The sequence below is a fragment of the Anas platyrhynchos genome, chromosome 9 (genome assembly GCF_047663525.1).
Source record: "Anas platyrhynchos isolate ZD024472 breed Pekin duck chromosome 9, IASCAAS_PekinDuck_T2T, whole genome shotgun sequence".
Classification (NCBI taxonomy): domain Eukaryota; kingdom Metazoa; phylum Chordata; class Aves; order Anseriformes; family Anatidae; genus Anas; species Anas platyrhynchos.
In genome coordinates this window covers 28,073,606-28,361,963 of record NC_092595.1, presented here as the reverse complement: position 1 = coordinate 28,361,963, position 288,358 = coordinate 28,073,606, and the positions used below count along the sequence as shown (strand labels likewise).

Sequence of the window (288,358 nt, the reverse complement as noted above, 5' to 3'; positions counted from 1 at the left end):
TGAGGTGTCACTTCCTGATGTCTTCAATGACCACCGTATTGCCCATAGATACATAAACTGCTAATGAATTCCATTCATCAAATAAAGCAAGCTTCCTAGAAAACATTAAGGTACTAATTAATATAAACTAGTTGGATCAAAAGGGTAGCTTTACACTCAGAACCATTTATTTATTTATTTTTTCTTAAGAAAAAACATCCTTTCTGCATTTTTTAAAGTCTCCATGTAAGAAAAAGAAAACTTTAAACATTAAATGTTTAATATCTTTAGAAAAATAGGTACTGAGTGGTACCAGGAAAAACATATGCGCTGCACCATGTGCAAACTGTTTTGTCTTACTGCTAAGTGCAGTGACAGTAACAGTTCAACTACATCAAGTTTATTACTTTTTATTGCACTCGACAGTCTCTGCAATGGGTTCTTGCCCAATTGTGTCTTTTCTCATCTGGAAAAGAAAAAAATTCCTATGCCAGTTTTGCAGATTACTTTTTGCTTAAGAAATTCCACTGAATTCAGTGGAATTACTTCTGCCTGAGCCTGCGTGCACAGCAGAAATGGGGCATTAAAAGCTAAATCAGCTAAGGGTTTGGGGCACCAAAACTTCAGTGGGAGACAGCAGCACACAGTTTTATGTCCACTTCTGCAAAATCCAAACCTTTGGGGAAGGGAGCTACACTCAAGCTGCACTGGCAGAATTAGCTGTTTCAAATAAGCCAGAAAGAAATGGGGGTGAGCGTTTCACCATGAAAAACTTGGCCATGAAAGATCTGGAGTCCAGGGCATGCTTCAGCTCCCCTCCCTCTTCAGATCATGTGCCTGTTCCAGGGTGTCAAAGACTTGCTGCTGAGCTCGCAGGACCTGTAGCCTAGCCCCTGCCTGAGGTAAGACACCTCCACGTACCCCTGGAGAACTGAGCAGCCTCAGTTCCTTTCAGTGTGGCTCCCAGACTATGAGGAGCTGCCCATCTTTATCCAGTAGCCTTGCTGGCAGAACTGCTGCTCGGAAAGGGAGGAATTGCAGCTCAGTTCCCTCCTCAGCCGAGATGGCTTCTCTCTGATGTTTCACACCACCACTCCGACCTACACGGTGGCACTCTCGACCTGCCAGAGCTGTGCCACTGTGCAGAAAGGAATATACATCTGTGGTGTGACTGGTGAGGGCATGCAGACGGCGTAGCAGGAGACTTTCCTGCAGTTTCTTCTCCTCAGGCTCTTCCTTTATTAAAATTTAGAGGTCACCCATTCCCAACTCAGTACCTGCACACCGAGCTGTGGCATGACATTCCATGCTGCACTTGTAAATAGATGGCAAGTACATTCCTGACTGTGGGACAGGGGGAGATGCAGCCTTCAAAACTCTGCCTGGGCCTTGTCTTGGCTGCCCCAGGGGAGTACGTTCTGAATGAGACTGCTATGATCTCACTTACTTTAGTACTTGAGCAACTGTATTTGGTCCAAACCATTCTCCAATTGACTTCCCCTCTCCAACACCCACCTGTGCTGTTTTCACAGTGAAAAAAAGACACACGTACACAAAATCAAAGAAAAATGAGACCATAAAGAATGTGGGAACAATATACAGTAAATACCGTGACTGTCAAACATTCTAGATGTCCTGGTTTCAGTTAGAACAGAATTAATTTTCTTCCTAGTAGCTGGTGGAATGCTGTGTTTTGGCTTAGGATGAGAAGAGTGCTGATAACACCCCAATGCTTTAATTGTTGCAGAGCAGTGCTTATACTAAGCCAAGGACATCTCAGCCTTTTGCTCTGTCCTGCCAACGGGCAGGCTGGGGGTGCAGTAAGAGCTGGGAGGGGACAGACCCAGGACAGGTGACCCAAACTAGCCAAAGGGGTATTCCATACCATCTGACGTCATGCTAAACAATATATAGGGGTGGCTAGCCGGGGGGAGGGGGCCGGACTGCTCGGGGTTAGGCTGGGCATCGGTCAGCGGGTGGTGAGCAATTGCATTGTGCATCACTTGTTTGTACATACTATTATTACTTTCATATTATCACTATTGTATCATTATTATTATTATTGTTATTATTATTTTTGTTATTATTATTTTCCCTGTCTTATTAAACTGTCTTTATCTCAACTCACGGGCTTCACTTTCCATTTCTCTCCCCCGTCCCAGAGAGGGAGGGGGGAGGGTGAGCGAACGGCTGCGTGGTGTTTAGCTGCCGGCCGGGTTAAACCACGACACTAGAGTAACTGCAATCTGTATTTAGCAATAACAATTATTTTCTCAATCTATGCTCTTTTCAAAACTTAGGGAGTGCCAGTTTCTTTAATAAACAAAAGGCTTCTAAACTACAATGAGAATTACAAGTTAACAAATGTTAGTGCCCTTTCTTACAAATTACAGCAATAAGCTACAAGACTGTCTATTCTAACATTACTGACTCTGGTACCCAAGGCTTACAGAGTTTATCAAGAGCTAGATTCCAGTACATGGCTTTATTTAGGTCTCAGTGAATGTTTCTGTACTACTAGTCTTTGCGCCCATCTGCATACCTTTTTATTTTTGTATAAGTATACACATTGTCTTCACATCCACTTTTTAAAATTATGAATTAACATACTGCAAATTAGTGATTCAACACAGTAGAAATTTCAGTGGAAAAAACCTGAAAGTTTATGTTTGTTCTTACCCATCTGGTGGATTGAATAACAGCAAGCCTTCCTGTCGAGAAAGCATCGTAGGATTCTGTGATATTCTTCTGGTTGTTTTTTGTGTTTTTCCCATTGCCAATCTGAAAGGAAAAATTGATAGAGAATAAAAAATGGTGACGTTTTCATTACACTGATCAAATGTCTAGACAGCAGAAAGCTTTATAATGAGATGTTAAAAGACATTTCAATTCATCTCGAATATTTACATTTTGTGTAGAGCTCCTAGAATTCCAAGCTTGTTATTTATCATCAAGCTGCCCTTTATCATCATAGGCTAGATTGTAAAATCAGGGAAAATAAAACAAAACAAAAACATCAACTGCAAACATATTCTGACGGATCATGCTGCGTGTTGATAGCCATTCCAGTATCTCTGAGCTTCCAAGATTATTTAAAAGTACAGGCTGTGTTTAGACCTTGTTGGATTTCTAAGCACCCATTAAATAACAACATAAGATCCATACAGAAAGTCCAAACACTCCACTGGCAGCATCCTGGGATGTGACATGCATGCTTAAGAGCTTGCACCAGGGGGGTTTGGACCTCGTGCTGCTGACAAGTGAGTAGTGAAGAGAAGGGTAAGAGCACTGTCCCACGGTGGCAGGTTTTCCCTTGGCCTCAACTTGGGTGTTACACTAAAAGGTTTATAAAATAATGGCGACAGGATTCCCCATTTGTTCTCCTTCTATGCCTATTTCTCTGCTTCAGGCTGGGATGATTTCACCCAGCTGAATATGAATTGATTCATTAGGAACTGTTACCAGGGCATCAAAGAAAGTCTCACTAATAAATTCAGGGTTTGTGCTTTTAATGGAGTACTTAAGAAGAAGCATCTGCAGACAATACCGAAGTTCCCTCAGGACCAGCACTCACCTCTCCCTAAGTGTCTGCAGATCAGTGCTTGGGCCAGCATCATCTGCCCGCATCGCAGCATACATCCCCAGCCAGCGTCCGACGAAGGACCCGTGCCTCCTGTTAGGAAAGTTCAGCACAATCAGTGCAGGCTTTCAACTGGGTGCAGCACCACAGAGGACATTTCAGAGTGCTAGAAAACAGATAGGGCTGCTGAAGCCTCCATGAACTGTCCTACAGATAAAAGGCACACAGCAAGACTTTGGTTCCATGCTGTTGGTCTAATTCTAATCTCTGCATTGCACAAATAAACAAAATTCATTTATTCCTTGTGGAGCTGACTTACTCTTTTCATTCTTCAAGCAGCATTCACAAACCATTTACTGCATGCTATACAACATGATCACCTGTTTACATACAGACATAAATAAACACTGATTTTAATAATCTTCATGTTTGCATAAACAGTTAAAATGATGCTCAAAATGCGCTAATACTCTAGAAATATTTTCCCAGCCTACGAGGCCATCACTTATCTTGCTATTTAATTTAGAACAATGCAGCAAATCTGCAGTATACTCACCAATAGGCGAAAACTTTCTTCTATACGTAAACCACACGTAAACCACAGTAAACCACACGTGAACACACCTTGGCTTATTGTCTGACTTTGGCTTATGGTGCGTCTGTTGCTGTGTCCAGCACAGTGCAGCCCCTATATTGCTACCAAAACCTTGCCACAAACCTCAATCCCCCTGTTAAAAGAGACCCTCTTGTTTGTTGCCCTTCTTTCGACACTCTCTAACAGTTTTATGTCTTCATACATATATATACAACAAAACATCAAAGAGCTCAGCAAGGTCCACCAAGGAAAGGAAGCAATGCAGGAGAAAGAAGACAGGACAACAGGGAGAATGGGCAGCATAAGGGAGGAGGCAGCCAGTGGCCTTAAAAACAAAGCCTAAGAAATAACTTCCACTAGTGGGACATAGTGAATTGGAGCTCTGGGGTCTGCATCTAGAGATGTCTTTTCTATTTATCGTGTTGTTGCGGAGATGGGTCCTCTGGCTTTGGTTGTGTTTTTTCATGTTGGGCAATTATCTCCCAAGAAGAACCCCCTGTTGGACAGAAAGGTAGAGGAGTGCTCCAGAAACACAGTGATGGCAAGGAGTCCTCCACTTCATTCTGGCATTTTTTTCCAGCTGGAAGCATTCCCAGTTGTCAACGGAATTGGTTTTGAGGAGTAGGAAAGACAGCATTGCTGGATTTCTGCTTTCTCCTCCATCCTATCAGACCACATCATGAGAGTTGTCTTTGTTTGATGTTCTTATGTCGCGTTCTGTTATTCTATATTTTTTTCTCTCTGATGTGATTTTATGTTCTTCTGTTGTTATGTTCTTATGTTCACAACAGGACTCCTTGCCAACACCGCCTCACAGACACCTGGGCCAAAGAGCAGGGCCTTGAGCGGCTAGCTCACCATGACAGAGCTCATTTCCTTCCCAGTAGCTGCCAGGTGCCCTCTGGGGGCATTTCGGGGCTACAGCATGGGAAGACTTCTTTGGGGTGGGAAGCCATTGGGCTAGGAAATGGGCAATGTTCCCTAGGAAGGAAATCCCTGGGAAGCAAAAGCCTTGGGATGGGAAGTCTTGAATGGGGTGGGTACCATTCCCTGGGGAAGGAAGTGCTTGGAGAAGTCCTCCAAGAGAGGGGAATTCTTTGGGACGAGGTCTCTTTGGCTGAAGAAACGCTTCGTGTTGATGGGGCAGATTTCGTCTGGGTTGCTGGGAATGTACCATGCGGTGAAATGGCAAGGATGGGCACTGCCGCTGAAGCCGAGAAGCTGGTCCTGGGCTGGGAAAGCCTTGGGCCGGGCAAGTGGTGGTGTGGAAGCGTCGTGGGCATGGCAAGTGCTGCGTGGGAGGGAAAGCCTGCTGGGGATGGCCAAGTCTTGCGCTGGGCAGCCTGCTTGGCTCCAAAGCCTGCAGTCCTCCCCAAGATGTCGGCGAGGGGCTGGTCAGCCGTTGGGACGGAACCCCCGTTGCCCGCGTACCCCAAGCAACCGCCCCACTCTCCAGCCACCATGGCAGGTCCAGCAGCCGGCTCCCGCTCCTCCCGGGGCTGCAGCCCTGTTGGCGAGCCCAGCGCCCCAGAGCAACATGCGGCTTACACAGTAACCTGCTGAAATTACAGCTATAACCATGGAGCACAGCTGCCGATCAACACAAGACCACCAATCGCTCACATTTCTAAACTGCTCGTCACAATTCTTCCGTATGTAGGCTGTGATGCTGCTCATTTCTTAAGCACCCATCCATTTCTTCTCTTCCCAGACCCTCAAGGTGTCCTGGTCAAACCACCTCCCTTCCTCTTGCCCCATCTGGCTCTCCCACCTTCCTTTTCCCTCAAGGCTCAACTTTTTTTTTTTTTTTTCAGCATAGGAGCTCCATAGAAGCTGCTGCTGCCCACCTCCGAGTTGACTAGGGCTGAACTACTGAAAAAGAAAAGAAAAGCTATAAATAAGAGTGAGAGATGGTGAATACCTAACCATCTCTTAAAAGCAGGATTTTAAGAGAATAAGTAATTGATAAATGGAGTTAAGATCAGAGGGAAAAAAGTCCACTGTTGCAATCAATAGAGTTAAGAAGTTTTTCAAGTACATTAGGAACAAAAATTAGAGTAATGACACAGATCTGATACGGGATGGGTATTGCTTCAGTGAGAAATGATGGAAAAAAACACAACACAACACATGTGTATGTGTTGTTGGGTATTTGTAAAAAAAAAAAGAAACAAAAAAACAGGTTAATGAAAACTGCATGCTCAATTAGATGATTTTTTGTGTTGTCAATGGTAGGGAATTGTGTGCTTTACAACACAATATGTGTTATATATAATTTTATATATAAAATTTAACAATATTTATATGTTATTATATTGTAAATTATAAATATTGTTATTTATTATAATAATATTCAGGAATATTCAGCTGTCAGGAATATTCAGCTCTTCTGCCATGGATCCTGCACAGGTTTCAAAGAATATCTGCTCCACCATGGAGCATCTACTTCTCCTCCTCCTATCACCTTGATGTTCCCTCTATTGTTCCTCATTCTTTTTGTTCTCCCCAGCTCTCTCCATCCAATATTTTCTGTGCATTCTTAAAGGCAGCACACCTTGGCTTATTGTCTGACTTTGGCTTATGGTGCGTCTGTTGCTGTGTCCAGCACAGTGCAGCCCCTATATTGCTACCAAAACCTTGCCACAAACCTCAATCCCCCTGTTAAAAGAGACCCTCTTGTTTGTTGCCCTTCTTTCGACACTCTCTAACAGGTTTATGTCTTTTTCTTATACTGCGGAGCCCAAAACTGCACTCAGTACTCAGTACATGGAATACCAACAGAGACTGCCTGGCATTTTCTCTTCTCTGCAGAAGCTCTGTTGCTAACACTGTCCAGAAATCACCACTGTCACAGACAGTAGTAGCATTCCCTCCTCCCACAGTTTGTTCTTCCCCCCAAGACTTAGACACCACCCAGAAAAAGAAGAATAATAATACTAATAAAATAAAATAAAATAAAATAAAATAAAATAAAATAAAATAAAATAAAATAAAATAAAATAAAATAAAATAAAATAAAATAGTCAAAAGCCATCAGGAAGGCAGTGGTGCAGACTGTGGAGAGCCTGGGTTCAAATCCTTCTTCTGTGAGGCTCTGAACCTATATCCCACCACAATCTCTCTGCTAATGTATGGCAGGGAAAGGAGGAAGAAAGAACATATCTCCTGCACTTTCCATTTATTGTTGACTGACAATTCTGTAGAGTTATAAAGCCTCAATCAGTGAGATACAGGGTTCTTCTCACATTGTCTCACTGTGCCCTAAGCGGAACAGCTCTAATCTAATAGATGCTTCACCACAAAATCATGAGTCATCTGCAGTTTTGAACTTTTCTGGAATCAAGTCCCTTCAGATGGTTGAGGAATCTGCTCCAGCACCTATGTAAACTGGTGCTCTACTAAGCTAGTGAGTGAACAAGAGAGAAATCCTCTGCTAGATGACTTGACAAATTGGGTCTGAAAATAGTGTTGAGGCAGAATAATCCACGATTTTTGCCTTGGGTGCACAGAGGGATTGGGTGTTGTAGACTTCTTTTATTCTTCATTAAGATAAACATTTTCAAAAATGTGCTTGTTCAACCTTGCTCCCACTGTGTGCATGGGAGGGAGGTAACTGAAAGTGGGGAGCGTTGCTTGGATCCTGCAAGTGGCTGAGGTCCAGTGGGGTTGGAGGCTTTCTTCCTCCTTTTGGAAATGCAAAGCAACCCTGCACCTCCCCTGCACTTGCAGAAGGATCATGACAGCCCAAAGCACAGCGGCTTTGTAATTGCTGCATACACTTCGATCGGATTTACGTGGCAAGGGTTTGGTAGCAGGGGCCTGCAGGGATGGCGTCTGTGAGAACAGTCCAGACAACAGCCAGCTCCAGATAGCTCCAAAAGGGCCCCGGCGCTTGCCAGAGCTGAGCCAATAAGCGATGTTGTTTGCACCTCTGGGAGAGCAGATGTAAGAAGGGGGAAATACTGCTGCACAACAGAAGCTGGAAGAGCAAGGAGTGAGAAGCAGCCCTGCAGCCCCCAAGGTGAGTGCAGCAGGAGGCAGGAGGTGCTCCAGGCTCACAGCAGCAGTTCCCCTGCGGGCTGTGCAGGGAGAGGCCCCTGGTGGAGCAGGCTGTCCCCCTGCACCCATGGGTCCCCCATGGAGCAGATCTCCACGCTGCTGCCCCCCTGTGGGTGGAGGAGCCCCCGGTGGAGCAGGTGGCTGTGGCCTGGAGGAGGCTGCGGCCTGTGGAGAGCCCCCGCAGGAGCAGGCCCCGGGCCGCAGCTGCAGCCATGGAGAGGAGCCCCCGCAGGAGCAGGGGGGCTGGGGGGAGCTGCCGCCCAGCCGTGGGGGACCCGTGCTGGAGCAGTTTGCTCCTGGGGGATGGATGGATGGATGGATGGAGCCCGTGGGACGGAGCCGTGTGGGAGCAGTGCTTGAGGAGCTGCTGCCTGTGGGCAGCCCGTGTGGGATCAGCTGGGGAAGGGCGGCATCCCGTGGGAGGGACCCCACGGGGAGCAGGGGCAGGGAGGGACCCTGAGGGTCACTCTGCTGAGTCTGCTTTGCCCGTCACGATACTTGTTGAGCCATCGCCCTGTCCTTATCTCAGCCCTGGAGCCCTTTGCATCGTATTTTCTCCCCCTTTCCCTTTGAGGAGGGGGAGTGAGAGAGCGGCCGTGGTGGAACTCGGCTGCCCACCCGCTTCGAACCACCGCAGTTGCAAAGTCCTGGGAAAGATTTCTTTCAAGAAATTAAACGAGGTGTTTAACAAAGAAATGCAGAGTTTCCTTTTGAAGGCTTCCTGGAGAATTGGGCTTCTTTCCTATTCCCAGCTCAGAGGAAGGGAATTGTTGATTTCACCTTCTTTTTTCTGACATGGAAATCAAAGGCTCTACAAGGACGGGCAACGTCTCAGAATCAAGCTCTTTTGCTCTGTAGTCCTTTCTCAAGGAAAAGATTGATCACCCACCTTCCACAGATGTAGGGGAGCAGGGAATAATGTTTGAACTACTCTAATTCAAGTCAGTTTGGGCATAGTGGTACTTCCCTAGCTGTTTCTGAGACAGACGCATTAGCAACAGAGAGTGTTGTGCCGTCACTGGGAGGCGCCTGCGGTGATGACTTCAGAAACAGAACTGAATTGTGTCACCACAGCACTTTGGCAACAGCTGCCTCTGTGCACGTTTAGCTGGGAGGCACAGAGAAGGGTGCTGGATGCGATGAAACCACGTGAGGATTTGTGGATCTCCCCTTGAGGAGCACAGAGAGGGACCATGCCCTTCTGTAAGTGTTTTGATGCTTGGCTGAGGAAAAAAATGTGGTTTTGTTGTGAATGCTTCATTGTAGTATTCTGTAGTTTGTGTCAAGTCCTTACAGAAGCCTCAAGGTTGGTACTTTGCTCAATGATGGAGCTGCACAGAGTGAGAACAGACCCAATGTACGGGTGAGGGCCTCTGCACGTTCTCTTCTTCCTACAGACGATCAACAAATAAGGGGAGACAGAGAAGAGTGTGCTGTGGTCCTCCCATAGACCGCAAGTACTAAAGCATAAACAAGAGGCTTAAGAGTCCCCCTGTCACGTTAAAATTCAGGACAGCAATGGACTTCCTCACACGGGCTGGCCTGTCGACTAGTGTCTCAGGCTGTGGCGTATGAAGATGCACTCCATCTGTTTTCAGGGTAGCAACGGCAGTGGGCAAGCTGCCTGACCTTAACATTTGTCATTTCATTTCTCACCTGAGTTTTGGTGGTTCTCCACGATTCATTCTTGGTCTAGAAAAAAAAAAAAAAAAGTGAATTTGGATCAAAATAAAAGGATAAAAGGATTTCCTTTCCATTAATTACATGTTCTTACCTTTGTAACAGATTTGGTTATTGACTTAGAAGGCAAATATCTGGCCAGACTGCAAGACTTGTGCTCGCAGCGTGGGACAGCTCTCGTAAAGGTGATTCAGGGCAGTTTCTGGAAAACAAGACATCAGATCTCCCAAACAGCTTTCTTTGTGCTAATGTAGGAAGGGTGAGTAAGTGTAAAGGTAAGAGCCCAGATACCGTAAGAAGCAGCAAGTGTGAAGGAAACTTCCTTCTGGCTGATACAGCTCCATATCTAGTTGTCAAGTATGAAGAGAGCAGTGCTAAGTTTCTTGGGGAGAGGTAAAAAAGAAGAGACTGGGAGATTGTAAAAGGAAAAAGTGGGATTCCCTATTTCAGGAAATCCTAGGAACTGGAAATAGAGATTGGAAGAGTGCTTTAAGCCAAGACAGACATGTTTTAAAACTAAAACCTAGGAGTTGAATGAACCAAGAAATGAATCCCTTTTGATTATGCAGTTGTGTCCAGTGTTATCTTGGGAAATATGGTTTCCACATAAAACGTATCTGGGGCTTGAAGTTCTCCTAAGGCCCTTCTCTGTGTATTCCCTACTGTTTGGTAAGCGCTGAGGTCACACTGCAGACAGCAGCACGTCCTCTCCCCACTACTTAGCTGTCTGTTCTCACAACACGTCTAGGAACAGAATGGCTTGGACACAACTGCGCCTAGGACCGAGCTCATTCAAGCTGCTGGACGAGGTAAAAGCTCTGGACAAGCGAAGGGGAGGGAGGGATGGGTGGACATACAATATGATCACTTTAATCTCATTTCTCTAAGAATCCTGGCTGAGAAAACAAAACAAAAGAGAATCAAAAAGAACAGAACAGAACAGAACAGAACAAATGAAGCAAGCAGCTAGCTTGCTGGAGACATTGTCTGGGAAGCAGTGAAAACACTTGCAAACAAAAACACGTCAAAGGACTAACTCTTTGAGCTTAATTCTAATCCAACAGCATAACCTCAAAGTCCTGTTTCTGTTCGTAACAGGCTGGTCCAGTAACATGTCCCATTGGATGACTTTGCAGCATAGATGTCAGGAATGCAGCTTGGGATCCCCTCCTTCTACTCAGAGTTCACTTTGAAGGGATGAGCAAGTAATTCTTCCTGGGTTGACGGAAATCTAAAGTCTGTTTTCTAACACTCTTGCAGACGCTTCTCTGTCCATCGGCCTGTCCTGCCAACTCTGGTGTGAGTGTGAAGTTGTGGCAAGAGGGATTTCCCATTCCTATTTGACCTGATGGACACCAGCTTTCCTCGGAAATGGCTGATGTTGCTGAGGAGGCAGCAGTATCAAAGGCCTTGCTGATGAAGGTACAACCAGCTGGGGAGGCTTTGGCATTTCTGCACAATGCTGCTCCCTGACTGTCACTCCAGACTCAGATTCGGAAAGAAGCAAAGCAAGCTAGAGGAAAACTGGATGTCCTGGTAATTTTCTTTTTCTTTTATTTCTTCATTCTTCACTTGTAAGAAAATCTAAATCTTAACCCTTTGTTTGAAAACACGGCTTTATGGAAATGCTTATGGGTGTGCTCCTTCACCTTGTGTGGAACCTGCTTCACCTCGCTTCAGCTATAGGACACCTATGCTCCAATTTATGCTTCCCATGATAAAGCGGTGTTCTTTCGGTGTTCTTTTCTGTGATGCTTGCAGGCGAGGTTGAAAAGAGTTGTCAGTAGGATTCTTCGTTTCCTTTGCAGTATCCAAAGCTCCGTATTACCGTGGATCTTCTCCTCTGATCTGGAAAGCTTCACAGGCCAAAAGAGAATTGAGATGAAGAAGGAAATAGAGAATGCTGACCAATATTGCCAAGTACCACCCGTAAGTTTTGTGAAAGAATCCGGTGCATTTCTGTAGTGGTAGAAAGTTCATAAAATCATCGTCGTGCACTTGAAGGCAAGCAATGCTGTAAAAATGAAGAATGCAAGGCCCTGCTTAAGGACAATCTTCAGGCTGCTTCTAGATCAACAGCTTATTTGCTTCTTCCACAACCTCATCTCCGCTTGCTTAGAAGTTGTGAAGGTCGGAAGCACACTCCGTCTTTTTCATCCCCTCTGTGTATCTTTTCCCTGACAGCAACTTCTGTCTTGGCTCTTCACATCCAGCCAGAGCAGTTGCTTTGCCTCCGCAACCTGCAGGCTGACCTCTCGTGTGTACCTGTGCTGGACTGAGGGTAATGCTTGTAACGCACACAGATGCTGCATTCACTGTGACTTTTAGAAAAGAGAGCAAGAAGCTAACCTGCACAGCAGACTCTTAGGTTTCTGTATCTCTCTCTCTCTCTCTCTCTCTCTATCTGCATATATATTTCAGTACTTATTTACTTCTTTAAAGATACCTTAAATAGAATAGATACTTTAAGAAAGCTTACTTGTTCTTCCCCTTTCCTTGTTTTTAACGTTTGCTTTTCTAACCAATCCTTAATGTTACAACATGGGATTGATGCAGTACTCAGTCCTTAGAAGTTCTCAAAGCACATCAGTGATTTCTCTATTTCTCAACCTTTCCATCTTCATTGAGATCTCTCATCTGAATTTAGGTATGAGGTGAAGAAGAACACTGCAAGCAGCTGAAGCCGTATCAGACACATGCTTCTGCTAGGAAGTCATTCCGAGTGATTCCACGGTGTACTTTAGACAGGTTTGCTCTGGTCCTCTGGACTCAGCATCCCCAAGGGATATTTCAAAGCTCTCGGAAGGACCCGTCATTATCTCTGACACTGCAGCCTCCAGTAGGAAGGGGTAGATATTCCTTGCCCTTGTGCAAAGGAACTACTCAGTTAGCTGTTTCTAACCCAAATCTCGTTGTTGTCTTCTATTGACAGACACCACCCGGCTAGCCAAGCTAAACCACTGAAAATGGAAGGAGTGGGACATCTTGCAAAGCCTGCTGCTGCTTCTAAGCAGAAGTGCGCTGTAGGTGGGGACACAGCAAGAGGAAACGTCCAGGCCACGGTGGAACTGCAAGGCACCTGTCTGAGCCACACAAGGAAGTCAGCGATTCCCAGTTGGAGACTGTTGCTCGACCAGTGACACAGCAGCTGGAGCGCTTCTGGTTGCTGCTGATGGGTTCCCGTGAATCAGCCAGGGATAGGAGCTATGAGAACGACTGAAGCGATTTGAAGTTACCCGAAAGAAAGAAGAGAGGAGAGAAGAAGACAAGAGGGGAGGGAAGGGGAGGGAATAAAAGGAAGGGAGGGGAGGGGAGGGGAGGGGAGGGGAGGGCAGGGGGCGGGTAGGATAGGATAGGATAGGATAGGATAGGATAGGATAGGATAGGATAGGATAGGATAGGATAGGGTGGGGTAGGGTAGGGTAGGGTAGGGTAGGGTAGGGTAGGGTAGGGTAGGGTAGGGTAGGGTAGGGTAGGGTAGGGTAGGGTAGGGTAGGGTAGGGTAGGGTAGGGTAGGGTAGGGTAGGGTAGGGTAGCATAGCGTAGTGTAGCGTGTTAGAGGGGAGGGGAGCATAGGAGAGTATAGGGTAGTGTAGGGGATTGGAGTTTAGGGGAGTGTAGGGTAGGATACGGGAGGGGAGTGTATGAGAGTGTAGGGGAGGGGGGCATAGGGTAATGTAGGGTAGTGTAGCGAACGGGAGTTTAGGGTAGGATAGGGGAGGGGAGTGTAGGAGTGTGTAGGGTAGTATAGGGGAGGGTAGTGTAGCAGAGTATAGGGACAGGGAGCATAGGGGAGGGGGTGTAGGGGAGGGGAGGAGACGGGAGGGGAGGGGAGGGGATGGGGGGGAGGGGAGGCAAAAGTGGGGAGAGGAGGCAAAAGAGGGTAGGGGAGGGGAGGGGAGGGGAAGGGAGGGGAGGGGAGGCGAAGGGAGGGGAGGGGAGGGGAGTGCTACCATAAATAAAATTGCCAAATACATGTCATTTTGGATCTGGAGCCAAATCTTTGTGTACATGTCCTCTCCGTAGCCCCACGTGCTGACCACCCACCCGAATCTATCATACTGTTGGTCAGAAAGAACAGGGAGCATAGGGGAGGGCAGGGGAGTGGAGGGAAGGGAAAAGAGGGGATGGGAGGGGTGGGGAGCGCTACCATCAATAAAATTGCCAAATACGATGAAGGAGCAGCAGAGCCTGCAACCTCCAGTCCCCAACATCCTCCAACCACCCCCCACTGCTCCGTGGGAAATAGATAGAAGAATCAAGACTGAGGTTTAGCCTGGGATGGAGGTAGTGTGGCGAGGTGGTTTTCTGTTTGTTTGTTTGGTTGGTTGGTTGGTTGGTTGGTTTTAAAGTTTTTAAATTCTCACTGTCCTACTTTGTGATCAGCTGGCAATAAATTCAATTACTCTTCCCCAAGCCAAGTCTGTTTTGTCCATGAAGCCATCTTCCAGTCCTGAAATAAGAAAGGAAACAGACCTGCAAGCAACTGTTACACAAGTGCAGGAAGAGTGACAAAGGAGGGTTTTGAGGCATGAAGTTACTGCAAGGATGCTCTGCTCTTTCCTCACTTCAGTATGAAAAGCACGGCACTAGTGGGTGGTCTGTGGTGGTAGTTGTTTTTTTGTTGTTTGTTTGTTTGTTTGTTGTTTTGTCAGCTCCACCCCACAGTATTTTGCTTGTTCTACTTGTTTTGGTGTGCCCCCATTCCCTCCCTCAAGGTAAAACATCCCTAGGGGCCATAACTTGCTGTTAGCAAAGAAGATCTTGCAAAAGAGTGAAGTTAACATGGCACCACCTGCACTGGTGTATAAATAGTTCAAATATTTTCCCTCACTTTCCTGTAACTTTCCTGTAAATTGCTGGTCAGGAGATAACAAGTGGAGAAATTTAGGATAAGAGAGAGAAAGTTGTGTTTCCTATTGCCCTGGAGTTTCTGTTGGTCTGGCCACGGAAATGGAGTACTCAAAATCCTCAGGACACTCAGTTTATACCAGATTTATCCTAAAACTGCAGTATTTCTAGGCCCTTGGGATTCTTATCAATTAAAACATACTTTTTCACGCACAGAAGATGCAAAAAAGTGCGTCTACTGCAGTATGCAGACAGAGCCAGTCCTGTCTCTTGATTCCTTCTGCCTTCTGCCTGAAGAGCAGCAGACAATGGAGTTCTTGTCTTCAGTAGCTACGGCCTTAACCAACTGTGCAGTCTGTCCATTCATACACAGAGGAGGAAAAATAGCGTGGAATAACTCCTCTCCTTTGTGCTAACAGAGGAGGGTACAGCTTCCTCACTCCAACCCCACCGAGGCAAACCAGTCAGCAGTGCACGCCAGAGCCTCTGTCTCTTCCCCGTCTCATGATGTGCAGCTGGATCACTCTCCCTTCTATCCCCAGGATCGCTTTCAGCACAGTCACAGAAGGGTCAGACTCACAGCTTTAGGACCCATCAGAAGAGGCTTTCACTCTTCTGCCACCACACCCCCTATACACATGCAATTTCACACATGCAAAGAGACACCATGGATTGGGGAGTTGCACAGAGAGGAGACCACACCCGTTTGCCTGCCTGCAGTTTGACACCAGTAGGGAGGTAATTCCCGTCAGGAGTTTCCATAGAGATGACAGAATATGGCCCTAGGCTCCTGCTGCTTCTTTCAGCCCTAATTCTTCAAATCCATAGGAACGGAAGAAACCTTCCCAGCCAAGTGCTGCATATCTTGAAGGTTGGAGAACCCACAGCCTTCTGCTTCATTTCATTTTAAAGATCAATCCCAATGTCACTCCCATAGAAGTAGTGGAAGCCACCTGGCTGGCTTGGCTTTCTCTCCAAAGAAGACCAAATGAGAGTTGGTCCCGGGTGAGGATGAGCCCTGACAGTTCCTGCATTTTGGTTCTCCTGCAGCCCACAAAGCTCTCACTGCCTTGCCTGAATTTGAACCCCTTTGGAACCAAATCTACAGATTATCTCTGTAAATCCAAAACAGCACTTATTCACCATGTGAACAACAAATGCCTGGGATGGTTAACAGCACTTAGGTGCAAAAAAGAGCCCCCGCAGGAGCAGGCCCCGGGCTGCAGCTGCAGCCATGGAGAGGAGCCCACGGGGAGCAGGGGCAGAGAGGGACCTTGGAGGAGGGAACTGTATCCTCTTTTTTCATCGGTGCTGAGATTGAGGATCAGGATTTCGTGGTAGGAATTTGTTTAGATGAACCAATTTACCTCCATATGGGTTTTGTATGTTTGTTTCACCTTGTCTTGCAGGACCATCTTGGCTGGGTCTGCAGTGTTGTGCAAAAGTGAAGTTTTTCACAATAAAGAGCAGCTTTTTTTTCGGGGAAAAGGCTGAGGTGGCCTTCATCAGAGTCTTGTGACCTGAAAATGCAGAAAATGGGTGCATGGCTGGCTGGATGGGTGGGTGGGAGTTGGGAATTCAGCCTTGGGATCAGAACTGGGACGTTGTTGGGATAGGAAATGATCAGTGGGATGGGAAGTGATGATGGGGATAGGAACTCATTGGGATGGGATAAATGGGTTTTATTTTTATTGCATTAAATCCACTTTATTGACTGTGTTGTACAGTATGGCGTTGTTTTCTTACTATAAAATTATGATGATTATTATTTAATCTTATTAATTAAACAATTTTTATACGTTATTATATTATAAATTATAAATATTAATATTCATTATATTGTTTTTATTCCTTTTCTACCCTATTAAACTCTCTTTATCCCAGTGCACTGGTTTGGACTTTAGTTTTCCTTCCGAGTCGTTGTGGATTCACTCCGGATGGGGGGACATTAGTGAACGCCTGTGTGCTTCAGATCCAAGGTCACCTTTGCCCTCAACTCAAGATACATGTTTGCATCTATTGTCGTGAAACAATGTTAACAACATCAACAAAAAAGTTCCCTACTTGCTAGCAGCATCCCTACGTTTGCTGGGGTCTGCTCTGTGCATTTTGAAGACCGTTCCATGCTATTCAGCCCCTTCAGGAGGAAATGGATGGTTCTAGGAAAATGCGTCTTGACCTGATGCAAAGCTGTGACTCAGCACCCTGCAGCCCCTGCAACCCCTGGCATTTTACCTGCAGCCCCTCCAACAACTCTGATGTTCCCTGCATCGACTTCAACCACTGCGCTGGGACCTGAGGCCCCTCAAACCCGTGTCACTCGCCCTGCAGCCCCTCCAGCCCCTGGCATGTTCCCTGCAGCACCTCGAGCCCCTGGCATGTTCCCTGCAGCCACTCCAAGCCTGGCACAGGCCCTACAGCTGGCTGCGGGGACTATCCAGAAATCTGCTCCAGAAATACAGTGATGGCAAGGAGCCCTCCACTTCATTCTTCCTTTTTTTTCTAGCTGGAAGCATTCAGAGTTGTCAACGGAATTGGTTTGGAGGAGTAGGAAAGACAGAATTGCTGGGTTTCTGCTTTCTCCCAGAAACTATCAGACCACAACATGACAGTTGTCTTTCTTTTACGTAATTTTACACCGCCAGGGTCCCTTTTTATATCTTGGTAATTCCGGGATTACGCAGCACATCCTGGTATATTCTGCGACTGCGCGCACTGTTGCTAGGGGGTCGTCTCTGTCCCTCTGGTGGTCGTGAAGATGAAGGCCGTAGTCTTCCTCGGCGTTGTGGTTCAACTTCTTTCTTTATTTGATCATGTTGGCCCAGCGTGAGACAGGAAGGCAAGATGTTGATACACTAGTTTAACAACTTATCAGGAGATGGTTACATGAACTTTGCAGCTGTGTTTTCTGAACAAAAGAGGCTACTGAGATGCAGAAGGAGGGAAGGGGAGAGGATTCTCTTTTTTGTTACATTAAGCAATGGAATTTTCATAGTGTCTAGCTAAGCATTATACAGCTCCTTACTTCAGCAGGGAGTTTTCACAACTCCCATTCCTCAAACAGAACTCCTTGTTTTTACAAAAGACAATGAACAAACATTTATTGTGTATTACACACACTCCACTCTCTGCTTCCTCAAAATGGATGTTTGGACCCTAAAATTCAGGCCTCGGCTCCTAGAATGAGGATTTGGGGATTTGAAAGCAGGGCTTTCTCACTTACGGCTTTGCCATCTAAGAAGGACGCATTGCATCTTATAATAAAATTGTGGACCCTAAAAATAGGGAATTGCCCCTTGGAAATGGCAACCTACTCTGTAGGATTGACGTGTAAGCAAAGGCGGCTTTGGATCCCAACTATAGGCTCTCTTGTCCTGAAAACGTCCTGAAAGCTGGGTGCTTAAGAACAAGGCTGTGGTCTATACAGAGGAGCCTTGGTGCCATGCCTGTATGCTTCTCAGCTGCAAAGGAAGGGTGAGAGAAAGGGTTTGGATCCGCAAAAGATGCTCTTAGCCCTGAAGAGAAGGGGTTATAGGGTGAAAATGAGGCATTTGGCCCTAATGAGGAAGGCCCCAAGAAGGCAGCTCTGAATTCAAGAGGTGGGTCTCTGGGCCCTAATATTAAGGCTTTGGTCACCAAAAAGTAGACTCTTGGCCCTACAAAGGAGTAGGTAGGCAATCAGGAGGGGGCTTAGGATCCCAAAGCAGCGTCTGGGCCCTGAAAATCAGGGTTTGGAGCCTGAGCATGAGACGTCAGCCATGAAGAATGAAGTTTTAGAGCCTAGCATGGGGGTCTCTGGACACTAAAATGGGGCTTTGAACCCAGAAAATGAGCCTTTGTACCCCAACCTGAGGCTTTGAGTCCCAAGGAGAAGGCTCTGGGTGCTAAAAAAGAGGCTTTGGGCTCTCAGGTTGAGCCTTTGGGATGTGACTGTCAGGCCTTGACTCAGCAAATGATGATCCTGGCACGGAAAAGGAGGGTTCGTTCTCTAAAAAGGGCTTTTGAGCCCAAGGAGGATGCTTTTTGCCCTAATATGTGATGCTGGGGCCTAAAAATCATGGACAGCGCAGCCCGCTTCCTCTGTCTGGATCCTGAAGTGATGTTTTGATCCCTCCAGATGGGTGTTTGGACCCAAAGAGGAGGCTTTGGACTCTAACATTCAGGCCTCATCTCCTAGCATGAGGATTTGGGAATTTGAAAGGAGGGCTGTTCCTCTCCAATAAGGCCTCGCCATCTAAGAAGTCCGCATTGCAGGGAACCAGGTCCGTTGTGTCCGTTGGGACAGGACCTGCCACAGAGGCCCTGCTCCCGGTTCCAGAGATGGTCCCTGGGCCCTGATGTGGCAATAATAAGGTTATAATAAAATTGTGACCCTAAAAATAGGGGTTTGTTCCTTGTAAGTGGCAGCCTGGTCTGTAAGATTAATGTGTAAGCAAGAAAAAGCCACTAAAAAGGAGGGGTTACCCTTTCAGACAAGGCTTTCAAGCCCAAGGAAGAGGCTTTCTGCCCTAATATGTGATGCTGTGGCCTAAAAATGGTGGACAGTGCGGCCCGCCCTCCACTCTCTGCTTCCTCGAAATGGATGTTTGGACCCCAAAATTCAGGCCTCGGCTCCTAGCATGAGGATTTGCGAATTTAAAAGGAGGGGTGCCCTTCTGATTGCCTTGGATAAGGCAATCAGAAGAAGAGTTCAGATACCAAGTGGAGGTTGTGGACCCTGAACATAGGGATTTGGGGTGAAATAAGGAAGCATGGGGCCCTAATAATGAGGTTTGAGACGGTTAAAATATCAGGAGGGGAGGAGGCAAGAGGCAGTGAGGAGGAGGAGAGGGCGTGTCTTGTATCTCCAAGTCAGGCTTTGGAGCTGAAAGCTGGGCCTTTGGACTCTGCAGCTCAGGGTCTGGGTTCAAAAGTGTTGTTTTGCACCCTCCATCTAGGTGTTTGGACCCAAAGAGGAGGGTAAAAAACAAGGGGTAAGCATCTTAATATCTTTATTATCTTTTTTATAATATCTTTTTTATAATATCTTTATTATAAATGGAAGGCACAAAGCAAGCCAGCAACAGTCTCTGTCCAAGAGAAATACTTGGTGCTTTATAAACAAACAAGGAAGTACCCTTAGGTGGGTGTGATAATCCTCCTCTAATGCGTTTTTGGAGTGCAAAAATAGATTTGTTCTTTTCTTGCTCTTCTCTCCAGGACAAAGGCAGAATAGGCAACTGCAAAGTTAGACCAGGGAGGTCAGTTTGTTCCATACTGAGAAAGACAAGCCTGTAAAACAAACTAGACAGATTTTCTTGATACTATTTATCTTCCTTCAGCAAAGGCAAAGCTTATGACACTTGTTGGTGTGTGTATATATATTTATCCAGTGCTCTCACAACAAAATTTTGATTTGAAGAGGACACACAGATCTGATTTTTTTTTCTTTTCCAGTAACTAGTATAATAAGCACTGGTATTTTTGTATAAAAACAGAAAAATACAAAACAAAAGACTGAATATTATGTGGTATGCATGACATTAAAAAAAAATGGTGGTTTCAAAGCAATATGTACCCTGGTGTGTTTGCTATATCCTAGAGTCCAGCTTAAAGTGCACTTGATCTGTATTGCATTTTGATACTAATCTCTATGTACAATGTTTTGCATGTAATTTATATGGTTCTTGGGAGAAAAAAAAAATGAATGAATTGTCAGTTAGCTTCTTCTGAGAAAACAGACTCCAAGCAGAGATATTACTCAAATCAGAAGTGGACGAGCAGTTGAGGGGTGGGAAAAGGGATACATATACAAAATTTAAAAATAAATAAATAAATAAATAAAACATGCTGGGGGTGGGGGAGAAGGGAAATGGTTTTGTATCAATAAAGCTTTGGCTGTTGAGCAGAAACAATGCGCGAGTGCATCCAGAGAATAAAATGTGCCCACATCTAACTGTGACGTCCTCAGTGTGTCCACCAGCTTGTGAAATTAATCCCACATCTTCTCGTGGTGCTGGATGAATGGCTGAGCTTCCCATCTAAGCAAGGCAGAGCGTGCAAGTAGGGCCTGCAGGGTGGAAAGAGGGATGGGGATCAAGAAGCAAGCCCACTGCTATGACAGAGTCCCTATAGGCAGTGTGGGTTTTCTCTCTATGCAAGCCTCATTATTCAGAGGCAGAGTATGGCTTCGTCCATTCAAGGTCCAGAATCAGTTGTCAAATGCTAGCCAAAGCCAGTGGCTCCTGGGCTATGTGACAAACTAACCCTAGAGCCAAAACCCTCCTTGTCCTCTTACCTGGTGCCCTTTCTGCGATGCCTTTAGGGTGAGTCAAGGCTATGATCTCCACCTTCTGGGGCTGGTGTTTGAGCTATGTCCTACCTCAGTGCTGAGACTCTTTTGCCTCTGTAGAGGCCCTTTGCCATGACACGAGTGACGATGAGAACTAAAATCAACTAGCCTCTGAAACATTCTTGTTCCCAAGCACAGCTTTTTCACTGGATTGCTTGAACTCCTAGTTTTTGGCCGAGAAGCTATTGTTTCTCTGTGCCTTTAATAAGAGGCTTTCTCTGGAGCCAAGTCAGGATGGCAAGATTGAGCTGGGCAAGGCTATCGAGGAGGAAATTCAATCTTCCCAGATGGGTGTCTGACCCTTGGAGCCCGGGCCAACTGATCTGAAGCGGCTGTAAAAGCTTTATTTTGCAGCATCGCTGTCTTCCCTGCTCGCATTCTAGGCACGGTGTTTCTGCTGACAGCATCTTCCACCTCCTCAGCAGAAGCTGCTTCTTTCTTTAAACGTAGTACAGGCTGGACGCAAAGAAAGAAACTGTTAGCGGTGCTTTTAGCTGTTTAAATGGGGAGAAAAACAGCCACTGTTTCTTTCTTTGTCCAGGGCAGCCACGAATGCTTGCGTGACGTGGGCTCCTCTCCCACGTCCTTAATTGCCAAGCCGATAGCGGCTCTGGTGACATGTCCCACGGGTGTCTGTGCAGTGACGGGGCTGCCTCACCCCTGTGTACCCCAGGACAGACATTTGGGGGGCTCTTTGCTGCTACCACAGGGTGCAACCTGCGGGTCCTGGGGCAGGCAGGATGAGTGCTGCTGGGCCCGGAGGGTAGGCCTGGCCTGAGAGGAGACAGTAAAGGAGGCAGGTTTGGGGCTTAAAGCAGGCTTGTCCTGCCCCAGCCTTCTCCAGAACCTGTGTGCCTGGCTCTGGAAAGCCGTGACAAGACATAAAATGACTCGCAGCTTGCCAAGAGAGCTGCGGTGGTGGAGGAATGGCCGCCTCAAGGGGCTGAGGCCAGGCACCATCACGGGCAGGACTCGAGAGACGAGGCACGATCTTGGCACAGACACAGAAGGGAAGGGGAAGCACTGCTCTGCTGGCCCTGAGCGGTGCAGCCCCAGGAGAAAAGAAAAATCTGTGTTTCCTTCCGCTGATGTCCACGCTGAAGGTGCAGAAGGGTTCCGTGCTGTTGCTTGGGTCAGCCTTGTTGCCAGGTTGGGAATGTTTAGCCTCCCGGTGCTTCGGTGCTGTTGGGCTGCACTCAGAGTGTGAGCTCTGGGCGTTATTTCTCAACTACTGCGTTATTGGAGCGTACAGACCCGAGATATTCTGCGGATAGGTGATTTAAGCCACGTCAGAACCACCGCTGTGGCGTGTGCCAGCGTCGGACGCCCGTTCGACTGATCGGGTGGAGCAGGTGAATTGAATTTGGTGCTGGGTGGCGAGGTGGTGTTGGGGGAAGAGCTAGGCTAAGGAGAGCTTCCTCTTGCTCTGCCCCTTCCCATCTCAAATGGCCGCTTCCTGGGGAGATGGGTTCGTTGGGAGGTTAACTACAACGTTACAGTGAGGATGAGGAATCCTCTTTAGTCCCGTAGGTATTTGCTGCCAGGCCGCAGCGTTGATTTCAGAAATTGTATTTCAAAAGGGAAAAAGAAAGGAAATCTGTATTCTTTGACATACTCTCTTTTCTCGGAGAGTAGATGTAGGAGCTTCAGCAGTGCCCTTCCTCCAGAAACGATTCCCAGTGTCTGCTCAGACACTGAGGAGGAAAATGGAGGAGAGCCACCCGCTTTAAATAAAGGAAAGAAGGGGTCATGGATTAAGGGAAAACCACTACTTCAAAAATTGGTGCTCTCTACAAACTGGTTAAGGGTTTGGGACCTGCAGGTGCTGCCTACACCTGTGTGCGTTGCAGTCGTGCCTGTTGCCACTGAGCAAATCGGGGAGAGCTGCTTTGTCGAACGCGGCGTGTTAAAGCACGTGCTGCTGCCTGGAAGAAAAGCACGGACTTCCCTCGTGTGGGACTTCTTCCCTAGCCATCTGTGGTTTACCTGATGGTTTCCCATAAGCTGTGAATGTTTAAAAGAAAAAAAAAAAAAACAAAACCAAAACCCAACCCCAGCATTGAGAGTGGTGAGGCAGATTCTCACCTGGGGACTCAGAATCAGCGGTGATATCACCATGCGAAGCATTGTGTGCGCTTCGGGTCGGGGCTGCTGCGAGCCTTGCAGCGGGGAGGGAGAGCGGATCCGGGGTGCCTCTGTGTCAGGCCTGTGCCCTGGTGGCTTTGTGAGCACTGAGAGTTTGACTCCTGTGTTCCCAGCTTTCGCTTCTGCACCTGCGGTGTGGCAGAGCCAGCGAGCTGCTTCCTCAGCTGGAGGAGGAAGAGGAGTGACCTCAACATTGCCGAGGTAAAGCACAATTATTGAAAAGATTTGGCAAAGATGTAGGTTGTAGCAGCGCGGCTGCTGCAGCTGCAGCAGATCCTGGAGTATTGGAGAAGATAGAGAGGGGGTTCTTGGTGAAAAGAATGCTGTTAAAAGTGTTTTCATGCCAGAAATTAGGATAAACGCCTCTGTTGTTTGACATCCTCTATTGACCTGGCACATTGGCATTACAGCGTACCTGGCACGCTGTTTGTATGAAAAAAAAAGGTCTTTTAGTCAGGGCAGGCCAGAAACCTGCCTTGGCACTTCCACATCGCAGCAATGCTTACAGACCCTGCATCCTGGCTGCCAGGCCACGATCTAAATCCGATGGTGCTGTTGGTAAACTGAAGCTCAGGAAGCGCTTCTGGGTTTTTCTGTACTTCCATGTGAATTTTTACCCTCTGAAGATGGTGTATTAAGCTATTTTTGTAACAACAACTAGGTTTAAAAGCAGTTTCAGTTTAACATCTACATGCTTGGGTGTTATTAACAGAGCTTTGTATACTGAGCTGGTGCTTGGTAGGAGAAAAACCATAAATCTTCCCTGGGAAAGTTGGACCCCCTCAGCTACATACTGCTATGAGGAAACTCAGATGTAAGAACACACTTAAATAACACATCAGCAGAGCTGTTGTGCTCCTGACCACCAAAGGCACCTTTTTTACAACACCATCGTACTGGAAGTTGATGCAGCTGGTTCCATCCTTAACGTGGGACTGTACAGTGCTGTAAAATAAATATTTTTTCACAGCTTTGGAGAAAGTGAAGCAGAGAAAACCCCACCTAACCACTGACACCTGGACCCCAAACTGCCACAGACTGACAGCGATGCCCACTGGATATCTCCTGCTGCCTTCTGACTGCTCCAGCAGAAGTCCCGTTTGAATTAGCCAGCAGGTCCCTCTGAGTGGCTTTGCTGAAACTCCTGCCGTAGGAAGTATCCTACGGGAGCCAAGTTGCTAAACTGATGTGTGGTTTTCCCTTAACCCCCACAGCCCTGACTTTGCAGCTCCTGACGACACTGCCAACGTGTGCAGTGTCACCGTGTACCAACTAGGTGCCAGCTGCCATGGTTTATAGATTGTAAAATGAGTGATGTGGGACTCGTGAGCACTGAGAACAGGTTAGCAATTGCTTAAGAGATTTACTTGTGTCGCTCTGGGGCAGGGAGATGGGTGAAACATAGACCAAGAAGAACCAGCAAAAGTTGGGTGAAAAATGAAATGAAAAATGTTAAGGCCAGGCAGCTTGCTCACTGCAAGTGCTAATCTGAAAGCAGATGGAGTGCATCTTCATACACTCCATCCTGAGACACTCCACTCAACAGGCCAGACCAGCTGATGAAGTGCATTGCTGTCCTGAAGTTTCATGTGATGGGCTACTTTTAAGTCTCTTGTTTATGCTGTAGTACTTGAGGTCTATGGCAGGACCACAGCACACTCTTATTTGTCTACCCTTCTTTCTTGATCGTGTGTGGGAAAGAGAGAACGTGCAGAGGCCCTCAGCCACATGCTGCACCTGTCACTCTGTGCAGCTACATCCCTGAGCCAAAGTACCAAACTTCATGCTTGTGAAAGGACTTTACACAAACTACAGAAATCGAAAATGAAGCATCCAAACACTTACAGAAGGGTGGGCCCTCTCGATGCACCTCAACGTGGGATCCACAAGTCCTCACGTGGTTTCATCCAGCACACTTCTCTGTCCCTCCTCGCTAAACTTGCTCAGAGGCAGCTGTTACCAAGGTGTCACAGTGACATCATTCAATTCTGTTTCTGAAGTCATCACCGTAGGCCCCTGGCAGCGGCAACACAACACTCTCTCTTGCTAATGCGAATGTCTCAGAGACAAGTAGAGAAGTCCCACTCTCCCCAAGCTGACTTTAATTGGAGTAGTTCCAAAATTATTCTCTGCCCCCCTACATCTGGGGAAGGTGTGTGAGGAATCTTTTCCTTAAGAAAGGATTACAAGCCAAAAAAAGCTTGCTTCTGATACGTTCCCCTTCCTTTTAGAGCTGTTCACCTTTGATTTCCAAGGAAGAAAAAAGAAGGTGAAATCAACAATTCTCCTCCTCCGAGTTGGGAATATGAAATAAGCCCAATTATTTAGGAAGCCTGAAAAAGGAAACTATACATTTCCTTGTTAAACACCTTGTTGCTTCTGAAAACTTTTCCAGTACCTTGCAGCTGCAGTGCTTTTCGGTGGGTGGGCAGCCGAGCTCCATCACGGCCACTCTCTCCCTCCCCCTCCTCAAAGAGAAAGGGAGAGAAAATACGATGCAAAGGGTTCAGGGGTTGAGACAAGGACAGGGAGATCGCTCAACAAGGATCGTGATGGGCAAAGCAGACGCAGCATAGGGAGACAGTAAGATTTCCTGCCTAACTACTACTACTACCAGGCTAGACAAGTGAGAACCAAAGGAAAGAAACCAAAAACACCTTCCTTCCCCCCATCTGAGCTCTTCCAGCTCCTCCCCCCGTGCAGCGCAGGGGAACAGGGGGACTGGACTGGGGGTTGTGGTCAGTCTGTAGCACTTCATCTCCACCACTCCTTCTCGGTCCCTCTCTGCCCCTGCTCCACGTGGGCTCCTCTCCACGGGCTGCAGCTCCGGCCCGGGGCCTGCTCCTGCGGGGGCTCTCTATGGGCCGCAGCCTCCTCCAGGCCACAGCCACCTGCTCCACCGGGGGCTCCTCCACCCATGGGGGGGCTGCAGCGTGGAGATCTGCTCCATGGGGGACCCATGGGCTGCAGGGGGACAGCCTGCTCCACCAGGGGCCTCTCCCTGCACAGCCCGCAGGGGAACTGCTGCTGCCTGCCTGCAGCACCTCCTGCCCTCCTGCGGCGCTCACCTGGGGGGCTGCAGGGCTGCTTCTCTCACGCTTTCACAATCCTCTCTCCCAGCTGCTGTTGCACAGCAGTATTTTCCCCCCTTCCTTAAATCTGCTCCCCCGAAGCCCACCCAGCAGCACTCCCTGCCTCGGCTCTGGCCAGCAGCAGCTCCTTTTTGGAGCCATCTGGAGCTGGCTCTGCTCTGATGCTGACAAGATGGGGCTGCATTCATTTCCAAACTGGCTGTCAGAAAGGCCTTCACCTTTGCATTACATTGAGGCAGCGGTGATCTCAGCCTTATTGTAGTTCTCTGCGTAATGTAGCTCCCAAAAGAGATCCCAAGGTCCAGAACAGACATGGAAATAACTGGGGGGTTGTAAGGAAAACAATTGTATTCCATCCTACAGCAACACCAGAGCTGTCTGGAGAGTTTTGTTTCATTTGTTCTGTTCTGTTTTGTTTTCTCAGTAAGGTTTCTTAGAGAGAGAAGATTGAAGTGATCGTATTGCATGCCCATCCAGCCCTCCCCTTTGCTTGTCCAGAGCTTTTACCTTGTCTAGCACGATGCATGAACGTGGTCATAGGCACAGTTGTTTCAAAGACATTCTGCTGCTCGACCTGTTGTGAAAACAGAGAGCTAAGTATTTGGACGAGAACATGCTTCCACCTGCACTATGACTTCCACAACTAGATATGGAGCCATATCAGCCAGAAGGAAGTTTCCTTCACAGCTGCTGCTTCTTGCACTATCTGGACTCTTACTTTTACTCTTACTTGCCTTTCCTGCATTAGCACAAAAAAAAATAAGAAAAATAAAAAAATCTGGGAGATTACCTTTGCCATCTGATGTCTTCGTTTCCAGAAACTACACGGAATCACCTTTATGAGAACTGTCCCACACTGCGAGCATGGGTGTTGCAGTCAGGCCAGATATGTCCCTTCTACGTCAATAACCAAACCTGTCAAGTTAAGAACATGGAATTAATGAAAAGGAAATCCTTCTATTTTGATCTGAGTTCACTTTTTTTTTTTTTTTTTTTTTTTTTTTTTTTCTAGACCAAGAAGAACCAGCAAAAGTCGGGTGAAAAATGGAATGAAAAATGTTAAGGCCAGGCAGCTTGCTCACTGCAAGTGCTAATCTGAAAGCAGATAAGTAGATGGAGTGCATCTTCATACACTCCATCCTGAGACACTCCACTCAACAGGCCAGACCAGCTGATGAAGTGCATTGCTGTCCTGAAGTTTCATGTGATGGGCTACTTTTAAGTCTCTTGTTTATGCTGTAGTACTTGAGGTCTATGGCAGGACCACAGCACACTCTTATTTGTCTACCCTTCTTTCTTGATCGTGTGTGGGAAAGAGAGAACGTGCAGAGGCCCTCAGCCACATGTTGCACCTGTCACTCTGTGCAGCTACATCCCTGAGCCAAAGTACCAAACTTCATGCTTGTGAAAGGACTTTACACAAACTACAGAAATCGAAAATGAAGCATCCAAACACTTACAGAAGGGTGGGCCCTCTCGATGCACCTCAACGTGGGATCCACAAGTCCTCACGTGGTTTCATCCAGCACACTTCTCTGTCCCTCCTCGCTAAACTTGCTCAGAGGCAGCTGTTACCAAGGTGTCACAGTGACATCATTCAATTCTGTTTCTGAAGTCATCACCGTAGGCCCCTGGCAGCGGCAACACAACACTCTCTCTTGCTAATGCGAATGTCTCAGAGACAAGTAGAGAAGTCCCACTCTCCCCAAGCTGACTTTAATTGGAGTAGTTCCAAAATTATTCTCTGCCCCCCTACATCTGGGGAAGGTGTGTGAGGAATCTTTTCCTTAAGAAAGGATTACAAGCCAAAAAAAGCTTGCTTCTGATACGTTCCCCTTCCTTTTAGAGCTGTTCACCTTTGATTTCCAAGGAAGAAAAAAGAAGGTGAAATCAACAATTCTCCTCCTCCGAGTTGGGAATATGAAATAAGCCCAATTATTTAGGAAGCCTGAAAAAGGAAACTATAAATTTCCTTGTTAAACACCTTGTTGCTTCTGAAAACTTTTCCAGTACCTTGCAGCTGCAGTGCTTTTCGGTGGGTGGGCAGCCGAGCTCCATCACGGCCACTCTCTCCCTCCCCCTCCTCAAAGAGAAAGGGAGAGAAAATACGATGCAAAGGGTTCAGGGGTTGAGACAAGGACAGGGAGATCGCTCAACAAGGATCGTGATGGGCAAAGCAGACGCAGCATAGGGAGACAGTAAGATTTCCTGCCTAACTACTACTACTACCAGGCTAGACAAGTGAGAACCAAAGGAAAGAAACCAAAAACACCTTCCTTCCCCCCATCTGAGCTCTTCCAGCTCCTCCCCCCGTGCAGCGCAGGGGAACAGGGGGACTGGACTGGGGGTTGTGGTCAGTCTGTAGCACTTCATCTCCACCACTCCTTCTCGGTCCCTCTCTGCCCCTGCTCCACGTGGGCTCCTCTCCACGGGCTGCAGCTCCGGCCCGGGGCCTGCTCCTGCGGGGGCTCTCTATGGGCCGCAGCCTCCTCCAGGCCACAGCCACCTGCTCCACCGGGGGCTCCTCCACCCATGGGGGGGCTGCAGCGTGGAGATCTGCTCCATGGGGGACCCATGGGCTGCAGGGGGACAGCCTGCTCCACCAGGGGCCTCTCCCTGCACAGCCCGCAGGGGAACTGCTGCTGCCTGCCTGCAGCACCTCCTGCCCTCCTGCGGCGCTCACCTGGGGGGCTGCAGGGCTGCTTCTCTCACGCTTTCACAATCCTCTCTCCCAGCTGCTGTTGCACAGCAGTATTCTCCCCCCTTCCTTAAATCTGCTCCCCCAAAGCCCACCCAGCAGCACTCCCTGCCTCGGCTCTGGCCAGCAGCAGCTCCTTTTTGGAGCCATCTGGAGCTGGCTCTGCTCTGATGCTGACAAGATGGGGCTGCATTCATTTCCAAACTGGCTGTCAGAAAGGCCTTCACCTTTGCATTACATTGAGGCAGCGGTGATCTCAGCCTTATTGTAGTTCTCTGCGTAATGTAGCTCCCAAAAGAGATCCCAAGGTCCAGAACAGACATGGAAATAACTGGGGGGTTGTAAGGAAAACAATTGTATTCCATCCTACAGCAACACCAGAGCTGTCTGGAGAGTTTTGTTTCATTTGTTCTGTTCTGTTTTGTTTTCTCAGTAAGGTTTCTTAGAGAGAGAAGATTGAAGTGATCGTATTGCATGCCCATCCAGCCCTCCCCTTTGCTTGTCCAGAGCTTTTACCTTGTCTAGCACGATGCATGAACGTGGTCATAGGCACAGTTGTTTCAAAGACATTCTGCTGCTCGACCTGTTGTGAAAACAGAGAGCTAAGTATTTGGACGAGAACATGCTTCCACCTGCACTATGACCTCCACAACTAGATATGGAGCCATATCAGCCAGAAGGAAGTTTCCTTCACAGCTGCTGCTTCTTGCACTATCTGGACTCTTACTTTTACTCTTACTTGCCTTTCCTGCATTAGCACAAAAAAAAATAAGAAAAATAAAAAAATCTGGGAGATTACCTTTGCCATCTGATGTCTTCGTTTCCAGAAACTACACGGAATCACCTTTATGAGAACTGTCCCACACTGCGAGCATGGGTGTTGCAGTCAGGCCAGATATGTCCCTTCTACGTCAATAACCAAACCTGTCAAGTTAAGAACATGGAATTAATGAAAAGGAAATCCTTCTATTTTGATCTGAGTTCACTTTTTTTTTTTTTTTTTTTTTTTTTTTTTTCTAGACCAAGAAGAACCAGCAAAAGTCGGGTGAAAAATGGAATGAAAAATGTTAAGGCCAGGAAGCTTGCTCACTGCAAGTGCTAATCTGAAAGCAGATAAGTAGATGGAGTGCATCTTCATACACTCCATCCTGAGACACTCCACTCAACAGGCCAGACCAGCTGATGAAGTGCATTGCTGTCCTGAAGTTTCATGTGATGGGCTACTTTTAAGTCTCTTGTTTATGCTGTAGTACTTGAGGTCTATGGCAGGACCACAGCACACTCTTATTTGTCTACCCTTCTTTCTTGATCGTGTGTGGGAAAGAGAGAACGTGCAGAGGCCCTCAGCCACATGTTGCACCTGTCACTCTGTGCAGCTACATCCCTGAGCCAAAGTACCAAACTTCATGCTTGTGAAAGGACTTTACACAAACTACAGAAATCGAAAATGAAGCATCCAAACACTTACAGAAGGGTGGGCCCTCTCGATGCACCTCAACGTGGGATCCACAAGTCCTCACGTGGTTTCATCCAGCACACTTCTCTGTCCCTCCTCGCTAAACTTGCTCAGAGGCAGCTGTTACCAAGGTGTCACAGTGACATCATTCAATTCTGTTTCTGAAGTCATCACCGTAGGCCCCTGGCAGCGGCAACACAACACTCTCTCTTGCTAATGCGAATGTCTCAGAAACAAGTAGAGAAGTCCCACTCTCCCCAAGCTGACTTTAATTGGAGTAGTTCCAAAATTATTCTCTGCCCCCCTACATCTGGGGAAGGTGTGTGAGAAATCTTTTCCTTAAGAAAGGATTACAAGCCAAAAAAAGCTTGCTTCTGATACGTTCCCCTTCCTTTTAGAGTGTTCACCTTTGATTTCCAAGGAAGAAAAAAGAAGGTGAAATCAACAATTCTCCTCCTCCGAGTTGGGAATATGAAATAAGCCCAATTATTTAGGAAGCCTGAAAAAGGAAACTATAAATTTCCTTGTTAAACACCTTGTTGCTTCTGAAAACTTTTCCAGTACCTTGCAGCTGCAGTGCTTTTCGGTGGGTGGGCAGCCGAGCTCCATCACGGCCACTCTCTCCCTCCCCCTCCTCAAAGAGAAAGGGAGAGAAAATACGATGCAAAGGGTTCAGGGGTTGAGACAAGGACAGGGAGATCGCTCAACAAGGATCGTGATGGGCAAAGCAGACGCAGCATAGGGAGACAGTAAGATTTCCTGCCTAACTACTACTACTACCAGGCTAGACAAGTGAGAACCAAAGGAAAGAAACCAAAAACACCTTCCTTCCCCCCATCTGAGCTCTTCCAGCTCCTCCCCCCGTGCAGCGCAGGGGAACAGGGGGACTGGACTGGGGGTTGTGGTCAGTCTGTAGCACTTCATCTCCACCACTCCTTCTCGGTCCCTCTCTGCCCCTGCTCCACGTGGGCTCCTCTCCACGGGCTGCAGCTCCGGCCCGGGGCCTGCTCCTGCGGGGGCTCTCTATGGGCCGCAGCCTCCTCCAGGCCACAGCCACCTGCTCCACCGGGGGCTCCTCCACCCATGGGGGGGCTGCAGCGTGGAGATCTGCTCCATGGGGGACCCATGGGCTGCAGGGGGACAGCCTGCTCCACCAGGGGCCTCTCCCTGCACAGCCCGCAGGGGAACTGCTGCTGCCTGCCTGCAGCACCTCCTGCCCTCCTGCGGCGCTCACCTGGGGGGCTGCAGGGCTGCTTCTCTCACGCTTTCACAATCCTCTCTCCCAGCTGCTGTTGCACAGCAGTATTTTCCCCCCTTCCTTAAATCTGCTCCCCCGAAGCCCACCCAGCAGCACTCCCTGCCTCGGCTCTGGCCAGCAGCAGCTCCTTTTTGGAGCCATCTGGAGCTGGCTCTGCTCTGATGCTGACAAGATGGGGCTGCATTCATTTCCAAACTGGCTGTCAGAAAGGCCTTCACCTTTGCATTACATTGAGGCAGCGGTGATCTCAGCCTTATTGTAGTTCTCTGCGTAATGTAGCTCCCAAAAGAGATCCCAAGGTCCAGAACAGACATGGAAATAACTGGGGGGTTGTAAGGAAAACAATTGTATTCCATCCTACAGCAACACCAGAGCTGTCTGGAGAGTTTTGTTTCATTTGTTCTGTTCTGTTTTGTTTTCTCAGTAAGGTTTCTTAGAGAGAGAAGATTGAAGTGATCGTATTGCATGCCCATCCAGCCCTCCCCTTTGCTTGTCCAGAGCTTTTACCTTGTCTAGCACGATGCATGAACGTGGTCATAGGCACAGTTGTTTCAAAGACATTCTGCTGCTCGACCTGTTGTGAAAACAGAGAGCTAAGTATTTGGACGAGAACATGCTTCCACCTGCACTATGACCTCCACAACTAGATATGGAGCCATATCAGCCAGAAGGAAGTTTCCTTCACAGCTGCTGCTTCTTGCACTATCTGGACTCTTACTTTTACTCTTACTTGCCTTTCCTGCATTAGCACAAAAAAAAAATAAGAAAAATAAAAAAATCTGGGAGATTACCTTTGCCATCTGATGTCTTCGTTTCCAGAAACTACACGGAATCACCTTTATGAGAACTGTCCCACACTGCGAGCATGGGTGTTGCAGTCAGGCCAGATATGTCCCTTCTACGTCAATAACCAAACCTGTCAAGTTAAGAACATGGAATTAATGAAAAGGAAATCCTTCTATTTTGATCTGAGTTCACTTTTTTTTTTTTTTTTTTTTTTTTTTTTTTCTAGACCAAGAAGAACCAGCAAAAGTCGGGTGAAAAATGGAATGAAAAATGTTAAGGCCAGGCAGCTTGCTCACTGCAAGTGCTAATCTGAAAGCAGATAAGTAGATGGAGTGCATCTTCATACACTCCATCCTGAGACACTCCACTCAACAGGCCAGACCAGCTGATGAAGTGCATTGCTGTCCTGAAGTTTCATGTGATGGGCTACTTTTAAGTCTCTTGTTTATGCTGTAGTACTTGAGGTCTATGGCAGGACCACAGCACACTCTTATTTGTCTACCCTTCTTTCTTGATCGTGTGTGGGAAAGAGAGAACGTGCAGAGGCCCTCAGCCACATGTTGCACCTGTCACTCTGTGCAGCTACATCCCTGAGCCAAAGTACCAAACTTCATGCTTGTGAAAGGACTTTACACAAACTACAGAAATCGAAAATGAAGCATCCAAACACTTACAGAAGGGTGGGCCCTCTCGATGCACCTCAACGTGGGATCCACAAGTCCTCACGTGGTTTCATCCAGCACACTTCTCTGTCCCTCCTCGCTAAACTTGCTCAGAGGCAGCTGTTACCAAGGTGTCACAGTGACATCATTCAATTCTGTTTCTGAAGTCATCACCGTAGGCCCCTGGCAGCGGCAACACAACACTCTCTCTTGCTAATGCGAATGTCTCAGAGACAAGTAGAGAAGTCCCACTCTCCCCAAGCTGACTTTAATTGGAGTAGTTCCAAAATTATTCTCTGCCCCCCTACATCTGGGGAAGGTGTGTGAGGAATCTTTTCCTTAAGAAAGGATTACAAGCCAAAAAAAGCTTGCTTCTGATACGTTCCCCTTCCTTTTAGAGCTGTTCACCTTTGATTTCCAAGGAAGAAAAAAGAAGGTGAAATCAACAATTCTCCTCCTCCGAGTTGGGAATATGAAATAAGCCCAATTATTTAGGAAGCCTGAAAAAGGAAACTATAAATTTCCTTGTTAAACACCTTGTTGCTTCTGAAAACTTTTCCAGTACCTTGCAGCTGCAGTGCTTTTCGGTGGGTGGGCAGCCGAGCTCCATCACGGCCACTCTCTCCCTCCCCCTCCTCAAAGAGAAAGGGAGAGAAAATACGATGCAAAGGGTTCAGGGGTTGAGACAAGGACAGGGAGATCGCTCAACAAGGATCGTGATGGGCAAAGCAGACGCAGCATAGGGAGACAGTAAGATTTCCTGCCTAACTACTACTACTACCAGGCTAGACAAGTGAGAACCAAAGGAAAGAAACCAAAAACACCTTCCTTCCCCCCATCTGAGCTCTTCCAGCTCCTCCCCCCGTGCAGCGCAGGGGAACAGGGGGACTGGACTGGGGGTTGTGGTCAGTCTGTAGCACTTCATCTCCACCACTCCTTCTCGGTCCCTCTCTGCCCCTGCTCCACGTGGGCTCCTCTCCACGGGCTGCAGCTCCGGCCCGGGGCCTGCTCCTGCGGGGGCTCTCTATGGGCCGCAGCCTCCTCCAGGCCACAGCCACCTGCTCCACCGGGGGCTCCTCCACCCATGGGGGGGCTGCAGCGTGGAGATCTGCTCCATGGGGGACCCATGGGCTGCAGGGGGACAGCCTGCTCCACCAGGGGCCTCTCCCTGCACAGCCCGCAGGGGAACTGCTGCTGCCTGCCTGCAGCACCTCCTGCCCTCCTGCGGCGCTCACCTGGGGGGCTGCAGGGCTGCTTCTCTCACGCTTTCACAATCCTCTCTCCCAGCTGCTGTTGCACAGCAGTATTTTCCCCCCTTCCTTAAATCTGCTCCCCCGAAGCCCACCCAGCAGCACTCCCTGCCTCGGCTCTGGCCAGCAGCAGCTCCTTTTTGGAGCCATCTGGAGCTGGCTCTGCTCTGATGCTGACAAGATGGGGCTGCATTCATTTCCAAACTGGCTGTCAGAAAGGCCTTCACCTTTGCATTACATTGAGGCAGCGGTGATCTCAGCCTTATTGTAGTTCTCTGCGTAATGTAGCTCCCAAAAGAGATCCCAAGGTCCAGAACAGACATGGAAATAACTGGGGGGTTGTAAGGAAAACAATTGTATTCCATCCTACAGCAACACCAGAGCTGTCTGGAGAGTTTTGTTTCATTTGTTCTGTTCTGTTTTGTTTTCTCAGTAAGGTTTCTTAGAGAGAGAAGATTGAAGTGATCGTATTGCATGCCCATCCAGCCCTCCCCTTTGCTTGTCCAGAGCTTTTACCTTGTCTAGCACGATGCATGAACGTGGTCATAGGCACAGTTGTTTCAAAGACATTCTGCTGCTCGACCTGTTGTGAAAACAGAGAGCTAAGTATTTGGACGAGAACATGCTTCCACCTGCACTATGACCTCCACAACTAGATATGGAGCCATATCAGCCAGAAGGAAGTTTCCTTCACAGCTGCTGCTTCTTGCACTATCTGGACTCTTACTTTTACTCTTACTTGCCTTTCCTGCATTAGCACAAAAAAAAATAAGAAAAATAAAAAAATCTGGGAGATTACCTTTGCCATCTGATGTCTTCGTTTCCAGAAACTACACGGAATCACCTTTATGAGAACTGTCCCACACTGCGAGCATGGGTGTTGCAGTCAGGCCAGATATGTCCCTTCTACGTCAATAACCAAACCTGTCAAGTTAAGAACATGGAATTAATGAAAAGGAAATCCTTCTATTTTGATCTGAGTTCACTTTTTTTTTTTTTTTTTTTTTTTTTTTTTTTTTTTTCTAGACCAAGAAGAACCAGCAAAAGTCGGGTGAAAAATGGAATGAAAAATGTTAAGGCCAGGCAGCTTGCTCACTGCAAGTGCTAATCTGAAAGCAGATAAGTAGATGGAGTGCATCTTCATACACTCCATCCTGAGACACTCCACTCAACAGGCCAGACCAGCTGATGAAGTGCATTGCTGTCCTGAAGTTTCATGTGATGGGCTACTTTTAAGTCTCTTGTTTATGCTGTAGTACTTGAGGTCTATGGCAGGACCACAGCACACTCTTATTTGTCTACCCTTCTTTCTTGATCGTGTGTGGGAAAGAGAGAACGTGCAGAGGCCCTCAGCCACATGTTGCACCTGTCACTCTGTGCAGCTACATCCCTGAGCCAAAGTACCAAACTTCATGCTTGTGAAAGGACTTTACACAAACTACAGAAATCGAAAATGAAGCATCCAAACACTTACAGAAGGGTGGGCCCTCTCGATGCACCTCAACGTGGGATCCACAAGTCCTCACGTGGTTTCATCCAGCACACTTCTCTGTCCCTCCTCGCTAAACTTGCTCAGAGGCAGCTGTTACCAAGGTGTCACAGTGACATCATTCAATTCTGTTTCTGAAGTCATCACCGTAGGCCCCTGGCAGCGGCAACACAACACTCTCTCTTGCTAATGCGAATGTCTCAGAGACAAGTAGAGAAGTCCCACTCTCCCCAAGCTGACTTTAATTGGAGTAGTTCCAAAATTATTCTCTGCCCCCCTACATCTGGGGAAGGTGTGTGAGGAATCTTTTCCTTAAGAAAGGATTACAAGCCAAAAAAAGCTTGCTTCTGATACGTTCCCCTTCCTTTTAGAGCTGTTCACCTTTGATTTCCAAGGAAGAAAAAAGAAGGTGAAATCAACAATTCTCCTCCTCCGAGTTGGGAATATGAAATAAGCCCAATTATTTAGGAAGCCTGAAAAAGGAAACTATACATTTCCTTGTTAAACACCTTGTTGCTTCTGAAAACTTTTCCAGTACCTTGCAGCTGCAGTGCTTTTCGGTGGGTGGGCAGCCGAGCTCCATCACGGCCACTCTCTCCCTCCCCCTCCTCAAAGAGAAAGGGAGAGAAAATACGATGCAAAGGGTTCAGGGGTTGAGACAAGGACAGGGAGATCGCTCAACAAGGATCGTGATGGGCAAAGCAGACGCAGCATAGGGAGACAGTAAGATTTCCTGCCTAACTACTACTACTACCAGGCTAGACAAGTGAGAACCAAAGGAAAGAAACCAAAAACACCTTCCTTCCCCCCATCTGAGCTCTTCCAGCTCCTCCCCCCGTGCAGCGCAGGGGAACAGGGGGACTGGACTGGGGGTTGTGGTCAGTCTGTAGCACTTCATCTCCACCACTCCTTCTCGGTCCCTCTCTGCCCCTGCTCCACGTGGGCTCCTCTCCACGGGCTGCAGCTCCGGCCCGGGGCCTGCTCCTGCGGGGGCTCTCTATGGGCCGCAGCCTCCTCCAGGCCACAGCCACCTGCTCCACCGGGGGCTCCTCCACCCATGGGGGGGCTGCAGCGTGGAGATCTGCTCCATGGGGGACCCATGGGCTGCAGGGGGACAGCCTGCTCCACCAGGGGCCTCTCCCTGCACAGCCCGCAGGGGAACTGCTGCTGCCTGCCTGCAGCACCTCCTGCCCTCCTGCGGCGCTCACCTGGGGGGCTGCAGGGCTGCTTCTCTCACGCTTTCACAATCCTCTCTCCCAGCTGCTGTTGCACAGCAGTATTTTCCCCCCTTCCTTAAATCTGCTCCCCCGAAGCCCACCCAGCAGCACTCCCTGCCTCGACTCTGGCCAGCAGCAGCTCCTTTTTGGAGCCATCTGGAGCTGGCTCTGCTCTGATGCTGACAAGATGGGGCTGCATTCATTTCCAAACTGGCTGTCAGAAAGGCCTTCACCTTTGCATTACATTGAGGCAGCGGTGATCTCAGCCTTATTGTAGTTCTCTGCGTAATGTAGCTCCCAAAAGAGATCCCAAGGTCCAGAACAGACATGGAAATAACTGGGGGGTTGTAAGGAAAACAATTGTATTCCATCCTACAGCAACACCAGAGCTGTCTGGAGAGTTTTGTTTCATTTGTTCTGTTCTGTTTTGTTTTCTCAGTAAGGTTTCTTAGAGAGAGAAGATTGAAGTGATCGTATTGCATGCCCATCCAGCCCTCCCCTTTGCTTGTCCAGAGCTTTTACCTTGTCTAGCACGATGCATGAACGTGGTCATAGGCACAGTTGTTTCAAAGACATTCTGCTGCTCGACCTGTTGTGAAAACAGAGAGCTAAGTATTTGGACGAGAACATGCTTCCACCTGCACTATGACCTCCACAACTAGATATGGAGCCATATCAGCCAGAAGGAAGTTTCCTTCACAGCTGCTGCTTCTTGCACTATCTGGACTCTTACTTTTACTCTTACTTGCCTTTCCTGCATTAGCACAAAAAAAAATAAGAAAAATAAAAAAATCTGGGAGATTACCTTTGCCATCTGATGTCTTCGTTTCCAGAAACTACACGGAATCACCTTTATGAGAACTGTCCCACACTGCGAGCATGGGTGTTGCAGTCAGGCCAGATATGTCCCTTCTACGTCAATAACCAAACCTGTCAAGTTAAGAACATGGAATTAATGAAAAGGAAATCCTTCTATTTTGATCTGAGTTCACTTTTTTTTTTTTTTTTTTTTTTTTTTTTCTAGACCAAGAAGAACCAGCAAAAGTCGGGTGAAAAATGGAATGAAAAATGTTAAGGCCAGGCAGCTTGCTCACTGCAAGTGCTAATCTGAAAGCAGATAAGTAGATGGAGTGCATCTTCATACACTCCATCCTGAGACACTCCACTCAACAGGCCAGACCAGCTGATGAAGTGCATTGCTGTCCTGAAGTTTCATGTGATGGGCTACTTTTAAGTCTCTTGTTTATGCTGTAGTACTTGAGGTCTATGGCAGGACCACAGCACACTCTTATTTGTCTACCCTTCTTTCTTGATCGTGTGTGGGAAAGAGAGAACGTGCAGAGGCCCTCAGCCACATGTTGCACCTGTCACTCTGTGCAGCTACATCCCTGAGCCAAAGTACCAAACTTCATGCTTGTGAAAGGACTTTACACAAACTACAGAAATCGAAAATGAAGCATCCAAACACTTACAGAAGGGTGGGCCCTCTCGATGCACCTCAACGTGGGATCCACAAGTCCTCACGTGGTTTCATCCAGCACACTTCTCTGTCCCTCCTCGCTAAACTTGCTCAGAGGCAGCTGTTACCAAGGTGTCACAGTGACATCATTCAATTCTGTTTCTGAAGTCATCACCGTAGGCCCCTGGCAGCGGCAACACAACACTCTCTCTTGCTAATGCGAATGTCTCAGAGACAAGTAGAGAAGTCCCACTCTCCCCAAGCTGACTTTAATTGGAGTAGTTCCAAAATTATTCTCTGCCCCCCTACATCTGGGGAAGGTGTGTGAGGAATCTTTTCCTTAAGAAAGGATTACAAGCCAAAAAAAGCTTGCTTCTGATACGTTCCCCTTCCTTTTAGAGCTGTTCACCTTTGATTTCCAAGGAAGAAAAAAGAAGGTGAAATCAACAATTCTCCTCCTCCGAGTTGGGAATATGAAATAAGCCCAATTATTTAGGAAGCCTGAAAAAGGAAACTATAAATTTCCTTGTTAAACACCTTGTTGCTTCTGAAAACTTTTCCAGTACCTTGCAGCTGCAGTGCTTTTCGGTGGGTGGGCAGCCGAGCTCCATCACGGCCACTCTCTCCCTCCCCCTCCTCAAAGAGAAAGGGAGAGAAAATACGATGCAAAGGGTTCAGGGGTTGAGACAAGGACAGGGAGATCGCTCAACAAGGATCGTGATGGGCAAAGCAGACGCAGCATAGGGAGACAGTAAGATTTCCTGCCTAACTACTACTACTACCAGGCTAGACAAGTGAGAACCAAAGGAAAGAAACCAAAAACACCTTCCTTCCCCCCATCTGAGCTCTTCCAGCTCCTCCCCCCGTGCAGCGCAGGGGAACAGGGGGACTGGACTGGGGGTTGTGGTCAGTCTGTAGCACTTCATCTCCACCACTCCTTCTCGGTCCCTCTCTGCCCCTGCTCCACGTGGGCTCCTCTCCACGGGCTGCAGCTCCGGCCCGGGGCCTGCTCCTGCGGGGGCTCTCTATGGGCCGCAGCCTCCTCCAGGCCACAGCCACCTGCTCCACCGGGGGCTCCTCCACCCATGGGGGGGCTGCAGCGTGGAGATCTGCTCCATGGGGGACCCATGGGCTGCAGGGGGACAGCCTGCTCCACCAGGGGCCTCTCCCTGCACAGCCCGCAGGGGAACTGCTGCTGCCTGCCTGCAGCACCTCCTGCCCTCCTGCGGCGCTCACCTGGGGGGCTGCAGGGCTGCTTCTCTCACGCTTTCACAATCCTCTCTCCCAGCTGCTGTTGCACAGCAGTATTTTCCCCCCTTCCTTAAATCTGCTCCCCCGAAGCCCACCCAGCAGCACTCCCTGCCTCGGCTCTGGCCAGCAGCAGCTCCTTTTTGGAGCCATCTGGAGCTGGCTCTGCTCTGATGCTGACAAGATGGGGCTGCATTCATTTCCAAACTGGCTGTCAGAAAGGCCTTCACCTTTGCATTACATTGAGGCAGCGGTGATCTCAGCCTTATTGTAGTTCTCTGCGTAATGTAGCTCCCAAAAGAGATCCCAAGGTCCAGAACAGACATGGAAATAACTGGGGGGTTGTAAGGAAAACAATTGTATTCCATCCTACAGCAACACCAGAGCTGTCTGGAGAGTTTTGTTTCATTTGTTCTGTTCTGTTTTGTTTTCTCAGTAAGGTTTCTTAGAGAGAGAAGATTGAAGTGATCGTATTGCATGCCCATCCAGCCCTCCCCTTTGCTTGTCCAGAGCTTTTACCTTGTCTAGCACGATGCATGAACGTGGTCATAGGCACAGTTGTTTCAAAGACATTCTGCTGCTCGACCTGTTGTGAAAACAGAGAGCTAAGTATTTGGACGAGAACATGCTTCCACCTGCACTATGACCTCCACAACTAGATATGGAGCCATATCAGCCAGAAGGAAGTTTCCTTCACAGCTGCTGCTTCTTGCACTATCTGGACTCTTACTTTTACTCTTACTTGCCTTTCCTGCATTAGCACAAAAAAAAATAAGAAAAATAAAAAAATCTGGGAGATTACCTTTGCCATCTGATGTCTTCGTTTCCAGAAACTACACGGAATCACCTTTATGAGAACTGTCCCACACTGCGAGCATGGGTGTTGCAGTCAGGCCAGATATGTCCCTTCTACGTCAATAACCAAACCTGTCAAGTTAAGAACATGGAATTAATGAAAAGGAAATCCTTCTATTTTGATCTGAGTTCACTTTTTTTTTTTTTTTTTTTTTTTTTTTTTTTCCTAGACCAAGAAGAACCAGCAAAAGTCGGGTGAAAAATGGAATGAAAAATGTTAAGGCCAGGCAGCTTGCTCACTGCAAGTGCTAATCTGAAAGCAGATAAGTAGATGGAGTGCATCTTCATACACTCCATCCTGAGACACTCCACTCAACAGGCCAGACCAGCTGATGAAGTGCATTGCTGTCCTGAAGTTTCATGTGATGGGCTACTTTTAAGTCTCTTGTTTATGCTGTAGTACTTGAGGTCTATGGCAGGACCACAGCACACTCTTATTTGTCTACCCTTCTTTCTTGATCGTGTGTGGGAAAGAGAGAACGTGCAGAGGCCCTCAGCCACATGTTGCACCTGTCACTCTGTGCAGCTACATCCCTGAGCCAAAGTACCAAACTTCATGCTTGTGAAAGGACTTTACACAAACTACAGAAATCGAAAATGAAGCATCCAAACACTTACAGAAGGGTGGGCCCTCTCGATGCACCTCAACGTGGGATCCACAAGTCCTCACGTGGTTTCATCCAGCACACTTCTCTGTCCCTCCTCGCTAAACTTGCTCAGAGGCAGCTGTTACCAAGGTGTCACAGTGACATCATTCAATTCTGTTTCTGAAGTCATCACCGTAGGCCCCTGGCAGCGGCAACACAACACTCTCTCTTGCTAATGCGAATGTCTCAGAAACAAGTAGAGAAGTCCCACTCTCCCCAAGCTGACTTTAATTGGAGTAGTTCCAAAATTATTCTCTGCCCCCCTACATCTGGGGAAGGTGTGTGAGAAATCTTTTCCTTAAGAAAGGATTACAAGCCAAAAAAAGCTTGCTTCTGATACGTTCCCCTTCCTTTTAGAGTGTTCACCTTTGATTTCCAAGGAAGAAAAAAGAAGGTGAAATCAACAATTCTCCTCCTCCGAGTTGGGAATATGAAATAAGCCCAATTATTTAGGAAGCCTGAAAAAGGAAACTATAAATTTCCTTGTTAAACACCTTGTTGCTTCTGAAAACTTTTCCAGTACCTTGCAGCTGCAGTGCTTTTCGGTGGGTGGGCAGCCGAGCTCCATCACGGCCACTCTCTCCCTCCCCCTCCTCAAAGAGAAAGGGAGAGAAAATACGATGCAAAGGGTTCAGGGGTTGAGACAAGGACAGGGAGATCGCTCAACAAGGATCGTGATGGGCAAAGCAGACGCAGCATAGGGAGACAGTAAGATTTCCTGCCTAACTACTACTACTACCAGGCTAGACAAGTGAGAACCAAAGGAAAGAAACCAAAAACACCTTCCTTCCCCCCATCTGAGCTCTTCCAGCTCCTCCCCCCGTGCAGCGCAGGGGAACAGGGGGACTGGACTGGGGGTTGTGGTCAGTCTGTAGCACTTCATCTCCACCACTCCTTCTCGGTCCCTCTCTGCCCCTGCTCCACGTGGGCTCCTCTCCACGGGCTGCAGCTCCGGCCCGGGGCCTGCTCCTGCGGGGGCTCTCTATGGGCCGCAGCCTCCTCCAGGCCACAGCCACCTGCTCCACCGGGGGCTCCTCCACCCATGGGGGGGCTGCAGCGTGGAGATCTGCTCCATGGGGGACCCATGGGCTGCAGGGGGACAGCCTGCTCCACCAGGGGCCTCTCCCTGCACAGCCCGCAGGGGAACTGCTGCTGCCTGCCTGCAGCACCTCCTGCCCTCCTGCGGCGCTCACCTGGGGGGCTGCAGGGCTGCTTCTCTCACGCTTTCACAATCCTCTCTCCCAGCTGCTGTTGCACAGCAGTATTTTCCCCCCTTCCTTAAATCTGCTCCCCCGAAGCCCACCCAGCAGCACTCCCTGCCTCGGCTCTGGCCAGCAGCAGCTCCTTTTTGGAGCCATCTGGAGCTGGCTCTGCTCTGATGCTGACAAGATGGGGCTGCATTCATTTCCAAACTGGCTGTCAGAAAGGCCTTCACCTTTGCATTACATTGAGGCAGCGGTGATCTCAGCCTTATTGTAGTTCTCTGCGTAATGTAGCTCCCAAAAGAGATCCCAAGGTCCAGAACAGACATGGAAATAACTGGGGGGTTGTAAGGAAAACAATTGTATTCCATCCTACAGCAACACCAGAGCTGTCTGGAGAGTTTTGTTTCATTTGTTCTGTTCTGTTTTGTTTTCTCAGTAAGGTTTCTTAGAGAGAGAAGATTGAAGTGATCGTATTGCATGCCCATCCAGCCCTCCCCTTTGCTTGTCCAGAGCTTTTACCTTGTCTAGCACGATGCATGAACTTGGTCATAGGCACAGTTGTTTCAAAGACATTCTGCTGCTCGACCTGTTGTGAAAACAGAGAGCTAAGTATTTGGACGAGAACATGCTTCCACCTGCACTATGACCTCCACAACTAGATATGGAGCCATATCAGCCAGAAGGAAGTTTCCTTCACAGCTGCTGCTTCTTGCACTATCTGGACTCTTACTTTTACTCTTACTTGCCTTTCCTGCATTAGCACAAAAAAAAATAAGAAAAATAAAAAAATCTGGGAGATTACCTTTGCCATCTGATGTCTTCGTTTCCAGAAACTACACGGAATCACCTTTATGAGAACTGTCCCACACTGCGAGCATGGGTGTTGCAGTCAGGCCAGACATGTCCCTTCTACGTCAATAACCAAACCTGTCAAGTTAAGAACATGGAATTAATGAAAAGGAAATCCTTCTATTTTGATCTGAGTTCACTTTTTTTTTTTTTTTTTTTTTTTTTTTTTCTAGACCAAGAAGAACCAGCAAAAGTCGGGTGAAAAATGGAATGAAAAATGTTAAGGCCAGGAAGCTTGCTCACTGCAAGTGCTAATCTGAAAGCAGATAAGTAGATGGAGTGCATCTTCATACACTCCATCCTGAGACACTCCACTCAACAGGCCAGACCAGCTGATGAAGTGCATTGCTGTCCTGAAGTTTCATGTGATGGGCTACTTTTAAGTCTCTTGTTTATGCTGTAGTACTTGAGGTCTATGGCAGGACCACAGCACACTCTTATTTGTCTACCCTTCTTTCTTGATCGTGTGTGGGAAAGAGAGAACGTGCAGAGGCCCTCAGCCACATGTTGCACCTGTCACTCTGTGCAGCTACATCCCTGAGCCAAAGTACCAAACTTCATGCTTGTGAAAGGACTTTACACAAACTACAGAAATCGAAAATGAAGCATCCAAACACTTACAGAAGGGTGGGCCCTCTCGATGCACCTCAACGTGGGATCCACAAGTCCTCACGTGGTTTCATCCAGCACACTTCTCTGTCCCTCCTCGCTAAACTTGCTCAGAGGCAGCTGTTACCAAGGTGTCACAGTGACATCATTCAATTCTGTTTCTGAAGTCATCACCGTAGGCCCCTGGCAGCGGCAACACAACACTCTCTCTTGCTAATGCGAATGTCTCAGAAACAAGTAGAGAAGTCCCACTCTCCCCAAGCTGACTTTAATTGGAGTAGTTCCAAAATTATTCTCTGCCCCCCTACATCTGGGGAAGGTGTGTGAGAAATCTTTTCCTTAAGAAAGGATTACAAGCCAAAAAAAGCTTGCTTCTGATACGTTCCCCTTCCTTTTAGAGTGTTCACCTTTGATTTCCAAGGAAGAAAAAAGAAGGTGAAATCAACAATTCTCCTCCTCCGAGTTGGGAATATGAAATAAGCCCAATTATTTAGGAAGCCTGAAAAAGGAAACTATAAATTTCCTTGTTAAACACCTTGTTGCTTCTGAAAACTTTTCCAGTACCTTGCAGCTGCAGTGCTTTTCGGTGGGTGGGCAGCCGAGCTCCATCACGGCCACTCTCTCCCTCCCCCTCCTCAAAGAGAAAGGGAGAGAAAATACGATGCAAAGGGTTCAGGGGTTGAGACAAGGACAGGGAGATCGCTCAACAAGGATCGTGATGGGCAAAGCAGACGCAGCATAGGGAGACAGTAAGATTTCCTGCCTAACTACTACTACTACCAGGCTAGACAAGTGAGAACCAAAGGAAAGAAACCAAAACCACCTTCCTTCCCCCCATCTGAGCTCTTCCAGCTCCTCCCCCCGTGCAGCGCAGGGGAACAGGGGGACTGGACTGGGGGTTGTGCTCAGTCTGTAGCACTTCATCTCCACCACTCCTTCTCGGTCCCTCTCTGCCCCTGCTCCACGTGGGCTCCTCTCCACGGGCTGCAGCTCCGGCCCGGGGCCTGCTCCTGCGGGGGCTCTCTATGGGCCGCAGCCTCCTCCAGGCCACAGCCACCTGCTCCACCGGGGGCTCCTCCACCCATGGGGGGGCTGCAGCGTGGAGATCTGCTCCATGGGGGACCCATGGGCTGCAGGGGGACAGCCTGCTCCACCAGGGGCCTCTCCCTGCACAGCCCGCAGGGGAACTGCTGCTGCCTGCCTGCAGCACCTCCTGCCCTCCTGCGGCGCTCACCTGGGGGGCTGCAGGGCTGCTTCTCTCACGCTTTCACAATCCTCTCTCCCAGCTGCTGTTGCACAGCAGTATTTTCCCCCCTTCCTTAAATCTGCTCCCCCGAAGCCCACCCAGCAGCACTCCCTGCCTCGGCTCTGGCCAGCAGCAGCTCCTTTTTGGAGCCATCTGGAGCTGGCTCTGCTCTGATGCTGACAAGATGGGGCTGCATTCATTTCCAAACTGGCTGTCAGAAAGGCCTTCACCTTTGCATTACATTGAGGCAGCGGTGATCTCAGCCTTATTGTAGTTCTCTGCGTAATGTAGCTCCCAAAAGAGATCCCAAGGTCCAGAACAGACATGGAAATAACTGGGGGGTTGTAAGGAAAACAATTGTATTCCATCCTACAACAACACCAGAGCTGTCTGGAGAGTTTTGTTTCATTTGTTCTGTTCTGTTTTGTTTTCTCAGTAAGGTTTCTTAGAGAGAGAAGATTGAAGTGATCGTATTGCATGCCCATCCAGCCCTCCCCTTTGCTTGTCCAGAGCTTTTACCTTGTCTAGCACGATGCATGAACGTGGTCATAGGCACAGTTGTTTCAAAGACATTCTGCTGCTCGACCTGTTGTGAAAACAGAGAGCTAAGTATTTGGACGAGAACATGCTTCCACCTGCACTATGACCTCCACAACTAGATATGGAGCCATATCAGCCAGAAGGAAGTTTCCTTCACAGCTGCTGCTTCTTGCACTATCTGGACTCTTACTTTTACTCTTACTTGCCTTTCCTGCATTAGCACAAAAAAAAATAAGAAAAATAAAAAAATCTGGGAGATTACCTTTGCCATCTGATGTCTTCGTTTCCAGAAACTACACGGAATCACCTTTATGAGAACTGTCCCACACTGCGAGCATGGGTGTTGCAGTCAGGCCAGATATGTCCCTTCTACGTCAATAACCAAACCTGTCAAGTTAAGAACATGGAATTAATGAAAAGGAAATCCTTCTATTTTGATCTGAGTTCACTTTTTTTTTTTTTTTTTTTTTTTTTTTTTTTTTTTTCTAGACCAAGAAGAACCAGCAAAAGTCGGGTGAAAAATGGAATGAAAAATGTTAAGGCCAGGCAGCTTGCTCACTGCAAGTGCTAATCTGAAAGCAGATAAGTAGATGGAGTGCATCTTCATACACTCCATCCTGAGACACTCCACTCAACAGGCCAGACCAGCTGATGAAGTGCATTGCTGTCCTGAAGTTTCATGTGATGGGCTACTTTTAAGTCTCTTGTTTATGCTGTAGTACTTGAGGTCTATGGCAGGACCACAGCACACTCTTATTTGTCTACCCTTCTTTCTTGATCGTGTGTGGGAAAGAGAGAACGTGCAGAGGCCCTCAGCCACATGTTGCACCTGTCACTCTGTGCAGCTACATCCCTGAGCCAAAGTACCAAACTTCATGCTTGTGAAAGGACTTTACACAAACTACAGAAATCGAAAATGAAGCATCCAAACACTTACAGAAGGGTGGGCCCTCTCGATGCACCTCAACGTGGGATCCACAAGTCCTCACGTGGTTTCATCCAGCACACTTCTCTGTCCCTCCTCGCTAAACTTGCTCAGAGGCAGCTGTTACCAAGGTGTCACAGTGACATCATTCAATTCTGTTTCTGAAGTCATCACCGTAGGCCCCTGGCAGCGGCAACACAACACTCTCTCTTGCTAATGCGAATGTCTCAGAGACAAGTAGAGAAGTCCCACTCTCCCCAAGCTGACTTTAATTGGAGTAGTTCCAAAATTATTCTCTGCCCCCCTACATCTGGGGAAGGTGTGTGAGGAATCTTTTCCTTAAGAAAGGATTACAAGCCAAAAAAAGCTTGCTTCTGATACGTTCCCCTTCCTTTTAGAGCTGTTCACCTTTGATTTCCAAGGAAGAAAAAAGAAGGTGAAATCAACAATTCTCCTCCTCCGAGTTGGGAATATGAAATAAGCCCAATTATTTAGGAAGCCTGAAAAAGGAAACTATACATTTCCTTGTTAAACACCTTGTTGCTTCTGAAAACTTTTCCAGTACCTTGCAGCTGCAGTGCTTTTCGGTGGGTGGGCAGCCGAGCTCCATCACGGCCACTCTCTCCCTCCCCCTCCTCAAAGAGAAAGGGAGAGAAAATACGATGCAAAGGGTTCAGGGGTTGAGACAAGGACAGGGAGATCGCTCAACAAGGATCGTGATGGGCAAAGCAGACGCAGCATAGGGAGACAGTAAGATTTCCTGCCTAACTACTACTACTACCAGGCTAGACAAGTGAGAACCAAAGGAAAGAAACCAAAAACACCTTCCTTCCCCCCATCTGAGCTCTTCCAGCTCCTCCCCCCGTGCAGCGCAGGGGAACAGGGGGACTGGACTGGGGGTTGTGCTCAGTCTGTAGCACTTCATCTCCACCACTCCTTCTCGGTCCCTCTCTGCCCCTGCTCCACGTGGGCTCCTCTCCACGGGCTGCAGCTCCGGCCCGGGGCCTGCTCCTGCGGGGGCTCTCTATGGGCCGCAGCCTCCTCCAGGCCACAGCCACCTGCTCCACCGGGGGCTCCTCCACCCATGGGGGGGCTGCAGCGTGGAGATCTGCTCCATGGGGGACCCATGGGCTGCAGGGGGACAGCCTGCTCCACCAGGGGCCTCTCCCTGCACAGCCCGCAGGGGAACTGCTGCTGCCTGCCTGCAGCACCTCCTGCCCTCCTGCGGCGCTCACCTGGGGGGCTGCAGGGCTGCTTCTCTCACGCTTTCACAATCCTCTCTCCCAGCTGCTGTTGCACAGCAGTATTTTCCCCCCTTCCTTAAATCTGCTCCCCCGAAGCCCACCCAGCAGCACTCCCTGCCTCGGCTCTGGCCAGCAGCAGCTCCTTTTTGGAGCCATCTGGAGCTGGCTCTGCTCTGATGCTGACAAGATGGGGCTGCATTCATTTCCAAACTGGCTGTCAGAAAGGCCTTCACCTTTGCATTACATTGAGGCAGCGGTGATCTCAGCCTTATTGTAGTTCTCTGCGTAATGTAGCTCCCAAAAGAGATCCCAAGGTCCAGAACAGACATGGAAATAACTGGGGGGTTGTAAGGAAAACAATTGTATTCCATCCTACAGCAACACCAGAGCTGTCTGGAGAGTTTTGTTTCATTTGTTCTGTTCTGTTTTGTTTTCTCAGTAAGGTTTCTTAGAGAGAGAAGATTGAAGTGATCGTATTGCATGCCCATCCAGCCCTCCCCTTTGCTTGTCCAGAGCTTTTACCTTGTCTAGCACGATGCATGAACTTGGTCATAGGCACAGTTGTTTCAAAGACATTCTGCTGCTCGACCTGTTGTGAAAACAGAGAGCTAAGTATTTGGACGAGAACATGCTTCCACCTGCACTATGACCTCCACAACTAGATATGGAGCCATATCAGCCAGAAGGAAGTTTCCTTCACAGCTGCTGCTTCTTGCACTATCTGGACTCTTACTTTTACTCTTACTTGCCTTTCCTGCATTAGCACAAAAAAAAATAAGAAAAATAAAAAAATCTGGGAGATTACCTTTGCCATCTGATGTCTTCGTTTCCAGAAACTACACGGAATCACCTTTATGAGAACTGTCCCACACTGCGAGCATGGGTGTTGCAGTCAGGCCAGATATGTCCCTTCTACGTCAATAACCAAACCTGTCAAGTTAAGAACATGGAATTAATGAAAAGGAAATCCTTCTATTTTGATCTGAGTTCACTTTTTTTTTTTTTTTTTTTTTTTTTTTTTTTCTAGACCAAGAAGAACCAGCAAAAGTCGGGTGAAAAATAGAATGAAAAATGTTAAGGCCAGGCAGCTTGCTCACTGCAAGTGCTAATCTGAAAGCAGATAAGTAGATGGAGTGCATCTTCATACACTCCATCCTGAGACACTCCACTCAACAGGCCAGACCAGCTGATGAAGTGCATTGCTGTCCTGAAGTTTCATGTGATGGGCTACTTTTAAGTCTCTTGTTTATGCTGTAGTACTTGAGGTCTATGGCAGGACCACAGCACACTCTTATTTGTCTACCCTTCTTTCTTGATCGTGTGTGGGAAAGAGAGAACGTGCAGAGGCCCTCAGCCACATGTTGCACCTGTCACTCTGTGCAGCTACATCCCTGAGCCAAAGTACCAAACTTCATGCTTGTGAAAGGACTTTACACAAACTACAGAAATCGAAAATGAAGCATCCAAACACTTACAGAAGGGTGGGCCCTCTCGATGCACCTCAACGTGGGATCCACAAGTCCTCACGTGGTTTCATCCAGCACACTTCTCTGTCCCTCCTCGCTAAACTTGCTCAGAGGCAGCTGTTACCAAGGTGTCACAGTGACATCATTCAATTCTGTTTCTGAAGTCATCACCGTAGGCCCCTGGCAGCGGCAACACAACACTCTCTCTTGCTAATGCGAATGTCTCAGAGACAAGTAGAGAAGTCCCACTCTCCCCAAGCTGACTTTAATTGGAGTAGTTCCAAAATTATTCTCTGCCCCCCTACATCTGGGGAAGGTGTGTGAGAAATCTTTTCCTTAAGAAAGGATTACAAGCCAAAAAAAGCTTGCTTCTGATACGTTCCCCTTCCTTTTAGAGTGTTCACCTTTGATTTCCAAGGAAGAAAAAAGAAGGTGAAATCAACAATTCTCCTCCTCCGAGTTGGGAATATGAAATAAGCCCAATTATTTAGGAAGCCTGAAAAAGGAAACTATAAATTTCCTTGTTAAACACCTTGTTGCTTCTGAAAACTTTTCCAGTACCTTGCAGCTGCAGTGCTTTTCGGTGGGTGGGCAGCCGAGCTCCATCACGGCCACTCTCTCCCTCCCCCTCCTCAAAGAGAAAGGGAGAGAAAATACGATGCAAAGGGTTCAGGGGTTGAGACAAGGACAGGGAGATCGCTCAACAAGGATCGTGATGGGCAAAGCAGACGCAGCATAGGGAGACAGTAAGATTTCCTGCCTAACTACTACTACTACCAGGCTAGACAAGTGAGAACCAAAGGAAAGAAACCAAAAACACCTTCCTTCCCCCCATCTGAGCTCTTCCAGCTCCTCCCCCCGTGCAGCGCAGGGGAACAGGGGGACTGGACTGGGGGTTGTGGTCAGTCTGTAGCACTTCATCTCCACCACTCCTTCTCGGTCCCTCTCTGCCCCTGCTCCACGTGGGCTCCTCTCCACGGGCTGCAGCTCCGGCCCGGGGCCTGCTCCTGCGGGGGCTCTCTATGGGCCGCAGCCTCCTCCAGGCCACAGCCACCTGCTCCACCGGGGGCTCCTCCACCCATGGGGGGGCTGCAGCGTGGAGATCTGCTCCATGGGGGACCCATGGGCTGCAGGGGGACAGCCTGCTCCACCAGGGGCCTCTCCCTGCACAGCCCGCAGGGGAACTGCTGCTGCCTGCCTGCAGCACCTCCTGCCCTCCTGCGGCGCTCACCTGGGGGGCTGCAGGGCTGCTTCTCTCACGCTTTCACAATCCTCTCTCCCAGCTGCTGTTGCACAGCAGTATTTTCCCCCCTTCCTTAAATCTGCTCCCCCGAAGCCCACCCAGCAGCACTCCCTGCCTCGGCTCTGGCCAGCAGCAGCTCCTTTTTGGAGCCATCTGGAGCTGGCTCTGCTCTGATGCTGACAAGATGGGGCTGCATTCATTTCCAAACTGGCTGTCAGAAAGGCCTTCACCTTTGCATTACATTGAGGCAGCGGTGATCTCAGCCTTATTGTAGTTCTCTGCGTAATGTAGCTCCCAAAAGAGATCCCAAGGTCCAGAACAGACATGGAAATAACTGGGGGGTTGTAAGGAAAACAATTGTATTCCATCCTACAGCAACACCAGAGCTGTCTGGAGAGTTTTGTTTCATTTGTTCTGTTCTGTTTTGTTTTCTCAGTAAGGTTTCTTAGAGAGAGAAGATTGAAGTGATCGTATTGCATGCCCATCCAGCCCTCCCCTTTGCTTGTCCAGAGCTTTTACCTTGTCTAGCACGATGCATGAACTTGGTCATAGGCACAGTTGTTTCAAAGACATTCTGCTGCTCGACCTGTTGTGAAAACAGAGAGCTAAGTATTTGGACGAGAACATGCTTCCACCTGCACTATGACCTCCACAACTAGATATGGAGCCATATCAGCCAGAAGGAAGTTTCCTTCACAGCTGCTGCTTCTTGCACTATCTGGACTCTTACTTTTACTCTTACTTGCCTTTCCTGCATTAGCACAAAAAAAAATAAGAAAAATAAAAAAATCTGGGAGATTACCTTTGCCATCTGATGTCTTCGTTTCCAGAAACTACACGGAATCACCTTTATGAGAACTGTCCCACACTGCGAGCATGGGTGTTGCAGTCAGGCCAGATATGTCCCTTCTACGTCAATAACCAAACCTGTCAAGTTAAGAACATGGAATTAATGAAAAGGAAATCCTTCTATTTTGATCTGAGTTCACTTTTTTTTTTTTTTTTTTTTTTTTTTTTTTTTTTTTTTCTAGACCAAGAAGAACCAGCAAAAGTCGGGTGAAAAATGGAATGAAAAATGTTAAGGCCAGGCAGCTTGCTCACTGCAAGTGCTAATCTGAAAGCAGATAAGTAGATGGAGTGCATCTTCATACACTCCATCCTGAGACACTCCACTCAACAGGCCAGACCAGCTGATGAAGTGCATTGCTGTCCTGAAGTTTCATGTGATGGGCTACTTTTAAGTCTCTTGTTTATGCTGTAGTACTTGAGGTCTATGGCAGGACCACAGCACACTCTTATTTGTCTACCCTTCTTTCTTGATCGTGTGTGGGAAAGAGAGAACGTGCAGAGGCCCTCAGCCACATGTTGCACCTGTCACTCTGTGCAGCTACATCCCTGAGCCAAAGTACCAAACTTCATGCTTGTGAAAGGACTTTACACAAACTACAGAAATCGAAAATGAAGCATCCAAACACTTACAGAAGGGTGGGCCCTCTCGATGCACCTCAACGTGGGATCCACAAGTCCTCACGTGGTTTCATCCAGCACACTTCTCTGTCCCTCCTCGCTAAACTTGCTCAGAGGCAGCTGTTACCAAGGTGTCACAGTGACATCATTCAATTCTGTTTCTGAAGTCATCACCGTAGGCCCCTGGCAGCGGCAACACAACACTCTCTCTTGCTAATGCGAATGTCTCAGAAACAAGTAGAGAAGTCCCACTCTCCCCAAGCTGACTTTAATTGGAGTAGTTCCAAAATTATTCTCTGCCCCCCTACATCTGGGGAAGGTGTGTGAGAAATCTTTTCCTTAAGAAAGGATTACAAGCCAAAAAAAGCTTGCTTCTGATACGTTCCCCTTCCTTTTAGAGTGTTCACCTTTGATTTCCAAGGAAGAAAAAAGAAGGTGAAATCAACAATTCTCCTCCTCCGAGTTGGGAATATGAAATAAGCCCAATTATTTAGGAAGCCTGAAAAAGGAAACTATAAATTTCCTTGTTAAACACCTTGTTGCTTCTGAAAACTTTTCCAGTACCTTGCAGCTGCAGTGCTTTTCGGTGGGTGGGCAGCCGAGCTCCATCACGGCCACTCTCTCCCTCCCCCTCCTCAAAGAGAAAGGGAGAGAAAATACGATGCAAAGGGTTCAGGGGTTGAGACAAGGACAGGGAGATCGCTCAACAAGGATCGTGATGGGCAAAGCAGACGCAGCATAGGGAGACAGTAAGATTTCCTGCCTAACTACTACTACTACCAGGCTAGACAAGTGAGAACCAAAGGAAAGAAACCAAAAACACCTTCCTTCCCCCCATCTGAGCTCTTCCAGCTCCTCCCCCCGTGCAGCGCAGGGGAACAGGGGGACTGGACTGGGGGTTGTGGTCAGTCTGTAGCACTTCATCTCCACCACTCCTTCTCGGTCCCTCTCTGCCCCTGCTCCACGTGGGCTCCTCTCCACGGGCTGCAGCTCCGGCCCGGGGCCTGCTCCTGCGGGGGCTCTCTATGGGCCGCAGCCTCCTCCAGGCCACAGCCACCTGCTCCACCGGGGGCTCCTCCACCCATGGGGGGGCTGCAGCGTGGAGATCTGCTCCATGGGGGACCCATGGGCTGCAGGGGGACAGCCTGCTCCACCAGGGGCCTCTCCCTGCACAGCCCGCAGGGGAACTGCTGCTGCCTGCCTGCAGCACCTCCTGCCCTCCTGCGGCGCTCACCTGGGGGGCTGCAGGGCTGCTTCTCTCACGCTTTCACAATCCTCTCTCCCAGCTGCTGTTGCACAGCAGTATTTTCCCCCCTTCCTTAAATCTGCTCCCCCGAAGCCCACCCAGCAGCACTCCCTGCCTCGGCTCTGGCCAGCAGCAGCTCCTTTTTGGAGCCATCTGGAGCTGGCTCTGCTCTGATGCTGACAAGATGGGGCTGCATTCATTTCCAAACTGGCTGTCAGAAAGGCCTTCACCTTTGCATTACATTGAGGCAGCGGTGATCTCAGCCTTATTGTAGTTCTCTGCGTAATGTAGCTCCCAAAAGAGATCCCAAGGTCCAGAACAGACATGGAAATAACTGGGGGGTTGTAAGGAAAACAATTGTATTCCATCCTACAGCAACACCAGAGCTGTCTGGAGAGTTTTGTTTCATTTGTTCTGTTCTGTTTTGTTTTCTCAGTAAGGTTTCTTAGAGAGAGAAGATTGAAGTGATCGTATTGCATGCCCATCCAGCCCTCCCCTTTGCTTGTCCAGAGCTTTTACCTTGTCTAGCACGATGCATGAACTTGGTCATAGGCACAGTTGTTTCAAAGACATTCTGCTGCTCGACCTGTTGTGAAAACAGAGAGCTAAGTATTTGGACGAGAACATGCTTCCACCTGCACTATGACCTCCACAACTAGATATGGAGCCATATCAGCCAGAAGGAAGTTTCCTTCACAGCTGCTGCTTCTTGCACTATCTGGACTCTTACTTTTACTCTTACTTGCCTTTCCTGCATTAGCACAAAAAAAAATAAGAAAAATAAAAAAATCTGGGAGATTACCTTTGCCATCTGATGTCTTCGTTTCCAGAAACTACACGGAATCACCTTTATGAGAACTGTCCCACACTGCGAGCATGGGTGTTGCAGTCAGGCCAGATATGTCCCTTCTACGTCAATAACCAAACCTGTCAAGTTAAGAACATGGAATTAATGAAAAGGAAATCCTTCTATTTTGATCTGAGTTCACTTTTTTTTTTTTTTTTTTTTTTTTTTTTTCTAGACCAAGAAGAACCAGCAAAAGTCGGGTGAAAAATGGAATGAAAAATGTTAAGGCCAGGCAGCTTGCTCACTGCAAGTGCTAATCTGAAAGCAGATAAGTAGATGGAGTGCATCTTCATACACTCCATCCTGAGACACTCCACTCAACAGGCCAGACCAGCTGATGAAGTGCATTGCTGTCCTGAAGTTTCATGTGATGGGCTACTTTTAAGTCTCTTGTTTATGCTGTAGTACTTGAGGTCTATGGCAGGACCACAGCACACTCTTATTTGTCTACCCTTCTTTCTTGATCGTGTGTGGGAAAGAGAGAACGTGCAGAGGCCCTCAGCCACATGCTGCACCTGTCACTCTGTGCAGCTACATCCCTGAGCCAAAGTACCAAACTTCATGCTTGTGAAAGGACTTTACACAAACTACAGAAATCGAAAATGAAGCATCCAAACACTTACAGAAGGGTGGGCCCTCTCGATGCACCTCAACGTGGGATCCACAAGTCCTCACGTGGTTTCATCCAGCACACTTCTCTGTCCCTCCTCGCTAAACTTGCTCAGAGGCAGCTGTTACCAAGGTGTCACAGTGACATCATTCAATTCTGTTTCTGAAGTCATCACCGTAGGCCCCTGGCAGCGGCAACACAACACTCTCTCTTGCTAATGCGAATGTCTCAGAAACAAGTAGAGAAGTCCCACTCTCCCCAAGCTGACTTTAATTGGAGTAGTTCCAAAATTATTCTCTGCCCCCCTACATCTGGGGAAGGTGTGTGAGAAATCTTTTCCTTAAGAAAGGATTACAAGCCAAAAAAAGCTTGCTTCTGATACGTTCCCCTTCCTTTTAGAGTGTTCACCTTTGATTTCCAAGGAAGAAAAAAGAAGGTGAAATCAACAATTCTCCTCCTCCGAGTTGGGAATATGAAATAAGCCCAATTATTTAGGAAGCCTGAAAAAGGAAACTATACATTTCCTTGTTAAACACCTTGTTGCTTCTGAAAACTTTTCCAGTACCTTGCAGCTGCAGTGCTTTTCGGTGGGTGGGCAGCCGAGCTCCATCACGGCCACTCTCTCCCTCCCCCTCCTCAAAGAGAAAGGGAGAGAAAATACGATGCAAAGGGTTCAGGGGTTGAGACAAGGACAGGGAGATCGCTCAACAAGGATCGTGATGGGCAAAGCAGACGCAGCATAGGGAGACAGTAAGATTTCCTGCCTAACTACTACTACTACCAGGCTAGACAAGTGAGAACCAAAGGAAAGAAACCAAAACCACCTTCCTTCCCCCCATCTGAGCTCTTCCAGCTCCTCCCCCCGTGCAGCGCAGGGGAACAGGGGGACTGGACTGGGGGTTGTGGTCAGTCTGTAGCACTTCATCTCCACCACTCCTTCTCGGTCCCTCTCTGCCCCTGCTCCACGTGGGCTCCTCTCCACGGGCTGCAGCTCCGGCCCGGGGCCTGCTCCTGCGGGGGCTCTCTATGGGCCGCAGCCTCCTCCAGGCCACAGCCACCTGCTCCACCGGGGGCTCCTCCACCCATGGGGGGGCTGCAGCGTGGAGATCTGCTCCATGGGGGACCCATGGGCTGCAGGGGGACAGCCTGCTCCACCAGGGGCCTCTCCCTGCACAGCCCGCAGGGGAACTGCTGCTGCCTGCCTGCAGCACCTCCTGCCCTCCTGCGGCGCTCACCTGGGGGGCTGCAGGGCTGCTTCTCTCACGCTTTCACAATCCTCTCTCCCAGCTGCTGTTGCACAGCAGTATTTTCCCCCCTTCCTTAAATCTGCTCCCCCGAAGCCCACCCAGCAGCACTCCCTGCCTCGGCTCTGGCCAGCAGCAGCTCCTTTTTGGAGCCATCTGGAGCTGGCTCTGCTCTGATGCTGACAAGATGGGGCTGCATTCATTTCCAAACTGGCTGTCAGAAAGGCCTTCACCTTTGCATTACATTGAGGCAGCGGTGATCTCAGCCTTATTGTAGTTCTCTGCGTAATGTAGCTCCCAAAAGAGATCCCAAGGTCCAGAACAGACATGGAAATAACTGGGGGGTTGTAAGGAAAACAATTGTATTCCATCCTACAGCAACACCAGAGCTGTCTGGAGAGTTTTGTTTCATTTGTTCTGTTCTGTTTTGTTTTCTCAGTAAGGTTTCTTAGAGAGAGAAGATTGAAGTGATCGTATTGCATGCCCATCCAGCCCTCCCCTTTGCTTGTCCAGAGCTTTTACCTTGTCTAGCACGATGCATGAACTTGGTCATAGGCACAGTTGTTTCAAAGACATTCTGCTGCTCGACCTGTTGTGAAAACAGAGAGCTAAGTATTTGGACGAGAACATGCTTCCACCTGCACTATGACCTCCACAACTAGATATGGAGCCATATCAGCCAGAAGGAAGTTTCCTTCACAGCTGCTGCTTCTTGCACTATCTGGACTCTTACTTTTACTCTTACTTGCCTTTCCTGCATTAGCACAAAAAAAAAATAAGAAAAATAAAAAAATCTGGGAGATTACCTTTGCCATCTGATGTCTTCGTTTCCAGAAACTACACGGAATCACCTTTATGAGAACTGTCCCACACTGCGAGCATGGGTGTTGCAGTCAGGCCAGATATGTCCCTTCTACGTCAATAACCAAACCTGTCAAGTTAAGAACATGGAATTAATGAAAAGGAAATCCTTCTATTTTGATCTGAGTTCACTTTTTTTTTTTTTTTTTTTTTTTTTTTTTTTTCTAGACCAAGAAGAACCAGCAAAAGTCGGGTGAAAAATGGAATGAAAAATGTTAAGGCCAGGAAGCTTGCTCACTGCAAGTGTTAATCTGAAAGCAGATAAGTAGATGGAGTGCATCTTCATACACTCCATCCTGAGACACTCCACTCAACAGGCCAGACCAGCTGATGAAGTGCATTGCTGTCCTGAAGTTTCATGTGATGGGCTACTTTTAAGTCTCTTGTTTATGCTGTAGTACTTGAGGTCTATGGCAGGACCACAGCACACTCTTATTTGTCTACCCTTCTTTCTTGATCGTGTGTGGGAAAGAGAGAACGTGCAGAGGCCCTCAGCCACATGTTGCACCTGTCACTCTGTGCAGCTACATCCCTGAGCCAAAGTACCAAACTTCATGCTTGTGAAAGGACTTTACACAAATTACAGAAATCGAAAATGAAGCATCCAAACACTTACAGAAGGGTGGGCCCTCTCGATGCACCTCAACGTGGGATCCACAAGTCCTCACGTGGTTTCATCCAGCACACTTCTCTGTCCCTCCTCGCTAAACTTGCTCAGAGGCAGCTGTTACCAAGGTGTCACAGTGACATCATTCAATTCTGTTTCTGAAGTCATCACCGTAGGCCCCTGGCAGCGGCAACACAACACTCTCTCTTGCTAATGCGAATGTCTCAGAAACAAGTAGAGAAGTCCCACTCTCCCCAAGCTGACTTTAATTGGAGTAGTTCCAAAATTATTCTCTGCCCCCCTACATCTGGGGAAGGTGTGTGAGAAATCTTTTCCTTAAGAAAGGATTACAAGCCAAAAAAAGCTTGCTTCTGATACGTTCCCCTTCCTTTTAGAGTGTTCACCTTTGATTTCCAAGGAAGAAAAAAGAAGGTGAAATCAACAATTCTCCTCCTCCGAGTTGGGAATATGAAATAAGCCCAATTATTTAGGAAGCCTGAAAAAGGAAACTATACATTTCCTTGTTAAACACCTTGTTGCTTCTGAAAACTTTTCCAGTACCTTGCAGCTGCAGTGCTTTTCGGTGGGTGGGCAGCCGAGCTCCATCACGGCCACTCTCTCCCTCCCCCTCCTCAAAGAGAAAGGGAGAGAAAATACGATGCAAAGGGTTCAGGGGTTGAGACAAGGACAGGGAGATCGCTCAACAAGGATCGTGATGGGCAAAGCAGACGCAGCATAGGGAGACAGTAAGATTTCCTGCCTAACTACTACTACTACCAGGCTAGACAAGTGAGAACCAAAGGAAAGAAACCAAAACCACCTTCCTTCCCCCCATCTGAGCTCTTCCAGCTCCTCCCCCCGTGCAGCGCAGGGGAACAGGGGGACTGGACTGGGGGTTGTGGTCAGTCTGTAGCACTTCATCTCCACCACTCCTTCTCGGTCCCTCTCTGCCCCTGCTCCACGTGGGCTCCTCTCCACGGGCTGCAGCTCCGGCCCGGGGCCTGCTCCTGCGGGGGCTCTCTATGGGCCGCAGCCTCCTCCAGGCCACAGCCACCTGCTCCACCGGGGGCTCCTCCACCCATGGGGGGGCTGCAGCGTGGAGATCTGCTCCATGGGGGACCCATGGGCTGCAGGGGGACAGCCTGCTCCACCAGGGGCCTCTCCCTGCACAGCCCGCAGGGGAACTGCTGCTGCCTGCCTGCAGCACCTCCTGCCCTCCTGCGGCGCTCACCTGGGGGGCTGCAGGGCTGCTTCTCTCACGCTTTCACAATCCTCTCTCCCAGCTGCTGTTGCACAGCAGTATTTTCCCCCCTTCCTTAAATCTGCTCCCCCGAAGCCCACCCAGCAGCACTCCCTGCCTCGGCTCTGGCCAGCAGCAGCTCCTTTTTGGAGCCATCTGGAGCTGGCTCTGCTCTGATGCTGACAAGATGGGGCTGCATTCATTTCCAAACTGGCTGTCAGAAAGGCCTTCACCTTTGCATTACATTGAGGCAGCGGTGATCTCAGCCTTATTGTAGTTCTCTGCGTAATGTAGCTCCCAAAAGAGATCCCAAGGTCCAGAACAGACATGGAAATAACTGGGGGGTTGTAAGGAAAACAATTGTATTCCATCCTACAGCAACACCAGAGCTGTCTGGAGAGTTTTGTTTCATTTGTTCTGTTCTGTTTTGTTTTCTCAGTAAGGTTTCTTAGAGAGAGAAGATTGAAGTGATCGTATTGCATGCCCATCCAGCCCTCCCCTTTGCTTGTCCAGAGCTTTTACCTTGTCTAGCACGATGCATGAACTTGGTCATAGGCACAGTTGTTTCAAAGACATTCTGCTGCTCGACCTGTTGTGAAAACAGAGAGCTAAGTATTTGGACGAGAACATGCTTCCACCTGCACTATGACCTCCACAACTAGATATGGAGCCATATCAGCCAGAAGGAAGTTTCCTTCACAGCTGCTGCTTCTTGCACTATCTGGACTCTTACTTTTACTCTTACTTGCCTTTCCTGCATTAGCACAAAAAAAAAATAAGAAAAATAAAAAAATCTGGGAGATTACCTTTGCCATCTGATGTCTTCGTTTCCAGAAACTACACGGAATCACCTTTATGAGAACTGTCCCACACTGCGAGCATGGGTGTTGCAGTCAGGCCAGATATGTCCCTTCTACGTCAATAACCAAACCTGTCAAGTTAAGAACATGGAATTAATGAAAAGGAAATCCTTCTATTTTGATCTGAGTTCACTTTTTTTTTTTTTTTTTTTTTTTTTCTAGACCAAGAAGAACCAGCAAAAGTCGGGTGAAAAATGGAATGAAAAATGTTAAGGCCAGGAAGCTTGCTCACTGCAAGTGTTAATCTGAAAGCAGATAAGTAGATGGAGTGCATCTTCATACACTCCATCCTGAGACACTCCACTCAACAGGCCAGACCAGCTGATGAAGTGCATTGCTGTCCTGAAGTTTCATGTGATGGGCTACTTTTAAGTCTCTTGTTTATGCTGTAGTACTTGAGGTCTATGGCAGGACCACAGCACACTCTTATTTGTCTACCCTTCTTTCTTGATCGTGTGTGGGAAAGAGAGAACGTGCAGAGGCCCTCAGCCACATGTTGCACCTGTCACTCTGTGCAGCTACATCCCTGAGCCAAAGTACCAAACTTCATGCTTGTGAAAGGACTTTACACAAATTACAGAAATCGAAAATGAAGCATCCAAACACTTACAGAAGGGTGGGCCCTCTCGATGCACCTCAACGTGGGATCCACAAGTCCTCACGTGGTTTCATCCAGCACACTTCTCTGTCCCTCCTCGCTAAACTTGCTCAGAGGCAGCTGTTACCAAGGTGTCACAGTGACATCATTCAATTCTGTTTCTGAAGTCATCACCGTAGGCCCCTGGCAGCGGCAACACAACACTCTCTCTTGCTAATGCGAATGTCTCACCCAGCAGCACTCCCTACCTTGGCTCTGGCCAGCAGCAGGTCCTTTTTGGAGCCATCTTCAGCTGGCTCTGCTGTGACATGGGCCAGCTGCTGGGCTCTGCTCACAGAAACCACCCCTGCAGCCTCTCCATTATCATATCTTTTTCATGTGAACGCAATTAACCGACTTTCCACAGAACACTGAGAAGAGCTTAATATCAAAAAGTCCTTTACAGCCAAACGTTTACCACAAGCAGTTCAACCATGATCAAATATCTTTCAAGGATATTTCATTGCATGTTAGTTTCCAAGTCTCAAAAGAGTTTCAGAAACTGACAAATCAGTTTGCTATGGATAACAGGGGCAAAGAGAAGTAATGTGTCTTTATTGAACACTGAAAAAATATATATATGTTGGTACCTTTTTATAAGCAGCAGTGCACTTTTCTATTCCGTTACCTAGCATACAAAATGGATGTAGAAAATGAATGCCAGGACACAAATGAGGGTTGCCATGATGAGACTCACGCTAAGTCAGTTTCTCTCCACCTTTAAAGACACATCACAAAGCATTGCATTGCATTATCTCACTCTCTTTCTTTAAAGTGCATAAAAACTATCCCTCCTACTAGATTCAGAATATTCCATGCCATATTTTTTTCTGAATCTTTTTCTCTGAGCTGAGAGAATGACAACTTCAGCCAGTACTGCAGAGTTATAGAGATAGTCATTTACCTCTGCTGGAAATCTTCTACAAGACTTTTTATTGATGACTTTGGGCTCTTGCTACAGTTGGAGCAAGTTTGATCTGGGATTTCTGGACATTTTGTCTGAGCAGCATGGTCCATTACTTACTTACATGGTCTGTTACTTTCTTATGGGTACCAGAGAAGGAATGTTTTGATTTTGTTTTCCTTATATCTAGACTTTTGTTGCCCTCCACTGGACTCTTTCCAGGAGATCCCTGTCTTTTCTGTAGTGGGGAACCCAGACCTGGAGACAGTACTCCAGGTGAGGCCTGACCAGGGAAGAGTAGAGGGGGAGGATCACCTCCTTTGACCTGATGGCCACAGTCCTTTTAATGCAGACATTAAAAACTTCCTATAGTCAGCAGGTTAAAGATATTCAGAGAGTAAACACAGATCACATTGACGCATGGAAAGATCAATATCATCCAATTTTTGTAGTGGTGAAGAGTCTTAGAAAGATACTGATATTATGCAAAATGCTACCAAAGTGAGAGAAATACATGAGACATGGTTTTGAAAGCTCTAATAAAAAAGTGAAATATTGTTTATTTGTAAATGGCACACTGGCCTAGTTATCAGTGAAGCATCTCAGGCCTAGTTATCAGTGAAGCATCTCAGATCCATGCTTTAAAATGAGATTCTGCATGCTGAGTCATTAATATTTTTATTCTTCATACCTTTAATTTTTCTCATGAAGTACACATTGCATTTTGACTGTACTTTCTTCTGGATCACTAACATCAGAAATGCAGTGTACCGATAACAAAACTAAAGGGAATTTTGGGTAACACTGACAAATTCAAATTAAAAGTAGAAAGAGGAAAAAATAACAGCTTTTTATATACTAATCACCTACATATAATAGTTAAAAATATTGCAAAATCTCACAAACATTTCCCTCTGTTACTCCTTTCAGTGCAATATCAGAGAAACGGGACACTAATAATGAAGTTGACAGAGCATCATAAATTAAACTCTAATATGTTTTTTTTTGTTGTTTTTGTTTTTGTGGTGTAGTAAATTTTCATAATGAAATGGGACACCCATTCATAAGTTGTATTTCCTTCTCAAAAAGTACTTAAAGCAGCTTTTAAATATATGGTTAAAATAACTCAAATTCATAAACAAAGATCAGAAAATGAGTTTTAAAAATGAGGTATTCATACTATAAAAGCCTGGCAGCTTTCTAAGACAAAGAATGTCACCTCCCTGAATGTGGATAATGGCTGAAAGAAAATAATTTTACCTCTAATGGCTTTGATTTTGCTAGCAATATCTCATAACAGGGTGCCTGAAAAACAGCTTCCAGACACAGCCTCCATAGTAAAGCAGGAATGAATGTGATAAAGGGAGCACTCTGTCAATACCACTTTACAATAAAAGGCCAAAGCAAATTACTCTCAACAATGAATGCAGACAAAATGAAGATTCAAACAGGATTTTTTTTAAGTAGGGGACATGGAGTGAATTTCTATATAAGCAACCCATAAATTTTGCACCCTCATTTTAAATTCCAAGAGATGGGGAGAAAAAGAACATGATAGGCCTTCAATCCACAGGACAGAAAAATGCAGGGATTTCTTGTTTTCTTTCTCTTCTTTATATCCCATGTAGACAATCTAAAAGAAGCTTGGTGTTTAAACTCTAAAATAATTTTTGGCTGATTGTTTTGCCATGGCGTATATTGCTTTGTGCTTTCTCTGGGTCATTTTTTCCTTCCTGAATGTTGTGCAAATCTAATTTGCCATTCTGCTCTATTATCACTAAATGAGCTTGATCTAACAGTGTAGACGTACAGAGTTGCAAATCTAACTATAATGTAAATCTAACGAGAAAGGAAAGGAAACAAGAATACAGAATTAAATACAACCTTCACCATGTTACTTTCATGAAATAGAGTGAGATACCAGATGTGTAAGTACCTTTTGCTATGCTTGCTATACTGAGAGCTGCAGTGAGTGCAATTGGTCCTCTCTGGACTTTTTCACATATTGGTCCTCTTACCTTTTGTATGCCTTATGTAGAATAAACTACAGAAGAAGTTATAGAGAATTTCAGAATTTTCAGCCAGGGTACAGAGTAATGTAAACACTAACAACCCCTCTCTCTCTTCCCTTCATGATCCAAATAATTCCCTACATTTGTAAATTTAATTGGAATCAAAGCTGGCTATAAAATTTGAAGAGTGGTAAGGGAGTATGAATGGAAGGAAAGCAAGAGAAAAGATATAAAAAACTGCATGCAGAAAAGCATGATAAAAAGTGAACTTTGTGTCACATGAGTTCTGTGTATCAATTCTCCTCTTGTTTGTAAAAATGTTCACAAAGATCAAGGGATAGTTACACAGAAATGTTTGTGTTATTCAGAGTCCTGTCTTTGCAGATGACATGAGAAAAAAATCTTAATTACTTACTTAATTAAAAGCTGTTAAGAAGAAGCTACTTAGATTTCTATGCCAAGCACAAAAAGTAGGAATAGTTAAACATATGTTTCAGTGAAGCTAATCATACCTTGTTGGTGCATACACATCATAGTACAGATTTTATGAATTAAACAGCTTGCAAGATCATTTAGTTATTTTTGCGAAGGTCTGCTGGGCAGTTTTATAGAGATACGCTCAGCCCATCTGCTGATCTTTGTAAAGTAATTTGTGGGTCTGTGTGGTGATTTATTACTGAAACACTGTGAAGACGTACGAGGAACGTCTGAGGGTGCTGGGCCTGTTCAGCCTGGAGAAGAGGAGGCTGAGGGGAGACCTCATCACAGTCTACAACTTCCTCGTAAGGGGGTGTCGAGAGGCAGGAGACCTTTTCTCCATTAACACCAGTGACAGGACCCGCGGGAACGGGGTTAAGCTGAGGCAGGGGAAGTTTAGGCTTGACATCAGGAGGGGGTTCTTCACAGAGAGGGTGGTTGCACACTGGAACAGGCTCCCCAGGGAAGTGGTCACTGCACCGAGCCTGTCTGAATTTAAGAAGAGATTGGACTGTGCACTTAGTCACATGGTCTGAACTTTTGGGTAGACCTGTGCGGTGTCAAGAGTTGGACTTGATGATCCTTAAGGGTCCCTTCCAACTCAGGATATTCTATGATTCTATGATTCTAAATACAAGACAGCATGTAAGACATAGGGGATCTCTTAAAGAAATGTCCTAAACCCTGTTGGATACCAAGAAAAAATTCCTCATGATCCAGAGTCACTAGAATTAGGTATATGAACTAAGACTTCTTAACACAACAGAAAAAATACATAAGATACAGTCACACAAATTTCTTCTCAGATCTCTACAAGTTTCATTGCCTAGACATTATCAGATTAAATAAAAAATTATCAACAAAAAACCATTAAAAAAAAACAAACAACACATTAAAAATAAAATATTAAATAACGTATAGGTACTAATACAGCAAGAATAATTCAAATACTTTAAAATCAACAATTAAATTGTGCAAAACTTCCACCATGTGCATATAAACACATACAAACTACCAGGAATAAGCAGACTGATAGCCTGTTAATTAAGCAATTATTGCAAGCATTATAAAATGCAAAGAAGTACATAATGTGTCTCAGCAAATGTATTAGATTTCAAATAGATTCAATCTTTTAGCTCAGCAAGCTCTCTTGGAGTTTGCATCTCTTCTATTCTTGATTATAGCCCTCCTGTAGGTAATTTTTTTTTTGTTATCTTGGGTAAAAAAATGGTCTTGCATATGAAAACTCACAGATGTCAGGCTGTATTTATAGCTTACGTACTAGCCCTTACAATGGCAATGCATATATTTAATATGACAAATAAATTTTCCAGTTCCTTTCTCAATTTGCTTCTTTTTAATTGAGTAAGCAATCATTTTGTCTGTGTCCTGGTTACATTTGGGATAATTTTCTTTCTAGTAGCTCATATGGTAGCTGTGCTTTGGATTTAGGTTGAAAATACTGGTCATAACATACCAATGATTTAGTTACTGCAGAGCAGTGCTTACACAGAGCCAAGGACTTTTCAGCTTCTGGTGCTGCCCTGCCAGTGAGGAGTGCACCAGGAGCTGAGAGGGAACAGAACCAGGACAGCCAGACAAGACTGGCGAAAGGGATGTTCCATACCCTGTGGTGTCATGTTGAACAATAAAAATGGGGGAGTTGTCTCAAGTGCAGTGGAGGGCTGTTGTTTGGGGTCTGGCTGAGCATGACCAGCAAGCAGTGAGCACTTGCATTGTGCATCACTTGCTTTTCTTATATTCTGTTGTTGTTGTTATTGTTTCCCTTCCTTTTCTGTCTTATTAAACTGACTTTATCTCAACCCACAAGTTTTTTTACTTTTTTTTTTTTTTTTTTTCATTTATTTATTCCCTCTCCCATCCCAATGGGGTCAGAGGCAAGGGGGTAGTGAACAAGCAGCTGTGTGGTGCACTCAGCTGCTTGCCAGGTTAAACCGCAGCAATCTCAAATACAGTTAAGTGAAGTTAAGACAACCAATGAAGTTATACTGGTAGAACAAGTGGAAATTCCTTGAAGTTATGCTATACATTGGACACAAGCAACTATACAAAGTCACAAGAAGTTTCAGGCATTTGGGCAAACTAACTTTTTCAACACAAGGTCCCTAACACCATATTCAGAACCTGGGAATTTCACATGTATGAATAAGAAGTTCATAGTGCTAACTACTCTGAAAATCATACCCCTTTTAACATGGATAAGTTTGGCTGTCAAGATTTAACTTGAGGGAAAGACATAGTGATATGTGAATGTCCTGTTGTGTACTATTCAACTACACAGTCCTGATATCTATAATGTATTTAACTACCAAAAGTATCAGGTGAACACTAAAAATTCATGGTACTTCTCTAAGCTAAACCTGGAAATTTATTAAGAATTGCTTTTCACTGGTAGAAAAGTCAAAATGTTAACTGTATTAAATTTAACAGTTAAATTTCAAAGCTTTTGCCATTAAAAAAGACACCAAATGCTACTCTACAATTTCTGTGAATAACAAGGTATATTTTTTCACCAATTGTCCATTTGCAATTATTTTAAGGAAAATGGCAAAAGTTGCGAAGAGAGTTTAAGGCATCACATAGCTCTGATAGAAGATTTAGTACAAGATATTAATTGGATAGTAAGCAAAATAATGAGAATATTGAAAGACAAAATAATGAGAATACTGAGAGACAAAAAAAAAAATAAAACAGCCCCAACCCCCCCCCCAAAAAAAAAAAAAAAAAAAAATCTAAGCATTTAGAGCTCTCAGAGAAAAATGGGATGAAAAACAGCACTAACATTGCAAATCTATGCTATCTGGAAGGCATGATTTTTCGTCGGGAGCTAGGACTAATAGAAATGCTCTAAGGTATGAAATGAAATCATTAAATATTTAGACACAATATAAAGACTTTTTAAGTTCAGATTAATTAGCACTTATGTTATTTATTAGTTGGATTTGTTTTTACAACAGGAAGGATCTGTCAGGGCTTTGAGGGCACCAAAAGGTTTTTATGTCCCTGACCAGCCTCTCCTCAGGACCATACCCACACTTCCATAGACTTAAGTTCAGGCCTGGGCTTTCTGTCCTTGTCTGAATTATATTGTAGGTGTGCCTGTCTACAGTTCTGTCTCAACCTGGACAGTCTTTGGACCCATGCTTCAGGCAGCTTTTCTTCTTGGATGGTACACTTTGATGTATTCTATAGATTGCCTGTAGTCTCACCTTTGGCTCTGTCTCCTTTCACTCTTGACTGGATTCCTTGTGTACCACTGGATCTGGCTTATTGCTTGCTGTGTCTGAGGGTATTGATGTTACTGACGCAGTTACCAGCACCTATCTCCTGACTTACCTGGCTTTAGGGAGCAGCTAGCTTTCACTGCTTTCTGACAGGATTCTTTCTTTTATGAGATGAGCTCACTCAAAATAGAGACAGATAAGGCCTAAGAAGGAGTCCTTGCTTGGCTGCAACACTTAACAACACAAGAATGCAGATGTTATACATCTACATGTAGATAACTGATATATGAAGGCATTCAGAGGGACATTTGTTGTTGTTGTTCCCTGGCCCTAGTCTTTTAATGTTGATTTGGGGAGAAGTTTTCAATATCTTTCAGAATTTTTGTTGTTGTGGTAGTCATTATAATTTTTTTTATTATTATTTTTTTTAATGATGAACTTTATGTTTCACCTCCCTTGCCAGGTAATTCCTTACTTGAGGTACCACTGAAGTAGGGTTGGTATATGTTCAGATAGCTAGACAGTTCAGCAATGTCAGTGTGTGGATGCCACACAGGTGTATATGGAGGCCACACACAGTTTTCAGCTAGTAGCCGTATTAGTCAATAGCCAACAGCTTCCTAAATTTACTCATTGTTAACTGTTTATAGTTTAAATGAAAATTGAAACCATGAGTTGAAGCCCCACAACAAGACACCCTGTGGGGCTTAAACAAGTAGACCTCAGGTATCTACTCACAATTCTGTCCAGTGCCTTACATACATGCTGCCAAAGTGGTGAAACATGAGATCACTGGTGAGCTTCAAATATTTGGCACTCATAGGATGTTAAGGTAGAAACTAAGGTAGAAACTCTGGAAAGTGTGAAGATTCTAACAAGCTTCCTTTTTTTTTTCTATGTGAACTCTAAAGATGTTACATATAGGGATCGTAAATTTATTTCATTTTATATCTGCTGAGACAAGACATTTTATATCTGCAAGACAGCTTGTATTAATCTCATAGTCTATTATTATTATTATTATTTGTGTGTGACTATAAACTGGTGTTGATTTGCTCTCCTCACCTCCCTCATATATTTAAGAGAAAGCTTTGCAAAACAAGGGTTATTTGTGTTAATGTGTCAAGCTCATAAACACTTACCAGCTTATGAGTTCAGCCTAAATAAGAGTATTTATGTGTGGGGGGTGAACCATGAACCTAAGGCTTATTTCCTAAGAAAGAAAAATAAAAAATGTGCTAATTCATTACATCACATAACCTCCTCTAATTCTGAGCTCTTAAAAAAAAAAAAAAAAAAAAAAAAAAGTGAACTTACTCAATACAAAATTTCCCAGAGTTTACTGTTGGATTCACACTTGCAAACTTTATGAAGCAGGCATTATTCATAGAAGCAGTAGACAATATTAAAAGTAAATACTAATTTTGAAAAATAATTATCCCATTTGGTATCTACTAATGCAAGAACTCTTTTCAGATGATACAGTCTTTATGCTTTTCCATACAGACAACCTTCTTCTTCAGAACAAAGTCACACGGCTACCACAGCACAGATGTGAGAGGGTAGAAAAACTAGCCACCTGTGTAGATTAGAAAACATTTTGCTTTACACTTTAGATCACATGGTGTTTGAACAGTCTTTGTTGAGCTTATTAGCAGGCCATAAAATAACAAAGACTGAAAATTAAATTGATTGTACAGAAACAAATTGCAGTTGCATTGTGATACAAGCACCATCTTGTGATACAAGTTCACCATCTAGATGCCCTCCAGCAGAAGCAATATGGAGCACTACAACATACATATTTCTAGATATCAAAGAATCACAGAATTGAAGGAGTTGGAAGGGACCTCTAAAGATCATTGAGTCCAACCCCCCTGCCAAAGCAGGTTCCTCAGAGCAGGCTGCCCAGGTAGGCGTCCAGATGGGCCTTGAATATCTCCAGAGAAGGAGACTCCACAATCTCCCTGGGCAGCCTGTTCCAGTGCTCTGTCACCCTCACCGTGAAGAAGTTCTTTTGCGTGTTGGTGCAGAACTTCCTGCGCTTCATCTTGTGGCCATTACCCCTTGTCCCGTCCTCACAAACCACTGAAAAGAGGTTGGCCAAATCCCTCTGTCTCCCACACGTCAGGTATTTATTTACATTGATGAGATCCCCTCTCAGCCATCTTTTCTCCAGGCCAAGCAAACCCAGGTCTGTCAGCCTTTCTTCATAGGGAAGATGCTCCAGGCCCCGTACTATCTTTGTGGCCCTCCACTGGACTCTTTCCAGGAGATCCCCGTCTTTTTTGTACCGGGGAACCCAGAACTGGACACAGTACTCCAGGTGAGGTCTGACCAGGGCAGAGAAGAGGGGGAGGATCACCTCCCTTGACCTGCTGGCCACGCTCCTTTTAATGCACGCCAGGATCCTACTGGCCCTCTTGGCCACAAGGGCACACTGCTGGCTCATGGCCAACCTGTCATCCACCAGGACCCCCAGGTCCTTCTCCTCAGAGCTCCTCTCCAACAGGTCATCCCCCAGCCTGTACTGATATATGCAGTTGTTCCTTCTCAGGTGCAGGACTCTACACTTGTTCTTATTAAACCTCATTTGGTTTCTTCCTGCCCATCTCTCCAGCTGGTCCAGGTCTCACTGAATGGCAGCACAGCCTTCTGGCATGTCAGCCATTCCTCCTAGCTTTGTGTCAGCAGCATACTTTCTGAGGGCAGACACTATTCCCTCATCAAGGTCATCGATAAAGATGTTGAACAAGACCGGACCAAGCACTGACCCCTGGGGAACACTGCTAGTCACAGGTCTCCAGCCAGACTCTGTGCCACTGATCACCACCCTCTGAGCTCGGCCAGTCAGCCAGTTCTCAGCCCACCTTACTGTCCACTCATCTATCCCACACTTTCTCAGCTTTGCTATCAGGATGTCATGGGAGACAGTATCAAAAGCCTTGCTAAAGTCAATGTAGATGACATCCACTGCTCTCCCCCCATCTACCCAGCTGGTGATGCCATCATAGAAGGCAATGAGGTTGGTCGAGCACAAATTCCCTGTGGTCTTCAAAGGAAGAGCCTTCTGCCTTTAAATATTTCCCCTTTGTTGATGGTACTTCCTCTGAACAGTTTTCTGATAGTTTAAGGCCACTCCGCAGACCAGAAAACCCAGTCAATAATTTTCTTGCATAACCTACTTACTGACTATTCATGATTATAAATTAATATGGTAGGATATGGAATGTTTCAGGTGAGTAAACACTGTATAAAATAAAATGAATTTGAAGAAATCCAGGACTTGTAAGCAGATGAGTCAGATTCATTCCATCATGAAACAAATGTGTCTTATTGGCGGAATCACTAAGAAGACCTGCGGAGCTAAAGATTGCCTTATAATGTTCTATCGGTCCTGACCTGTTGAGTTTGAAGGTAGAGAATATGGCACAGATAACCACCACTTGCGGTATTTGCCATAATTGATTCCTTTGATAGGAAACTACTAGTCAAGTAAGATCAGAGAGAGCTTTCCTGGACATCCTGAATTTGGAACAGGCCATTGTCACCTGGAACAGTGATAGTAAGCTACTGTGCCCTCCATTTTGTAGACTAAGGATTTTAATGTTAGTGAGGGTGCCATAGCTGGCCCCTCTCTCGCATGAACATCTTTGTGGACTAGTAGGTGTACTGTAGTTTCTTTGATTTGGAAATTCTTCAGACACAAAGCAATCCTTTGTGTGTGAAAAAGATAGTAAAAGTCTGATAAATTTTTATTTATATTGCTCCTTTCTTCTTGCTAAGATCTACCTTAAATTATTGATTCTTGCTGTTCTTAATCAAACTTACACCAAGAGTCTAGATCTCCTCCTGTAAGGGAAGAATATTGATCTCTTCAGTTTCTGTGTTGACCCTGTAATCTTGACCTTCTTCCCCACCCTCTTTCCATTCTTGTGAGAACAACACTAATGTTCACTTTGATTGCAGTTGCTTTAAACTGTACATCTGGAATATAATCTTGAGTTACCATAGTCCCAACCCTTCTTAATACCAGATGTTGCTCGTCTGCCAAATGCTCAAGCAGCAATTGTTCAGACCATTTGCAGTTCTGTGCTTCAGCCCACATCTGAAGTCAGTCTATGCACTGCAGAAAATCAATATTTCAGGAAGGTTTGCCTGTATTAAAGTCCTCAGACCTTCTCTGTTAGCAGCTCCATGAAGCTTCTGGCCTTTCTCTGAGATGTCATTAACAGCTGTCCCATGCCTTATGCACACATCCAGAATAAGATCAATTCCATAAAGAGATTTTAATAAGGCTACTAGAAAGCAACCAATACTTAGCCCCTTAGCTATACCGTAAAACTGCCTGCCCTGCCTTTGCTCAGACCCCCCATAGGCAGTTGCAGCTAACAGTATGGTTCACCCTGCTCTCATCTTACAGGAGAGATATGTGGCACAGATGCACCTGCCTCTGGCCTCTAGCATGGAACTTGTTTAGGGGTCTTTCTGCTCTTTTTGAACGCCATCACTATTCATGGTATCTAAGTTGGAGATAAGTTATTCCATTCTTGATTAAAAAGAATACTGACTTGCACATTAGAGCATCTTTCTTCACAATTTATTGTCTTCCACTGAATCCTCTACTTAGTCAAAATTGTACAATATGGATCAATTCAGATGGCATCAGTTCTGTATCTTAAAACTGAGGCTTACAAAGATTTTTCTCTCTCTTTGAATGTCCCATGACCTTGTCTGCCATTTTTAATGCAGCTAAACATTGTCCAGATGGTTTTAGTGCTAATGATCTTCCCAATGATACCACATAATGACCTGCTCTTTGCAATATGTGAGAAACATGCTGGCTATCTCATCTGATCAAATTACTAATTTGCTAAATTATTAGCTTCCTAAGCATCACATTTTCCTATACCTAAATAACCTTCATAAATGTAGTCATGAAATAAATTAACTTTGAGGCCAAAATTATACAATAAATTCAGAGAAAGGGGAATAAAAAATCATTTTCTTGGCAAATTTCAAATTTCAAAATATGTACATGCAAAAAATGCCAAAAAAAAAAAAAAAAAAAAAAAAGGAGTCAATGAATAATTTCAAAAATATTTAACTGTTTATCATCTGACAGGCACATATTTTTTTTCAGTTAATTTGGTCAGGGAAACTTTACAGATGGAGTCTTTGTTTTTTTGCTTCGCCTCTTCATTTGCACACAGTACACATTTTTTACATGACTGCATTCTTTTCTTCTGAACATGAACATGCAAATAAAACTAACTCTTTACCCCCAGAGAAGTTTTGCAGAACCATAGTTACAGTTCAGACTGAATTATAACAACTAAATGGTTTTAAATGATACCCCATGTTCCAAACTAACAATAATCTCGGTGATGGCAAATTAGAGTTTCTATTGCTCAAAGCACTATTTAATTAAAGTAACTGCTCAAACTAAATCACCATAATTCAAATAGATAAATAAATAGATAAATCGGTTAGACTTTCTGGTGATTAAAAATTGGAACCACAAGTTGGAATTTTATTTTTTGCCTAAAATAATTCTATTTATCTTTTTCCAAAGCACAGGAAATTAGGAATTGGTTTAAAGCTTTACTGCTAAAATAGGACATGGTTGTGGACATTAGGAAAAAATAATAGAAAAAAAAAAAAAGAAAAAAAGAAAAATCTAGAGAAAGTATCTTGGAAAGCAAGGAACAAACACCTTATTAAATCTATCTCTCTATATATACATATAAACTGTTTGCACTTTCTCTCTTTCTCCCACCCCCACCTCCCAATATATTTTCTTAGAAATACCAGCATCGATTAATTTTTTGCTGTTATTGCATACTAGCATTATATTCAATCTTCTTATTCACATTAAGTTTTTCTCTACTTATGGGCATCTGCTTAATTCTATTATGGGGCGATTGCCTATGGCTAAGGCATCTGGATGCTGATGAGCATTTATTTCACAAGAAAGCATCAAGCAGCCCTTGCCACTCAAGATAACACTCAAAAACATATTTTCAGGATTATTAGGGTGAAATAATAAGGTGGAGCTATCAGAGGACATGTGAGGAAAAAAAAAAGTCAACAGAAGTAGCAGGTAAAACAGCAACAACAGCAAACAACAATAACAACAACAACAAAACACATTCTTTCTGTTTTGGTATATCCAAGTATAATAAAATCTAAAGTTTAAGATAAACAAACTTGCTGCAGAGAGGCGGTTCTACTTTCAAAGTTTAAGTAAGGGACCTTTAGCAAACAAAACATGATTTGAAGGTTTTCCTTTTATATATCTCCCATGTAGTTATAAGATGCTTCTTTAAGTATGCTTGTCTGTGCTCTTGAATAACCATGGAGATACTGAACCACCACTGTTGCATCTGTTATCAACATAAGCATATGAAAATTAAGTCTGTTTAAGTTAACACTTCCCACCTCCCCTCCAAATCATGTTGGGTTTTAAAGAAAATACTTTTAATATTCAACAAGTACACGATAAAGTCCCAGTTCAAGGATAGACTTACAGCATAGGGAATTTCCTTTTTTTAAAAAACAAACAAACAAACAAACAAACTATTGTGTTGTCAGCTATGAGTTGAATACACATACACACAAAAGCTACAGTTTGTTGGGTGTTTCTAAAGCAAGTAAAAATGTTAAAAAGCTCAGTTTTTGTGGAACTAGAATGACTTTCTATCTGGGAAATTTCTGAAGTCATTTATATATATATGGTATTGATGCAGAGGTACTGCTCATCTGGTATTCTGTTCTTCTACCTTGGCAGTTACAAATTGGCACCTTTTCCCCGAGTCACCCCAAGCTCTCCAAATATAATAGTGAATAAATAAAAAGTGAATAAATGTACAATGTTCTTTATTTGCAGACAAAAGGTCTCGCACATGTTACATGTATATCTATCAGATCACCTATCACATGAGAAAACATGCTTCCCTTCTGAAAACACATGTGTGGGAAAAGACTGGCTTCTGTTCCTACACAATCTTCTATGAACACCAGAGGAGCACTTCTGGACTAAGAATAAAATCCGCTCTCCCATATGGTCTTGCAAAGTAGGTGGCAGATGAGGAAGAGACAGAAAGAGCCATGTTCTCTCATGTTTAATTACCACCAAAAAGCTGGTGCCCAAATGCCCTCAGCTTCAATTCAAATGTTTTCTTTACTTCTTTTTATTGGAACAGTGACCCAGAAGCTGGGATTTGACTAAGACAAAGGGTAGAAAGCCAGAGAATGAAGAAGGTTATAGAAAAACCCTTGTTTTCTATAACCCTGTTATAGAAAAAAACTTTTACCAATCGTAGACTCTGCCAAATGTAAAATCAATAAAATTATTCTATCTGCATTCCTACAGAACTTTATTCCTAATCAAAGGTCACCACTGTGAGAGTGGTGAACAGACAATAAACTATTATAAACTAAATAAGTTTCAGGGGAACCAAAATAATGACATGTCAAAAGGGTATTGACTACACTACCCTTCTGCTGATTCTGTCTTTAATGATAGGAAGCAACAGCTAATTATGCTTTTAGCATATTGCTTTTTACTATGTAAGGTTTTCAAGGAATTTATGCATAGAAAAGGTCAAAGCATTTTCTCTAAAGACAGGACTGAAGAAGGTCACAGTCCAGTAAAGAAATCTTGCTGCAGTGAATGATGCTTCCAGGATGAAAGCAAAGCCAAGTTTTCTTTCCAATATATTAAAAACACACTTCCAAAGGAAACATCTTCCTTTTTGTCTACGTATGGGTGAATTCCTACTAATAGTGTTGTAGTGTGTTCATTCTGCAAACTGTATTAAGAGCTAGAGACAATGACAAGTGTTCATAAACACGGGAACGCGATTTAACAATCCATGCTTTTGTATTATGCTTTTGTGCATGGAAAGGTAAATGGATTTGTAGGCTCCTATTGAATCTGACCCCCTCCTCCCCCCCCCCCCCCCCTTTTTTTTGTACCTGCAAAAAACAATGATTATGCAATAAAGGCAGTAGAAAGGCATTCTGTAAACTGAGTCACGCTCTCGCAAAAGGTCATCTTAGAAATTCCCACACTTACCAGGAACCTTCTACAAAAACAAATGTACTTGCCTAACAGCCACTGAATCCCCAAAACATCACATAATTTCTCATATCCATATTTTCCAGTGTTATGAATGCACATTCAATGAGCTTTGTTTGGGTTTTAAAACAGCCTACTGCAAATATCCCAGGGTTTCTGAGCAGTTGAATTCACTTGAAAGCGAATTCACAGATGCTTATATTCTTATTCAAAACTAAGTACATACTGATGATGCAGTATGGCCAGACAGCCACACAGAGGTACAGAATCTTCTGGTCTGATAGAGATTTTCATATGTAATTTGTTCATGCTGGGTTTCAACATTGAAGGGCCGTGTAAAGTTGTGATGCCTTACCCCTCCTTTCCATCGCTCCCTCTTTCCCCCAGCCTCCCCTCCACTAGTACCAGGAACAGAAAGCCAGGCATTAACAAAAGTCTTTGAAAATGAAGTAGAAGATTCTGAGATCGATAAGCAATTAATTGAAGGTGTAAACGGAAAGTGTTAGCTACAGGTTTAACACAAAGAACTGATGGGAGAGTTGTGATACTGTAGGATATTGGACAGTAATTGGAGAATATAAGAAAGCATGCTGGGGAGCTGAAATATTATAACAGGTTTTAAGTAGAAAATGGATAGGGCCTAATTTGTATACCATTGTTAGAAAGGCCTAAAAGTAAACCTCAGACAGGAATCAAACCCCAAACAGGAACAATAGGGAAGGGAAATGTTCCTGGGAAACAGGGGCAAATTGATTTTTTCAAACTCTCAAGAAAAGGAGGCTTTAGATGCCTATTGGTGCTAACAGACACCTTTTCCAGATGGCCAGGAGCATTCCCACATAGAACTAACAAAGCCAGAGAAGTGTCCAAAGTATTGTTGAATGAAATTATACTGAGATTTGGTGTACCCTCAGTAAGGTCTACTGACAGGGGACCACATTTCACTGCAGAACTGACCCAACAAGTCAGCAAAGTGCTGGGGATTGACTGGCAACAACACACTCCATATAGGCCGCAGGCAAGTGGCCACGGGAAAAAACATGAACCTTTTGATAAAACAACAGATTGGTAAAATCTGTCAAGAGACCAATATGTATTGGTAAAGATAAGTCTCTGTTGAGATATTGTATGGAAGGCCTTACCAAATGCCATACGAAGGAGAAGATCTAATGCAAGGAGGAAACCAATCTTTGCAACAACATCTTATAGTTTGGGGCAAGCAACTAGAACAAATCAAAAAGAATGTTTAAGCACTAGACCTTTTAGTTGCCTTCCAAGGGGAAGTATGCACTTTAATAAAGATTAGTTGCTGTATGTATGCAAATGAGACAGGATGAATTGAGACTGATCTCTCTCTCTATATACGTATTTGGAAAAGACCAAGATCCTACATAAGGTAGCTCAAGATGACACCTCATAGGGTTTTGGAGAATAAATTTACCTGCTTTATAACCATCCCAAGGTTGTAGACAGAGTCTGATTTCCGCAAGTCATTTGCTGAACAACACAGTAGAGCTCAGAACAGGTGTCGTCAACAGACTTCAAGTGACTGATCGGCTAATTTGATGAGCTAATATGACTAATTATCTATAGCTACCAGGACTAACAGTTGGGTCCTTGTGGAGAAATGAAGGAGTGTTCAAATGATGATGTACTAGTTTTGAAGTCTACGAGGATATTCCACCAAACTTTTGAAGGATAAATTCCATGCTAGGCCAATTGTAATGAAATTTTTCTATTATTTCTACAAAGCTGTCTCAGTTTGAAAACGTGAGACAGTTCAGTGTTGGGTAGTCATCTGTCTTAAAATGCTGAGAAGATGGGGCTGCATTCATTTCCAAACTGGCTGTCATAAAGGCCTTAAACTTTGCATTACGTTGAGGCAGTGGTGATCTCAGCCTTATTATATTTCCCTGCGTAATGTAGCTCCCAAAAGAGATCCCAAGGTCCAGAAAAGACATGGAAATAACTGGTGGGTTGTAAGGAAAAATCATATTCCATTCTACAGCAACACCAGAGCTGTCTGGAGAGTTTAGGAGTCATCTGAAGTTATTTATGTTTGATTTGAACTGAGTAAGATCTTACTGAGTAAGTATTTATTAATAATTAATTATTTAATATTGCAGAACTTACTAGCACAGGTATTATGGTTGAGTTTGGGCCAGTGATCTTAATGTTGCCATGAAGATTTAAAAGGCAGTCCAGGGAAATGTCTTCCAAATATAGAATCATTAAGGTTGGGCCTTCAGAATCATCTGGTCCAACCATCTACCAACGTCACCCACTAAACCATGTCCATAAGCAACACATCCAACCTTTCCTTAAACACCCCCAGGGACGGTGACTCCACCACTTCCCTGGGCAAACTGTTCCAAAGCCTGACTACTCTTTCTGAGGAGAAATGTCTCCTAATTTTCAATTTAAACCTCCCCTGGCAAAACTTGAGGTCATTCTCTCTAGTCCTATCACCTGTGAGAAAAGGCCGACCCCCTAGATCCCCATAGATTCCTTTCAGGTAGTTGTATATGCATTACTACTATCTGTTTAAAACATCTGTTACTTTCACTCCTTATCAAGATGCAAGAGAGATTTCAGACAATGCAACTCTTCCACATCTGATTTTCTCCATAATTTTCATTTTTCATCTGAGACATCTCCAAAGAGGGCACAAGTTCATAAGAACTTCCTTCATTCTGCTATAGATAGAGTCTACTTACTGGAGATGATTATGCTATTAACATAGCAGCAATTTAAATTACCAGAAATATGTGCACCAACACTGGGGAAAAAGGCCACAGTATTAATGTAATTAATAATAATAATAATCATCATCATCATCTAGGTAGGAAATTAGTATTTGCCTAAACTGTCTGAGAGTTGTATGAGTCAGCTGAATTTCTGCTGATATTCAACTTACTGTTACACCAGCCAGGATGGACTATTTTATAAACAGACTTAAATAAACTCCATAGTGCAGTGATTACAAAAGTATAAAAGCCTTATTAAAAACACAGATTAAATATATTGTTATTTAAATCTATTTCTGGAAGATGATGTTAATGTTCCCTTTTTAAGTACCAAACATAGCATTCACATTATTACAGAGCAGTCTTGGTCAGCCTTTGTAATTTTAATGAATCAACAACTGCAATAGTCTGAGTGCATGTGTATAAAAGGGGTTTGTAAGTATAAGTAAGCTCATGTTTCTTTTTCAGACTATGTTTTGCATGATTTCACACAAAACTGTGCTGCCATTGCCCATCAGACAGAATCCTGCCACAGAAAACAAAACAGGATTTAACTCTGCAAGGTATTGGATGACCAAGAAAATTATGTTTGAAATCATAAATGATTAAATTTTACTCAAAACATATTTTTTACTGATTCCACTACTAACACAGGAAGTCTCTGGAGCCAAAATGAAGAACGTGAAACACATGGATTTCACAATGGAGGAAATAATGTGGTGCCATGTTTGTATTTGGCTATCTTTGGCGCCAGGGGAGTTTTAGGTTGGATGTTAGGAAGAATTTCTTTACTGAAAGGGTTGTTAGGCACTGGAACAGGCTGCCCAGGGAGGTGGTGGAGTCACCATCCCTGGAAGTCTTTAAAAGACGTTTAGATGTAGAGCTTAGGGATATGGTTTAGTGGGGACTGTTAGTGTTAGGTTAGAGGTTGGACTCGATGATCTAGAGGTCTCTTCCAACCTAGAGATTCTGTGATTCTGTGATCTTATTGCACTAAGGCACATATTTTCCTGACGGTGCAATGGAACGATTACAATGCAGTTATATACACTCCCAAAGTAATTACACAGCCCAGCATGACTGCATCTGTTCCCTCAAGAGACCTTTCTTGTTTTACTATGATGTTATCCTCTATAAACAGTTTTGGGTGAGACATTGAGCTAAATGAGGCTCATGAAATTGAAAAAACTTTGTACATAAGGAAAGAGGCTGGCCTTGTAGAAAAAAAATCTGCTTAAAAAAAAAAAAAAAGAATAAATTATATCACTGTGATTTCCTCATCTGGATGGGAGAATGGAAGCCAGACTTTGTTGTAGACACAATGGCTCCCACTGGGATAGATATAAAGTCATCCAGCCACAAATGTGTCTCCAAAAGAGATGAAGTGATTGCTTCTCCAAAGAAGAATCCTTCCTATTTGCCTGCAAGTAAGAAATATGTGTGTTTTGTGCCATCCCTTTGGATATCTGCAGCCTTCTGTCCAAGATGAATCCTGAGGCCCTTAGAAGAGAGAACAGAACAACATTTTGCATCCTTAGTTTTCTATAAGCCCTTAAATTATTCACATTCCCTACTAGCATTAGGAAGAACCCATTTCTGTTCCATAATTTCAGGGCTTTCCTCTACAGTTGTAGTAAGTCTTCAAAGGGCTAATTTCTTTCACTTCCTCTAACCCATTGTTTCTCAATGGACAAGACCAAACAAAGGGCAGGTAAAATAACTGGTGTGATGCTGCTCATGTGCTGTCTATGGTAATTCCATAATAAAAGTACAAGAAGAAAAGAAAGTTCAGATCAGTTTCCAGAGCATAAATATTTGGTGTTAACATCCCTCCTTTCACTTTTATTCTTAAACTCCTACTTTAGCCCCTACTTAAAATGGCTTTCACTTGCTTGACAAAAGTCCTGTGAATTCTCCAGTGAAATTAGTTTATTCTTTCTTCAAATTGAACTGAAGTTTCTGGAAAACCTGAAGTGATACTAAAGCCAAGAACTCCCTACAAAATGCCTTTGCATTTAGATGGAATCAGTGATTCTCTAGCATAAAGTGACACCTTCTTCTAAGAGTTAAATATTCAAAACTGAGATGTTTTGCATTTTTAACTTCCTTCCATAATAAGTATTACCATATTGATATTTATATTCATGTATTTTTTCACTCTATTTGTTCCATGTCTGATGAGTTGAAGCAAACATCAGTCTCCATTCCATACTTGCCTACACTAGCTGTTTATGTAGAAATATTCACTTGCTCCACACTTTGAAAAATCTTGAGAATGTAAGTCAGTTAATCCTCTTGATCAATTTGGTGTTTAAAATCTGTTCAAAGTCATATCTGCAAAAGCTAGAACTTGAGCTCACAGAGCCACATTAATGGTTAGTGAATCTACCAGGGGAGGTGCCCCGCTGGACATGCTGTTCACAAACAGAGAAGGACTGGTGGGACATGTGGTGGTCGGGAGCTATCCTGGGCAGAGTGACCATGAAATGGTGGAGTTTTCTGTTCTTGGCGAAGTAAGGTGGGGGACCAGTAAAACCGCTGTCTTGGACTTCCAGAGGGCTGACTTTGAGCTGTTTGGGACACTGGTTGGTAGAGTCCCTTGCAAGGCAGTTCTGAGGGGCAGAGGAGTCCAGGAAGTCTGGGCACTCCTCAAGAAAGAAATCTTAATGGCTCAGGAGCGGTCTGTCCCCATGTGCCCAAAGATGAGCCAGTGTGGAAGAAGACTGGCCTGGCTGAACAGAGTTGTGGCTAGAGCTTAGGAAAAAAAAAAAGAGAGTTTTTGAGCTTTGGAAAAGAGGGCAGGCCACTCAGAAGTATTATAAGGATGTTGTAAGGATGTGTAGGGACTGTGTAAGGATGTGTAAGGAGGACTAAGGAGAATCTTCATCCTTTACTGGATGCGGGGGGAAACTTAGTGAGGAGAGATGAGGAAAAGGCTAAGGTGCTTAATGCCTTCTTCACCTCAGTCTTTAGCGGCAAGAACAGTTGTTCTCTGGATACCCGGTACCTTGAGCTGGTGGAAAGGCATGGGGAACAGAATGTGGCCCTCATAATCCAGCAGGAAATGGTTGGCGACCTGCTACAGCACTTAGATGTACGCAAGTTGACGGGGCCAGATGGGATCCATCCGAAGGTACTGAGAGAACTGGCAGAGGAGCTGGCCAAGCCACCTTCCATCATTTATCGGCAGTCCTGGCTATCAGGGGAGGTCCCAGTTGACTGGCAGCTAGCAAACATGACGCCCATCTACAAGAAAGGCAGGAGGGCAGACCTGGGGAACTATAGGCCTGTCAGTTTGACCTCAGTGCCAGGGAAGCTCATGGAGCAGATTATCAGAGTGTCATCATGCAGCGCTTGTAGGGCAACCAGGTGATCTGGCCCAGTCAGCATGGGTTTATGGAAGGCAGGTCCTGCTTGATGAACCTGATCAAGTGACATGCTGGGTGGATGAAGGAAAGGCTGTGGATGTGGTCTACCTTGACTTCAGCAAGGCTTTTGACACAGTTCCCCACAGCATTCTCCTCAAGAAACTGGCTGCTCATAGCTTGGACTGGTGTATGCTTCGTAGCATATTCGTTTATTATAAGACATTGCACCTTTGAAACTGATGGCTTTAGTATTGTATTGCTACAAGGTGTTTCTCTGCCAACATTGGCCAGTAATATCATATAAGCTTGATAGTTAAGATTTTATAAGGCCACTTATGAGTTTCTGTAGCATGAAGTTCTAGTCCCAGAAGTGGAACAGCTCTTACTCATATGGCAAATTCAGAGGACCACCAAGCAAGCCAGACTGCTAATGTGGATGTGCTTAGGCAATAATGAGTATCTTGTTTTATATCTTTATATCTTGTTTAATATTGATGTATCAGGCATCATAATTTTGCAGACCCCTATTATTTGACACTCTTATAGAAAGTCTCTATTTTAGTTTTGCATACTGCTAGTAACACTTATGTGACACTAACCAAGAGCATGGAAGTGCATTTTGATGTTTGCCATTGAGCAGTATACAAAACAACACTTACGTAGTAGTAATACCTTATATCACTGTATTGCAGGACAGATCACAAACAGAATCAGCTTATCTAATAGAGAGGCACAACAAATATAAATTCTTTTAGATTTAAAGATTCAGTGGCTCAGTGCCTGGATGACAAGAAGGATAAAGATCTCTTGATGTGACGTGTGTGACATGTGACAGGCAACTTTTTACATTTTTTATGGAAAAAAAAAAAAAAGCTAATCAACCAAAGATGGAAAATTTGAAAAATTACTATACCTTTATGGAAAACAATTAGCTGCCATTAATACAAATAGCAGATGTATTGTGTGTACTTGGTGCTCAATTCAAAGACACTCTGCGATGTCACTGGGCTTTAAAAGGAAAATCAAGACCAGTTACTGTTTGCATATTTCGTATGTAATCAAAGGTTGAATACAATCCAGAGATTCACATTCGCTGATATCTCTACTCAGACGAATGCTACTTGGTGATTGGCTGCAGTTGGCCTTCAAAAATTTAGTAAAATGATGTGTTTTTGAATGTACCAAACACAAAGCAGTATAGTCAGTGATGACTATACACTAAACAATTTTGCAACTATAAGCCTGCAGTTATAAGTGTGTTATTCATTTCTTGCTTTCAATAGGCTGTTTCACAGTATGTACCTATCTGTCTCAAATATTTGTCATGTATGTTTAAGAACCTGGGTTAAATAATGCTAGTTTTCAAAACACTGAATGCACACAAAGTTATCCCGAGAAAGAGGTATGAAGAGGTAACGAGGAGTGAAGACTCCAAGCAGGGATTTTGGACTGGGCAAGGAATAGATGAAACAGAAGAAATTTATGACTGAAACAGGGCAAAAACTGTTCCTTTTAGGAGTGGCGTTATTATAGAGCAGTTTGTGTCATGTATAAGTAGTTTATATTTTTAAAACATAGTACCCTTGCACTTCTGAAACAGGCCCCAAGCCAATCTTATCTGGTTTCAGATAACCATTATTAATTATCTCCTCTACTTCCAATGTTTCAGGTAAGAATAGGGGTCCATTATAATAGGTTTTATACAAATGGCTATTACAAAAATTCTCCAACTGTAAATAGCTCACACACGGAAATGGTGGGGAAAGAAAAATAATATTCTTTGTTTACTCATAACCATCCTCAACATAATTAGTTTAGTAATTTAAAGAAAACCTTGAGCTGGAGGAATTAATAACTTCATGGTTATTCAAGTCATATGGCATGTGATATATTTCTTGATTACAGCAGGACTTGCTCCTAATATCTAAAACTTATTATGCCTCTGTGGCAATTAGGTATAAAACAGCTTCTGAGAAGTCTTTCATAAGCTACTCTACTTGTCATTAGTTCTTTAATTTTATGGTCTACACTACTCAAATACGTGCATCATGATCATTGGCAAGAAAAATTCATAGACAGTACAAAGTCAAAGAACTGCATGTGAACAGTAGAGAATGAGCAACTGTCACACTGTCTCGGAAAAGATAAAAGTTATTGGGATCCTTAAACTCAGCTTTTATGTTTTTTTGTTTGTTTGTTTGTTTTTTCTGTTATTTATTATTATTATTATTATTACTATTATAAAGATAGCTTGAGGCATTACTATAATTATATGAACAGCAAATGAAAATCTTTGTAATCTCTTAGGACAACTACAAATACAATTTTATAAAGAGATGAATAGAACTTGCCAAATTCAATTTGTATAGACAACAAACAAGCAGCTGCTGCAAACAGCTTGCTGTCTGTTCATTTTCCATTTGCCATTTTCATTTAAAATGTTGTATGTCAGCTACTTTCTAGACAAATAACAGGTGCTTCTACAAAACAAATGGATGGAGCACCTGAGTAATTGCATACACTATGGAATTACACACAGCACAATAAATAAATAAATAAATAAATAAATAAATAAATAAATAAACAAAGGCCCCCCAGTGTGATCATTTTAAATTCTACCTGAGTAAGTAGGTCCTTTTGTTCATATTTATTTACAGGAATTTGTATTTATTAAATTTGAGAAGTTACCTTATTATCCTAGATCACATTTAAAAAGACACTCTCTGTCTGTCTCTACATTACTGACTGTGACAATAAATCAAATAACAAAAGAATTAAAAATTCATCTTCCAATTTAAAACTGTACATATTCACTCTCAAAGCCTAAATTTACCAGCCCAGTTTTATCGATAGCTTTACTGTAAAAAAAAAAAAAAAAAAAAAAGAAGTAGGGAGAGGAGAGAGCGAAGCAGTACTAAAATGGTCTAAAACAAATCTCTCTAAACTTCTCACATTACTGAAGAGAAACAATAAAACACTACCTATTTTCTGTTCACAGAAACTCACAACAAAACCCTGAACAGATACCTGAGGATCAGGGAATTGGCCCACAAGGCAGACATCCTGGTGGGCGTCTGTTGTAGACAGCCAAACCAGGATGAAGAGGTGGATGTGGTCTTCTATAAGCAGCTGGCAGAAGTCACTCAATCAACAGCACTTGTTCATAGAGGACTTTAAATTCCTGGAAAAATGCTAGAAATACTATACAGCTCAAAGGAAGCAGGCTAGGGGATTTCTAAAGTGCATGAAGACAGCTTCCCAACTCAGCTGGTTAGTCAGCCTGCCAGAGGGGGTGCCCTGCTAGACCTGCTGTTCACAAACAGAGAAGGACTCATAAGGTGGACTGGCAGGGAAGAAGAACAGCATGACTGAACAGGGAACTTTTGCTGAGTGTCGGTGAGAAAAAGAGAGTTTATGTCCAGTGGAAGAAGGGGCAGGCAACATGGGGAGAGTACAGGGAAGTTGCCAACATATACGGAGAAAAAAAACAGGAAGGTCAAAGCCCAGCACGAGCTCAACCTGGCCACTATGGTTAAGGATAACAAAAAATGTTTTTACAAATACAATTACAGCAAGAGGAGGAACAAGGAGAATCTTCATTATTTACTGGATGCAGGGGGGAACTGAAGATAAGGAAAAGGCTGAGGTTCTTAATGCCTTCTTTGCATCTGTCTTTACAGACAGATGTCTTTACTAGCCAGACCACTTATCCTTGGCATACTCAGCCTCCCAACCTGGAAGTCTGGGATGAGGAATAGAAGAAACCCCCCACAGTTCAGGTGGGAACAGAGACCTGCTGCTCCACCTGGACCGTCACAAGTCCATGGGGCCAGAAGGGATCCACCCGAGCTTGCTGAGGGATTTAGTGGGTGTGATTGTTGGGCCACTTTCCATCATCTATCAGCAGTCAAGGTCAACCTGAGAGGTGGACCATGATGACTGAGATGACTGGAGACTTGCTAATGTGATGCCCATACATAAGAAAGGTCGTAAGGAACACCCAGGGAACCACAGACCTGTCAGTCGGACCTTGGTGCCAGGAAAGGTGATGAAACCAGTGATCTTGAATGTAATCACACAGTATATGCTAGACAACCAGGGGATCAGGCCCAGTTAACGTGGGTTCATGAAAGGTAAGTCCTGCCTGACCAACCTTGTCTTCTTCTACGACCAGGTGACCCATGTGGTGGATGAGGTGTTGATGTAGTTTGCCTAGACTTCAGCAAGGCCTTTGACATGGTCTCCCATAGTATTTTCCTGGAGAAGCTGGCAGCCCATCGGTTGGACAGATACACTCTTTGCTGGGTTAAACACTGGCTAGATGGCCAAGCCCAGTGAGTGGTGGTGAATGGAGTGACACCCAGTTGACTACTGGTCACCAGTGGTGTTTTTCCACTGGGGGCTGGGGCCCATCTTCTTTAATATCTTTATTAAAGATATTAAAATAAAGATATTAAAGATATTAAAGATATTAAAGATTATTAAAAGATTATTAAAATTAAATTAAATTAATTAAAATTAAATTAAATTAAAGATTATTAAAATTAAATATATTAAAGTGCACAGCTATATGGCTAGTGTAGCTGTGCACTGCATCAACAAGGTTCAAGTAATTCAGGTCAGTCCCTTTCTGCTTTTACTCCCCAGGTTTGGCTTGCAGGATCTTTTATCTGTCTTACAACATGCACTAACTTGCATAAAATAAACTTGATCTTTCTCTGAACTGTATTTTTGGAATCTTTTTATATTAAAGACTTTAAAAATGAAAATATAAATAATTTTTCATTTTTTCTGCTTCTTCCTCTTCCATACTCTATTAGTACTCATTTTATAAGAGAATAATCTCAAGAAGTCAGTCTCTGAAAACACAAAAAGCTGCAAGTTTCAGATCTATGTTCGATCTGTGAGAGTGTGTGGGTAAGTTAGTTACACTTCTCACTTGTCAAAAGGAGAAAAATTTTAACCTCTCCCTATTTTTCCTAGTACTTGAACCTATTAGAATGATTATCACAACTAGAATGATTATCACAACTTTAACCCAGATTCATGAAGCTTTGTACTCCCTTACACTTTTCAGTGGAAAAACTTTGCTGATTTAAATGAGCCTTCAGTGAGCTGAAGTCTCACTCTTTCAAACTTCAAAACGTCAAAAGCAAAGAACAATCAAGGAAAGAAGTTGGCACTCCTCTGCAATTGTGCATCTGTTGTATTGAATAGTCTTCACATTAATCTGAATAATAATCCTTTCCAATTTGCTGATAAAGTGACATTAAAGGCAGTGACACATTCAGCTTGGCCCCACAATTAATTTTTTGGCACTTTAGAGTTAATGCATCATCTCTGCAGAGCCTCTTCCAATAAAGTTTTTGCTGGCAGCAGTGTCTGTCCTTGTGAGGCATTAAGATGGTGAGAGGAGTCTCATGATGTAAAGGACAGCAGTGAAATTGCTAGACTGTCAGCCTGATGAGATCTTTCTGAAAAGAGCAAACAGTTCTGATTTAAATCCAGCTGGAATGTCATAGAGTTTAACTCACAACACATTGTTTATCTCACTCACAACACATTATGTTAATTAGATGGTGACAGCATCAGAAAAAAAATCAAAACAAACAAACAAAATCTTTTCTACAGGGGATGGTTTAGGATAGGATAAGACAGTGACACATGAAAACCTCTGAACAAAAGTACATCTGTTATTTGGCAGATTAAAATATTAAGGATTTGTCCATATATTTGTTGTTGTTGTTGCTTGTTTGTTTAGTTTGTTTTTATCTCATATACATACTGTCTGCATAACCATTTATTGCTGACAAGTTTCCACAAAACAAAAGCCAGCATAGACAGTACCGGGCAAGGAAGAGCAGAACTTTCCTGTCTCCTTCTGTGCCTAATGGCAAACAAAGAACTGTCTCACTGAGTCAACAGAGTCACACTGGTGTAAAATTAGGAAAAGCAAGGGGAAATATAGGCTTTGTGAACTATAAAATCTGGAGTCTAAAAGCTGTCCATTTGGCTCAGTGAACTAATACTGTAATCTCTCTGACTGCTAGTGAATACTCACCAAGTCAATGAAGAGTTCACATTGTCACCTGTGGATCAGCTAACAGCTCTTGATGTATGCTACAGAGAAATCATCAGATGTTACTGGAAAGAGTACTTGAGCACTTTACAATAATATTTAATTGTTTTTTAAATAATTTAAGATGTAAAGACAATAATTTAAGATGTAGAGACAACTACAGAATGCTGTAGAAGCCAGCAGGGGATGGGAAGGACTGAATTTGCTGGTGACCATGCAGAACATAAAACAAATGGAAATGTATCGTGTTAACAGGGAAGTAGGTGAAGTAGAGAATGCCTCTTAAGGATTACAAGCCACATGCCAGTAAGGGAACACAGTCAAAAGCAAGAAGGAAATGTACTGTTTTTTGAATCTGAAATGTCTCACTGCATGGTAGCCTGTTAGTTCAGCATCACCAACAGGCATCAGCTGCTTTGTCAGATTCTGTTTTCCATCTTCCTGAGCATGTGGTGTGCTCCCTATGAATATTTTCAACATGTTGATTCCAGACCAGCTGGCACAGTACTTGCTGCGTATTGAATGTGGCAGACATACAAAATTGTTTCCAACATAGTGAAAGGAACCTCAGTAAAAAAAGTGGATGCTTTAAAAGAGGATTGTTTTGTCCTTCAATCCTTTTTGATAGTCAAGCAAGCTGTAAGTAGGAGCTCTATGGTTACCAATGGTTACTCAATGAATAGTGCACTGGCTCTAGAAAGTTTGCTGAGATTCTCCAAATGCTCTACCAGAGCATGTGCACCAATTTATTTATCACCCAGTTTCAATAAATAACTTATCTCACGAAGCAGAAAGAATAAAGTAGACTTAGGAAAATCTTATATATATATATACATGTATATATGGAATAAATAGAAAATTTTAAAAACACATACAAGCTCATTGTAATTTGTGCCATATACACATTAAGCACAGACTCTCTCAAGAGCGGTTTGCTGCCTGCCTGTGGCCCGTATTCTTGACATCACAAGGAGGCTACCGAGACTGGTCAAGCCAGGTGGTTACAGCTGAGGCCATGACAAAGAGACTCGGAAACATCAAAAGGGACTTTATGTCCTTTGGAATGATGCTGAAGAGATCAGGAACACAAGCAGTGTTCTCATCAATCCTTCCAGCTGGAGACTGGGATCAGAGGAGGAGGCAGTGTACGGATCAGGTGAATGATTGGCTGCATAGCTCATGCCACAATCAAGGTTTCAGGTTCTATGATCTTGGCATGCTTTTGAGAGACGGAGCATTCTGACACAGGAGGGGCACACCTGACCACATGAGGCAAGAGCAGTTCGGGTAGCATGCTGGCTGGATTCACTAGCAGGGCTTTAAACTAGATTCGGAGGGGAGCAAGTAATATTGGGGGAATTCACATCGAATTGTAATTATGAATACTGTAATTCTGGTTATGGCCATACTACTTGTTTGCAGAAGACAGGAAAGAGTCAGGACAGTTTTATAGAAACATGTTCTGTTGTATTTAGGAAATTTACTGATTTTGTAAACACAAACCACTAAAAAATCTTAGTTAAATGGCTTATAAATGTGAAAGTAACTGTCAAAATTAATTGATTTTGTGTCTAAGGATAAACCATATGCCCTCCTGCACAGCAATGAAATTAGATTAGTTTCTGCAGAAGTACAGGAGTAAAATTCTCTGAAAAAAAAAACTGTCCTCTATGCAGAGTTGATTTAGTGGGACAGTTTCTACCTTTTCTGACTACTTTATTGTCTATTCTTCTGTACAGTAAGACAGAAACCAAATATCAGGGTGCAAAGACGATCCATACTCTAATGAACAAAAATTCCTTTCCATTTCCTCATATAGTCAAAATTTCAGTGACAGAACTGTAGAGCTGCAGAGAACATTAACCTTCCAGGAATGACCCTGTCAGACATACAACCACTAGGTCAGGTAGGACCTGATTCCCAGCACCTTTATGTGGCAGCATTAGACTGCAGTCATGAGGTCTTCATGCAGAACCAAATTCTCCATTATTTTTTTCCTACACTCTAAATCCTGTCTTTCCTCATGTTTTTCCTTATAATGAATAAAGACAACAGGAATAGACAGAGAATTTGGAAATTTTCTCTTGCTCAGCCAAGACTTCAGCACTTATGTGAGAAAGAAGAGGAAATGAGAGGCAGATAGTAAACAGGCTGGGGAAGCTGCAGTGGAACACATTCAGAAGAAAGAATGATGGATTAAGTCTTAGCATGGTACTCTACAAGTCATTCTTATAGTGTCACAAGTCTATCCATTGATAGTTACATAGCAGATCCTAACAGGATTTATAATACGTGGAAATTCCAAATTCAAATACATCATTTGTCCAATAAATTGAATTATAGTCTATTGGTGCTGCAGAATGATAGCTAGCAGAACAACTCATGCTTTTTTAAGCTTCTTAATGCAAGGGCAGAATGTTTGCCTACCCAGATTTTTAATATTTTCTGTATATGTTAAAAAAATGGAAAAAAAAAAAAAAAAAAAAGACAAATTTATGTGTACCTTGGTTCCTTTTATTTACTGCTTCAATTTTCAGCTCCTTAACTGGGTTTTTGCTGTCACTGTCGCTCTACAGGTTTAAATCAACTGTCCCAGGTATGTGTAGTGGCAAGGCTTTTGTAGTGGGGGGCATAGGGGTGGCTTCTGTGAGAAGAATCCTGAAGCTGCCCCATGTTAGATAAGGGGTCGACCGCTGGCCAGAGCCAAGACAATAAGCGATGTCATTTGCATTTCTGTGAGAACAGATTTAAGAAATAAAAAAAAAGAAGTGATGAAAAACAAAAAGAGGTGATGGGCACATCACCAGAAAAAGAGGTAATGGGCACAAACGGGAACACAGGAACACAGGGGCTTCTCTCTGAGCATCAGGAAGCACTTCTCTACTGTGAGGGTGATAAAGCACTGGCATAGGTTCTCCACAGAGGTTGGGGGGTCTCTTTCCTTGGAGACCTTCAAAAGCCTTCTGGATGTGGTCCTAAGCAACCATCTTGAGCAGGGGTTTAGACCAGATCACTTCTAGAGGTCCCTTCCAACCTCAGCCATTCAGTGATTTTGTGAGATAAAAATGAGACACTTTGCCCAGTGATTTTGTGCCTTCATTGGTGAAAACATGTAATTTTGAGAGAAATAAAAGTTCTGTTCCAGGCTCTGGGAATAATACAATTAGAATCTAATTAGAGACAAGAATCTAATTAGAAAAATGAAATGGAAATAAATGGAAATTTAAAATATTATTCTATATTGTTTTTCAACATTAACTAATCTCTTTCTTGAGACGAGCCACACATGACAAAGAACTTGTCACAATTAGTGGCTTAAAACTCATCTGATTTGACTTAAGTTGTTCTGCATCACTCACACTAGCTCAGAACCTAAGCAGAAGAAATTTATGAATCTGAAGCTTTCCTGTTGTAAGACACTTTCTTACAGTTGAGATGCAACAACTAACAGTATGATGCTCTTGCCTCCTTTTTATCAGACCACAGCCCCAGTTCACACCCAGCACAGTTGGGTAATCAGTTAAAGAAGTGATTTCTGGTTCTTTATTGGACTACATTACTGTGTTACCTGATATACAGATGAATTTGAATTAACCATGTGCTATATTGTATAGGACAGTTTAAAATCTTTAGTGTCTCTAGGCAATGGAGTAAGACAAAAATGAGAAAACCCCTCACAGTTCTGATTCAGGTTTCCAGTAAAAGTTCCAGTCCCCTTTTCCGAAACTCCTCTTTGAATGTCATCACATTTCAATTCAATTCTTAATATTATCCCAGTGTCATGGGTGCACTTGGTTTCCTGCTGACCTTGTATCTGACTCCTAGTCTTACTGTAAGTTTATATTGCAGGAGTACATTTTTTTTTTCTTTAGAACTTTTTTTAAATCCTTTACTATTTTCGCTGAAATACTTCAGATCTCCAAGTCAGATCTACAGCATGAAAAACTTTAGTCTAAAAAAGATAAAAGCTCCTAACTGTCACAAATAGGATTTTATTGCAGAAACTCTTGGGCAACTTAAATAGACAATACGACGAGACCAGGATGAAATACTGTAAAGTATTTATTGTAAAGTATTGTAGATGCACTTAGAAAGAGTAATCTTTTATTTTTTTAAGGTGACAGCAGTTTTTCTTCTGAGGGCTAAATGTTTCTTTGACATCTTAAAGCATTATACTTTCTAAAAATATTTTTTAATTAGTCCTCTTGCCTACTGTCTGTAGGATCTCAGAGAATAGAATGTATATATATTAGAAGGAGGAAAATAAATCATTGTCTCCTGTGATTTTGATATCACTTTTATTAACGTGTAGTCTTAATCTCTCTCTCACGAAAGCCTTTGAATCACAGTTTGTAATGATGGCCTGATGACTCTTGTGATGAATGATTCTCACTGAGTTCCTCTATTCTAACAATCATGTAGTGTGCTTCAAGACATGTTCTTTGTTTTAATATACTTCCTAAATGTACTTGATTTCATAGAGCTATCTAGAATGAGTGCTTGGTTTAAAACAAACCACCCAGTACATCATGAAGTACAGACAAAAATCAGAACAGTCGCACACATGATAGAGACCTTCAGCCATCATGAGGTTTTGGTCTGCAGTGTGTTCCATGAGTGGTAGCACATTTTCAACGAAGCATTGTGGCTTTTCTCCAGTTCCCTAAAATGTGAATATACTGACTAGTAGAGAACTTCCATGTGGAACTAAAAAATCTGGATGATATCACCAGCAGTAAAAGGTAAGGAGTTATGAGAAGATTAAAATATCTTTATGAGTTTATGGTATTTAACCTCAGTCAGTGTTTTATGGGTATCCAACCTTTTTGGTTTTTGCTTTTATCTAAGGTAGTTGGCTCAGAAATTGCAGAGTCCAAGAAATAGTTTAGCAATAAATAAATCCTGTTAAAATTCTTAGACCTCATTTACTTCATTAACTGACAACCATTCTTTATTTCCTCTTCAGCCAAAGCAGCCTGAATGCAATAAAATTCCATGCATTCTACAACTAAAAACAAATTTAAAGATAACAAAAATAAAAACAAACAAACAAAAATGAAACCAAACCAACAACAACAACAAAAAAATACAAACAAAAGGCAATGAAAAAACAACCCCCATTTTTTCCATTTTTCAGAGATTTTTGAAGAGGATAACGAACTTTCATGAAAGGACAGAAAACCCTGAAAAGACTCTCTGGGAGTCCTTTCAATTATTATCTTTTTTTCATTGATGATTTCATTAATGGAAGAATTAGCTGTGTTTGAAGGTATGCAACATTTGTTCTTTTTTTTTCCTTTTTTTTCCAGATCTGTAGAGAATGGTTTACCAAGCTCTGCTGCAAGTGACAAGTTGATCGAGCTAGGAAAAAGAACATTTCATCAAGTCTTGGCAAAATAATTTTACAGTCATTTCTACAGTACTAAATTTCTTCCAGTACGAGAGAACAACAGTTTTCCCTGCACTGAGGTAACTTATGTTTGTGTATGAGTTTCAGCATTGGTTCATTTTGATTTATACAATAATTTAATTTCCCTGTTATGAGAATAAACAAGGAAAAATATTAGATCATGGCAATGGACCTTTTGGTAGGAATGAATATAACACTTATATAGAACAAAATCACTTTTTACAAGTTCTCAAAAGAGAACTGTTTTTGTGGTTGGTTTTCTGCTTGGGTCTTTTTCCTTAGGCAGGTATCAAAAAATCAGTTAGTCTGATTATATAGAAGTCAGAATGTGTGCTTCTGAGGAATGGAAGGAATACTTATAACTACAGCACCCCTACCATCATGGTAGAAAAATCTGCTTACTTAATCAGTGTGCAAATTCTGCTGACAACTATGCTGACAGCTTTTTAAGTTGTTAACATACTTCCCAGAAGCGCATCCTGTGGTCCCAAACTGAAAGGAACTGGTCTTGAAAAAGAACATAATGAAACTGCATTATTGTTTCAAATATTACACTTAAAGTCATTTTTCCTTCTTTCCTTCATCTTTTTTCTTTCTTATCAGATTCAACCTGTTGACCTCAGAGTCCCTCCAATCACATCTATTCTACTCACACTGACATGGAAGAATTTGAAGAAACAGAAAGGTAAGAAAAACAGTCACTTGGGCATGTCTTTTTGCTGAAATCCTGGGGATATACCAAACTAAGTGACATCATGCACCAACATTTCTGAGAGGTGAAACTAAAGGTGAATGACCTGTTGATAAACTCAATCACAAGCAGTTGACAGATTTAATTATCTTGTCACCAGTTCAAGTGCTGCCTTATTGTACGTTTCACTGAAGCACAGGCTGACAGTAGCCAGAGGAACTGTGTCCCCACTTCTCCCATTCATCCATCATTAGTATTCATTCTGAGTTAAAAAAAAAATAAAAAAATGCTTCTGGCACATTTATCCAAGTTGTCAGCAGAATTCCTAACATCTCTGTTACCTTCCAGGTGTCATGACTGCTCATTTCAAGTCAAGAAGCACTCATCTCCCTTAGTCATTTTTAAAAGCAGAGCAGATTACATGCCCTGACTTTAATTTTTTCCCTCATGGCACACAAAGTAATTTCTCTTAGGCTCACAGTAGTTCTTCTTGTCTTCAATACTTATTACTAAGAGATCAGACTAAGAAGAGGAGAAAAAGAGTGTTTCTGACAGAGGCTTTGATACAAAGCCCTAAATTCTTAGATGTTCCCAGCTTCTCAAGATAAAGTACAATATCTGCACTTACTTGCTAAGCAGTAGTAGATGCACAAGCCCAGACATCAGAGATAACAAAAGCATCTAGAAGAGCTGTGAAAACAAACACCAATACAAAAACAAGGCATATTTGTTGTTGGTTCATAAAAACAGGTGGATGTTCTGTGTTGGCCAATAACGAAAAGTCCAATTACATTAAGTATCTAGGTGTAAGCAAGAACTGGAACTCGACAAACCTTCCCCTGAACCTGTTCTTTCCCACAGAAGGACATGCCACTGTGCACCAACTACACCTTCTTTAAGGTTCAAATGGTACACGACATGCATCCATAATGATGCATCAGCAATATTCTGTTATGACTAAGTAGAGAAGAAGCTATTGTTTCAAACTAAGTTACAAAAACAGAAGATAGAGCAAGAGTAGCTTGGGAACAGAGAGAAGGCTAGTTTGAAGAACTGAAATTTTTAAGTAAAACAGAGAAAAGCTGGTCAAAAAGAGAACAACTACTCCAAGTGAGGAAAAGTCTGCCACTTTCATAATTTTTATCAGTGTAATAATTGTGAAGACTTAAAATTCCATTTATTCCATATGAAATGAGCCTATTTTCTACACATACTTAATGTTAGTTTGTAGAATTTGGCTGGTGTAGCCAGAAATCCACTGAAGATTATGAAAACTATTTTTAAGATTCCAGCTGCTTATGTATGCAAGAAATTAATCCGAAGCAGAATATCCTGAGCTTCATCCTTTTGAACTAGTTTTCAGAGCCAAATGAACAGGTCTTGGAAAACACTATAGAAGCTGATTGTGCCCATTAAGTTTTTCATGGACAATGCTGCATATTCCTGAGCACAATGAACTGTTACTTTATCTATGGAGATGTTCCTCCAGAAGAGTATTCCTGTATTCTCATGTCTGAATAGAAACATGAGGACAGCATTGTGGTGCTTTCAGGGGCTGTATGACAGAAGGATAGCTGTTCTTCAACTGTACATGCTGTATCTCTGGAGCTGCAAAATCCATTCTGAATACTTTTTTTTTTTTTTTTAATAGAGTTTGTCCCATTCGAAATACATTTTTTAAAATAGTGTTTGCTTAGTCTTCATTCTTAAAATCTTGTGTTACCATTTTGCATATGTATACTAGCTATATCCAGTCACCTCATGAAACCCGTATGTATGTCATAGAAATTAAATTAAATCAAACAGAATACCTGGGCTTAAATTTCATTATTACCACAATGAAATAGAACATTGCCAGAGTTAACCCTCTGCTTAGAATACTTAGAGACATGACACAGCTCTAAAGAAAGGGAGACAGTGGTTAGGATACTTTGGAAGCCAGTCAGAGACAGTTGATGATAATCCAACCACAAAGCAATCTGTTGGGTCCGACATTAACTACCCCAACATCTAATAAATCCCAGTACCATTAAAGTACCCAACAGAAATCATGCAATAAGACTACATTTATGCTACATCTCCAGGGAGTGAACCAATGTCTGAGTGGTAGGGTGATATATAGGCCCAATTTCATTTCTCTGTATGGAGACTTGGCATTTTTTCTAGAGTAGTTTGCTTGTGGTTTGGGTTTGATACCTACTCTGTAGTCTCTATGTGGACATTCCCATGTAGTTCTTAGTTTCACAATCTGTAAGTCCACACTGGCCTGTTCACAAGTTTATCTGATACCCAAAGTAAGCTGCAATGATCTGCTTCAGTAACTTGCCCAGTATGTTTTCTATGTAGATATCTCATCGCTCTTCTTCCATAAATACAACAACAGTAATATGTGACCACAGAGTCTTGATACAGCAAAGAAGGAAGCAAATATTTAATCATTATTGTTGCCAAAGTCTTTGGTAATGGTGGTTTTTTGTTTGTTTGTTTGTTTTAATAATAAAAAGAAAAAATTCAAGTGTTGAGGCACTTTCGAATGTAATCTCTCTCTTTTTATTAGAGACCACAGTGTTAACTAGCTCTAATGATTGAGATCACATGACAAAAAATTTTGCCATTTGACCCATTTTAGAAAAACTTTCTATTGAGATCCATTACATCATTTTATGCAAGAGTAGCATTTAATAAACAAATAAAATTACTAGAATGGTCTTTTTTTTTTCTTCTAAAACAACAGTATTTAAGCTAATTCAGTATTGATAAGCTTACATCATGCCATATCACAAGTGAAAGCAGATACACACGTGTAGATTCCCTTCTCTGACACCCAATATAAAGTGGCATTACATTGAGAAAAGCAAATGCAACATTAAAACTGTAGAATCTTTTCTTTGTCAAGGATTCTGGAGAATTTCAGGGAAAGTAATATGATTTTCTTGATTCTCAGCTGACAACTGGGGTTACGAAAGAAGACAGGCCTTAGTCATGCAGTAAAGATGAACAGAATTACACTAACAAAGGTGAGTTCTAATGCTGCCCACTAGTAGAAATGAATGGATTTCTATTTCACTTGACTATATTTTTATACTTCCTTGGACTGTGAAGTAGCTTATTGTCAAGAAGCATGTTCACTGAAAACTATCCAGGGAAAGCACAAATAATACTAAAAGCAAACAACAAAGCAAAAACAACCCTAACAATAAAAAGGAGCTCTGTCCTGTTACATCTCCAGCTTAGTTCTCTTGAAAAGCAAAATTCTCATTCTTTTAGTGAAAACCACACCCTGGTTTCTGAAAGGTTGATTGCAGTCTAACTGCTTTCTGGTACATATGGTCAGCATCTGCCTTAGTAAACAATGACTAAAGAACTTTTTTAAATAAGTCTGTCCTCTTAATCTCAGTCAGTCAAATGGAGAATAACCTTACCTAACCTTATGGATATGAGAACAGTTGTAGTGCCAGGTGTTACTCTGTAAACTTCAAATGTAATCACTCTGAACAAAACTACAAAAATTTCAACTATGGTCTTAAAAAAAAAAAAAAAAAAAGATGTTATACGTGCCCTAGCATACCAAAAAGATGGTCTGTATTGAAATTAATAAAATATTGATTCCTCAATAAATTGCAGAGTTACACTGTAGGAAGCTTTTAAATAAATATATAAATAGTTTTCAATATGCCAACTCATTAAGCTTAATTTGAACAAATCTCTTTGTGTCATAGCAGTGCATCAGTGATACAGCAGCACTTATCAATTAAATTACTTCTCATTAAATTTTTTAAAAGAAATGAAAACACAAGAGTTAAAAACTTCAGTACACCTAAATAACTAAACTTAATAGATACAACTTTAAGACAGTGCATAATTTATATATATAGGGAGAAAAACAACAGGAGAATACTTCCCATTTTTAATCAAATGGTATTGAAAGAGGAGGTGAGGCTGGGTACATCCATGACAGATGAGAGGAGAGGGGGCAGATCCTCCTTTGGCATTGTATCTGAAAACAGTTTCTGCTCTAGTTTAGTTTTTAGACAGCCCTCTGTCTCCACTGACCACACAAGGATCCTGGGGAGAATTGAAGTGCTGTATAACCTTTATGGTGTTGTCCCATTATCAGACCATGGGCAATCATAGGTGAATTTCTGATTAAAGGAAAGGGAAATTCTATGTTCCCCTAAGTGGTATCAAGTGCTCAGTACTGAAGCCCAAACTCATAAAGTCCATTCTTCCTCCAGATGATAACAACATCATTTGTTTTTTATAAGCAGGTTCTTGCTGATATTTGATTTAAACAAAGAATAGAAAAGCACAGGATAAAAATGTGTCACTTCCTTGCAAACCTAATTCTATTACTCTGCTTTCTCACTGTTGTTTTGACCAACATGTTTATTATTTCATAGAAGAGGAGTACTTATAGTAAAAATCTGAAGGAAAATGACATTTTTTCATTGTTTTTGTAATTGAAGTTATTGTTTTGCTACAAACTTGCAGTCTTCCTTATTCTTATTTTTTGTCCTTGTGTGTTTACATCCCTCAGGTTTGGGGTGGAATAAATCATCAGGTGGAATAGCAGGTGAGGAGGAGAATATTGGCAGACAGATGATAATGCTGCTTAACTTTCTGCACAGGAGATGCTTTTCTGGGCAGCACATTGCCACCTACCAGCAGCTTGGCTGAGCAGCACATTCCCCTTTATGGCTGAAGCATTTCCAACTGCACTGAAATGCAACGGGAACGGTGGAAATAACATGCAACACTGCAAGCTGCACTTAACAAGTGCAGATGGAGATCTCCCTGGGCTCATGCAAAATAAGAAACTAAGGGCATGAGACTACCACATGAACTAGAGAAAGCCCAAATTTCAGCATCAACACTAAAAGGAAATTCAGTCTACCTTCATGGTGGTTTTGTAGCTTTACTTTTAACACCTTTCCATGCACAATCACTGAGTCCATTTGAGAGACCAGTAGCATTAGGGTTTTTAAGTAGTTGACCATGTTGCAAGGAGTAGTCTGATGCTTAGCAATTGTTTAGAAATTCAGACATAATTAGGCAGTTCCTCCAAATATACTGTTGTGCAGCAAATTGTTTAGGAGAATGCAGCTACAACAAAGAAGCTTCCAGAAAAATCTGAAAAATCTACCTGGCCATGTGATGAGAAATTCTAAACTGCGTGAGTCTTTAAAACGTGATCAACTTTTATTCCTTTCTTGCAGGGAAATAAGAAACTTTTTCAGTGTGCTCAGTGACCAAGGTGTATCTAGTTAAGCACATGGTTTCATAAATCCAAGCTCTTGAGGTGCTAGCTATTCTGAGAAAATAAGTCTTTGGAAATTTCTTTATGAAGTCTTCAATCTGAAAATATTTTATCTAAAAAATGCTACTTTTTAAAGTCTTCTGTGCATGAGCAGATTGACTATGAATCTCTTTTGTCACACCTGTAGAACTCTATTTACCATATATAAGCTAACAGTGACAAGCACTCCTTTGCTCTGCTCTGGGCTAAGAGCCAGCTGAAGTCAGCTGCAAGCAGCTGGCTTGGCTCCAGTGCACCTTACACTCTTTCCCACCATTGAATTATTACCAAATTCATCTTCTTAACAAGTCATCAATCCTTCATTCTTCTGCCCTGTGCTGCCCTGAGAAGCTGTCATCAGCCCAAGCTTTTCCTGTTGGTCTCTGCACATTCCCTAGTCTTTCCATTTTTTTTCCCAGCTGTGGATAACATATTGAAGAAGGATCCTGTAAACATCTGTGTCAGGTTTATCATTCATTTTAAATGAAGATACTGTTTTAGTATAATATCCAAGCTGGTAAACTCCTGACAGACTCTCTGAGATGCAGTTTCAGCACTAAAGCAAATAGGGAAACCAGAAGCTTCCTTATCAGTTGCATTCTATAACAAAGAGAGAGACGGGGAAAAAAAAAATGTTTTAACAGAGGGGAGCTTGCAGAATGACAGGCAAGTGGAAGAGAATCTACTAGGAAATGCTACTACAGGAGTGTCTAAAAATAAGTATTTCTATTTTAAGATTGAAAGAAAGCACAAAGTACTGCACGACTACGTCCTTTTGTGCAACAAACGTGCCAAAGATCTATTTTTTGATGTGTTTGTTTTTTAAAGCAATTATTTATACAAATAAGAAAAATTGAAATATTGAAGTGAAATCTGCAGCTTAGGGGTTGAACAAGAGCAATTCAGTCCCTTATCCATAAGGACTGATTCACTGTCCTGGAACCGCCTCAAAATCCCAGTACATCCTACGCCTTCTTCCTCTTAATCGAGTAGCAGCAATAGTTCAGACCCATGGGCCATCTAGGTCGCAGCCAGAGAGAGGGATATCCAGTGCTATCCAACAGTCATTTGCAATATTCCACAAAGGGCAGCCAGCCAACAGACAGTAGCCTGGATTTGGTCTGTAATTCACACTGATTAAGGGTACAACAATGATGACCTCTGTCTGATATCAACTACAGAACACTGACATCACTGTTCTATGCCTTAGCTTTCAGTTTGAGATGGCTAGACAATAGCTGTTGAGAAATACTATCAGCTAAGATAGTATATCTTAACATACAAAATAACTTTAACTAAGAAGCAGAAAGATTTCTTGGATTTTGGCAGTCCTGGCTACCAACTTGAAAGGAAATTGTAAATATAACAAACACTCAGGATAAGACCTGAGTTTCGTAAGAGGACTGTAGATTCCAGCCAGATATTTGATTGAAACAAGGAGCATCCTTCTATCACTAAGTTTCGTTAGCTAATAAATTTTCAAACTCCTATCGAGCTGATGAAAGTCACAAACAAAACACTGTTTTTGGTGGCCTTCCTTAAGCACAACGGCGGTTTCCCAGATAATATTCCTCACAGCCTCCTCATCGTCTAGCACTTATCTTCTGTTTGACTTTGACTATGCTATTATAATAAAATGCATTGCAGAGCACTTTACCATTAAGCTTTAAGTCTGTGAAGCATATTGCAATGATCTTTTTTGCTTGTGTTAAAGGACCATGCCAGATTTAAGAACATGACATCTCATGGCATACAACTTGTCATTTGGAACACAAATGCATGTTGCAGTATGTCTGGTCCAGAAGACAGAAGTTTCACATGGTGAAACTAGTAAATTAACCGATATTGCAAGATGACCTCAGATAGCTTCACTGCAAAACACTCCCTTTCAGTAGACTGATTTAAGTAGTCAGAAACAACTTTCAGAGAATGAACCACCAAAATAAATAAAAGCCTTTTGTGTCCCATATATCTTTAAAGAACCAAGAGCCATATCAAACAGGTTGCACATTTTTTATCTCAGGCGTTCCTTGGTAAAGAAAATATACCAAGTTTATATTATTTCCATAAAAGGTCAGCTTCAGTGAAATTTCATTTCTCCAAGGCTAAAGAAAAGAAAAAAAAAAAAAAAAAAAAAAAAACAAATAGAAAAAGAAAAATTAATCCAGGCAAAGTTTAGCTACAGTTGCATATTGTACACAAAAACTACTCTCCGCCTCCCACCCCTACATCCACCTTTTAAAAATCAGCTTGCCAGTTGCTATCTCCAACACATTCCTTGAGAGTTGAGGCATATCTTCTAATTTTTGCTATTTTCTGAAGCACCGGACACGTGCCATTTGCAAGCACCTTTTAAAATAGAGTTCTCCAAGGACAGCTTATACAGTATGCATCCAAAGTTTTAATAGAAGTAAAGGCAAAGACAGCTATTTGAGAACAAGATACGGGTATTGATCCATTAATAGAGTTTTAATCTTCACATAGATTATGATTAGACATTTTTCCTGTTTTAATAATATATTACATGAAGGATGGAATAAGATTATACTGAAAAAGTACATTTGCTTCCAATTTGATTAAACGTAGTCTGTCAAAAATACTTTATCTCCTCCAGTATTCTTCCCCTTAAATTTTTGTTTCTTTTGTTCTTAATAAGCACAAAGCCAAACGTTAGTGCCCTGAAATCCTTTAAGAAATGAAAATTCAATCCTCAGCACACATGCTTTTGTCACACGTTTCTGGTTTTATTTTATTACAAGCCACAGCACCAACACAAAGCTTGAGTACAAGCACAATATTTCATGACTGCTGCAAAGTAAGCAACAAAATATAAAAATCTGTTTAGTAAAAAACTCGAGCAGTGTCTGCCTAGCTATAGTGGTGCTTCAAATATCTTCGGATTAGTGCCAAAGTAGTGCAGTATATGATTTAACAAGCACTTCAAATGAAGTGTTTATTTCATTGGTTATTTTATTTCATACACCATTCCCCCTAGATCTGCTAAAACATTTGAGAAACAGTAAAATGTAGTGGCAGACACACTAAGCCATACAACAATCTACTGAGGACTTTCTCAGACAGAAAGCTACACAAGGAACAATAATGAATAGCAAAGAAAAAAAAAAAAAAAAAGAATATTGTAGTATGTTCAAGGAGCCAAGGATGTAGGCAGAAGAGGAGTGATCTTTTGGCATAAGGAATAAATTTAAGAAGCAACAGCTTTAGCTTTTAGATCCTGCCTCATCTGAACCAAGGCTTGTTGGACACTGTAGAAAAAATTGTTTTGATGTCCACAGGTTAGCAGTACTTTGCCTGAAGCCATCCAGGGGTGAAGCCTGATTTTTTCTTTGCTCAGGCTGCCAGCACATAAACCTGAACAGAAAAGGTGAGGGCCATCAAATTAGAGCAACAAATTTGCTGATTCCCAGAACACACAAGACAAAATACCAGGAATCTTCAGCAGAGATGTATCCCAAAGCAAAGAAGTGGGATATATTCCATATACTGTGGAAGTGCTTATTTCACCCTTTCTTTTTCCTCCAAACCTTGTAGACTTACACCACACATAAAATAAGAACAATGATGCCTCTCTAAGTATGGGAATGGGAAGAGGGAAGGCTGCTAGGCACAATGGTCAGGAATGTGATTCCAAAGCCAAACATAAACACCTATCAGTTTGTGACAGATCATCTAACCAGACTGCTTCTGAGGAGTGGAAATAATAGAGGCTATCTTATAGAGATGCTTTGTAGTATTGATGATTCTCCAGGCTCTTATTTTTTCTTCACAACAAACTGCATTTATTAATGCTTCTGCATTTGCTCTGTTCTAAATTCCCTAACTACTTGCATCTTTTCCTCATGTAGGGTTCATTTTGAGGGTTCACTTTCTTTCTTTCTTTCACATACACACATTTTTAAAAAAATGCAAACCACAATGAGCTGAATATTAGTTGGACTCTAACTACAACTCTACTAAGCTAGTAGAGTTTTCTGTGCCTACCAGCAATTGACATCCATGCCTTACTAGAAGTACATAATCTACAAATTTCATAGGCATGAGTAAGAAGATGTCAGCTGTCCAGTTGCCTGCCTGTATGAATAGCTCTTCCCCTTTGTATTCTTTTTCAGCAAGGTTTTTGACCCATTCTCATCAACTCTTTGTTGCCTTCAGGGGGCAGCGGCGACCTGGTTCAGGAACGGCACGGCGACCAACCCCAGGCCGCTCGGTCCATCGGCTCACAGACACCAATGTGGTGGATGGCAAATGGTGTTTATTGTCGAGTCACATGGGCTTATATACCCGAGGCCCATAGCGTCACTTCCGCTTGCTTACATCACAGGCCACACGCTACTGTCCATCAAGGGAGGGGCTCCACCTTTCCGTACAGCACGACATCTTCCGGCCGCCAGACCCTAACTACCCACATCTCCCCCCTCCCTATGCACAACCAAATTAGCTAAAATATAACCATCTTAAGATGTAGACATCATAACTTAACTGAAAAACATAAGGCACAATAACCAGGAGAAAACTAGGAGGTAACTGGTAACCCTGAGTAAATACACTCTTAAAGTAGTTGTTGGTGTTCTACCAACATAATATTAACTTTCTCTAACCAACTTTTAACAAACAACACAAGCATATTTAGTATACAAGGTCCAAAGATAAGATCACACAAACACATTGCAGCCCCCCACCCACGGAGGCTGCTTCGCTGGTGTCTGGATTCTGCCAGTGTGGAACTCTCAGGCTTAAACAGGACGCTTGCTGACTTATTGTCTTCTCATATCGCCGGGGTATACAGATTACAGGGGTGCCTGATGATCTGTTCCTGTGAACAGAAACTCAGTTTTCATTAGTTTTGTTCTGAAGTTGGGGCGTCGGCTGTTTGGAGCTTCTCTGGCCGCACGAGTTGCCATACCTTCGTGGGCCCTCAGGCCCTGGACTTGCGCCTGGGGGTGATCACTGTTGGGTCCGTACCCATTCGCCGCTGCAGGCTAGAGCCATACAGTGTGTGATCCGTCCCAGTTACTTGGGCCAGTTGTCTCTTACAGTTGTCCCCCCATTCTCGTTTAAAAATGATCATCCCACCCCCGTCAAAGATCAGTCTACAAGTTTGTTTTATATCAAACGGGAGCATGTCGTCTCCCCTGAAAACACCATCTATGAGGGTGGAGACCATTGCAGAATGAAGCCCTTTATCCACAATGGCTTTAACTATCGCTTGCACATCTTTAGGGTTTGTTGGTGAGTGAACCCTCTGCCCCCTGTCTGTCACCCAGACCGGGAACGCTAGCATGGCCGATAAAGCCCAGACAGCGCACGCAATCTTAATTTTCCTCCAATCCATCAGAGGAATTTCTCTGCCTCGCGGTGCAGCTTTATTTCGGATGGGGATATTTTTGCTATCTGTCCCCATTTCCTCCTCCGAATTTGAATCGGTATGTGATCCGGAGTCGGAGCTTGACTGACTGCTCACCTCCACGTTCCGGTACCCTCCCATCGAGTTCCGGCCCCGCCCCCCACCCCTGCGGGCGGGCCGCTCTCTGCCTCGTGGCTCGCCCCGCCGCCTGCTCAGCGAGGCGTTTGCGCCATAGGAGCGTGTTTTCAGATGGCCGCTCCGATCGGCTCTCTGCCCCTCTCTCACGCTTCTACCTCCTCCCCGGTCGTCCCCGCAACCGTTCTCTTTTTCGCATTTCCACGTGTTAGTAAAACCTAACGCTTCATCCCCGTTCCCGCCGGAGGCTTCTTCACCCGATTCTTCGTCTTCTAGTTCAGCACCGTACTGGGGCGCACATGGCCGTGGTCTCTCCCAGATTTCCCCAGGCTCTGGTTCCCCACCGGCACCCCTGGCTTCCTCAGCCGAGCCACCCCACAGCTTCCACAACTTTGATACGACCTTCACAAGGGTTTCCATCTTCCTTGTTGGTCCGGGAGCTTCCTCCCCGCCGGGCTGGTCCCGCTGCTCCGGCCGCCGTTCACCCGAATCCAGGAGTTTTCCCGGGTTTCGGCACCACTTGTTGCCTTCAGGGGGCAGTGGCGACCTGGTTCAGGAACGGCACGGCGGCCAACCCCAGGCCGCTCGGTCCATCGGCTCACAGACACCAATGTGGTGGATGGCAAATGGCGTTTATTGTCGAGTCACATGGGCTTATATACCCGAGGCCCATAGCGTCACTTCCGCTTGCTTACATCACAGGCCACACGCTACTGTCCATCAAGGGAGGGGCTCCACCTTTCCGTACAGCACGACATCTTCCGGCCGCCAGACCCTAACTACCCACAACTCTTCCTATTAAAAATGATATAGAGGAAATTTGTTTATTCATTTCTGACATTTGTGGGAGTCTTGTTCATTCGTTACTAACAAAATAGAGCATGATTAGTCATTAGCATGTTGCCTAGCAATGGCAACAAAGAAAAAAAAAGAACCTCCAGTGCTCTGCAGCAGGCACAGTCCTTTGAAGTGTTAATATTAAAATTTCTGAGAATGCAACAGAGTTCCTGTGCCAGACAAACAAACAAACAAACAAAAAAGTGAGGAAGAGGCCTGCAAAAATGGAAACAGAAAGAGGGAAGGGAGACATTTCCTCAGTTTTCCTGAAATTTTTAATTGGTATTACTCAATCAGTTGTTAGCATCATTATTTTTAATTGCTATTACTAACTTTACAAATTAAATACATTATTTTGTAAACACACTAGTCCTTCTCTGAGAATGTGTTGGGAACAGCCCTGAGCAGGAAGCACCTCTCCTATGAAGACAGGCTGAGGGAGTTGGGGTTGTTGAGCCTAAAGAAGAGAAGGGTCTGGGGGGACCTTACAGTGGCCTTCCATTACCTAAATGGGGCCTACAGTAAAGCTGGGAAGAGACTCTTTATCAGGCAGTACAGTGAAGGGGACACGGGGTAATGGTTTCAAATTTTAAAAAAAGGTACATTTAGATGAGGTACTAGGAAGAAATTATTTATTCTAATGGTGGTGAGGCACTGGAACAGGTTGCTCTAAGAAGCTGTGGATGGGATGCCCCTGGAAGTGCCCAAGACCAGGTTGGATGGGGCTTTGAGCAACCTAGTCCAGCAGAGGGTATCCCAGCCCATGGTAGGGGATCAACCATGATGATCTTTAAGGTCCCTTCCAATACAAACCATTCTATGTTGATAAGACAGGTGGAAAATTTAACCCCTTAACTAATACTCTTAAGCGTTGAGTTTGGCTCCTAAATTCACTAGGAGAATATGGGAACAAACAAACAAACAGACAGAGAGACAAACAAACAAAAAAACCAAAACCAAACAAACAAAAAAACCCTTTGAACAGTCTTTCTTGCCATTTCACTTTAGCTGCAGTGACTCTGAATCTAAGCATAGTCCTGTAAGAGTTAGGAGGAGGTGGGAAGGAATAAATAAAGGAGCAATAAACAAGATAGCACTTTACCCTGAAATTAATTCAGATCCTATGAAAGAACAACCTTCACGTGACAGACTTCTGGGTGCCATAAAAAGGTGGTTGTTAGAATATTACAACAAATTTCCATAAGACTAGAAGCTTTGTGCTATCTCATTAACATGGCTAAAAAAGTAAATATCACTCCTGCAGAGGTTTTAAAAAATATTAAACAACAATAACAACGAAGCTATGTTTCAAAAGAAAAAGCCAACCTTTTTTTTTTTTTTTCTGTGAAACAGATGCTAAGCTTTCCAACAAAATTTACTCAAAGAAAACAACCTTTTTGTTTTGAAAATTAATTTATTAAATGCTCTTTTAAGGTTTTAGAAAATAAATACTGAGTGATCAACAACATATTTCCAACATATGGCTTAATTAAATCAAATTGATTTGTAATCTTACAAAGATACTAAGGAATAAAACTAGCTCCTTAGCATTTAGAAAGGTCGTTCTTTTTTCCCCTGATTAAAACTCATAATTAAATTACAGCAGCTATGTTTTTCATCAAGGAAGTAGTTAAATTACTAATTTTATATAAATACATTACATGCTAGCTCAATAAATTAGAAAGAACAAGGATAATCTGGTTAGAATCCAATTCAGAGGAAACTGTGGGTGGATGGCCATTTACATGAGAAAGCACAGGATAAATAAGGTTCATAAATTATTCACAGCTCACCAACAAAATTTAGGGCATCAAATCTTTTTAGAAATTAAATGAGAACTGCTGGCAGAGTGATTCAATTTATTCCCCCTGAAGGGAGAGAAAAAATAATTTCCAATCTTCTAATAATTCTGATTTCTTTATTTTGTCAAAATTACCCTAAAAAGGAACCAGTGACACATCACACTGTCACCAGTACTGGTATTAACCGTCTTGCTACAGTTCCGATGTTTCAAGGCAGATAACGTAAGATTTTTTTGATTAAGTCTTTCATTTAATTAATGAATAAAAATGGCTGGTATTCCATTTTCTGTGTGAGTTACTCACATTAAATGGAATTTGGCCAATTCAAAAGCCAAATTTTTTTTGCAGCTTTAGAAAACTGCTGGTAGTGAAGTAACAGTCTGCAACCCTGTCAGAAAAGCAGTCTGTGGTGTGTATCAGAACATTCTAACAAGCTGGTTTTTAAGCTGTTCCTAAATCTTCCTCTGTTCAGGATCTGAATCTACCACTATTATACTATGTGAAAAGTTCCAAATTTAGGTGTTATCTTAAAACAGAGTAGGGCTTTTCACCTCCAGAATATTTTTTTTTTCTTCTTTCAAAAGAAGAAGAGCAAGACTTTGCTCTCCCTCCTTCCAGCTAAGCTAAGGTTCTTGCTTCTTGTGCCGCAATAAAAGTTCTGATGTAATCCTTATTTTTCCACATATACTATCAAGGCTTTATTAAATTAAATCTTATGATTAATATGGCAGTTACAGAAAGGAAGCTGCTGTCATCATACAAGGAAGCATTTCCAGAACCATTACTCTCTTCCTCCCTGCCCTGCCTTCTTTAAGCCCTTTCCTTCTTCATGCCCACACTGTTTACAGAATCTGTCTTCAATAGCTAGTTAAAGCCAAGAAATATCTAAAAGGGAACGAATTGTACCTGCTTCTTCAATGCCTGAAGAAGGTGCAAAGTTCTGCAAAATCTGTGAAGTGTGAAGTATAGGAAGGTATTTGAAGCACAAAATCTGTCATGAAAATGAAACAGGCTGAAAAAGCTTTGCTATTTTGAGGCACCTCACAGGACTAGTCAGATTAGTGAGTTAGTTCTGCACAGAAGCCGTTTGATTTGTTTAGAATGTAGTAATTTCTTACCGTATTTACAGTACCCCCAAACCATGTATCTCTTCTCTTTCTTTTAGGAGGTAAATAATGGACAGAGAAAAATGGCTTCTCCTTTCCCGTACAAACTAAGCCTGGGCCATAAAAACAAAAACAACCACAGATTTTACAAGTTTCTGAAGTTGTGTATTTTTTGAAGTTGTGTATTTTTTAATTGTTGTATCTGCACATACGGATTCAGTATTTATGTACTTGCAGACTGTTATGGTTTAATTTGACACTTCTCATCTTTCAAGTGGAAAATTTTTAATGATGTGTAAAAGTCAAACATAAAATTGTGAACAGGATGGGTTTTTTGTTGTTTGCTTTTTTGTTGTTGTTTGTTTGTTTTTGCAATCATTTTTAAGCATGTTTCTTGAAAGAATCTTCCCTTAGTCCTACCCATACTTAAAAAGGTTTTTCTATTTGTCAGTGTTTGCTTCATTTAAACAAGCTGGTACCTCGATTTTCTAGTGCACTTCAGCACACTGAAGTCATTCTGACTTCAAAAATTAATCTACCTGCCTGTCTATTTCATGAGTAATTAGTTACCAACTACTTTTATTAAGAAGCAAAACGAAACAAAACAAAATGTAATGTGTGCAATGAAGTGACCTGGATTGTTTTCTGATAGATAATCTATGCAAGTAGATTGAGGACAGTATCTACCCTAGACCTCCACTGTAGAAGAGCAAACTTGGCTAAGATACAGGCCTATGGCACCAGGTTTCATATTGGTCTATGCAGATTATGAGGTATTTTATCCTACAGAAATAAATTACTGTTCTAAATCTTCAGAGTACAGAAGAACAGATTGGAGTGCAGTTTTGTTACATTCAACAATAAGCAGCCCCATATCATTTTAGAGCATCTAACAAGTTTTTCCACCCTCAGCCTTTGACAAAGATTTCATTTTACAGACTTTTTACTTGTTGAATTCTTTTGGATACAGAACCAATGACTTGATTGATTCTTCTACTGATTTCTTGTGTAAGTTCATCCTTTGTATAACAGGAATAAAAAAAGATGAAGCACATAAGAATTCAGCCTCACCTTCACAACCAAAGTAGATTGTTTGCTGACTCTCAATGTCCAATATGGACTGTGTGGATATTTGCCAGGCTAGACTTAAACAGCAGAATATGAAACGTCATAAACTCATATTCTGTTTCAATTTTTCCTCTTCTCAAAAGTCTGACAGCAGAAGGTGGTCAAAATAATGGTATTTAACATGATCAAATGATTGCATCTGAACTTCCCAGCTAACCTTCTAAAGGGGCTAGTGCAATCTTTGGTTTGGGGCAGAATACAGAAAAAATAAATAAATTTTATTGAAAATTATCAGTGCACTTATGCTGCAGTCACTAACCTTTCAGATAACTGAAAACCCTTTCCAAATTGTGGAAACTACGTTAAAATACTTGAAGTCTTCACGGATTCTTGCCTGCTAGCTGTCTTAATCTCTGCTAATACAACTGTATACTTCTATACTACTAGCCCTGCTATGGAATGTGACAAATTAGTATTTTAATTTGGGACAGTCACAATAGCAGCTTCCACTAGCTATATGTATATTTGGTAATCATCATTTTCAACTCAGATAACAAGAACTGGAAAAAGAGTCAACCGCTCTGAGGAAACATATATTCATGATATGTCCATCCCTGGAGATATTAAAACTTGACTGGACAATTCACTTAACAAGCCAATCTAAACTGATCTGGCTTTGAATATGACAGTTAACAAGATGTCTTTCAGAGACCAAATTATATAATTCTGATTTCTGTTTTGTACAAGTCCAAGCAAACATTCCCAGCAAAGACATAATTTTTTCCACTTACAGGTTTGGTACTATAGAAATGGACTGTAGGAGCACACATATTGATGTGATGGAAATATAGAAGTTCCTGTATTGTGCCTTGAATTGGTGTTACAGCAAGACCACAGGGACAGACTCTGAAGAGTTGAAGACTTCTAACAGTATATAAAGGCAGTTCTCAGTGCTTTTGTATTCTAACATATGATGTTTGGATAGATATTATTTCCTCTCTTCATTTTCAAAATGCATCATTTTTCTCTACTCCTGCACAGAATTTGATACAACATGGATTTTAAGATATTTTATCTGCTGTATCCCAAACAAAAATTAATTTATTCTTTTCCATGGGTAGAGAAGGAAGGAGATGACACTGGCCTAAAGCACTTGACTTTGCCCTGCATCATGTAATATTTCAAAATGATGCAATAGGAATTTTCTTCAGATGGAATCATTCTGTCATCAATGGTCTTAGCCTCAGATGTATCATAGCATCTATCTTCAGTTCTCAAAAATGTCCATGTAATCTCAATGGAACAATGATCCTTGAATCACAGAATAGCAGGTGAGACTGGATACAAAAGAGTCTTTCAGCTTGTGCTCACCAAAAATGTTATGACTATATTTCACAAAGCCATCTTCATCACTTCTTTCCTATTATGTCCATCTCTAGCCTCTACCACGCCCACAACTCTTCCTCTTACTACCACAAACTCCGTTTTGAAGCCAGTCTATTCTATCTGATCACAACTGATAAGCACTGGCTGTTGATACTTGTCTCAGCTCAGCACAATGAGAAGCCAATGACAAGATAAAAACAGATCTGTTCGAGAAGCAACTCAGATGATCTTCCAGTGGTACAAACTACAACTAAATATACACTCTTCCTTCAGCTGGAAAGACAAAATATATGAGCCAACCCTTGACAATCATAAACACGAGCTTTGAACTCGGCAACCAACACTACCCTATTAGCTTGCATATCAAACACATTTCCAGGGGTTCATAGACAGAGATCAGAAAGCCAGTCTAATAAATATAGTTCTTGCCTTTGAAGTTGGAAGTGTTGAGGCCTACTTTGATTTATTTTTGCTAACAGAAACTGCACACGTAGTTGAAAGGAAATAGTTAAAAAAAAAAATAAATCAAAACAACAACAACAACAAAAACCTGCTGAACTGCTGCTGGAAAGAAAACAGAAGATTACATGTATATGATTGATTACTAGCCAGCTACAGTACATTGCAGAGCAGCCATAACAATTGTAAAACAAAATAAAATCAAGTGCTACACATGCATAAAAAAAAAAAAAAGAACAGACACTGTCAGAAAATAGAAGTGATGGGCATCAAGGGTTCATTTATTCCTTGATGTTACAAGTGATACTGATGCACAGCATCTGGAGCATGTGCTGCCAAGTTCCTGCTATAGTTTGAGTAGAGAAGATGAAGGTTCCCCTCAGCTGCATTCACTTCCAAAAATGTATTTATATATCTCTCAAAACACTACGGAAAAATAGAGCCAATTATTCTGAAACAGAAAGGCCATGTCCTGGCTCAGTACCCATACAAACATAATGGATTATCCAGTTGATTTTAAAAGGGCTTTAAAATTTATGCTGCTGTTCTCCCTCTATTTTCTACAAAATTTTCTCTGCAAAGGTTTGCACTCAGCTTCAGGGTGGATATAAAATTCACACCACCTTATCTCCTTCCCTCAGCTACATCTGAAGCTGTGCTTAAAACCATAAATAACCCCATCAAGATGGCTATTTTACTGCAAGCTTTCAAACCTTCATACACATTTTAGAAAACATGAACAACCTGTGTATTGATTACTGTTTTGAGGTTCCATTTTGCATGGACCTAGCCAATTTTCTGGAAGGGTCCTCAAACCAGCTGCCCAGGTATACAGAAAAAAATCTGCATGGAAAATTCTTTGTACACTGTCCTCCCAGTTTCCTGCATTATCTGCTCCCTTGTGACACTGACATAACACCTACATGCTGTTGCTTCTTTACTTTCTGTTCAGCATCACGTGTTCTCTATCTACTGACTGTCACTGTAAATGAAGCAAGTTATATATTTTTGAATGACACACTAATTTTCAGAGCAAAACAGTCAAACTTAGGGACAAGGCTGGTGCAGGCCAAAAGTAATATTCCCCCTCTGCTGTACAGGTGACAGAGCACTGGCACAGGTTGTCCTGAGAGGTTGTGGGGTCTCCTTCCTTGGAGATCTTCAAAAGCTGACTGGGCATGGTCCTGGGCAGCCTGCTGTGGCCAGCACTGCTTGAACAGCAGGTTGGGCAAGATGACTGCTAGAGGTCACTTCCAAACTAAAATAGTCTGCAACTCTATGAGATGTGAGATAAAGTAGAGAAGAAAAAAATAAGTCCAATTTGGCAGGAATTTTGGATAATCTTCTATTTGTCAGAGAGATCAAAGTAACTGTTTACTATAAGTGATCAACTGTGCACTAAGGCAACAGACAATAGCTTGTAGGTGTTGGCTTTGTAGATGTTTTTGTGGCTTTCTCCTATCACTGTCTATGACCAGAATAAGCATTTGCATGACTATATGAAAGAGGATTTTTTTGGTTTTCATCTTCATCATTAAGAAAGAAACCACTAACAATTTACAGAGATCACAGACAAAGGAACTAAATGACAGATGGTTCTGATTTTTAAGCGGCACAAAGTACCCCAAAACATTGGAAAGTAGAATTTACAAAAGGCCTGGCTGCTCAAACTAATGCTGAAATTGATAAATTTCAGTCCCACAACTGATCATTCACCTGTGATACTACACATAGCTTTACAAGCAGCACCTGCTTCAGGTACAGTTTCAAAGAAGCACATTTCAAAAGTTTAATATCCTTTACTCAGGATTCATTTTGCACTGTTATAATTAATTGTGTGTGACCTGTACATAAGCTTAAAAGGTTCTAAGACATATTATCGACAGCTATGGCAGGCACAGAAGATTTTGAATATTGCACATTAGAAACTATTTTCTCCTTACATTTACACCTAAATTTAGCAGATTTGTTTTAAAGAAAAAGTTTAAGTACATGCCTATTTGTTGAGAAGCCTAGATTACAATTTTTTTCTTTTCCAATCTTCTGTTGCAGAGGTGGAACTAAGCGGTTGGTTGCTTCCAACCTTACTGAACTGATTCCATCTGTTTACAAAGAAAACAGCTTGACTTTTTTCCTCCTGGATGAAAAACAAGATTTTGTTTATAGCAGGATGGCATAAACCATCTGCAAGGCTCCTTCAGATCAGTGAGAGTGATTTAACTTCCGTTCAGTACAGCTGTAGATCTTGTACAAACTTAAAGCTGCTTTCATTTATAATTCATAAAGGATTGACCCCAGTTTTCCAGATGGATGTATATGCTGAAAAAATGTGTCACAGTCTTCAAAGGCTGTGATTTTGCCATAGCACACACTCGTTCAAGTTATGGCCTATTTTATGCTACTACCAGTTCAAAATAATTTAAATAGCTCTGACTAATTTAAACAAAGCAACAATAACATAGGCAAAAAAAAAAAGCCCTCTCAGATGCCATTAGTATTTATGTAAGGTATCCTTCAGCTAGTGTATGTATTTTGATAAATAGATTCTTCATTTAGTTAAAAGAAATATTAGGGTACCCCAGTAAAACAAACCAAAAGTGAAACCATGAATTTGCAAAGTTGCTTTAGAATTTGACATTTCTACTATTGGATTTCAAAACATATGTGGTATTTGACAACAATAAAACAAAATTAAAAGACTTTATAGTATACTGGGAATTACGCACTTATGATTGTATATATTCTAGAAAACAGCTTTATTTGTTGTTTTCATAACTACATACATTTATAAAACAACAGCAGAGAATCAGGAGGTAAGTACTGATATAAATATTTAGGTGTATCTCTTTAAATAAAAAGCAATTAGCCTTGATAATAATTTTGTTCTTCTGTCATATATGAAATGTTGACTAAGATAATGGATGTCATTCCCATATGAATCATTATACTTACATATTTACAGAGGAGAAAGTTTCTTTGTTTTAGAGATAAAAACACTAAATTGTGATCCTACTTGCTTAGTCTTTGCATTGAATTTAATCGGAAAATTTTGTCTGACAATTCCAGATATTTAATACACATACAGCTGAGGAGCAAAAAAGTAAATAAACAAACAAACAAAAATCTGTAAGATCACTAGAACTACTAGTATAATACACAAAACAAAAAGTTTAAATATAGTTTTAGGATGAACAAGTAGATGTTTTAAATGAGTACATTTGGATGTCGGCATTCACACTGATCAGTTTAAAATGGCTTCTGTCAGAGAGGTAGAGATAATTGAGCTTTCTTTAGCTGGCAATCTTGAATCTGAGTATTAGTCACTTTTTCATTTCCAAAGTCATTCTTAGGGAGAAAAAAAAAATGTTTTTTTTTATTTATATATTCAGCTGTTCGAGACATTTATGCATTAATATAGAAATTAATGCATTAATATGGAAAAAGCATTATGTTTCAGACTGAATATGTGTATGGAGAAAAAGCAATAGGAAGTTTTTATGATTAGAATAATCAGCTACAATGAAAATAAAATCTGTAACTAAAAGAAACCAGCAGAAATCTTTGAAAATTGCTACGTAAACTGGTCTGGATGGATAAGTCTGTATGCACAATTAGCAAGAGGGCAAAGTTCTGATCTGGACATTTACTGACTTGCTTCATGGAAACGCTTCTTCTTCTGAAGAAGCCAGCATACTCTCTTGTGTTAGAAAGGGCCAACTGCAGTGTGCTGTTTGACACCTATAGCAGTAACACTTTGGTATAAACATAAGCCATCAAGCCAATAGCAACAAAAAAAGTTAAATAAAAATTCACAGGAGATAGTATATGCAACCAGTGCTTTGATGTGAATTTTTAGTTTTAAGGCCACAGTAGCTGATAAAATGTTAACAACAGAGCTATATGATACAGCTTGTAGAGTAACCTGGATAGGAATAATCATATTTTATGACACCTCTCCATCCCCACTACCTCTGGAATATTGGGTAATCCAGAAAGTATTAAGAGACCCATTTGAATTTCCTCTCTGTCACAGTGAAAATCACAAGGTACTAATAAATATTATATCACAGCCACCCGCTATAAGTGTTACTATAACCCAAGGCACTGTATGTCCTTCTCTACTAGCACCATAAATAACTGATTATGACACTCTAGGGAAGGTGGGTGGTTATTTTCAGTTATAAGCAGGATCCATGTTCAAAGAACAGATTACAGATAATTATGTGTGCATTTATCTCTATTAATTATTCATTAATAATTATGCATGTTTATGTCTCCTGTCAGCTCAGCCAGCAAATCACTGTTTTGAAGACAGTCTCATCATAAGACAGCTGGAAGCAAAATGAAGGCTTACACTCCATCTTTCAATAAACAGACACTATGCATTTTGTAGAACCTAGATATCTTCTAAATCAAAGTGTGTTCTACCTTACTAAAGTTTCACCTTCACCTTGTAAAATGCAAAAAGCTGAAACAGGAATACGACCAAAAACTTATATGCTTTCCTGATATTTAAAAAATAAAACATCAACATACATGTATATGCAAAATAATAACTACCAAACAAACAAACAAAAACACTTATTATGAATATTTGAAAGGGTCAAGCCAAAGAATTACTAGAACTTGACAAAACAGTAACAGTCCACAGTCACTTTACTGCAGAGTACTGAATTTCTTTTTAGATATCACTGAAAAGGAATGAAAAGGAATGAAGGGTACATCTGTCTTTTTTCCTGTTGGAAAGAACAGAATTTTTTTTGAGCCATAATTACTAGAAATGAGCAACAAAAAGGGAACAGGTCCTTCATATCACTCCCGCAGTCATCTATGCCACAGAACCACAAGTTCCAAGTCTGTGCTTACCAGCAGTAGCTGTAATGATAATCAGCCTCAGAATATTGCTGTGTCAGGACAGAACTGAAAATACGATGATTCAGCAAATCATGAAAAAGTTCACTGCTCTGTCAAGAGAATGTCACAAGATTTCACTGTTACATACTTTCCCATCTACTTCAATTATAATGTACATTTTAAAAATAATCTAGTTTATATTAATTAATACTAATTAAATATAAACACTTTACCAAATCAGAGCTATTGCTAGATAAATTTATTACATAAAATAAAGTGTAGGCACTTTGTAGGTACTGAAATCTCTAAATCTTGTTAACAGTATGCACTGAGCATGTATGGTGAATGTGTAACAGGAAACTCTGTACCACAGCATGCCAGAAGATGAAGCATCTTATCTGCACAGTCCCTTCTCAGGACACTTCCCCAGCTGGCTCCAAAGGCAGAGTTGCTCATGGAACTGCCACCTAGGCTGGCCATGACAAGGTGCATGTGGAAAGATAATTGGGAAGTCCCAACATGCTAGTCTTGTGATTTCACCACTGAATTAGACAGTGAGAATCTGCTCTACAATTGTGCACTTCAAGCTTTATCTTTTAAAACTAATCTGAATGAGGTAGGCTTTTGTTTTTATATTACCCCATCAGCTGAAAAGAGTTTGATTCTATCATGCTGTCCTAACTTGGAAAACCTTACCTCTGCAGTCATTTACACAGAATAAGCAGATTCACTCTGCACAGACATCAACTGACATGATAGTTCAATCTCATTTCTCAACTTTTTTTGCTGGAAACAGTCTCTTTGTACTGTTGAAGAAAATTCCCCTGGAATATACTACTCAATTTTATTCAAAGGTACTGTTACTTTTCAAGCATTTCCAGATAAACATACCTTCATTTTAAAAACAGCAACATAGTAACACAGAACACACAAAAGAGGAAGCCGGTGTGTAAAGGACATATGCCTTCAGTTATAAACCGAAATGATAAAGTTATGGGAAAAAAAAATCCAACTTGCAATGCTCTCTTCTTTACTCCACACCAATACATGTATAACTAATTAAAAGGGAAATTTATTATTTCTGTAGCTTCATTTCTTCTACTCTGTTACCACAGAATTTTGTTTTACTTCTGTTATTAACAAAAATGCTTAAGAATAGCAGTATTTATTATACAAATACTGTTGCTTAGTGCGTTTTCTAATACATTTACATTAATTAGGAGGAATTTATGCTTGCACAGAAAATTCAATATATCTTTCCCTGTTGCATTTTGTGTCTCTTAATATCTCTTAGTTTTCCTCCTCCTTTTTCTTCATTTCCAGGAAGTTTCTTGATCTTTGATTTAAAGTCAAAATCTTAAAAGTTTTGGCTCTCCTCATCAAATCATCATCATCATCTAGAAGAAACTGAGAACCATAGCTTGCTTTAGTTTTTTGAAAACATTTTGGGGAAGGAATGGAATAACAATCATTAAATATTTGTAGTCATCAATATAAAAATAAGCTTTGTTTCTGCTTCATTTCTCTCAGTCATTCTTCACGAATCTTCACCCATCACCACCACAACTAATACTTCATACTAACAGCATCTGCTTAGCATATTCTTTTCTATAAACTTCTTGTGGAAAGCTTTACCTGAACCTTGTTATGTAACTTAACATCAACTTTTCCTCACAAGTCCATTTAATGACATTATTACTTGCAGTCTTGGAAGCAGAAGGCAATCTAATCCTTGTCTTTCGGTTCTACTCAGTATTTTCCCCAGTGAACAACTAGTCTGAGTACAACGATTTACAAATACTGAGCTAGTGTCTTCCTACACCTCCCAGTTTGTCTCAGAAACTGTCCTTTCTGAAGGTCTTATTGCCTGGCATAGGACGCTGGTGCAATTGCTAGGCCATCCCTTGTGAAAGCAGTAACTAATGCTCTTCTTTTAAGAAACGCAGCATTCCTCTGAGTTAATAAATACAACTTACCTTGCCTGAAATTCCCTTCTTTTAACTATTCTTGCCATCTTCTCCCAAGTCTGTAAAGCAACAGAGGCCATAAGTGAAGGAAGAAGAGGATAAAACATGGATGGAAACACAAATGGCAGTCACACACTGTGCAAGCAGAGATGCACTTTTCACACTGTGGGAGGCCTCAGTAGCTGTTCAAACAGCAGGGTCTGAGTAAATCTCAGCTAGTCTGCCATGAAGAGAGTTATTACTCCCATTTCCAGGGAATTATAGGCTACCTGGTATAAGAGACTAAGAAGCAAAAGAGGATGATGTCTCGAACTCTCAGCAGAAAAGGTTGTAGCCACATTTTAAATTGGCTAAGAAAAGAGCATCCTGCAAAAGCAGGAGAGCACTGTTCCAGGGCCAGCCTCCTGGAAACCATCTGAGACATCTCTGCAGCTGTGGTCCTGGCAGTGGGCAGAAGGGAAGGCCTTAGCAACACCTTTCTCCAAAGACCTTTCTAAAAGGTTCTGCACATGCAAAGTAATGGCTACTGGCTTATTAATGTGGTTATAGCTTGTTTTGTGATTACCTGAAATACATGAATACGGATATGCATGAGATTTTATGCCAGACCTCCACAAATCCACAAATGAGTTCACTGTGAACTTCTACAGAAGAATTTTTTTTCTTCTAATAGAGAAAATAGTTTACTAAAAATAAATTTAACTGGAAAATACATTACACTTCTGAAGATCTAGCATGTTGGAACTTTGGATTTCCTGTCAAATGTCATTGAAGCATGAAACAGTAAGATTTGAATCCTGTTTTAATTGAAAATATTGCTACAATTTCAACCAGGAAGCTGCTAACAAAGCTTTCATAATAAAGATTTTAAAACAAAATTGTTTGTTTCTAAACTCTACACATGCACTCAGTTTTATTTTGACTGAAAATGTAATTATATTCTTAAAGGCAAGAATTATATTCTCTTAAAACTGAGACTACTGCTGAATTATGCCAGTTATACAGCCATTTCAAATTCATATTGAGCTTTTTTTTTAAGAGAAAATAAATACTTCCAAACAATCCTTTGCTTCAGAAAATATAAGCATCCTTTCATGATAAATTTGTGTGTGTGTGCATGTACAAACACGTATATGCATGAAAAAATAATACTTCCCACAGTACTTGTCTTCAAGAATCTCACTGATCAATCCCTTATTCTATCATCCCTTATTCTATCATGGCAGCAACTAGGAATTAGTTTTATGCCTTGCAGTAGATGGCACCTTTTGTGTTAATCATGCTACAAAGCTTAAATTTTATAGCTAATAACTAAAATTCAACAATGTGAGGGATATGCTAAAGGCCACTTCAAACTTCAGAATAGCAAATCTATTTTCTGCTCATGGTTAAGTGTATTTACATTTCTGGAGGCCTGAATAAAGAGGTCCTATTTACACAAAGGGTCAGCCATTCTTGAATTCTGCATATTGAATGGCATATTTTCTTTTGTCACTCATGGTATGGGTACAGGACAAACAACTCAAGTTCAGGATTTCTACAGATATTCTTTACTTTTTGCAATGTGGACGTGTGTCATTTCTCTGTTGTTAATGTTTTTAATTCAACAACCTTCTTAGCAAAGAGGGAGTTGTTACATAAAATACAAGGACAGCAGTAACATGAAACTACTTAAATTTACAACTGAATTATGTTGTGATATTATTGCACACAGACATGAATTCAAGCAAGAAAATGAAACATTTAATAAAGCAAGATGAATAAAAAAAATAAAAATAAAAATAAAAATAAAAATAAAAATAAAAATAAAAATAAAAATAAAAATAAAAATAAAAATAAAATTTGCAACTTGTCATGACCACACTTGCACTTCCTCTCAAATCACTTTTGAAACCTGTTTTCATAACTTAACCAAGACTCTAATCTTGACTTCCAAAGCTTGAAGTCATTTTAAAAAATAACCAACAAATCAAACAATGAACAAACAATTCACAAGAATCAACTCACTTAGTTTGCTACACTGTCCTGGGTTCAAATGATATGACTGAGTTTGGGGAATTACACATCCAATATTGGTATACTACAATTTGAACTTTTGAATTTTTTGAATTTTTGATTTTTTTTCGTTTATTATTATTATTATTCCTATGGCTTCACAAAGATGGAAACAATTTTGTTTCAAGGGAAAAAAAAAAGTTTTTCTAGTTAGAAAACATTCTGGTTTAGGCCACTTACTTATTCACATTACACTAAAAGGGACCTCAGCATTTCACATGCTTCATTTCTCAGCACTATGACAGGAAAAGCTGTATCTCTAGATAGTCCTGACAATGATATTTCTAGAATTCTGGTAGGAAAAACTCTAAAAACTCATGGACACATGTAGCCCATTCCTGTCTGATTCCATTATTTTTATATATATATTTTTTTTCTCCTGAAGTGTTGTCTGAAGTTCTTTCTTTCAGTTTATATCTGTTACATATCTTAAAATACATTGCCCAAATCTGAAATGGACACCTTTCTCTGTGTAGCAGACTTTTTTATGGTCAAATATCTATGTTTCTAAATATTCAGAGTTTTTCTAAACTTCTTGGACTAAGCAGCTGCAATTCATTCACTTGTACCTAGCAGATAAAGATTTCTAGATCTCTGATCATGTTCATTTGTAGCTTTTGAGACACTGGGGATCAACTATCTGGGGGCTTGGCCAGAGTAATTCAGTTAAAATTCAAAGCTGAACTTTGAAAAAAAGCAATGCTGAGCACTTCCATTACCAGGGCTATAGCCCTGTTCATTCATCAGAGAAACAAATTTGCTAAACATTCCTTCTCTCAGTTAGTTTTTTTCTCTAGTTAGTTTGTTATTAAGCAGATAAATAAACAAATCTAATTCTTGTATATTATTCTAGCACTGGGAATTAAATAATTTCTTTCACATTTTTGTGTTTTGTTTTGTGTTTTTTTGTTGTTGCTGTTCTCAAAATCATGTTATTTTAAGTACATTCCATTTGTTCTATTTTTCCTATTTTTGTCACTTTGTTGACTTCTTGATTAGACAAGTCTGTCGCTAAAAATGAAGTTCTCAAGCCATCCACCTTTCTTGTTCTTGCTGTACAAAAGTTGACCTACAGTCTGCAGTATCTAATGTTTTATTTTCTACTTTCTAGTTAGGGATTAAATTCCAGACCTCCTGCTCTTAAGTTTTCTCTGAACAGAATGATCCCTCTGGCGTTATTCTCATACAGCACATTTCTGAGTTCCTTGAAATCACCTGTAACCCCTGATGACTCTCATGGAAAAGCATGTTTATGTGTTAAAATATGTATGCTCAGAGACAGCTAGATAAAGAAGCCCACTTTATCATGCAACCTTAAATCTGTGTGTGTGTGGTGGTTCTACTGTGCTAGGCAGCCAAACACCACAACCGCTCTCTCACCCCACCCCCCCAATACAGTGTGCAACAGTGTTATCCACCTTTTCTAGGATGCATAACTTACGAGCATCACCTGCTATTAACAAGTAAGCAAACACTTTCAAGCTTGACATTTCTTACAAATTGCTATAATTGTCTCATACGCAGAAACAGAGCAAAACCTGCCTCAGTTGTTCTGTTCATGCTCTCTAATACAACAAAACAAACTAACCAAGCATTTAATTTTACCATTTAACAAATACACTACTTACAAACACAGAGACCACAATACTGGCTTGTGAAATCAAACCCGATCTCCTGCTTGATTATTTACATTTCAAAATCTGTCTTCCCTACTGAGACTCTACAGAGGTTCAAGTCATTGCAAGTTCTAGTGGAGACAATTGCCTATTTATTTGAAACCACATAAGCATATTTCATCTATACAGCTAAAAAAAAAACACCCATGAGATGGTAAGGTCTTGCTGTTTTATTACAGGGCTGCCTATGAATCAGTCGCTATACAGACAAAAAAGTTTCAAAAGTCTTTTATTATCTCTGAATCAGAAGTGATCCAAGAATCAGCATTTTCTCATTTATCTTCCTTCACTGAACATAATCAGGAATCCTCACTGATCAACAGAATTATTTTGCATAGGTTGGCACATCTGGAAAAAATGGATTGCATCACTCTTCATGCTGATAAATATTTTAAATTATAAACAAACTTTGATTATCATACTTATCCACTTATCCAAAGCATAGAGAAGCATAACTAGAAACATGGGAAAATGATATGCATAAAAGCAACAGACAAATGCAGCAAGCATAATTTAGGTGATTTAAAATGTAAGGATTTGGACCTAAGAAATATTCTGCCAAAAGTCTGTAAAAGTTGGTTTTATTATTTACTGAACTATAAAATACAAAGTTTAGAAATGTAAATTTTGCACAGTGCAGATGACACACGATGTGAAAGTAAGCAAGTCACTATCACATTCCTTCAGAGACTGATGACGTCTAGTTGCATGATAAATGTGCCTTAGGGAGGCTGTGGTAAGCTCTCATAGGACTAACATGAAGATCAGTGTTTGCCTTGTGGCAAGCAGGTGTTGGAATAATTCGTTAAGTTTTCCTTTAAGAGCACTGTGTAAAAACAATAAGGCTATGCAAAGGAATAGTAAATGTTGTGAAATAAAAGGAAGCTGATTATGCTAGGTGAAAGGCCACAATCTCCTTTAAGCACCTGCAAGAACAACTGCAAAAATGCTGATGTTTATAAAGTAGCCTGCTGGGACTATAATGAAGATGTCAAAACCTCAGGCGGGCAGCCTTTCTTTAGTCCCCTTAAACCATCTGTGGATAATGTGTGGAGGGGGGGATGATCTCACAAACCATGTAATCACAAATTTCGTGTCTTTTAGTCTCTTAAAACAAATATAAAAACAAAGATCAAAGCCACCATCTAGACTGTGCTGATTGACTTTTTGAAGAACAGCCCAAAGCTAGCATAAGCAGGCACTCAGAGTTCTAAACAATCAGTATCAAAAAAGACTAAACAAGAACATGTTTATCTACCAAATATCTTCTTGTATCCTTTTTCTGTTTAAATCTTCAGCCAGCTGGACATTCAATTTATTGAAAGCATGCCTTCATTTACTAAGAACATGAGTATATTCTTATGGATATGAAAATATATATTTATAGACAAAGTAGAGAGAAAATACATATTAAGCTGTACATAAAATGAGGCAAATGGCTGAGAAAATATGTACTCAGGCAATGCATCAGCTGGTTATCTTTATTTTTTCTTTTTTTTTTCTTTCTTTTTTTTTTTTTTAAATGGGAAGTTTTTATTACAACTTATTACATAGCTTGTAAAGTAATGTAAAATCTCTGATGTAAAGTCTTATATTTCATATTGAAATGCAAAGAACCTGGAATTAAAACTACCACTTAAAGATGATATTTTTATGGAAACTTGAATCCTATCACTGTTTTTGATTCGAAGTGTTCTGAATCATTATTTCTCATAATTACATGCAAATTAACATCTCATATGAACACATGGATTTCTATTTTATTTCATTAAGAGACAGAAAATAGCAATCACAAACAAAAAGTAACTGAACTCTTTCCAAAGTCTGAAAGTCTACAGACAAAATTTGCTTTGGTCTTTCAATAACCCAAGCACTTGCCCAAATTTTTAATCTTTCTGGATCCTGCTTCTCTGCAAGTCTTCCAATGTTTTTGCTAGACATAGCCTGATTTCATATGGCAATAAATATTTAAAACAAGAACAGACCCAAAAGCACAGATTTCCTGCAACAGACACCGAGATTTAACTCTTAGTTTTTCACTAATCCAGGAGCTCCAATCGTCAAAAATAATTTACAGCCTTTTTTGTCTTGGTCCCTCATTAGCTATGCTAAATGTCCTTGGCATCAAGAAATGAAGTAGCCATTTGCTCACTGTAGTATCCTTTGAATGGCTGTAAACCAGTAACATCAGGAAAGGTACTGCTTTGCCTCATTAGATTTATTGAACTAGCAGGGAACCATTCTGTTGCATGACTGAAGTCACTATTTGACTAAGTAAACATTTAATGTATTTTAACTAATGTTTCATGCCTACTCACAGCTTACAACTATTGCAACTATATATTTCAGCCATTTTCCTTTTTTTTCCATAACTGCCTCTGATTTTCTTCAGTCTAAACAAGACAAACTATAAAAAGGTCTTGCTCTGCCAAACTGCCAACCTGCATTGGTAATTTACATATTAATAATTACATACATAAAAGAGTAAAGCATTACTTAGCACAATTCATTAACAAAAAGCAGTTTGCATGTTGCCAGAGTTGAACATCACACAAGAATTGCAAGACCTGTCGCCTTTACATTAATATGCAATGCAGGACTTCAGCAGGTGCTCTACCTCCTGAAATCATTTTCATGAACAATTCGTCATGAAAAGTACTCTGATGGTGATATAGTATAAACTCACTTTAGAATAAAACTTGTGGTTAAAAGTTAGCAAGGACAAAGTAAACGACATCTTGTTATCTGTAGACCTTTTGTTATGTTTAAGCATCTTGTTATTTGAAAACATCCCAGTATCTGTTAACCGTTAGTCAGGCTGAGACTTGAGATAACTTGAGTCAATTGTCTTGTCTTGTTAACTGAGACTTCCTGTTATCTGCCAACCCTCAGTTAAATTGAAAGCCAACTCAGCATTTTTACAGCTTGGAAAACAACTGATTAAGCAAAGGTGAAAAGTGCATTACGAGGAAGACCTACGGCCTTCCTCCCAACGACCACTGCCCACATCCTGAAGACCCCGGCCCACAATTCTTGGAAGGCTTTGCGCAAGCGCAAGGACTGATAAGCTAATTAGCATACGAAGCGAGGGTAGGCGGGGTTATGTGATGAATATGTATGCATGCTAATTGAATATTCATTGTTTTGCTGTATAAATATGAGATATTTTGTCACTTCGGACATGCACGATAGGCGGAAGGATCCCCCGTGCATCCAGCGCTGCAATAAAGAATATACCACTTAAGGAAATTTCGGCTTTGATCTTTAAATCAATTTGGCACCCCAGATGGGACAACCTCTCTGCCGGTCCGCAGGACCCGCTGGGGACAGGACTCCCTAGGGTACCCCCGGGATTTCCCGGAGGGACTCCTCGACTCACCGGATCACTGCGGAGGCAGACAAGGACCCCATCATTGTAAGTGAGTATATTCTTTATTCTGGTTTGGTTTTCTGGTAGACCGGTCATCTGGGACTGTCCAGTAAGTCGGAAGGTGACTTCTGCAGGACAGTATTTGGTATATACTTTGTGGTTAGTACCACAAGTATATCTGGGGACCTTGAGGTCCATCTGTATCTGGAACTGTCTGTAAGTCGGAAGGTGATCTTCTGCGAGGCAGTGTTTGGTATATACTTTGTGGTAAGCACCATAAGTATATTTGGGGACCTTAAGGAAAGAGCTCGCTTTAAGGTCCATCTGGAATTGTGTTGCCTATTTTGGTTTTCTGACTCATGGAGTATGGTATTTAACTCTGGTTATTGTTACTGCGATTTTGGCTATTTTCTTGGTGATAATAATAAGTTTCATGACGTTGTTATAAGAAAGATATCGTTACAGTGTTACATATTTTGGTTTTCTGACCTATCGCTTGTGGAATTTGACTCTGATTATTGTTATTGTGATTTTGGCAATATCTTCTGGTAATAATAGTAGTTTTGTGACATCGCTATTGAAAGATACCTGTGTGCCCACAGTTTTGTAAGTGATACATGTATTCTGAAAGTGTGAACTGGAAAATGGGGGGACGAGTAAGCAGTGAAATTCCTAAGAAAAGTACGTTGAGCTGTATTTTGAGTTATTGGAAGGATATAGGGGGGGCTCCGGGTGGAAGTGAAAATAAGAAAACTCTGACAAAATATTGTAATCAATGGTGGCTGCTTTATAAGCTGGAATGTTGAAAAAAGTGGCCTTTTAATGGAGCTTTAAACTATAATACTTTGCTACAGTCAATGTTGTTTTTGAGAAGGAAAATAGGATGGAATGTTGTATACTGATGTTGTTTCAGCATCTTGGAGGGAAAAGGTACGGAATTAAGTTGGTCCCTGACTGTGCTTTTGATGCTGGCATTAGAAAAGTACAGGCTGGAGAAAGATAAAGGAAGTGTTAAAAGGGTTATTGCAAGTGTTAAAGGTGTTTGAAGTTGAATGAGCAGGGAAAGAGGATGTAGGAATGTTAACAGTTCTGCCTCGGCCTCGGGCTGAGACCTTAAAATCTTGGGTGTTAGCCCTCTGGGGCAAAGGGATCATGATGAGTCCCAGAGAGTTGTCACAGAAACAGAAAAGCAGTTAACTCTGAAAACAACCTGAGTTCATGTGTGAGCTCAGATTGCCGATGGGATCGCTCAGGGAACTGTGGACAATTGCATTTTCCTGACCGACCCCCACTAAGACCCTCATCATCCTGAAAATTATGAACGGTTAAGTAAATACTAGAATCTGGACGATTTGGGAATTGAGAATATGCTTCCAACAAGGTCTAAAAGAAACCCCTGTGGAATTTTTGGACCAACTCTGAAATGTAATGGGGAAGAAAGGAAAAAAAAAAAAAACAAAACAAACAAACAAAAAAAACCGGTTTGGACCTGGCTTCAGAGGACAAATCGACTAGCCTTTTTCTAGGGTAATCATTGGCCCCTGATTTCAACAGGTCTAATGGGGACCCGGGGAATCTACCCTAGCAGATCCTCCACTGATTATAATGAAGTTAGGAGAGGAACAGAAGTGAAATTTCTTATTGATACGGGGCAACGTATTCAGTTCTAAATCAAGCATTAATGCCTTTACGGAATGATTATGTTAAGGTAAAAGGGTGTAACCAAAAAGGCTTATTTTTGTGAACCTTTGAAATACAAGTTGGGGAAATGTTATATCTGGAGTGGTAATTCGTGTCGAGAAAATGGTTGATATTAACAAAGAAGGGTGATTCAGGAGACTCCATGCAGTCTGGGGTTTCTTGTTCTCCAGCCATTAAGGCATGGATGTTTCTGGGTGTTTGCTGTTGTTGTTACATTCAAAGTTGTTTGACTAATTAAACAGTTGTTTTGAAAAGAACTGCTGTGGAGAGAAGGGTATTAGAGGGGAGCCTGCTTCTATAAAAAAAAAAAAAAAAAAAAAAAAAAAAAAAAAAAAAAAAGGCAACACTATGAAGTTACATCAGTACAGAAGCAGGAAAAAGAAGTGAAGAGGAACAGGCTGGCAGAATGGGGACTGTTAAGTTATGGAACTCAAAGGATTGTTTGTTACCTATCCTGATTGTATGTATGTATAGGCATACTCAGGTTATTATGTAAAGCAATGTTCTGTATACATGTATTTAGAACGTTTGATGTTTGTGTGTGCGTGTTGGTGGAGCGTAGACTCCCTGCACACCCAGCGCTGTTTACTTGCCTTTTATATACCTTTTAGAAATATTTGTTTTATAAATATTACAAAATTCAGACCTCATTTATAACAGGAAACAAATGGGGATACATAGGTTTTTATATCTACCTGGATCTCCAAAATCTCTATTAGGTTGAGATCTGTTAGAACAATTAGAAGCAGAAATTATCTTCGAAAAAAGGAAAATGGAATTAAGGATAGGAGAAGAACAACTAATAAATGTGTTAAGCCTGGCACTAATACAAACCGACCCTAAAAAGTGAAATATCCTTAGAGATCATAAATCAAATATATCCAGGAGTTTGGGCCACTGAAGTCTCTGGAAGAGCTAAAAATGTGACCCCAATAATTATTAAATTAAAGCCAGGAGAGAAACCCATTAAGGTTAAGCAATATCCTTTGAGGATAGAAGATAGGAAAGGAATTAAAGAGATAATTGATAGATTTATACAGTATGGATTATTGATTGAATGTGAATCAGAATACAATACACCCATATTGCCAATTAAAAAGGCAGATGGAAAAAGATACAGGCTAGTTCAGGATCTGAGGGCCATAAATAAGATCACTGTGGATATACATCCAGTAGTGGCAAACCCTTATACTTTGCTGACTAAATTAAGGAATAGTCAAGTCTGATTTACCGTACTGGACTTAAAAGATGCCTTCTTCTGCCTACCTTTAGCCACTGAAAGCCAAAACCTATTTGCCTTTGAATGGGAAAACCCTGACTCAGGCAGAAAGACACAGTTAACGTGGACAGTGCTACCACAAGGATTCAAGAATAGCCCCACTATTTTTGGAAACCAATTAGCAAAGGAACTTGAAACTTGGATACCTCCGGACACTGAAGGGGCTTTGTTACAATACGTAGATGATCTCTTAATAGCTACCGAGACTAAAGAGAGTTGTATTCAATGGACTATAAGTCTCCTTAATTTTCTGGGTTTAAATGGATAACGAGTCTCTCAACAGAAAGTCCAGCTGGTTCAACAACACGCGACCTACTTGGGATTTGGAATTTCGGGAGGTCAGCGAGAACTAGGAACCAAACGTAAGGAAGTCATTTGCCGGACTCAGAACCCCAAATGGTAAAGGAGCTACGAACCTTTCTAGGAATGACAGGTTGGTGTCGCCTTTGGATTTATAATTATGGACTAATGGTAAAGCCTCTATATGAATTGATAAAGAGTAATCAGTCAAAGTTAGTCTGGACTAGAGAAGCACGAAACGCCTTCAAACAACTTAAACGAGAATTGATGCAAGCTCCAGCTTTGGGATTACCGGATCTTTCGAAACCCTTCTGGTTGTTTTCTCATGAGAGACAAGGGATAGCTTTGGGAGTACTAGCACAAAGATTGGGTCCCTATAAACGAGCAGTAGCTTACTTCTCTAAACAATTAGATGAAGTAAGTAAAGGATGGCCCGGATGCCTTCGAGCTGTTGCAGCTGTTGTTATCAATATACAAGAAGCTCGGAAGTTTACAATGGGACAGAAAATGATAGTGTTAGTCTCCCATACGGTCTCAACAGTTTTGGAACAAAAAGGAAACCATTGGCTTTCACCACAGAGATTTTAAAATATCAAGTATAGAAACAATGGAGACTGTGTATTCTAGTCGACCTGATCTTAAGGAGGAACCTTTAGAAGATGCTGATGAATCTTGGTATACTGATGGGAGCAGCTTTGTAAAACAAGGACAACGTAAGGCAGGATATGCTGTTACAACTGCTCAACAGGTAATCGAGTCTAAACCATTACTCCCTGGGACGTCCACCCAGAAAGCACAGGTAATTGCACTTACGTGAGCACTGGAACTGGCAGCAGGAAGGAAAATAAATATTTGGACAGATTCTAAATATGCATTCGGCGTGGTACATGCTCATGGAGCAATTTGGAAAGAACGTGGATTGTTGACTGCCCAGGGATAAAACATGCTGAAGAAATTTTAAGGTTGTTAGAGGCAGTAAAACAACCAGAAAAGGTAGCTATCATGCATTGTCGGGGACACCAAAAGGGGAATGCTGATTTTGAAATTGGAAATCGATTGGCAGATCAGGAGGCTAAACGGGCAGCTGAAATAACTGAGGTGAAGGCAATGTCTTTGATACCAGACGGTAAAATCCAAACTATGTACAGGGACCAAAAACCAAATTATACAAAAGAAGACTTAAAATTAATTGAAGATTTGAAAGGTAAAAGGAAACCAGATGGATGGGTATATTTAAAAGATAACCGTGTGATAATACCCTCTAATTTGATACGGCCCATAGTTCTCACAGAACATAATAAAACACATTGGGGAGCTGACACATTGCATAAGAGCATGAGTCAGACATTAGTAGGACGAAATTTATACACAACAATAAAACAAGTAACTCAACAATGTAGCATCTGTTTACGTAACAACCCCAATACTAAGAATAGAATAAAATTTGGAATAATTAGTAAAGGAAATTATCCAGGACAACAGTGGCAAATTGATTTTTCAGAACTCCCTAGAAAAGGGGGGTTTCGTTATTTACTGGTTTTGACTGACACATTTTCTGGTTGGCCCGAAGCTTTTCCCTGTCGAACAAACAAAGCAAGAGAAGTGGTTAAAGTCTTGTTAAATGAAATAATACCACGCTACGGGATTCCAGTAGCAATGTCTTCTGATAGAGGTTCACATTTTTGTGCACAAGTGGTACAACAGATAAGTAAGATCTTAAAGATAGATTGGCAACTACATACCCCTTATAGACCACAGGCAAGTGGACAGGTAGAAAAAATGAACCATTTAATTAAACAACAAATAGCTAAAATCGGACAAGAGGCTAATTTGTCATGGCCTCAATCCCTCCCTTTAGCATTACTCAGAATTAGAGTTAAACCTAGAGTAAAAGAGAATTTGAGCCCCTTTGAAATTTTATATGGAAGGCCATATCAATTTCTATTTAGTGGGGAGGATCTAACGCAGCTGGGATCAGACTATTTATATACTTATATAACTGAACTTCAAAAACAATTAAATAAAGTACATAAATTTGTGTTAGGGACCAGAGCTAGAGGGTTGGATCAACCAATCCACCCCTTTAAGCCTGGGGACTATGTATATATAAAGATTTTTTCAGGACAACCCCTAGAGGAGAAATGGAATGGACTGTATCAAGTGTTGCTGACAACTCACACTGCTATCAAGATTAGAGAACAAACCGCTTGAATCCACTATTCCCGAGTGAAGAAGGCTCCAGGAGCTCCTTGAAAAGTAACACTAGGTGACAATGAACTGAAACTAAAGCTTAGTCGATCAAGATGAGGACATTATGTTCGGGAGTATTTGGTAATATAGTTGGTAGAAAATTTGTTCATAGAATTGTTTTGTTTTTATGGCTTATAGTTGTAATTGTGATTCAAGAAGGTGCCTCTGTGATAATAGAGAATGGTGGGTGGCCTTGAACTAAAGCCGTAACAACAGAGGATAAGAACTTTAATGGAAAGTTATCAGTTATGGTCATCTGGCGAACAAATGGTAACTATTTATAAAAACCATCAGAATGGTGAAAATTAGGAGAAGAGTGGACACAAGATAATGTATCCTGAGCTCTTAGTTGTATGCAAGCACAGTTATGGTTGCAGGCAACGGCTGCCTTGATCATTAGGGAAGGAAGTAAAGGCATTTTTCCGGCTGAAGTCCAAAAGGCAGTCTGGGACAATGCCAATGATTTTGAGAAGTTCCAGTCCTCGTGGACCCTGGTAAATTGTACTTATGCCCATTATTAACATGGCTACTGCCTTCGTGCTTACTATACGGATGGAGAATGGGAAACGGCAGTCTGTAAATCTAGAATCATGTGTTACCGGGGAACAACGAGGATTTATTTGTGAAAGCAATACAATTGAGGCTCAGGATGTATGTTTTGACACGGAGCAAGGTATCTGCCACTTTGAAATTCATCCAAATACCAGTCAAAAGACTGTGCTTGTATATGTTGGTAAAGGGTGCGTGTGTTTAAGAACTGCTTGTGATTTTGTAGAAATAGACAAGGAGAATATAACTCTCCATAGCAAAAATCATTCTAATTTTTGTATTTGTAACTTTGTTAGAATCGTCGGGTGTGATTTTCTATATTTAGCACCAGTGGTATCCCACCAGCTGATCAAGTCTAACAACACAATGTATCATAAGTTACTACCTACACCTATTGGGATGAACCTCACACTAGTGAAGCAACTAGTTAAACACCAAGACCTGATTAGAATTTTAAAAGGTATTCAGGAAAATGGAAAGAAGACTCTAATTACTGTCCATCATGATACAAAGGAAATAAGCAGAGTTTTGCAGAGAGTGAAACGAGACACAAGTCACAACTGGTGGGATACACTTTTTGGATGGTCGCCAACTGCAACTGGGATTTTGAACACACTGAGTCACCCAATTATTGTTTTATTGATATTGGTTGGTATAAGTTTAATATTGTCTTTTGTATTACTTGTTTGGAATTGGAAATTGTTACAACGAATGTCCATGTTAGCCTCCTTGACAAATGTGCATGGTAAAGTATTGAGGGGTACATATCATAAAGACTGGGAAGAAAATTTCCGTATTAAGTAAAAGAATTTACTAGATTTTCCAGAAAAGGGGGGAATGATATAGTATAAACTCACTTTAGAATAAAACTTGTGGTTAAAAGTTAGCAAGGACAAAGTAAACGACATCTTGTTATCTGTAGACCTTTTGTTATGTTTAAGCATCTTGTTATTTGAAAACATCCCAGTATCTGTTAACCGTTAGTCAGGCTGAGACTTGAGATAACTTGAGTCAATTGTCTTGTCTTGTTAACTGAGACTTCCTGTTATCTGCCAACCCTCAGTTAAATTGAAAGCCAACTCAGCATTTTTACAGCTTGGAAAACAACTGATTAAGCAAAGGTGAAAAGTGCATTACGAGGAAGACCTACGGCCTTCCTCCCAACGACCACTGCCCACATCCTGAAGACCCCGGCCCACAATTCTTGGAAGGCTTTGCGCAAGCGCAAGGACTGATAAGCTAATTAGCATACGAAGCGAGGGTAGGCGGGGTTATGTGATGAATATGTATGCATGCTAATTGAATATTCATTGTTTTGCTGTATAAATATGAGATATTTTGTCACTTCGGACATGCACGATAGGCGGAAGGATCCCCCGTGCATCCAGCGCTGCAATAAAGAATATACCACTTAAGGAAATTTCGGCTTTGATCTTTAAATCAATGGAAATATAATTTGCAATAGAGACCAGTGAAAAAATCAGATGTTGTCTCTGACAACTGTACCAAAATTTCCAGTCACTTGTATGGGTCAAAAAAAAAAATTAAATCCAGTTCCATACCCTCACGTCAAATAAAAAGATAAACTTATTAAGTACTGTCCATAAGGATATGAGTGTTTTTATCTGCTTTTCATGAAAAACAAAGAAAGAAAAACACATGCACCCTATCCCAAAGTATCACCTCTCCTAAGGCTTGAAATTTGCTTTTAATTGAAGTTTTAACACATCTGTGTTCCATTCCTACTGTGGGAATAGAAATGTTGTTTTTGCAGAGTTACATTGTTTAGAAGGAGGGAATGTGGTACTGAGATATGCTTACAGTGATGAGAAAGTTTAGCAGGCGACCTAGTGAAATGCAGACAACCAGACTCCTTAGGACAATTAGGTGAAAATCACGGTGTCAAGTCAAGTCAGATAAGTGAAGAAACATTACCACTTCAAGCAGTAAAAATGTCAAAAGAAATTTGAAATTTAACAGGCCGGCAACTGAAGGCCATGCATTGTTTGTGAAGCATCAGATAGATTGTGAACCTGGATTACCCACTCAGTGGGGAAACAGGGGAGGGTCCTGCCATCAAAAGGTATATAAACTGTGTTTTGGAACTAGTAGATGCGCTCTCTCCTGCTTGTGGGGCGCCCGCCATTGCAATCGCGAATAAATTACTACTTCACTGAGATCCTCGCCTGAGCCTAAGTTATTGGCTACGGAGTGTTTCTCACAATTTGGGGGCTCGTCCGGGATCCAGTCACCTACTGGGGAGCCCCACCGCCGCAGCAGCAGGAAGGCATGCCCCACTGATTTCAGCGGTCCTGTGCATCGACGGTGGCGGTTCTGCGGAAAGCTGACAGAGGGCCCGAGACTGGTTAAAGAGGCAGGATCCGTGAAGTAGTGGGGAAAGGAAGAAGGTAGGCACTCCGGGTTTTTAAGAATCGATCCGGTAACTCTGTGCACAGACCAAGGTAAGAAATATTAAGTATTGCCTTGGGGGTCGGGTATCTGGTGTATGGTAAGCCCTTGCACGGGGAAGTGCTGGCACTACACCAGGGGAATCTGGTGTACGGTAATCCTTGCACGGGGAAGTGCTTGGAAGTACACCAGGGAATCTGGTCAACTCAGGTGTGCGGTAACGCTGGCACGGGGAAGTGCTTGGCGGTACACCCCCATCTTTCAGTACGTTAGTGTGTGGTAAACTGCAGAAGGGAAATTTCTGTAGCACATACTGGCGAGGGTTAGGAAAGATGGGAAGTACGAGTTCCAGGGAATCTGGTAAACTCATAGGTGTGCGGTAACGCTGGCACGGGGAAGTGCTTGGCGGTACACCCCCATTTTTCAGTACGTTGGTGTGTGGTACACTGCAGAAGGGAAATTTCTGTAGCACATACTGGCTAGGGTTAGGAAAAATGGGAAAATATGAGTTCCAGGGGACAGGGAGATATCCCTGGGGGAGTGCCTACTAATAGTTCTTCCTGAAGAATGATAAGAAATTGGAAACATAATCCCAAAATTAGAGGGATTGTAAAAGAAAAATAATTTTAAAAAGGTTAAATATTGTGTATCAGTCTGGACAAAAGAACCAATTAAGGAAACAGCAGTATTTTGGCCAAAATACGGGTCTGATGAAAATTCAGGCTTTAAATTTATGTGTAAACAAGAAGATTCCTTTTTTTAGAGAAGGAGCCAAGTTATGCTCCCTATAATCTTAATATTGAACTGGTGGCAGCAGCAGTCACTCCGGGAAGGGAGACAGGGACTGTAATTAACACTGTCCCTAAAGAAGGATCGTACTCTAGGCTCTGGCAAGAATTAGAACAAGGTAGAAGAGATATTGAGAATTTTGCCTTCTACTACTAACAGTACTAACAATAACTGTGTATCCTCTTAGGTGAACTACCCCCCCCTCCTTACCAGCAGAGAGGTTAGGACTTTTAAGAAGGAGAGGAAGTCTTTATTCGAGGACCCCAACAGCCTAGTTGAACAATTAGACCAGTTCCTACGACCTGATTTATACTCTTGGGGGAGGGAATTATGTCTGTAAGTATGTTGTTTACAGGGAAAGAAACGGGAATGATCAGGAGGAGAGCTGCTATACAAGAATGGGAAAGAGCTCATCCTCCAGGACCAGGGGTAATACCGGCAGGGCAGAAATACCCACTTGCCAATCCTGGCTGGAATAATAATAGTGTGCAACACAGAAATCATATGAGAGACTTGGGGTCAGAATGAGAAAGTACTTGGGGATGAGACCTGAGGACCCAGTATCCCAAGGGCTCTTGAAAGTTCATTGTGTGATTAAAGCCTGGCAAAATACGCAGAAAATGCTTCAGAAGGTGGGGGGATGTAGTGAACAGTCACTGGGGGACCCTCCTGCGGGAGGCCCTGGAGGTGTGTGTCCGGAGGGGAGATAAGAAGGAAAAAAAAAAAAAAAAAAAAAAAGAGTGAAACTAATGGTATTGACAGTGCAGCGGGTAGTGAGGCAGAGGGTTGGAGAAAGAGGAAGAAAATCTTCAGGGGGAGTCAGGGCCAGGATGGAAAGGAGAGGAAGAGAGATGAAGGAATGGCAGGCAAAGAAGGCTGCCTGTGTTGTGGCCTGAGTCCTAGCAGAGACAGGCTTTGATAAGATGTTTTGAGTGTGGCCAGGCTGGCCACTTCGAATAGGAATATCCAGAGTGGAAGAAGGAAGAAAGAAGGAAAATGGCATGAAATATACTATATTGATATGTTGTTTCAGTATCTTGGAGGGAAAAGGTATGGAATTAAGTTGGACCCTGACTGAGCCTTTGGTACTGGTATTAGAAAAGTACAGGCTGGAGAAAGATAAAGGAAGTGTTAAAAGGGTTGCTGAAGGTGTTAAAGGTGTGGCATGTAGCATTTAACAGAGCTGTTTGAAATTGAATGAGCAGGGAAAGGTGATGTAGGCATTATCTAAGTAACAGTCTAGAAGTTTTGGTATATTTGCCGTGGTGTTTGGTCAGTTTCCCAAACATCGGGGAGGGGGACGGTGGGGGGGAACAGCCTGCTCCACCAGGGGCCTCTCCAGCGGCCGCAGGGGGGCTTCGGCTCCAGCGCCTGGAGCGCCTCCTCCCCCTCCTTCTGCACTGACTTTGGTGTCTGCGGGGGGGGTTTCTCGCTCTCCCAACTGCTGTTGAGCAGCAGGCTTTTGTTTGTTTCTTTGTTTGTTTGTTTTCGTGGATGTGCTCTCACAGAGGCACGGACTGTGTTGCTCATGGCTTGGCTCTGGGCAGCAGTGAGCCCCTTAGGGGCCGGATGAAATTGTCCCTTACCTGCCACGGGGAGGCTTCTGGGTTTTTCTCACGGGGGCTGCCACTGCAGTTTCCCACGCCCCCCACTCACAGCCCCCGAACCTTGCCATCAAAACCAATACACTGGGGAACAGCTAGGTCATTACTGACTTGTAAAGTATCAGGGATTAAATTAACTAATGAAACCCTAAAAAGCGATGGGGGCAGAAGGGACTGGGATAACAGTGCCACTTTTGGGGGATACCAAGCTGAGACCAGAGGATAAAATGATCACTGGGTAATTATTGTATGTACGCAAGGCAGGGACTAACTTGTTGAAAAGGGATTTGATGATTAAATTGGGCATTCAAATAGTAAATTGTTAGACTGGAATAACAGTGTTATTAATGGAGTGCTCTCTGGCCCTGAGAGTAAACATACATGGATATTCACCTCTGACTGGAAAGACCCTGAAATGGGGGCGGAAGCAACAATATAGGTGGACAATTTTACCTCAGGGCTATACAGGGCCACCTATCTATTTGGGTAAGTTCTTAAAAAAAAAAAAAAAAAAAAAAAAAAAAAGACTTTGGAGCAATTACTACCTCCCGAGGAGGTATTAATGTTAACAAATATGTGGACCGTTTTCTATTGTCAGGACAGGAGAAAAGAGTTGTGAAGAAAGCTACTAACAAGCTATTCAACTTTCTGGGAAAGCAGGGCTTGGGAGTATTAAAAAAAAAAAAAATAAATAAATTACAATATGGAGAAAGAGAAGTCAGGTATTTAAGGCATCTAACGTCTGAAGGAAAACAAAGAATAAATGCAGAGAGGATTCAGGGAATTGTTGAAAATTAAGAAAGAACTAAAAAGTTTTAAAAGAAAGATTTTTTCTAAGGAATCGGGAGCCATGAAGTCTGAAGGAAAATGGATACTCCCTAATGGGAGAGAAATGCTGAATAAAGTGATAATGAGGCAAATATTAACTGTTTTACATCAAAAGAGTCATTGGGAAGTGCAAGCAATGTGTGATGTTGTGCTAAGAAAGTATGTCTGTGTAGGAATATACACTTCAGGGAAGCACATATGTAGAGGATGTACCATATGTCAAAAGGTAAATAAAAAGGTCTTCTGTAACCCATCTAGAGGGGGACGGGAGCCAGGGCTTTGACCTTTCCAAAGTATACAGGTAGACTTTACTGAGTTACTTGTTTGTTCTAATTGACCATGTGACTGGATGGGTGTAAAGCTTTACTGCAAGGGTTAAAGCAGGCCTTAGCGATTGAGTGGGATTTTCACAGCCCCTGGCACCCCTCCTCTTCTGGGAAGGTGGAGCGAATGAATCAGACATTAAAGAAGCAATTAACTAAACTAGTGTTAGAAACCCAGCTTCCTTGGGTAAAATGCTTACTCCTACAGGTTTAAACAGCACCAGGAAAGGATACAGGAATTTTACCATATGAGATGCTGTTCAGATTGCCCTATCTGGGCAGAAGGGATGAGATACCACAATTCAAAACAAGAGAGTTTTCTTAAGAACTGTATTCTGGGGTTGTTCTGTTCTTTGTCATTTCTCAGGACCTGTGGGTTGTGGGCTCAAACCCCACCTTTGGAATTTCCCATTCACCACCATCACCCAGGAAACCGGGTCCTGATTTGGACCTGGAAAGAGTCAACTCCGGCCTGAATGGGAAGGACAATTACTAACCACTGAAACAGCCGTAAGAACTGCGGAAAAAGGTTGGACTCACTATACTCGAGTGAAGGCATCCGTCGACGCTAGTACCTGGGATGCTGTTCCTACAAAAGACTTGTTGGAAGTTGAAATTGAAGAGAAAAATCTCATAGTGGACTCTGAGCAGGATAAGAGCTTAAAATTGTAAACTAACCTTTATTTTCACAGGTAACTAAAGACTGTGACTTGTGATTGAAAGAAAGAACAGACCTATAGCGAATTGCAGTGCTCCCAAGGGGGGGTTGTTATAGTAGTAGTGTACATCTTATTTTTTTTTTGTATCGATAATTATTTGGAAACCTAAGGTTTAAAAATAATGACAGGGAAAAATCGATTACTAATTTTGTTTTTAGTGATTCTAGGCCTCAGAGAAGGCCTCGGTCAATTGGCAACTTGGAAAAGGCATGACCAGATAATAGCAAAAACGGGATACCCCGTCAAAATATGGGTGACTGTGACGGAGGGTTATGTACCACATTCTGTCACGTTTGATGTTTGTGAGGTGTTAGCTTGTGGAGATTTAAATGCCCAACGACAATTGAGCAGAGAGAACAAATAACTGGGAGAGACCCAACAGCCAGATTGAGAATAGCTGTATGGAAACAATCCTCTACTGCCATCAGAGAAAGGGAGAAACTCAAGGAGAAAACAGGAGAGAAAACAGGAAGCCCTCTGAAATGTGGCAGTTCAAACAAGGTATGGGGATGTGAATGCCTGGATAGAATGGGTCAAATATACCGTCCAGAGTCTCAACCATAGCTATTGCTATGCTTGTGCCTCGGGATGACTGATTGCCCAGATAATGCCCTTCCCATGGGGGTGGACCAAAGACTCCCAAGGGATGCGATATATGATTGCATTGTACCAAGAAAAGACTGCCTGGGGAAATGAGGCCTTTAAGTCTCTCTTTGCTGTTCCTTGCATGATAACAATATCGCGGTTCCCCCTGCATTCTCTACAGCTATAGGTAACCATACAGCTTGCCTCTCACGGCAGGGTGTGAGTGCTACCTGGCATCTGGGAGAATTTGCCTTGTGCTATCAAGGACTTGATGGGAAACTGCTCAAGACTAGAGATCCCCAGGGCAGATCTCTGGTGGTACGGTGGAGGGAAGATCTTACGGTCCACCCTACCATCTAATTGGGAAGGCACTTGTGCACTTGTTCAATTAGCTATACCCTTCACCCTGGCATTTGAAAGAGAAACATCACAAATACCCAGAAGAAGTAAAAGAGGCTTAGGAATATCATTTGATGATAGAGTATACATAGATTCTATTGGTGTTCCTAGAGGAGTTCCAGATGAACATAAAGCCAGAAATCAAATTGCTGCAGGGTTTGAGTCACTGTTCTGGTGGGTAACAATCAATAAAAATGCGGATTGGATTAATTATTTCTATTATAATCAGCAGAGATTCATCAATTATACCAAGGATGCGATGAGAGGAATCGCTGAACAACTAGATGCCATCAGCAAAATGGCTTGGGAAAACAGGATAGCATTAGATATGATGCTCGCAGAGGAAGGAGGTGTGTTTGTGTGTGTAATACTGAGCAACCATTGTTGCACTCTTATACCCAACAATAGTGTCCCAGATGGCTCAGTAACAAGAGCATTGCAAGGGCTTACCACCCTTGCCAGTGAATTGGAAAAAAAAAAAGGTAGGCATATTTGCAACATTGATCGTAGTTGTAGGAGTTTTGACAGCCATTGGTTGCTGCATTATCCTCTGTGTAAGAGGACTAGTACAGTGGTTAACTGAAACCGCACTATTGAAACAAATGACCATGGAGCTACCACCTTACTCAGATAAGGAGATAATGAGGAGATGGAAAGCAAAGAAAGCAAAGAAGAAGTCTATCAAATTACACCTTAGAGAAAGGTTTTGCAAAAATCAACAGTTTATAAAAAAAAGAAAAGGGGGGAATTGTGGGAATAGAAATGTTGTTTTTGCAGAGTTACATTGTTTAGAAGGAGGGAATGTGGTACTGAGATATGCTTACAGTGATGAGAAAGTTTAGCAGGCGACCTAGTGAAATGCAGACAACCAGACTCCTTAGGACAATTAGGTGAAAATCACGGTGTCAAGTCAGATAAGTGAAGAAACATTACCACTTCAAGCAGTAAAAATGTCAAAAGAAATTTGAAATTTAACAGGCCGGCAACTGAAGGCCATGCATTGTTTGTGAAGCATCAGATAGATTGTGAACCTGGATTACCCACTCAGTGGGGAAACAGGGGAGGGTCCTGCCATCAAAAGGTATATAAACTGTGTTTTGGAACTAGTAGATGCGCTCTCTCCTGCTTGTGGGGCGCCCGCCATTGCAATCGCGAATAAATTACTACTTCACTGAGATCCTCGCCTGAGCCTAAGTTATTGGCTACGGAGTGTTTCACACACTACCTCATCTCTGTGTGCCAATGGTGTCCATACAGAAATACATACTTCATAAGAGAAAAAGAAAGATGATGACAGTTCCCTTGATCAATTTTTAGCAGGCTCCTCTAGGCAGCTGTAGCTTTAATCCCAGAGTCAGAAATTAAGACTAAATCTGTGAAGAAGTGCATTAAACAAATTTCACCCACTATGAGGGTGGTGAGGCAGTGGTACAGGCTGCCCAGAGGAGCTGTGGGTGCCCCATCCCTGGCAGTGCCCAAGGCCAGGCTGGATGGGACTTTGAGCAACCTGGTCTGGTGGGAGGTGTCCCTGCCCATGGCAGAAGGGGTGGAACCAGGTGGTTTTAAGGGCCCTTCCAATCCAAACCATTCTGTGATTCTATGAATTGTTGGAACTGTACTGTAGCATTCCAGCCAAGCTTTGTGTACTGGGTACACATGGTAAAGGTTTGGCTGCAGGGGTGAGCAGAGCCCAGCAGCTGCCTCATGTCAGAGCAGAGCTAGCTCCGGCCGGCTCCAAAAGGTTCTGGCTGCTGGCCAGAGCTGAGCCAGAAAGTTTAAATCACGAATTTAAACTTTCCACTTACCACAGCAAACTTCTATGTATGTCACCTCTTGGTTGCTTAGATCTCTTCCTGATGCACAGTAGGGCAAGGCTCAATTTTAAAAAGTCCCTTATTAGGAAACCAGGATGAATGTGACAAGGAGGGAACAGTTTATCACTTCATTCTTTCTCTAACTATCTCCCATTCTTCACTTCTAGGGCAGGACGCTCAATTCACTATGAGCAGTAAAAAAAAAAAAAAAAAAAGGCAACAGGCTGTAGCCACCAGGAAAAAAACAGCTATGATGGAAAGCCTTCAAGGTAAATCATTAGCTCCTAGACCTTTTTAAGTCCAGTCAACTGATCTCGTCATAAAATGAAGATGAAAGACATGGTCAATACAAATTCAGAAAATGGTAGAACAATCTGTTTCTTCAGACACAGAACGTCTGCATCCAGCTAGTTTGCAAGTAATCCGATGTGCACAGGAGGATCAGGTGGCGCAGTCAGTTTACTGCAATACCACTTTTCTCAACTTATAACTTTGTAAGTGCCTTGTTTTATCTCTGCTTGTCAAGCCTTTTGTACCAGGTATGTTTTTGTACTGTGCCTTCTGCCTATTCAGGAGAAAGCAGAATGATAAGGACAATATGCTTGCTTGCCTACTGCATGCTACAGTAGACAAATCATGGAAACCTTAAACATGGAAGTTAAAATTTTCATGAACGTCTTAAAAACAATAATAGGAAACTTCTTTAATAGTTGCTATGATCAATCTAAGCACAACTTTTAATTTCCAGACCACTTGTTTTCAATTTTTCATTTCTAGACTATGTCTTTCTAACTGTGGGATGGGAAGTGGACAATAAAATTAAAAAGAATCATGGATGGATTGAAGATAAATTAATACTGATGAAGATATATTTTTATTAACAGGCTGTGAGCTGTGTCTATTTTCAGATTAAAGTTTGCTATAAAAATACGAAGCCAGCATAAGTTTAAAGCCTTCAAATATATTTTGGGTATTTGCATAATTACACTTGCAAATTAAAATTCCACTATTAAATACATATATATACAAGCACACCTTTTTATTACTTTTTTTTTTTTAATGGATCGGCACTGGACATTTTCTGTAACAAATCTTTAAATGACGTTTAGATGTAGAGCTTAGTGATATGGTTTAGTGGAGGACTTGTTAGTGTTAGGTCAGAGGTTGGAATAGGTGATACTGGAGTCCTCTTCCAACCTAGATGATTCTGTGATTTTGTAAAATATGAATGACCGTGATTTTACCACACTTATTACAAACAATTAAATATCATGCCAAGTTTATTACATCAAGGCACATATCTTTGTTGAAGAAGATAACCACAATGCAATTTTAACATTTAAATGATAGTACCCAGCACCTCAATTAACCTAGTGCTCATGGCACTGAAAGGAAAAAAGAAAGACAAAGAACTCCATATGCATCTGCACATTTCTTAGCAAACAGCAAATTAATTCTGAGTGAGCAGTTTTGAAGTTAGATACATCATGCATTTGTGTCTCTTGGTAAGAAGTCAGTTTCTCTCGTATGCACGGTTGAGCTACAAAATAAGGAATTACCAAGCACCTGACCTGTTGTATGTCCACACAGATATGGAAATCAAGCTGAATTGTTTGCAGTTTCTATCTTTTCTAGAAACCCTAACAGAACGCAATGAGGATAACACAGGTTTAATTCCTATTTTCCAGACAAATGGCAGTCCTCCCTCTAACATAGTCTATACTTACGGGTTTAGCTTTAGACAAGTGTACTTCAGAGAACTGAAAGGATTGGCCATCTTAATGGTAACAAAGGAATTTCTCAGAATTACTGACCACAGAGATTCATAGGAGCAAAGAGTAAGAAAAGATTTTGTAAAGGTTTGTGTACTCTAGGAGACCACAATCTCTTTGTCCCCTCCCCCCCCCACCGCTATAGCCAGAATTGCAAATGGCTCTGTAAATGTTATGGAGAGCTTTTCTGAAATCAATTCTAATAGCTTTGAATATAACTATAATCAGATTTTGTTTAAAGCTCTTGATATGTTCTTTGCACAGGATGGCTATCGGGCACATATAATTGAACATTATATAATAAAGAAAAAATACATTGGCTTTTTGTTCTAGGCACTAGTTTCCATGGACTACTTCTCATTGTATATTACCATTTTCATAAAAGCAGCTCCAAACAGTTGCAAAGACTTATATATGTAGTCATTTTTTTGCAACGCCCACAAGCTTTAACATTTCAGTTGTTCAGAATCTTACTGGCCTATGCCCCTTTCCCCAACAAAGGAAATAAGGGCACAAAAATAATTTCTCTTCTTGTTTTCTAATGTCTTAGAACAACACATATTCTACCTACACCTGAAGAGGCAACAAGTCACCAAATTTCAGGAAGCATAAAGCATTTAAGCAGGGAAGTCATGCATACACTATTTGGCATGTGTGAAAACCATTCAATTTCAAACATTCTTATCTGTATGGAGAATTTAGGCACTTCAGCAATTCCATGCAAATGGTCCAATACTGCTTTCACCATGTTCTCTCTTAAATAATGTTAACCTCATTCATCTCCAGAATCACAAAATTGGTGCAGTTTACTAAAATTTTGAATGAATTCTCCACCTATTTCCAACACTTGCTTGGAAACAGAGCTGAGAGTGACACCTTACCAAATATGTTTCATTTAGAAAAGATTAGAAGACAAAACGTAAGTTTACTGCAAGGAAGTACATAAATTTTAAATTAGTTAGAAATATTAGTACACACAAAAAGCAATATACTATTTTGAATAAATTCCTGGTGCATTACTAAGTAACTTTAGGTAAAATAATGTTTATCTAAGAGAAACACGGAATTGCTTTACAGGCAAGGAGTAACCTAAAGAGGGGAGGCTTAGTTTAGATATAAAGAAGAAATTATTTGCTCTGAGGGTGGAGAGGTACAGCAACAGGTTGCCCAGAGAAGCTGTGGATGCACTTACCCACAGAGAAGATGTGGAACACTTCCCCACCCCTGGAAGTATTCAAGGCCAGGCTGGATGGGTCCTTGGGCAACCTGGTCCTTGGGCACCAGGGAGGTGTCCCTGCCCTTGTCAGGGGGCTTGGAACTCAATTATCTTTAAGGTACCTTCCAAACCAAACCATTCTATGATTCTGGGATTCTCACATCCTCTTTCCTTACTACCCTTTTGGAAGTCAGTACTCTTCAGACAGCTGCAGGCCCTCTTTCAACTTACATTTCTGGGAACAAAAACAAATTTTCATGTTGAATTTATGTCTCACTTTTGAGTATTTGGGCTCCTCAGTGTTGTATTTGTAAATATTTCATTTCTCTGAGTTTGCCCTTTAAAAACCAAGGGCATTAAAGATCTCTTCCTGTTTACCCATTTAAGTTAAAGCAAATCAATGAAGAATCATAGGATCTAAAGTTCTTTTGTTTTTTCCTAAATTTTTTCTTAATCCTCAATATCAGATTTGTCATGGCAAAGAAATCAATGAAGATACTGGTTGAATGTCAGTACCTAGGCTCTTGGATTATTACTACCATTTTTTTCCCCATAATCCATATTTAGAAAGCTAAAATGTCATATATGACTAGAGTGAACACTCCTATCTACTTTTTTCCCTTTAATACTGTTAGAGAGATCTACAGTTTCCAAAAACTACCTCATCAGAAATTCCTTAGTATCTCTTCCAGACTTCACTGACTCAAGAAACAATGTTATTGACCACACATCTTAGCTTCCTTTCTATTTTCTCTGAACATCATCTTAATTTTTGTAATTACTTTCGTTAGTTAACCTATAGAGCTGGGGTTCAAGCAGATCAAGTTCCTATGTCTAGACATATGTTCCTATGTCTATGAGACTTCCCCCATTCCACACGAACACCTCTATAGTGGCATGCTGACCACAACTAATTAATAATCAAATCCATTCTTCAATGGAGTTACATATCTGGTTATCCCTATTATCAGTATTTATATCTTCCTTTTTCCCTTGCCACTTCTCCTATTACTCTTTTGCTATTTTTACTACATTTGCCATTTTCTTTTTTTAATTCTTCTTAAGTACTAAGTTAGTTTAAAAGAATTCATTACTTCTTCCGAAGTCTCATTTTTGACACTTTCTTTTACTATTTTTCCACTCTCAATTTGAAGATTACACTATTGCAGTGGAATCTATCCATCATGAAGAGCTTGATTTCGTTGAATGTTACCTTGTAGTCAGGTATTCTAAATGAATCTTGAAGTGATTTTTGTTTCTTTTTTTAACTTTTATTTATTTATTTATTTATTAAGGGGATTAAAATAATTTCACCCATATAGCCCCAGCACCTTTCCTAATCTTGGGCAATTACTCGTTAGAGCAAATAATTGTCATTTGTTCCAAGTACCAGTCTTTGCTAGTAGTGACATTGTTACCAGCTTACCGTCCCCCTCCATACTAGACACCCAAAATTTTCTTTTTAAGTGAAAGAATGTCCTTCTAGAGAATGGAAGTTTTTACCCTGACATCTTTTAAGGCACTGATCCTTTATTTCCGTCTTACTATTCTAATCTTACTAATTACTATTTAACCCCCAAACTACTCTTTCCCATTATGTTTTTGTTTGTTTGTTTGTTTTTTTAACATAATTTGCAAATTGCTTTCAGGAAAGCATTAAAGATAATGTTATTTCATTAATTTAAAATTAGTCAAGGTGATTCTCATGATATTTTCTGTTGTTCTTATGCACAAATTGCAAAACACAACTTTTATTAGCCTCACACTGAATTACTTAATTACAGGATGAAATCATATTCAGTAATAACAACTAAAGCACTTAGCCGTGTTCAAGAATGAAGTGAAAATCATTTAGATTCTTGCAAGTGGGTTCTCAGAGTTCCAATACATTTTTAAAGATACTTTTATATCACATAAAACGCATTCTTTTATATGATAGGACAATCCATAACAGAAGAAAATGAAGATCTTCATCCACTACAGCACTCTTTACTCTGAAAGAGAATGTCATGCTATAACCATTACAAAGAATTTCATTATTCTCTCAACCACAGCAGCCACCCAGTGGCTACTCTTTTTAATACTCAGACACGCATAAAACCAGGAATTTAGGAGATGGTCAGAACCTGCAATTTTCAGTGATAGCCTCTTGCATTAAATATTCCTTTTATGTGAAAGAGGAAATAAAGCCATCAACATTTTTTCTTTGGAAGCAGACTCTACACAAACATTCAGAAGAAGAGGAAGAAGAAAAAAACAAAGATATGGATGTAAATGTTGTGAGGCTCTTTTGTCATTACTGTTTATATATATATATATATATATATATATATAAACATATATATATATATAGTGTCTGTTTGCTTTTCTTTAAATAAGAGACTGTTAATAAGAAGATATATTGTTAATAAAGTTTTAATAGGAAAATATTTCTGTGTGATAGGCTATTTTTTTTCTTTAAACTATAAATCTAGAGAGAAAAAAAAAAGTTATTAAATGGAAAAAAAGTTATTAATGGATGTTAAAAGTATCAAGAAATTTAGACCAACAGCACTGACAGATGTTTCTGAACTACATTATAACTCGTTATGAAAGTTTTGCAACAGTTCTCAATCTTGCAGGAACATAAGAGAATTTATTTCATGCCTTATTTAAGTGTCTTTTTGCGTAGGTGCCAGAAAATGGCTTCATATCCAAAAGCTTGCCTGTTTTTTTTTTAACTGTATTGGTCTAGCTAAAAATGTTACTCTCCCTGCCATTTTTGCCTTGAAGATATCCGTAAACCTTCACAGTTTCAATATTAGTGATTATTAGACACTTTAATATTTATAAAGCAATTATATACAGCCAAAGAGGAACTTAAATAATAAAATTCATTTAAGATGACAAGAAGCATGAAGTTCTTCATCCACATTCTTATGATCTTCCAAATACTCTACTTGAAACCACTTCTTTCCATTTTCTAAGTTCCAAGTTTAACAAAATCTGTGTACATAATGTTTCAATAATGAGGAAAACCTCTATAAAATTCAAAAACTATAACAAATATAAATTTTTATCAATGAATAATGCATGTTACTACCAGACAAGAAGTGACAGACGATTACAAAGAAAAGAACCAATACACTTTGTTGTAAATGGCATCGGTTTCTGCTGTGCATACCTAAGTATGTTGGAAGATATATACTTCTTGTTACAGGAGTTCCCTCCAGCAATCTTAATATTTGGAAACTGCTATAGTGCACTCTCATTTCAATTGAATGAATGCCATTCTTTGATATTCCTGTATAAGAAACAGAATCAGGAATGATTCTTTGAAATATAAACTTGTGTAATAATTTTGCATTCTTTCACGTTATTACTAGCCTCTACAACTGTATTACTTGTGCTTTCAGTAAACTGATAAAAATTTTTGCCATTTCATCTATAATGATAATGATCTCTAGGAAACAAAATACATAATTAAAAAATCATAAGCTGACCTTCAATGTATGTTTGACCAAAGTCTGGAATTTCTCTTTGAACTGAATCTGATAATTGTGTTCTGTGCTAGAGACAATCACGTACAGTCAGGACTATGCTGCAGCTTCCTTGACACAAAGCTACACAGTCAGTGTCACCAGTCTTCCATCCATGTGTAGGACAAGCCCACTTTCTGCATCAAGCTGAGTGAAGGTCTACATTAAGTCTTTTAGCAGCACCTACAGATTCCTGTTTTTTTTTGTTTGTTTTGTTTTGTTTTTCTCTCAGAGATAGCCACTTCTTTTTGTCACATTTTCTGCTTACTTAAATTTCTTTTTCTTCTCCATCATTATTAGTCCCCAACTTCAAGATGACCCATTTATTTCTGCCCATTTTTCTTTGTAGAGGGTTCAGAACCTCTAACTGAGAACCCAGGAATCAAACATTTTGACACATCTACTTGTTGGTTTGACACCTGGAATTTGATATATAAGTTCAGGTTGAGGAACTGGTATGTTCTCCAAAGCAGACTGCAGGCAACACACAAAAAGTTAATGGAAATATGTAATTTCTTCATACATCATCCCTTCTCATGGAGGAAAGTAGTTACTAGCTTATCTTTGTTCAACTCCTTAACCTGAAACTATTTGCTCTCAATAATTTATATTTGACTTTAATTACGTTTCAGTTCTAAGTTCCAATGAATTCTGATAGACCATATTACTGAAAACATTTGCTTAGTGTTTGCATCATTTAACCAAGGCTAGGGTCGATAAATATTAGCTAGCAGTAGGCCTACAGTCCTAATTTTTATTTTTTTTTAAATTCCTTCTGCTGGACTACAGTACTACCTGAAGCTATGACTTCAGTTTTTCCACTGCAACATGCTTAGCCACTGACAGACTAGGCTGTTGTATGGATAATACCCTTGCCAGAATTTTAAACCCTGCCCAGTGAGATTCAATTTTTATTGGACATTGGAATTAATAATGAAATCAGTTCTTAACTGAATTTAGCAAATCCCAAAGACCTTAAATTCTCTAATACTTGATTTTTTATTTTCCACTTGGAGTTTCTGAAACAAAATGAGAATAATATTAATAAAGTAGTGGAAGTAAACAAAACCAAGCATTAATATTGGATTAATATTAATGATCCAATTAATGGAGCAGTTTGTCATTCACTGATGGATCATCAGATTAGCCATAAAACATGCAACATGTTACAAAGAAGGGTTCAACATATCCACTATTTAGAATAAACAACTGATGTAGTGTATGCCTCCGTACCTGATGTACGTAGTGTATAAGTGAATGAGAAATTTGGAAGAAGCAATAAAGTAGAGTGAGCCAGAGCACAAGACGGTATGAGAGATGAAGAGGGACAATGTGACTGTGTAAGAAAAAGACTTGGGCAAGCACACAAGACTAAGCATGAAGAAGCACGTGTGAGAAAGACAGAGCAAGAGAGCACGTGCCCATGACTGAACACAAAGGAGCATACAGAAGACTGATGAACAGCAAGTGAAAAGGCAAGAGCCAAGACAATGAGAGACAGTAAGTGAGCCAGAGGTAAAATGAAGAGAGTGGGTAACAGAGGGCACACGGGGGAAGGGGTGCACACCCAAAGATGGCATGAGAGCACAACAGAGATACAGAGCACAAGGTCTCTTCTCTGGTATCTCTTTTAAAAATCAGCACATTATAGCATCCAGATATTTTCTCATATTAGGAAAAATCAGGCAATGTTACCCACATGAGTGATCACCACTCAAACACTGTAACTTCACATAGCATTTGGCATGAAAGGCAAATTACTGGTTTGGAAGGTGGGGGGGTTAAATCTGACAGGGAGCTAACACACACACAAGTGAAAGAGGAACTCTTCACACGCTACTTTCGTGTACAAACAAGAATTTCATCACAGTGGAGCAAAAACATATAGTAGCAATAGCACAGGTGTCCTATGATCAGCAATATCAACAATAAAACCACAATCTTACCAAAGACAGGAGAGAATATTTAAGGTTTTAAAAACAGAGTCAAAAGTTAGTAATTATTTAAAAAAAAATGACTCACCCACTCACCTAGTGCATTTTAAATTGGAGAGCAAAGTTAGGAGAAAGACAGCAGCTGTCTCTTTCACCAATTACCTGCCAGTGCTAAAGTACTATATTTACATCCACAAAATGCAATGCAAAACTAAATTTTACTGCATTAAGAGAACTGCTTAGTCTATCGCTTCACAGTTCAGAGAAAACATAGAAGACCCAGAACAGAATCTTGATGCACTTCTGTTTTAAAATGCAAGTCCTGACAACCTGACAATGTTTCATGTAGCCCCTTTATCTCAAAAAATATATAATAATAATAAAAATTAAAATTAAAAATCTCTCTCTCATATGAAACTTGAGCTATCCCAGAATGTATTGTTTCATTTCCAGCACACATGAAATGTAACAAGATATTGCACTTTGGTTGCCTTTTAAAAACAGAAGCACAGCAGAACTCAACATTATCCATAATCCTTTCATTCACATATTTCCTCTCACCTCTTTCATTTTTTAATCAGAGAATTGAATTATTATTGGCCTTAAAAGGCTGATACTTTATCACATCTTGCAAAGTACAAAAGCAACTTTACCTTTTCCCTGCTGCAGCCTGCCTTTTGTTCTTCTTAATCTTTAGATTAGTCATTTTTAAAATCTTCTCCACTGTGAAATCAAACAGGTCGCGCAGGCAGGGCGAGCAGGAAGGGCAACCCCCGCCCACACGAACGCCTCTTAACGACGGTCTTTAGCTAGGCGATAATGGTCTCCACAAGGCACGGAGCGCTCTGCAGGAGGTCGGTACACACCCAGACCGACTGCCCGTTAAAGAATGCAGCGGTTCAGGTCACCGGATGCAGGGAGTGTCAGAGCCTGCTGCTGCCGTCGGCGGGAGGCAGAGACACTGCGTGCGTGAGATGTGAGCAAGTGGATGACCTGATCCGCATGGTGGCGGAGCTCAAGGAGGAGGTGGAGAGGCTGAGGGCCATCAGGGAGTGTGAGCGGGAGATAGACTTCTGGAGCAACTCCCTGCAGGGCCTCAAGGAGACGTACCGGGGTGAGACACCCCAAATGGGGGTGGACTCCCTGCCCTGTCGCCGTCGGACAGAGGGAGGGGATCTGGGAGTTGAGGAGGAGTGGAGACAGGTCCCTGCGCGACATGGCAGGCGATGCCCTCCCCTTCCGGCCCCACCTTCCCAGGTGCCCTTACAAAACAGGTTTGAGGCCCTGGAGCTTGAGAGACCAGCAACTGAGGAAGAGATAGAAAGTGTTCCCAGGAGGATGCCTAGGGCGAGGAGGTCGACTCCACGCATCAGGACTGCCTCCACCAAGAAAGAAAGAAGGGTGATTGTCGTGGGAGACTCTATCCTTAGGGGGACAGAGGGCCCTATTTGTCGGCCTGACCCTACCCGTAGGGAAGTCTGCTGCCTCCCTGGGGCCAGGGTCAGGGACGTTGCCAGGAAGCTCCCCAACCTGGTACGCCCCTCTGATTATTATCCTCTCCTGATAGTCCAGGCGGGCAGTGATGACATTGATGACAGAAGCCTGAAGGCTATCAAAAGAGACTTTAGGGGGCTGGGACGGTTAGTGGACGGAGCAGGAGTGCAGGTAGTATTTTCGTCCATCCCTACGTTGACAGGGAGGGGTATGGAGAGGACAAGGAAAGCCCACCTGCTAAACACGTGGCTCCGGGGCTGGTGCCTACGCAGAAATCTTGGGTTTTTCGACCATGGGGCAGTTTACTCAGCACCTGGTCTGATGGCCGTAGACGGGTCCCTATCCTTTAGGGGAAAAAGGATCCTGGGCCAGGAGCTGGTGGGGCTCATTGATAGGGCTTTAAACTAGGTAAGAAGGGGGATGGGGCTGAAGCAAGGACTGTTGGGGCTGTGCCAGGGGGAGCAATGGCAAGGCCGGAGGATAAGGTAAAGGCCCAGCTGAAGTGCATCTACACCAATGCACGCAGCATGGGTAACAAACAGGAGGAGCTGGAAGCCATCGTGCAGCGGGCAGGCTACGACTTGGTTGCCATCACGGAAACGTGGTGGGACCAGTCTCATGACTGGAGTGCTGCGATGCCTGGCTATAGGCTCTTCAGAAGGGACAGGCAGCACAGAAGGGGTGGCGGTGTGGCTCTCTGTATTAGAGAGTCTTTCGATGTTGTAGAACTCGAGGCTAGGAATGACAAGATCGAGTCCCTTTGGGTTAGGATCGGCAGGGACAACAAGACTAGTGTCCTGGTCGGGGTCTGCTATAGACCGCCGAACCAGGATGAGGAGACGGATGAGGAGTTCTACAGGCAGCTGACAGAAGTTGCGAAATCGTCGGCGCTTGTACTCGTGGGGGACTTCAACTTCCCTGACATATCCTGGAAGCACAACACAGCCCAGAGGAAGCAGTCTAGGAGGTTTCTCGAGAAAGTGGAAGATAGCTTCCTGACGCAGCTGGTTAGTGAACCTACCAGGGGTGGTGCCCTGCTAGACCTTCTCTTCACAAACAGAGAAGGACTGGTGGAGGATGTGATTGTCGGGAACAGTCTTGGGCAGAGAGACCATGAAATGGTGGAGTTCACTATTCTTGGCGGGGCCAGGAAGGGAACCAGTAAAACCACTGTATTGGACTTTCGGAGGGCTGACTTTGAGCTGCTCAAAAAAAAGTTGACACTAGTTGGTGGAGTCCCATGGGAGGCGGTTCTGAAGGGCAGAGGGGTCCAGAAAGGCTGGGCGCTCTTTAAGAGGCAAATCCTAATGGCGCAGGAGCGGTCTATTCCCATGCGCCCAAAGATGAGCCAGCGGGGAAGAAGACCAGCCTGGCTGAACAGAGAATTGTGGCTTGAGCTTAGGAAAAAAAAAGAGGGTTTATAATCTTTGGAAAATTGGGCAGGCCACTAAGGAGGACTATAAGGATGTAGCGAGGCTGTGCAGGGACAAGATTAGGAAGGCCAAAGCTCATCTGGAGCTCAATCTGGCTACTGCTGTTAAAGATAACAAAAAATGCTTTTATAAATACATCAACACCAAAAGGAGGACTAGGGAGAATCTCCATCCTTTACTGGATGCAGGGGGAAACTTAGTTACAAGAGATGAGGAAAAGGCGGAGGTGCTCAATGCCTTCTTTGCCTCAGTCTTTAGCGGCAAAACCGGTTGCTCTCTGGATACCCAGTACCCAGAACTGGTGGAAGGGGACGGGGAGCAGGATGTGGCCCTCACCATCCACGAAGAACTGGTTGGTGACCTGCTACGGCACTTGGATGTCCACAAATCGATGGGGCCGGATGGGATCCACCCAAGGGTACTGAGAGAACTGGCAGAGGAGCTGGCCAAGCCCCTATCCATCATTTATCAGCAGTCCTGGCTATCCGGGGAGGTCCCAGCTGACTGGCGACTAGCAAATGTGACGCCCATCTACAAGAAGGGCCGGAGGGCAGACCCGGGGAACTACAGGCCGGTCAGTTTGACCTCAGTACCAGGGAAGCTCATGGAGCAGATCTTCTTGGGAGTCATCATGCGGCACTTGAAGGGCAAGCAGGCGATCAGGCCCAGCCAGCATGGGTTTATGGAAGGCAGGTCCTGCTTGACGAACCTGATCTCCTTCTACGACAAAGTGACGCGCTGGGTGGATGAGGGAAAGGCTGTGGATGTGGTCTACCTTGACTTCAGCAAGGCTTTTGACACCGTCTCCCACAGCATTCTCCTCAAGAAACTGGCTGCTCTTGGCTTGGACTGGCGCATGCTTCGTTGGGTTAGAAACTGGCTGGATAGCCGGGCCCAAAGAGTTGTGGTAAATGGAGCCAAGTCCAGTTGGAGGCCAGTCACTAGTGGCGTCCCCCAGGGCTCGGTGCTGGGGCCGGTCCTCTTTAACATCTTCATCAATGATCTGGATGACGGCACTGAGTGCACCCTCAGTAAGTTTGCAGATGACACCAAGCTAGGTGCGTGTGTCGATCTGCTCGAGGGTAGGAAGGCTCTGCAGGAGGATCTGGATAGGCTGCACCGATGGGCTGAGGTCAACTGTATGAAGTTCAACAAGGCCAAGTGCCGGGTCCTGCACCTGGGACGCAATAACCCCAAGCAGAACTACAGGCTGGGAGAGGAATGGTTGGAGAGCTGCCAGGCAGAGAAGGACCTGGGAGTGATGGTGGACAGTCGGCTGAATATGAGCCAGCAGTGTGCTCAGGTGGCCAAGAAGGCCAACGGCATCCGGGCTTGTATCAGAAACACTGTGACCAGCAGGGCTAGGGAGGTGATCGTCCCCCTGTACTTGGCTCTGGTGAGGCCGCACCTCGAGTACTGTGTTCAGTTTTGGGCCCCTCGCTACAAGAAGGACATCGAGGTGCTTGAGCGGGTCCAAAGAAGGGCGACGAAGCTGGTGAGGGGCCTGGAGAGCAAGTCCTATGAGGAGCGGCTGAAGGAGCTGGGCTTGTTCAGCCTAGAGAAGAGGAGGCTCAGGGGTGACCTTATTGCTCTGTATAAGTACATTAAAGGAGGCTGTAGCAATGTGGGGGTTGGCCTGTTCTCCCATGTGCCTGGTGACAGGACGAGGGGGAATGGGCTAAAGTTACGCCAGGGGAGTTTTAGGTTAGATGTTAGGAAGAATTTCTTTACTGAAAGGGTTGTTAGGCACTGGAACGGGCTGCCCAGGAAGGTGGTGGAGTCACCATCCCTGGAAGTCTTCAAAAGACGTTTAGATGTAGAGCTTAGGGATATGGTTTAGTGGGGACTGTTAGTGTTAGGTTAGAGGTTGGACTCGATGATCTTGAGGTCTCTTCCAACCTAGAAATTCTGTGATTCTGTGAAATACAATTAGATAACATTTCATTTACTGGGGCTAGCATCCTTTATTATATTAACATCATGCTCAAATTTTTATTCTAAAGTTTATTTTAAAAAATCCATTATTTCTAATGATAAAAGAATATAAAGTGAAGGCATCCAGTATCTACCACACTGTGTTGGGTTTATGAGGCAAGGTTTTGGCAGAGATTGCCCTCCAGACTGTGGAGAAGACCACAGTGAAGCAGTCCTCCTGCAGACCACGGAGGCCCCTGCAGCAGTTGGTTGTGCTCTGAAAAATGCTGCTGCCCATGGAGAGCCCACACAGGTGTTTTTTTGGCAGAACTGTGGCCCAAGTTGGGCCCATGCCTGAGCAGTCTGCTGCTGGAGGACTGCACCCCACTGGAGCGTTCTTGAAGAATGGCAGCCAGGGAGAAAGGGGAACTTGTTAGGAGGAAGGAGTGACAGAGGCTACCTGTTATGAAGAGATCACAACCTCCACTGCCAGCCTCTCACACCATTCAGGGCTCAGGGTGCTGAGGTGGAAGAGTTGGGAGTGAAGTTGAGCCTGGGAAGAAGGAGCAGGTGAGGGGCAGCTGTTTTTGTTTTGTTTCTCACCACGCTTCTCTATTTTTACTTGACAATAAACTATAATAAATTTCCCCTAGTCAAGGGTTTTTTGGCCATGATGGTAATTGGTGATTTCCATGTTCTTATCACAGGTTAGGAGCTTTTCCACCCTGCCCTGTCAAGGACAGGGTGTGGGAGGCTGGAGGAGGCTAGGTGGGCACCTGGCAGTTGCCACGGTCAAGCTGTTTTACTGGTAAATAATATTCATGGTGTATTTGGGTGACCCCTGAAGAGACACTCCAGAATACAGACCCAGGTCTGTATTTCCATGAAAAATACATGCCAAAACAAGCTCATTTTAAAAATCTTACCCCCTTTGCAGAAACATACCTGTCTCTAAAGGGAAAGAGGAAAAAAAGAAAGAATTAAATGAAGCATTTGCCCTGCCAATAACCATTATTTATTAATGGCAACACCTCACACATAGTCTGAATTAATCATATTGCTTACAGAGTTTGCATTTACTGCAAGGTAAGTTTTAAATTTTTATAGATGGTTAAAATATAAATGTATCCTAAATTCTCAGAAAGTTGCAAGCATAGAGGAGTAATGACTCTAAATTTCTTTACGAGCATTACGTGGGCAAAAATATATGCTGGGTTTTGACTGCGGATTGGATTCTCATTAGAGAGAATACTTTTCTTCCTTTTTTTTTTTTTTTTTGAGCAGAATAATAAGGGTGTATTCTTATAGCTCCCTTTCTACCTCTACAATTACTTTAAAATGTTGTGAAGACTCAGCTTCTCAGCACAAGCTAAATAGGCAGTTCTTTGCCAAGATCCCTGTCCATTGTGCATTCATGAAAGCAAACATGAATGCCATTGATCCCAGCAGGAAGGCTTGCAGGCTTGACACACTCTGTGCCAAAGCAAGGGCTCTAATTAGTGATCCTTCCAGCTGGACAGTAAAGGCCTTACCCTTCCTTAGGGAATAATAAGACAGGCCATGTCTGAAGTTCCCAAGTAAGCTTCATAGAATAGGGAGCATGCAGAGAACTGCATTAAAGGCACTAAACCAGCCGACACAGGTGACCGAACAGTGAACTGTGCACTTGGCAATGAACAGAAAAATGCCTGCTACACAAGCATCATCTGGTCTTTGGTTCCTCCTGTTTGCCTGAATTACTGTCAGAATTCCAAGGACTGTAATGGATGGCGCAACTATTTAAAAGAAAGCAATAGATTTGTTGCAACAGTGATAGTTTTGAATATCTTCAAACCTTTTCTTCAAAAACAATGCTTGTTGACAATATAACATACCAATTCATAACATCACCATTCTTTGCAGAATAATGATAAAAACTCATTAGCAGTAACAGGCTTTGAAAAATAGGCAGCATGTGTAATTTCAGCACTTCAAAACTGTTCGCAATAAAGTCACTTTTAATTATATTTCTTTATAAAGAAAAATTATCTAAAGGATTAAAAATAGAAAGTCCTTTCATAGTAAAGATTACTAGCACTAGACTGCAAACACTGTAACCAGATAAAAGCACTTGTACATATATGCAAAGTGTACATCTAGGTTTCTGTATATAAAAGATCTTATACAACTTCTTTTATTGCATTGCTGCTTCAGAATTCTGACAACCACAATATTCAAAACGCGAGTTTCACTGAAAAAGCAGGATCTACTGAAAACAGTGGCTTATTTAAACATACTTTACATATAAGCGCATGAAATGTATAAAGAAGCATTGACATCTTGAAAGATTACAATGCCAAAAATTGCGTGAAGCTACAGTAGAAAAAAAATCCAAATGGTATATGCATATCCATTGTATACATCAATTATCTATTAACAAATTCCCAATGTAGATAAATTCCTCCTCTGTTCAAAAATAAAAATAAAAAAATCATAAGTTAACACTTTTAAAAATAAACGAGAACGTACAAGTTTACACCCTTCTAATCCAACCACATTTGCTTTTTGAAAGCAAATGAAAATTCTAAAAGTGAAATATTAAAAGTATTTAAAAACGAAAATTTTTCACTTAGAATTATTATCCTACCTTGAGAACTGCAGTTTCTTTAGCCAAGCAAAATGCTTGGTCCTTCTGATGTTTGTTCCATTTTCACATCAAGTGGATATTAATTTTAACTACTAGCTTTCACTGAGAATCTTTCATTCTTGAAGAGAAATAAGAAAATTACTTATTGAAAACAAACAAGTCTCATTTCAAGATAGCAGCTTTTAGCCAATAGTTTTCTGATTTTCTACCTTTTGTTTACTACTGGTTATTCTTACTTGCCTGAAAGACTGCTACATTTCTCTTATCAGCAACATTATTCTATTTTTTCTAAAAATAAGATTGAAAAAAGAGAGGAAGAAAGGCTGTAAACAAAAAGCTGTAGAATACAAAGGCAGTTAAAAGTTGGCTTCACAGCTCCTCAAAATAAATACTGAAGGATTATGATTCTGTAACCACAATCAGGATCTTTTTTACATCAAAGCTAGAGAAAAAGTAATGATATTAGTGCTTTGGACTCTAAATGGAACATACTGTTATTGCTGGGCAATAACTGTCCTTGTGCTGAGTGACAAAAAAAAAAGGGGAAAAGGCGCACTTCCCCTCCCACATTCCCTGTATATCTCTAAAAATAAAGGACAGGTGAATATTCAAGGTGAAAATCAATATAATTTTTAAGATAGCCAGGAAGCCTTTAAATTACCTGAAGCACATTCTGTGCTCATTTAAAGAACATTCTGTATGCAGGCTGTAGTAAGAAAAGTATCTGTAGAATTAAGCAAAAGATCAATGAACAAATTTTCAGTGTACCACGAAGAATTCATAATGTAATAGTTATAAAACAATTGACTTTATGATTGTTTAATATTATCACAGGCTCATAGAGATGTATATTCAAGGTATTATAAGGTTGCATTAAAGAAGGTCACATTAAAGTGAGGACAATAGCTCTGAATCTCAAAGGATTTGGTCTAAGAATGTATTGGAAAACGAGAGATTCATAATAGTTTTTTCAGCCTGTTTTAGCATGTTTTCTAATACCATGAAGTCTTATGACATATTTAAAGTCAGTTTAAAGCTTATTTTTCTTCATTAAGACAATAAAGTGTGTTTTTCCTACATTCATGCTCTCTATAGCACTTTGGTTTGCACTTCCGGATGCAGCCCAGCTAGTATGCATTTTCTTCTACGTTCACTAATGAGGTGGTACAAAAATAAAAATAAAAATCAGGGAATAAATTAGGAGACTAAAATGCAACCTACAGTGAGATGCAATCTACAGGTGGAAAAACATAAAAATTGAGAAGTATGTCAGCGTAAATTCATAGAATCATAGAATCATAGAATATCCTGAGTTGGAAGGGACCCTTAAGGATCATCAAGTCCAACTCTTGACACCGCACAGGTCTACCCAAAAGTTCAGACCATGTGACTAAGTGCACAGTCCAATCTCTTCTTAAATTCAATCAGGCTCGGTGCAGTGACCACTTCCCTGGGGAGCCTGTTCCAGTGTGCAACCACCCTCTCTGTGAAGAACCCCCTCCTGATGTCAAGCCTAAACTTCCCCTGCCTCAGCTTAACCCCGTTCCCGCGGGTCCTGTTGCTGGTGTTAATGGAGAAAAGGTCTCCTTCCTCTCGACACCCCCTTACTAGGAAGTTGTAGACTGCGATGAGGTCGATTGTTAATTGATTGTTAATTGATTGTTATGCTCTGGTAAAAGACGTATTCAAGTGGAGAAAATATCTGTCCAGGCTTGGAGTCAATCATATGCAGTCAGTAGAACCTGGCTCAAATAACAAAACCAGTTTCTGACACTAGGTCCTTACTACTTCAAAAATGAGCAGCTAGGTTCATTTGATGCTAGACACTGCCCCTCTGGTAGTCTACCCAGGGCCTAGAAGGGACATACATCCAACCTCTAATGACCTAATAGGTGGGCTGGCAGGAAACTGGCCATCCAGAAAATGACAGGTCCAAGTTTGAGGTTTGATAGGAAGGTTTTGAGAGCTCTCGCTTTGTCACAGCCTGCCAGTTTTCTATGCCCAGGAGAGAGCTCTACTCTTTTTCTTCTCATGGTTTTATTCTCCATCTGAACACATAGAAACTGGCTTCAAAGTCTCAATTCTCCCCACACTGTGATCAAATAAATGAAGTAGTATCGAGGCTCATTCTGATCTCTCCACTCTAATTTATGTACCAGAGCTCTCTAAATGGCATCTGACAGACAAACTCCCTCTGCACCCATGTCTCTGGCTGGACAGCAATTCAAATTCAAATAATAATAATAATAATAATAATAATAATAATAATAATAATAATAATAATAATAATAAAGCTCTCTGTCTTTCCTTCCTTTTTTGAAAACTAAGCAGTTATCACAATGACAAAGAAAAATGACTGCCCTCCTTAAGACATATGCAAACAACAGATGATTGATGATTATAGAATTTGGCTTACAGAACCTTAGTAACCAGTCAGAAGAACTGCCAATGGCATATACATGTATACAATTTTACCACATGGCATCAACTTGTACCCACCTCTGACTGCCACACACCTTAAGTTAGCACCACTCAGTCTGCAGGAAGGGGCTGTTACCTGCCTTTAATGTTAAATGTTTAATGTCTAAAAAACACACTACCGTGTATAGAACTTGTTGGAAGTCTCTCACCAAACATAAGAAACTTAACTAGCTTAGCAAACGAGCCAACCTTTCAGACTTTATGTTTATCCCTACTACTGAGAGCAGTACCACCACGATGAGGCAGAGCTGAGAAGCCTGCATGTGTGGAAAGAAACCTCACTAATGTACTGCACAAGCACTAAGCTTTACATACTGCTCAACATGAGCATTAAAATAATGGTGTGCTTTGCAAGCCCTATAGTTTTTAACAAATAAAAGAATCTGAAAAGCTGAATTAGTAAGTATTTTAGGAAAGACTTAAGTGTTAAATATTCTGTATCACTGAATTAAAGCTGAAAGGTTCCCATGTTATCCACTCTAAAAATATCCACTACCCTGCTTTACAGCCTTTTGGAGGCTGTTTTCAGCTACGATGGGGGAATAGACCCCAGCTAGACCTCACACGTATCAGACAAGCCTCAACTCCAATGCAAACGGAGCTGTCTGACCACCAACTAAGGCTCATGAAGTGACTAAACACTTGACAAGTGCCAAATGCTGATCTAAAATTCCAGATATAAACATGTAGGTAACATAGAGCCACCACTGTGGGCTCTTTATACATACAGCAATTACTTTTTTTTTTTTTTTTTTTTTTTTTTTTTTTTTTACTAATTCACACACCTTAGCAATTACCTAAACTATAAAAATTTAACGCTCCCACAATCTATTCCCTTTAGGTTTATTACTAATTTTCATTTGAAACGGAACACCTGAAGCAATAAAACTGTTAAGCATTCATATCTATCTTGAGAACAGTAGTTTCCTAAAACTACTATGAAAGAGCCCACTATATGAACTGCACTGTTCAAACCTTACACTAACCTACAGCTTTTGGGGATTTATAAAACTCCTTGCAGAAGAGAATGTGTGTTGAGGGATTTCTTGAAACAGCAAAAATCCCATGGCTTGCTGTAGCTGAGCAAACCAAGCTACCAGGGCAACTATGAGTTCCCATGACAGTGTTCCCACATCGCCCAATTGAGGGATTCAGAAAAATATTGTTACCAGTAGCTGGCTTCAAGGACAAGGTCTATGTGACTGCTAATCACAAGGGGGTTGTTTTCTTGCAGGTGGGGTTGTTTTCTTGCAGTTGTTTGTCTGAGTGCTTTTGACCAATAATCTTGTGTGAAACACTGTCCAGCCCTGTTAAGTTCTCTATAAAAGTTAGGCTATTCGGGCAATAAAATGGAGCATGATCTGACTCTACTGTGTGTCTGTCGTGCTTTCGGCCGTGCTTCCTGCAACATATGGCGCCCGAACAGGCTGAGACCTGAACAGGACCTGAACAGACATCGCACCGGAGCAGGACATCGCAGCACCGGAGCAGACATCGCAGCCGAGCACGGACATCGCAGCGGCGCCGGGGCAAACATCGCAGCGCAGCGGGACACCAGCAGCACCGGCACATCCGAACGCAGGTAGACCAGGAGACCAGCGGCGCCGGGACCGGCGGCGCCGGGACCAGCGGCGCCGCGATCTCGCCGCGCCGTCGGGACTTCGGAGCGCCCATCCGACCGGCGCTTCAGCAGACCGGACACCGGCCCGGACACACGGTACACAGGCCTCACGGTGAGACGCGGTACTCCCGCTGAGAGACGCGGAAAACGGTGGGAAACGGGGTTTTGCGGCGGGACGTGGAATTGCGGAGGGCCGCGGGAAATAGAGTTGCGTCGGGACGTGGAATTGCGGAGGGCTGCGGAAAATAGAGTTGCGTCGGGACGTGGAATTGCGGAGGGCCGCGGAAAATAGAGTTGCGGCGGGACGTGGAGTTGCGGAGGGCCGCGGGAAACGGAGTCGCGGCGGGACGTGGAGTTGCGGAGGGCCGCGGGAAATTGACGTGATCACGGTGCGATGCGGGACATCCGAGATCGAGTTGCTACGGGAGACCAGAGGCATCAGTGGACAACGGCAGCCGACCCTCACCGTGTGGCGAGTCGGCACAGAGCAGAGGGGCGGACATCAGGACCCTGCAGCCTGTCTGACGTAACCATGGAGGCAGCGGCGGCTGTGCTGCTTCTCTTTGGCATTCTTTTTATAAGAGGTTTATCTTGCAATGCAAAAAAGACTATTCGTCCCCAGATCGGTGTTATAACTATGTTTCTGGATAACATTCCGTGGGGTTGCCTCAGTCTACGGACTATTAATGACGATTTAGCTCTATTGCAGGGCAGGAGTGCAGAGACGCAGATTACACTGCCAAATGACCACCGGCAGGCTCGTTCACAAACAGCTTCTAGGATTGCAGCCGGCACTGCCTGCAGCCGTATAGCAGGCGTTACACTCTCTTTCCTAACTAGTAATCATGTGTCTCATCCATTTGTGGTGAATGGTCAGTGGCAAAAAGAAAAGGGGGAGAGTAAGGGGCGGCAAAGACAGAAACGGTACCAGGAGGATGCCACTGACACTACTAGCACGGGTAATAGGAGTAGTATAAGTGACATAGGTGCAGGGCGGCGGCAGGCACTGCCGCGCTGTGGGGCATTCTGCCCGCTGCTCGCCCTCACCTGCCTGTGCACTGCTGCCGACAGTGCTAGAGCAAAATGTGAAGACTGCTCAGACGGCAGTGATGAGAGTGCTTGTGTGAAGAAGATGTGTGTTGAATCTGACTTTGTGTGCAACAGTGGTCAGTGTGTGCCAAACAGATGGCAGTGTGATGGGGATCCGGACTGTGAAAATGGGTCTGATGAGATTGCTGATCTGTGTTATATGAGAACATGCCAGGTAAATGAAATCAGCTGTGGTCCTCAGTCAACCCAGTGTATCCTGGTGTCCTGGAAATGTGATGGTGAAAAAGACTGTAACAGAGATCCTGATTGCAAGGATGGAAGTGATGAAATTAACTGCCCTTCTCAGACCTGCAGGCCAGACCAGTTCAGATGTGAAGATGGGAACTGTGTCCACGGAAGAAGGCAGTGCAGTGGTGTGAGAGACTGTCTGGATGGCACTGATGAAGCAAACTGTAACGATGTTATTCAGTGCTCAGGACCTGGCAAATTCAAGTGCAGAAGTGGAGAATGCATAGATATCAATAAAGTGTGTAACCAGCAGAGAGACTGCAAGGACTGGGGTGATGAGCCCCTGAAGGAATGCAACATACATGAATGTGACTGTCCAGCTGGGTTTGAGTTTGTAGACAAGAGAAACTGTGGAGATATTGATGAATGTCAAAACCCTGGTATCTGTAGTCAAATCTGTATCAACCTGAAAGGTGGCTACAAATGTGAACGTAGCCGTGGCTATCAGGTGAATCCTGCTACAGGAACCGGGAAAGGGCCATACTGGTACAAAAACACAAATAACACCTGTGATTACAATGACGCTGCTAAGCAGGGTTTAGGGGTTTGTAGCATGGAGACAAGGGGTAACAACTACAGTGTTTGGAACAATTGTGCAGCTTTGGCCTTACCTCCTGATGTGCTTCTGATTTGTGGGGATGGGGCCTGGCAAGGTATCCCTGCAAATGCTATCAGATGTCCATGTTACTTAGATAAACTCATTGTATTTGCTCCTAGCTTGTTACAGTTGCGTGAGATCACCAGACATAAATGGGCATTGCTTGCATCGGATTGCAATGATAATGTTGAATTGTGTGGGGTTGCAGCTAGAGCGGCATTAGCAATTTCAGTGCCTGGAGTGGCATCTGCGGCCGCACATAACAACTTAGAAAAATTGGAATGCTGGGCCGAGAGGCAAGCCTATGCCACGACAGAGATACTTGAGGAGATGTTACCAGATCAAAATAGTCTGCGACATCTGCTTTTACAGGATCAAGCTGCTATTGACATCTTGCTTTTGGCTCAAAGGAATGGGTGTGAGGACTTTAAGGGAATGTACTGTTTAAACCTTTCTGATCATAATGAGCCAATTCACAAATCCATTACTTTCCTGAAAGAGCATATGAGAAAGATTCAGTATGGTATCAATCCTTTCAATCAATGGTTCACTGACTTGTTTGAAACAAGGTGTAGATGGTTGCTGGGTTTAGTCACAAGGGGATTAAGGATTTGGTTTATGGTGGTGGTAATCATCGTTGTGTGTTGTAAGTACAGCTATAGAGTCACTTGTAAAACTGCTGTGTCGGGCTTGGTTTGCTCAAAAGAAGAAGGGGGAATTGTTGAGGGATTTCTTGAAACAGCAAAAATCCCATGGCTTGCTGTAGCTGAGCAAACCAAGCTACCAGGGCAACTATGAGTTCCCATGACAGTGTTCCCACATCGCCCAATTGAGGGATTCAGAAAAATATTGTTACCAGTAGCTGGCTTCAAGGACAAGGTCTATGTGACTGCTAATCACAAGGGGGTTGTTTTCTTGCAGGTGGGGTTGTTTTCTTGCAGTTGTTTGTCTGAGTGCTTTTGACCAATAATCTTGTGTGAAACACTGTCCACCCCTGTTAAGTTCTCTATAAAAGTTAGGCTATTCGGGCAATAAAATGGAGCATGATCTGACTCTACTGTGTGTCTGTCGTGCTTTCGGCCGTGCTTCCTGCAACAAATGTGCAGCATTTGTACACTTGGCATGGATTCTGCTATTCATTAGAAAAACTTTATAAACGCTGAGTTTTTTCTGACACCACAATGATCATTCATGTACATACACATATACATGCATGCATATAAAATGGGTGAAACCTATAATGCTTAAAAATACAAAAAATTGAATGTACTTATGTGTATTCTTCATGATGTCAGCCAGGTCCTTAGAAGTATACTGACCAGTCAAAAATAACAGTATTTTTTACAGTGCTTATTAACAGTTACATCAGTACAGACTTCTAGAGAAGTTTCATGGTTAAACTTCTGACTTTAAGATCACATTTTGTTTTTTGCTTTTTTGTTTGTTTGAACTGTTCGTCTGTTCATGCTGAAATTTAAGATCTGATTTCACAAATTCAACTTTCCAGATGCCTTAAGAGCCAAGAATTAAATTCTGGATAGCCTTACTGTCCACTATATTATGCATATATTGAAACAGCCAGCCTCTTAATTAGCTGATTATACAGGGAGTTAACATCCCCTTTTTTTGCATGGAGTTACCTCATTTGGATACTCACGTTGCAGTCACATATTCCTCATGTTTCTAGCAGAAATACTTTATAGACTAGTCCATATAGGCAGCTTATAAGAAGGACTACACGAGGACCTACATGAGAAACCAGAAAATAATTTCTCTGCCATGCCATCTTGCAGGACGGAGGGGGAAGGAACCACCACCAAAAAACACTTCAGTTTCATCTCTAAAACACTGCCGCCCCCCAGAGGCAGCGTTTCGCGAGCTGCAGCTCTGTCAGCTAAAATTTGCAAAATTCGAGCAAAATTTGAGCGCATGAGAAACATTGCTGGGCGTTTTCGCGTTAACCGGTGCAGACAGAGGTAACCGTGATAACATATAATGGAAAACCAGCCTCCGTGAGCAACATCACACCGCAGGTTAGACATGATTTGTTCCCAGGTATTGCTACCTAACCACACACGGATGGGATGGCTGCAGCTGTATTTCTGCCTCTTTGGGCCCCGGTATTAGTTATGGCAATAACGGGGTGTCACGGCGAAGAAACGTGTCCGCCCCGGCACTCGAACCCGCAACCCCCGGGTCTGGAACCGCCCCGCCCCGCCCCACTGCCCTCTGCGTGCGCACCGAGCGGGGCTGCCAGGCGCATGCGCACTGGGAGCCTCCCCCCCCCACACACCCACACACCCACACCCACACACACACACACACACACACACCCCCCTCATGGCCATGGGCGGTGGCCGCGCATGCGCAGTTGCAGCCGGGGGCAGCGCTCTGGGTGTCTGGTGCCCTGGGTGGTGTTCCCACTGGATCGGTCTGGGCAGATACACACGCAACCCCATTAACTCTTTTAGAGTAGAGCGAGGGGTTAAGCCATCACCTTAAGGCTTATTCTGTCTCGATTCGTAGAGGCTTGTTTTGTCTCTATTTTGAGTTGTGACTTTGCTACCGGCTCGGTATGCGAAGATACTTCGGAGGACACGCGTCTCTATGTAGCTGCCAGGACCCAAAACAGGCTCCGCCGGTAGGGCGAGGTAGGGGAGAGGGGGGCGTGCGCATGCGCGGTGCGTCCGCGTGAGGCCGGCCAGCCCTGTGAGGGGGGTGCGGGCGCGGCCGCCATGGGGAAGCTGAACGTGGCCGTGCTGCGGTACCTCAGCGGGCAGCACTTCAGGGTGCTCACCGCGGTGAGACGGGACGGGACGCGGACAGGGGAAGGGAAGGGAAGGGAAGGGAAGGGAAGGGAAGGGAAGGGAAGGGAAGGGAAGGGAACGAAGGGAAGGGAAGGGAAGGCGCAGCTCCCCCCCTCCCCTCCCGTCCCCTCCCCGCTGATGCCGCCGACCGTTCCCTCTCGCCCCCCGGCAGGTGGAGATGGGCATGAAGAACCACGAGATCGTGCCTGGCAGCCTGGTGGCGCCCATCGCCAGCCTGAAGCGCGGCGGCTGCAACAAGGTGCTGCGGGAGCTGGCCAAGCACAAGCTCCTGGCCTACGAGCGGACCAAAAGTGAGTGTGGGGCCTGCGCTGGGAGCCTCCTCCCGGCCCTCCCGGTTCTTCAGCGCCACAGAAGTGCGGTAGCTTGGTCATTCGGGTATCCGGGGCGTTTGTGAGCCCCGTCTCGCCTTGGGGCTAGCTGGGGAATGTGAACTCCTTCAGCAACAAATGGTGTTGGTGATTTCTGAAATTCATGGATTCGTTCGTCCAAATTCGTGGATAAAATAAATAATTGTTAGCTAAGGTAGTATTTAAGTTCACATAGGGATCAGCCCAAATGTGTTACAGTCTTACAGCAGACAAACTGGAGCGGACTGCAAAAGCCTTATACCTTCAGCCGGTCAGGAACGATCACTAAAGTAGTATTTATTCTGTCCCATTCTGTTAGTAGCGTTGGATTTCCTTTAGTCTTGCACTTGCATCTGGCTTTGCAAGCACAATGTGGGAGTCTTCATGAAATTCATCTCCTTTTTGTCTCCGTTTTTCAGACCATTAAGGTTTGGTTTAGGTCTTTGAAACAATCCTGAATCCTTGCCGTGTCTCCTAAGTAATCATCTTTCAAAGTAATCCTATGCAATTTGAACCATTGTCACTGCCTGCGTTACCAAGGGGCTAACAAAATGTCTACTTTTTATCCAGTTAGTTTTCAAAAGGCTTGCACGAATTTAAACTTACTGTCAAGTTGGGTTGATACTAGCCAACAGTGAAAATACTATTTGAGTGTTGTGTACCATAAGCAGGAAAAAAAAAAAAGAGAGACCAAAATGAAACTTCTTTTAAAAGAAACACATGCATAATATGGAATGAAATGTTGTGTAATTTATTTTTTCCTAGCTGTCCAGGGCTATCGGTTAACTAATGCGGGATATGATTACCTTGCCTTGAGAACTCTGTCTTCCCGGCAAGTCATCAGTTCTGTTGGAAACCAGATGGGTGTTGGCAAAGAATCAGGTAATTTAAAAAAGTGTTTTCAGTATATAATTTTTTTTTTTAGAAGAAATGGGTCTGTATTTTTGTTAATTTGTTGGAAACTTGGTGAATTTACCTTTGGATAGTCATATCAGTTAATCTGTCAAACACCAAAATTTATGGTCACTTCAAGTTCTGTGTGAGTCTTGACTACATCTGATTTTTTTCACAAGTGTTGTTCCACTTTGACCATTTTGTACAATTCTTGGATGGTTCCTTAAAAGGTATTTTGCAAACAGGTGACAGTTGTCTTGTGACTTGCAAAGAATTTTGAAGCCTTCTGTCAAAAAGGTTAACATCAAATGTTTCATCCCACCTAAAAAAAAAAAAAAGTAATATACAGTCCAAACTATTGGAGTGCTATCTTGGTTTCTCATGCTCATATGTTGATTGTAATTTGGCACAGCATGTCTTTTGTCATTAAAAAATGACAAAAAAAAAAAAAGAGGATTATTGGGGACAAATGGTAAAAATGAAACATAGCCAATTGCTAACACTGTTTTAAAGTAAGAGGTACCTTGAGTTTTCTGTCCAGTCAAGAGAAGTCTTTTCTAGTGTGCCATTAAGTTACTTCTTATCCCCTAGTCTGAAATATGTTTCAGATCAGATGGATGGTTCAACCAGATGATCTTGGAGGTCTTTTCCAACCGTAATGATTCTATGATATTCTACTAGTGGAGCAGCATAATCTCTTCACCAATGACTTCTTCTTGTTAAGATTTGTAATACATAATATACAAATTTGGTTGTCTTTTCTGTTAAAAGAAGTGTAGTAGACTTTGCTATTCCAGAAATAGCAGTTACAAGAAGTCAAGTAACCGATTTCTCACTGCACTGTTGCATTATATACCTGTCAGATACCATTTATTTCTCAGATCTGTGCTGCTGTTTTTTCTCCTAGATATTTATATTGTTGCAAATGAAGACGAGCAGCAGTTTGCAATGAAATTGCACAGGCTTGGAAGAACTTCCTTTCGCAGCCTGAAAAATAAGCGTGACTACCATAAGCACAGGCACAAAATGTCATGGCTGTATTTATCCCGGCTAGCAGCAATGAAAGAGTTTGCCTACATGAAGGTAGGTGGTTGTTTGCACCATATTAACAACGATGTAATAGTCTGGAATGTACTTCTCAGATTATCTTCTCATCACTTCATATTTGCAGTATATGTTAGGATGTATGCTTTTTATTTGTTTTTTTTTAGTGGACTTAAAGTATACATTTCAGAGAATGACAGTGCTGATGCATTTTGTATACTTTCAAGTGACAAAATCAAACTTTGCCATGGAAGTCGTATGGAACTGAAGCAATTTCCATAAAATTTCAGGTGAAGCTGTCCAGTCATCTGAGTCTTAATAAAGGCAGTGAATAAACTATTGCCATTTCACTTAACCTTGTCTTAGGAAAGACTATATGCTAGGGAAAATTCGTGAAGTATCTACTAGTATTTTAGTCTTGTCAATTTGGATCACTTCCACAAACATAATTACAGAGTATTTGTTAGGTCTGTAAGCGATGAGTTTCAAACTGGGAGGAGAGCACACTGAGAGCAGCCCTGCAGAGAAGGACTTGGATGTTCTGGTGGATGAAAAGCTTGACATAAGCCAGAAGTATTTGTTTGCATACCTGAAGGCCAGCAGCCTCCTGAGCTGCATCAACAGAGGAGTGGCCAGCAGGTGGAGAGAGGTGAATGTCTCCCTCTGCTCTGCCCTTGTGAGGCCCCACTTGGAGTGCTGCATCCAGGTTTGGGGCCCCCAGCACAAGAAGTATGTGGAGCTGTTAGAGTGGGCCCAGAGGAGGACCACAAAGGTGATCAGAGGGGTGAAGCACCTCTCCTGTGAAGAAAAGCTGAGAGTCAGGGTTATTTAGCTTGGAGAAGAGAAGGCTTAAGGGAATGCTAATAGCAGCCTGCAGTACTTAAGGGGGCCTACTGGTAAGCTGGGGAGGGACTCTTTCAGGGAGTGTTGTGATAGGACAAGGAGTAACAGTTTTAAATTAAAATAATGGTAGATTGAGATTAGATACTAGGAGGAAATTCTGTGCTCAAGATGGTGAGGCACTGGCATAGGCTGCCCAGAGAAGCTGTGGATGCCCCATCCCTGGAGGTGTTCAAGGCCAGGATGGATGGGGCTTTCAGCAGCCTGGTCTAGTGGAGGTGTCCCTGCCCATGGCAGAAGGGGTGGAACCAGGTGGTCTTTAAGGTTCCTTCCAACCTGAGCCATTCTGTGAATCAAGTGAATGATTTGGTAAATATGGTTAGAGCAAGCTAACAGAGCTACAAAATACTATGACCTACCTTTAGTTAATCTTTAATGTAGTGTAATACTGGATATTAATATTTAAGAAGAAACTTTTGCCTTACTGAGACTGAGTGTGGATTACCTGACCAGGCCAAACTGTATTTACAAGAACTGTTGAACCTTTTTCTAACACCCTATTCCCAATTATCTGCTGGTGGTTTCTTAAGCTAACAGACCAGATACGATTCTGCTGTTTTTCTATCCCGTTGTGTTTTCCTGCCACCTGCAGGATAACTAAACTCTGGAAAATACAGAAGCATAGTTAGTAGTGAAAGTTCAGATTGCTCTTCCTCCTTAAGCACATGATTTGACTTTTACAGTTAGCAGTTGAATAATGTGTAGGATGCTGCTTCCGCAATGGTGCTTAACTGCTTATCTTATATTTGTAGTTTGTCAGGTATGTAATGTTTTCTTAATGGTTATCTTTTATTTTTTCAATATGTTGTCTCTTTCCAGGCTTTGTATGACAGAGGATTTCCTGTTCCAAAACCTGTAGACTACAACAGGCATGCAGTTATTATGGAACTCCTTGATGGCTACCCTTAATAAGTTTGGAAGCTTGAAGTCTGTTTTACAGAAACCCTAACAACGATAGGTTCAGTAAGACAGCAGGGATGACGTTTTTCCTTATCGTGTGAGTTAGTTCTGATCATGCTGAATAAAGCATGAATAAAGTCAGGCCCAGAACAGCTAGGGTTCTGCTTCATTATATTTGGAGAAATTGGTGAGAGAAGGAAAACTAAAAACATACTCTCTTTGTCCAAAAAGACTGGTGGAAATAGACTTTTTTTTTTTTTAAGTACGGAATACATCAGAGGAGCAATGTGATACAGAGGTTAGTGCTACAACCATTTTCTACACAGAAATTTTATGTTCTATATGTTATCTATTCAATGATATTCAATATTGATATATTCAGTATATCAAATATTCAGTATTGAGTTGTGTATCCTCCACGTTCTGAGCTCCAGTTCATGATCCATGTTGTGGTAAAGATTCAGGTAGGATTACAACTTGTACAGTTGCCATTGTAGAACTTCTGTGTTGATTTTTTTTGGGGGTGTTTGTTTTTTGTTTGTTTTATTTTTTATTTTATGTATTTGTGTGCATTGAACGCTGTTTTTTGCTCAAGGAAGATTACTTTTCTTCAGTTTTTCAACATCCAGAAACATGAAAAAATGTTGAATTTTGTATGTGAATGAATGGCTTGTTTTGTTTCCATAGCAGAATGCAAAATAGCTATTTGATACTCTGTATAATGTACAGTAACAAAGGTTCAGTGTAATTAATCCCAAAGTATACAGTTGAAGAGTTACATTGAAGAAGTGCCTTTGAAGACTTTATTCTATCCCGTTTCCCCGCCTTTGTTAAATAGTTCCACATCTGTCCTGTAGACAGAAAGCTTTAAAGTTACATGTGGGCATTGCAGGTGAGGCTTACCATGCTATCCCAGTTCTGCAATTTTAACTAAGCATTTCCTGAAGGAGATGCTGTACTAGATGAGAAATTATTTCAGGTGATCAGCATCTCAGAAGATACCAGTTTAGATGACTTCCAAATTCAAAGAACAAATGATATATTTTATGATACAGACCTCTGGCTATAAGAAATGTCACCAATTAATTTTGCTGTTAATATGAAAATATTCAACAGCAGCCTATTACAGAGCTGCTTGAATTCCATTGTGTTTTGTTTGTATGTGCAACTGATATGTTCTCATAACACTACAGTGTTGCATTCAGGCCAAAATATATCACAAATTAGCTGTAAATGACGGCTTCTTGACAGCTCCTGGTATAATAAGATAGCTGCCTATTTATTCTGCTTGTAAAAATAAGGTGATGTCTATTCTGCGCACTTTTGGGGCAAAACATATACTTTGCTTTTATTCTGGAGTTTATGCTGGAGTATATTCTGGAGTGCTTTAAGCTTTTTTTTTTTTGTTTTTTTTGGCTTTGCCTTATCCCCAGCTTAGTCTTGAAAACACTTTTTTGTGAGACATTTGAATGGCATTTGAATACAAGAAGACCTAAGTTACCTAAAACAATCCAGACATAAAAATTTGCTGATCCATTGTTTAAATTAGGCAGCATAACCATCGTGTTTGATAGGAGTACAAGAGACAAAGGGCTTTAGTTAAAACGAGGGATTTAACCTGGAGATAGGAGAAGCTTTCTCCCCATGAGGGCAGTGTGGTGGAGATTGCACAGTATGTTTCCATCCCTGGAAACTTTCAAGCCCGCATTGGTAGAGCTCTGATTAGTCTCATCTAATCTCAGAATTGACATAGCTATGAGCAGAGTATTGGACTAGTAACCTCTGGAGATCCCTTATGACTCAAATTGTGACCCTGTCATTCTCTCAGATGTAACTCATATGCCTTGTCTATATTTTTAAATTAATTCCTTCAGGGTTCAGGATATTTTCTTTTTTATTTAACTTTCCAGATGCCAAGTACACCACATCGAAGACCCTGCTGCTGTCTACAGTGAATTAATGGATCTAATTGTAAAACTTGGCAATCATGGTTTGATTCATGGGGATTTCAATGAATTTAATCTCATACTGGATAATGATGATCATGTCACTATGATTGATTTCCCTCAGATGATATCAACATCACATCCAAATGCTGAATGGTACGTACAAATGATGTATGCAAAATAAACCAGTTAAGTGCTGATAACAACAAATAGTCAACCATGATTTGTTTTCATAAGCCTGCTTCAAATTCTTTTTCTACTGTTTTCACCATACATTACAAATGCAATTTGTTTCATGAATGAGTAGAAATCTCCTTAGGATAAATGTGTAATTAATTGCTTCTCAGTTAATATTATTTCTTTCAATTAAGAAATGAATAGAAATAATCTGCATTTATGTATGTATACCTACACGTGTACTTTCTCACTTCGAGTCACTGATGGTCATTAATATTCAAATAAAAGGCAAGAAAGTAGAGTAAAAGTTTGTCATACCAGTAGACTTAATTTCCTTGATTATTGCATTTTTACAATTCTGTATTTTTTAAACAGGTATTTTGACAGGGATGTTAACTGCATTAAGGAGTTTTTTAAGAAATGCTTCAACTATGAGAGTGAGCTCTTCCCATCATTCCAAGATATCAGGTAAAAAATGCCAGCTGACTCGTAATTCCCCCATGTTATGGTAGTTACGTTGGTTTTCTGAGAAAAATGGATGCCTCTGAGAGATGATTTTAGAAGTGAACAGGGGGAAAAAGAGCCAATTTGAAATATTTTTGTCATTCTTACAGTAAAAAGGATACATACTTTCTTCACTGGCAGTTACTAAAAGTGGTTTCCAAAAACTGAAGCACGTCTTAAAATCTGCTGTCTCCTTTGTCTTACCTCTTGCAGCTAGGGGAAGGAGATACATCCAAATGCCGTAAATGTTACGGTGACGCAGAATTAGTTTCTCTGACTCTTAAAAACATATTTAACAGTCCTGGGGGATCAAGTATTAACTTAGTTTTTAATTTTAAATTTAATTTTCAAAATGCTAGTACATGTGGTGACCGCCTCTTCAAATATTATCTTCAAAATTTTCCTACTGTAGCTTGTCCCTTTTGAAAAGCAAACAATTTTCTCACATATTTTAAGAGCAAAGCTGATTCAGTTAAAAGGGTTTTATATCACTCTGAGCCCTTTCTCAAAGGGGAATTGTCTGTGTGTGTGTCAACATGTCCTTCATCGTTCTGTTTGCACAAGCATAATTTAAGTATTATATTTGTTAAAATCAAATTGTTTGCTTTCAGTAAGTGCTGATTATGAAGATGGAATCATCTTGTATGAAAGTCTGGTTCTGTCAGGCTACATTCTGCTAACTACCCAAAGCCCTGCACTGTAATATGTTACCTATGTTCCAATGGAGTATACTCTTTTTGTTAATAGCATGGTAATTATAGTCTAACTGGATAGTATTTTTAATCCAAAATACAGCATAATGATTTGATATATTAAAAGAAAGCTCACTTCTATTTCTTTCAGGAGAGAGAGTTCTCTTGACATAGAGATTGCTGCCAGTGGTTATACAAAGGAAATGCAGGAAGATGATGAGCTGCTTTTCCCAGAGTGCTCTGATGAGGATGATCATACAACAGAGGAGAGGGAATTTGTAGAAGATGCTGAAAGTAACGCCAACTTCCTCAGCCAAGATAAAGAAAACAATGCAGACTTCATATATGAAGTGGTTTCTGAAAGCAGAACCTCTGAAGACTTGTTATCACAGTGAAGATGCTGAAGCCACAGAAAGTAGTGAAAATTCACAAGGACTGAGTATGTCAGAGTTGAGTTCAGCCTTAGAAAAGGTTGAAGGGCAGTCTGTGCTTTCGAAGTCCAGTGAAGATGCAGAGAGTTGTGCACTTGGTTTTTCTGAGCACAAAAGAATACCTGACAATGCTGCTGAAAATCAGACAGAGGGCAGCAGTGATAAGGACAACGATGAATGCCCTGATCTGGTTGACTTGTCAACTTTAAATAAGGAATTGAGACCTTACAGGTAAATACTTATATTTACTGTCTAGTGGTGTGGTGAAATTTTCTTCTTTTTTCTTTATTTCTAGTAATAATGTGAGTAAAAGTTTTTTTTTTATATTAAAACGCTGCTGCTGCTAAGTAGCTTTGACAAGTGAGTTTATAATTAGAGTGCTCTTTCTCAGCCTCTGCCCCTCATTCGGCTGAAATTAGCAAGAACAAGCTCTTTGGAATATATTATTCAAATATATTTTACTGAACGTCATACCATGTGGCTTTTAATGCCTTTACTGACACACTTGGAAATTCCTTCTTACCTTTAAGCTAACCCCTTCTTATATAAAATTCAAACTATTAGTTTGCAAGCTCCCCATGTACCTGAATGCATATATAAAGTTCATATACCCTGTTTTCTTTTTGAATTTTTCCTTTTTCATGAAATTCTACGCCTAGGCAATGTACAGAATCTGAATTAATCTTTTTAGTGTTCTGAAGCTTCTTTTTCTTACACTACTTTGTGTAGTATGTATGTGGCTATTGCACTATAATCCTTCCTGTCATAAAATGTGTTTTTTGAACTAGTGTTAATATTTCAAATGTAAATGTTCTTTCTGTAGTACTCAAATGTTCTGCTAGCACTTTTGATTGTATATCAAAAAAATGACTGAAACATGATGCTCACTGAATGGAATAAAACATTAATTTACATATTTTAGAAATGAAGACAGTATGGTTCATATTGCGGAGCACAGAACAAGAACTAAAAGTACGTCAGCCAGCAGTGTTGGGAGCTGTTCAACCATTCCACCGGTAATTATTACTGCTACTGTCTAGTTTACTCTGATACCATCTTAGGACGTAGCTGTTGAAGATATTTTTACAAATACGTAGTTAGCAGTAACTGTCTTTAATTGATTACTACTATGTACATCTTTGGTTTGTAGTTCCATGTTCACAGAAAATAGGTCTGATGCTTTCTACATGTTTACAAGTGAATTATATCCAGTGCTGTACTTCATGTGTTGTTCTTTGCTCTTTCACAAAAGCTCTACTCCGGCATTAGCAACTTTAATTTCATTTCTGTTGCTAGAAATCAATTCTGTTGCCCATAATTAATGTTTTTGTATTTTAAATTTGCATGCGTGAGTAAAGATTTAACTTGGCCTTTTTTCATCTGTCTTTTTAACACATCTCTTACCACATTTCTGAAACATAGATATGAATTCATTGTAGTCATGGTGTCTTTGGCAATATGAATTTGACTTTCAGCATTACATAAATCAATACTTTGTGGCAGAATTTTACATCTTTCTTCATCCCTACTCAGTATACTATCCAGTATGGCTACCTCTATCACATTTTAAAGAGTGTGTCTAAATTTTAAATGGAAGAAAGGCCAGTTTTATGCATAAATAAATGTGTTAGGGAACAGCATGTTTGCAAGTTGTGTAAGACTTTTACAGGACTTCGTGTGAAGGAAAGAGAGACTTTTGTTAGTCATCCCTGTTCTTACTGTAGGACATGGCCTTGTGCCTTATTAAGGAGAAAAAGAATTAGCCTTGAATTATGAAATGAAGTAAAGAAGAGCTAGGATAAATGCTAGGATAAATGCTAGGAATCGCCTGGCTTCTGATCCATGCGATACATATTTTTTCCCTTTCAGTTTGCTAACCTAAATGTGTAGGATTTCTTTTGGAATCGCCTATAGATCCCTATTTGAAATTATATTTCTGTACACCAGTAGGTGGTAGCAGTGGTCACTCACTGTAGAAACCTTCCTGATTGTTTAGCGAACACATGTTTTTTCTGTAGGCAGACACATCGAACTTGTTAAAATATTCAAATGGCATTTAAGTACCTAATATTCTGTTCTAAAAGAAAGATAAAAGCAGAAGCAGCTTTCAAGAGATTCAGCCACATAAACATCCTGTGTCAATTTACTTTGTGTAATCTTTCCATTTATATGCTCTTACGCTAAGTAAAATGTTTCTGCCCATTGTTAAATCTTATTTGAACTTTTGAATACTAGAACTAAAGAAAGGATATGCATGATGAGCTATTTGTAACATCAGAACGTGATTGCAAAACGAAAAACACAAAAGGCACTGCAGTAAGACCCACTGAGCTGCTTAGAGCCAATGCCTGTTACTGCTTCTAGCACTTCTCTGTTGTTTATATAGCTTTCTCAATGAAGAAACACATTAAAACATAAGCAGGTTTCCAGATTAAACACACAGAAGGAATTCATATGGGCATGTATAAACAATAGCAGTAATAGCAGTAGGTGCAGTCATAGCTGGGTGACTGTGCCAAAAAGAAAGCCTTATGAGTTACAGACAATAAGCTATTCCAGACGAAATAAAATGTCTTGTTGTGCTTGTACAAATCTTTGTAGGGACTGCTGCAATTTAATTATAGGAAATAATGCAAACTATGCAAAAATTTAAATAATAAATGATAGATTTGTTTATTCATTTTGCTTACAGTCAGGCTTAGGATGATGGAGAGACTAGTGAGACTTGCATGCTGTGGTTGAGCAGTAGTATTTTGTGAATTTACATTTTTGCATAGTGAAAATATCTGGTATTTGTATTGCAAAGTTTCTTCTAGCGAGCCTTGTATGAACTGTGAAGGAAGTCATCTGTCCACTGAAGTGGGAGAAGTAGAGAAGCCTTCCTTCAGAGCTCTGCCTATAAAAAGCAGAGGATGACAATTGTCTTACTGACAGAAGAAAAACATCAGTGGCCCAGTTTAAACTAGTTCTTACCAGCTTTCCTCAGGAATTTCTTCTGGAATATTTTTAAAGAGCATTCACAGATTTAATTTCCAAAATGCTCTTGTTTAAATACTGAGTTCTGCTAAGCTTCCGAGGAAAGAAAGACAGATCTTATACTACTCTTTTTATTCACATTTTTGATAGTCAACCTGCATGTGGTAAAGCCTAGGAAACTACTATTCAGGTGAATACTATGTAATTACTACAGCATTCTTACTGAAATCAGCATTGGGTACCTGGATTTATTTACTACCTTGTATTTGCATAATTTAGTTGTATTAGTCACAGCAGTTTTTAAACAGTGCCAAAAGAATTCTTTCTGGTTCCTGACTTAACTACCAACTTACTACTTAATGTGCTGACAGTATCATAAACAAAAAACAAGGCAAGAGAAATTGGGGTAAATGCAAAAGAAATGTTACTAGATTGTGGGGTAATTTTGCACCAGCAGGTACCTCAGCTCCTCCATGCTTCTCTTAGCCCTGTCCTCAGGTGGAAAAAGGGGGAGAAAACATGATGATGTAAAAAATATTCATGGGTTGTGATAAGGACAAGGAGATCTCTCCTTGTGCTGGAGCAAACTCTCTTGGTCCTTTTTCTACTTACAAGATGTTTGTCAAATCTCCAAGCACAGGACATTATCATTTTTGCTGAAGGCATATGTTTTGCACTGAAAAGTACTGGTTCATTATGATTCCTGAATGAAAGGCACCTAAACTCTGCAAGATATCACCTAAGATGCTTTTTATTAGAGCTAACGCTAAAAGAAAAAAAAAATAGCACAGGTGATCGTACACCCCTTCAAATGCTAGAGCCCTGACCCTGACTCCAAACCACATAGCTATACTGTAGACCTTGTCTGTAGCAGAGGTTCTCCCCTTTCACTCAGTTGAGATAATTACATGATTTTCTTACAAAGAAACAACTCTGCTTGCTCAATTTCTGCTGTTGAGAAGAGGTGAAGTTCTTATTAAAGCTTCTTTCTGCTCTGTTAGATAAAGGCAAGACCACAGAGCAGTGGTAATCACTGGAACCAGGCGGAAGCTGCCTGCAGGCTCCTCTGTCCCAAGAAGCTGGCTGAGTTTGCCCCAGGCCAAGGGATTTGTGCAGCCCCACAGGGGGTTCTGGGGCCACACAGTATGGGCAGCACAGCACAGGGCAGGCCTGGGCAAACTCGAGTTAACCCTGGTGTGGATCACCAGCTGCTCAGCGCATGGTGGTCTTCTCGACAGGTTCACTACCACATGTTCATGTTAGTACTGAGAATACAGTGTCATTATGGTAATGTTAGTACTAAATGATGTTCAAAAACTTCTGATACTGAATTGTTTATTTATTTGTAGGAACTGGTGAAAAGGAAGATAAAATGTCAGCTGACAAAACAGCAGAAGTCTGCTCTGAGGCGACGACTACAGAAAGGAGAGGCAAACGTTTATACCAAACAACGTCGAGAAAATATGCACAACATTAAGTCAAGCTTGGATGCAGCTAGTTTCTGGGGATAATTTATCATAGCTGCCACCGAACATGAGAAAACTCACAGTACATACAGCTAAAACAGTTACCTAATAACCAAGCATCCTTTTATACAGTGGAGGAAAAAGTTCTTAACAATACCGTGTATTTTTGGAAACTAATAAACATCACGCTGGTTCCTCTGGTTTTGTTTGCATGATTTTATTTTGTGTTCCTAGTTAAAAATATCGACTGTGATTTAAAATAAATTAGTAGTACTAGGTACGATCATTTAAGTACAGTATTTCCAACAGTATCTTGTTTTAGGTCAATTTTACTGTTTTTGTATAGATTAAGAATCTTCTGATGTGCAGAGGATTCCTCTTTAAAAATTTTCCTTTGTTCCTACAACATAAAATTTAAATGTGAAATTCTGCCCTCAGGTTACAAACAGATATTTGTTTGATTTAATTAAAAATCAAAAGGAAATAAAAACTGATAGCTTTTAACACTCTAAAATTTCTTTTGAACCTGTACAAGGATCATCAAACAACATGATAATGTACATTCTTTGAACCAAGCAATTCTTACTTGTTTTTCCTTTCACTCCAGGATCTTGTATAGATCTTGAAAAGATCTATAGATAAGAGAAAAGGAATAAATCAGTGCTGTAGAGATCTGGCAGTCACTCAGGTTTTGAATTTGGCTGTGCAGTTACCAATAAATCTAATTCATTTAACAATTTACATAAAGTGGTGAGCATTCTGAACTTCTCTTTTTAAAAAATATTACCATGTTTTTTTTTATGTTATTTTGGGTCTCTGAAGACCTAGAAAAACAAGTATCTTGATGTATCTGTGATTTAGGTGAAGAGCCTTCCTAGAGACGTATGACATGGTAAAGTTTGTCATCAACCCATAGTTTGCAACGTTTTAAATCTTTTACTTGGCTGGGGAAATGAGGAAGTTTGGATTTGAGGTTGATTTTTTACTCACACCTGATACTATCTATATTCTACTTTACCCTAACTGAAAATCAGCTTTTAGTCTATTGAGAATTACAGCCTCTGTCCTGTCTTGCAGCATGCTCTGCTTTGAAAGTTTTCAACTTCTGTCTTTTTGCTTTTACAATAAAAAAACTAGTCTTAGCTAGCAGCGGTATACATTCTTAAAAGCATGGCAGGCCGGAGCAGAGATGTAATAGATAAGTGTTTCTTTTAGCATCAAAGCTGCAGGAAGGTCTGGTGACAGAAGTAAGGAAGTCCAATTAAATCTTAAATGTGATTGTTATCAAGGTATGTAGGGCTGTTTCCTGATGCAAATAGCTCTTTTTAGCACGGGCAGAAAAGCAGCCTAATTGAATTTAATTTTATTTCCATTTTAAATGTAAAGGGAAAAAACATATTTTTATGTTTCTACACTCTTATCTGTTAAGGGGTTGTTTCAGTGACTGCTTAATGAGATTTCAGTTGAAGCTCTTTGCATAAGATGTGCACACACTTTTTGGCTTCTAATTTAGAGCTTTTCACAGTGGGTGAGTTCTTTCTGGTGCATGACCTGAAGTCTGTCTTGGTAATGGGTTCCAAAAATATACAAAGCCTGTCCCGTTTGATTGTGCTCCATGAGAATAGAAAGGATGGAATGATGGAAATCCATGCTGTTTATTTTCAAAATGTTCCTTTAAAGCATCCATTAACTCTTTTAAAGGTATTCTAATGGATGGCTGTAAGTTATCATTTTCATTTACTCTGCCAGACGAGACTTTTCAGAGAGTAGAGTAAGTGAGGGAGTTACAGCTTAATATATCTTTATTAAGCCTTTTTTTTTTTTTTTTTTTTTTCAAAGCAGCAGAATTCCTGAAATATCTGAAGTCATCAAAGGTCGCCACAAAGTTTACACATGGGATGAAGTTTAGAGTTCTCTTAGAGTGAACTTGGGAAAATGCAGAGGTTAAGACAATAGCATTATTGATTATCTTAGCGAATTCACCTAGCAAGGAATGTGCGGGTAATAACAAAATGGGTTTTAAATGTTTTAGTAAACAAACACAATGTTAGTTCATTAATTTGTAAACAAAACATGAAGATAAAGAGTAGATACACCTTGTGCAACGCACACTCTATAAATGAAACAGTATGTACTGAAACTTGTAAGTGATGGAGATAAAAGGTTGCCCAGCAGTTTTCCACTGCTGCATCTTTAAAAAGAAAAAAAGAAAAAAATAATTTTTCTTTGGGAAAGACTGTACAGTAATTAAAGAACACACATCCTTACTTTGGGATTTTTTCCAAATCAAAAAGAAGACTTTACTGGAATTGAAATAAAAGTAAGCTGAGCAAAGCAACTATTTTGTACAGTTTATGACTCTTACACAAATGTGTGTGACAGCAATGTATTTACATTCGTGCTTCAAGCTTTTGCCACTGCATCTGTGTTTGCCTTGATTGGAGTGCCTCTTCAGACCTCTGCATATCCCACAGGTCCTTTTAGATGTAAACAGTTTAATTCACTGGTATTTTAATACATTTATTGTATAGGGAGTAAGGAAACTGCTTTTCAGGAAACCAGATTCAAATTGGGTTAACCTAATATATCACAAGTTTAATTTTGCTAATCGGATTAATTTTCTATTTGCCATTAATATCCTTCTTCTCCAGTTACATAGTTACAGGAAGAAAAAAAAAAAAACACCATACTTTTTATCGAATTTGTTGTTTTTAAACAAGAGCCTGCATGCTGCTTTCAGGCTATCACGTTTAGTATAGCTTTACATAAGTATTTCCTTATATTTGCAATCTTTTCCATAATTTGAGGGTTTGGGTGAGCAAGAGAGTCTCTTTATTCATTTGGTATGAACCAGAGGTCTTTGCCTCAGCACATCGCCAATAAACCGATGAAACAAACTTCTTTCTGGTGATTAGCTTCTCTCCCTGGCCTGTAGGTGGGTGTGTTTAACAGAAGGAAGGAGTAGGAATGCGCCTGTCAGCCTGCCTTTGCAGCTAATTAGCTCAGCATACAGCAAAGATAAGCAGTCCGGGGAGGTGGACCCTGCGGAGGGTCGTGGGGTTTGAGGCAATGCCTGATTGGGAGACGTGGGGAGATTCCTCAGGAATCCAGAGTTGGTACAGGACTTGCCTGACTCAGGCATGAGGGCAGCTTGTGGCTGCTTTCTGGAAAAGCAGAGCAGAGATGGACAGAACCTTGGAGTCTCTGCAACTTGTAATTGCCCAAGTTCTGCCTCATCGAGACCCTGCCCTGGTTTTTAAAGACTGTAAGTACCAAAGATAATGATTTTATTTCCCTGATAGTGAGTGTATTTAATTCAAATGTCTGTTGTACCCAACAAATTAAGAGAGAGAAGTAATTAACATGCTTGTACATGTATTCGTGTGCATACCACAAACTATCATTATTTTATCTTGCCTATTTGAAGGCAGTGTTGCTGCTTATTTTTTAAGTTTGCATTTCAGAAAACTGATTCACAACTTTTACCTAGGATATTTAATTACATTCTAATAACATGGTAAAAACTTTACTGCTTGACAATTTTGGAAAACTTTATGCCAACTCTCTTTCTGTGGTTAGTTTGTCCTATAAATTACCTTTCTTGACTGTAGTACTGCAAAATATCAAATATTGCAATCTTAAAACATAAGATGTTTTCCTGCAAGTATATGGAATGTGATTTCCCTCCCCCCCCCCATATCAGACTTGACTATGGATGCACTTTTTAAACCTGGCCAAAACACTTTATTCTCTCTTTCTCTCTCATTTTACAAACTATCCCTTGTGAAATGTTCTGAAGTACCTTTCAGTAGATGGCACATAATAAACTGGCCTGATGCATCCCTTGAAACAGAGTTCAATGCAACTCACATCACGGAAATAAGAGTATTTAAATTTGAATTTATGATTTGAGTGGGGCTATGCATGGAACAAAGTGCTATTTAATTAGTAATTTCTTAGAAAATACATCCACAGATTTCATACAATGGAAAAAACCCTCTTCAACAGATCAAATGAAACAATAGTTAAATTCCATTGTTCTCAGTTTTCTTCACAGGTGAATGAGATCTCTTGATGTCATGCCCCCAAATCTGGTCCTACATAAACAATTTGATTGTAAAATTAGTATTTTGCTGGGTGTCATTTCAGTCTGAATCACCTAGTCAATCATTTAACATGCAAACAATGCTGGAACAATGTTAGATTTTTAGAAGGGAGTTTTATTTATTTATTTATTTAACATTCACTTCTAATCGTAATCGCCCGTGTGACCTGAGGCACACTGCAGAGACATTTATTTAATCTCCACTTCATTCTTTTGTCAACAGCTCTGTTAGAGTTAATAAAATCAGTCTCATACAGTCAACTGTTGCCAACTAGTAGTCAACTTCTAAACTTGCTGTAAAAGGAATAAAGACTTAAAGACATGGCTAGTGATGGACCTAGGGGAAAAACCCATGTACATCTGCATTAAACAACTCCACTTGCCAGATTCTTATGCTCATAGCCACACTGAAAAGTCAGAGGCTGACCCAGTAGTTCCCTGGGACTAAGTTGGATTTACTCTTGTAGAAGGATGTTACTCTTGTGTGAATGTAGCATAAGGATCTGTCCCAGAGCTTAGGAGTCTGACATCTGTTTCTCAGGCCACCCTGCAGGAGGTTTGTATGCTGCTGGGTAGGTTTGTATTACTGTTGCAGTCTTGGGACCTCGTGGAGCAGTCTGTGAATGTACACACATCACAGGAACAAAGAATTTGATCGGGGTGCAGTGTGGGGGGTGGGCTCGAGGAGAGGGGCATTCCCTTTCATAAGTTTCCACTGGTAACCAGTTCCTGCAGGTCTACTGACAAGGCTTTTATTGAAAGTGTATGTACAAGCTGCTTGGACAATGCATTTGTGACCACCCACAGATCTAAGGGAGGGAGAGATGATTAAATAGAAACAAAAGTGCGAGTGGATTCGAGTAGTTTTGTTTTTTTTTTTCTACTTTAGATTTTCTGAGGTATGAAAAGAATTTTGAAGGCATTCTAATATAAATTTAACCTATACAGGCTTGAAGTTGCTGTGAGTGTGTGCCACTAATTCTGACTGGTGACAGACATTCATAGTGCTTTGTCTGATGAGTCAGATGAGAATTTACATGCATTCTTTTTATCTTCAGCAAAAAGTCATCTTTAGATCTAGGTGGTGTCCATCTCTGACTTTTAATCAGATTTAAATACAGCAAGCAAGTATTAGACTAGAAAGAACATAGTGTCTCATGTTTCCCCATGGGACCACGTCCACATCTCTTACAAACGCATTACTTTCAGACCTTATTGGAAAGAACAAAGTAAGAATGAAGTCCATTCAGGATCTACTTTGTTGCAGCAGCATCTACCCTTTTCACAATGTGGTGTGACTCAGTATGTCAACAGGACTGAGTTTTGCTAGAGCAAGATGTCAGAGCAAGTCTGCTCATCACTGCTCAGCACCACATACACTTTTTGTTCCCATTCCAACCTAGAGGTCTTGGCTTGCACTGTCCCAACACTTTGTTCTGTTGGGAATGTCTCACAGAGGGCTTTCTTCAACAGCAGCAGGGAGAGACAAGATGTTCAAAAGTCCCTGCCCTCCTGGGTGCAGCTTGCAGGAGCAAATACAGTGAGTGGTGCTGTGCCTGCTGCAGCAGTGCTCCTTCTGGGCTAGCATCTGCCCAGCAGAGGCAGAGATGATGGGATTTGGGAAAGATGCAAGATCATGGCTGGGTGCCCTGGCAACAAGACAGCAGGGATAATTTGTTTCTCACAAGTTCCTCCCTGCCATGAGAATGCTTTATCCTTATAGTGGTAAACAATCTTTGGCAGAGAGCAGGGGTCTGAGCAAGGCCCCGTGGTGCAGGCCTGTCACCAGCCCACTGATGGGGGACGGGGAACAGTGGGCTGCAGAGGGGCTGGCAGCTCCAGCAAGAATGGGACAGGCAAAGACATGGAGGAGGAAGGCAAGAAGAAGGAGCCCAGTGCTCAACCCATGCTACTGCAGGAGTTGTGTTTGCTTTTTGGTGTGTGTGTTTCCCTGAACTGTGCGCTGTATGTAGCTTCCATCCCAGATAACATGATAAAAAGATAATGCTTTCTACCATGCAGACCTAATTAACCCCAGCACTGGTCTAATCCATATGCTGACCTTATTACGACTTCGTTTTCATATAAAAAAATATTATGGTATCAGGTAGGAGTTACGATAAAGCTTGGAAAAAAGCTAAGTACTTCCAGAAAGCCTTTTTAAGCCCTGACTTGAATTCATGGTTCCTAGATGGATTGCTACTTGGTTGGTTTGTGAACATTTAGCAAAGTGATTTTACATCAGCTGAACAGCACTGTGTCTCCATTTCTTTTTACTGGTAGCAACAAATCGCACATTTTCCTTTGCACGTTTTGCCAGCAAAGATTTCAGGTCAGCAATAGATGGACAGGTTAGACTGTAGAGTTTTTAATAAGAAAGTATGTTAACTTATGGGGATCTGCCCATAATTTTTGGTAGAATCAGCCCAGCTCACTTTTCTTCATTTAACATTGAAATAGATTTGTCAGTGGGTACCATACTAGCTCTCTGATACAAGCTTTTAAATTGAAGTGCACTATAGCCAGAGTAAGTCAGTTGCCTTGGAGAAATATTACAAGATTAAAAGTTTTATCAAACAAACAGTCTTTTCCTTTCTAGATTAATGTTATTATTACTATACTATTCCTATGCGAATCAGTTATACTTCTGGTTATCACAGGAGATTGACCAATTTATAATTCTTTATTGCTATATTCAGATGCTGAAATTATACCAAGGTTCTTATCATTTTCCCATGTAATGCTACATAAGAATGTAGACCAAGCCAAGCTGTTCGGCAATGATTAACAGTTGTCTTCAGACTATCAGCTTAAAAACACCTGACTTTAGTATGTCTACTCATTCTGTTCCAAGTGATAACCTGCTTACTCAATTCATAACACTGCAGGGATTGACTTTTTGCCTCAGTCCAACGGTGGTGTCAGTGAAACCCTCCCAGTCTCTACCCTTCCTTTCCCTAGCTGCATCTAAATCTGCTGTGACTACAAACATACCAATGGTTCACAAAGCCTACACCATTCTCTGAGCTGCTTGCCTCCAACATCTTCTTCTTTCTTCCTTTACTTGGTAACATGTTCAGAATGGCTCTTGAGGAGGCCATCCAGTTCATTTATTTAATTTTATTTTGTTCTTTTTCCAAATCCTTGAAGTCTAGGAACTGTCAGTCAGTGCTGGATTTAAGGTAGCCATTGCCAATTAAAGATGTTGCTTCTCACAAGTGGAATCTCACCCCACAATCAGATCTTCTTTTCCTGAAACAACATCTTGCTACTTTTTGTGCTTTTTAAGGGTTTTAGACAGAATCACCTAGTAGTCCACTGCTACATCAGCTCACTCATATAGCATCCAAATCCATCATGGAGAAGGAAAAATGCCCCTGAAGTCCTCTCAGCATATTGTTGGTGTCCCAGTACATGATACTTGATAATGTTTTTATATATATTTAACAATATACCTAATTTCATTAGGTTTAGTAAGGATATGGGGCTTTTTATTTTTGTACATATACATGGAGAACAGAATAGTATAGCATATGGACCAGAATATCCTAACAAAATCACTGCTAACATGCTAATACATAACATAATATATATGATAAATGCATAGTAAGATCATGGGAAAATTAATTGATATTGCCTACTCGCATTTGTACCTTTTTTTTCCTAAAGCTATTATTTATATGTTTAAAAATATGCAAAATAAATCAAAAGAGAAGCAATAAAACCTTCCCTCAAAACAGCTGGATCCCACTCCAGTTGCTGCCTTTTTTTTTTTTTTTTTTTCTAGAGATTTAAACAGTATCTCTTTGCTAGCCTGAGCCCAATTTAACAGCTTCCCTAAGATGTATGCATTAAGTTACAAGCCTTAATAGGCTGCAGCTGGGGAAGGGTGCACTTGTAACTTATGAACTTTGTTTAAACGATATAGTTTTACTGATTATGTGCCATGGCTTGATTTAAGACATGTAAGGGAACTTTACTAGCCTCTCACTGAAGAATCTTCTTTAATAGATTTCATATTACATATTTCTTTCATTCAGAAAGCTTGTATTTTTCTTCTGCATTCACGTATTAAATTAAATCCACGAAGGCAGTTAAAAGGACTTTTAGAAACAGCTGTTTTAAGTTTTAAAATGACAAAGTAGGTGGTTATCTTGTATGTGTGTTCTTTATACTCCACTCTCTCGGCAGTGAGACGTTGTCAAGTATATGACTCCATTCCACTTCAGTGGCAGAGTCACTTGGCTCCCACTCCGATTTGCCCTTCCAGTCTTGGCCAAAACACCCCCCTCCCAGTTGGCCAGCCTCCTGTTTATGGCATTGTTTGTTTGCCTTGGTTGAGGTGAATGCCTAGCCAGTATTTTTAGCAGTAATTCACAGAAACCTGGAGCTATTTTTTTTCTGGCATCAATGCAGTGCAAACTTACTGACATAATCCAAGTTGGAGAGTTCTGTTTCCCACTTAGAATGATATTTAATTTGACTCACAGACTTCCTTGAGCAGAGGCAAGACAGTTGCTACTGAAAGGTGAGAAATTGTCTGGAAAACAATGTTGTGTTATAATAAATGTGTTATCATTTAATCCTCTTTCAAACACAGTTCACATCAAACTGTATTTCTGAACTCTCAAAAGAGCTCAGGGTTCATTTAGGGTAAATGCAGCTGTATAACCCACATATTTGTTGTTCCACAGAACTCGCAGCCTGTCCTAAATTCAAATATATATATATATAAATAAATAAATAAATAATAAAAAGTCCTTAGAGTCTAGGAAAACTTCAAGAACTCTACCAGGATTTGCACTTGGGGACAGCTTCATTTGGTACAATGCTCAGCCCCTGGGCAAGAGGCTTTTCCAGCTGAGTAAAAAGCAAAGTAGAGAAGAAAAATCATCTTCTCACCTCGTAACTAGGCATTACAGCCAGCTTCAAATAGACTATTGTGGAACCATTAATATTCACAGATGGGAGAGTACTAAAGGAGGGTATATGGAATTCTTGCTCTTGAACTTGGTGATGCACGTACTACTATGAAACTCTAACTGAGAAAGATCTGAGGTATAAAGTGGATAAAATATTGTCTGAATGGGGTCTTGGCATTGCCTACAACAAAATCAATACTGTTAACTAATTCAGCAACTGACAGTGTACAAAATAAATTGTTTTAAAGCATGGATGATTTAATCCTGAAGAAAATTGTTTGTCATTGCATACAAATACTATAAGCATTATCTTAAAAACTCAACCACATCATAGGCATCTTTCAAAATACGAAAGTCAATTACAATGAGAATGTCCTTTCAAAATGAGACGTAAATTACAGTATTTTGCTGCATTAAACCATGAATCTTGTTGTTTCATTTATGTACTTCTGAAAATTCTCATTGTTTTCCATACTGCATTTTTAGACTTAAGCCAGTTGGATTCCAAATACTGATATACAGCATAGAGACTGAACAACATTCTGCCTGGAATGTTTAGAAATGAAGGCAAACAATGCATGTGATTGCAGGAAAAATGAATATTGAGAGATCTTAATACAACATTAGTAATCATCATATTAGTAATCATTAGTTACTATCTTAGAATAGTAACTTAGTATATTTGATTGTGCATCTGATCATATGTATACATTTTTCACATCTTCCTAAACTACTACAAATCCATGTGATACATAATGAAGGAAAAAAAAATAATAGTGGCTGTAGTGGCTGTTAGGCATAAATAAAATCTTTTTTTTTTTTTTTTAGTAGAGAACTGTTTTCACACACACCGAATTTTTACAAGTTTAGCTGAAATTGTTTTAATTATATATTTGAAATTGATATGCTGTTTTAATTTAATGATGATAAACATACTGATTCAAGCTAAACAGTTGAGTAAAATAAAATTAATTAAATCAAAACATAAAGAATTCTTGGGGAAAAAAAAGTTTGAGGCTTTGATATCATGGCTGCATTCTGTAGTTTAACCTGATGCATCTTCATGTTCATCACTGTTTTGAGGTGCTAGTTTTGGCTAGGATTGAAAAAATCACAGCAAAAACTGCAGTGATAATTTGATGCTGCCACTACATATATACCACCAAGTATTTCCTGCTACCATCCTCACAGCTAAGCCAGGTTTTATGTTTATCCAATTCAGTACAAACCCAGGCACTTTTAATTACTTAATTACAGAGATATCCAGCTGCACTGTGGGATAGGCACATAGCTTTCATTTGACAGAAATTCTAAACAGAATAAAAATGATGCTGCTCAGCTACTGTTTCTGTGTTAGTCATACACGTATTAGTTTAATCTGTAGCAGCTACTCACTGCTTACTAGTCCTCTGGTAAAATATTGCTTTATCTGTAAAATTTGAGACAGCTTAAAGCATGTTTCAGGATTTCAGGAAAAGAAGGGAAATATATTTCTGTTGGTGTATTGCAGTGAAAGTAGATACCTCTCTATAGCTCTAAAAAGTCTTTTGAATATTAGTTTTCAGAGTGGAAACTTTCAGCCAAGTGAGAGGCTGTCTAAATGCTGAATTACCATCGAAAGGACTCATGAACAAGAATGGAAATTAAAACAGAAATTTTACACTCTGAACTCTTAATTTCTGTAAAACTAACAACAGAAGAGAAGCAAGGATCAGACACACAGCAATTTAGGTCACTTATTGCTATCATTGGTACTAAACAGTTTAAATACCTGTTTCTTTTATAGACCACTATACCAGTATAATTTCCTCTTGGTAAGCAAAAGCACGCATGATATTTATGGGTAGTTTCCCCTCCATCAATGAGGGGCTTAGGATACTAAAATCTAGGGACTTGGACTGGACAAAAAATGATCATGCTTGGGATTTCCCTGTGCAGCTTTGCCAATTGCATTGTACATCTTCTTAGAAGACTCAGCAGTTTATTACCTACAGAATAATCGATCTCATCATGATGTGGGAGAAATCAAGCTTTATTAAAATTTATTTATTTATTGTTTTACCAAAAGTTGTATCATACAGGCTGAATGATGAGACCAGAAAGAGTACTGTGGGTTACCTACACCACCAAATTCATTATTCCTGTGGACTTTGCATTATTGTTTTTAAGGACTGCACTCTTGGACAACAGTTGTTTCAAAAACCAAAGCACTTTATGGAAACATCCTAAATCAGTGATATTCTTAAAGCTGATACTTTCTGTTGCTATCTATTTCAATACCAGTAAAGGACTGAATGTCACCAATACCATTCTCACACTGAAGCAACAGCTCCTACTGAATTGTCATGTTTAAACTTGGAAATTTTACATTCATGAATTTTATGTTCAAATATCAGTTTTCACTTAATGGGTTTAAAATTAGATTGTTACCCAATGTGTGCATGCTCTGTGGAGCAGAAGGTCTCATAAAAAAGAAAAAAAAAAGAAGAAAAAAAAAACACTCAGATGTTTACATCAGTGAGGTATTCAGCCAGAGACCAATTTCTGAAGGTGGATTACCATTTGGAGTCCGTACCGGTAGCAGTTTCCCTGGCTAGTAGACCAGTTTTTCTCCCACATTCATCATCATTTAGAAAAGCAGAAGTCAGTTTCTGTGGTTAAGAGTTCCTCAATATTTCAGTTTTTTCTCACAGCTGCACTGAGACAGTGGTTATCCCAACGTGTTTCCTGTTACAAATACAAAATTTATTCAGATAGCTTTCTTCTTTACGGTGAAGCAATATTCCAATGCCATGAGAGTTCTGCAGCTTTAAATGCCCAAAATGCCAGAACTGGTAGGAGCCAACACTGCTGCTGCATCCGTGACACCATCCAGTGGCAGACAGCAGTGTGCTCCAAACACCCTGCCTCGCCTCCCCAGAGCTCAGACCACGCCACCCACACTTCCTCATGGCTTGAGCACAGCAAAAAGGGAACTGGTGATGACCACACTCTGTGTGTCTGCCCTTGTCATGGCTAAATGCCAAGAAAAGCTGTTGTCTGTGAGAGCAGTGCAGCTGCCAGAAGTCAGGAAACAGGCGGTGACAATATTGGAGCTCACATTGCTCACCCTGCAGCAAACAGAGCAATGCCCTGTCCATAGATTGCATGTGAGCTACCACCAGGGTGACACTGTCTCAAAATGGATCACTTCTACATTATTCCACTACTAACAAGGTCAGACGAGATGAAGAAAGAGGAAAATTATACATGTATGAGGAAAATTATCTCTGCCACTGATTCCTGTATGCACTAATACTTGATACTGAACCAGTATCAGTACTCTGAAGGACCCATACTGCTGCCTAGGGCTTCCATATTTCCACTGGAAGGTCCAAATTAAGAAACATACTTCTTACCTTCTGAATTTAAATTTTCAAGTGAGAAATGATGAACATCATACACAGCTGTTTTTTTTTTTGTTTGTTTGTTCATTTGTTTGTTTTTGCATAGTGTTGTGGTTTAACCTATTAGGCAGCTAAGCACCACGCAGCCATTTGCTTACCCTCCTCCCTCCCTCTGTGGGATGGGGGAGAGAATCAGGAAAAAGAAAAAGAAAAAAAAAAAAAAAGGAAAGAAAGCCTGTAGGTTGAGATAAAGACAGTTTATTTGGAGAGAGGAAAAAAAAAAAAAAAAGAAGAAGAAAAAAAAGGAAAATAATAATAATGATGATAAGAGTATTAATACCACTAATGTGTACAAAACAAGTGATGCACAATGCAATTGCTCACCACCTGCTGAACGATGCCCAGAAAGAAAGAAAATTATCTCTAAGCTACACATGGCTCTGTAAAAGGAGTCTAGATAAACTATACTAAAATTCTTTTCGAGTCCAAGCCAAAAAGTGTTGAGAAAACCCCAACACAGAACGTAAAACTTTGGAGTACTGGCTCAATAGTCATGATGTCAATTGGATTTCTGGTTTTCACATTTCTATTTTCACATTAGCCTGCAACTATTATCATCATAATATACAACACCTTTTTTTCCAGCTACTTCATAAAGTTTTGCATTAAAAGTCAGCTGCTTTCCTTGCATGACCATGTGTTTTTGTTTTTGTTTTTGTTTTTGTTTTTGTTTTTGTTTTTTGAGAATGGAAAAGAGGAATCTGAGTATAACATTTTCTCATGTTTGAAAGTGAGCAGCTTAATGGCTGCTGTGATATCAAAGTTCCAACACATTGACTTAATAGTACAATATTGCTGACCTGCAATTTATGTACTACAGTAGCCTGCAATCCCAGAAAGTCCAAAATTGCCACAAAATCATATTTTTCACACCAGCAGAAATAATCACAGACATTTTATTATCAATAATAAATGTATCAAGCTCATATGTCTGCATTTCTTGTGTAACACAGAAAACACTAAGATCAAGGACATGTATGCATCCTACATTCAGCATTTTTATGTCTTTGACAGTGAATGTCGTAGCAATATTGCAGGAGTTCTGGGAAAGCAAACAGAAGCAGAAGGCCGTATTCCCAAGCGAAGGCATCATTGTGTATGAATCGCTGAGCTCCCTGGGCCCACCATTTGTGAGCTATGTTACCTTGCCGGGAGGAAGTTGCTTTGGTAACTTTCAGGTAAGTGTCAGCTTCCAATCTTTGCCAGGGGAATTTTATCTATTTATTTATATATTTATTCAGGAAAATTCTTTTGCCATAGAAGATACAGGACAACTACTTCTGTAACAATGAATACTACACTTGACTTTTCCAATCTCATTCTGTCCCAGCCCTCACCGACTTGAGAGACAAGGTACCTGAAGGAAAACAACACAGAGTTCTAGGAATGATTTTACCAGTCTTGTCTCTGGTTTCCAGTCATATCTACAATGAAGTGAAACATTATGAGTAACTCAAGTCAGGCCAGATATGTCCCTTCTACGTCAATAACCAAACCTGTCAAGTTAAGAACATGGAATTAATGAAAAGGAAATCCTTCTATTTTGATCTGAGTTCACTTTTTTTTTTTTTTTTTTCTAGACCAAGAAGAACCAGCAAAAGTCGGGTGAAAAATGGAATGAAAAATGTTAAGGCCAGGAAGCTTGCTCACTGCAAGTGCTAATCTGAAAGCAGATGGAGTGCATCTTCATACACTCCATCCTGAGATACTCCACTCAACAGGCCAGACCAGCTGATGAAGTGCATTGCTGTCCTGAAGTTTCATGTGATGGGCTACTTTTAAGTCTCTTGTTTATGCTGTAGTACTTGAGGTCTATGGCAGGACCACAGCACACTCTTATTTGTCTACCCTTCTTTCTTGATCGTGTGTGGGAAAGAGAGAACGTGCAGAGGCCCTCAGCCACATGCTGCACCTGTCACTCTGTGCAGCTACATCCCTGAGCCAAAGTACCAAACTTCATGCTTGTGAAAGGACTTTACACAAATTACAGAAATCGAAAATGAAGCATCCAAACACTTACAGGAGGGTGGGCCCTCTCGATGCACCTCAACGTGGGATCCACAAGTCCTCACGTGGTTTCATCCAGCACACTTCTCTGTCCCTCCTCGCTAAACTTGCTCAGAGGCAGCTGTTACCAAGGTGTCACAGTGACATCATTCAATTCTGTTTCTGAAGTCATCACCGTAGGCCCCTGGCAGCGGCAACACAACACTCTCTCTTGCTAATGCGAATGTCTCAGAAACAAGTAGAGAAGTCCCACTCTCCCCAAGCTGACTTTAATTGGAGTAGTTCCAAAATTATTCTCTGCCCCCCTACATCTGGGGAAGGTGTGTGAGAAATCTTTTCCTTAAGAAAGGATTACAAGCCAAAAAAAGCTTGCTTCTGATACGTTCCCCTTCCTTTTAGAGCTGTTCACCTTTGATTTCCAAGGAAGAAAAAAGAAGGTGAAATCAACAATTCTCCTCCTCCGAGTTGGGAATATGAAATAAGCCCAATTATTTAGGAAGCCTGAAAAAGGAAACTATACATTTCCTTGTTAAACACCTTGTTGCTTCTGAAAACTTTTCCAGTACTTTGCAGCTGCAGTGCTTTTCGGTGGGTGGGCAGCCGAGCTCCATCACGGCCACTCTCTCCCTCCCCCTCCTCAAAGAGAAAGGGAGAGAAAATACGAGGCAAAGGGCTCAAGGGTTGAGACAAGGACAGGGAGATCGCTCAACAAGGATTGTGATGGGCAAAGCAGACGCAGCATAGGGAGACAGTAAGATTTCCTGCCTAACTACTACTACTACCAGGCTAGACAAGTGAGAACCAAAGGAAAGAAACCAAAAACACCTTCCTTCCCCCCATCTGACCTCTTCCAGCTCCTCCCCCCGTGCAGCGCAGGGGAACAGGGGGACTGGACTGGGGGTTGTGGTCAGTCTGTAGCACTTCATCTCCACCACTCCTTCTCGGTCCCTCTCTGCCCCTGCTCCACGTGGGCTCCTGTCCACGGGCTGCAGCTCCGGCCCGGGGCCTGCTCCTGCAGGGGCTCTCCATGGGCCGCAGCCTCCTCCAGGCCACATCCACCTGCTCCACCGGGGGCTCCTCCACCCATGGGGGGGCTGCAGCGTGGAGATCTGCTCCATGGGGGACCCATGGGCTGCAGGGGGACAGCCTGCTCCACCAGGGGCCTCTCCCTGCACAGCCCGCAGGGGAACTGCTGCTGCCTGCCTGCAGCACCTCCTGCCCTCCTGCGGCGCTCACCTGGGAGCTGCAGGGCTGCTTCTCTCACGCTTTCACAATCCTCTCTCCCAGCTGCTGTTGCACAGCAGTATTTTCCCCCCTTCCTTAAATCTGCTCTCCCGAAGCCCACCCAGCAGCACTCCCTGCCTCGGCTCTGGCCAGCAGCAGCTCCTTTTTGGAGCCATCTGGAGCTGGCTCTGCTCTGATGCTGACAAGATGGGGCTGCATTCATTTCCAAACTGGCTGTCATAAAGGCCTTCACCTTTGCATTACATTGAGGCAGCGGTGATCTCAGCCTTATTGTATTGCTCTGCGTAATGTAGCTCCCAAAAGAGATCCCAAGGTCCAGAAAAGACATGGAAATAACTGGGGGGTTGTAAGGAAAACAATTGCATTCCATCTACATGCTTGGGTGTTATTAACAGAGCTTTGTATACTGAGCTGGTGCTTGGTAGGAGAAAAACCATAAATCTTCCCTAGGAAAGTAGGACCCCCTCAGCTACATACTGCTGTGAGGAAACTCAGATGTAAGAACACACTTAAATAACACATCAGCAGAGCGGTTGTGCTCCTGACCACCAAAGGCACCTTTTTCCAACACCGTCGTACTGGAAGTTGATGCAGCTGGTTCCATCCTTAACGTGGGACTGTACAGTGCTTTAAAAGAAATATTTTTTCACAGCTTTGGAGAAAGTGAAGCAGAGAAAACCCCACCTAACCACTGATACCTGGACCCCAAACTGCCACAGACTGACAGCGATGCCCACTGGATATCTCCTGCTGCCTTCTGACTGCTCCAGCAGAAGTCCCGTTTGAATTAGCCAGCAGGTCCCTCTGAGTGGCTTTGCTGAAACTCCTGCCGTAGGAAGTATCCTACGGGAGCCAAGTTGCTAAACTGATGTGTGGTTTTCCCTTAACCCCCTCAGCCCTGACTTTGCAGCTCCTGACGACACTGCCAACGTGTGCAGTGTCACCGTGTGCCAACTAGGTGCCAGCTGCCATGTTTTATAGATTGTAAAATGAGTGATTTGGGACTCGTGAGCACTGAGAACAGGTTAGCAATTGCTTAAGAGCTTTACTTGTGTCGCTCTGGGGCAGGGAGATGGGTGAAACATCTTAGGCTTGAAAGTGATTCCCTGCAGAGGGACGTGCTCAGATCTGTACAACAGATCTGTCGTTTTGGTCACCTTATCAGATCCCTGCTTGAGAGGTTGCTTGCAAGAATCGATTCCTCTTCACCTTGATGTGTCAAGCTAAAGACAAATCTGTGCCAAAGCACTGTCTGATCAGACGAGTGCCTCAGTTCAGGATTGTTCTTGGACAGCTCCAGAAACACCAGGACGATCAGCGCCTTCAGGAACAGATTAATTGGATCTCGAGGCTGTCATAAAACAGGTCCCTGAAGTTTGAAGACTCTTCCAATAGTTTGGGCCAGCAAGGAGCAGCTGTACCTGGCGGCTGCGGTAACTCGGGGCTCAGAGTCTCAGAGAGCGTGCTGAAAGGTGACCCCCAGCTGGCTGCTGGAGGAAGCTGAGGCAGCGTTCAGCTCTAACCTTTGCCTTCTTGGCTGTCATCTTTGCACTCCTGCTGTCAGTGGGTGTTGAGTGTCCTTCCCCCCAGCCTCAGCACGTGCCCTCAGATGTAGGCAGCGTTTAGCAGCTAGAATTCACTCCAATATAAAGAGTACAAATCATGCGTTTTCTGCTTTTGCTTTGGAACTCTTAGCTTGAGGTTTTCCTGCAGGCCATGAGGTTTCTTGCAGCAGCAGGGATGAGTTCTGTTAGCAAGAGGCTGTTCTGTGCTTCGAATGTGGGAAGATGAATGGTTACCTGTGCACCGTTAAATAGAACTTGACACCTAGCACACTGCACTTGCAGCCTGTGGGGTGCTTTAACAAGCAGGTAAATCAGCAGAGGCTGTTTTGCAGCCGGGGTGATGCTGGGTGATTAAAAAGCAGGGGCAGAACAAGGAGTTTCTAGTGTTTGTTCTTGCTTGTCATCCGACTCTCCACTTCCACTGTTCGTTAGAAAAAAAACAAAAACAAAAACAAAAAACAAAAAACAAGGGGTAAGCATCTTAATATCTTTATTATAAATGGAAGGCACAAAACAGACCAGCTACAGAGACTGTCCAAGAGAAATACTTGGTGCTTTATAAACAAACAAGGAAGTACCCTTAGGTGGGTGTGATAATCCTCCTCTAATGCGTTTTTGGAGTGCAAAAATAGATTTGTTCCTTTCTTGCTCTTCTCTCCAGGACAAAGGCAGAATAGGCAACTGCAAAGTTAGACCAGGGAGGTCAGTTTGTTCCATACTGAGAAAGACAAGCCTGTAAAACAAACTAGACAGATTTTCTTGGTACTATTTATCTTCCTTCAGCAAAGGCAAAGCTTATGACACTTGTTGGTGTGTATTTCCAGACCCCCAGCTACTGGCACTGTAGCGCATCTCTAATTCTTTGGTACAAAAGGTTCAAAATCTCTTAATGCAAACATTTTACCAGCACCCTGGAGCAAAAAAAAGAAATCTAAAAATCTTACCAACTTCTATTACAGACCTGCTGAGTGCACCAGAGTTACTCATTTTTATTCAGGCTTTCAGGGGCAACTTCAGTTGGTTTAGCGCCCGGATTGCCGTGTTAGCAGGTGTCAGTTTAAAAAAAAAAAAGCTTTTGAGGTCCTTTTTAAAATGAGACTGCTTTTTTGGAATTTAGGGCTGCGAGGTATGCTTGGTTTTGCTTTCTTGCCATTCCTTATACCAGATCCATTCAGATTCTGAACAGCGTTCCCGGTCTGTTCAGGAAACTGGAAGGCAACAAGCAAAATGATGAGCTCCTTGGGCAGTCAAAAGAGCTAAATCTGGAGAGTGTTTTGAGTCAAACTTCCATGCTAAGGAGCACCAGTAATTGTTAGAAGTAGATGCAGAGGAACCTGCATGGCACTGGGTGTGTTTCTGAAGGTGCTAAAGGTCCGAAGTGACGATTCCTATCCATAGTAAAGAAGAGAAGGAAAGCTTGCACTTAACTACTGTTTTTATTCCCTTTGCCCAGCAGTCAAAAGCAGTAACTAGTATGAGAAGCCAACTTTTCCTCTCTTTATTTTAGATTTGAAAAAATTCCCTGCCAAAAAAATATTTCCTGGAAAATTCACTAGTATTTGTGTGAGTAAAAGGTTCCAACCTTTGATTATTAATTTGTAAGAACTATTTCATCCACTTTTGTCCAGAAGAGTCAGAAATAATTTGCACAGAAATGTGCAGCGTTTTAATGAAAGGTTTCAGAATCACTCTAATTTGAACTTTATCTGGTCTGGTTGCAGGTTTTGTGTTTAGTGTCTTTAAAAAAAATAATAATTAAAATTTCTGACTTCATCTCAGAAAAAAGAAAAAAAAATGCTTGTGGCTAAATAAAATCTGTTGCAGCTCTGCTCATCGAAAAATCATTGGCTGTTAAATTGGACCTAAGTCGTCTTCTCTAACCTTTCATGATCCTGCAGCAATGGATGAGGATGGATATATGGATTAGGGAACAGCACGTGGTGGCAAACCTGTGGTATTTGCTACAGCGCAGAAAGAAAAACCCAATTGCTTCCAAAAAATCCAACTAATTCAAAATCCTTGGCATCATGCAGTCATGCCACTGGCAAAGTGAGCATTCCCCTGCCTCTCAAAGCTTGCTGTACCCTTGATCTGCTGTCTTCCTGCTGTTAATTGATTGCAACTCTACGTGTCTGATCAGGGCTACGAGTTGTTCTCGCTATGGAGATCATACAACATATACTGTGCACGCTTGTGTGTATAGATCTGTTTATCCTGTATGCATGTACATACGTCTGCATATTTGTGTGCTGGCCCCCAGATCACTCATCTTACAAAGCATCGGCCTCGAAGGCATACTCATCAAAATCTTTTGTAGAGCCTCCATTTTTTTCTAGTTCCCTCAAAATGAGAGAATTTTTACGCGCTCTCTGTGTCAAAAAGGCAAAAATTCTGATTTTCACTGTCGCTCTCGCTAACTTTCTCTCACTCCCTCCTCGTGTGTGTATAAACACAGATCTGTGTATGCGTATGCACATCTGTGGATTTATATGCACTGGTATGTTTTTTGCTGTACAGGTAATAAAGACGGGGAAAGGTTTTTGTGTTTTCTTAATAGGTGAAGAAATCTTGAAGACCAGAGATTGGAACATACTGAATTTTAAATTAAAAAAAAAAAAAAAAAGTTAAATTGTCTGGCTGTGGAAGATGGAGCCTCATTTTTGCAGCCACTTTGAATCACGAGTTCATCTCTAAATGTGCTGGGTTTTTTGTTTTTGTTTTGTTTTGTTTTTTGGTTTTTATTTTTTTGAAGAGCTAACTATCCCTGGCTGTCTCCAGTCTGAGAGAGCATTCAAATGGACTTGCTTCCTCTATTAGTTATAAGCCGTTTAAAAGCACATCCTATGTTTGAATTGTGGATGAGAGGTTCCCTTGGCAAAGTGAGGAGGAAAATTCTTCCTACCCCTTTATTTTTAATTCACGGATTCAGTCTTGGTTTGGCCTACAGGAGAAGTTAACTGGAAGTCTTTGAAGATCGATAACTTTGCTGAGGTTGTCCAGGTAGGTGAAATGGAAGACCCACAGTGCCTGGAACGTGCTGTTTAATGCGTCCTAACTGTGTTCTAGAGAAGTTATTTGTAGCCAGAGTTGATTATTGACTTGCATGTATGATCAGGTGGTTTTTTAAGGAGTGACTCCGTTTTCAGGCTTCCAGATGTGCTCCAAGTCATCTTATTGAGGATGTGGAAGAGAACGCTTGCTGACAAAGCTCCTGGCAGCTTTACGGAACTTTCATATTTAGTTAGTTCATGTAACAGCTGATTTCAAGGCTTTGCTCTCTTCGAGAGACTGATAACTTGATTTGATGAACCGAAGAAAGCTGGAAAAATGTTGGTTCCTCATTATTTTTCACTTGTTACTTTCTTTAGGGTTACTTTTCAAAAGAAGATTTCCCTGCTCACAAGCCAGTAGAAGACTTTCAGCCCAAGCAAGGGTGAAGACAGCTCTCTCCAAGAGCAGAGGAAGGCCCTGTGGAGAGAAGCCGAGCTTGTTAGCAGAACTCGTCGGCATGTCTAAACAAGGAGACGATTGCTACTTCTATTTCTATTCTACCTGTACCAAGGTATGGCTGGCTTTCCTTTGCTTTGCTTTTTTTTTCCCATTTTTTTTCAGGAAGGAGTAGATTAGGAGGAGGAAGCACGCTGGTCTTTGGTTAACTTGAGAACCAGATAGATTCTGAATTCAGTTGTAGCAACATTAGGCAGCAGCATGGCCATTTTTGAGGCTGTACTCTATTTTCCTCGTTGGTTTCCTTTTGGTTCCAGGGAGACAAATGTGCCTACCACCACTGCGAAGCTGCTCTGGGCAATGAGACGGTCTGCAAGCTGTGGCAGGAGGGTCGTTGTTTCAGGAACGTCTGCCGATTCAGACACATGGAAATTGACGTGAGTGCCTAACGATGTGTTCTCAAAATCAATCAACAAAAGCATTTTTCAGTGCCGTAGGTGTACTGATTGTGCTTTTGCAGGATAGATTTGTTTGCTTCAAAATCATACTTGTTTCTGTTACCAAGAGAGGGGGTGGGAGGAAGCAGAGGAAAATAAAATCAATGCCTTAGGTATGTCTTAGCAAGATATATATATATTTTTATTAGATGCTGACAGTTTTCTCAACAGATGCAGAATAGCTGTTAAATAGACTGCTAAAACCTGCTGGAGCAGGGGGGTAATAAACAGGCTGTTCTATCGTCATGGGAGCAGGCTTGATAATGAACTCTCAGGTCTCTTCTGACCCACAGTCCTTCCGATAACGCTGTTCTAGCTGCCTGGGGTAGGAAGTGGGGAAAGTTAAAGGTGCAGAAGAACTAAGTCTCCAAGAAGTAGTTCTAGACAGGGTTAACCTAGGCAATTTCAGATGTTCTTTTTCCCTCTGAATAATGCTAGTATAATCCTAGGTGTATTAGTTTAACCCACCCTCATCTGGTGTCTGAGAGTGCCTGTCTTCTCAAACTGAATGATGACAAATCTAAATGTGCATAGTGGTTCCAGCTTATGCAAACTTTGTGAATATGCCCAGAAATACTCCACTGAACTGAGAAACTGACCTTTGGAATGATGTTTCAGCACTGTGTTGTGACAGCTGTCATGATCTGGAGCTGCGCATTTCTTTGCAAGCCTCAGGTGCATGTTATCACGAGCTTTTCTTTCTTTCTGTCTTCAGAAAAAGTGCAGTGAGATTCCTTGCTACTGGGAGAAGCAGCCGGGAGGCTGTCAGAAAGCCAACTGTGCTTTTCATCATGCAAAGGGACGTTACATCGATGGACAATTCTTCCCACCAAGCAAGAGTGAGTTTAGGTCCTTTTTCTTGAAGTGCTGAAGACTTAATTTGGAGTATTACTTAGTGGGTGCCAATCCTGTAGGGGGCATCAGGTAACTGTTCATTTGTGAGTACAGGAAAAGGTCTGCAGTCATAGGTGTACTGCACCGAGTGTACTGCTGGTGTTTGTTTTCTGCTTTCGTGCTCAGCTTCTCTTGGCTTTGTGTGATGTTTGCCTTGCAGTTTGCTTCCTGTTGTTTCATCTTTTGCTGGGTGGTAGGGAGATGTGTTGTTGTTCGAAGGGAAGTCTTTGTTGACGGTGTAAACAGTGATGGGATGGGCAAAAGGAGATGATGAATTCATTGTCTGTGCGGGTTATCTGCCTTTCCTACCACCTCTTTGCTAAATTGTGGTCAAAGTTTTAAACTGCCATATTACCGATGATCATCCTCTTCCTCTAGCTACACTGCCAAGTCCGCCTGAGTCCGCGGACGATGATTTGAAAGTGGCTCAGATGTCACTGCAGCAAAACAAACTTTCTGTCCAGTCAAATCCCTCTCCACAGCTAAGGGGGTGATGAAAGTGGAAAACTCTGAAAATGTCCCAAGCCCTACACACCCTTCAGTTGTAATCAAGGCTGCAGATGATGATGAAGATGATGATGGTGAGCATGTTTTGGTTCTTGGAAGGAATTTGTGCTGTAAATGATTGTGTAAATCTTTGGTTCTTGAAGGAATCTGTGCTGTAAAGGAATGTAGAAATCACAGATGACCTGAGGTCTGACTAGCGATAGGGCAGGCAGTGTGGCCAGGTCACTGGTGGCTTTGTCCGTCAGTCAGTGGACAGAACCTGAAATGTTGGAGGAAAGCTTAGAACCACTCCTGGCTTTAGCTGGTCTGTTGTGTAAAGTTCTATGTGAAACTAGGAAGGAAATTTCTTTTTTCTGTCTGAAGAGCAATGTGTTGTGTAGAAGTTAAAGCTGCAGAGAGAATCTAGAGTCCTAGATGTTTTGTCCTAGTGTATTCTACTTAGGAGTTCATCAGGTCAATGTAGCTCTTTAAAAAACAAAACAAAACAAAAGAGCAACAAAGTTTTTTATATGAAGCATGGGCTGAAGTGTCACTGCATGAGCTACGTAATCATGAACAATCTGGTCTATGCATAACTGAATAGATTTTTCCCCTTCAGACCAACTTTCTGAGGAAGAAGAAACTAAAACTCCTGTCCAGCAACCAGCTGTGAAAGGCAAAAATGGATTACGGGTGATTTCCACTCGCAAAGGCAGTTCTACTGCTACTAAACAAGGTATTCCAGCACCTTAGTAGGATAAATCAGAAGAACTTGACAGTTAACTCAAAAGCAGTGTGGTGTAAAAACACAACAAAATGTAGGGATGCTGAATGGACTCGGTTATTTCCATGATCTCATTTCTGCCATGAATACCATCATGTGCCAATTGGGTCAGAAAGGTGAACTCCTTTTCTTTATTTTTGGAGAACAAAACAGGGCCACAGCATGGAGTTGAAATGGCTGCACGTGCAGCCTTGCAACCACTGTTGATAAGCCATATCTAACGATAGAGGGATCTAATATCGTGTAAATGGATTAAAATTAAAACTACATTTTTAAGCCTGAAGGATGAAAGGAGGGGCAAAATGCCCTTGGTTCTCTGGCTCTTTCACTTGTGAGGAGTGTTGACAGGCTTTATTCTAAATACTTCAGAAAGTTGCTGAGCGCTAAGAAGCCTGAGGAGCTGTGGTCCTCAGTGAGTGCCTCTAAGCCAGTCTCATGAACTGTTTCCTATTTTCAGAGGGCAATCTGAATTTTGGAATAAAAACACTTGAGGAAATCAAATCTCAGAAGATGAAGGAAAAAAATAAGAGACACAGTGGTGAGTTAGTACAGTCAGTACTTTAGGTGTTAGCTGAGCACGTGTTTCGATGATAGATGGTGGCAAATAAGCATGTTAGTAATAGACACAAGGAGACAGCGTGTGGGAAGATGCTCTTTTCAAAGTTCTTGGAAATCTGTGGCTTTATTAGTTTAGTTGAAGATGGAAGTGGTTCAAGAGGAACTGAGTTGTGTTTTTGGGCTATTCAGCGTATTTTCCTTGAAACAGTAGATCACCGTATTTAAAGCTATGTGGTTATTCCACAAATGCTTGAAAGTCTGCTCCTAACGTCAGCCTAGAGTCCTAAATTGTGATGTGCTGCTCATTTCTTTGTGGTGTTTGAACATTTGCCAGTTAACTGTAAATTCATGCATGTATACAAAGCTGTACGCAGACCAGGAAGCTGCTGATGCTCCAACTGAGTTTCTGGGTGTGCATTACGCTCCTCTTAACATGTGTGTTGGGGGCTTACAGCAGTGCTTACAGTAGAGCTATTTGACCTGCAGTGTGGGTTAAGGTGGGTAACATAGAAAAGGGATTCGGTGTTACTGAAACACTGGATATGTTACTTTTATCATAGTTAGCTTTGTTACATCATGTCTAAAACTAGACTGAAGCTCTTCAGGGCATTGTCCTGTCTTCTGTTTCTGAGAAGTACTTAAATGCTTTAGGGAACTGAAGCTAGAAATACACCCTTTTGTTTCAGTCATTTCACAGTTTAGCTTTCTAAATGTCTCTTTGTTTATCAAGTCTTTAGGGTGGAGTAAGCTCTGTGTACTTACAAATTGCTGCATCAGACATGCTAAAGCAGTGTTCCATGTCATTAGTAGGACCGACTTGGTCTTATCTGTTGTTTTAATATAAAAATCTGAAATAATCCATTCACGTATGCTGACATGGTTTGTAGAAAAGCATGACCTACAAATGAGTAAAGCACTAAATAAATAAATAAATAAATAAATAAATTACTACTTGCTAGAAATAACCATTGCTATAATGTTGCCTTAAAATTATATGGTACATGTATATAATGCTCATCTTCTGTTGGTGATGCATGAATCTGAGTAACAGGTACTTTTGGCTGCAGGAGCTGTGTTCACAACTCTTACTGCTTGGAGCAGACTGCACAGAGAGTTGCACTAACAGCCTGCTAGTGATATGCAGATCAGAACGTTTGGGAACTGGGTCATTTATGGGAGATGTCAATCCATGCCATGATGGTGTTGCAAGTTGGATTATTGAGGGCTCTTTTTGTAACGGGGTTACTTACTTCCTTGACACATTAGTGAAAGCCTTCTCTCAAGACTATGGCTCTTGCTAATACATAACACAAATGGAAACAATTTCAAATACTTGCCAGCAGGCTTTGCTTCCTTTTACCTTCATGCGGATTTTTCCTGTAGCCTATGTAGTAGGGAATATTGTGTTCAGATAAATAGGGTTTGGGCAACAGGCTGTTATTTACTTCCAATATTTTACCGCACTTCAAAACTCTTACTTGAAAACTACTGTAGAAGTTGAAATGATGCTTCAGGTCATAGTTTGATCTGTGGAATTATGAAACTCCTTGTGGTATTTGATTAAGGAGGCATTGGGGAGGCATTGGGGAGGCAAGGACAATCCCCAGACAAGGACTGTATATCTCGAAACAAGACGCTGCAACTCATGATAAGGAAGCGGTAGACAGACAGAGAAACAAATGGAAGGACTATAAATCTCAAAACTGGACATTGGAATTCATTATAAAGATACAACAAATGGAAGAATTAGCAACAACCAGCGCTTGCAATTAAGAAACATGCCAACTCGGCAGATTCCTGACCAAAGGTGAAAAGTACACTGTGAGGAAGACTCGGGGTCTTCCTCCCAAAGACCCCTGCCCACATCCCAAAGACCCCTGCCCACAATTCTTGGGAGGCTCTACGCAGGCGCAAGGTGCCAAAAGGCTAATTAGCATGAGAAGCGAGGGAAGGCGGGGATAGGTAAGGAATATGTATAGGCGCTTGTAGAATATTGATAGATTGATTGTATAAATTCAAGACTGCTTTCCGCCTTGGGTATGCACGATAGGTGGAGAGATCCCCTGTGCATCATCCAGCGCTGCAATAAAGACTATACCACTTCAAGGAATTTCGGCTTCGATCTTTGAATCATATTTGAACACTTTCTTTCTGTGATCAAAAAGCTTCCTTAAACACAGCCTCAAGCTCAATTACACCAGTGTGTTTTTAATTTTCTACGGCTGGTTATTTCTATAGCAATACAGAATAACACTGCTCATAATTCCTGAGGTGGGGGGAACTATACCAGCCTCTGAAAGGGTGCTAGCAAGCACTTCTAATTAGCTGAAAGCTTTTGAGGTATCAGCCCATTGTTTTTTCAGGGAAGGGGGAATGGGAGCCATACTTTGAAACTGAAGTGCTAGGTGCTTAATAAAATGGGTCTGCCAGAATTGTAGGTGTGGTGCTAAAATATGAAGCCTGGCATGGTGGTAGGCCTTGGTGAATCACTGGATCCATCTTTAGGTGTTGCAGAAGTGGGATAATTTGATCCTGCTGTAATATGAATAGTATTGAAATGTCCTACCAACTGAATTAGCAATGTTAACAACTATCTGCGACTCAACTAGAAAATAACCTGCAATCTCATGTATTTGCAATTCACTTTATAAACTCATTGCCATCCATTATGATGATGATGATGTAGAAACACCGAATTCAGGAATAAGGTTTTGTAAATTGATATCATGTTGTCACTATAGTATTTCAGTGAATTGGAACAGCAGAATTCCATGGGTAGTACTTGTTAAATGTACTTGTCAGCTGGGCTCTTAATTGCATGCCAACTACGATAAGACAGCAAAGGTATACTTATTGGTGTGTTTATATTGGTGTATTTATAGACGAAAGAAGGGAGTTTGCAGCCACTTTATGTACCTGTGTAGAGGTTCAGCTATGTGTAATTATTTTCAGATTGTATGTGCAAAAAGAAGGATTTGGCAGCATTAGCCACTGCTGCCACTGTACAAGTAAAGACTGTTGTGCCGTTGTACTGTTTACATTAACTATAAATACACCACAGTAGAGAGAGACTAGAAATTCCAAGCTTTTACTGAAGAGTCATACTATAGTTCTTTTTTTTTTCTTAAGCCAAGCACAGCAGGGAGTCTGCAGACAAAACTTTGAGTGTTGTCTGCTTTAGAGCAACATCCAGCATCATAAGGTCTTGTGGAACATGACTGAGCACTTTTATCTGGTGCTTTTTCTTGCTGTAAAGATGCACCTGTAATCTTTTCTCTGAGCTTCAAGTTTCAACATATTTCGTGTCCAGCTAGTAAGAGCATGAAGTCTCTCAACTTTAACTAATTTCCTCAGCTGGTTAACTATATAGTTATTTAGCATTAAAATATTTGTCAATGTATGCACACGTGTGCATATGTGCACAGTCTTGTCTGCACAAAAATCCAAATGTATCCTGTTCTGTCATTTAAAGAGTGACAAATATGAATTACTTATGATGTAGATATGATTGACCTGTATTTTCTAGATACATAGTTGTGGTCTGATCAGCTAATCTGAATATCAGCATCAAGTAGATTCACAGCTCAATGGCCGTTTTCTCCTAAGATGACCAGCTTCATTTTCTCTTCTTTTGAGAGAAATGGAGTTGAGTAACTTTGTGTGATGAGAATGCTCTTTTCTGTAACCTTTTTGTCTCCTGTAAACTTAAGAGTAGAGCATGGTTCTTTCATCTCTGAAAAGTGAAATGACATATTCCTTTTAAATCATTATTTTGGGGAATGGTCTCTGCCATGCTATTGTTGCATGTTGACATACCTGAGTATATATGGAGCACCTATACAATTTTGGACTGGAGAAATTCTGGAGTTAAGTGGTAAAGAGAGCCTGTGGAAACTTCTGCAGAGTCTCATGTTCTTTTGTAATAGTACTTAATAAGGAACAGATTTGTAGGTTATCTAAGCAGATAACTCAAGAACTTGTTTCAAAATCTAAAGATCCCTTTTGAACAGTAATTTCAAGAAGTATGTATTATCTCACTACACCGCTGTCATAATATGTCAGCATATCTAGATGTCTGTTTTCTATGAAATTTGTAATCAGAGATGGATATCATCACTTTCAATACTCTGCTAATTGACCAAACTCTGCATGGAAAAATTGCAGTTGGACAAACATAGATATACCCAGGATCTATCTTTAATGCTAGGTAAATGATTTGATCTTTAGAATGGTGTCCCAGGGATGTACATGTTGCTTTTAGCTACAGGCAACAACAGAAGGCATAAGTGTTACTTAGTTCTGTCTCCTCCCAACGTATCCTCTGTGTCTTGCTCTAAGAACAGGTGAACTTGATGTTTGTGGACGGTACCAGCTGAAATGCTGGGTTCACCTCCCTGTGGAGAAAACTGCTTGCTGAATCTCCAGTGCATTGCAAACAAAATTAAACTTCTTGTAAAAGAAGAGATAAGGCTGCTTACCCCAAACTGGAGCTTGCGTATGTGTATTATCTACTTCATTTTTAAATTGTGTTTGTCAGGCTCTGGGGATGGCATCTGAAATAGTTTTTAAGCACTAAATTATTCTATTCTATTCTATTCTATTCTATTCTATTCTATTCTATTCTATTCTATTCTATTCTATTCTATTCTATTCTATTCTATTCTATTCTATTCTAATTGTGTCTATTTCCACCCAGAACATGAAGACCAGCTTCTTGTAGAGCCACCTTTTTTCCACGAAATCTCTCAAGAGCGAATGTATTAGCCTAAAATGTGTTTGGTAGATTGTTGTTTTTTTTTTTTTTTTTATGTAATTCTTCTTTAGTTACCTAAGGTAATACAGTGTAGTCGGTTAAAATATAAATAAATTATACTGTATCTTTTTGATTTCTCCCTCACTCCCCCAATTCCAGCCCTGTCTTATGCTTTCTGAGCCAAAAAAACCCACTTCTGTGGTTTAATGATATGAATTATTGCTTGTTTGATCAAACAATGTTTTCATTCTACCTTCTGTGCTACTTTCCCAGGAAACTGATAATTAAAAGAAGCCAGCTCCCTAGAATTTCAGACATGGCAATGGAATCTGCTCTAATCAGTTCAGTCCCTACCATTGCGTCTCGTTTTGCCTTACTACAACTGGAAAGTGATACTGATTCAGAGCCTGGAAAAGGCAGAAGTGGCCGACGTGCTGGTAAATCTCTAGCTTCAGGGTGTAGATCTATAAATGTGAAGAAAAGAGAGAAAAGAAGAAAAAGGAGAGAACAGCAGCAGAGTGAGGCCAATGATGTAAAGGGATTGTATTTTCAACAGTGAGTAAGGTTGTTGTCTCATCAAGAGTTTTTGCTGTCCCTGAAAAGTCATTGGTTTTGGTTTTCCCTGTGAAAGAAGAACTACTTAATCGCAGATTACATCTTTACATTGTCCTGTCTTATGTTTCTGAGAAGTACTTACACGCTTTAGGGAACTGAAGCTGGAAATACACCTTTTTGTTTCAGTCATTTCACAGCTTAGCTTTCTAAATGTCTCTTTGTTTATCAAGTCTTTAGGGTGGAGTAAGCTCTGTGCACTTACAAATTGCTAAAGCAGTGTTCCATGTCATGAATGGGACCGACTCGGTCTTATCTGTTGTTTTTCATATACAAATCGGACAGAATCCGTTCTTGTTTTGCTCCTTGAGCTCTGTCGTCATTGTGTCTACAGATGTGTCTGTGTGTGGACGTGTGCCTGGGCACTCCCGGCGGCTGCTGGGCCAGCAGCTGCGAGCAGTTGTGAGCGTGGCTCGCCTACTTGGAGACCGCTTGTGTTTGAGGGAAAACTCAGCCTTTACCGCTGAGCTCCACCGGAGCCGTAAGGAGACGCTCTCCTCCATGACGAGCGCGGCGATGGAAGCCGCATTTCGCACCCCTGCTTTGACCACAAGCAGACGGCCCCCTCCACCCTCCCCAGGACTCGAGGGCGAGCTGTGCGCGTCCCTGGGGGCCGGGGGCTGCCCCCCGCTGCCCCCCGGTGTCCCCTCACACCCACCCCTCAACCCCCACTCCGCCTGCGCCCTCCTGCTGCGGGGGGCAACTGTGCGCGGCGGGGCGGCGCCGCCGAAGGTTGCGGACGTTGCCTAGCGAGGTGCTGTCACCAGCAGCGCGGGCGGCCCAGGCGCGGCCCGCCGGCCCCTCAGCCCGCCCGGAGGCTGCCTCCCGCCGCCCGGAGCAGGTTTGGAGCGGGGAGCGACGGGGCCGGGGCTGGGGCTGGGGGGAGCCGCCCCACAGCGCCGCTGAGCCGGCATTTTGCTTGGTGTTTGTTTGAGGAAGTAGGAAATGGGATCTCTCCCCTCCTCCGCCCCTCCCCTCCCGCGACTGGTTTGGGTGTCATTTTGGGAGGGGGGGGCAGGGGAGGGGGAGTCAGTAAGTTTTCAGTATGTGCTCGTGATTGCCGTGCCCTTTCTGAAATGAGCAGGATTTCAGGCTCTTGCTTCTCTTTCTTGGCTTCCCTTTGCTCTGTTCTGTACAACAAGGCTTTTTGTCAGCTTCCAAAGTTTCTCAGCTCTGAATGGACAAGCCCTCAATGCAAATGGGTGTGAGTGAAATGCCAAAACTCTTCTCTTTGCAACCACAGAAGACTTGTGTTTCAATCTGGTTGCATTTTCATGCAGGCTGAATTTGATGTGCTTAGCTGGTGAGTTCTGCCAGTTGGGTAACAGAGCAAAAAGGCTGCGTGGGAGTTGAGCAAGAAGGAAGTTCAGCAAACTGTCCTTTGCATGGCAAAGCCTCCTTGACTGAGAATCAGCAAGAGCAGAAGATGTGTTTGGGATCCGGCAGCATTTGATACCCATCGAGGCTTTGGAGTGTTTCTGGTAGACATTTGTAAAGAAATCCTATTCGATGCTTCTTCTTGTGCTTCAGAATTAATAGATGGGGGGCAGTATAAGGAACCATGGTTGCTGAAATATATAACTAATAAAAAATAGTTCCATATGGGCATAAAGAGACGGATTAAAATCAGAGGAATGCTTGGTGTGTAGTAATCACAACTATTTAAAATCATACCCCCCATGTAAGCAACACGACAGCTTTCTGTGCTTCTGAAATTCTAAATACTTGGCCCTTGTAAGCAGAAGATGGCTTTCAAGCACATGTGTGTCTGTAGGTATAAATTCAGGATAAAAAGGTTTTGTTTGAATAATTTCTGTTGCCTATGCATCGGTACTGTAGCAGTGAGAAAATAAGGTTCATTGTAAGTCTATGCTTTATCAAGAGTTCATTAACAAGATCTTACAATATTGTTGCTTCATCCGGCAGTATAACATCCAAACAGAAAGTCTGACCACTTTCAGACCAAAGGTTAAGTCTGCTAGCTTAGAAGGTAATAGAAGCAAAATTAGTTTCTGCACTGGTTTAACAGTTGTTAACATATCTGCTTTTTTATCACAGTTCCTTTCCAGGGTGTAATGATGCTTATGTATTCTTTGGGAAACTCTTCAACATTCTGTTTCAGCAGGGAGTTAATTCTTTATTATTTAACTCGGAGAACATTTTTTCTTAGGTGCAGAAAATTGCAAATGAGGTGAACAGAGGAATTGTAACAGATCTCGTAATGACTTCCTGAATACTGAGTGGGGAGCACAGAGATGGAGGCCGGCATGGAGGAGATCCTGGTTAAAGTTGCAGTAAGGGTCAGACCTCTGCTTTCCAAGGAAGTACTTCATAACCACCAAGTATGCGTGAGATTAGTCCCAAATACACAACAAATAATCATTGGGAAAGACCGTGTCTTCACTTTTGATGTTGTATTTGGCAAAAACTCAACCCAAGAAGAAGTTTATCCAGTTTGCATTAAACCTCTTCTAGTGTCTTTGGCTGAGGGATATAATGCTACAGTATTTGCATACGGACAGACAGGTTCTGGGAAGACTTACACCATTGGAGGAGGTCACATTGGTACGTTGTAAAAAGTCTTTTTTTGTGTGTGTGTGAACAATGTAGTTCTGCAAATTAAGTATTTAATACATAACAGATGATGCTTGAGAATTTTTAAGAGATAATGAAAAAATGTATAGCAAAAAAAGACATATATATTCCAAAGTTTATGTGATGGTTGTGTTCTAAACACAAATTCTGTGTCCGTTAGGCTATACCAAAAGTATGAGAGAAAAAAAAAATAAAAAAAAATTAAAGTGCTCTTTCCCATTCTCTATTCTAACAGGCAACTTACCCTACTTTCTGAAACACAGTGCTTTAGAAATTTTGGCTCCATTTATCCTACTTAGAAAGTATCTGCTTTAGGTAATTGTATGAAGCAAACTCACTCTTGGACTTTTTTCAGAGTCTGACAAAGAGATTTCATAGATAAATTTCATGGAATAGAATCCTAGAATGGTTTGGGTTGGAAGGGACCTTAAAGATCACCCAGTTGCAACCCCCCGCCACGGGCAAAGATGTCACCCACTAGACCGGGTTGCCCAGGGCCCCATCCAGCCTGGCCTTGAACACCCCCAGGGATGGGGCATCCACAGCTTCTTTGGGCAACCTGTGCCAGTGCCTTGCCACCCTCTGAGTAAAGAATTTCTTCTGAATATCTAATCCAAATCAACCCTCTTTTAGTTGGAAAGCCATTCCTCCTTGTCCTATCATTACACCACCTGCCAAAGAGTCCCTCCAGAGTCCCTCCCCAGCTTTCCTGTAGGCCCCCTTTAGGCACTGGCAGGCTGCTGTGCCTAAAGCCTCTTCTCCAGGCTGCACAACTCCAACTCCCTCAGCCTGTCTTCGTAAGAGAGGTGCTCCATCTCTCTAAGTATCCCTGTGGCCCTCCTGGACTCTCTCAAATACTTCCACGTCCTCGTGCTGGGGGACCCAGAGCTCCAGGTGGGGTCTCACGAGAGCAGAGCAGAGGGGGACAATCACTTCCCTCCCCCTGCTGGCCATGCTGCTTTTGATGCAGCCCAGGATATGGTTGGCTTTCTGGGCTGGAAGCACACATTGCTGGCTCAGGTGGAGATTCTCATCATCCAACACCGCCAGGTCCTTCTCCTCAAGGCTGCTCTCAATCTGTTTTCTGTCCAGACTGTAGTTGTGGTTGGAACTGTTCCAGCACAAGTGCAGAACCTTGCATATTGGCCTTGTTGAACTTTATGTGGAATTCAAATTTTGCTTTTTTAAAGGCAGATATCTGAAACTCTACTATTCGACTTACTTGGTATTTCCAAGTCAGTGTTTCTCAAACACCTGAGACTGGAAACTACTATTTTTCTGTATTTGTTCGCAGAAGAATTCTTCAGCTTCTGCATGTATACAATTTTGCTTTCTGACTTTCCCTGAAATCGTGTATCACCAGCTCTGGTTATCTTCCCTTCCGTATCGAGAAGTCACAATTTGTTTGTCTGTTCTGCTGAATAAGAGAGAAGAAGTGGAGTAGCAGGAATTAGAAGACTATCTGGATTTTTCTTGGTCCTTGATTCTGAATTTGAAACCCTGAAAATTATGTATTCGTTCTTTTTGCATAAAGGATTTGAAGTTTTATCATTAATTCATTAGCAAGTTCAAAATATTTTTTTCTTCTAGCGTGATTTTTTACTAATTTAATTTTCTTGTAGTCTCGTACCCGCAGAAAGTAGTAAAGTTCTGTATCATTTCCATGCATTTCTGATCAACAGAAAAGCAAATCTTTACATGAAAACTTGGGAAAACTGAGCTCTTCCTATTCCTTATTATATTGAGTGATAAACCTCGCAGACTTCTCTTTAGTTTTAGTCTTTGTAATTTGTGTGACAGAATGACTGCAAGTGTCTGTGACATCTGTGTTTCTATTTTAGCATCATTTTCAGAGGATGAAAAAGGCATAATCCCACGGGCTATTCAGGAGTTATTTCAGCATATTTCTGAAAACCATAACATCAATTTCCGAGTGAAGGTATCTTATATAGAGGTTTACGAGGAAGAACTTTGAGATTTATTGGAGTTGGAGACCTCTGTGAAAGATTTACATATCTGAGAAGATGAAAACGGAAATACAGGTAGGATTTCAGCTCTAGAACTTCGTGCATTTGATTTCTGTTGTGTGCACAAATTATTGTTTCCATCTCTTGAAAAGAGAGCTTACCGATGACTAATACTAGACGAAGTCACGTTTTCAAAATATCAATTCAGTTTAGCTGATCTGAAGCAGCCTTCATTTGAGATTCCTATGAACAATATCAATGTTCCTCCAGAAGCAGCATCAGGTGGTAAGGTAGTACTGTTACTGTTTCTGCAAATTCAGCATAGAAACACAATTGTGCATGATTATTCAGTTGAATGAATGCTTTAAGATTAAGCCTTTGCTTCTCACTTCAAAGTTATATTTGTTAAGCTACTTATGCTGTAAATATCTGCTTCCATTCCACTAAGAACTATGTTCTTAACATAGGGTGGGAGTCACTTTTACTACAAACTTTCAAAATTTCTGTCTTTTTTTTTTTTTTAACTGACAAAGTAAGCTTTGAGCTAGGTTTGCTCATACTTTTTTTCTAGATAGCACTAGGTTGCAAATTGCATAAGACGATGTGTAAACACCTAAGTGTATTCTGTGTATTCTGTTTACAATACTGTTTCAAATGGTGTGACAAAATACACCCATATATTCTATTTCTGCAGGTTTCAGATGTGCTGTACTTCATGCTTTCCACATACTGTTTTATTTTATTTAGCTATGTGCTACGACCTTATAATAATGCAGGCTTGTATGCTTCTGTGATTTGTGTTTATAGATTGACTTTTCATAATTGCAGTAAACTTTTACTGAAAAGTTTAAAATTAATGTAATTATTCTGATTTTCTTTTGGTGTTTGAAGTGATTGTTGGTGCTAAGGAATTCCAAGTAGAATGTGCAGATGAAGTGATGAGCCTGTTGGAAAGTGGCAATGCAGCTCGTCACGCAGGCACAACACAAATGAACGAACACTCTAGTCGATCACATGCCATTTTTACTATCAGTATTTGTCAGAAACAATCTGCAGAGTCTCAAAAAAAATAGTGATCCACAGGATTCATCTTGGAAATCAGTCCAGATGATTGCTTCAAAGTTCCATTTTGTGGATTTGGCAGGATCAGAGAGGGTGACAAAGACTGGAAATACCAGTGAAGGATTCAAAGAATCAATTCAAATCAATAGTGGTTTGTTGGCCTTGGGAAATGTCATCAGTGCTCTTGGAGACCCAAAAAGGAAAAGCGTACATATTCCATACAGGGATGCTAAAATCACTCGCATTCTGAAAGACTCCCTAGGAGGGAACACCAAGACTGTCATGATAACATGTATAAGTCCATCCTCATCAGACTTTGATGAATCTTTAAATTCGCTCAAATATGCAAACAGAGCCAAAAACATTAGAAATAAACCAGTTGTCAACTACAACCCTGATCAAGACCGGATTGATGAAATGGAACTTGAAATCAGATTGCTCCGAGAAGCTTTGCAGAACCAACAAGTTGGTAATCAGTGTTGACATGACTTAAATCAAGAAAGAACCCGAATCAGTTTGCTAGAAGAACAGCTCACCCAGCTTCAAGTTCAGTGCTTCAGCTACAGAAACTGTTTGGACGAAGCCTTCCCATTCCTGGTTGATTTGAATGATGATGTTAGCTTAAAAAGCAGGAAGCTCTCACCGTGCAGCAAATTGACACTGGAACTGGCACCATGCAAGAGCCCCATCATATCACAATTCTTCAGCTGAGGAGAGAACTAAAGAACTGCCAGGTATTTCATTCTAAGTTGATTGTTTAGGTACCTATGAACAAATCAGGAAAGCTAATGTGTCTGTCTTGTAGGAGGAGGAGATAGAGTTCCAACAAGTTAGAATTTTATAAAATCAACCTATTTTCATTTTTCACACTGAATTCTGGTAAGCCTGTAGATTGTTACCTCGCAATCGCATACACAAATTCTGGCTTTTCTTGGTTCTCATCATCCTAAATTACAGCTCTGTTATTTATTCTTCATTTTTTTTCTCTGGCTTATTGTAAAGCTCTGCTTCCCAGGTTCAAAACAGTGTAAGAGCTGGGTTTAAACTGAAAGATACCCAGGTAAGCATGCCATCCACAGCTCGGAGGAGATGGTTAGGGAGATGCTAAAATAAACAGGGCAATAAAGGCTCTTGAGCAGCTCTTAAGAGTTGTATTTACTTGAAAGATATAGGTTGTACAGAAAAGATACAGTTGTACAGAAGTATCTGTCTTTAGAATGGTAAGACATAGTGTGTCTATACTTTGCATTTGGCTCCTAAAGGTTTTCTGGAAGGCCAACTACATTTGGAAGTAACCTTCAATCACTATTGGATCACTTACCCAGAAAAACATCTGAAAAAAAATAACATTATAATTTCTTTAATCTTTAGGCTCTTCTTTGAGATGAAAAATGAGGAGGGCCATCCTTATTTTTTTGTTTGAGAAGTGTATTAATATTATGATTGATGCTGAGATTTTACAGCCAAATCTCACAGCACACCGAAGAAAGTAATTGGATTTAAATACCCACTTTGTAAGGTAGTGTTGGTTATGGGTCCATTATTTCCTTTGGGAGAAAGAAACTTGTCAAAACAAAATCAATAGATGAGAAACAGAAGTAAAGAAACGACTGGTGGAAACCACTTTTGAAGGGAGCAGCTGATTCCCCAGAGGGCCATGCTGCCATAGCCACAGGGACCTTGACAGCCTAGAAAGGTGGGCTGACAAGAACCTCATGAAGTTCAGCAAGGGCAAGTTCAGAGTCCTGCACCTGAAGAGGAACAACTGCAGGCACTAGTGCATGCCGGGGGCCACCCTGCTGGAAAGCAGCCCTGCAGAAAAGGAGCTGGGCGTCCTGGTGGCCACCAAGTTGAACATGAGTCAGCCATGTGCCCTTCCTCCTAAGAAGGCTAGTGGTTTTGTTGGCTGCACTAGGCAAAGTGTCACTAACAGGTCAACAGATGTGATCCTTCCGCTCAGTGAGGCCACAGCTGGAGTAGTGTGTCCAGTTGCAGTTGCAAACTGTATTTTGTGGTGCGTTATACACAGCATAGGCAGCCAGTCAAAAGAGGAGTCTCCCACCATATTTAGCATTGATGTGGCCTCACCTTGAGTATCGTGTGCTCAGGGGCACCCCAGTTGAAAAAGGATGTGAAGATAATTGAAAGTGTGAAGAGGAAGGCAACAAAGCTGGTAGAAGGGCTGGAAGGCAGGTCCTATGAGGAGAGACTGAGAACACTTGTGTTGTCCAGTCTGAAGAATAGGAGGCCAAGAGGCGACCTCATGGCTCTCAGCAACTTGCTGAGGAGGGAAGGTGCTGGTCTGTGCTGCTGGTAACTGAGGGAAGAATGCATGGGAATGGCACAAAGCTGTGGGGGATGTCCAGTTCACGCTGGACATCAGGGAAAATTTCTGTACCATGAGGATGGTCAGACACTGGCACCGGCTTCCTAGCGAGCTGTTTGGTGCCCCATGCCTGTCAGTATTCAGGAGGCGTTTGGGCACTGCCCGCAATAACATGCTGTAACTTTAGGTTAGTCCTGAAGTGGTCAGCCAGTTGGACTTGATGATCTTTGTAGGTCCTTTCCAACTTCTCTACTGCATTCTGCTTGATTCTGTTCAGTTCCGGGCTCCCCCATGCAAGAGATTCAGGGACATAATGGAAAAAGTGCAGCAGAGGGCCACAAAGATGCTTAAGGGACTGGAGCACCTCTCCAATGAGGAAAGGCTGGGAGAGATGGGACTGTTCAGTTTGGAGAAGAGGAGGCTCAGTGGGGGATTTTAGCAATGTCTTACAAATACCTGAAGGGAAGGTGCAGTGAACGTGCAGCCAGGACAAAAGGCAGTGGGCACAAGAGCTTCTAGGCTAACATCTGGAAGCACTTGTGTACTGTGTGGTGGCCGTGGCTGTGCACTGGAACAAGTTGCCCAAAGAGGTGGAGTCATCCTCTGAGACCATCAAAAGCCACCTGGACATGGTCCTGGGCATCCTGCTCAAGGTGGCCTTGCTTGAGCCAGGGGTTAAACCAGGTGACCTCCAGAGGTCCTTTCCAGCCTCAGCTGTTCTGTGATTCTATGGTGGGAGAATTTGCCATATATACGTCCCAACTTTGCAGTTCCAATCACATCTTTGAACAACAAATAAATATATGTATGTATTTAATTTTCCAACTTCAAGAATAACAATGCCTGCTTTTCCACTGGCTGAATTTTCCTTTTATTATCTAGCAGGCTCTAGCTATGGATGAGGAAGTATTCATCCAGAAGGATCATGAATTGAAGATATTGCAGAATCAGATAAAGACATTAATACAGGAAAATGAAGAGCAACTGGAATCTTTAAAGAAGGCTGAAGAAACACATAGATTACAGGTATTTTTCCTCTGGCATATATTACATGTATCTATATCGAACCATCCATCCACTATAGGAATGTACTCATGATTTCAAGACAGATCCTTCAGAATTTTTTTGGATGTAAACACCTACCAGTCTTACAAGCACCTTGTTTGAATTAGAGCTGTATTCCCTAATGAGCTGAGATCATCTAGTGGGTGAATCACAGTACTGTGATTCCTGAAGTTTGTGTATCAGCCTAACCGCCACAGCCTTCCTGTATGATATTAAGTGATTCATTCACCCTCTCTTTGCTTCCTGCCTTCCTCCAGATCTGTGTTGTTGCTAAGTTGTTTCAGGACGATTCATGATTTAGGACTTGAAAGGCTTTAAAAGCTTGTTTAGAATCTCAAAAAGACCATCAAGTTCCTACAGAATGCTTTAATTGAAAGGCTGTGTAGAAACATGCTTTGTTATATCTTTATTCAGTGTGAGAGTAAAGTATTGTTGCCTTTTGACTTTTTAAGACAGAATTTCATCCTAGTATTCTGAGAGTTTACTATTACAAGAAGCTGAGTGACACAGTGGAAACACTGCTTGCCTCCTTCCCTCTCTAGATCTTGTATATGCTAATGAAATTGTAATGGGTAGTAAGTGAATAGCATTTCAAGATCCAGGAGACCATATATAGGATAGTTGATAGATCTGACTTTATAGGATGATAGATCTGACCTTTTTTAAAGGGAACAGCATAAACATGGCTAGTTAGTACTCTTCTCCTTTTTCTCCTTTTTTTCCTTATTCTCCTTATTCTCCTTATTCTCCTTTTCCTCCTTTTCCTCCTTTTTCCTCTTCTTTGCTGATGGCTTGGGGAGAGTCAATGAATGAAAGGTAAGTACACTGGTCACCATCTTTTCCTTCCCTCTGTAACTTTTTTTCTGTTCTGTCATCTCTGGATAGGCTTTTTTTGTGTGTTTTCCTTTTTTAACCCATACTGCATATTGTCAGCTTATTAGACTGAAATAATCCATGCTTCTAATACACATAGATGCTTATATACGATTATGCTTATAATTGTATCCTATGGAGGATACGAGGCAGATGTTATGAACAGAAACAGTTGTACTGTAGGCAAAAGATCGCAGCTCTCACTTTTACATAAAAACAGAAAAATCAGTATAATAATTAAATCAAATGCTTGTGTCAAATGGCTTAAAGTTGTATGCACAGGAAAGTGTCGTTTCAATGATACATGACAGAATAAGAACTGTAAAAGTAGCATGTAAATGTTTGTACCCATGTATTTATGTAACAGGTTATGCACTATGGGGTTGTATGTACAAGGGCATAAGGGACAGAGTCTTATAGGGATTAAAAAAAAAAAAAAGTTGCAAGGTGGAGTTGCCCATTACTACTTCCACAATCATAAAATGTATGGTATTGACATATATATTCTTTTTGCTATGACACAGAAATATTATGTATTGTATTCCAACAAAATGTCAATTTGTGGGGCATTGTCTATGTATGGGGAAAGGACTTGCAGTCTAAGAAGATGAGAAAAAAAGAATAAATAAAAAATATATGATTCAAAGTAGGAGAATGCATACTTTAGTTAACTATCTCTAGCTGTTATTCAAATTTCCTGTTGGTAGGCAAGATTTTCGATGTATTCTGAAAGGAACAGAGAAGACTGAAAATTGTATGGTCTTGGCCTTATGGATAAATCAGTTCAGTGAAGATATGTAATTTTGAACAATGCACAGAGATTGCTGTAGGAAAGGCAAGTAAGTTCTTCAAACTAGCATTACCGACAAATTTGAGGCTGGGTAGAAAAGAAAGTAACGGTTGATACAGGGGATCCTGGGGTCACGTCCAATTTTATGAATGTTAATTAATAAAAATAATCTTTCAAGTTGGACCACTCCAAGAGGAAGAGGAAGCCTACATGTATGTACATTTCATTCTTTAAACTCAGACCATGTGCTTCATTTGAACATTTTTCTTGAATTACCGTTTTATTTATCCATGAACACACAAATAAGGCAAGCAAGGGCTGATAAATATGTCATCTACTTCTCACTAGATGTCTAAATCTAGCTGACATAATTTATATAGGACAGGTCCTTTAGAGACAAAAATGTCTCAAAAAAATGATTGGAGTTTGGGGAGAGGTAAGATTCTACCTGTCATGCCAGAGAATTTTCAGTTTGTTGCAGAATTTGCCTGTGCACTGCAGAAGAATTTAGAGTTAGTGAATGATATACAAGAAGACTGACCTTTATAATGAATTTAGAAAGGTATGATGCAAATCTGATGATCAGCAACCGTTTTTGTTTTTGTTTTTTTCATATGAGAATGAAAAAATGGTGGAACAGCAAATCTTTATTGATCAGCTAAAAGAAAAATTAGAGAAGTTTATGGTTGTGAAAACTTGGGACTTCTCAAGTGCTTGTGGAGATGGGCCTGCTGTTACGGCATCTGCAAGAAGGCCATACAGTGTCCCACTCACAAAGAGTCTGCTACACTCGCTTTACCCATCTTCAGGGACAGAGACACGAAAGGTAAGGTCTACCTAAGCATTATATTTTTTTTAACAGTTATTGTTCAATAATTCTATTGGGCGTGACAAATTATGGTGACCTCTTGTCAGCTGCTGTTTAGCTTTGAAGCATTTTAGCATTGAAGACTGAAAAAGTACTTTTGAATGTCTTGCAACACACGCTATGTCCCAGTTGTCCAAAATCTATGGGCTTACATTTTGAATCCCAGAATGGCTGGAGTTTGAAGGGACCTTTAAAAATCATCTAGTCCAACTCTGCCATGGACAGAGACACCTTTCACTAGATCAGGTTGCTCAAAGCCCCATACAAATTGACTTAAAACACAGAATTTATCACAGTCATAAAGCTGTAGTCTTTAGTGATCTTTTTGTGCAATGTTTAACAGTTCAGATAGGAAGCATTCCCAAAATGAATGATTATTCTGTACTGATAAACTGAACATTTTGGGTAATAAGTTGGTAACAGTACCTTCTTTTGCACTTGGGACAAGTGTTCTAAGCAGAACCTTCTCTTGCAAAACCTTCTGGTACACAGGTACTCAGAAATATTATTTAAACACCTGCAATTCTGCATACAAGGTCAGGTAGTGATAGACTTTTAAACTGAAATACTATTGGAATATCAATGAAGAATTACTGAACTATTCCAAGTGTTTTTTTGGTGCTTTTTGGCAGGTGTATACCAGTCCCCCTGCTTTTTCCCTGGCTCGGATGATGGCAGGATTCCGTGCTCGTAGCCAGATGATACTGAGCTACATAGAAGATCAAGATGAAGTCCTTCACTGCCACCTCTCTATCAGAGTGATGAAGAGAAAGAAAATACAGACAGTCAAAAGTAATTTATTTTTTTTTTCTCATTTAGGTAATTTTTTCTTTAACTTTTGTTACAGATAAATATATAGCAAATATAATATTACTGCCTAATCCTACTGTAATGTGAGGCCATTTGTGATACTACTTAAAATAAATTTGCAGGACCAACTAGGCATATTATGAAACTAGTTTAAAAACCACATTTTTTTGATGCGATAAAGATTGCATGATCTTTGTTTTGGGGACATCATCCAACAAGATCAAGCATGGGAAGAAGAAGGTGCAAATGCTTATGTAAGCTTTCTCAGTTTGGCACTCTTCTCTTTAATATCATGTACTTTATATAAAGTTAAAAGAAAAAAAAATCCCTTTGTGTTTAGAATGTATCATGTTTTCCATTCTTTCTTAGGCATTCAATAAAGAAAAAATGGACACGAAAACAGGCTTCTCTGTGCTTTCCCTTTGAGCAAAGTGACATGAAATGTCAAGTTGACAAGTCCAGCTTATGTGACAAATCTGTGCCACAGACTGATACAGCCACAGGTAAAATGGAAGTCATGAGAGTAAATTGTGTTAGATATAATACTAGAATATGCAATAATGTCTTTATCACATGTAATTATTTTTCTCATCAAAATGTCTTTATTTGCTACAAATACTTTTTTCATTATAGCTCAACATAAATTTATTTTTTAATTATTTTCCTTTTCCCTTTTCTGAAATTGACATCAGTGACCTTAATGTTTGAGTACTACTTACTAGCGAGAAAGCACTTGACCTACAAATCTAGTACTAGTTCAAGAAAAGGAAACATGCTATTATTTCATCAGAGATGCACTGAAAATGCTTAAATTAAATATGTTTTTTCTCTCTCAGATTAGCATTCATTAGCATTCTTGAAATGCTAATGCATGCTGTCATTTCCATATTTAGACGGCAGGGAAAAGACTCTTTGTAATACTCTCTCTTTTTGGCTCTTTCGCTTCATTTGTAAGAATTCTATACATACTATATTTCAGATCACTGTCTTTTGGCTAAAGAGTGTATTCCTTTTATTCCTTTTTTATTCCTTTTTTTTTTGGTCTCCACATTGTTTTGTTTTCTTTCAAGGTGAAGAAATCAACTGCCTCCAGAAAAGTCATGTTTTTAACATGCAGAAGTTAAAGAATTCAGAGTTGAGACTCACTGAGGCCAAGCAAAAAATGGGAGAACTTGCACTTAACATCAAAATGAAAGAAGAACTTATTAAGGAATTAGTAAGAACAGGTAAGTGACTGAAAAATTGAAATGAAGACATTCAGAAATAAGCAAGAAAAAAGACACAAAACTTCTGAAGACCTGCATATCTTAGTTTTTGGGTAATTTTCTTCTGTGGGAATACTTCTGGTAACTTACAGTTTCCTAACTTCTATGAATTACTTGCTATGAGTGCATTGAAGGCTGCAAATTTTTATTGTGTCCTACTCAGCTGTGATCTGCAGATTTGTTTGTTAAATATTTTTTTGTGTTTTGTAGCTTATTGTGTTTGTCCACCTATAGTGTAATTTTTCATGTATGCTTAGTGCAACTGATCTCTTCATGGACATGTGTTTGTCACCCAGTGTCTGGGATAGGAGAGAAGATACGACACTGTGCTGGGAATGCTTGCATTGCCATCATAGCAGTAGAGAAGCAGGAGTCAGAAGTGGATGAGGGAAAAGGTCAGTGTCCCTGTTAGCCTATATCATTACACACCTGTCCTGATATATATATGCTTGCCAGAAACTTATCATTGTGATGACCCTAAAGATCTGTGCTTACCTGTTTCAATCACACTCTTCTAGTGTGTACATATTCTCCTGAGGCAGTCTTTTGGCATTGAGAAACATTGTGCGCCCCCAGTAACAGTACTTACGGAATCCCAAACAGAGCAAATCAGATTGCCCGAACAGGGCAAATCAGTAGAAACACAATCGAGAGTTTTTTGCTGATTACCAAGTTGAAAGCTGAGAAATATGTAGCATATTCTTCTGGGGAACAAACAAACAAACATACAAACAAACAACAAAAAACATAATAATACAGGCAAGCTATTTTGTCAAGGACTGCAGTAGGCAGAAAATTTTCACTTGATGTGGCACTCAGGTGTTACTTTTTTTGGTGACATCAGATGATTTATGAAGAGTTCAGATTTAAGATTCCTTTGTTCATCTATATTTCAGTGTTATAAGGGAGCTGTTTGTTTAGGTTTGGAAAATGTCTCAGAAATTTTTGGTTTAATCAGGATGAAGTAAGTAACGATTCAATTACAGGTTTAAGTGATACATTGCAAATTATTAGCTTGCTGTTTTAAAACTATTTGGATATGATGTCTTTAAGGTAAGGATGCAGAGTGTGTAAGCAGGCAATATTCTTTGAAGATAACTAAACCGGAGCAAGAATCCGAGCAGGCCAAAATGGAACTGGCCGAAACTCAAAAGCAGCTTCAGGAGCTGGAGAATAAGGAGCTGAGAAAGCCAAGCTGCAAAGAGAGTTCCGAAAGAAGATGGATGCAGCTAAGCTGAAAGTGCAGGTATTTCCAATATGACCATTAGGATTTGCAAATTCCTGTCTCAGCATCACCTTTGAAATCCGTACACTCTGCTTGTGAAACTCTCACCAGCTTCACACAATTGAAGCTAGTTGGATTGAAGTAGCCAATGAGAACCTTCACACAGTTATACCCACTACTATTTAACAACTAAGTAGTTAGATAGTTCTGTCTTTGATGATTTTACGAAGGCTCAGAGACCTTAGAGATAATGTGTGATTGTTGTGGCAAAATGTAGCAAGTCTTGCTCACTGTCCTAACTCAGTGAAATAGAGAATTAACCTGAGTCGGGTTTTAGTTTTAAGTTTTCCTGTTGTTAAGCTGAAATTTTCCATGAACATTCAGGCCTTACAGAAGAAGAAGCAAGACACTAAGAATCTGGCTTCTCTATCTAACCAAAGTGAAAAACGAGCAATAGAACTTGAACAGAACGTGGCTCAGATGAAGCATCAGCAGACCCTGCTAGAGAAAAGACTGCGTGAGGAGAGTGAAAAAAAAGAAGCAACTAGAAGCAGAGCTTCAGCGGGACCAGCTACAAATTAAAGTAGGATTCTTTCTGTTTCCTTATGACAAAGAATAAGATCAACCAGTTTGACCTTTGTTTTCCCAAAGGCAATGTACTATACTACCAGATTTTGTCCTTTTAAGTAATTGCTTACTTGACACTGAAGAAATTGTGTATAAGTATTTTCACAGAAATCTTCATTCTTCCTTTCTCTTCAGCTATTTTTTTGAATGTTATTATGTCCCTCCCCTGTTTTTTTTTAAAATTTTTTTTTTTTTTTTTTTTTTTTTTGTAGCAAAAACTGAGACAAGTCAAGAAGCTCTTTAACTGGTTTTGAATGAACGAAAGGAGAGGGCTGTAATGTCTTTGTTTTTTCTATGACTTGTCAAAGGTAGTAATTCAGATAGCTGGAAATTCAACGAGTTTGGTTGTCTGGTAGGCTTGAAGGTGATTCTGATGAGCTCTGTTATAAATGTTGCACGGTTTGTTTGTTTATTTCTTTTCCCATCTGACAAATATGACAGACGGCTATGGTTTTGGTTGTTCATGACAGTGTTAGAATAGTAGGTTTCCTGTGCAACAGTGCTACCTGCATGATTTCAGAACTAGACATTGGAACATGAGAGTTTCATGAGTTAACCAAAGTCTTTAGAGGTGAAAATCAATTTAAAAAACGAAATAAAAGCAACTTCTTAGCCATACCAGCAATATGCCCACTGATAAACCATTGCTTCAGAAGAGACTTATAATAGACTCTGCTAGCAGGATCAGAACTCCCATTTTTTCTTTCTTTCAGCATCGCAGTTTCTCATCACGATGTGTTTTTCCACAAATCTTGGTCTTGGGCAAGAATCGTGCAATGAGGATGGGCTAGCTGATTTCTTGTGGTACCTTTCAAACTTAGTTGTTGTCATTCTATATATGACATCTATTTCTATAACTGTTTTTAGGAAAATAATACATTTCCTTAAAAGCATCTGATAAAATTGTTTGCATAAGATGTAGTAATATAACATTGCTGAGCCTCTCCTTAAGTCAGTCCTATTTCTGTATTATCCTGAATCAGGATTCTGTTGATCACTTAATGTTAAGAATTGAAATGTTGATTTCTCACGTTTTATCAGTTACTCTAAAAGAGGAAAAACATAGTCATAAAATTCTGACCCAAATAGTCCTCGTTAATGCTCTCTGGATCTCTGTTTAAATTGTAGAAGTTAGAAGAGCAAAAGAAATGGCTGGATGAAGAAATGGAAAGAATTCTTCAACAGCACCAACAGTTAGCGGAACTAGAAGAAGATTTAAAGAAAAGAGAAGCCATTGTAGCTAAAAAAGAAGCATTATTGCAAGAGAAGAGCCTCCTAGAAATCAAGAAACTGAGATCTAGCCAGGTGATTTAAGAAAAAAAAAAAAGAAAGAAAGAAAGAAATTTAACACAATTGTAGAGCTGCCTGAAAAGACTATGGGAGGAGGGCAGCCGGATAACAGAAGAGGTTTAAGCCATGCGACTTGTATCTCTAGCGCTGCCATTACATTATTGTGTGGCTTGATCAAATGAACATTTTAAACATGAATAATAGAATGTAATAACCTTTATTTACATGATATCCCCGAAATTCTAACAACAAAACAAAATCTGACTTCCAAAGTTCTGTTATTGCAGCACATTAAATAACGATATCTAAAAAATTGCTCAATGCCTGCAAAGTAGAGAACATGGCAGAGAAACATTCTGTATTATTTACTTTGGCTACTGAGAAACAGAAATTGAAATGTCATTGTCACCGTAATGACTAACTCATGTAAGATATGTAGAAAACTGCACATTGCTTTTCTTTGTTTTCTTTCATCTTTTGATTAAATAGTAAATTTTATGGTAGCTGTCTACTTAGCCTAAATGGCATCCCTTTACAAGAAGTAGACAGGTCTTCCACTTTAGGATGCGACAGTCTCATGTACATGTTTATGGGGAAGGAGTTTTATATTTACGGTTTCTTTCATTCTTCCTCTTATTTCTTTCTCTCTCTCTCTCTCTTTTTTTTCTTTTTTTAAAGGCTTTAAACAAAGATAGTATGAAATTGTCTACTCGCTTAAGTATGCTGGACCAGGAATTGTGTGATAAAGGTATGCAGCTTCAGGACAGCACTACTGAAGATAAGACAGACATTCTGGAAAAAATTCAGGTTCTTCAGAAGGAAAGGGATCAGCTACTCAGAAGAAGAAATAGTGTGGATGAGAAACTGAAAGAGGGTAACTGAAAAGTGTTGTCAGCTGAAGTAAGTAACTATCTCTGAGATACATCAAAGTTTTAGGCAATGTTGTATAATAAAGTATTCCAATCATGACCTAAAATGTCTCCCAGTATTAGACAGTAGAGAATCAAGGAACTGAGGTTGGGTATTTTTGTTAACAGCCGACATGAAAATACTGCTATAATGGCACTACTTCCATAACAGTGAACAACATATACTTTCAGAGGAACTTACTTACTTTAGCTAGAGTCCGGACAAATGTCGCTGGCCTAACAATTCTATAATTAGAAATAATGAAACAGGATGTCCATCAATTTATCTTAGGCAGCTATTTTCCTATCAGGACATAGAACAAGGTGAAGTACTCTAATAGTGATGTCCCTTGATTTTTTTTTTCATAGGCTTTTGTGAAAGACCAAACCTCACCTGAAGGCCTCCATATAGTTACAATGAAAATAAGCCATATTGTGGATGTTACACACTTGAATTGATCAGTATAATTAAGTTGAAGATTGAATAAATTGATGTAAAATACACAGATTTGTTTTAGGTCTTGAGAAGCAGCAGTTGGGGCCTATTACTGAGCTGATAGCATGCCAGAAAGAATCCTATTTGCTTCACTCCACAGAATCTTCTGCAATACTTCAGGGCATGAATTTCTGCCACCTTCCTGCACAGATAATGGTCACCAAACTGCTTACAGATCTGATTGGTTCATTAATCGCTAATTAGAAAACTAGTTCAACTGAAAAAGTAATAGAAGTCATCAAATTGTGGGGAGGGGAAAATGGAGGAAGAATAGAATGTAGGCTTTTGTGGTGATGAACCATTTGTTTGAACTCTGGTCTGTGGAAGGGATATCAAGACATTTCCTGCTTGCTCCAAGCAGGTTCTAGATTTGTACTCTTCCTCTTATTTTTCCCATTCCATTCTCTGTACTACTACTAGTTAGTCTTGCTCTTCAATTTAGATTCACCTTTGAGAATGAAGTTAATGTCTTATGCACACAAAGGTTTGTTTTGTACTTTTTTTACAATCTCACTCCTGTGTTTCTGTGTAGGAAGAACATGTCCTTTTGCAGCTGGAAGAAGGAATTGAAGCCCTGGAGGCTGCTATTAATTACAAGAATGAAAGTATTCAGAGTCGCCAGTACTTGCTTAGATCCTCTTCACAGATCCTTTCACAGAGTGAGGATAATGCAATAGGAAAACTAGTTTCCTTGTCTGCTGATGAGCTCAGAGCTATCCTCTTCAAATACTTTAACAAGGTTTGCTTTGGCTAATGATCAATATTTTATCCTATTACCTGTTATTGCACTAAATAGTTAAATGAAATAGTGTCAAGAAGTAAAGTCAATTTAATCCACTTTCCTTGAAAGCCTGCTTAGGTTACTCACATCTGTTGTTAATTTGGATATTTTGCATCTTGACATCAACATAAAAAAGGATGCTTTTCTATTACTTGTTTGTATCTTGTTTTGGTGTCATTAGCTTAAAAGGTGTTGCAACTCTGGAAATTTCCTTGCTCCTTTCCACTGCTTTATGCTGCTAACTTCTCAAGTAGCAACATATTTAAACAGTGGTGTCGTATCGAAATTCTTCCCACCTGCAGTCTTTATTAACCTCAGGATAGTATTTCTTTTTTCCAAATCCATTATAAAATCTTTCTGCAAACAAGCGCTTACCACCATATACTGAAGAATCGTAATGACACCTGGAAACATAAAAAAGAAATGCATTAGGACTTGGTGTCTCTCTTTGCCCATGGGTGAACCTTGGGTGATTTTGTGAACAAGTTGTCTGTGGTACACAAATTGGCAGTTTTCCAGAAACAGGAAAAAAACTCTTGTATCAGTTTAAGTTCTGCACAGGGCATTAAAAAATCCACTAGTCCATGTGATCAAAATCTACAGAGCTCAATTCTGAAGTGTGAACTCGTGTCAGCAGGCAAATCTGTTTCCAGTATAAGCTTACAGCTTATACAGACAATTGCTTTTGTATCCATTCATCTATTAAGCAGAACTGTAAAAGCATTTGTTGAAATGGTTTGATAGAAGTGTATTAGATTGTCTTAGATTGTTGGCCTGCGAGAGTCTGAACGTAAATTACAACTGCAGACTGAAGAACAGGAGATGAAGGTCATAGACCAGGAAAATATAAAACGTGAATTGGAATCTGCACTTGAGCACATCAAGTTGCAGTGTGACAGGCAGCTGATGCTACAACACAGAGAACATGAGAAAAAACTACAGTTGATACTGCATCATTTCAAGGGTGCTTGTTTGTTTTCCAAGGGGAATTGTACAGCAGATATTATCTTTAGTCACTGTTGAGAAATACTGTGTTTCATATGAAAGAAAAAAGAAGATATGAGGTAGAAAGATAACATTTTGGCTGTTACTAATTCTGATGTCGTGTAGGAAGCTGATGAACAGACACAAGGTGCTTGTATAAAAGAAAAAAGCTGACCATTTTTAAAAAACGGTCAGAATTGTCACATTTTTATATTCAATTTGTTGACATTGGAAAGGTGAAAGATAGCAATCCCCTTGATCTTTATCCTCTAAATGCTCCTATTAAAATGGAGAATTGGGGTTGGCATGGGCTTTTTGCTCCTCTGTCATACTAGTTTAAATGTACACCATGAAAGCAGAGTGTCAGCAAAATACAGGACATTCTCTAGCTGGGCATCTTGATTTTGGCACAGAGAAGTGAAGTGAAGATTTGATTCTCATACTAGTTTTACTTGCCCTAGAACAAGATGGTGAAGGTATTGCAGAAACCTTGAAAGAGTATGAAGTAAAAGTCCAGCAACTGGAAAAAGACTTCTTTTATTCTAGAGAAAACCAGCAGAGAGCTGAAGAAGAAATTGAAGGGCTTTTTTGGAGAGTCACCCCATCAACTAATGGCACCTACTAAATGTAAGTACATGATCTTAAAATGCTTTTGTGTTTGTCAGTAGATCATTTGAGGGGTAGCAAACAGACAGAAGTATATCAGATAGACATAAAACTCATATTTTTACTGAACTAACTCTTATCCAGGAAGGTACTACATCTCCCCACACTTGCAAAGGAGAGACAACATCAGTTTGTAATAGAGGCAGTGGTATAACACTGTTCTAAATTCGTGTTTGGTTTTCTGTGGATTCGAGCATAATTTCAGAAGCTACAGTCTCACACTGTTGTGGTTGAGAAAACGGTATTTTATGATCTGAAAGACTCTGAATGGCATTATAATTAACAAATGTGTAATATGCTATGCTTTTAGATGCCAGTATTTTAAACAATCAACTTGATTTTGCTGCCAGCACTTGATTTCATAGAAGTTATTTCTTGGAAGATTGTCAATGAGGAGGTCCATACTTCCAGTTAACTAAAATCATTCTTTATTAAGGTTAAAAGACCTAGATATTTGTAGTAAGAAGATAAGCTTCCTAATGTGATCTATGCTTTGACCAAAAAAAAAAAAAAAAAAAAAAAAGGACCAACAAACAACTATGAAAAGTTTTTTTGATTGTTCCAGGTCCTACTAACCACAACTCAAACTTAAAATGAAGTAGTTCTAGTGTAGAAGCAAAAATGGTTTAATCATTGTCATTATCTTGGTTGTCTTACACCTCACACTGCCACCACCACCACTTCACACGCACAGTGCAGCCTTCTTGGCCCCGTGTTTCGTCTTAAGGCTCAGTGTGACTCATTCTTCCTCTTAACTGATGGTTCTATTTCGTCACACTTGAGGTAGTGCCATGTCTTTGTAACACGTAGATGCTGGTCACATATGCATCTGTTGCTACCAGAGTGAATTGAGGTTTAGCTCTCCAGGCAGGATAATAAGCCTAGAGGTTCATTACTCGAAAGTATGCTGTGACGGTGTGAACATGAATATTGCACAGGTTGGACTGTAAATGAGCATGGGGAAGATTATTCTGTGTCTAATACACAAAGAAGCATGTAGTCCAGGACATGTTTTGCTGTGAGGAAACATCCATCGCAGCCAAACTGTAGCGAAATGTAGAAGGATGAATGTCCCTGTGAATTTCTAACTTTTTCAAATCCATATGTTTGTAACGTTTGTAAGAAGCGCTCAGTATTTTTGTATAATTACCTTTAGTTATCTTTCCTCTGAATATATTTTGGGGCATAATACAATGCAATAAAAAAGTGATGAGCTTTAAAAATAACAAAAATCCCTGTGTACATTAAAGTCACATTCAAAGACTATGTTTTGTGTGTTCTGCTACTGAAATTGCAGACTACTTTTGAAAATACGAAGAATTTCATATTTTACTGTCATGGTTCAGTTGTTTTAAGATTGCCTAAATTGCAAGTTAGAATGGTGAAGCTTGTATTACAAGCAAAGAGCCAGCGGAAAGTAAAAGACACAGTCTTTTACTTCCTTGTCTTTCGGGTCCTTAACATACAATGGTGCTAGCTCAGACCTAGGAATCACCAGTCTTTATCTTGTTCCCTGTCTCAAGTCCCCCCTTTTCTTGAGCCTAAGCAAATTCTTTGGCTTATTACAATCCTTCTTGATTAAAAGTTTTCATTAAATTCTTACCAGTTTTGACTTGGTGCTTGTTTCAGTTACACTTCCAGGTATCATAATCTAGTCCTTCATACAGCACCAAAATGCACATTGTACCACTACACAAGTCAAGACTACTACTCTTAAAAAGAAGATCAGGATTCCTCTAAACGATTGCTTAAGCCAAGAAAAGTTGGGTAACCAAAAAGGTGATTTTGTTGCATAATTCTCGAAAACCCCAGGAGGTGTCATCTTGAATTACCTTATGTAATCACCTTAGACTAATCACCTTATTACCGTAGTCTTTCCCCAAATGTTTTCGTGCTCAGTCTCAATTCCTCCTGCCTCATTTACACACATACAGCAACTAATATTGATTAAAGTGCATCCTTCCCCTTGGGAGGCAAATAAAAGGTCTAGTGCCTAAAACATTGATTTGTTCTAGTTGCTTGCACCAAACTGTAAGATGTTGTTGCAAATATTGGTTTCCGAAATGGGTTAGATCTTCTCCTTTGTCCGGCATTTGGTAAGGCCTGCCATCCAATATCTCCAAAGGGGCTTAGTTTGACCAAGTTTGCTCCTGGGGGATGGATGGAGCCCGTGGTAGGGAGCCATGTGGGAGCAGTGCTTGAGGAGCTGCTGCCTTTGGCAGCCCCTGCAGGCTCACTTCGGGAATCCCGTGTGAGGGATGAAGTTCTGTGTTTTTTGTTTTGTTTTTGTTTTGTTTTGTTTTGTTTTGTTTTGTTTTTCTGAAGAAACCGGGTGTTTAAGAAGGAAATGCAGAGTTGCCTTTGTTTGGCACTCGATGGTCTTGAGGTCTCTTCCAACGTAGACATTCTGTGATTCTGTGAAGTCACAAACGCCAAGGCATCACACTGGCTGGCTCTGCAGCACAGATGCCAGGAGTGCTGCTTGGCATGGCGGCGGCGGCGCGGTGCCCCAGCCCCAGGCCCATCCCAGCCCCAGCGCACGTCGCCCTCCGCTCCCCCATGGAGCCCCCCGCCGCCTCAGCAGCCCCGTGGCGGACGCCCCATGGCAGAGCCGCCCCCGAGGAGAAGGAGCCCGCAGCCCTCTGCCCGCAACGCACCGCACTGCACCAAGCGCCGCGCAACGGCTGCCACCACCGCGGGGGCTCCTGGTGTGAGTGGCAAGCGGTGGCAAGGGGGGGCTGTGCTTCCTGAGTCAAGCTGCTGGACTCCGGCTTGCCTGGGCAATTGCCCATGTTGCTGAGGAGGCAACAGAGCCAAAGCCCTTCGGGCTGAAGATCCAGCACAGCTGGGGAGGCTTTGGCATTTCTGCACAATGCTGCTCAATCCTGCTTGGGAGCCCAGCCTCAGGTGCGGAATGAAGCCAAGCAAGCTCGAGGGAAACTGTGTGCTGGTAAGTTGTCAGTTCTTGCTTTCTTTTTCATTCCTCACGCCTAAGAAAACCTAACTCTTTCAAGCACCTGTTTGAAGACACGGTTTGATGGACTTGATTCTGGGTGTGCTCCTTAAGCTTGTTCGGCAGCTGTTGAACCCCGCTACACTTGCAGGAGACCTATGCTCGAGTTGATGCTTGCTGTGATCAAGCGGTGTTCTTTTGCTCTTCTTTGCTTTGGGGATGGTGGGTGAGGTTGCAAAGAGTTTTCAGGAGGATTCTTCTTTTCCTTTGCAGAATCCCAGACTGCGTATTAGAGCTGCTCTTCATCTCTGCTCGGAAAAGCTTCACGGGCCAAAAGAGAATGGAGATGAGGAAGGCAATGGAGAATGATGAGGACTATTTGCAGTCAGCACGCGTAAGCTTTGTGAAAGAATCAGGTGCATTTCTGTAGTGGTAGAAAGCGTAGCTGGAAAGACTTCCTAAGAACGTCAAGTCCAATTCATTGTTCTCAGTTAGAGCAATCCCGTAGTTTAGACTCCTGATAAGGTATTTGTCTGTAGGCAGCTGCCAACTTGTCCAGCTAATCCAATTCAGCCTGGAAAACAAGCAAGCAAGCAAGCAAGCAAAAAGCACAGAAACCTGCAGTTTATGGAGTGCAACTGTCTCCTTTCTAATCTCATGGGTTTCACCAAGTTTTGGGTGACTCCAGGGCTGGCTTGCCAGGGAGACTTTCTTGAATTGCTGGCAGATCAGCCAGAAGGGCAATACAAGGCCCTGGCTAAACACAATCTGTAGGCTGCTTCTAGATCAACAGTTTCCTTGGTTACTCCACAACCTCCACAATCTCCACTTGCTTCGAAGCTGTGAAGATTGCAAGTCCACTTTGTGTTTTTCAGCCACTCTGTGTCAAACGCTAAGAGTTTTCACTGGCTGTTAAAACAGAAAGGACAAAGAGCCCCTCCTCTGGGTCTTCAGAAAGCTCCTAAGATCCCCCAGACTGGCTAAGTAGCGACGCTCTAGTATAGATGCATCTAGATGCAGTAGAGCTAGATGGTGGGAGAGAGGCTCTAGCATGGACGTGACACGCTTTGACAGCATCTTTTCTCTGACAGCAACTTCTGCCTTGCCTCTTCCCATCAAGCCAGAGCAGTTTCTTGGCCTGCACAACCTGCAGACTGACCTCTCGTGTGTATCCGTGCTGGACTGAGGGTAATGTTTGGAACACACACTGATGCTGTATTCACTAGAACTTTGAGAAGAGAGCACAAGAAGCTAACCTGCATACGAGTTTCTTAGGTTTCTGTAGAGAGAGAGAGATGTACATGCATACATATTTACTTCTGTCTTTACTTCTTTCAAGATATCTTTTGTTCTCCAAAATGAATCCTCTGACTGTTACTAACGTATGGGACACACCTTGACACTCTAATGGCATAGAAATACTTTTCAGCTCATCCTTGCTATTGTTTCTGGATTGAAAAAATAATTGTGAATATGATTACCTGCTTGGAATCTTTTTTTTTTTTTTTTTTTTTTTTTTAGTATATATCTATTCTATTATGAAATCCTATAAAAAGGAGTGAACTCAAGAGGAAAAAAAAAAAAAAGAAAACAATTTTATATCCACTTCTAAATTAGCTCAACAAATGAAACAGTAAAAAATGCACATAATATTTCTTCTATCCCAAGATTTCATGGTACAATAGTTCTTTGCCTAACCCTGCAATAGCCCCATAGGCATTGCAATTGCTTACTTGTGTTCTTCTCCTTTGCTTGTGTTTAGTGTTTGCTTTTCTAATGTTACAACATTGGATTGATTTACCTCTTTAGGTGTCAAGAGAAGAAGGCATTTGCTTCAGAGGACAGTACTTTGATGCTTTCCAGGGCTAATGGCCAAAGTTCTCAAAGCACTTTTTTTTCTTTTTTTTTTTTTCCCCATCAGTGATTTATACATTTGTCAATCTTTCCATCTTCATTTACAACTCCGAATTTAGGTTTTAGGTGAACAAGAACCCTGAAACCAGCTGAAGCCATATCAGACATGAAGCCATATCAGACATAGTAAGGACATGTGTCTGTGAGGAAGTAATTCAGAGTGATTCTCTGGTGTCCTTTGGACAGCTTTCCTCTGGTCCTCTGCACTAAGCATCCCCAAGGGATATTTCAAAGCTCTCGGAATGATCTGTCATTCTCTCTTCCACTAGAGTCTCCATTAGAAAAGCGTGACTATTCCTTGCCCATGTGGAAAAGAAGTCCTCCTTGCGTTGTTTCTAAGCAAAACCTCTTTCTTGTGTTCTATGGACAGAAACCACTTGGCTAGATAAACTCAATCATTGCAAATGGAAGGAGTGGAACTACTTCAGCACCGTGCTTCGGCTTCTAAACAGAACTGTAATGTAGGTGGGGACGTAGCAAGAGGACATGGCCAAGCCAGGGTGGACTTGAAAGTGCCGTGTCTGAGCCACAGCAAGAAGTCCGTGATTGCCCCTTGGAGACTGCTGCTCACCTAGTAGCACAGCAGCTGGAATGCTTCTGGATACTGCTGATGGATTGCCACGAATCAGGCAGTGACACAAGCTACGAGAACGACGGAAGTGACTGGAAGTGATGCTTCTCCCTGTTCTCCATTGCAATTTGTGAAAGAAAGGAGAAGAGAGGAGAAGAAGAAAGGAGAAGACGGGAGGGAAGGGGAGGGAATGAAGAGAACGGGAGGGAGGGGAGGGAAGGGTAAAAACGAGAATGGGAGGGGAGGGAAGGGCAGGGGAGGGCAGGGGAGTTCTGGGGAGGGCAGGGGAGGGCACGGGAGGGCAGGGGAGGGCAGGGGAGCAGAGTGTAGTGGAGTGTAGGGTAGTGTATGGTAGTGTAGGGTAGTGTAGGGGAGGGGATTGTTTGGTGAGGAGAGTGTAGGGGAGCGTAGGGGAGGAGAGTATAGGGGAGTGTAGGAGAGGAGAGTGGAGGGGAGTGTAGGGAAGGGGAGTGTAGGGGAACAGAGTGAAGGGGAAGGTAGGGGAGGTGTGTGTAGGGGAGTGTAGGGGAACTGAGTGAAGAAGAGGGTAGGGGAGCAGAATGTAGGGGAGGGTAGGGGAGCAGAGTGTAGGAGAGTGTAGGGGAACTGAGTGAAGAAGAGGGTAGGGGAGCAGAGTGTAGGGGAGTGTAGGGGAACTGGGTGAAGAAGAGGGTAGGGGAGCAGAGTGTAGAGGAGTGTAGGGGAGCAGTGTGTAGGGGAGGTGTGTGTAGGGGAGTGTAGGTGAGGAGAGTGTAGGGGAGTGTGTGTGGGGGGAATGTACGGGAGTATAGGGGAGGAGAGAGTCGGGGAAGGAAGTGGAGGGGAGGAGAGGGAAGGGGAAGGAGGGAATATTGCCTTATTTGTTACCTTTTTACTGTCTTCGTGTAGAGCTGTGACAGGCAAAATAAACTATGTTGGTGAAAAGGACGTCTTTGTCTGGTGTGATTCCCGCTCCCCCAGTTTAAATTAATCAAGAATAATCTGCTCCTGATTGAGGTCTTCCCTTACTAGTGCAGTGCTAGGACCTACGTGCTCAATGTGCTGAGGATGTGCAAGAGTCTTAGAAAACAGTCAAGTTTTCCTCCCTCCTTGCTTCTTTATGAAATAAACATGATATCATACAGCACCGGGCTGTTTTTCATGACGGAAATTCACTTCTACCCTGCACAACAAAGCTTATGATATATCCAGACCAGAGCTAAGCCGTCAGCTTGGGCAGCCACTGTCAGGCGTTCGCTTCTGTCCAGTCGCCCCTTGGGGAAGCCACTTGCACTGGTTGCTTTCCTCACAAGTTTACCAAGTTTGCGTAAAGCTCCAAAGCTCAGGCCTATGCAGACACAGACCTGCTGCTCCTTTAACACACAAGAGGGGGCTATTGTTCACAACAGCTTTTCCAGTGCTTCTCTCCGTTTTTTGTTGGAAATCCAGTCCTTGCTTGCAGATTGGCTTTTTCAATTCAGTGATTAGTGGGTACTGGAAGGTTCAAAAACAACACCTGACAATCTTGTCCATACGTAGGTAAGGAGAGATCTAAGGAAGGAACAGGTTGCAATACCTAAGGCTTATGCATCGCTCAAGCTTCCAGTTGAGCTGTGAAATCCACGCCTCAGGTCACTTGAGGTACCAGGAGTCCCTGTAGAACATACAGGGGTCTCCAGCAGTGAGGTTCCCTGAGCAGAGGGCTTCAAGAGCTCCACAGGGAATGAAAAGAAGACTTGTGATATCCATGAGGAATGTGGCTTGCTCTCGGCAATAGAGACAAATTCCTTTCTGATTAATGCTCCACCCTGCTCCACTCCAGGGACAGATGCCTATGGCAACCTGGTCCCAGTACGTAGTACTAGGATGAGGTGGCAGGGACTGTCCCCATTCATTTTCTTTCTTCAGGGTGGCCATGCCTCCTCTCTGGCTGAAGGTGGGCTTCATGGACCGTGTGAAGGGGAGAGGTCTGGGGAAGGACTGAAAAACTTGAGAAATACTCCGAGGATAAATCAAAAGTTGGTTGCACTGAAGTAGATAGGAAGTGCAAATGATAGCCTGGGTAGATTTGCTGCAAAGAATCTGAAGAATCTGGGTCTGCTTGCCAGAGCACTCATCCCAGTGGCTCATGATTTCTTTTGCACAGTTTTGGTTTGTTGTTCCCCAAGTCAGGACGGAATTTTGGGAATGCTCTTACACTTACCTCATGAAAGAAAGACATGTTCTTTACTAGGTATGATTTTACCTGCTTAGATTTAGGGTACTTAGGCTATGCTATACAACTCTTCTTCACAAGAATAGTCTTCTCTATACAACTCTGTATAGTTGGTCTAATGAAATGAAAGGAACAGTGTCAATTTACAGGAACAGTGTCAATTCCAGCATTTGAAGCAGTGCTGTGGCTTCATAATTAATAGACAGCTTTTAGAAGAACAGACAAAAATGATTCTATCTATCTTTATTTCCTGTGTAGATTTACTTAAGTGGTTCTTTCCCATTCATACTAATCCAGCTATTCACATACAGACCGGAGTTATGCACTGAAAAATTATGTCACTCTGTCACTTTCTGTCATGATGTAATTATTGCTTACAAGCAGCAGTCAATTGAACAAAGCCTTTCACATGACTGGCTGTCTAACAACTATGCTGCTGTTGTATTTCCCAGGTGAACCACTTCAGAATTTCATAGAAGTGAAGAAGGATGCCTATATGGTATGCTATCTGGCTACCCAGGTGTAGTCTGTTGGTTCCAAAACTGCCTGTCTTCACCTTGGGCAAAAGAACACAAGGTACTCAATATTGAAAAGATACCAGATAAACATTAGTATCTTGAGTGTCGTAAGTACTCCAAGCCCGAAGGGAATTGCCACATTTCCTCTTGGCCAGCACAGCCGTGGTGTTTTTAATATCTTGGAAAACAAAATGATCAGGTATGCTGTGAATCAGCTGGCAATTTGCTTTGTGGCTTTTCTCATGAATTCTGCATGCTTCCTTTCTTTGGAGATACTTGACTTGTACATCCAGGTCTTTCTTCTTTAAGAAAGTAGAAGCATCTCAAAAAGCAAAAAGTTACCAAGGTGTTTGAAAACAGGAGTCCAAATCTAACAGATGTAGGGATTTATAACAGAGGAAGTGGAGACAAAGATCAGCCATGAAATAGATCTGAGAAAAACACAGGTAGCAGTGTCACGTGCGGATAAAGGAAAAGAGATAACCAAATGTCTTTCTTGAAGTGGAAAAATAATGGGGAAAACAAGACTCATGGGAAAAGCAAGCATCTTAGCTGTGTGTGAAAAGCAAGCATCTTAGCTGGGATTGACAATAAGTAAAAAGCTACTACGCAGAAGTCTGTAGCTGTTGTAAAGTTGCCATGCCATTTTGCAGAGCAGAACGCAAACACATCAACGTGCATTCTGGGCTTAGAGGAAGAAGCTCGTGAATTCTTGGTAGTTCTCATTCTGAAGTGAAGGGTCTGTAATGTGCATATTGAAGCAAAAGTCACACTTGTACAATATGTATAGAATTCCCTGGAGCATTTAACAAAAATGCCTGACTGGTAAGGTAGGACTGGTTAGAAATGCTCGCAAGTTGGGTGACAGCTGATGACTAGGTTACAGTGCAGAGTAACCTTGGATTTCAGATGACAACGTTGCGGTTGTGCCAGAAGATAAGCTGTAGATCACCTTACATGAGCATGACATTTATTTCACCCATTCTTGTAGAAAAAGGGAAGGATTCATTCATTAGGAGGAAAGAGGCACAAGAATACAGTGTGCCTCTTTGATTTGTTCCGTACCTAGTTGACATCAAGAAATACAGACCTAGAAACCCAATGACAATCTTATCTACAACTATGTCCAAAACCTAATTTGATGGAAATCTCAGAGAATGTGCTACTACAAGACTAACAATGAAGATCCTCTGCCCAGAAGAGTCTTTCAGAAAATGCTTCTCTCTACTCCAAATCGTCTCAGAGCAGAAGCCACTGAAAGAAAAAAGAGCCTTGCTGCAGAAACACATAGCTTTCCTAGTGAAGATTGCTCAAGACTTAGTGCTGGAAGCCTGTTGTCCGAACTGAGCAAATGACTGCTTGAACAAGAATTTGTTTCCAGCAGCCTCTGCTCCACAGTGGCAACATCTGGCCAGAGGAAGACAGGAAGCCAAGAGGAGACTTGCCTTTGTATGTGTGCCAGCCTCAGTCAATCCTTCTGCACACAATTCAGCTGTCACCCCCATGGAAGACAAACACCTGCGAGGAAGTACAGAAACTGCTGGGATTGGAGGTGGTGGTATTGCAACCAGCTTTGGCTGCATTCTTCGACAAGTCCGGCTGTTCTACTGGATGGAAATGGGAATGCAAATTCTGGCATGACAACTAACACCCTGGGATGAAAGAGGACATCCAACAGGAGACTGCAAGACAAACTTTCTTTCAAAGGAGGAAAGAACAAGGACAAGATCATATTTTTACAGATTTGTTGTTGCATTGCTTCACTCTCTCCAGCACGATAAAATGGTGATACTGATGGACAGATTTTCAGTCTTCTTCCATGCCGGTAAGGGCTATATTTAGGCTTGTTGTGAAAGAGTGAACCCGGAAGGTCCAGTTGCATGTGGGGCTGCCTAAAGGATCTCCTGGGGAGTTCACTTGTACACAATGCCTTTATTTGAAGCACATTTGGATGGGCAAAAGGGGCTCGCAACGCGTTTCCTGGGGCCCGATTTTTCAGTCGTCTTCTATGCCGGCTAGGGCTATATTAAGGCTTGCTCGGAAACAACGAACCCGGAGGGTCCAGTTGCATGTGGGGCTGTGTAAAGGCTCCCCTGGGGAGTTCACTTGTACCCAAAGACTTCCTTTGGGGGCACTTTTGGATGGGCGAAAGGGGCTCGCAACGCGTTTCCTGGGGCCCGATTTTTCAGTCGTCTTCTATGCCGGCTAGGGCTATATTAAGGCTTGCTCAGAAACAACGAACCCGGAGGGTCCAGTTGAATGTGGGGCTGCGTAAAAACCCCCCTGGGGAGGTCACTTGTACCCAAAGACTTCCTTTGGGGGCACTTTTTGGTGGGTGAAAGGGGCTCGCAACGCGTTTTCTGGGGCGCGATTTTTCAGTCGTCTTCGATGCCTGCTAGGGATATATTTTGGGTTGCTCAGAAAGAGAGAACCCGGAGGATCCTGTTGCATGTGGGGCTGCGTAAAGGCTCCCCTGGGGAGTTCACTTGTACCCAAATCCTTCCTTTGGGGGCACTTTTGGATGGGCGAAAGGGGCTCGGAATGCGTTTTCTGGGGCCCGATTTTTCAGTCGTCTTCTATGCCGGCTATGGATATATTCAGGCTTGCTGTGAAAGAATGAACCTGGAGGGTCCAGTTGCATGTGGGGCTGCGTAAAGGTTCCCCTGGGGAGTTCACTTGTACCCAAAGCCTTCCTTTGCGGGCACTTTTGGATGGGCGAAAGGGGCTCACAACGATTTTTCTGTGGCCTGATTTTTCAGTCGTCTCTGATGACGGCTAGAGATATATTTAGGGTTGCTTGGAATGAGTGAACTCAGAGGGTCCAGTTGCATGTGGGGCTGCGTAAAGCCTCCTCTGGGGAGTTCACTTGTACACAAAGCCTTCCTTTGCGGACACTTCTGGATGGGCGACAGGGGCTCGCAATGCGTTTCCTGGGGTCCGGATTTTCAGTCTTGACCCATGACGGCTAGGGAAATATTTAGGTTTGCTCGGAAAGAGCGAACCCGGAGGGTCCCGTTGCATGTGGGGCTGCGTAAAGGCCCCCCCGGGGAGTTCACTTGTACCCAAAGCCGTCGTTTGCAGTCAATTTTAGGTGGGCGAAAGTGGCATGAAACGCGTTTCCTGGGGCCCGATTTTTCAGTCGTCTTCTATGCCGGTAAGGGATATATTAACTCTTGCTCGGAAACAGAGAACCCGGAGGGTCCAGTTGCATGTGGGGCTGCGTAAAGGCTCCCCCTGGGGAGTTCACTTGTACACAAAGCCTTCGTTTGGGGGCTCTTTTGGATGGGCGAAATGGGCTCACAACGATTTTTCTGTGGCCTGATTTTTCAGTCGTCTCTGATGACGGCTAGAGATATATTTAGGGTTGCTTGGAATGAGTGAACTCTGAGGGTCCGGTTGCATGTGGGGCTGCGTAAAGGCTCCCCTGGGGAGTTCACTTGTACCCAAAGCCTTCCTTTGGGGGCACTTTTGGATGGGCGAAAGGGGCTAGCAACGCGTATACTGGGGCCCAGATTTTCAGTCTTCTCCCACGCCGGCTAGGGCTATATTTAGGGTTGCTCGGAAACAACGAACCCGGAGGGTCCAGTTGCATGTAGGGCTGCGTAAAGGCTCCCCTGGGGAGTTCAGTTGTACCCAAAGCCTTCCTTTGCGGGCACTTTTGGATGGGCGAAAGGGGCTTGCAACGCGTTTCCTGGGGCCCGGTTTTTCAGTTTTCCCCCAATCCGGCTAGGGCTGTATTTAGCTTTGCTCGGAAAGAGCAAACCTGGAGGGTCCCGTTGCATGTGGGTCTGCGTAAAGTCTCCCCTGGGGAGTTCACTTGTACCCAAAACCTTTCTTTGGGGGCACTTCTGGATGGGTGTAAGGGCCTCGCAACGCGTTTTCTGGGGCCCAATTTTTCAGTCATCTCTGATGCCGGCCAGGGATAGGTTTCGGGTTGCTCGGGATGAGTGAACTCAGAGGGTCCAGTTGCATGTGGGGCTGTGTAAAGGCTCCCCTGGGGAGTTCACTTGTACCCAAAGCCTTCCTATGGGGGCACTTTTGGATGGGCGAAAGCGGCTCACAATTCTTTTTCTGGGGCCCGGTTTTTCAGTTTTCTCCCAATCCGGCTAGGGATGTATTTAGGTTTGCTCGGAAAGAGCGAACCCGGAGGGTCCCGTTGCATGTGGGGCTGCGTAAAGCCTCCCCTGGGGAGTTCAGTTGTACCCAAAGCCTTCCTTTGGGGGCACTTTTGGATGGGCGAAAGGGGCTCGCAACGCGTTTCCTGGGGCTGAATTTTAAGTCGTCTTCGATGTTAGCTTGGGCTATATTTAGGGTTGCTCGGAGTGAGGGAACCCGGAGGGTCCAGTTGCATGTGGGGCTGCGTAAAGGCTCCCCTGGGGAGTTCAGTTGTACCCAAAGCCTTCCTTTGGGGGCACTTTTGGATTGGCGAAAGGGGCTCGCAATGCGTTTTCTGGGGCCCAATTTTTCAGTCGTCTTCGATGCCAGCTAGGGATATATTTAGGGTTGCTCGGAAACAGTGAACCCGGAGGGTCCAATTGCATGTGGGGCTGCGTAAAGGCTCCCCTAGGGAGTTCAGATACACGCATAGCCTTCCTTTAGGGGCACTTTTGTATGGGGAAAAGGGTTCGCAACGCGTTTTCTGGGGCCTGGTTTTTCAGTCTTGAGCCAAGACGGCTAAGGATATATTTAGGTTTGCTCGGAAAGTGCGAACCCAGAGGGTCCCGTTGCATGTGGGGCTGCGTAAAGGCTCCCCTGGGGAGTTCACTTGTACCCAAAGCCTTCCTTTGCGGGCAATTTTAGATGGGCGAAAGTGGCACGAAATGCGTTTCCTGGGGCCCGATTTTTCAGTCGTCTTCTATGCCGGTAAGGGATATATTAACTCTTGCTCGGAAACAGCGAACGCGGAGGGTCCAGTTGCATGTGGGGCTGCGTGAAGGCTCCCCTGGGGAGTTCACTTGTACCCAAAGCCTTCCTTTGGGGGCAATTTTGTATGGGCGAAAGGGGCTCACAACAAGTTTTCTCGGGCTTGGTTTTTCAGTCTTCTCCCACCCCAGCTTGGGATATATTTAGGCTTGCTGTGAAAGAGTGAACCTGGAGATTCGAGTTGCATGTGGGGCTGCGTAAAGCCTCCCCTGGGGAGGTCACTTGTACCCAAAGCCTTCCTTTGGGGGCACTTTTGGATGGGCGAAAGGAGCTCTAAACGCGTTTCTGGGGCCCGATTTTTCAGTCGTCTTCGATGCCAGCTAGGGATATATTTAGGCTTGTTGTGAAAGAGTGAACCCGGAAGGTCCAGTTGCATGTGGGGCTGCGTAAAGGCTCCCCTGGGGAGTTCACTTGTACCCAAAGCCTTCCTTTGCGGGCACTTTTGGATGGGCGAAAGGGGCTCGCAACGATTTTTCTGTGGCCTGATTTTTCAATCGTCTCTGATGACGGCAAGGGTTATGTTTTTGGGTTGCTCGTAATGAGCGACCCCGGAGGGTCCAGTTGTATGTGGGGCTGCGTGAAGACTCCCCTGGGGAGTCCACTTGTACTCAAAACCTTCCTTTGCGGGCACTTTTGGATGGGTGAAAGGGGCTCGCAATGCGTTTCCTGGGGCCCAGGTTTTCAGTCTTCTCCCATGCCGGTAAGGGATATATTTAGGCTTGTTGTGAAAGAGTGAACCCGGAGGGTCCAGTTGCATGTGGGGCTGCGTAAAGGCTCCTCTGGGGAGTTCACTTGTACCCAAAGCCTTCCTTTGCGGGCACTTTTGGATGGGCGAAAGGGGCTCGCAACGCGTTTCCTGGGGCCCGATTTTTCAGTCGTCTTCTATGCCGGCTATGGATTTATTTAGGCTGGCTGTGAAAGAGTGAACCTGGAGGTTCGAGTTGCATGTGGGGCTGCGTAAAGGCTCCCCTGGGGAGTTCACTTGTACCCAAAGCCTTCCTTTGCGGGATCTTTTGGATGGGCGAAAGGGGCTCGCAACGCATTTCCTCGGGCCCAGATTTTCAGTCTTCTCCCACGCCAGCTAGGGCTATATTTAGGGTTGCTCGGAAACAGTGAATCCAAAGGGTCCAGCTGCATGTGGGGCTGCGTGAAGGCTCCCCTGGGGAGTTCACTTGTACCCAAAGCCTTCCTTTGCGGGCACTTTTGGATGGGTGAAAGTGGCTCGCAACGCATTTTCTAGTGCCAAATTTTTCAGTTGTCTTCGATGCCAGCTAGGGGTATATTTAGGCTTGCTCGGAAACAGTGAACTCTGAGGGTCCAGTTGCATGTGGGGCTGCGTAAAGGCTCCCCTGGGGAGATCACTTATACCCAAAGCCTTCCTTTGGGGGCACTTTTGGATGGGCGAAAGGGGCTAGCAACGCGTTTTCTGGGGCCAGATTTTTCAGTCGTCTCTGTTGCCGGCCAGGGATATATTTTTGGGTTGCTCGGAATGAGTGACCCCGGAGGGTCCAGTTGCATGTGGGGCTGCGTGAAGGCTCCCCTGGGGAGTTCACTTGTACCCAAAGCCTTCCTTTGCTGGCACTTTTTAATGGGCGAAAGGGGCTCGGAACGCATTTCCTGGGGCCAGATTTTTCAATCGTCTTCTATGCCGGCTAGGGTTATATAAAGGCTTGCTCGGAAACAACGAACTCGGAGGGGCCAGTTGCATGTGGGGCTGCATAAAGCCTCCCCTGGGGAGTTCACTTGTACCCAAAGCCTTCCTTTGCGGGCACTTTTGGATGGGCGAAAGGAGCTCGCAACGCGTTTCCTGGGGCCCAGTTTTTCAGACGTCTTCTATGACGGCTAGGGTTATATTAAGCCTTGCTGTGAAAGAGTGAACCCGGAGGGTCCCGTTGCATGTGGGGCTGCGTAAAGGCTCCCCTGGGGAGTTCACTTGTACCCAAAGCCTTTCTTTGCGGGCACTTTTGGATGGGCGAAAGGGGCTCGCAACGCGTTTCCTGGGGCCCGATTTTTCAGTCGTCTTCTATGTCGGCTAGGGCTGTATTACGGCTTGCTCGGAAACAACGAACACGGAGGGTCCAGTTGCATGTGGGGCTGGGTAAAGGCTCCCCTGGGGAGGTCACTTGTACCCAAAGCCTTCCTTTGGGGGCACTTTTGGATGGGCGAATGGGGCTCGCAACGCTTTTTCTAGGGCCTGAATTTTCAGTCTTCTCCCATTAGGTAAGGCATATATTTAGGCTTGTTGTGAAAAAGTGAATCCGGAGGGTCCAGTTGCATGTGGCGCTGCGTAAAGGCTCCCCTGGGGAGTTCACTTGTACCCAAAGCCTTCCTTTGCGGGCACTTTTGGATGGGCGAAAGGGGCTCGCAACGATTCTTCTGTGGCCTGATTTTTCAATCGTCTCTGATGACGGCAAGGGTTATGTTTTTGGGTTGCTCGTAATGAGCGACCCCCGAGGGTCCAGTTGTATGTGGGGCTGCGTGAAGACTCCCCTGGGGAGTCCACTTGTACCCAAAACCTTCCTTTGCGGGCACTTTTGGATGGGTGAATGGGGCTCGCAATGCGTTTCCTGGGGCCCAGGTTTTCAGTCTTCTCCCATGCCGGTAAGGGATATATTTAGGCTTGTTGTGAAAAAGTGAACCCGGAGGGTCCAGTTGCATGTGGCGCTGCGTAAAGGCTCCCCTGGGGAGTTCAGTTATACCTAAAGCCTTCCTTTGGGGGCACTTTTGAGTGGGCGAAAGGAGCTCTCAACGCGTTTCTGGGGCCCGATTTTTCAGTCGTCTTCGATGCCAGCTAGGGATATATTTAGGCTTGTTGTGAAAGAGTGAACCCGGAAGGTCCAGTTGCATGTGGGGCTGTGTAAAGGCTCCCCTGGGGAGTTCACTTGTACCCAAAGCCTTACTTTGGGGGCACTTTTGGATGGGCGAAAGGGGCTCGCAACGATTTACCTTTTGATATGATTTTTCAATCGTCTCTGATGACGGCTAGGGTTATTTTTTTGGGTTGCTCGAAATGAGCGACCCCGGAGGGTCCAGTTGCATGTGGGGCTGCGTGAAGGCTCCCCTGGGGAGTTCACTTGTACCCAAAGCCTTCCTTTGCCGGCAGTTTTGGATGGGCGAAAGGGGCTCGCAACGCGTTTTCTGGGGCCCTATTTTTCAGTCGTCTTCTATGCCGGCTAGGGATATATTTAGGCTTGCTCGGAAACAACGAACTCGGAGGGTCCAGTTGCATGTGGGGCTGCGTAAAGGCTCCCCTGGGGAGTTCACTTGTACCCAAAGCCTTCCTTTGGGGGCATTTTGGATGGGCGAGAGGGGCTCGGAATGCGTTTCCAGGGGCCCAGATTTTCAGTCTTATCCCATTCCGGCAAGGGATATATTTAGGCTTGTTGTGAAAGAGTGAACCCGGAGGGTCCAGTTGCATGTGGGGCTGCGTAAAGGCTCCCCTGGGGAGTTCACTTGTACCCAAAGCCTTCCTCTGCGGGATCTTTTGGATGGGCGAAAGGGGCTCGCAACGCATTTCCTCGGGCCCAGATTTTCAGTCTTCTCCCACGCCAGCTAGGGTTATATTTAGGGTTGCTCAGAAACAGTGAACCCAAAGGGTGCAGCTGCATGTGGGGCTGCGTGAAGGCTCCCCTGGGGAGTTCACTTGTACCCAAAGCCTTCCTTTGCGGGCACTTTTGGATGGGCGAAAGGGGCTCGGAACGCATTTCCTGGGGCCCGATTTTTCAATCGTCTTCTATGCCGGCTAGGGCTATATAAAGGCTTGCTCGGAAACAACGAACTCGGAGGGTCCAGTTGCACGTGGGGCTTCGTAAAGGCTCCCCTGGGGAGTTCACTTGTACCCAAAGCCTTCCTTTGCGGGCACTTTTGGATGGGTTAAAGGGGTTCGCAACGCGTTTCCTAGGGCCCGATTTTTCAGACGTCTTCTATTCCGGCTATGGATATATTTAGGCTTACTGTGAAATAGTGAACCCGGAGGGTCCAGTTGCATGTGGGGCTGCGTAAAGGCTCCCCTGGGGAGTTCACTTGTACCCAAAGCCTTCCTTTGCGGGCACTTTTGGATGGGCGAAAGGGGCTCGCAACGCGTTTCCTGGGGCCCGATTTTTCAGTCGTCTTCTATGTCGGCTAGGGCTGTATTACGGCTTGCTCGGAAACAACGAACCCGGAGGGTCCAGCTGCATGTGGGGCTGGGTAAAGGCTCCCCTGGGGAGGTCACTTGTACCCAAAGCCTTCCTTTGGGGGCACTTTTGGATGGGCGAATGGGGCTCGCAACGCTTTTTCTAGGGCCTGAATTTTCAGTCTTCTCCCATTAGGTAAGGCATATATTTAGGCTTGTTGTGAAAAAGTGAACCCGGAGGGTCCAGTTGCATGTGGCGCTGCGTAAAGGCTCCCCTGGGGAGTTCAGTTATACCCAAAGCCTTCCTTTGGGGGCACTTTTGAGTGGGCGAAAGGAGCTCTCAACGCGTTTCTGGGGCCCGATTTTTCAGTCGTCTTCGATGCCAGCTAGGGATATATTTAGGCTTGTTGTGAAAGAGTGAACCCGGAGGGTCCAGTTGCATGTGGTGCTGCGTAAAGGCTCTCCTGGGGAGTTCACTTGTACCCAAAGCCTTCCTTTGGGGGCACATTTGGATGGGCGAAAGGGGCTCGCAACTCGTTTTCTGGGGCCGGTTTTTCACTTTTCTCCCAATCCGGCTAGGGATGTATTTAGTTTTGCTCGGAAAGAGCGAACCCGGAGGGTCCAGTTGCATGTTGGGCTGCGTAAAGCCTCCCCTGGGGAGTTCACTTGTACCCAAAGCCTTCCTTTGGGGGCACTTTTGGATGGGCGAAAGGGGCTAGCAACGCGTTTTCTGGCGCCAGATTTTTCAGTCGTCTCTGTTGCCGGTCAGGGATATGTTTTTGGGTTGCTCGGAATGAGCGACCCCGGAGGGTCCAGTTGCATGTGGGGCTGCGTGAAGGCTCCCCTGGGGAGTTCACTTGTACCCAAAGCCTTCCTTTGCGGGCACTTTTGGATGGGCGAAAGGGGCTCGCAACGCATTTCCTGGGGCCCGATTTTTCAATCGTCTTCTATGCCGGCTAGGGCTATATAAAGGCTTGCTCGGAAACAACGAACTCGGAGGGTCCAGTTGCATGTGGGGCTGCGTAAAGGCTCCCCTGGGGAGTTCACTTGTACCAAAAGCCTTCCTTTGCGGACACTTTTGAATGGGCAAAAGGGGATCACAACGCGTCTCCTGGGGCCCGATTTTTCAGTCGTCTTCTATGTCGGCTAGGGCTGTATTACGGCTTGCTCGGAAACAACGAACACGGAGGGTCCAGCTGCATGTGGGGCTGGGTAAAGGCTCCCCTGGTGATTTCACTTGTACCAAAAGCCTTCCTTTGGGGGCACTTTTGGATGAGCTAAAGGGGCTCGCAACGATTTTTCTGTGGACTGATTTTTCAATCGTCTCTGATGACGGCTATGGTTATGTGTTTGGGTTGCTCGGAATGAGCGACCCCGGAGTTTCCAGTTGAATGCGGGGCTGCGTGAAGGCTCCCCTGGGGAGTTCACTTGTACCCAAAGCCTTCCTTTGCGGGCACTTTTGGATGGGTGAAAGGGTCTAGGAATGTGTTTCCTAGGGCCCAGATTTTCAGTCTTCTCCCATGCCGGCAAGGGATATATTTAGGCTTGTTGTGAAAGAGTGAACCCGGAGGGTCCAGTTGCATGTGGGGCTGCGTAAAGGCTCTCCTGGGGAGTTCACTTGTACCCAAAGCCTTCCTTTGGGGGCACATTTGGTTGGGCGAAAGGGGCTAGCAACGCGTTTTCTGGGGCCGGTTTTTCACTTTTCTCCCAATCCGGCTAGGGCTGTATTTAGTTTTGCTCGGAAAGAGCGAACCCGGAGGGTCCAGTTGCATGTTGGGCTGCGTAAAGCCTCCCCTGGGGAGTTGACTTGTACCCAAAGCCTTCCTTTGCGGGCACTTTTGGATGGGCGAAAGGGACTCACAACGTTTTTTCTAGGGCTTGAATTTTCAGTCTTCTCCCATCCTGGTGAGGCATATATTTAGGCTTGTTGTGAAAAAGTGAACTCGGAGGGGCCAGTTGCATGTGGGGCTGCGTAAAGGCTCCCCTGGGGAGTTCACTTGTACCCAAAGCATTTTTTGGGGGCACTTTTTGAAGGGAAAAGGGGGCTCGCATCGCGTTTCCTGGGGCCCAATTTTTCAGTTGTCTTCGATGTCAGCTACGGATATATTTTGGGTTGCTCGGAAACAGTGAACCCGGAGGGTCCCGTTGCATGTGGGGCTGCGTAAAGGCTCCCCTGGGGAGTTCACTTGTACCCAAAGCCTTCCTTTGAGGGCACTTTTGGATGGGCGAAAGGGGCTCGCAACGCGTTTCCTGGGGCCCGATTTTTCAGTCGTCTTCTATGCCGGCAAGGGATATATTTAGGCTTGTTGTGAAAGAGTGAATCCGGAGGGTCCAGTTGCATGTGGGGCTGCGTAAAGGCTCCCCTGGGGAGTTCACTTTTACCCAAAGCCTTCCTTTCTGGGTATTTTTGGACGGGTGAAAGGGGCTCGCAACGTGTTTCCTGGGGCCGAATTTTAAGTCGTCTTCGATGTTAGCAAGGGCTATATTTAGGGTTGCTCTGAGTGAGTGAACCTGGAGGGTCCTTTTGCATGTGGGGCTGCGTAAAGGCTCCCCTGGGGAGTTCACTTGTACCCAAAGCCTTCCTTTGCGGGCACTTTTGGATGGGCGAAAGTGGCTCGGAATGCTTTACCTATGGCTCGATATATCAGACTTCTTCTATGCCTGTTATGGATATATTTAGGCTTACTGTGAAAGAGTGAAACCGGAGGGTCCAGTTGCATGTGGGGTTGCGTAAAGGCTCTCCTATGGACTTTACTTGTACCCAAAGCCTTCCTTTGGGGGCACTTTTGGATGGGCGAAAGGGGATCGCAACGCGCTTTCTGGGGCCCAATTTTTTAGTCGTTTTCGATGCCAGCTAAGGATATATTTAGGCTTGTTGTGAAAGAGTGAACCCGGAGGGTCCAGTTGCATGTGGGGCTGCGTAAAGGCTCCCATGGGGAGTTCACTCGTACCCAAAGCCTTCCTTTGAGGGCACTTTTGGATGGGCGAAAGGGCCTCGAAACGCGTTTCCTGGGGCCCAATTTTTCAGACGTCTTCGATGCCAGCTAGGGATATATTTAGGGTTGCTCGGAAACAGTGAACCCAAAGGGTCCAGTTGCATGTGTTGCTGCGAAAAGGCTCCCCTGGGGAGTTCACTTGTACCCAAAGCCTTCCTTTGGTGACACTTTTGGATGGGTGAAAGTGGCTCGGAACGCGTTTCCTGGGGCCTGATTTTTCAGACGTCTTCTATGCCGGCTAGGGTTATATTAAGGCTTGCTCAGAAACAACGAACCCGGAGGGTCCAGTTGCATGTGGGGCTGCGTAAAGGCTCCCCTGGGAAGTTCACTTGTACCCAAAGCCTTCCTTTGCGGGCACTTTAGAATGGGTGAAAGTGGCTCACAACGCGTTTTCTGGGGCCAGATTTTCAGTTTTCTCCCAATCCAGCTAGGGATGTATTTAGGTTTGCTCGGAAAGAACGAACCCGGAGGGTCCAGTTGCATGTGGGGCTGCGTAAAGGCTCCCCTGGGGAGTTCACTTGTACCCAAAGCCTTCCTTTGGGGGCATTTTTGTATGGGTGAAAGTGTCTCGGAATGCGTTTCCTCGGGCTCAGATTTTCAGTCTTACGTGGAGGTAAGGGACATATTTTGGTTTAGTATGAAAGAGTGAACCCGGAGGGTCCAGTTGCATGTGGGGCTGCGTAAAGGCTCCCCTGGGGAGTTCACTTGTACCCAAAGCCTTCCTTTGCGGGCACTTTTGGATGGGCGAAATGGGCTCGCAACACGTTTCCTGGGGCCCAATTGTTCAGACGTCTTCTATGCCGGCTAGGGCTATATTAAGGCTTGCTCGGAAACAACAAACCCGGAGGGTCCAGTTGCATGTGGGGCTGCGTAAAGGCTCCCCTGGGGAGTTCACTTGTACCCAAAGCCTTCCTTTGCGGGCACTTTTGGATGGGCGACAGGGGCTCGCAACGCGTTTCCTGGGGCCCAATTTTTCAGTTGTCTTCGATGCCGGCTAGGGATCTATTTAGGGTTGCTCGGAAAGAGCGAACCCGGAGGGTCCAGTTGCATGTGGGGCTGCGTAAAGGCTCCCCTGGGGAGATCACTTGTACCCAAAGCCTTCCTTTGCGGGCACTTTTGGATGGGCGAAAGGGGCTCGGAATTCGTTTCCTAGGGCCCGGTTTTTCAGTCGTCTCTGATGCCGGCTATGGATATATTCAGGCTTGCTGTGAAAGAGTGAACCCGGAGGGTCCAGTTGCATGTGGGGCTGCGTAAAGGCTCCCCTGGGGAGTTCACTTGTACTCAAAGCATTCCTTTGCGGACAGTTTTGGATGGGCGACAGGGGCTCGCAACGCGTTTCCTGGGGCCCAATTTTTCAGACGTCTTCTATGCCGGCTAGGGCTATATTAAGGCTTGCTGGGAAACAACGAACCCGGAGGGTCCAGTTGCATGTGGGGCTGCGTAAAGGCTCCCCTGGGGAGTTCACTTGTACCCAAAGCCTTCCTTTGCGGGCACTTTTGGATGGGCGACAGGGGCTCGCAACGCGTTTCTTGGGGCCAATTTTTCAGACGTCTTCTATGTCGGCTAGGGCTCTATTAAGGCTTGCTCAGAAACAACGAACCCGAAGGGTCCAGTTGCATGTGGAGCTGCGTAAAGGCTCCCCTGGGGAGTTCACTTGTACCCAAAGCCTTCCTTTGCGGGCACTTTTGGATGGGCGACAGGGGCTCGCAACGCGTTTCCTGGGGCCAGATTTTTCAGACGTCTTCTATGCCGGCTAGGGCTATATTAAGGCTTGCTCGGAAACAACGAACCCGGAGGGTCCAGTTGCATGTGGGGCTGCGTAAAGGCTCCCCTGCGGAGTTCAGTTGTACTGAAAGCCTTCCTTTGGGGGCACTTTTGGATGGGCGAAAGGGGCTCGCAACGCGTTTCCTGGGGCCAGATTTCAGTTTTCTCCCAATCCGGCTAGGGATGTATTTAGGTTAGCTCGGAAAGAGCGAACCCGGAGGGTCCAGTTTCATTTGGGGCTGCGTAAAGGCTCCCCTGGGGAGTTCACTTGTACCCAAAGCCTTCCTTTGCGGGTATTTTTGTATGGGTGAAATTGGCTCGGAATGCGTTTCCTCGGGCCTGGATTTTCAGTCTTACGTGCAGGTAAGAGACATATTTAGTTTTACTATGAAAGCGTGAACCCGGAGGGTCCCGTTGCATGTGGGGCTGCGTAAAGGCTCCCCTGGGGAGTTCACTTGTACCCAAAGCCTTCCTTTGGTGACACTTTTGGATGGTCCAAAGGGGCTTGCAACGCGTTTTCTGGGGCCCAGTTTTTTAGTCGTCTTCGATGCCAGCTAGGAATATATTTAGGGTTGCTCGGAAACAGTGAACCCAAAGGGTTCAGTTGCATGTGCTGCTGCGTAAAGGCTCCCCTGGGGAGTTCACTTGTACCCAAAGCCTTCCTTTGCGGGCACTTTTGGACGGGCGAAAATTGCTCGCAACTCGTTTCCTGGGGCCCAATTTTTCAGACGTCTTCTATGCCGGCTAGGGCTATATTAAGGCTTGCTGGGAAACAACGAACCCGGAGGGTCCAGTTGCATGTGGGGCTGCGTAAAGGCTCCCCTGGGGAGTTCACTTGTACCCAAAGCCTTCCTTTGCGGGCACTTTTGGATGGGCGAAAGTGGCTCGCAACGCGTTTCCTGGGGCCCAATTTTTCAGTCGTCTTCTATGTCTGCTAGGGCTATATTAAGGCTTGCTCAGAAACAACGAACCCGAAGGGTCCAGTTGCATGTGGAGCTGCGTAAAGGCTCCCCTGGGGAGTTCACTTGTACCCAAAGCCTTCCTTTGGGGGCATTTTTTTATGGGTGAATGTGGCTCGGAATGCGTTTCCTCGGGCCTGGATTTTCAGTCTTACGTGCAGGTAAGGGACATATTTAGGTTTACTATGAAAAAGTGAACCCGGAGGGTCCCGTTGCATGTGGGGCTGCGTAAAGCCTCCCCTGGGGAGTTCACTTGTACCCAAAGCCTTCCTTTGGGGGCATTTTTGTATGGGTGAAAGTGGCTCGGAATGCGTTTCCTCGGGCCTGGATTTTCAGTCTTACGTGTAGGTAAGGGACATATTTAGGTTTACTATGAAAGCGTGAACCCGGAGGGTCCAGTTACATGTGGGGCTGCCTAAAGGCTCCCCTGGGGAGTTCACTTGTACCCAAAGCCTTCCTTTGCGGGCACTTTGGAATGGGCGAAATGGGATCGCAACGCATTTTCTGGGGCCCAGTTTTTTAGTCGTCTTCGATGCCAGCTAGGAATATATTTAGGGTTGCTCGGAAACAGTGAACCCAAAGGGTTCAGTTGCATGTGCTGCTGCGTAAAGGCTCCCCTGGGGAGTTCACTTGTACCCAAAGCCTTCCTTTGGTGACACTTTTGGATGGTCCAAAGGGGCTTGCAACGCGTTTTCTGGGGCCCAGTTTTTTAGTCGTCTTCGATGCCAGCTAGGAATATATTTAGGGTTGCTCGGAAACAGTGAACCCAAAGGGTTCAGTTGCATGTGCTGCTGCGTAAAGGCTCCCCTGGGGAGTTCACTTGTACCCAAAGCCTTCCTTTGGGGGCACTTTTGGACGGGCGAAAATTGCTCGCAACTCGTTTCCTGGGGCCCAATTTTTCAGACGTCTTCTATGCCGGCTAGGGCTATATTAAGGCTTGCTGGGAAACAACAAACCCGGAGGGTCCAGTTGCATGTGGGGCTGCGTAAAGGCTCCCCTGGGGAGTTCACTTGTACCCAAAGCCTTCCTTTGCCGGCACTTTTGGATGGGCGAAAGTGGCTCGCAACGCGTTTCCTGGGGCCCAATTTTTCAGTCGTCTTCTATGTCTGCTAGGGCTATATTAAGGCTTGCTCAGAAACAACGAACCCGAAGGGTCCAGTTGCATGTGGAGCTGCGTAAAGGCTCCCCTGGGGAGTTCACTTGTACCCAAAGTCTTCCTTTGGGGGCATTTTTTTATGGGTGAATGTGGCTCGGAATGCGTTTCCTCGGGCCTGGATTTTCAGTCTTACGTGCAGGTAAGGGACATATTTAGGTTTACTATGAAAACGTGAACCCGGAGGGTCCCGTTGCATGTGGGGCTGCGTAACGGCTCCCCTGGGGAGTTCACTTGTACCCAAAGCCTTCCTTTGCGGGCACTTTTGGATGGGTGTAAGGGCCTTGCAACGCATTATCTGGGGCCCGATTTTTCAGTCGTCTCTGATGCCGGCCAGGTATATGTTTTGGGTTGCTCGGGATGAGTGACCTCGGAGGGTCCAATTGCATGTGGGGCTGCTTAAAGGCTCCCCTGGGGAGTTCACTTGTACCCAAAGCCTTCCTTTGGGGGCACTTTTGGATGGGCGAAAGGGGCTCGCAACACGTTTCCTGGGGCCCGAGTTTTCAGTCGTCTTCTATGCCGGCTAGGGATATATTAAGGCTTGCTTGGAAACAACGAACCCGGAGGGTCCAGTTGCATGTGGGGCTGCGTAAAGTCTCCCCTTGGGAGTTCACTTGTACCCAAAGCCTTCGTTTGGGGGCACTTTTGGATGAGCCTAAGGGCTCAAAACGCGTTTCCTGGGGCCAGATTTTCCAGAAGTCTTCTATGCCGGCTAAGGATAAATTAAGGCTTGCTCGGAAACAACGAACCCAGAGGGTCCAGTTGCATGTGGGGCTGCGTAAAGGCTCCCCTGGGAAGTTCACTTGTACCCAAAGCCTTCCTTTGCGGGCACTTTTGGATGGGCGAAAGGGGCTCGCAACGCGTTTTCTGGGGCCTGATTTTCAGTTTTCTCGCAATCCGGCTAGGGATGTATTTAGGTTTGCTCGGAAAGATCGAACCCGGAGGGTCCAGTTTCATGTGGGGCTGCGTAAAGGCTCCCCTGGGGAGTTCACTTGTACCCAAAGCCTTCCTTTGCGGGCACTTTTGAATGGGCGAAAGGGGCTAGCAACGCGTTTTCTGGGGCCCAATTTTTCAGTCGTCTTCGATGACGGCTAGGGATATATTTAGGGTTGCTCGGAAACAGTGAATGCAAGGGGTCCAGTTGCATGTGGGGCTGCGTAAAGGCTCCCCTGGGGAGTTCAGATGTACCCATAGCCTTCATTTTGGGGGCACATTTGGATGGGCGAATGGGGCTCGCAACGTGTTTTCTGGCGCCAGATTTTTCAGTCGGCTCTGATGCCGGCCAGGGTTATGTTTTTGGGTTGCTCAGAATGAGTGATCCCAGAGGGTCCAGTTACATGTGGGGCTGCGTGAAGGCTCCACTGCGGAGTTCAGTTCTACCGAAAGCCTTCCTTTGCGGGCACTTTTGGATGGGTGAAAGGGGCTAGGAATGCGTTTCCTGGGACCCGGATTTTCAGTATTCTCCCATGCCGGTAAGGGTTATATTTAGGCTTGTTGTGAAAAAGTGAACCCGGAGGGTCCAGTTGCATGTGGGGCTGCGTAAAGGCTCCCCTGGGGAGATCACTTGTACCCAAAGCCTTCCTTTAGGGGCACTTTTGGATGGGCGAGAGTCGCTCGCAACGCGTTTCCTGGGGCCTGATTTTTCAGACGTCTTCTATGCCAGCTAGGGCTATATTAAGGTTTGCTCGGAAATAACGAAATTGGAGGGTCCAGTTGCATGTGGGGCTGCTTAAAAACTCCCCTCGGGAGTTCACTTGTACCCAAAGCCGTCCTTTGGGGGCACTTTTGGTTGGGGTAAGGGGCTAGGAATGCGTTTCCTGGGACCCGGATTTTCAGTCTTCTCCCATGCCGGTAAGGGATATATTTAGGCTTGTTGTGCAAAAGTGAACCCGGAGGGTCCAGTTGCATGTGGGGCTGCGTAAAGGCTCCCCTGGGGAGTTCACTTGTACCCAAAGCCTTCCTTTGGGGGCATTTTTGTATGGGTGAAAGTGGCTCGGAATGCGTTTCCTCGGGCCTGGATTTTCAGTCCTACGTGCAGGTAAGGGACATATTTAGGTTTACTATGAAAACGTGAACCCGGAGGGTCCCGTTGCATGTGGGGCTGCGTAAAGGCTCCCCTGGGGAGTTCACTTGTACCCAAAGCCTTCCTTTCGGGCACTTTTGGATGGGTGTAAGGGCCTTGCAACGCGTTATCTGGGGCCCGATTTTTCAGTCGTCTCTGATGCCGGCCAGGTATATGTTTTGGGTTGCTCGGGATGAGTGAACTCGGAGGGTCCAATTGCATGTGGGGCTGCGTAAAGGCTCCCCTGGGGAGTTCACTTGTACCCAAAGCATTCCTTTGCGGACACTTTTCGATGGGCGAAAGGGGCTTGCAACGCGTTTTCTCAGGCTTGGTTTTTCAGTCTTACCCACGACGGCTAGGGATATATTTACGTTTGCTCGGAAAGAGCGAACCCGGAGGGTCCCCTTGCATGTGGGGCTGCGTAAAGTCTCCCCTGGGGAGTTCACTTGTACCCAAAGCCTTCCTTTGCGGACACTTCTGGATGGGCGAAAGGGGCTCGCAATGCGTTTCCTGGGGCCCAATTTTTCAGTCGTCTTCTATGCCGGCTAGGGATATATTAAGCCTTGCTCGGAAACAACGAACCCGGAGGGTCCAGTTGCATGTGGGGCTGCGTAAAGGCTCCCCTGGGGAGTTCACTTGTACCCAAAGCCTTCCTTTAGGAGCACTTTTGGATGGGCGAAAAGGGCTCGCAATGCGTTTTCTCGGGCCCGGATTTTCAGTCTTTCGTGCAGGTAAGGGATATATTTAGGCTTGCTATGAAAGAGTGAAACCGGAGGGTCCCGTTGTGTGTGGGGCTGCGTAAAGGCTCCCCTGGGGAGTTCACTTGTACCCAAAGTCTTCCTTTGGGGGCACTTTTGAATGGGCAAAAGGTGCTTGTAACGCGTTTTCTGGGGCCCAATTTTTCAGTCGACTTCGATGACGGCTAGGGATATATTTAGGGTTGCTCGGAAATAGTGAACCCGGAGGGTGTAGTTGCATGTGGGGCTGCCTAAAGCCTACCCTGGGGAGTTCAGATGTACCCATAGCCTTCATTTGGGGGCACTTTTGGATGGGCAAATGGGGCTCGCAACGCGTTTTCTGGCGCCAGATTTTTCAGTCGTCTCTGATGCCGGCCAGGGTTATGTTTTTGGGTTGCTCAGAATGAGTGATCCCGGAGGGTCCAGTTGCATGTGGGGCTGCATAAAGGCTCCCCTGGGGAGTTCACTTGTACCCAAAGCCTTCGTTTGGGGGCACTTTTGGATGGTCCAAGGGGAATCGCAATGCGTTTTCTAAGGCCTGCTTTTTCAGTCTTCTCCCACTGCGTTGAGGGCTATATTTAGGCTTGCTTGGAAACAACGAACCCGGAGGGTCATGTTGCATGTGGGGCTGTATGAAGGCTCCCCTGGGGAGTTCTCTTGTACCCAAAGCCTTCCTCTGGGGGCACTTTTGGATGGGCCAATGGGGCTTGTAAAGCGTTTTCTAGGGCCAGAATTTTCAGTCGTCTGCCAAGCGGGCCAGGGTTATATTTAGGGTTGCTGTGAAAGAGCGAATACAAAGGTTCCAGTTGCATGTTTTGCTGCGTAGTGGCTCCTCTGGGGAGTTCAGTTGTACCCAAAGCATTCCTCTGGGGGCACTTTTGGATGGGCGAAATGGCCTCGGAAAGCATTTTCTAGGGCCCGAGTTTTCAGTCGTCTCCCATGCCGGCTAGGGCTATGTTTAGTGTTGCTCGGAAACAGCGAACCCGGAGGGTCCAGTTGCATGTGGGGCTGTATAAAGGCTCCCCTGGGGAGTTCACTTGTACACAAAGCCTTCCGTTGGTGGCATATTTGGATGGGTGTAAGGGCCTTGCAACGCGTTTCCAGGGGCTCGATTTTTCAGACGTCTTCTATGCCAGCTAGGGCTATATTAAGGCTTGCTCGGAAACAACGAACCCGGAGGGTCCAGTTGCATGTGGGGCTGCGTAAAGGCTCCCCTGGGGAGTTCACTTGTACCTAAAGCCTTCCTTTCGGGGCTCTTTTGGATGGGTGTAAGGGCCTTGCAAAGCGTTTCCTGGGGCCCGATTTTTCAGTCTTCTCTGATGCCGGCCAGGGATATGTTTCGGGTTGCTCGGGATGAGTGAACTCGGAGGGTCCAATTGCATGTGGGGCTGCGTAAAGGCTCCCCTGGGGAGTTCACTTGTACCCCAAGCCCTCCTTTGGGGGCACTTTTGGATGGGTGAAAGGGGCTCGCAACGCGTTTTCTCGGGCTTGGTTTTTCAGTCTTGACCCAAGACGCCTAGGGATATATTTACGTTTGCTCAGAAAGAGCGAACCTGGAGGGTCCAGTTGCATGTGGGGCTGCGTAAAGGCTCCCCTGGGGAGTTCACTTGTACCCAAAGCCTTCCTTTGCGGGCACTTTTGAATGGGCGAAAGGGGCTCGCAACGCATTTCCTGGGGCCCAATTTTTCAGACGTCTTCTATGCCGGCTAGGGCTGTATTAAGGCTTGCTCAGAAACAACGAACCCGGAGGGTCCAGTTGCATGTGGGGCTGCTTAAAGGCTCCCCTTGGGAGTTCACTTGTACCCAAAGCCTTCCTTTGCAGGCACTTTTGGATGGGCGAAAGAGACTCGCAATGCGTTTTCTGAGGCCCGCTTTTGCAGTCATCTTTGATGACGGCTAGGGCTATATTTAGGCTTGCAGTGAAAGAGAGAATAAGGAGGGTCCAGTTGTATGTGGGGCTTCATAAAGGTTCCCCTGCGGAGTTCAGTGGTACTCAAAGCCTTCCTCTGGGGGCACTTTTGGATGGGCGAAAGGGGCTCGGAATGCGTTTTCTTGGGCCCGAGTTTTCAGTCTTCTCCAATGCCGGCTAGGGTTATGTTTAGTGTTGATCGGAAAGAGCGAACCCGGAGGGTCCAGTTGCATTTGGGGCTGCGTAAAGGCTCCCCTGGGGAGTTCAGATGTACCAAAGCTTTCCTTTGGGGGCACTTTTGGATGGTCGAAAGAGACTCGCAATGCGTTTTCTGAGGCCCGCTTTTTCAGTCTTCTCCCTTTCCGCCGAGGGATATATTTAGGCTTGCGGTGAAAGAGTGAACGCGGAGGGTCCAGTTGCATGTGAGGCTGCATAAAGGCTCCCCTGGGGAGTTCACTTGTACCCAAAGCCTTCTTTTGGGGGCACTTTTGAATGGGCGAAAGGGGCTTGTAAGTCGTTTTCTTTGCCCGATTTTTCAGTCATCTCTGATGCCAGGAAGGCTAGATTTAGGCTTTCCGTGAAAGAGCGAATAAGGAGGGTCCAGTTGCATGTGGGGCTGCATAAAGGCTCCCCTGGGGAGTTCATTTGTACTGAAAGCCTTCCTTTGGGGGCACTTTTCGATGGTCCAAAGGTAATCGCAATGCGTTTTCTGAGTCCCGCTTTTTCAGACTTCTCCCTTTGCGGCTAGGGATATATTTAATCTTGCGGTGAAAGAGTGAACTCGGAGGGTCCAATTGCATGTGGGGCTGCATAAAGGCTCCCCTGGGGAGTTCAGTTCTACCCATAGCCTTCCTTTGGGGGCACTTCTGGATGGGCGAATGGGGCTTGAAACGCTTTTTCTGTGGCCCGAGTTTTCAGTCTTCTTCCATGCTGGCTAGCGTTATATTTAGTGTTGCTCATAAACAGCGAACACGGAGGGTCCAGTTGCATGTGGGGCTGCGTAAAGGCTCCCCTGAGGAGTTCACTTGTACCTAAAGCCTTCCTCTGGGGGCACTTTTGGATGGCCGTAAGGGGCTCGGAAAGCGTTTTCTGGGGCCCGAGTTTTCAGTCGTCTCCCATGTCGGCTAGGGCTATATATATGCTTGCGTAGAAAGAGTGAACGCGGAGGATCCAGTTGCATGTTGGGCTGCGTAATGGCTCCCCTGGGGTGTTCAGTTGTCCCCAAAGCCTTCCTTTGGGTGCACTTTTGGATGGTCCAAGGGGAATCGCAATGCGTATTCTGAGGCCCGCTTTTTCAGTCTTCTCCCATTGCGCCGAGGGCTATATTTAGTCTTGCGTAGAAAGAGTGAACGCTGAGGGTCCAGTGGCATGTTGGGCTGCATAAAGGCTCCCCTTGGGGAGTTCAGTTGTACCCAAAGCCTTCCTTTGGGGACACTTTTGGATGGGCGAAAGGGGCTCGGAATGCGTTTTCTGAGGCCCGAGATTTCAGTAATCTTCAATGCCAGCTAGGGATATATTTAGTGTTGCTCGGAAAGAGCGAACCCGGAGGGTCCAGTTGCATGTGGGGCTGCGTAAGGGCTCTCCTGGGGAGTTCAGTTGTACCCCAAGCCTTCCTTTGGGGGCACTTTTCGATGGTCCAAAGAGATTCGCAATGCATTTTCTGAGGCCCGCTTTTTCAGTCATCTCCCTTTAAAGCTAGGGCTATATTTAGTCTTGCGTAGAAAGAGTGAACGCGGAGGGTCCAGTTGCATGTGGGGCTGCGTGAAGGCTCCCCTGGGGAGTTCAGTTCTACCCAAAGCCTTCCTTTGGGGGCACTTTTGGATGTGCGTATGGGGCTTGTAAGGCGTTTTCTGGGGCCCAATTTTTCAGTCGTCTGCCATGCGGGCCAGGGCTATATTTAGGGTTGCTGTGAAAGAGCGAATACGGAGGGTCATGTTGTATGTGGGGCTGCATAAAGGCTCCCCTGGGGAGTTCGGTTGTACCCAAAGCCTTCCTCTGGGGGTACTTTTGGATGGGCGAAAGGGGCTCGGAAAGCGTTTTCTGGGGCCCGAATTTTCAGTCATCTCCCATGCCGGCTAGGGCTATGTTTAGTGTTGCTCGGAAAGAGTGAACCCGGAGGGTCATGTTGCATGTGGGGCTGCATAAAGGCTCCCGTGGGGAGTTCAGTTGTACCCAAAGCCTTCCTTTGGGGGCCCTTTTGTATGGTCCAAAGAGACTCGCAATGCATTTTCTGAGGCCTGCTTTTCCAGTCATCTCCCTTTAAAGCTAGGGTTATATTTAGGCTTGCGTAGAAAGAGTGAACGCGGAGGATCCAGTTGCATGTGGGGCTGCATAAAGGCTCCCCTGGGGAGTTCACTTGTACCCCAAGCCTTCCTTTGGGGGCACTTCTGGATGGGCGAATACGGCTTTAAACGCTTTTTCTGGGGCCCGAGTTTTCAGTCGTCTCCCATGCCGGCAAGGGATATATTTAGTGTTGCTCGGAAAGAGCAAACCCGGAGGGTCCAGTTGCATGTGGGGCTGCGTAAAGGCTCCCTTGAGGAGTTCACTTGTACCTAAAGCCTTCCTCTGGGGGCACTTTTGGATGGGCGAAAGGGGCTCGGAAAGCGTTTTCTGGGGCCCGAGTTTTCAGTCGTCTCCCATGCTGGCTAGGGCTATATTTAGGCTTGCGTAGAAAGAGTGAACGCGGAGGATCCAGTTGCATGTTGGGCTGCGTAATGGCTCCCCTGGGGAGTTCAGTTGTCCCCAAAGCCTTCCTTTGGGTGCACTTTTGGATGGTCCAAGGGGAATCGCAATGCGTATTCTGAGGCCCGCTTTTTCAGTCTTCTCCCATTGCGCCGAGGGCTATATTTAGTCTTGCGTAGAAAGAGTGAACGCGGAGGGTCCAGTGGCATGTGGGGCTGCATAAAGGCTCCCCTTGGGGAGTTCAGTTGTACCCAAAGCCTTCCTTTGGGGACACTTTTGGATGGGCGAAAGGGGCTCGGAATGCGTTTTCTGAGGCCCGAGATTTCAGTAATCTCCAATGCCAGCTAGGGATATATTTAGTGTTGCTCGGAAAGAGCGAACCCGGAGGGTCCAGTTGCATGTGGGGCTGCGTAAGGGCTCTCCTGGGGAGTTCAGTTGTACCCCAAGCCTTCCTTTGGGGGCACTTTTCGATGGTCCAAAGAGATTCGCAATGCATTTTCTGAGGCCCGCTTTTTCAGTCATCTCCCTTTAAAGCTAGGGCTATATTTAGTCTTGCGTAGAAAGAGTGAACGCGGAGGGTCCAGTTGCATGTGGGGCTGCGTGAAGGCTCCCCTGGGGAGTTCGGTTGTACCCAAAGCCTTCCTCTGGGGGTACTTTTGGATGGGCGAAAGGGGCTCGGAAAGCGTTGTCTGGGGCCCGAATTTTCAGTCATCTCCCATGCCTGCTAGGGCTATGTTTAGTGTTGCTGGGAAAGATCTAATACGGAGGGTACAGTTTCATGTGGGGCTGCATAAAGGCTCCCCTGGGGAGTTCAGTTGTGCCCAAACCCTTCCTTTGGGGGCACTTTTGGATGGTCCAAGCGAATCGAAATGCGTTTTTCTGAGAATCACAGAATTTCTAGGTTGGAAGAGACCTCAAGATCATCGAGTCCAACCTCTAAGCTAACACTAACAGTCCCCACTAAACCATATCCCTAAGCTCTACATCTAAACGTCTTTTGAAAACTTCCAGGGATGGTGACTCCACCACCTCCCTGGGCAGCCCGTTCCAGTGCCTAACAACCCTTTCAGTAAAGAAATTCTTCCTAACATCTAACCTAAAACTCCCCTGGCGTAACTTTAGCCCATTCCCCCTCGTCCTGTCACCAGGAACATGGGAGAACAGGCCAACCCCCACCTCGCTACAGCCTCCTTTAATGTACTTATACAGAGCAATAAGGTCACCCCTGAGCCTCCTCTTCTCTAGGCTGAACAAGCCCAGCTCCTTCAGCCGCTCCTCATAGGACTTGCTCTCCAGGCCCCTCACCAGCTTCGTCGCCCTTCTTTGGACCCGCTCAAGCCCGCTTTTTCAGTCTTCTCCCATTGCGCCAAGGGATATATTTAGGCTTGCGGTGAAAGAGTGAACGCGGAGGGTCCAGTTGTATGTGGGGCTGCATAAAGGCTCCCCTGGGGAGTTCAGTTGTACCCAAAGCCTTCCTTTGTGGGCACTTCTGCATGGGCGAATGGGGCTCGGAATGCGTTTTCTGGTGCCCGAGTTTTCAGTCGTCTCCAATGCCAGCTAGGGCTATATTTAGTATTGCTCGGAAAGAGCGAACCCGGAGGGTCCAGTTGCATGTGGGGCTGCGTAAAGGCTCTCTTGGGGTGTTCAGTTGTACCCAAAGCCTTCCTTTGGGGGCACTTCTGGATGGGCAAATGGGGCTTGTAACGCGTTTTCGGGGGCGCGATTTTTCAGTCGTCTGCCAGGCGGGCCAGGGTTATATTTAGGGTTGCTGTGAAAGAGCGAATACGGAGGGTCCAGTTGCATGTGGGGCTGCATAAAGGCTCCTCTGGGGAGTTCACTTGTAACTAAACCTTCCTTTGGGGCCACTTTTGGATGGTCCAAGGGGAATCGCAATGCGTATTCTGAGGCCCGCTTTTCCAGTCTTCTCCCATAGCGCCGAGGGCTATATTTAGTATTGCTCGGAAAGAGTGAACCCGGAGGGTCATGTTGCATGTGGGGCTGCATAAAGGCTCCCCTGGGGAGTTCACTTGTACCTAAAGACTTCCTTTGGGGGCACATTTGGATGGGCGAATGGGGCTTGTAAGCGTTTTATTTGGCCCGATTTTTCAGTCGTCTCCAATGCCGGCTAGGGATATATTTAGTGTTTCTCAGACACAGCGAACCCGGAGGGTCCAGTTGCATGTGGGGCTGCATAAAGGCTCCCCTGGGGAGTTCACTTGTACCCAAAGCCTTCCATTGGGGGCACTTCTGCATGGGCGAATGGGGCTCGGATTGCGTTTTCTGGAGCCCGAGTTTTCAGTCGTCTCCAATGCCAGCTAGGGCTATATTTAGTATTGCTCGGAAAGAGCGAACCCGGAGGGTCCAGTTGCATGTGGGGCTGCGTAAAGGCTCTCTTGGGGTGTTCAGTTGTACCCAAGGCCTTCCTTTGGGGGCACTTTTGGATGGTCCAAGCGAATCGAAATGCGTTTTTCTGAGAATCACAGAATTTCTAGGTTGGAAGAGACCTCAAGATCATCGAGTCCAACCTCTAAGCTAACACTAACAGTCCCCACTAAACCATATCCCTAAGCTCTACATCTAAACGTCTTTTGAAAACTTCCAGGGATGGTGACTCCACCACCTCCCTGGGCAGCCCGTTCCAGTGCCTAACAACCCTTTCAGTAAAGAAATTCTTCCTAACATCTAACCTAAAACTCCCCTGGCGTAACTTTAGCCCATTCCCCCTCGTCCTGTCACCAGGCACATGGGAGAACAGGCCAACCCCCACCTCGCTACAGCCTCCTTTAATGTACTTATACAGAGCAATAAGGTCACCCCTGAGCCTCCTCTTCTCTAGGCTGAACAAGCCCAGCTCCTTCAGCCGCTCCTCATAGGACTTGCTCTCCAGGCCCCTCACCAGCTTCGTCGCCCTTCTTTGGACCCGCTCAAGCCCGCTTTTTCAGTCTTCTCCCATTGCGCCGAGGGATATATTTAGGCTTGCGGTGAAAGAGTGAACGCGGAGGGTCCAGTTGCATGTGGCGCTGCATAAAGGCTCCCCTGGGGAGTTCAGTTGTACCCAAAGCCTTCCATTGGGGGCACTTCTGCATGGGCGAATGGGGCTCGGAATGCGTTTTCTGGTGCCCGAGTTTTCAGTCGTCTCCAATGCCAGCTAGGGCTATATTTAGTATTGCTCGGAAAGAGCGAACCCGGAGGGTCCAGTTGCATGTGGGGCTGCGTAAAGGCTCTCTTGGGGTGTTCAGTTGTACCCAAAGCCTTCCTTTGGGGGCACTTCTGGATGGGCGAATGGGGCTTGTAACGCGTTTTCGGGGGCGCGATTTTTCAGTCGTCTGCCAGGCGGGCCAGGGTTATATTTAGGGTTGCTGTGAAAGAGCGAATACGGAGGGTCCAGTTGCATGTGGGGCTGCATAAAGGCTCCCCTGGGGAGTTCACTTGTAACTAAACCTTCCTTTGGGGCCACTTTTGGATGGTCCAAGGGGAATCGCAATGCGTATTCTGAGGCCCGCTTTTCCAGTCTTCTCCCATAGCGCCGAGGGCTATATTTAGGCTTGCGGTGAAAGAGTGAACCCGGAGGGTCATGTTGCATGTGGGGCTGCATAAAGGCTCCCCTGGGGAGTTCACTTGTACCTAAAGACTTCCTTTGGGGGCACTTTTGGATGGGCGAATGGGGCTTGTAAGCGTTTTATTTGGCCCGATTTTTCAGTCGTCTCCAATGCCGGCTAGGGATATATTTAGTGTTTCTCAGACACAGCGAACCCGGAGGGTCCAGTTGCATGTGGGGCTGCGTAAAGGCTCTCTTGGGGTGTTCAGTTGTACCCAAGGCCTTCCTTTGGGGGCACTTCTGGATGGGCGAATGGGGCTTGGAATGAGTTTTCTGGGGCCCAAGTTTTCAGTCGTCTCCCATGCTGGCTAGGGCTATATTTAGTATTGCCCGGAAAGAGTGAACCTGGAGGGTCCAGTTGTATGTGGGGCTGCATAAAGGCTCCCCTCGGGAGTTCACTTGTACCCAAAGCCTTCCTTTGGGGGCACTTTTGGATGGTCGAAGAGGAATCGCAATGCATTTTCTAAGGCCCGCTTTTTCAGTCTTCTCCCATTGCATTGAGGGCTATATTTAGGCTTGCGGTGAAAGAGTGAACCTGGAGGGTCCAGTTTCATGTGGGGCTGCATAAAGGCTCCCCTAGGGAGTTCAGTTGTACCCAAAGCCTTCCTTTCGGGGCACTTTTGAATGGGCGAATGGGGCTTGTAACGCGTTTTCTGAGGCACGATTTTTCAGTCTTCTCCATTTGCGGCTAGGGCTCTCTTTAGTCTTGCGGTGAAAGAGTGAACCCGGAGGGTGCAGTTGCATGTAAGGCTGCGTAAAGGCTCCCCTGGGGAGTTCACTTGTACCCAAAGCCTTCCTTTGCGGGCACTTTTGGATGGTCCAAGGGGAATCGCAATGCGTTTTCTAAGGCCCGCTTTTTCAGTCTTCTCCCATTGCGTTGAGAGCTATATTTAGGCTTGCGGTGAAAGTATGAACCAGGAGGGTCCAGTTGCATGTGGGGCTGCATAAAGGCTCCCCTAGGGAGTTCAGTTGTACCCAAAGCCTTCCTTTCGGGGCACTTCTGGATTGGCGAAAAAGTCTTATAATGCGTTTTCTTTGGCCCGATTTTTCAGTCATCTTCGATGCCGGCTAGGGCTATATTTAGGTTTGTTGTGAAAGAGCGAATAAGGATGGTCCAGTTGCAAGTGGGGCTGCATAAAGGCTCCCCTGGGGAGTTCACTTGTACCCAAAGCCTTCCTTTGCTTGCACTTTTGGATGGGCGAAAGGAGCTCGGAATGCCTTTTCTGAGGCCCGAGTTTTCAGTCGTCTCCAATGCCAGCTAGGGCTATATTTAGTGTTGCTTGGAAAGAGTGAACCCGGAGGGTCATGTTGCATGTGGGGCTGCATAAAGGCTCCCGTGGGGAGTTCAGTTGTACCCAAAGCCTTCCTTTGGGGGCCCTTTTGTATGGTCGAAAGAGACTCGAAATGCGTTTTCTGAGGCCCGCTTTTTCAGTCTTCTCCATTTGTGGCTAGGGCTATATTTAGGCTTGCGTAGAAAGAGTGAACGCGGAGGACCCAGTTGCATGTAGGGCTGCATAAAGGCTCCCCTGGTGTGTTCAGTTGTAACTAAACCTTCCTCTGGGGGCACTTTTTGATGGTCCAAGGGGAATCGCAATGCGTTTTCTGAGGCCCGCTTTTTAAGTCTTCTCCCATTGCGCCGAGGGATATATTTAGGCTTGCGGTGAAAGAGTGAACGCGGAGGGTCCAGTTGCATGTAGGGCTGCATAAAGGCTCCCCTGGGGAGTTCAGTTGTACCCAAAGCCTTGCTTTGTGGGCACTTCTGGATGGGCGAATGGGGCTCGGAATGCGTTTTCTGGGGCCCGAATTTTCAGTAATATCCGATGCCGGCTAGGGCTATATTTAGGCTTGCTCGGAAAGAGCGAATAAGGAGGGTCCAGTTGCATGTGGGGCTGCGTAAAGGCTCTCTTGGGGTGTTCAGTTGTACCCAAGGCCTTCCTTTGGGGGCACTTTTGGATGGTCCAAGCGAATCGAAATGCGTTTTTCTGAGAATCACAGAATTTCTAGGTTGGAAGAGACCTCAAGATCATCGAGTCCAACCTCTAAGCTAACACTAACAGTCCCCACTAAACCATATCCCTAAGCTCTACATCTAAACGTCTTTTGAAGACTTCCAGGGATGGTGACTCCACCACCTCCCTGGGCAGCCCGTTCCAGTGCCTAACAACCCTTTCAGTAAAGAAATTCTTCCTAACATCTAACCTAAAACTCCCCTGGCGTAACTTTAGCCCATTCCCCCTCGTCCTGTCACCAGGAACATGGGAGAACAGGCCAACCCCCACCTCGCTACAGCCTCCTTTAATGTACTTATACAGAGCAATAAGGTCACCCCTGAGCCTCCTCTTCTCTAGGCTGAACAAGCCCAGCTCCTTCAGCCGCTCCTCATAGGACTTGCTCTCCAGGCCCCTCACCAGCTTCGTCGCCCTTCTTTGGACCCGCTCAAGCCCGCTTTTTCAGTCTTCTCCCATTGCGCCGAGGGATATATTTAGGCTTGCGGTGAAAGAGTGAACGCGGAGGGTCCAGTTGAATGTGGCGCTGCATAAAGGCTCCCCTGGGGAGTTCAGTTGTACCCAAAGCCTTCCTTTGGGGGCACTTCTGCATGGGCGAATGGGGCTCGGAATGCGTTTTCTGGTGCCCGAGTTTTCAGTCGTCTCCAATGCCAGCTAGGGCTATATTTAGTATTGCTCGGAAAGAGCGAACCCGGAGGGTCCAGTTGCATGTGGGGCTGCGTAAAGGCTCTCTTGGGGTGTTCAGTTGTACCCAAAGCCTTCCTTTGGGGGCACTTCTGGATGGGCGAATGGGGCTTGTAACGCGTTTTCGGGGGCGCGATTTTTCAGTCGTCTGCCAGGCGGGCCAGGGTTATATTTAGGGTTGCTGTGAAAGAGCGAATACGGAGGGTCCAGTTGCATGTGGGGCTGCATAAAGGCTCCCCTGGGGAGTTCACTTGTAACTAAACCTTCCTTTGGGGCCACTTTTGGATGGTCCAAGGGGAATCGCAATGCGTATTCTGAGGCCCGCTTTTCCAGTCTTCTCCCATAGCGCCGAGGGCTATATTTAGTATTGCTCGGAAAGAGTGAACCCGGAGGGTCATGTTGCATGTGGGGCTGCATAAAGGCTCCCCTGGGGAGTTCACTTGTACCTAAAGACTTCCTTTGGGGGCACATTTGGATGGGCGAATGGGGCTTGTAAGCGTTTTATTTGGCCCGATTTTTCAGTCGTCTCCAATGCCGGCTAGGGATATATTTAGTGTTTCTCAGACACAGCGAACCCGGAGGGTCCAGTTGCATGTGGGGCTGCATAAAGGCTCCCCTGGGGAGTTCACTTGTACCCAAAGCCTTCCTTTGGGGGCACTTCTGCATGGGCGAATGGGGCTCGGATTGCGTTTTCTGGAGCCCGAGTTTTCAGTCGTCTCCAATGCCAGCTAGGGCTATATTTAGTATTGCTCGGAAAGAGCGAACCCGGAGGGTCCAGTTGCATGTGGGGCTGCGTAAAGGCTCTCTTGGGGTGTTCAGTTGTACCCAAGGCCTTCCTTTGGGGGCACTTTTGGATGGTCCAAGCGAATCGAAATGCGTTTTTCTGAGAATCACAGAATTTCTAGGTTGGAAGAGACCTCAAGATCATCGAGTCCAACCTCTAAGCTAACACTAACAGTCCCCACTAAACCATATCCCTAAGCTCTACATCTAAACGTCTTTTGAAGACTTCCAGGGATGGTGACTCCACCACCTCCCTGGGCAGCCCGTTCCAGTGCCTAACAACCCTTTCAGTAAAGAAATTCTTCCTAACATCTAACCTAAAACTCCCCTGGCGTAACTTTAGCCCATTCCCCCTCGTCCTGTCACCAGGAACATGGGAGAACAGGCCAACCCCCACCTCGCTACAGCCTCCTTTAATGTACTTATACAGAGCAATAATGTCACCCCTGAGCCTCCTCTTCTCTAGGCTGAACAAGCCCAGCTCCTTCAGCCGCTCCTCATAGGACTTGCTCTCCAGGCCCCTCACCAGCTTCGTCGCCCTTCTTTGGACCCGCTCAAGCCCGCTTTTTCAGTCTTCTCCCATTGCGCCGAGGGATATATTTAGGCTTGCGGTGAAAGAGTGAACGCGGAGGGTCCAGTTGAATGTGGCGCTGCATAAAGGCTCCCCTGGGGAGTTCAGTTGTACCCAAAGCCTTCCTTTGGGGGCACTTCTGCATGGGCGAATGGGGCTCGGAATGCGTTTTCTGGTGCCCGAGTTTTCAGTCGTCTCCAATGCCAGCTAGGGCTATATTTAGTATTGCTCGGAAAGAGCGAACCCGGAGGGTCCAGTTGCATGTGGGGCTGCGTAAAGGCTCTCTTGGGGTGTTCAGTTGTACCCAAAGCCTTCCTTTGGGGGCACTTCTGGATGGGCGAATGGGGCTTGTAACGCGTTTTCGGGGGCGCGATTTTTCAGTCGTCTGCCAGGCGGGCCAGGGTTATATTTAGGGTTGCTGTGAAAGAGCGAATACGGAGGGTCCAGTTGCATGTGGGGCTGCATAAAGGCTCCCCTGGGGAGTTCACTTGTAACTAAACCTTCCTTTGGGGCCACTTTTGGATGGTCCAAGGGGAATCGCAATGCGTATTCTGAGGCCCGCTTTTCCAGTCTTCTCCCATAGCGCCGAGGGCTATATTTAGGCTTGCGGTGAAAGAGTGAACCCGGAGGGTCATGTTGCATGTGGGGCTGCATAAAGGCTCCCCTGGGGAGTTCACTTGTACCTAAAGACTTCCTTTGGGGGCACTTTTGGATGGGCGAATGGGGCTTGTAAGCGTTTTATTTGGCCCGATTTTTCAGTCGTCTCCAATGCCGGCTAGGGATATATTTAGTGTTTCTCAGACACAGCAAACCCGGAGGGTCCAGTTGCATGTGGGGCTGCGTAAAGGCTCTCTTGGGGTGTTCAGTTGTACCCAAGGCCTTCCTTTGGGGGCACTTCTGGATGGGCGAATGGGGCTTGGAATGAGTTTTCTGGGGCCCAAGTTTTCAGTCGTCTCCCATGCTGGCTAGGGCTATATTTAGTATTGCCCGGAAAGAGTGAACCTGGAGGGTCCAGTTGTATGTGGGGCTGCATAAAGGCTCCCCTCGGGAGTTCACTTGTACCCAAAGCCTTCCTTTGGGGGCACTTTTGGATGGTCGAAGAGGAATCGCAATGCATTTTCTAAGGCCCGCTTTTTCAGTCTTCTCCCATTGCGTTGAGGGCTATATTTAGGCTTGCGGTGAAAGAGTGAACCCGGAGGGTCCAGTTTCATGTGGGGCTGCATAAAGGCTCCCCTAGGGAGTTCAGTTGTACCCAAAGCCTTCCTTTCGGGGCACTTTTGAATGGGCGAATGGGGCTTGTAACGCGTTTTCTGAGGCACGATTTTTCAGTCTTCTCCCTTTGCGGCTAGGGCTCTCTTTAGTCTTGCGGTGAAAGAGTGAACCCGGAGGGTGCAGTTGCATGTAAGGCTGCGTAAAGGCTCCCCTAGGGAGTTCACTTGTACCCAAAGCCTTCCTTTGCGGGCACTTTTGGATGGTCCAAGGGGAATCGCAATGCGTTTTCTAAGGCCCGCTTTTTCAGTCTTCTCCCATTGCGTTGAGGGCTATATTTAGGCTTGCGGTGAAAGTATGAACCAGGAGGGTCCAGTTGCATGTGGGGCTGCATAAAGGCTCCCCTGGGGAGTTCAGTTGTACCCAAAGCCTTCCTTTCGGGGCACTTCTGGATTGGCGAAAAAGTCTTATAATGCGTTTTCTTTGGCCCGATTTTTCAGTCATCTTCGATGCCGGCTAGGGCTATATTTAGGTTTGTTGTGAAAGAGCGAATAAGGATGGTCCAGTTGCAAGTGGGGCTGCATAAAGGCTCCCCTGGGGAGTTCACTTGTACCCAAAGCCTTCCTTTGCTTGCACTTTTGGATGGGCGAAAGGAGCTCGGAATGCCTTTTCTGAGGCCCGAGTTTTCAGTCGTCTCCAATGCCAGCTAGGGCTATATTTAGTGTTGCTCGGAAAGAGTGAACCCGGAGGGTCATGTTGCATGTGGGGCTGCATAAAGGCTCCCGTGGGGAGTTCAGTTGTACCCAAAGCCTTCCTTTGGGGGCCCTTTTGTATGGTCGAAAGAGACTCGAAATGCGTTTTCTGAGGCCCGCTTTTTCAGTCTTCTCCATTTGTGGCTAGGGCTATATTTAGGCTTGCGTAGAAAGAGTGAACGCGGAGGACCCAGTTGCATGTGGGGCTGCATAAAGGCTCCCCTGGTGTGTTCAGTTGTAACTAAACCTTCCTCTGGGGGCACTTTTTGATGGTCCAAGGGGAATCGCAATGCGTTTTCTGAGGCCCGCTTTTTAAGTCTTCTCCCATTGCGCCGAGGGATATATTTAGGCTTGCGTAGAAAGAGTGAACGCGGAGGACCCAGTTGCATGTGGGGCTGCATAAAGGCTCCCCTGGTGTGTTCAGTTGTAACTAAACCTTCCTCTGGGGGCACTTTTTGATGGTCCAAGGGGAATCGCAATGCGTTTTCTGAGGCCCGCTTTTTAAGTCTTCTCCCATTGCGCCGAGGGATATATTTAGGCTTGCGGTGAAAGAGTGAACGCGGAGGGTCCAGTTGCATGTAGGGCTGCATAAAGGCTCCCCTGGGGAGTTCAGTTGTACCCAAAGCCTTGCTTTGTGGGCACTTCTGGATGGGCGAATGGGGCTCGGAATGCGTTTTCTGGGGCCCGAATTTTCAGTAATATCCGATGCCGGCTAGGGCTATATTTAGGCTTGCTCGGAAAGAGCGAATAAGGAGGGTCCAGTTGAATGTGGCGCTGCATAAAGGCTCTCCTGGGGAGTTCATTTGTACCCAAAGCCTTCCATTGGGGGCACTTCTGCATGGGCGAATGGGGCTCGGAATGCGTTTTCTGGTGCCCGAGTTTTCAGTCGTCTCCAGTGCCAGCTAGGGCTATATTTAGTATTACTCGGAAAGAGCGAACCCGGAGGGTCCAGTTGCATGTTGGGCTGCGTAAAGGCTCTCTTGGGGTGTTCAGTTGTACCCAAAGCCTTCCTTTGGGGGCACTTCTGGATGGGCGAATGGGGCTTGTAACGCGTTTTCGGGGGCCCGAGTTTTCAGTCGTCTGCCAGGCGGGCCAGGGTTATATTTAGGGTTGCTGTGAAAGAGCGAATACGGAGGGTCCAGTTGCATGTGGGGCTGCATAAAGGCTCCCCTGGGGAGTTCACTTGTAACTAAACCTTCCTTTGGGGCCACTTTTGGATGGTCCAAGGGGAATCGCAATGCGTATTCTGAGGCCCGCTTTTCCAGTCTTCTCCCATAGCGCTGAGGGCTATATTTAGTATTGCTCGGAAAGAGTGAACCCGGAGGGTCATGTTGCATGTGGGGCTGCATAAAGGCTCCCCTGGGGAGTTCACTTGTACCTAAAGACTTCCTTTGGGGGCACTTTTGGATGGGCGAATGGGGCTTGTAAGCGTTTTATTTGGCCCGATTTTTCAGTCGTCTCCAATGCCGGCTAGGGATATATTTAGTGTTTCTCAGACACAGCGAACCCGGAGGGTCCAGTTGCATGTGGGGCTGCGTAAAGGCTCTCTTGGGGTGTTCAGTTGTACCCAAGGCCTTCCTTTGGGGGCACTTCTGGATGGGCGAATGGGGCTTGGAATGAGTTTTCTGGGGCCCAAGTTTTCAGTCGTCTCCCATGCTGGCTAGGGCTATATTTAGTATTGCCCGGAAAGAGTGAACCTGGAGGGTCCAGTTGTATGTGGGGCTGCATAAAGGCTCCCCTCGGGAGTTCACTTGTACCGAAAGCCTTCCTTTGGGGGCACTTTTGGATGGTCGAAGAGGAATCGCAATGCATTTTCTAAGGCCCGCTTTTTCTGTCTTCTCCCATTGCGTTGAGGGCTATATTTAGGCTTGCGGTGAAAGAGTGAACCCGGAGGGTCCAGTTGCATGTGGGGCTGCGTAAAGGCTCTCTTGGGGTGTTCAGTTGTACCCAAGGCCTTCCTTTGGGGGCACTTTTGGATGGTCCAAGCGAATCGAAATGCGTTTTTCTGAGAATCACAGAATTTCTAGGTTGGAAGAGACCTCAAGATCATCGAGTCCAACCTCTAAGCTAACACTAACAGTCCCCACTAAACCATATCCCTAAGCTCTACATCTAAACGTCTTTTGAAGACTTCCAGGGATGGTGACTCCACCACCTCCCTGGGCAGCCCGTTCCAGTGCCTAACAACCCTTTCAGTAAAGAAATTCTTCCTAACATCTAACCTAAAACTCCCCTGGCGTAACTTTAGCCCATTCCCCCTCGTCCTGTCACCAGGAACATGGGAGAACAGGCCAACCCCCACCTCGCTACAGCCTCCTTTAATGTACTTATACAGAGCAATAATGTCACCCCTGAGCCTCCTCTTCTCTAGGTTGAACAAGCACAGCTCCTTCAGCCGCTCCTCATAGGACTTGCTCTCCAGGCCCCTCACCAGCTTCGTCGCCCTTCTTTGGACCCGCTCAAGCCCGCTTTTTCAGTCTTCTCCCATTGCGCCGAGGGATATATTTAGGCTTGCGGTGAAAGAGTGAACGCGGAGGGTCCAGTTGCATGTGGCGCTGCATAAAGGCTCCCCTGGGGAGTTCAGTTGTACCTAAAGCCTTCCATTGGGGGCACTTCTGCATGGGCGAATGGGGCTCGGAATGCGTTTTCTGGTGCCCGAGTTTTCAGTCGTCTCCAATGCCAGCTAGGGCTATATTTAGTATTGCTCGGAAAGAGCGAACCCGGAGGGTCCAGTTGCATGTGGGGCTGCGTAAAGGCTCTCTTGGGGTGTTCAGTTGTACCCAAAGCCTTCCTTTGGGGGCACTTCTGGATGGGCGAATGGGGCTTGTAACGCGTTTTCGGGGGCGCGATTTTTCAGTCGTCTGCCAGGCGGGCCAGGGTTATATTTAGGGTTGCTGTGAAAGAGCGAATACGGAGGGTCCAGTTGCATGTGGGGCTGCATAAAGGCTCCCCTGGGGAGTTCACTTGTAACTAAACCTTCCTTTGGGGCCACTTTTGGATGGTCCAAGGGGAATCGCAATGCGTATTCTGAGGCCCGCTTTTCCAGTCTTCTCCCATAGCGCCGAGGGCTATATTTAGGCTTGCGGTGAAAGAGTGAACCCGGAGGGTCATGTTGCATGTGGGGCTGCATAAAGGCTCCCCTGGGGAGTTCACTTGTACCTAAAGACTTCCTTTGGGGGCACTTTTGGATGGGCGAATGGGGCTTGTAAGCGTTTTATTTGGCCCGATTTTTCAGTCGTCTCCAATGCCGGCTAGGGATATATTTAGTGTTTCTCAGACACAGCAAACCCGGAGGGTCCAGTTGCATGTGGGGCTGCGTAAAGGCTCTCTTGGGGTGTTCAGTTGTACCCAAGGCCTTCCTTTGGGGGCACTTCTGGATGGGCGAATGGGGCTTGGAATGAGTTTTCTGGGGCCCAAGTTTTCAGTCGTCTCCCATGCTGGCTAGGGCTATATTTAGTATTGCCCGGAAAGAGTGAACCTGGAGGGTCCAGTTGTATGTGGGGCTGCATAAAGGCTCCCCTCGGGAGTTCACTTGTACCCAAAGCCTTCCTTTGGGGGCACTTTTGGATGGTCGAAGAGGAATCGCAATGCATTTTCTAAGGCCCGCTTTTTCAGTCTTCTCCCATTGCGTTGAGGGCTATATTTAGGCTTGCGGTGAAAGAGTGAACCCGGAGGGTCCAGTTTCATGTGGGGCTGCATAAAGGCTCCCCTAGGGAGTTCAGTTGTACCCAAAGCCTTCCTTTCGGGGCACTTTTGAATGGGCGAATGGGGCTTGTAACGCGTTTTCTGAGGCACGATTTTTCAGTCTTCTCCCTTTGCGGCTAGGGCTCTCTTTAGTCTTGCGGTGAAAGAGTGAACCCGGAGGGTGCAGTTGCATGTAAGGCTGCGTAAAGGCTCCCCTAGGGAGTTCACTTGTACCCAAAGCCTTCCTTTGCGGGCACTTTTGGATGGTCCAAGGGGAATCGCAATGCGTTTTCTAAGGCCCGCTTTTTCAGTCTTCTCCCATTGCGTTGAGGGCTATATTTAGGCTTGCGGTGAAAGTATGAACCAGGAGGGTCCAGTTGCATGTGGGGCTGCATAAAGGCTCCCCTGGGGAGTTCAGTTGTACCCAAAGCCTTCCTTTCGGGGCACTTCTGGATTGGCGAAAAAGTCTTATAATGCGTTTTCTTTGGCCCGATTTTTCAGTCATCTTCGATGCCGGCTAGGGCTATATTTAGGTTTGTTGTGAAAGAGCGAATAAGGATGGTCCAGTTGCAAGTGGGGCTGCATAAAGGCTCCCCTGGGGAGTTCACTTGTACCCAAAGCCTTCCTTTGCTTGCACTTTTGGATGGGCGAAAGGAGCTCGGAATGCCTTTTCTGAGGCCCGAGTTTTCAGTCGTCTCCAATGCCAGCTAGGGCTATATTTAGTGTTGCTCGGAAAGAGTGAACCCGGAGGGTCATGTTGCATGTGGGGCTGCATAAAGGCTCCCGTGGGGAGTTCAGTTGTACCCAAAGCCTTCCTTTGGGGGCCCTTTTGTATGGTCGAAAGAGACTCGAAATGCGTTTTCTGAGGCCCGCTTTTTCAGTCTTCTCCATTTGTGGCTAGGGCTATATTTAGGCTTGCGTAGAAAGAGTGAACGCGGAGGACCCAGTTGCATGTGGGGCTGCATAAAGGCTCCCCTGGTGTGTTCAGTTGTAACTAAACCTTCCTCTGGGGGCACTTTTTGATGGTCCAAGGGGAATCGCAATGCGTTTTCTGAGGCCCGCTTTTTAAGTCTTCTCCCATTGCGCCGAGGGATATATTTAGGCTTGCGTAGAAAGAGTGAACGCGGAGGACCCAGTTGCATGTGGGGCTGCATAAAGGCTCCCCTGGTGTGTTCAGTTGTAACTAAACCTTCCTCTGGGGGCACTTTTTGATGGTCCAAGGGGAATCGCAATGCGTTTTCTGAGGCCCGCTTTTTAAGTCTTCTCCCATTGCGCCGAGGGATATATTTAGGCTTGCGGTGAAAGAGTGAACGCGGAGGGTCCAGTTGCATGTAGGGCTGCATAAAGGCTCCCCTGGGGAGTTCAGTTGTACCCAAAGCCTTGCTTTGTGGGCACTTCTGGATGGGCGAATGGGGCTCGGAATGCGTTTTCTGGGGCCCGAATTTTCAGTAATATCCGATGCCAGCTAGGGCTATATTTAGGCTTGCTCGGAAAGAGCGAATAAGGAGGGTCCAGTTGAATGTGGCGCTGCATAAAGGCTCTCCTGGGGAGTTCATTTGTACCCAAAGCCTTCCATTGGGGGCACTTCTGCATGGGCGAATGGGGCTCGGAATGCGTTTTCTGGTGCCCGAGTTTTCAGTCGTCTCCAGTGCCAGCTAGGGCTATATTTAGTATTACTCGGAAAGAGCGAACCCGGAGGGTCCAGTTGCATGTTGGGCTGCGTAAAGGCTCTCTTGGGGTGTTCAGTTGTACCCAAAGCCTTCCTTTGGGGGCACTTCTGGATGGGCGAATGGGGCTTGTAACGCGTTTTCGGGGGCCCGAGTTTTCAGTCGTCTGCCAGGCGGGCCAGGGTTATATTTAGGGTTGCTGTGAAAGAGCGAATACGGAGGGTCCAGTTGCATGTGGGGCTGCATAAAGGCTCCCCTGGGGAGTTCACTTGTAACTAAACCTTCCTTTGGGGCCACTTTTGGATGGTCCAAGGGGAATCGCAATGCGTATTCTGAGGCCCGCTTTTCCAGTCTTCTCCCATAGCGCTGAGGGCTATATTTAGTATTGCTCGGAAAGAGTGAACCCGGAGGGTCATGTTGCATGTGGGGCTGCATAAAGGCTCCCCTGGGGAGTTCACTTGTACCTAAAGACTTCCTTTGGGGGCACTTTTGGATGGGCGAATGGGGCTTGTAAGCGTTTTATTTGGCCCGATTTTTCAGTCGTCTCCAATGCCGGCTAGGGATATATTTAGTGTTTCTCAGACACAGCGAACCCGGAGGGTCCAGTTGCATGTGGGGCTGCGTAAAGGCTCTCTTGGGGTGTTCAGTTGTACCCAAGGCCTTCCTTTGGGGGCACTTCTGGATGGGCGAATGGGGCTTGGAATGAGTTTTCTGGGGCCCAAGTTTTCAGTCGTCTCCCATGCTGGCTAGGGCTATATTTAGTATTGCCCGGAAAGAGTGAACCTGGAGGGTCCAGTTGTATGTGGGGCTGCATAAAGGCTCCCCTCGGGAGTTCACTTGTACCGAAAGCCTTCCTTTGGGGGCACTTTTGGATGGTCGAAGAGGAATCGCAATGCATTTTCTAAGGCCCGCTTTTTCTGTCTTCTCCCATTGCGTTGAGGGCTATATTTAGGCTTGCGGTGAAAGAGTGAACCCGGAGGGTCCAGTTGCATGTGGGGCTGCATAAAGGCTCCCCTAGGGAGTTCAGTTGTACCCAAAGCCTTCCTTTCGGGGCACTTTTGAATGGGCGAATGGGGCTTGTAACGCGTTTTCTGAGGCACGATTTTTCAGTCTTCTCCCTTTGCGGCTAGGGCTCTCTTTAGTCTTGCGGTGAAAGAGTGAACCCGGAGGGTGCAGTTGCATGTAAGGCTGCGTAAAGGCTCCCCTGGGGAGTTCACTTGTACCCAAAGCCTTCCTTTGCTTGCACTTTTGGATGGGCGAAAGGAGCTCGGAATGACTTTTCTGAGGCCCGAGTTTTCAATAGTCTCCAATGCCAGCTAGGGCTATATTTAGTGTTGTTCGGAAAGAGTGAACCCGGAGGGTCATGTTGCATGTGGGGCTGCATAAAGGCTCCCGTGGGGAGTTCAGTTGTACCCAAAGCCTTCCTTTGGGGGCCCTTTTGTATGGTCGAAAGAGACTCGAAATGCGTTTTCTGAGGCCCGCTTTTTAAGTCTTCTCCCATTGCGCCGAGGGATATATTTAGGCTTGCGGTGAAAGAGTGAATGCGGAGGGTCCAGTTGCATGTGGGGCTGCATAAAGGCTCCCCTGGGGAGTTCAGTTGTACCCAAAGCCTTCCTTTGGGGGCACTTTTGGATGGGCGAAAAAGGCTCGTAACGCATTTCCTGGGGCTTGATTTTTCAGTCGTCATCGATGCCGGCTATCGCTATGTTTAGGGATGCTTGGAAACAGCGAACCCGGAGGGTCCAGTTGCATGTGGGGCTGCGTAAAGGCTCCCCTGGGGAGTTCACTTGTACCCAAAGCCTTCCTTTGAGGGCACTTTTGGATGGGCGAATGGGGCTCGTAACGCATTTCCTGGGGCCTGATTTTTCAGTCGTCATCGATGCCGGCTAGGGCTATGTTTAGGGATGCTCGGAATCAGCGAACCCGGAGGGTCCAGTTGCATGTGGGGCTGCATAAAGGCTCCCCTGGGGAGTTCACTTGTACCCAAAGCCTTCCTTTGGGGGCACTTTTGGATGGGCGAATGGGGCTTGCAACGCATTTCCTGGGGCCTGATTTTTCAGTCGTCTTCGATGCCAGCTAGGGTTATATTTAGGCTTGCTCGGAAAGAGCGAACCCGGAGGTTCCAGTTGCATGTGGGGCTGCATAAAGGCTCTCCTGGGGAGTTCATTTGTACCCGAAGCCTTCCTTTGGGGGCAGTTTTGGATGGGCGAAAGGGGCTTGGAATGAGTTTTCGGGGGCCCGAGTTTTCAGTCGTCTCCCATACCGCCGAGGGATATATTTAGGATTGCGGTGAAAGAGTGAACCCGGAGGGTCCAGTTGCATGTGGGGCTGCATAAAGGCTCCCCTGGGGAGTTCACTTGTACCCAAAGCCTTCCTTTGGGGGCACTTTTGGATGGTCCGAGGGGAATGGCAATATGTATTCTGAGGCCAGCTTTTTCAGTCTTCTCCCACCGCGTTGAGGGCTATATTTAGGCTTGATTAGACAGAGTGAACCAGGAGGGACCAGTTTCACGTGGGGCTGGGTATAGGCTCCCCTGGGGAGTTCAGTTGTACTCAAAGCCTTCCTTTGGGGGCACTTCTGGATTGGCGAAAGGGGCTCGGAAAGCGTTTTCTGGGGCCCGAGTTTTCAGACTTCTCCCATGCCGGCTAGGGCTATGTTTAGTGTAGCTCGGAAAGAGCGAACCCGATGGGTCCAGTTGCATGTGGGGCTGCATAAAGGCTCCGCTGGGGAGTTCAGTTGTACCCAAAGCCTTCCTTTGGGGACCCTTTTGGATATTCGAAAGAGACTCGCAATGCATTTTCGGAGGCCCGCTTTATCAGTCTTCTCCCTTTGCGGCTAGGGCTATATATAGGCTTGCGTAGAAAGAGTGATCCCGGAGGTTCAAGTTGCATGTGGGGCTGCATAAAGGCTCCCCTGGGGAGTTCAGTTGTACCCAAAGACTTCCTTTGCGGGCACTTTTGGATGGGCGAAAGGGTCTTGTAAGCGTTTTATTTGGCCCGATTTTTCAGTCGTCTCCGATGCCGGCTAGAACTATATTTAGTGTTGCTCAGACACAGCGAACCCAGAGGGTCCAGTTGCATGTGGGGCTGCGTAAATCCTGTCCAGGGAAGATCTTTTGTACCCAAGGCCTTCCTTTGGGGCGCTTCTGGATGGGCGAAAGGGGCTTGAAACGCTTTTTCTGGGGCCCGAGTTTTCAGTCGTCTCCCATGCCGGCTAGGGCTATATTTAGTGTTGCTCGGAAACAGCGAACCCGGAGGGTCCAGTTGCATGTGGGGCTGCATAAAGGCTCCCCTTGGGAGTTCAGTTGTACCCAAAGCCTTTATTTGGGGGCCCTTTTGGATGGTCGAAAGATGCTCACAATGCATTTTCTGAGGCCCGCTTTTTCAGTCTTCTCCCTTTGCGGCTAGGGCTATATTTAGGCTTGCGTAGAAAGAGTGAACGCGGAGGATCCAGTAGCATGTGAGGCTGCGTAATGGCTCCACTGGGGTGTTCAATTGTACCCAAAACCTTTCTTTGGGTTCACTTTTGGATGGGCGAATGGGGCTTGTAACGCATTTTCTCGGGCCCGAGTTTTCAGTCTTCTGCCATGCTGGCTTGAGTTATATTTAGTGTTGCCCGAAACAGCGAACCCGGAGGGTCCAGTTGCATGTGGTCTGCATAAAGGCTCCCCTGGGGAGTTCAGTTGTACCCAAAGCCTTCCTTTGTGGGCCCCTTTGGATGGTCGAAAGAGACTCACAATGCGTTTTCTGAGGCCCGCTTTTTCAGTCTTTTGCCTTTGGGGCTAGGGCTATATTTAGGCTTGCGTAGGAAGAGTGAACGCGGAGGATCCAGTTGCATATGGGGCTGCGTAATGGCTCCCCTGGAGTGCTCAGTTGTACCCAAAACCTTCCTTTGGGGGCCCTTTTGGATGGGCGAATGGGGCTTGTAACGCATTTTCTGGGGCCTGAGTTTTCAGTCTTCTGCCATGCTGGCTTGATTTATATATAGTGTTGCTCGGAAAGAGCGAACCCGGAGGGTCCAGTTGCATGTGGGGCTGCGTAAAGGCTCCCCTGGGGAGTTCACTCGTACCCAAAGCCTTCCTTTGGGGGCACTTCTGGATGGGCGAATGGGGCTTGTAACGCGTTTTCTGGGGCCCGATTTTTCAGTCGTCTGCCATGCGGGCCAGGGTTATATTTAGGGTTGCTGTGAAAGAGCGAATACGGAGGGTCCAGTTGCATGTGGGGCTGTATAAAGGATCCCCTGGGAGATCAGATGTACCCAAAGCCTTCCTCTGGGGGCACTTTTGGATGGGCCAATGGGGCTCAGAATGCGTTTTCTGGGGCACGATTTTTCAGTCGTCTGACATGCTGGCCAGGGTTATATTTAGGGTTGCTGTGAAAGACCGAATACGTAGGGTTCAGTTGCATGTGTGGCTGCATAAAGGCTCCCCTGGGGAGTTCAGATGTACCCAAAGCCTTCTTTGGGGGCACTTCTGGATGGGCGAAAGGGGCTCGGAATGCGTTTTCTGGAGCCCGAGTTTTCAGTCGTCTCCAGCCGGCTAGGGATATGTTTAGTGTTGCTCGGAAAGAGCAAACCCGGAGGGTCCAGTTGCATGTGGGGCTGCATAAAGGCTCCCCTGGGGAGTTCACTTGTACCCAAAGCCTTCCTTTGGCGGCAGTTTTGGATTGTCCAAGGGGAATCGCAATGCTTTCTGTTTTCAAATGTTTTCTGAGGCCCGCTTTTTCAGTCTTCTCCCATTGCGCCGAGGGTTATATTTAGGCTTGCGGTGAAAGAGTGAACCCAGAGGGTCCAGTTGCATGTGGGGCTGCATAAAGGCTCCCCTGGGGAGTTCATTTGTACCCAAAGCCTTCTTTTGGGGGCACTTCAGGATGGACGAATGGGGCTTGTAACGCGTTTTCGGGGGCCCGAATTTTCAGACGTCTGCTATGCTGTCCAGGGTTTTATTTAGGGTTGCTGTGAAAGAGCGACTACGGAGGGTCCAGTTGCATGTGGGGCTGCATAAAGGCTCCCCTGGGGAGTTCACTTGTACCCAAAGCCTTCCTTTGGGGGCACTTTTGGATGGGCGAAAAAGGCTCGTAACGCATTTCCTGGGGCTTGATTTTTCAGTCGTCATCGATGCCGGCTAGCGCTATGTTTAGGGATGCTTGGAAACAGCGAACCCGGAGGGTCCAGTTGCATGTGGGGCTGCGTAAAGGCTCCCCTGGGGAGTTCACTTGTACCCAAAGCCTTCCTTTGAGGGCACTTTTGGATGGGCGAATGGGGCTCGTAACGCATTTCCTGGGGCCTGATTTTTCAGTCGTCATCGATGCCGGCTAGGGATATGTTTAGGGATGCTCGGAAACAGCGAACCCGGAGGGTCCAGTTGCATGTGGGGCTGCGTAAAGGCTCCCCTGGGGAGTTCACTTGTACCCAAAGCCTTCCTTTGGGGGCACTTTTGGATGGGCGAAAAGGGCTTGCAACGCATTTCCTGGGGCCTGATTTTTCAGTCGTCTTCGATGCCGGATAGGGCTATGTTTAGGGATGCTCAGAAACAGCGAACCCGGAGGGTCCAGTTGCATGTGGGGCTGCGTAAAGGCTCCCCTGGGGAGTTCACTTGTACCCAAAGCCTTCCTTTGGTGACACTTTGGGATGGTCCAAAGGGGCTTGCAACGCGTTTTTTGGGGCCCGGGTTTTCAGTCTTCTCCCATGCCGGCTAGGGATATATTTAGGGTTGCTCGGAAAATTCGAACCCGAAGGGTCCAGTTGCATGTGGGGCGGAGTAAAGGCTCCCCTGGGGTGTTCTCTTGTACCCAAAGCCTTCCTTTGGGGCACTTTTGGATGGGCGAAAAGGGCTCGCAACGCATTTCCTGGGGCCTGATTTTTCACTCGTCTCGAACGACTGCTAGGGCTATGTTTAGGGTTGCTCGGAAACAGCGAACACTTAGGGTCCAGTTGCATGTGGGGCTGCATAAAGGCTCCCCTGGGGAGTCACTTGTACCCAAAGCCTTCCTTTTGGGGCACTTCTGGATCGTCCAAGGGGAATCGCAATGCCTTTTCTGAGGCCCATTTTTTCTGTCTTCTCCCATTGCGCCGAGGGCTATATTTAGTCTTGCGGTGAAAGAGTGAACCCGGAGGGTCCAGTTGCATGTGGGGCTGCGTAAAGGCTCCCCTGGGGAGTTCACTTGTACCCAAAGCCTTCCTTTGGTGACACTTTGGGATGGTCCAAAGGGGCTTGCAACGCGTTTTCTGGGGCCCGGGTTTTCAGTCTTCTCCCATGCCGGCTAGGGATATATTTAGGGTTGCTCGGAAAATTCGAACCCGGAGGGTCCAGTTGCATGTGGGGCTGCATAAAAGCTCCCCTGGGGAGTTCAGTTGTACCCAAAGCCTTCCTTTGGGGGCACTTCTGGATGGGCGAATTGGGCTTGTAACGCGTTTTGGGGGGCCCGAATTTTCAGTCGTCTGCCATGCGGGCCTGTGTTATATTTAGGGTTGCTGTGAAAGAGCGAATACGGAGGGTCCAGTTGCATGTGGGGCTGCATAAAGGCTCCCCTGGGGAGTTCACTTGTACCCAAAGCCTTCCTTTGGGGGCACTTCTGGATGGGCGAATGGGGCTTGTAACGCGTTTTCGAAGGCCCGATTTTTTAGTCGTCTGCCATGCTGGCTAGGTCTATATTTAGTGTTGCTCGTAAACAGCGAACACGGAGGGTGCAGTTGCATGTGGGGCTGCATAAAGGCTCCCCTGGGGAGTTCACTTGTACCCAAAGCCTTCCTTTGGGGGCACTTTTGGATGGTCGAAAAGGGCTTGCAACGCATTTCCTGGGGCCTGATTTTTCAGTCATCTTCGATGCCGGCTAGGGCTATGTTTAGGGATGCTCAGAAACAGCGAACCCGGAGGGTCCAGTTGCATGTGGGGCTGCGTAAAGGCTCCCCTGGGGAGTTCACTTGTACCCAAAGCCTTCCTTTGGTGACACTTTGGGATGGTCCAAAGGGGCTTGCAACGCGTTTTCTGGGGCCCGGGTTTTCAGTCTTCTCCCATGCCGGCTAGGGATATATTTAGGGTTGCTCGGAAAATTCGAACCCGGAGGGTCCAGTTGCATGTGGGGCTGCGTAAAGGCTCCCCTGGGGAGTTCACTTGTACCCAAAGCCTTCCTTTGGGGGCACTTTTGGATGGGCGAAAAGGGCTGGCAACGCATTTCCTGGGGCCTGATTTTTCAGTCGTCTTCGATGCCGGCTAGGGCTATGTTTTGGGATGCTCGGAAACAGCGAACCCGGAGGGTCCAGTTGCATGTGGGGCTGCGTAAAGGCTCCCCTGGGGAGTTCACTTTTACCCAAAACCTTCCTTTGGTGACACTTTTGGATGGTCCAAAGGGGCTCGGAATGCATTTCCTGGGGCCTGATTTTTCACTCATCTCCGATGACTGCTAGGGCTATGTTTATGGTTGCTCGGAAACAGCGAACACGTAGGGTCCAGTTGCATGTGGGGCTGCATAAAGGCTCCCCTGGGGAGTTCACTTGTACCCAAAGCCTTCCTTTGGGGGCACTTCTGGATCGTCCAAGGGGAATCGCAATGCCTTTTCTGAGGCCCACTTTTTCTGTCTTCTCCCATTGCGCCGAGGGCTATATTTAGGCTTGCGGTGAAAGAGTGAACGCGGAGGGTCCAGTTGAATGTGGGGCTGCATAAAAGCTCCCCCGGGGAGTTCACTTGTACCCAAAGCCTTCCTTTGGGGGCACTTTTGGATGGGCGAATTGGGCTTGTAACGCGTTTTGGGGGGCCCAATTTTTCAGTCGTCTGCCATGCGGGCCAGGGTTATATTTAGGGTTGCTGTGAAAGAGCGAATACGGAGGGTCCAGTTGCATGTGGGGCTGCATAAAGGCTCCCCTGGGGAGTTCAGTTGTACCCAAAGCCTTCCTTTGGGGGCACTTCTGGATGGGCGAAAGGGGCTTGGAATGAGTTTTTTGGGGCCTGTGTTTTCAGTCGTCTCCCATGCCGGCTAGGGATATGTTAAGTGTTGCTCGGAAAGAGCGAACGGGGAGGGTCCAGTTGCATGTGGGGCTGCATAAAGGCCCACCTGGGGAGTTCACTTGTACCCAAAGCCTTCCTTTGGGGGCACTTCTGGATTGACGAATGGGGCTTGTAACGCGTTTTCTGGGGCCCGATTTTTCAGTCGTGTGCCATGCTGGCCAGGGTTATATTTAGGGTTGCTCGTAAACAGCGAACCCGGAGGGTCCAGTTGCTTGTGGGGCTGTATAAAGGCTCCCCTGGGGAGTTCAGTTGTACCCAAAGCCTTCCTCTGGGGGCACTTTTGGATGGGCAAAAGGGGCTCGGAAAGCGTTTTCTGGGGCCCGAGTTTTCAGTAGTCTCCCATGCCGGCTAGTGTTATGTTTAGTATTGCTCGGAAAGAGCGAACCCGGAGGGTCCAGTTGCATGTGGGGCTGCATAAAGGCTCCCCTGGGGAGTTCACTTGTACCCAAAGCCTTCCTTTGGGGGCACTTTTGTATGGTCCAAGGGGATACGAAATGCGTATTCTGAGGCCCGCTTTTTCAGTCTTCTCCCATTGCGCCGAGGGCTCTATATAGGCTTGCGGTGAAAGAGTGAACCCGGAGGGTCCAGTTGCATGTGGCGCTGCATAAAGGCTCCCCTGGGGAGTTCACTTGTACCCAAAGCCTTGCTTTGTGGGCACTTCTGGATGGGCGAATTGGGCTTGTAACGCGTTTTCGGGGGCCCGAGTTTTCAGTCGTCTCCCATGCCGGCTAGGGCTATGTTTAGTGTTGCTCGGAAAAAGCGAACCCGGAGGGTCCAGTTGCATGTGGGGCTGCATAAAGGCTCCCCTGGGGAGTTCACTTGTACCCAAAGCCTTCCTTTGGGGGCACTTCTGGATGGGCGAATGGGGCTTGAAACGCGTTTTCGGGGGCCCGATTTTTCAGTTTTCTGCCATGCCGGCCAGGGTTATATTTAGGTTTGCTCGTAAACAGCGAACACGGAGGGTCCAGTTGCATGTGGGGCTGCATAAAGGCTCCCCTGGGGAGTTCACTTGTACCCAAAGCCTTCCTTTCGGGGCACTTCTGGATTGGCGAAAAAGTCTTATAATGCATTTTCTTTGGCCCGATTTTTCAGTCATCTTCGATGCCGGCTAGGGCTATATTTAGGTTTGTTGTGAAAGAGCGAATAAGGATGGTTCAGTTGCAAGTGGGGCTGCATAAAGGCTCCCCTGGGGAGTTCACTTGTACCCAAAGCCTTCCTTTGGGGGCACTTTTGGATGGGCGAAAGGAGCTCGGAATGCCTTTTCTGAGGCCCGAGTTTTCAGTAGTCTCCAATGCCAGCTAGGGCTATATTTAGTGTTGCTCGGAAAGAGTGAACCCGGAGGGTCATGTTGCATGTGGGGCTGCATAAAGTCTCCCGTGGGGAGTTCAGTTGTACCCAAAGCCTTCCTTTGGGGGCCCTTTTGTATGGTCGAAAGAGACTCGAAATGCGTTTTCTGAGGCCCGCTTTTTCAATCTTCTCCATTTGCGGCTAGGGCTATATTTAGGCTTGCGTAGAAAGAGTGAACGCGGAGGACCCAGTTGCATGTGGGGCTGCATAAAGGCTCCCCTGGTGTGTTCAGTTGTAACTAAACCTTCCTCTGGGGGCACTTTTTGATGGTCCAAGGGGAATCGCAATGCGTTTTCTGAGGCCCGCTTTTTAAGTCTTCTCCCATTGCGCCGAGGGATATATTTAGGCTTGCGGTGAAAGAGTGAACGCGGAGGGTCCAGTTGCATGTAGGGCTGCATAAAGGCTCCCCTGGGGAGTTCACTTGTACCCAAAGCCTTCCTTTGGGGGCACTTTTGAATGGGCGAAAAAGGCTCGTAACGCATTTCCTGGGGCTTGATTTTTCAGTCGTCATCGATGCCGGCTAGCGCTATATTTAGGGATGCTTGGAAACAGCGAACCCGGAGGGTCCAGTTGCATGTGGGGCTGCGTAAAGGCTCCCCTGGGGAGTTCACTTGTACCCAAAGCCTTCCTTTGAGGGCACTTTTGGATGGGCGAATGGGGCTTGTAACGCATTTCCTGGGGCCTGATTTTTCAGTCGTCATCGATGCCGGCTAGGGCTATGTTTAGGGATGCTCGGAATCAGCGAACCCGGAGGGTCCAGTTGCATGTGGGGCTGCATAAAGGCTCCCCTGGGGAGTTCACTTGTACCCAAAGCCTTCCTTTGGGGGCACTTTTGGATGGTCGAAAAGGGCTTGCAACGCATTTCCTGGGGCCTGATTTTTCAGTCGTCTTCGATGCCGGCTAGGGTTATATTTAGGCTTGCTCGGAAAGAGCGAACCCGGAGGTTCCAGTTGCATGTGGGGCTGCATAAAGGCTCTCCTGGGGAGTTCATTTGTACCCGAAGCCTTCCTTTGGGGGCACTTTTGGATGGGCGAAAGGGGCTTGGAATGAGTTTTCGGGGGCCCGAGTTTTCAGTCGTCTCCCATACCGCCGAGGGATATATTTAGGATTGCGGTGAAAGAGTGAACCCGGAGGGTCCAGTTGCATGTGGGGCTGCATAAAGGCTCCCCTGGGGAGTTCACTTGTACCCAAAGCCTTCCTTTGGGGGCACTTTTGGATGGTCCGAGGGGAATCGCAATATGTATTCTGAGGCCAGCTTTTTCAGTCTTCTCCCACCGCGTTGAGGGCTATATTTAGGCTTGATTAGACAGAGTGAACCAGGAGGGACCAGTTTCACGTGGGGCTGGGTATAGGCTCCCCTGGGGAGTTCAGTTGTACTCAAAGCCTTCCTTTGGGGGCACTTCTGGATGGGCGAAAGGGGCTCGGAAAGCGTTTTCTGGGGCCCGAGTTTTCAGACTTCTCCCATGCCGGCTAGGGCTATGTTTAGTGTAGCTCAGAAAGAGCGAACCCGGAGGGTCCAGTTGCATGTGGGGCTGCATAAAGGCTCCGCTGGGGAGTTCAGTTTTACCCAAAGCCTTCCTTTGGGGACCCTTTTGGATATTCGAAAGAGACTCGCAATGCATTTTCGGAGGCCTGCTTTATCAGTCTTCTCCCTTTGCGGCTAGGGCTATATATAGGCTTGCGTAGAAAGAGTGAACCCGGAGGTTCAAGTTGCATGTGGGGCTGCATAAAGGCTCCCCTGGGGAGTTCAGTTGTACCCAAAGACTTCCTTTGCGGGCACTTTTGGATGGGCGAAAGGGTCTTGTAAGCGTTTTACTTGGCCCGATTTTTCAGTCGTCTCCGATGCCGGCTAGAACTATATTTAGTGTTGCTCAGACACAGCGAACCCAGAGGGTCCAGTTGCATGTGGGGCTGCGTAAATCCTGTCCAGGGAAGATCTTTTGTACCCAAAGCCTTCCTTTGGGGCACTTCTGGATGGGCGAAAGGGGCTTGAAACTCTTTTTCTGGGGCCCGAGTTTTCAGTCGTCTCCCATGCTGGCTAGGGCTATATTTAGTGTTGCTCGGAAACAGCGAACCCGGAGGGTCCAGTTGCATGTGGGGCTGCATAAAGGCTCCCCTTGGGAGTTCAGTTGTACCCAAAGCCTTTATTTGGGGGCCCTTTTGGATGGTCGAAAGATGCTCACAATGCGTTTTCTGAGGCCCGCTTTTTCAGTCTTCTCCCTTTGCGGCTAGGGCTATATTTAGGCTTGCGTAGAAAGAGTGAACGTGGAGGATCCAGTAGCATGTGAGGCTGCGTAATGGCTCCACTGGGGTGTTCAATTGTACCCAAAACCTTTCTTTGGGTTCACTTTTGGATGGGCGAATGGGGCTTGTAACGCATTTTCTCGGGCCCGAGTTTTCAGTCTTCTGCCATGCTGGCTTGAGTTATATTTAGTGTTGCCCGAAACAGCGAACCCGGAGGGTCCAGTTGCATGTGGTCTGCATAAAGGCTCCCCTGGGGAGTTCAGTTGTACCCAAAGCCTTCCTTTGTGGGCCCCTTTGGATGGTCGAAAGAGACTCGCAATGCGTTTTCTGAGGCCCGCTTTTTCAGTCTTTTGCCTTTGGGGCTAGGGCTATATTTAGGCTTGCGTAGAAAGAGTGAACGCGGAGGATCCAGTTGCATATGGGGCTGCGTAATGGCTCCCCTGGAGTGCTCAGTTGTACCCAAAACCTTCCTTTGGGGGCCCTTTTGGATGGGCGAATGGGGCTTGTAACGCATTTTCTGGGGCCTGAGTTTTCAGTCTTCTGCCATGCTGGCTTGATTTATATTTAGTGTTGCTCGGAAAGAGCGAACCCGGAGGGTCCAGTTGCATGTGGGGCTGCATAAAGGCTCCCCTGGGGAGTTCACTTGTACCCAAAGCCTTCCTTTGGGGGCACTTCTGGATGGGCGAATGGGGCTTGTAACGCGTTTTCTGGGGCCCGATTTTACAGTCGTCTGCCATGCGGGCCAGGGTTATATTTAGGGTTGCTGTGAAAGAGCGAATACGGAGGGTCCAGTTGCATGTGGGGCTGTATAAAGGCTCCCCTGGGAGATCAGATGTACCCAAAGCCTTCATCTGGGGGCACTTTTGGATGGGCCAATGGGGCTCAGAATGCGTTTTCTGGGGCACGATTTTTCAGTCGTCTGACATGCTGGCCAGGGTTATATTTAGGGTTGCTGTGAAAGACCGAATACGTAGGGTTCAGTTGCATGTGTGGCTGCATAAAGGCTCCCCTGGGGAGTTCAGATGTACCCAAAGCCTTCCTTTGGGGGCACTTCTGGATGGGCGAAAGGGGCTCGGAATGCGTTTTCTGGAGCCCGAGTTTTCAGTCGTCTCCAGCCGGCTAGGGATATGTTTAGTGTTGCTCGGAAAGAGCAAACCCGGAGGGTCCAGTTGCATGTGGGGCTGCATAAAGGCTCCCCTGGGGAGTTCACTTGTACCCAAAGCCTTCCTTTGGCGGCAGTTTTGGATTGTCCAAGGGGAATCGCAATGCTTTCTGTTTTCAAATGTTTTCTGAGGCCCGCTTTTTCAGTCTTCTCCCATTGCGCCGAGGGTTATATTTAGGCTTGCGGTGAAAGAGTGAACCCAGAGGGTCCAGTTGCATGTGGGGCTGCATAAAGGCTCCCCTAGGGAGTTCAGTTGTACCCAAAGCCTTCCTTTCGGGGCAGTTTTGAATGGGCGAATGGGGCTTGTAACGCGTTTTCGGGGGCCCGAATTTTCAGACGTCTGCTATGCTGTCCAGGGTTTTATTTAGGGTTGCTGTGAAAGAGCGACTACGGAGGGTCCAGTTGCATGTGGGGCTGCATAAAGGCTCCCCTGGGGAGTTCACTTGTACCCAAAGCCTTCCTTTGGGGGCACTTTTGGATGGGCGAAAAAGGCTCGTAACGCATTTCCTGGGGCCTGATTTTTCAGTCGTCATCGATGCCGGCTAGCGTTATGTTTAGGGATGCTTGGAAACAGCGAACCCGGAGGGTCCAGTTGCATGTGGGGCTGCGTAAAGGCTCCCCTGGGGAGTTCACTTGTACCCAAAGCCTTCCTTTGGGGGCACTTTTGGATGGTCGAAAAGGGCTTGCAACGCATTTCCTGGGGCCTGATTTTTCAGTCGTCTTCGATGCCGGCTAGGGCTATGTTTAGGGATGCTCGGAAACAGCGAACCCGGAGGGTCCAGTTGCATGTGGGGCTGCGTAAAGGCTCCCCTGGGGAGTTCACTTGTACCCAAAGCCTTCCTTTGGTGACACTTTTGGATGGTCCAAAGGGGCTTGCAACGCGTTTTCTGGGGCCCGGGTTTTCAGTCTTCTCCCATGCCGGCTAGGGATATATTTAGGGTTGCTCGGAAAATTCGAACCCGAAGGGTCCAGTTGCATGTGGGGCGGCGTAAAGGCTCCCCTGGGGTGTTCTCTTGTACCCAAAGCCTTCCTTTGGTGACACTTTGGGATGGTCCAAAGGGGCTTGCAACGCGTTTTCTGGGGCCCGGGTGTTCAGTCTTCTCCCATGCCGGCTAGGGATATATTTAGGGTTGCTCGGAAAATTCGAACCCGAAGGGTCCAGTTGCATGTGGGGCTGCATAAAGGCTCCCCTGGGGAGTCACTTGTACCCAAAGCCTTCCTTTGGGGGCACTTCTGGATCGTCCAAGGGGAATCGCAATGCCTTTTCTGAGGCCCATTTTTTCTGTCTTCTCCCATTGCGCCGAGGGCTATATTTAGGCTTGCGGTGAAAGAGTGAACCCGGAGGGTCCAGTTGCATGTGGGGCTGCATAAAAGCTCCCCTGGGGAGTTCACTTGTGCCCAAAGCCTTCCTTTTGGGGGCACTTCTGGATGGGCGATTTGGGCTTGTAACGCGTTTTGGGGGGCCCGATTTTTCAGTCGTCTGCCATGCGGGCCTGTGTTATATTTAGGGTTGCTGTGAAAGAGCGAATACGGAGGGTCCAGTTGCATGTGGTCTGCATAAAGGCTCCCCTGGGGAGTTCACTTGTACCCAAAGCCTTCCTTTGGGGGCACTTTTGTATGGTCCAAGGGGATACGAAATGCGTATTCTGAGGCCCGCTTTTTCAGTCTTCTCCCATTGCGCCGAGGGCTCTATATAGGCTTGCGGTGAAAGAGTGAACCCGGAGGGTCCAGTTGCATGTGGCGCTGCATAAAGGCTCCCCTGGGGAGTTCACTTGTACCCAAAGCCTTCCTTTGTGGGCACTTCTGGATGGGCGAATTGGGCTTGTAACGCGTTTTCGGGGGCCCGAGTTTTCAGTCGTCTCCCATGCCGGCTAGGGCTATGTTTAGTGTTGCTCGGAAAAAGCGAACCCGGAGGGTCCAGTTGCATGTGGGGCTGCATAAAGGCTCCCCTTGGGAGTTCACTTGTACCCAAAGCCTTCCTTTGGGGGCATTTCTGGATGGGCGAA

The 288,358-nt window shown here is 43.8% G+C and overlaps 1 protein-coding gene, 9 long non-coding RNA genes and 2 pseudogenes across 12 annotated transcripts; 3 read left to right on the top strand and 9 right to left on the bottom strand.

Moving 5' to 3' along the window:
* Window positions 1-26,818: 26,818 nt before the first annotated feature.
* LOC140003239 (uncharacterized) lies at window positions 26,819-27,888 on the bottom strand. The gene is made up of 3 exons (XR_011811547.1): window positions 27,773-27,888; window positions 27,103-27,227; window positions 26,819-26,886 (listed from the first exon to the last, which is right to left on the bottom strand). It is a non-coding gene; the product is annotated as an uncharacterized lncRNA (long non-coding RNA).
* A 1,636-nt stretch (window positions 27,889-29,524) lies between these two features.
* LOC140003179 (uncharacterized) lies at window positions 29,525-30,572 on the bottom strand. The gene is made up of 3 exons (XR_011811306.1): window positions 30,479-30,572; window positions 29,810-29,934; window positions 29,525-29,593 (listed from the first exon to the last, which is right to left on the bottom strand). It is a non-coding gene; the product is annotated as an uncharacterized lncRNA (long non-coding RNA).
* Window positions 30,573-32,229: 1,657 nt separating this feature from the next.
* Window positions 32,230-33,300, bottom strand: LOC140003237 (uncharacterized). Its single transcript, XR_011811545.1, has 3 exons — window positions 33,185-33,300; window positions 32,516-32,640; window positions 32,230-32,298 (listed from the first exon to the last, which is right to left on the bottom strand). It is a non-coding gene; the product is annotated as an uncharacterized lncRNA (long non-coding RNA).
* A 1,636-nt stretch (window positions 33,301-34,936) lies between these two features.
* LOC140003240 (uncharacterized) lies at window positions 34,937-36,012 on the bottom strand. Its single transcript, XR_011811548.1, has 3 exons — window positions 35,897-36,012; window positions 35,222-35,346; window positions 34,937-35,005 (listed from the first exon to the last, which is right to left on the bottom strand). It is a non-coding gene; the product is annotated as an uncharacterized lncRNA (long non-coding RNA).
* A 1,636-nt stretch (window positions 36,013-37,648) lies between these two features.
* LOC140003238 (uncharacterized) lies at window positions 37,649-38,716 on the bottom strand. Its single transcript, XR_011811546.1, has 3 exons — window positions 38,601-38,716; window positions 37,934-38,058; window positions 37,649-37,717 (listed from the first exon to the last, which is right to left on the bottom strand). It is a non-coding gene; the product is annotated as an uncharacterized lncRNA (long non-coding RNA).
* A 1,636-nt stretch (window positions 38,717-40,352) lies between these two features.
* LOC140003178 (uncharacterized) lies at window positions 40,353-41,402 on the bottom strand. Its single transcript, XR_011811305.1, has 3 exons — window positions 41,309-41,402; window positions 40,638-40,762; window positions 40,353-40,421 (listed from the first exon to the last, which is right to left on the bottom strand). It is a non-coding gene; the product is annotated as an uncharacterized lncRNA (long non-coding RNA).
* Window positions 41,403-45,763: 4,361 nt separating this feature from the next.
* Window positions 45,764-46,839, bottom strand: LOC140003244 (uncharacterized). The gene is made up of 3 exons (XR_011811557.1): window positions 46,724-46,839; window positions 46,049-46,173; window positions 45,764-45,832 (listed from the first exon to the last, which is right to left on the bottom strand). It is a non-coding gene; the product is annotated as an uncharacterized lncRNA (long non-coding RNA).
* Window positions 46,840-92,307: 45,468 nt separating this feature from the next.
* Window positions 92,308-164,357, bottom strand: LOC140003161 (uncharacterized). 3 transcript variants are annotated; one of them, XR_011811256.1, is made up of 8 exons: window positions 163,827-164,357; window positions 156,793-156,855; window positions 156,132-156,249; window positions 149,318-149,387; window positions 117,584-117,633; window positions 115,620-115,717; window positions 93,928-93,989; window positions 92,308-92,559 (listed from the first exon to the last, which is right to left on the bottom strand). It is a non-coding gene; the product is annotated as an uncharacterized lncRNA (long non-coding RNA). The 3 variants fall into 3 exon arrangements; XR_011811255.1 differs by lacking the exons at window positions 92,308-92,559; window positions 93,928-93,989 and adding an exon at window positions 113,491-114,098 and having other exon boundaries at window positions 163,827-164,063; XR_011811254.1 differs by lacking the exons at window positions 92,308-92,559; window positions 93,928-93,989; window positions 115,620-115,717 and adding an exon at window positions 116,664-117,014 and having other exon boundaries at window positions 163,827-163,915; window positions 164,235-164,352.
* A 457-nt stretch (window positions 164,358-164,814) lies between these two features.
* LOC140003160 (serine/threonine-protein kinase RIO2-like) lies at window positions 164,815-177,475 on the top strand (annotated as a pseudogene).
* Window positions 177,476-180,198: 2,723 nt separating this feature from the next.
* Window positions 180,199-191,751, top strand: LOC140003159 (protein limb expression 1-like). Its single transcript, XM_072042229.1, has 3 exons — window positions 180,199-180,539; window positions 190,762-190,925; window positions 191,328-191,751. Exons 1-3 carry the CDS (start codon window positions 180,458-180,460, stop codon window positions 191,376-191,378), a joined length of 297 nt encoding a protein of 98 aa, XP_071898330.1. The 5' UTR covers window positions 180,199-180,457; the 3' UTR covers window positions 191,379-191,751.
* LOC140003162 (uncharacterized) lies at window positions 186,539-191,880 on the bottom strand. The gene is made up of 2 exons (XR_011811257.1): window positions 191,768-191,880; window positions 186,539-189,028 (listed from the first exon to the last, which is right to left on the bottom strand). It is a non-coding gene; the product is annotated as an uncharacterized lncRNA (long non-coding RNA).
* A 569-nt stretch (window positions 191,881-192,449) lies between these two features.
* Window positions 192,450-232,831, top strand: LOC139998629 (kinesin-like protein KIF27; annotated as a pseudogene).
* The last annotated feature ends 55,527 nt before the right edge of the window (window positions 232,832-288,358 follow it).

Excerpts from the sequence above, each read along its gene's own strand:
- LOC140003159 (XM_072042229.1), top strand. The coding sequence starts at position 180,458 with ATGGACAGAACCTTGGAGTCTCTGCAACTTGTAATTGCCCAAGTTCTG. Across the intron at positions 180,540-190,761 it reads TGCCCTGGTTTTTAAAGACT|TGAATGTCGTAGCAATATTG; the intron begins GTAAGTACCAAA and ends TGTCTTTGACAG. Across the intron at positions 190,926-191,327 it reads GTTGCTTTGGTAACTTTCAG|ACCAAGAAGAACCAGCAAAA; the intron begins GTAAGTGTCAGC and ends TTTTTTTTCTAG.